Source organism: Anomaloglossus baeobatrachus, chromosome 4 (assembly GCF_048569485.1).
Source record: "Anomaloglossus baeobatrachus isolate aAnoBae1 chromosome 4, aAnoBae1.hap1, whole genome shotgun sequence".
NCBI lineage: Eukaryota > Metazoa > Chordata > Amphibia > Anura > Aromobatidae > Anomaloglossus > Anomaloglossus baeobatrachus.
The window spans coordinates 281,421,168-281,709,525 of record NC_134356.1 but is presented as its reverse complement, the minus strand read 5'-3'; the positions used below and the strand labels follow the sequence as shown (position 1 = coordinate 281,709,525).

Here is a 288,358-nt window from a genome sequence, read left to right as displayed (position 1 = left end):
GGTGTCATGCCGGGCAAAGGACGCCTGATGCTCTTGAAGTAGCTCTTCCACCTGGGACACCTCCCGTTTGGAGTATTGGGATACGTCCAACTGACACTTCTCTCGTAGTTCTCGCCCCGCGTTGGTGTCACCCGCAACAGCGGCCATGTGTTAGGGCCAGGTGGACGGGCAGACCCAGGAGGTGGATCCACTGGGCTGAACACCTCACCGAGGGCAAGGTGCCCGGTAGCCGGAGCACTAGCAGGACAGTCCGTTTAGAGGAGTGGAGTAAAGAAGTCCCTGGGACCACGGGGTCTCTGATGGTAGTCCGGGTGACGGAGCTCAGGTTCGGAGGCCGAGATGTCGTCAGGCAGAGTCCAGAACCAATGGAGCGAGAAGGCGGGTCACCACAGGGATCGGAGATGGCAGGAACTGACGGGATGGCAGGCCGTCACCGTTCGGGGTTCGGGTATCGTCAGGACCGGTTGGCGAGGCAGGAGCGGCTCTACGAGAGAGATAGGTGAGTATATCACAGACACAAGGAGACCTGACTCCTAGCTTAGAAAACACGAAGAACAGGCCCCGCCCACTTGGAAAGGATCCCCCTATATACCCAGTACCTGATCCTTCAATATCCTGTTGGAGGACACTGGCCCTTTAAGAAAGGGTCAATGACCGCGCGCGCGCCCTAATGCGCATGCGCGAGGCCCGGGTGCCAGAAGCCAGGGCAGGGAGCGGTGAACAGGAGGCAGGAGAGCCGGCCTGGAGCAGAGCTGCCGACGGGCGCCGGGAGCGTGGGACCGGGCCGCTTGGGGACCGCTGGTGATGGGGCCTGGAGGCTGTGGAGCGGGGGACGCCTGACAGAGGAGCCGGGGAGCGAGGCAGGGAAGCCGGGGAGCGTGGCAGGTGAGCCGGGGAGCGAGGCAGGGGAGCCGGAGAGCGTGGCAGGGGAGCCGGGAAGCAAGGCAGGGGACCCGGGGAGCAAGGCAGGGGACCCGGGGAGCGTGACAGTACCCCCCCCACGCCCCCCTCCCCGCAACCGGGACAGGAAGGCACGTATCAGAGGAGTACCCACATTCTCCCGGGGTTCCCAGGACCTATCCTCAGGACCATACCCTGCCCAGTCCACCAGGAAGAACTGTCGGCCCCGTACGGTTTTCATGGCCACGATATCCCTTACCGCATAGATGTCATCATCAGCAATAGGAGGAGGAGCAGAACTGGCAGCAGCGGAGAAGGGACCAAGGACAACCGGCTTGAGCAGGGAGACGTGGAAGGAGTTGGGTATCCTCATCGTGGCCGGGAGCTGCAGCTTGTAGGAGACCTCATTGATCTTGCTGAGGACTTTAAACGGCCCGATGTAGCGAGGACCCAGCTTGTACGATGGTAGCTTCAATCGGACGTACTTGGAAGCAAGCCAGACTAGATCTCCTGGAGAGAAACACGGAGGATCCAGATGCCTCTTGTCTGCGTGTCTCTTCATCCGCAGGGAAGCACGTCCAAGGGACGTTTTGACAGAGTCCCAAATTGTCGTAAAGTCACGGACTACAGCATCAGCAGCAGGGACATCCGAGGAAGAGGATACAGGTAATGGGACGGAAGGCTGAAGTCCATAAATGACATGGAAGGGAGAGCTGGAGGAGGACTCACTGACGTGGTGGTTATGGGAGAATTCAGCCCAAGGAAGAAGCGTGGACCAGTCGTCGTGATGGGCGTTAACGTAGTGACGTAAGAAGGAGGTCAAGATCTGATTGACTCGTTCCACTTGGCCGTTCGACTGAGGATGGTAGGCTGAAGGAAAGTCCAGAGTCACTCCCAGATGTTTACAGAGAGCCCTCCAGAAGCGGGAGGTAAACTGAGTTCCTCTGTCGGACACAATGTGTGATGGAAAGCCATGCAACCGGAAGATGTGCTGTATGTAAGCGTCAGCGAGTTCCTGGGCAGAGGGCAGTCCAGCCATAGGGACGAAATGAGCCGTTTTGGAGAACCGATCCACCACGACCCATATGACTGTGTGTCCGGAGGACAGGGGCAAGTCCGTAATAAAGTCCATTGCAATGTGTTGCCACGGAATGGAGGGTATAGGCAGAGGCAGAAGACGACCATATGGCAGGTGTTTGGGCGTCTTGTTCCTGGCACAAGAGGAGCAGGCTGAGACAAAAGAAGCGACGTCCGTGCGAAGGGATGGCCACCAGTAGTGACGTACAATTGTACTCCATGTTTTCTTCTGACCAGCATGGCCAGCTATTTTCGAGGCATGGCCCCAGTGCAACACTTTTTGCCTGTCAGTCTCAGAGACATAGGTCTTCCCAGGCGGTATCTGGGCCAGGGTGACAGGAGCCACCGGAATGATCTTACTAGGACAGATGATGGGCTGGGATGTCTCCTCCTCCTGCTCCATGGGCATGAATGACCTGGACAGAGCATCTGCTCGTACATTCTTGTCCGCGGGTCGAAAATGGAGCTGAAAATCGAACCTGGCAAAGAACAAGGACCACCTGGCCTGCCGTGGGTTCAGTCGCTGAGCGGACCGCAGGTATTCCAGGTTCTTGTGGTCCGTGTAAATGATCACGGGGTACACTGTTCCCTCCAGACGGTAGCGCCATTCCTCCAGAGCCAGTTTGACTGCCAATAGCTCTCGGTCACCTATGGTGTAGTTGCATTCAGGCGCTGAGAAGCTCTTGGAGAAGAAACCGCAAGTAACCATCTTCCCGGAGGAGGACTTCTGCATGAGCACTGCTCCGGCTCCCGAGGAGGAGGCATCCACCTCCAAGGTAAACTGTCGGTTTAACTCAGGACGCTGGAGCACAGGGGAAGAAGCAAATGCCTGTTTCAGGGAGCCAAACGCGGCGTCGGCCGCAGGTGACCAGTCCTTTGGATTAGCCCCCTTCTTGGTCAAGGCGGAGAGAGGTGCAGTCAGAGCAGAGAAGTGAGGGATGAACTGACGGTAATAGTTTGCGAATCCCAGAAAGCGTTGAATTGCCTTCAGTCCGGAAGGAGGGGGCTAGTTGAGAATGGAAGAGACCTTCTCCGGGTCCATCTGCAGACCGGTATCGGAGATTACGTAGCCCAAGAAGGGAAGAGAAGACTGCTCGAATACACACTTCTCGTACTTGGCGTACAGACGATTCTCTCTCAGTCTTTGTAGTACCAGCTGCACGTTCTCTCTGTGGGTCTGGAGGTCCGGAGAGAAGACCAGGATATCGTCAAGATACACCACCACACAGACGTAGAGAAGGTCCCGGAACACGTCGTTCACCAATTCCTGAAACACTGCTGATGCGTTACAGAGGCCGAAGGGCATCACACAGTATTCATAGTGCCCATCGCGAGTATTGAATGCGGTCTTCCATTCGTCCCCAGAGCGGATGCGGACCAGGTTGTAGGCACCCCAAAGATCCAACTTGGTAAACACACGAGCTCCTCTAAGCCGATCAAACAATTCGGGGATGAGCGGCAGGGGGTATTTATTTTTCACGGTAATTTGGTTCAATCCCCGGTAGTCAATGCATGGGCGTAGATCGCCCTCTTTCTTCTTAACGAAGAAGAAGCCTGCTCCCGCAGGAGAGGAGGACCTCCGAATGAATCCCCTTGCCAGGTTCTCCGTGATGTAGGCAGACATGGCCCTTGTTTCAGCAGGAGACAGCGGATTCATCCGTCCTCGAGGTGGTGTAGTTCCCGGGAGTGGGTCGATGGCACAGTCATAAGGACGATGTGGCGGAAGTACCTCTGATTCCTTTTTATCAAAGACGTCCGCGAAGGACCAATAGGCCGAGGGCAGTCCCGGTAGGGACACCGGAACCGGAGGTCGTCGGATGGGCTGTATAGTCTTCAGACAATTCTCGTGGCAAGATGAGCCCCATCGGGTGATTTCACCAGTACCCCAGCTGACTGACGGTTCGTGTGTCCGTAACCAGGGGAGTCCCAGCAGGATTTGATGGGACATGTGTGGGAGGACGTAGAGAGCGATGTTCTCGGTGTGTAGGGCACCGATACGTAGTTCCACCGGCTTGGTGATCCACGAGATGGTGTCAGAGAGGGGTCTCCCATCTACAGAGGCAATCACGAGGGGTTTGTCGAGTGGAGTAACAGGCACCTGGTACTTGTCCACCGTGGCCTGCTGGATGAAATTGCCTGCTGCCCCGGAATCGAGGTACGCCTCGGCCGTGAACCGCGTCTCTCCCGTTGTCACTTGAACAGTCCACGTAACCGGGTCTGAGAGAGTCCCAGCACCTAGGGTGGCCTCTCCTACCAACCCTAGGCTTTGGAGTTTCCCGGCCTCTCTGGACAGGAGCGTAGAAGGTGTGTGCCCTCTCCGCAGTAGAAGCAGAGGCCCTTGGCGAGCCGTTCTGCTCGGCGTTGTTCGGACTGCCGCAAATGGTCAATCTTCATGGGCTCGTGGACAGAGACACCAGACGACGCTGACTGAAGTACGGCGGGCTTCTGCGGAGGAGAGGAATGCCGTATCGGACGTCTCTCACGGGACACCTCTTTGGATCGTTCCTGGAATCTGAGGTCCACGCGGGTGGCTAGTGCGATCAGGGCATCCAGGGTGGAAGGAACATCGCGGCCTGCCAGCTCGTCCTTAATACGGCTGGAGAGTCCTTCCCAGAAGGCGGCGGTGAGGGCTTCATTGTTCCACCCCAATTCTGAGGCCAAAGTGCGGAAGCGGATGGCATACTGCCCTACCGTCATAGTCCCCTGACGTAGCCTGAGGAGTGATGAGGCGGATGCAGCGGTACGTCCAGGTTCGTCAAAGGTGTTTCTAAATGCCTGCAGGAAGTCCTGGATGTTGGTAGTCACAGGGTCCTCCTTTTCCCACAAGGGGTTCATCCAGGCCAGTGCCTCACCCTCTAGATGGGACATCACAAACGCCACCTTGGCTTGGTCGGAGGCAAACAAGTGCGGAAGCAGCTTGAAATGAAGGGAGCACTGGTTTAGGAATCCCCTGCAGGTCTTGGGATCTCCGGCGTACCGGGGTGGTGAGGCCAAACGAAGTCTGGAAGCATCCAAGGAGGCGGCCACGGGAGCTGTGGCCGTGGATTGTACAGTGGAAACCTGAGAGGCCAAGGATGTGGCCGTCGCTTGTAGCGTGTTCAGGCGGGTATCCACAGAAGACATGAAGTTCAGCATGCGGGTCTGGGTCTCGCGCTGGCGTGTGAGTTCCTGCTGCAAGGCCGCTAGTGCATCGGCGGGATCCATGGCCTGTTCTTACTGTTAGGTCCAGGTGGACGGGCAGACCCAGGAGGTGGATCCACTGGGCTGAACACCTCACCGAGGGCAAGGTGCCCGGTAGCCGGAGCACTAGCAGGACAGTCCGTTTAGAGGAGTGGAGTAAAGAAGTCCCTGGGACCACGGGGTCTCTGATGGTAGTCCGGGTGACGGAGCTCAGGTTCGGAGGCCGAGATGTCGTCAGGCAGAGTCCGGAACCAATGGAGCGAGAAGGCGGGTCACCACAGGGATCGGAGATGGCAGGAACTGACGGGATGGCAGGCCGTCACCGTTCGGGGTTCGGGTATCGTCAGGACTGGTTGGCGAGGCAGGAGCGGCTCTACGAGAGAGATAGGTGAGTATATCACAGACACAAGGAGACCTGACTCCTAGCTTAGAAAACACGAAGAACAGGCCCCACCCACTTGGAAAGGATCCCCCTATATACCCAGTACCTGATCCTTCAATATCCTGTTGGAGGACACTGGCCCTTTAAAAAAGGGTCAATGACCGCGCGCGCACCCTAATGCGCATGCGCGAGGCCCGGGTGCCAGAAGCCAGGGCAGGGAGTGATGAACAGGAGGCAGGAGAGCCGGCTTGGAGCAGAGCTGCCGTCGGGCGCCGGGAGCGGGGACCGGGCCGCCTGGGGACCGCTGGTGATGGGGCCTGGAGGCTGTGGAGCGGGGGACGCCTGACAGAGGAGCCGGGGAGCGAGGCAGGGAAGCCGGGGAGCGTGGCAGGTGAGCCGGGGAGCGAGGCAGGGGAGCCGGAGAGCGTGGCAGGGGAGCCGGGAAGCAAGGCAGGGGACCCGGGGAGCAAGGCAGGGGACCCGGGGAGCGTGACACCATGGCAGAGACCGTCACTGTCCAATCTCCCTCTGTAGACGGTACAAACTGGAGGGGGCTCATAGGGTTCACCTCTTCGGTCAGAGCGTAGACTCGGGCGAGCTGTGTCCCGGCTTCTAGGTCAACGTTCACGTTAGCCGTGTTGCCCAGCCTGACAGGAATTCTTCCCTTTCTCACTACTGCTAGAGTTCAAGCGACTAGTGGATTCAGCTTCCCTTCCTTCGGGGTGCGCGGCTCAATCAGCACCTCCACGCCTTCAAGCTGTCTTGTGGTGCTAAGGGGTAGTGAGATAACTGTCTCTTTCCCAGCCGGTAAGGTGATCCTAGTATGGCGGGGTACGGTGATCATGGCCAGCGGCAGTTGTTCTTCTGTCATTCGCTGGAGGTTGCAGGTCCGGACCACTTGCTGAAAGGCACGGCGGGTGGCCCTATGTGCGGTCACTTCTTGCCAGTACTTGGGCCCCTTCTTGGTAAACAACACCAGATTGAGGTCTTTCAAGATGTTCATCCCAATAATCATGGTCGTCTCTGATCCAAAGCCTTCCCTGACCATGATTATCCCTCTCTTCCCGAGATCTTGGCCACAGATTTCGGTGTTCATCCAGGCAACTCCCGTCACCGGAATGGGTAGATTATTGGCTGCTTTGATCTTGATGGCGGTATCAGGGTCATAGGCAACCCGCGGCTTTAGACACTCTTCGTAGAACTGCTCGGAAATGGTGGATACCTGAGACCCAGTATCCATTAACCCTTGTACGGCGATCCCTTCCAGTAATACTTCCAGGGTGGGGCTATTCGATGCAAGTTTGTTCCGTGGCTGGCTCTGTTTTCCTACACCCCTCTCTTTGGCGTCCCCTGCCGAGTGAGCCTCTTTGGCAGGGGCGTCTAGTTTAAAGGCGGCCGATGTTGTGGGACATGACTTGCTGGTTCTGGTAGATCGGACTGTGGATGAACTTGAAAGTTCTGGGGGCAATGGTTGGCTCTATGGCGGGGATCGCCGCATGTCCAGCATCTTCCCATCGGCCGGCTGGGTTGTTGTCTCGCTTGCCGGCCCGCCTGTTGGTCTAGGGTGAGCTGTAACACCTGTTTCTGCAACTCTGCCACCATCTGCTTCAGTTCTTCCGTGTTGCTGTTCGGAGTCCCGATACCAGATATGGACCTGCAAGCCGCGGTATATGTCTGTGTCTCCACGACAGGTCCCCTTGAACGTTCTATAGCTTCTTGTTTGACCTCAGCGAACGTAAAGGCCGGATTTATCCGGAGTAGATCTTGCAATGAGCGGTTAAGGTACGGGTCTCTCAATCCGGTCACGAACTGATCTCTCGACACCAGGTCACGGGCACCCGTACTAGCTAGCTGTTCTTCGTTTCTACAGGCTTGTTCTAGTAGCACTTGAAGGGCATTGGCATATTGAGGAATGTCCTCTGACTCGAGCTGAGTACGCCGGAAGAACATATAGCGCAATGTTCCCGCATAAGTGGTCGGCCCATAGGTGTTCTCCAGCACCCGCACCAAGTCATCCAACGTACGCTGGCCCCTAACCGTCTCCAGCCTGACTGTCATCCACGCTTCCCCCTCTAATGTTAGCATGGCCATCTCTGCTAAGGTCTTAGGATCAGTGTTATACATTTCCCCCACTATCTTAAGTTGTTCAGTCCATTCAGTTACAGGATAGTTCCGTCCGTCAAACTTTCTCACCTGATTGACAATAGACGGCGGGGGAGCTGTCCGGTTATAAGTTACTACCGGGGGATGATTTTGTTGGTCACACATCCTGCCGACTACGCCACATGAAGCGACCGGTGGTAGGGCCGCGGGTGTGTGTGTATGCTCTATTCCAACAAAATCCCCATACTCAGATTTTACCGGTAGTAACATTGCTTTACTAGGAAACATATTTATAACACAATCAACCAAACTATCTGCGCACATGTGTATAGTGGAGTCCCCGGATCTTCACTCCTTCCGGGTATGCAGCAAGAAGAGAAGAAAAAACAACAAAGAAATGGCGGCAACTTTCCCTAACTTTCCCTATAATCACGTACCAGTCTATCCCGGAAGAAGATGCCGCTCCCACGTCGCAGGCCTGGAGTCTCACGATGATGGGTCCCGGTGCAGCGCTGAAGGGATGCAGCTCCTCGGTCTTTTCCTTTGATCTTCTCCCGCTGGTAACGGATTTTAGTCAGTCTTTTAGTCCCGGGGCACACCGAGCACAAGAAGGGAGGTCACGGCCCCTGCACTTGCACTCAGGGTGTGATGCTCTGCAGTCAAGTTGTCACAGCCCCTGGATATGCACTCCTGGCGCGATGCTCTGCAGTCCGGTTAGATCCCTGGTGGAAACAAAGTCCTGCAGCCCGGGGATGGCAGAAAACACTTCCACAGGGTGATTCCTCCAAGAATCCGGTGGCAAAAGAGCCCTCTGTACAGGGAGACCACACGCAGCTCTCTCCTGTCTGGGCTCCGGGGCTGAACCTCCTTCCCGCACTTTTTCTTCCTGGTCAGAACACACAAGCTGCAGCAGGGGATTTCCCACCTCTGTGTTTGTGATTGCACAGTCTGCCACTGCCCCCTTGTGGGCAAGTGCTGAAGCAATATTCAAATCCATTTCTACATTAATGATGCAGTCTGAATTGTTGATCCCATTACAGATATACCCGTTGGTATAAAACTCTTTGGGTCCCGCTCACCCGTGTGGCTAATGGAGTGAGTTGCTCGGAGGGTTCACGCATAGGATTTCTTTGGACTGTAGTGGGAAAGTCCTATCCCATCGGTGCACTAGTACCCCGATTTTGGAGCGCGTTGGGGATGACACTTGAAGTCTTCACCCCTGTCGGGTAAATTACCGGAACGCGTGAAGCTACTTTCCGGCCTAGGGTCCACGTACCACGTCATGCCCTGACCCCTGCCCGGTGATAGCTCAACCCCACTGGGTTCCAGCACCTACCGGGCCCAGACCAACGTCTGCCACCCAGGACTCAAGAGCTCTGCTCAGTGACCTCTCTTCTCAAGAGTCACTACACACACTGCCCTCTTTCTGACACTTTCCTGTTACGAGGGGGACCCGGGGAAGCGTGCCAAGATGGGAAATAGACAGCTTCCGCCGGTCAAGGTCCACTGTGCGGTGTAAGGGACTGCTGCTATGGTCAGGAAAGAGTGAGCGGGTTGCTACTAGTGATCGTCTGGAATGTCACAGATGATTTATGTACACCGGTCCGCCCTAACCTGTGAGGGTTGTATGGCTCGGGGCTTCTCGATCGGTGTACCTGTTGCATGGGGACGCACAGAGGTGCCTATGCACGTGTGCCAGCGGGAGTCACAGGAATATGGCATGAGGGTAGCACAGAGGTGCCCACGCATGTGTGCTTTCAAGAACCAGGTGAGTCCGGTGGAGACTCGAGGAGCTCACCTGGGACAGGAACACGGCCTGTTGAATGAGATACTGCCAGAGCAGTAAGGCAGGGGCAAGACCTGCAATCCAGGTGCTGCCTGAGCAGCAAGGGCAAGGCCCACAAAAGACAATGACATCTGTACAGTGGCGTGGCAGCACGCTGCCAGACATCCAAACATAGAAGGACGGTCACGTGCCGCCATGATGGCAGGGGGAGCTTTTAAGGAGGTGTAGCTGCACCCAAGGGCGGGTGCAAGGCGGAGACGACGGACTTGAACCAATCAGGGTCCACGACGTCCCAGCCTGGCCAGTCAGGATTCACCACGTCACCAGCCTTGTCATCAAGCCGTGTGACGTCAGTGGGCGAATCAGGACCCACCACGCATTGCACATGCGCACCCTCCTGCCTCTGGGAAATAGAGGCGGGATCCTTGGTCTCACAATGTGCAGAGATAACGGGAGTCTCACTGCTTCTCTGAGCAGCAAACCTCTGCACATTGCGCAACCTCGCAGACCTTCGGGGCTGCTGAGCAGGAGGACCCATGGCAGGCAAGGAATGGGAGACCGCTTCACTCCTTGCAACAGGAGAACCACTAGGTGTCACCCTTCTGCTGCCTCTCTGAGGAAGTATCTCCTGCACACTGCGCAGTCTGGCAGACCTTCGGCGCTGCTGAGCAGGAGCGCTCGTGGCAGGCAAGGAATGGGAGACTGCCCCCCATTCCTTGCCCCAGGAGAGCCACGAGGTGTAACACTTACCAACCCCCCAATTGGGTGGCCCTATTCCCTTCAGGCCCCCCCAATGGTGCATATGGTGTGAAGTGTTTTCCCAGGATTTTGATTGGCTCAGCTGTTAGCAACACCAAGGGACCAGGACCCATAACCAAGGAGGGTGAATACTGTGCTGAAGGGCAGATTGCACAATACCCTGTGACGACCTGATTGGGTAGGACGTCACAGCAGAGTAATAAGGGAGGCCACACCGTGGGTTGTAGTTAACAGTCTCTACTCACTCTGGACCCTTGGATGGCTGGTTCAGGTCCCTGTATTTCCAGTGCCGGTTGCTCTGTCCCCGGCACCTTCAGTGTGATTGGCTCCCTGTAGCATGGATCGTTTGGGGCCCAACTGTCCCTTTGTGGTGGCAGTCTACTTGTCCGTATGGTGGGCAGTGTGGACCCTGTAGGGCTGGTCTGTGTCCCGAACCCTGATCCTTGCCCTACTGCTGGTGTCCCCGGATCTGTGGGTCAGTGAGGTCCGTGAAGGTCCCTCACTGTGCAGGTATTTGCCAGGCCATCTGAAACTGTCGCCTGACCTATGGCTCTGGTCCAAGCGGTACTCGGGTGTACCCGCCCTCACAGCCACTCTCCTGTGCCCCTGGGTCACCATTACACGACCCAGCTCTAGGCACGTCTTTCCTCTTTCACTTGCTACTACTGAACTGGCTGCTGTCCCCTCCCACCAGGTTGTCTAGTCCCCCTGGTCTGGCTCCGCCCTCTAGGTGGCCATCCCCTTGTGTCCGACTAGCCAATTACCCCTGGTGTGGAGTGGTAACTAGTATTTTGGTGTGTGTGGGTGTTGCTGGTATGCTGCCCCGACGCAGACCGGGGTGCTCGGATCCAAGGTGATCGTGGCTTGAGGCGTCCGGACCCGGGCTCGGCTAACACTCCGATCCTTAAAAGGGGATATTTACAGGGGAGAAATTCGTGACGCCACCTGCGGGTTGCGGTAATGGGAGTACCGCCGCTGCTGGAAGGAGGCAAATGGTGTGGTCAGCAAGGTATCAGTCCCTCCGCAGGTAGGGAAGGCCCCGGCCTTTGGAATGGTTGGTGGATGCTGGGGAGTGCAGGGTGCAGGGGAACAGAGTATAAAGCAGACACTCACACTGAATATAAACCAAAGTCTCTGTGCATCCAGTCACTACAGGGGAGCCCGTCCAGTTGTCCGCTCCCACCGGTGTCACTTGATAGTCCGGACCCTGTCTCCGTGCACAATTTTAGTTGTCTATTGTGGCCCCTTGGCATGAAGCTGTTGGGGCCCGGCTATCTGTGTGTAGGGCAGCTGTGCTCTTGATGGCTGGCACTTGGGATTTCAGTTGGGCTGTTTTATATGGAGAACCCTATCCCCCGCGTTGTGCTGATGCCTTCAATCTCTGAGCTCTTAGGGAAGTTTGTGAAAATACTTTCCCTCCCAGGTTAATTATCAGGACGGATGAACCTGCTCCTGACCTAAGGTCCTGTACCCCGCCGTGCTCGGTGCCGGTCAGTTCTTTTGCCGACAGTCCTCCTAGACTATGTCCGTCGCACCCTTTCTAATGTCACTGCCACCGGTCCCTGACTCCTGTGGTCCCGGACCACCGCCTGTGACTCAACCTTGGTCTCACTCCCCGGGAACTACAACTCCCAGCTCCTCACTCTTTGAGGGGTACTGAACTGACTCTTCCCTTTCTCTACTTCCTCCCTCCCACCTGTCTGCCTGACCCCTAGGTGGGTGGCCCTACTCCATCTTGACCATCCCACTGGTGTGTCTGACAGGTTTGATGTGAGGTGTGGCTGGGATTTGTAGTGCTGATGGTGTGACACCGATTATTGGGAACCTGGACCCATGGGGGTTGGGTTCTGCACCCTGAGGAACAGGATGGATTTCCCTGTAGCACCCTGATATAGCCAGGGGCGCTACACTGGCACTGGTTTTCCAGGTCCCTGGGGGTATGTCCTGCATCCCCGTAAGGATGCAGTTCCCTGTAGTGCCCTGAATGTCTCAGGGGCGCTACAACTCACTCTTTGCACTGATTGGAGCGCCATCCTTGCTTCTATGCCGGCACTTCCTGGGATTGAATTATCAGCGTCCTGGTAATGTTGACACAGTTCAATGCAGTGGTTACAGAAGATTCGAGGCTTTGTTCAAGAAGTTTGGAGCTGGAACCCTGGATCTTTGATGCTAGTGATGCCCCTGCTATATGGTGACAGATTGATCTACTAGTGATTGTTCTGTGCCCATCATTCTTCCTCAGCCTGTGTAGAGAGCTGGGGAAATGAGCACTGAATGACTTCAACATCGGCGATCACACTTCTTTAATGGTCTGAACTCGGTTCATATAAATGTAATCTAAATGTTTGTGTGATGGTGAAATATGTGAGTGTAGCACCCAGGATTTGAAATACTCATCACCGGGCCGGTGATGTCAGGTCTGGGATGTCATGGGTGGCCCTGCTCGTCTTCGTGGCCCCGAGGTGTATACAAAAAAGGGTGAAGGATGGGATGAGGATGTTGGGGATTGGTGATATTGGGAGTAGTAGTTCTCTCGTGACGCCACCTGCGGTATGTAGCCAGGGATTAGCCACAACTGCGGTCGCTGTCCTCTGGGGTGGATGATGTCGCAGCTAAGATAGTTCAGCTTCCCGCAGATGAAGCTAGGCCCCAGGGAGGATGATGGCGGTAGTAGTGGCCATGGGCACCAAAGCGTGGGGCGACAGCAATGAAGGCCTGACACAGTAGTTGTGGTTCCAAGTCTTTTACTTACAGTTCAGTTGCCACCCTTGGAATGCCTATTTCCGTTGTGATGGGCCCAGCCGATACCGGGTACCTCAGATGCCACCACCGGTGTTATGGAGTGTGAGACTTTCCTTTCTTGCGCTTTTTGTGTGGATCCCTGTGACCTGAAGTGTTTGGGGACCTATAATTGGTGTTAAAGTTCCTGTCCCGTCCGCAAGCAGCATGAATCAAATGTGGGCCCGACCGAGGTCCTGACTCCTGACTCTTTGTGCTGCTATGCCCCGGGATCTTTGGTGGCCAGAGAGACATGAAATCCCCCTGTCCTGCAGAATCTGGTTGCACAACGTGGAGTGTATGCCACCCTAGGGCTCTGCACCCTGAACTGTGCCGGTGCTGAGGGAACTATTGAGCTCTACCTCCAGCTACCCTGTTGTTCCTGTGTCCCACAGCTCCACTGGCCATCTCCTGCTCCTTCCAGTCTGCCTAACTGTGGAATGAAGCACTCTCCACAGCGACCGTATTGTTCTGAGTCTCAGAATATTCTGAGGTAAAGAAATAACGTCTGGAACACCATTCTGAGTCTGAACTGGGTGCAAAAACCAAAAAATCTACACTATATGGAGAGAAGGTATGCACACCAGTGACTATGTAAGGGGAATATATTAAAAGCATAAACTGCTGTGTGAATACTGACATGAAAAATCCAATAGCTATATGTAAGAATGAAAATGTGAAAAATGGAATCTGCATTACTGCCATGAACATATGAATAAAGAGAAATTTAGCTATTGAATTGATCAATGCAATAGAGCCCCAACACTACGCCAAAGTATTTCTCTACGTTGGGGTCCCTAGCTTGTGTGTGTCCTCTCATGCCAGTCCACATTATACGCATATATAGCCTGGGTCTCAGCTTCCCATACATGGTAAGTTTTTTAACTGCATGAGAGGACACACAATAGCTAGGGACCCCAACGTAGAGAAATACTTTGGCGTAGTGTTGGGGCTCTATTGCATTGATCAATTCAATAGCTAAATTTATCTTTATTCATATGTTCATGGCAGTAATGCTGATTCCATTTTTCACATTTTCATTCTTACATATAGCTATTGGATTTTTCATGTCAGTATTCACACAGAAGTTTCTGCTTTTCATATATTCCCCTTACATAGTCACTGGTGTGCATACCTTATCTCCATATAGTGTAGATTTTTTAGGTTTTTGCACCCAGTTCAGACTCAGAATGGTGTTCCAGACGTTATTTCTTGATTGATTTGTAGTTTTTTGTTTGTGAACCTGGCCCCACCCACATCTATTGCCAGTCCACATTATACGCATATACAGTCATATGAAAAAGTTTGGGCACCCCTATTAATGTTAACCTTTTTTCTTTATAACAATTTAGGTTTTTGCAACAGCTATTTCAGTTTCATATATCTAATAACTGATGGACTGAGTAATATTTCTGCATTGAAATGAGGTTTATTGTACTAACAGAAAATGTGCAATCCGCATTTAAACAAAATTTGACCGGTGCAAAAGTATGGGCACCTCAACATAAAAGTGACATTAATATTTTGTAGATCCTCCTTTTGCAAAAATAACAGCCTCTAGTCGCTTCCTGTAGCTTTTAATGAGTTCCTGGATCCTGGATGAAGGTATATTTGACCATTCCTGTTTACAAAACAATTCCAGTTCAGTTAAGTTTGATGATCGCCGAGCATGGACAGCACGCTTCAAATCATCCCACAGATGCTCAATGATATTCAGGTCTGGGGACTGGGATGGCCATTCCAGAACATTATAATTGTTCCTCTGCATGAATGCCTGAGTAGATTTGGAGCGGTGTTTTGGATCATTGTCTTGCTAAAATATCCATCCCCTGCGTAACTTTAACTTCGTCACTGATTCTTGCACATTATTGTCAAGAATCTGCTGATACTGAGTTGAATCCATGTGACCCTCAACTTTAACAAGATTCCTGGTGCCAGCATTGGCCACACAACCCCAAAGCATGATAAAACCTCCACCAAATTTTACTGTGGGTATCAAGTGCTTTTCTTGGACTGCCGTGTTTTTTTGCCTCCATGCATAACACCTTTTTATATGACCAAACAACTCAATCTTTGTTTCATCAGTCCACAGGACCTTCGTCCAAAATGTAACTGGCTTGTCCAAATGTGCTTTTGCATACCTCAGGCGACTGTTTGTGGCGTGCTTGCAAAAATGGCTTCTTTTGCATCACTCGCCCATACAGCTTCTCCTTGTGCAACGTGCGCTGTATTGTTGACCGATGAACATTGACACCATCTGCAGCAAGATGATGCTGCAGGCCTTTGGAGGTGGTCTGTGGATTGTCCTTGACTGTTCTCACCATTCTTCTTCTCTGCCTTTCTGATATTTTTCTTGGCCTGCCACTTCTAGGCTTAACAAGAACTGTACCTGTGTTCTTCCATTTCCTTACTATGTTCCTCACAGTGGAAACTGACAGTTTAAATCTCTGAGACAACTTTTTGTATCCTTCCCCTGAACAACTATGTTGAAAAATCTTTGTTTTCAGATCATTTGAGAGTTGTTTTGAGGAGCCCATGATGCCACTCTTCATAGGAGATTCAAATAGGAGAACAACTTGCAAGTGGCCACCTTAAATACCTTTTCTCATGTTCTCATGATTGGATACACCTGCCTATGAAGTTCAAAGGTCAATGAGGTTACAAAACCAATTTAGTGGTTTAGTAAGTCAGTAAAAAGTAGTTAGGAGTGTTCAAATCAAGAAATGGTGGTTATACTTTTGCACCGGTCAAATTTTGTTTAAATGCAGATTGCAAATTTTCTGTTAGTACAATAAACCTCATTTCAATCCAGAAATATTACTCAGTCCATCAGTTATTAGATATATGAAACTGAAATAGCTGTTGCAAAAACCCAAATTGTTATAAAGAAAAAAGGTTAACATTAATAGGAGTGCCCAAACTTTTTCATATGACTGTAAAAAGTGCAAAACCACAGATTTATTCCAACTGTACTATGATAAAAAAAAAATGAGATTTTTAGCAAATAATTGATCAATTATTTGAGCCATCCCTACCAACGTCACGGCAAATCTCAATAAGGGGGTCCTACTCTATATTATGTATTTCATGTGCCATGTGGCCTCCTAGATAAAGTTAAAAGCAGAACCATGATGGAGCACACATACCTGTAACCTGTATATATAACCGCTTCTATGTTGCAAAAGAGGCAATTGTGGATAGAGGCCAGCTTGCTCCACATGCTGGGACCTGGGCTGGCCTCTATCCACAATTGCCTCTTTTGCAACATGGAATCGGCTATATACAGGTTACAGGTATGTGTGCTCCATCATGGTTCTGCTGTTAACTTTATCTAGAAGGCCACATGGCACATGAAATACATAATATAGAGTAGAACGCCCCTATTGAGATTTGCCGTGACGTTGGCAGGGGTGGCTCAAAGAATTGATCAATCATTTGATAAAAATCTCATTTTGTATTATAGTACAGTTGGAATAAATCTGTGAATTTGCACTTTTTATATGATGCATGCCATTTTCAGATCGTGCTGGCTCCCTTCTCTCTATATACAGATCATGCGTATTCACAAATTTGTGTGTCACAGTTTGTCTCCTGAGCTGAACATGACATGCTACTGGTCATACTTGAGGTTGTCAAGTTCCAGTCAGGACAAAAAAAATTACAAATGTAAGTAGTCACATAGAATTGTATGGGGTATATATTCTGAAAATATAGGAATGTTTTGAATGAGGCGTTGGATATAGAAATTATATTACGTATGCACAACATGGAAAGAGCAGCACAAGCAAAACAACAGAAGCTGCACAAAAGGGGGTCACAAGCAGCCACTTAATGTGGGGTCCAGATCTGCTGTGCACAAAAGATTCGGTATTGATAAGGCTGTCAGGTGGGGTCAGACTCTTCTGATTCATCATGAGGTGCATGTCTGTTAATGAACTGGGCACGTCTAAAAAGTGGCATGCACCTCTGTGTTGGGGAATGGAGTAACATTTGTGGCTTAACGAACACCACCACGTTTTTTCATGTGTATGCGATGTTTACGTGGGTGCTCCTACTGTCTATACGCGGCTGTGTGGGTAGGAGGTTATGTGGGTGTTAATACTGTACTGTTTATAGAAGGCAAGGTGGGGCTCATAATTGTACATAGGAGGCTATGTGGGGCTCCTGCTGTATATAGAAGACTATATGGAGGCTCATATGTATATAGGGGGCTATGTGGATTTCATAATGTAAGTAGGAGCTTATGGGCTAATACTGTATATAGGAGGCTATGTGGGGCTACGAAAGTAGCAGCTCTTTCTGACTTTAATGCAGATAAACGTTCCTTATAAATGTTGTTTTTCGTTCACCTTTATTTTTTTTTCTTATGATTGTTTGACATTTCACAGCTAATTATTAGTTTTTCAGTTATATCCTGAAATAGTGTTTTCAGCGTGCAATGTTTGTATTGGAACAAATTAAGCTCCATTAACATATATGTTAATAATTCTGTATTTCTGTTCCAGAACAGAAATAAAATATGAAAGTGCTAGGCTTCCTGCAGAATGATCACCTGTGTGCCTGATGGACCCAACTGACTATAGTAGGGTCTTTAGTTGTGGTCGTTGGTTCTGCCATACTACCAGACTGAATGATGCAGCATGCCGTACTACTTGGGCTTGCATTATTGGCCACATGTGAACAGAGCTTTACCAATGTTGCAGATTGAGAAGTTTGAATAATTGGAGTTCATCCCAAAACAACATACATCACCTATCCGTGGATTCCATGACCATGTAGGTCCAACTTTTAGAACCCTCAGCGATCAAAATTGAAATCCTGAATTTCACTGTCTAAATGGACTTGAAATAAACAGTCTAAAGCTGTGGCAGTTGCCAATGATCACTATGCTCCATTCACAGGACTTTGGGACCCTCCTTTTTAAGATCCGTAATGGTCTCCGCAGCTGGGTCCCCCAGCATGGATATACGTATCTATATATATAATTGACTTATTCTGTCTGTCTGTCTGTCTGTCTGTCTTGCTCCAAAATTCTGTCATTACCACGACAAGCTTCTCATTGGCCGCTCGCCTCGGGTGTGTGCGTGTATGCGATCGGATGTGTGCGTGTATGCGATCGGATGTGTGCGTGTATGCGAACGGATGTGTTCGTGTCGACAGAAGGCAGAGGAGCACGGCGTGCAGCACAGCTGCTGGGCCCGCCCACCGGAGGGCACAGGCAGAAGTAGGGTGTGAGTGTATGCGATCAGATGTGTGCGTGTATACTGTCTGATGTGTGACTGTGGAGCACGATGGGGGGTGCGCAGCACGGGGGATGGAGCACGATGGGGAGTGCGCAGCATGGGGGATGGAGCACGATGGGGAGTGCGCAGCATGGGGGATGGAGCACGATGGGGGGTGCGCAGCATGGGGGATGGAGCACGATGGGGAGTGCGCAGCATGGGGGATGGAGCACGATGGGGAGTGCGCAGCATGGGGGATGGAGCACAATGGGGAGTGCGCAGCATGGGGGATGGAGCACGATGGGGAGTGCGCAGCATGGGGAATGGAGCACGATGGGGAGTGCGCAGCATGGGGGATGGAGCACGATGGAGGGTGCGCAGCATGGGGGATGGAGCATGATGGGGGGTGCGCAGCATGGGGGATGGAGCACGATGGGAATGCACACCTCCCCCCAAAACACACACACACACACACTGCCACATGCGCACCGCACAACACACCACACACACACTGGGAACCACAAACACCGCCCTACACAGACACCCACACACACAGACAACGCCACACACACACAACACCCAACACACAAACACCGCAGCATACACAAATATACGCACATACCGCGCAACACACACACATTGCACAAAACATACCTCCCCCAAAACACACACACGCACCCCACACCCACACAAACCGAGCAACACACACAGCACCACACACACAGAACGCTGCAGACACACAGCGCTCCACAAACAACGCAACACACACACAGCGCTCCACACAAACAACACCGCTCTCACACACCCCCACCCAGACAACACCCAGAACATTTACAGCGCCCTACACAAACACTGGCAACTACACACAACAACATCTATAAATCTAACAAAAAACATACATTAACTACACAATAAATTCTAGAATACCCGATGCGTTAGAATCGGGCCACCTTCTAGTATAATATATCTGGCTTCCTGAAAAGTGTCTGTGTGACGCCCTGGCCGGGCCAGGTAGTCACAAATAGGGCCTTTCCTTCACAGGTGACATCAGCCAACCCTTAAAACCTTAGTCACCCCCCTAAGGGCTTGATAGACACACCTGGGGGCGGAACCAGGCGGTTGGAAGACACCCACCTAGGAGTTTAGACAGACCGGGGTGGGGAAAAGTCAGAAAAGTTTAGAGTTAAATTTGGAGAGGAGTGTGGGCTGGAGCTGTGTCCAGCTCCAGCAGAGGCGAATATCCCAAATTGGACAGGTAACAGGGTAGGAACCCTGGTGTCTTTGGCTAGGTGGCAGACGGCGGTCTCCATCTGCAGGAGCTGGGAAGATGGCTCGGTGGAACTGAGGTGGACCGGGACAGGGTACCTGCCGGTACCGACCCAGGGAACCGACTCGGAAACCGGAGCACACAGGGGGGTACTTACCCATCCACTTACCTTGTGGAAGTGTGCCTTGTGTTGAAGTCAGCGGTGATCCGTTGCAAAACTTTTCAGAATCCGCCATCTTGTCGCCATCTTGTTGGCGTGAAAATTCCCGCCCAGGGTCTCCTTCTCGGAGAAAGGGCGCGAAAGCTGAAGCCCCACCCCCTGGGAACACGGTTGAAAAGCAAAGCCGGAAATCGAAAAAAACGAAACTTGCCGGCCTAAAAGAGGAGTGCCAGGAGAAGACCAAGGGGGAGTGGGCGAGAATGGTGGCATGTAACTAGCGCTGTGGAGTGCAGGGACGCCAGGACTCTGCAGAAACCCATTCCTGGACACCAACGCGGCAGGATGTGTCGGAAGATCCAGGCCCAAGCCCACTTTATGCTGGCGAACTGGACGTCGGGGATGAAGGGCTTGGCTGCAGCTGTCCGGGCGTGCGAAGTGGAGATGATCTCGGAGGAGTGGGTAAGCAGTGACCCACGCCCCTGTGTTCCCCAGGAACTGGGCGTTCTGGCTGATGGACCCGGCCTGCTCTCGTCCGCCACACCATGTACCTCGTCGCCCGTGTCCGCAGCCAACGCCCCGACCAACCCGCTGCCTCAGTCCGTGGCAGTGGAACCCGTACCATCTACAGGGGAGGACCCAGCTACTGGGCCCTCAGGCCTTACCGTCACCATCGCTCCAGCACCGCTGACAACATCCCATCCGGCCCCGAGTCTGGCCGCAACGGTGATGACGTCGGCCCCGGCAGTCCGCCCGGTCGCAACGGAGGCAGCACCCGACTGGAAGTCTAACCCGGCCACGGTACTGGCCGCTCCCAAGTACCCCATCCCGGCTGTGGAGCAGCTGGTGTACACCTTCAGACAGGCGGAGCAGGCCACTGATCGGGGGGCCCACGGCAGTATGAGAGGCCGGTCGTAGCCAGCGCCGGGGGCACCCAAGTGGGCCTGGCTCCTGAGCAGGAGAGCGGATGTGCATGCCCGTATTTATAAGAATGTTAGGTAGTGGTTCCCGGCTACCTTTCTGCAAGTCCCCGTTGGGACCCTGTTGATGTTCCCGTTTTAATTACACTTATAAAAGGACATGGCTGAGAACTTGCAGGCCAACCCAAAAACTATTGGGCCTTGTAAATAGTCTCAGACCACCCTTTTCATCATGCCATAGTCTCCGGAGAGGCTGGTTGGAGGAAAGGCCTGTGGCAGAGTAGGCCTAGGTCCCGTCACCATGGCAACCAGTGACTACCTCCGGGTCAGGGGTCCCCTCGACGTGGGGACTCTGAGAGAGACTGCCGTTTAAGGAACTTATTACCCGGCCCGTATGGGCAACACCCGGACCCGAACCCGTTTCCTGGACTGGGGAAAAGGGGTGCGCACCAGTGCTTAGCAGTAGCACCAGGGATAGGTTTGCTTGGGTGGGCAAAAATGAGAAGGACCCGGTCCTGTCCCGTCCTGGTTAATAAAAATGTTTTATGCAACGTTTAAGCAACCAGCCTCAAGTAAGGGAATAAAAATAACTATTCATATAATGTAAATATGTTAGTATAATTGTATTTGTTTTCTTTTATCTTTTCCAGTTCAAAAAGCAAAATAAACCAGTGGTCATCGGACAGCCTGCGGATGGTCTGTGTTTAATCAAGGTTGAGTGTGACACCCTGGCGGGCCAGGTAGTCACAAATAGGGCTCCGCATTACACCTTTCCCTGACATCAGCCATCCCATAAAACCCTAGTCACCCCCCTAAGGGCTTGATAGACACACCAGGGGGCGGAACCAGGCGGTTGGAAGATGCCCACCTAGGAGTTTAGACAGACTGGGGTGAGGAAAAGTCAGACAAGTTTAGAGTTCAAGTTGGAGAGGAATGTGGGCTGGAGCTGTGTCCAGCTCCAGCAGAGGCGAATATCCCAAATTGGACAGGTACCAGGGTAGGAGCCCTGGTGCCTTTGGCTAGGTGGCAGATGGCGATCTCCATCTGCAGGAGCCGGGAAGACGGCTAGGTGGAACCGAGGTGGACCGGGACAGGGTAGTGGCCTGCCAGTACCGACCCAGGGAACCGACTGGGAAACCGGAGCACACAGGGGGGTACTCAGACCCTGAAGCTAGGCCCAGAAGCGACTGGAACTAGTTAATTAACTGATTGTGGCCAGGACTAGAGGTCCTGCCACACCCAAAATCCCGATTGAAAGCAACAGCCCACCGAGGGGGATAATAGGCCACCGCCAGGGCTCAGAGATCCCACGGGCCAGCATCTGCGGGCAAGGGCTCCTTAGGCCACAACCAGCCGGGAGCGGACTCCTGAAGTTGCAAGCACAGGCAGTCCACCATTCTAAAATGTGCAGAAGAAAGACAGAGACCACCAGCCGGGTGGGGGAACCCGAACGCAGCCGACTGAGGGCACCGAGCACCATCACCTTGATTTACCAGAGACTCGTGTGTTTTTCTAATAGTGAGTACATCAGCACCCTGCGGTCTCCCATCTCCCAGCACCACCAAACCCCAACGGGTCCCGGGGCCGCCATCCCTGCCCACGGAGGGGTTAACAACTTGCTGCGCAACATCTCCCCCGGATGTCCCGTAACTGCAGCGGTGGTGTCCAATATCACCACATACCGTGAGTGGCGTCACGAACTCCGTACGGCTCAGCCCGTACATATACGTCCTACATCCACCATCCCATCAATCCCCCTTTTCCTTTGAAGTGACCGCGAGACCCCCGGGTCCGGAGACCCTCGAGCCACCCACAGAAGGACCGGATCCGAGCAGCTCAGCTGCCAAGAGCGGGGCGGTACATCTGTCTCACAGAATGCATCATCTCTCCCATTAACAACAATTATCACCTATTTAGATAATAGATGATTTTATATATACAGTATATACAGTACAGACCAAAAGTTTGGACACACCTTGAAAATTGTAGATTCACATTGAAGGCATCAACACTATGAATTAACACATGTGAAATGAAATACTTAACAAACAAGTGTGAAACAACTGAAAATATGTCTTGTAGGTTCTTCAAAGTAGCCACCTTTTGCTTTGATTACTGCTTTGCACACTCTTGGCATTCTCTTGATGAGCTTCAAGAGGTAGTCACCGGAAATGGTTTTCACTTCACAGGTGTGCCCTATCAAGTTTAATAAGTGGGATTTTTTTGCCTTATAAATGGGGTTGGGACCATCAGTTGTGTTGTGCAGAAGTTTGGTGGATGCACAGCTGATAGTCCTACTGTATAGGCTATTAGAATTTGTAATATGGAAAGAAAAAAGCAGCTAAGTAAAGAAAAACGTGTGGCCATCATTACTTTAAGAAATGAAGGTCAGTCAGTCTGAAAAATAGGGAAAACTTGCAAAGTGTCCCCAAGTGCAATGGCAAACACCATCAAACTTTACAAAGAAACTGGCTCACATGAGGACAGCCCCAGGAAAGGAAGACCAAGAGTCACCTCTGCTGCAGAGGATAAGTTTATCCGAGTCGCCAGCCTCAGAAATTGCAGGTTAACAGCAGCTCAGATTAGAGACCAGGTCAAAGGTCAATGCCACACAGAGTTCTAGCAGCAGACACATCTCTAGAACAACTGTTAAGAGGAGACTGTGCAGCAGGCCTTCATGGTAAAATAGCTGCTAGGAAACCACTGCTAAGGACAGGCAACAAGCAGAAGAGACTTGTTTGGGCTAAAGAAAACGAGGAATGGACATTAGACCAGTGGAAATCTGTGCTTTGGTCTGATGAGTCCAAATTTGAGATCTTTGGATCCAACCACCGTGTCTTTGTGCGACGCAGAAAAGGTGAACGGATGGACTCTACATGCCTAGTTCCCACCGTGAAGCATGGAGGAGGAGGTGTGATGGTGTGGGGGTGCTTTGCTGGTGACACTGTTGGGGATTTATTCAAAATTGAAGGCATACTGAACCAGCATGGCTAGCACAGCATCTTGCAGCCGCATGCTATTCCATCCGGTTTGCGTTTAGTTGGACCATCATTTAATTTTCAACAGGACAATGACCCCACACATACCTGCAGGGCTATTAGGGCTGTAAGGGATATTTTACTAAGAAGGAGAGTGATGGGGTGCTACGCTAGATGACCTGGCCTCCACAATCACCAGACCTCAACCCAATCGATATGGTTTGGGTTGAGCTGGACCACAGAGTGAAGGCAAAAGGGCCAACAAGTGCTAAGTGTGACACCCTGGCAAAACCAGGTAGTCATAGATATTGTACAAATCACTCAGGTACAAGACTCCATACTGCTTGGCTTACCAACACAAAACCCACACCCAGGTGCACAACACCAGCCAGTAAAGCCTAGTCCCCTCCCATGACAATAGGGACACACCAGTGGGCGGGACCAGGCGGATGGGAGCACCCACCTAGGGGTCCTGAGGTGTCAAAGGAGGGAACACAGCAGACAAGTCTAGACAGTGGAAGTGGAGGAGTGTGAACTTTCAAGCGGAGTAAGGGGTTGGGGCCCCTGGACTACCGGACTAGGTGGCAGACAGCAAGCAGGACCACAGGTGACGGAGATCCGGTCGCGGGAGACCTTAAGTGGACCGGGGCAGGGTTGTAGCCCGCTGGTGCCGACAGCGGGTATCTGGTCTGGAGGCCGTGTACAGTCGGGGTGCCTGGACCCTAGGGCGAGGAAGGTTTCAAGCCCCTTGTTAATTGACCAGCCGGGGACAAGGTTTCAGGCCTTGTTCCACAGTAAGCCAAGAGAGCAAAACGGAAGCCCAACGCAGGGGATAGGGTGTCCGCCAGAACTCACAGAGATCCCAAGGGTCAGATTTCGCAGGCCACAGCTCCCAACATACACAGTACCGGGAGTGGACTTCCCCGTTTCAAGTGGAGTCGTCCCATTGAAGACACAAACACTGAGTACAGGAGGAAGGGACCCCTGTTTGCTACACCAGGGTGTGGGACCCGAGTACACCCGCCAGAGGCAACCGGTCACTGGCAATTTGGTTTACCATTGGACTCTGTGTGCAATTCTTTGGAACTGTGAGTACACCATCCATCCCTGGTTTAACCCTGCATGATACTCTCCACAGCCACCACTCCCATTCACCTGGGCCCCGGGACTACACCTCCCCTACCCATGGAGGGGATTCCATCCTGCTGCCCCGCTCCATCAGCCCCGGGCGTCCCATCTTCAGGCAGCGGCGGTTCTACCAACTCTCACCACAACCCACGGGTGACGTCACTGACAAACTATTCCCCTGTAAATACCCCCTTCCTACGGTTGTGAGGACGGACGGCCGCATAACCCTGGGTCCGGCTACCACTCGAGCCACAGCAACGAACCCGGATTCGAGCAGCCCCTGCAGCGGCCCGGCCCCCGTCCGCAACAATCCGAAATTGGCGACACAAACAGGATACTTACCCCATCTACTAACCTGGGTGAAGTGTGCCTTTCCTGGACTGTAAACCGTGAAACGTTAAAAATTTTTGGACTGCCGCCATTTTGCCCACCATATTTGGCACCAAAAACAACAACCTCGCCATCTTCTTCCTCGAAAAGGGCGCGAATCTGAAGCTCCGCCCCCTAAGAATGTGGACGGAACCCGGTGATCCCCAGAGCAGGAAGTTGAAAAGGACAGTGGGTCTTGTGAGATTGCTGTTGAAAACCAAGGGGGAAGGTGAAGGAGCGGCATGCAACCAGAACTGTAAAGTGCAGGGACGCCAGGACTCTGCAGAAACTCGTTCCTGGACGCCAGCAGCAAGATGTCACAGCACCCTGGCAGACAGCGTCCGGAGAGTTCCGTCCCCGGAACCGCTGACTGGATCGAGGAGCTGACGGAGAGGATCCAGGCCCAAGCCCACTTCATGCTGGTGAAGTGGACGTCAGAGATGAAGGGCCTGGCTGCAGGTGTCCGGGTGCGCGAAGTGGAGATGGCCTCGGAGGAGCGGGTAAGCAGTGACCCACACCCGTATGTTTCCCAGGAACTGGTGTGCCCGGCTGAGGGGTCTGGTCGGCTCCCGTCTGCCACGCCGCCTCCCTTGTCACCCGTGTCCGCAGCCAACGCCCCGACTGACCCATTGTCTCATTCCGTGGCAGTGGAGCCCGTACCATCTGCGAGGGGGATCCAGCTGCTGGTTCCTCAGGCCTTACAGCCACCATCGCTCCGGCACCGCTGACAACATCCCATCCGGCCCCGAGCCAGGCCGCGCTGCCGATGACATCTTCCCCGGCCCCGAGTCCGGCCGCACTGGTGATGACGTCGGCTCCGGCTATCAGCCCGGCCGCAACGGAGGCGGCACCCGACCTAGAATCCACCCCAACTGCAGCACCAACCACTCCCAAACACCCCAACCCAGCTGAGGAGCAACCAGGGTGTTCCTGCAGGGAAGCGGAGCAGGCCACTGATCGGTGGGGCCCATAGCAGTATGAGAGGCCGGTCGTGGCTGGCGCCGAGGGCATCCAAGAGAGCCTGGCTCCTGCGCAGGAGGAGGAGCACGGAACCCGTTCCCCGTACGGGGAACGGCAGCAGCCGCAGCTTTACAGAGAAATGGCTGCCCGGGAAAAGAAGAAGGGGTACCCCAACAGAAGTTCGGGGCCAGAAGTAGCAAATATATGTTGCCGAAGGTGTGGAGAATGGAGCCTGTATGCCTGGGAAGGTGATCAGTGTACCTAGATAGTGGGGAAGATAGTACCTGCCTCCACACTCACCCCTGATTGTCTGATAGAATAGTGAAAAAGAATAAGTAGGTAGCGGATCCCAACTACCCCCTTTCCCAGTTAAAACCCAGCTTTCCCTGTTTTATGTTTTATGGACCATGGCCTCTGGACTGGTAGAGGCCACCAAAAAACTTTCTTGGGTCTTGTACATAACCCCCATCTACCTTCTTTTTACCCCACCACCAGGACTGTAACACCTCTGGAGAGGTTGGTTAGAGGAAGGGCCTGCTGTGGAGTCGGCCGAGGCCCAGTCACTAGCAAAACCGGTGGCTAACCTCCAGGCCAAGGGGTTCTGGACAATGGAACTCTTTGGGGTGGACTGGTGGTAAGGATCTTTTACCTGGACACTAAGGACACCCACAGGAACTTGGGACGGTGTGACACCTGTGATAGTGGTGGCACTGGAGTGGGTTGAGGTGTTTTGGGTGGCGGGTGAAAGGGAGAAGGAGATGACCTGCAACGTTTAATAAATGTGCCTCCCTGTAAGGGAAGAAATGTTTTATTGTTAATGTGTTCTACCTTTTTCATGTTTTAGATGCAGAAAAATAAACATCAGTGGCCGGACAGCCCGAGGACGTGCTTTATTCAACCAAGGGGGAGTGTGACGCCCTGGCAAAACCAGGTAATCACAGAGCTTGTACAAATCTCTCAGGTACAAGACTCCATCCTCCTTGGCTTACCAACACAAAACCCATACCCAGGTGCGCAACACAAGCCAGTAAAGCCTAGTCACCCCCCCATGACAATAGAGACATACCAGTGGGTGGGACCAGGCGGATGGTAGCGCCCACCTAGGGGTCCTGAGGTGTTAAGGGAGGGAACACAGCAGACAAGTATAGACAGTGGAAGTGGAGGAGTGTGAAGAGACAGCAGAGTCAGGGGTTGGGGCCCCTAGACTACCGGACTAGGTGGCAGACGGCAAGCAGGACCACAGGCGACGGAGATCCGGTCGCGGAGACCTTAAGTGGACCGGGGCATGGTTGCAGCCCGCCGGTGCTGACAGCGGGATTCTGGTCCAGAGGCCATGCACAGTCGGGGTGCCTGGACTCTAGGGCGAGGAAGGTTTCAAGCCCCTTGTCAATTGACCAGCCGGGGACAAGGTTTCAGGCCTTGTTCCACAGTAAGCCCATAGAGCAAAATGGAAGCCCAACGTGAGGGATAGGGTGTCCGTCAGAACCCACAGAGATCCCAAGGGTCAGATTTCGCAGGCCACAGCTCCCAACATACAAAGTACAGAGTGGACTTCCCTGTTTCAAGCGGAGTCATCCCATCGAAGACACAAACACTGAGTGCAGGCAGGAGGACCCCTGTTTGCTACACCAGATTCTTTGGAACACCATCCATCCATCCCTGGTTCAACCCTGCATGACACTCTCTGCAGCCACCACTCCCGTTCACTTGGGCCCCGGGACTACACCTCCCCTAACCGTGGAGGGGCTTCCATCCTGCTGCACTTGGGGACACTTTCAAAGTTTTCCCAATTTTTCGGACTGACTGACCTTCATTTCTTAAAGTAATGATGGCCACTCGTTTTTCTTTACTAGCTGCTTTTTTCTTGCCATAATACAAATTCTAATAGTCTATACCAGGGGTCTCAAACTCGGCTGGGTGTTTAGGCCGCACAGAGAAAAAAAAAATATTTGAGGGGCCGCATTCTTTGCAGGACAAAGTGACATTTTTATTGGTACCATATATATATATATATGCACATTCTTTGTTTAAATATAAACATTTTTTTTTTTACATTTTATCCCTTTCTTGTAACTAATAGTCTTACAATTAGCACTATATAGAAATTTTGACCAACATCTTTTAGTAATGTTCCCCATATTGTTGTAACGTGCCCATCCTTGTCCCCTTGTAGTATTGGTCCCCATCCTACAGTAATGTGCTCATCCTTGTCCCCATCCTAAAGTAATGTTCCCCATCCTTGTCCCCATTTTGTAGTAATGTGTTTATCCTTGTCCTCATCCTATAGTAATGTGTCCATCCTTGTCCCCCATCTTATAGTAATGTTCCCCATCCTTGTCCCCTTGTAGCAATGTCCCCATCCTATAGTACTCTCCCCATTCTATAGTAATGTGCCCATCCTTTAGTAATGTGCCAACCTTGTCCCCACCCTATAGTAATGTCCCCAGCATTATCCCTATTCTATAGTAATGTTTCCCATCCTTGTCCCCTTGTAGTAATGTCCCTATCCTACAGTAATGTGCCCGCCTTGTCCCCATCCTGTAGTAATGTCCCCATCCTATAGTACTGTGCCCACCTTGTCCCTATCCTATAGTAATGTCCCCAGCCTTGTCCCCATTCTATAGTCATGTGCCCATCCTAGTCCCCATCCTATAGTAATGTGCCCATCCTAGTCCCTATCCTATAGTAATGTGCCCATCCTAGTCCCCATCCTATAGTAATGTCCCCATACTATAGTAATAATGTCCCCATCCAATAGTAATGTGCCCATCCTTGTAATGTCCCAATCCTATAGTAATGTCCCCAGCCTTATCCCCATCTCATAGTAATGTGCGCACTTTGTCCCCATCCTGTAGTAATGGGTCAGCAGCTCCACTCACCTTCCACAGACTCTGGAGTGAAGCTGAGGGGAGTGGTCACCGGCCCCAGATCCATAGTGATTGGAGAGATCAGTCACAAGGCCGTCTCTCCAATCAGAGCTTGGGGCGGGTGAAACACAGGTCACCCAGCTCCAGCCAATGATCAGGGCTACAGCTGTACTGATCTTGGCTGGATTTCAATGTTTCAGCGATTTTCAATGGCTGAAACATTAGTGGCTATGATTGGCTGACGAACGCCGCTCAGCCAATCACAGCCTCCGTAGGTCCAGATAGGAGACACCACCCCTCCTGAGGTCCCCTCCTCCCCGAATCTAAGGTATTTGCAGCGATCGCAGCCACCGGGGCTGCGATTTCGCCATGACGTACTGGGTACGTCATCGGTCCTTAAGCACCATACCAGGGAGCCATAACGTACCCCGTACGTCATAGGTCGCTAAGGGGTTAACGTCCAACACACACACACACCATTCTTCTCACCTGTCCCGCGCCCCCTCCGCTGCCTCATCTCTGCTGCGTGCGGCCCCCAGGCCCGAGCCCCTGTTCACTATCGCGGCAGCTGCAGTGTCACTGTCAGTGATTTATGTGAGATGATTGTATTGCCGGCGCAAGAGCGCAGCGCCTGCAACATATCTGACATGCAGTGCAGACAGTGGCTGGGGCCCCTGCACCGGCCACGACAGTGAACAGGGGCACGGCCTGGGGGCCGCACGAACTACCCTGGGGGGCCACATGCGGCCCGCGGGCCGCGTGTTTGAGACCCCTAGTCTATACAGTAGGACTATCAGCTCTGTATCCACCAGACTTCTGCACAACACAACTGATGGTCCCAACCCCATTTATAAGGCAAGAAATCCCACTTATTAAACTTGACAAGGCACACCTGTGAAGTGAAAACCATTTCCGGTGACTACCTCTTGAAGCTCATCAAGAGAATGCCAAGCGTATGCAAACCAGTAATCAAAGCAAAAGGTGGCTACTTTGAAGAACCTAGAATATAAGACATATTTTCAGTTGTTTCACACTTTTTTGTTAAGTTTTTCATTCCACATGTGTTAATTCATAGTTTCGATGCCTTCAATGTGAATCTACAATTTTCAGTGTCAAGAAAATAAAGAAAACACTTTGAATGAGAAGGTGTGTCCAAACTTGTGGTCTGTACTGTATATATATATATATATATATTGTGAGGTAGCACGGTCGGCTGCGCAGCAGAAGACGCGGGATCCAGGCATTAAGGTTCACAGCACACGGTTTTAATGTCCAAACAAAAGTCCATAACAAAATACATGTGCCTCTCCAGCAGAGAACTCAGGAAGTTCTGTTCACTCCCCCACACCCGGCACAACTGCCCTTGTTCCTAATTCTATTTAACCCTTCCTTCATCCTGTAGGGAAACAGCATTAACCCTAGAGTGGATTTACTTTCTATCATGGAGTGAGCACAACCGGGGCGAGACATACCGGCCGTCATAGATAACCCCGGTCACAGTCTCACATACCCCCCCCTCAGTTCAAGCGTGCGGGGTTGAACTCCCGCCATCAAACACGGGCCACGGGACAAGGCATCGGCGTTGCCCTGCAACCTACCGGCCCGGTGTTCAACCGTAAACCGGAAGTTCTGCAGAGAAAGGAACCACCGGGTAACCCGGGCATTCCGTTCCTTGGCGGACCTCATCCAGACCAGCGGAGAGTGATCAGTCACCAAGCGAAACTGCCGTCCCAGCAGGTAATAGCGTAGGGACTCCAAGGCCCACTTGATCGCCAGGCACTCCTTCTCCACTACGCTATAATTCCGCTCGGGAGGGGTGAGCTTCCTACTTAAGAAGGTGACGGGGTGTTCCTCCCCCTGAACCACCGGAGACAGCACTGCCCCCAGGCCGACCTCCGAGGCGTCAGTCTGTACTATGAACTCCTTCCGGAAATCAGGGTTTACAAGAACGGGCTGTCCGCACAGGACCCCCTTCAGGGCCCGGAAGGAGTCCTCGGCCTGCGGAGTCCAGCGCACCATGACGGACTTCTTGCCTTTGAGAAGGTCCGTCAAGGGGGCTGATAGTCCCGCAAAATCTTTTACAAACCTCCTGTAGTACCCCACGATACCCAGGAAGGCCCTAACCTGCTTCGTGGTCAGGGGTCTAGGCCACTTCTGGATCGCCTCAACCTTGTTAATTTGGGGCTTAATCACTCCTTGGCCTATCACGTAGCCCAAGTAGCGGGCTTCCGTGAGTCCCAATGCACATTTCTTGGGATTGGCTGTCAATCCGGCTGTTCGAAGCGCGTCCACCACCGCTTGTACCTGTTCCAAGTGGGTCTGCCAATCGGAGCTGTAAATAATGATGTCATCCAGGTACGCTGATGCATACGCCTGGTGGGGTTCCAGCACTAAGTCCATCAACCTCTGGAACGTGGCCGGAGCGCCATGTAACCCAAAAGGCAAGACAACATAGTGGAAGAGACCCTCCGGCGTAACAAAAGCGGTTTTCTCCTTGGCGGACTCCGTTAGTGGCACCTGCCAGTACCCCTTGGTCAGGTCGAGCGTGGTAAAATATCGCGCCTGTCCCAGCCTATCAATCAGCTCATCCACCCGGGGCATGGGGTAGAGATCGAACTTGGATATTTCGTTCAATCTCCTAAAGTCATTGCAGAACCTTAAAGAGCCATCGGGTTTTGGTATTAGGACAATCGGACTAGCCCATTCACTCCGGGATTTTTCGATGACCCCCAGGCGTAACATTGTCTTTACTTCCTCCGATATGGCTTGTCGTCGAGCCTCCGATACCCGGTATGACTTCAGGCGTACCTTCAGGTGGGGCTCGGTGACAATATCATGTCGTATCAGACTGGTCCTACCGGGCAGCTCGGAGAAGACATCGGGGTTCTGCTGAACCAACCGTCTGGCCTCTCGCCTCTGTTGCTTGGTGAGGGCTTCTCCAATCCTTACTTCCGGTTTGTCCTCTCCGGAGGTCGCTGAAGCCGGATGTGAACGACCCGAAGAGGAGGGAGGTGGGGAAAAAACAGCCATCAGGCTTTCCCGTTCCTGCCAAGGTTTTAATAGGTTGACATGGTATATTTGTTCAGGTTTCCGCCTACCGGGTTGCAATACTTTATAGTTAACCACCCCGACTCTTTCCTTTATCTCGTAGGGGCCTTGCCACTGAGCCAGGAATTTACTCTCCGCCGTGGGGATTAATACCAACACCCGATCCCCGGGTTTAAAGGTCCGCACGGTGGCTTGTCTATTGTAGCGGCCGCTTTGCGCGGCCTGAGCCTCCTGTAAATGCTCCTTCACAATTGGCATGACCGCGCTTATGCGGTTCTGCATACCCAAAATGTGTTCAATCACACTCTTATGGGGGGTGGGCTCTTGCTCCCATGTTTCCTTTGCCAGGTCCAACAATCCCCGGGGATGTCGCCCGTATAACAATTCAAAAGGCGAAAACCCCGTGGATGCCTGTGGCACCTCTCGTATGGCAAACATCAAATAGGGAAGCATCATATCCCAGTCTTTCCCGTCTTTTGAAATCACCCTTTTGAGCATGGTTTTCAGCGTTTTATTGAAACGCTCGACTAAACCGTCCGTTTGAGGATGATACACAGACGTACGCAACTGCTTGATCTGGAGTAGCCGGCATAGCTCTTTGGTCACTTTAGACATGAATGGGGTCCCCTGATCCGTAAGGATCTCCTTGGGCAATCCCACCCGGCAGAACACAGCAAACAACTCCCGAGCTATAAGCTTTGCTGCAGTATGTCTGAGAGGTATCGCCTCGGGATACCGGGTGGCATAGTCAACGATCACTAGGATGTGTTGGTGCCCTCGAGCGGACTTTACGAGGGGCCCCACCAGATCCATCCCTATCCGTTCAAAAGGGACTTCTATAATGGGTAACGGTACCAACGGACTGCGAAAATGGGTCAGGGGTGCGGTAAGCTGACACTCCGGGCAGGTTTCGCAGAACCGTTTTACCTCCCCAAAGACCCCGGGCCAATAGAACCTTTGCAATATTCGCTCCTGCGTTTTCTTGACCCCTAGGTGGCCACTCATCAGGTGTTTATGAGCCAAGTCGAGGACCCGCCGGCGATGCGGCTGGGGCACCACCAACTGTTCTACCCCCACGCCCCGTATTTCATCTACCCGGTAGAGTAAATCCTGTTTAAGAGCGAAATGGGTTGGGCTGTCCCAAACGTATCCGGGGACGCCTCCAACTCCGGGATGGGCTCGACCGTCTCAGCCTCTCCTGCCAATACCTCTAGGGGCGACCTATCGGGTTCACACTCTGTCCCTATCATGGTGACCCCTACGGCAGGTGTCCCGGATTCAGGATTGTAGGGCTCAGGTCCCGGACCGACCAATATCTGAGGGGACTTAGGGGGTCCCCTCCATAAAGTCCAAAAATAGGGCAGATCCCTTCCTAGGATCACGTCATAAGGCAGAGTGTTAAGAAGTCCCACCTCATGTTGCACCTGACCGCAAGGTGCTGTGATGGTGACAATCCCCGTGGGATAGTCGCGGCGGTCCCCATGTATGCAAACCACCCCCACGGTGCGTCCTGTGGCCTTTACTTTAGCCCTCAAGGTGGATCGCACAAGGGTCACTAAGCTTCCGGAATCCAACAATCCTGTAACCGGACATCCATTCACCTGTATTTGGCACAAGTGGGGCTCCGTCTCTGGGGAGACCGGGTCAGCGGTACACACCACCTGAGCATACATTGAACCCCGCCAGGTAACCCCACAATCCATGGGCTCCGTGGTGAGTGGACACTGGGCTTCCATATGTCCCACCCGCTGGCACCGCCAACATCTAATGGGGACGGAAACCCCCTTGACGGGTTGTCGTTTAGGGTACAGAACCTTCCGGACCTCAGGAATGGCGGCCGCGGCCTCAGACGGGACGGTAGGGGACTCCTGTACCGTTGTCAGCGGTGGGTCCTTGGCCCTAGGCTTGGAGGGGCCGGACCGACGGGCGGTACGCAAAGTCTCAGTGTCCCGTATCAAGTCCTGCGTAGCCACATGCCGCTCTACCAGGGACACTAATTGGTCCAGGGTACTCGGGTCACCCTGTCCGACCCACCGTTGAACGGTGACGGGTAAAGTGCGCACAAAACGATCCACTACTACCCTTTCCACCATTTGCGCCGGGCTCAGAGTGTCAGGCTGCAACCACTTTTTTACAAGATGCAACAAGTCATAGGCCTGGGAGCGTACGGGTTTGGCTTCCTCATAGAACCACTGATTTACCCGCTGAGCCCGTACATAGGTATTCACCCCCAACCGAGCCAGTATTTCGGCTTTCAGGGTCACATAGTCAATGGCGTCCTCGGTACAGAGGTCCAGGTACGCTTTTTGGGGTTCCCCTGTCAGATAGGGCGACAATACCTCAGCCCACTGCGGGGTCGGCAGCTTTTCCCGCTCAGCCACCCGCTCAAACACCGCCAGGAACGCTTCCACATCATCACCCGGGGTCATCTTTTGCAACGCTTGTCTCACCGCTTTCCGGACGCTGCCGTCGTCACCCGGTCCCGGGGTTGTTGCTGCCGGTCCGGCACGGATCGACTTGGCCAGGAGAACCATCTGTTCTTGGTGCCTTTTTTCCTGCAATTGCAAGGCTTGCTGCTGACGTGCATTGGCCTGATCCATCTGTTCTTGGTGCCTTTTGTCCTGCACTTGCAAGGATTGCTGTTGACGTGCATTGGCCTGATCCATCTGTTCTTGGAGTTTTTTTTCCTGCACTTGCAAGGATTGCTGCTGACGTTCCAACGCCCGGAGCAGGTGTGCATTGGTCTGTTGCTGCTGTGCATTAGCCTCTTGTAGCTGTGCATTAGTCTGTTGCTGCAGCCTTAGTATGTCTTCCATGGCGTCGCTGGGGTTGGGCTGTAGTATAGCCGCTCGAATCCAGGACATGTGCTACCGGGTCACCAGGGATGGATGCTACACCTCACCGGCTGTCATGCCCGCCGATTCTCCACCATATGTGAGGTAGCACGGTCGGCTGCGCAGCAGAAGACGCGGGATCCAGGCATTAAGGTTCACAGCACACAGTTTTAATGTCCAAACAAAAGTCCATAACAAAATACATGTGCCTCTCCAGCAGAGAACTCAGGAAGTTCTGTTCACTCCCCCACACCCGGCACACCTGCCCTTGTTCCTAATTATATTTAACCCTTCCTTCAGCCTGTAGGGAAACAGCATTAACCCTAGAGTGGATTTACTTTCTATCATGGAGTGAGCACAACCGGGGCGAGACATACCGGCCGTCATAGATAACCCCGGTCACAGTCTCACAATATATAATCTAATCTATGATCTAAATAGGTGATAAATGTTGTTAATGGGAGAGATGATGCATTCTGTGAGACACACTTTTCAGGTAACCAGCTGTGCCCTAGTTTCTGTTCGGCAAACCTCCTCTTTCAGCAGCATCCACAAATAGGAGAACAAGTGGAAAGGTGGACCTTCATCGGCATAGTTTTTTTCCATTGAAATTCAGTATGAAAAAGCTATGGAAACAGCTATTGACTATGACTTTTTATTATCACTGGGGTAACCTAGTGACTATTACATCTATTATGCTTCCCTTGAAGAACAGGGCATTGTATGTTGAGTGATATTTCCAGAAATCAATGGTAAATCATCAACGCAGGTTTTTGTAAGATCCAGTGACAACTTAGCTAAAGGGATTAGAGTTCATGTTGCAATCATAACAATGTTTAAATACCACTGAGCTTCACCTGTCATCTTTTCTAAGGCTTTAGTTTGGAGTTCTTAAATAGAATTGAAATTCACCTCATTTGACACTGCAGCAATATCGTGATGCGCTTTCTTTACTCTTTCCCCCAATTGATAACAAAGAATAGATAGTATTAAAGGTGTTGTCCAGGTGTGATGATGGCTTTGTAAATTTAAAAACAACAAATGAAGCTATACTCACCTACTGGCACTTACCAAGATCCATCGCTTGCAACTCCATTGTCTACGTTTACCCCAGCAGGAAGTCGTCGCAGGTCAGAGCAGCAACAGGACCTCTAGGACCTGTCGTTGATTGCTGTTACCAAGTATCATAGGTAGGGCTGCCACCAGCAATTTCAGGGACCTATACAGAGAAAATTTTGGGCCCCCTTGAGACTCAGCTCAGGCTCCACCCCAGCTTCTCCTCCACCCTTCATCAACCCCATCACCCACTTTTGGAAAAACTCAACTTCTGTACCATGTCTTCACTAATCGCGCATTATCAGTTCCCATGAACACCATATCACATGCACAGCCATCAGCTATATATTCCAATCCTGGTATATATATATGCCCATCTTGGTATATACAGTGGCAACTAAAAGTTTAGCATTTTTTTTAAGTGTGATTACTTCTGTCTGGTTATTGTGATGCCATTTTCCTAATTGTTCTTCCAGTAAGGAAGGAGACAAACTCTAGTGCCACCTATTGGAAGTAGCAATCCTAAAAGTCAAAAGTGGCTTTTGACTGTTTTTTCGGGTCTCCATAAGGAAAATAGTCTTCCCCGTGGTCCCCACATAGCTTCTCATAAGCCAGATCAGATACCCACACTTTGCACTGACGAGGGGCAATCACCCCGAAACACCATCTGCAAATTGGGATTCTGATCTGGCAATAAATCCTAAGTCTTATGAAAAGGCTTCTTTAAAAATCCACTTTTGACTTTTAGGATTGCTGCTTCCAATAGGTGGCGCTAGAGTTTGTCTCCTTCCTCACTGGAGGGACAATTTGAATAATTCCCAGAGGAACATTGCAGCTATAAGTCCCTTTACTGACAGCCAGACTGGTTTGTCGGGTCTCCATAAGGAGAATAGTCTTCCCCGTGGTCGCAATTTTCCTAGTGATTTAGTAAACCGCAAGCAAATGGTTGTTGGCTCTAAGGATGACAATTGTGTCTATCATTGTTTTATCCCCTTGTGTTAGTTTTCCACATATGCTGGGCAAAATGATCTGCATGTTTTGTCGTGGGTAGTCTAATTTTGCCTAAATTTATTTATTTTTGTTCGTATGTTTTTCGGAAAAATATGGCAATGTCAAAGCCAAATTTATCACCAGGTGTCAAGAAGCTTACTATTCTGAGAGTGAAGTCAGTCAAAAGCCAAAAAGAGGTAGCTATGGAATTCAACTGTTCTCAGAGGCAAGTGTCACCTATAATAAAGAAAGAAAAAGTTTATGGAACAACTGACAAACCTAGAAGTGGACGACCAGTGAAAAGTGCCTCCAATGTTGATCACATAATTAAGAAAAAGTCTGTATCTGATGTCCATAAAAGTGCTATACACAGGGGTGGGATTCAAATTTTTAACAGGTTCTCTGTAAACCCCGCCCATTTGAAAACCATGCCTCATTCTGTAACCACACCCATTTTGTTTGCCACACCCATTTTTGCGCACTTTCCTCAACCACAAAATACTTTCCCCTTCTTACTCTTCCTATACTTTCCCTTTCCTATCAAGTACCAGTTGTTTCAGTCACTGTCAGTCACTTCTTTACTTGGCATATTGTATGAAAACGTTTTTCTACAATGTTTGAAAATTATTACTAAAGGAACCCTGCTCAAATTGGAATGGACAACCTTTCCTATACAGATCCTCTCCCCTGCAGGCTCCCGTCCAATGTGGCCACCTCTCCCCTGCAGGCTCCCGTCCCATGTGGCCTCCTCTCCCCTGCAGAGTCGCATCTTCAGCTCACAGAGCGCTTACCTGTTCCAAGTGCCAGCGGCACTTTGCATACTGATGCTGACAGGCGGCAGCATGGTGAGGTAATCTCACCAAGCTGCTGTGACCTCTGCAGCGTCATCACACTGCCGGACGCCGGGCCAGAGAGCAAACTGGCTCCACTGAACCCGGAAGTGAGGCAAGCATGGAGGGTTGAGCCTAGAATGTACGGACTGCAGTCAGGTCATGGGCATGACCGATGACCGGTTTGGTTGATGGGCGTGAGCGTTTGGGTTGTGGGCGTGGTGATGTTTTTTCCTGTCCACTATAATCATGTACCCTCCCCCATCTGGGGGTCTTACCCCCAGACTCCCGCTTCTATTATAATCAACTCTATGCCCACGTAGACTTAGAATAAACATTTTTTTTCTGTCTGGAAAGGTTGGGCTGGCAACATCATGCTGCATTTTGAACACGCCCCATCACATGACAAGTTACGTCATACCTGTCACCAGTCCATACACTCTTGCATCTACTGTGCATGGAGGAACGGGGATTTATTTGTATCGGCGTCTTAAAGACACCGATACAAATGAATATAGGGAACCGGTTCGTGACGCTGATTCTTGCCAGTTCGGCGAACCAGCTGGTATTTTAACCGGACAGAATCTCCTCAATCCCACACCTTGCTATACAGATTTCACATGAAATGACAGCAGAATATGGGGTCAAAGTGAGTCGCCACAGTGTGGTGCGATGGCTAAGAGCAGTAGGCTTGAATACACAAGTTCCAGTCAAGGAGCCTTTCATCTCTGCAAAGAACTGAAAGGTTCAACTTGAGTTTGCCAAAGACCACAGCCAATAGAAAGAGGAAGATTGGTCTAAAGTGTTATGATCGGTAGTGATGGCAAGCACTATATATACCACCCTATTGGAAAACATAATGATGAAAGGTATGTGACGCCCTGGCAAAACCAGGTAGTCACAAAAGTAGTCCATCCTCCTTGGCATTCCAACACACAACCCACACCCAGGTACAACACACAGCCAGTAAAGCCTAGTCACTCCCCCATGACAATACGGACACACCAGTGGGCGGGACCAGGTGGATGGGAACGCCCACCTAGGGGTTCTGAGGTGTCAGGGGCAGGAACACAAGGGTATCGAAGTGAGAAGTTGACAGTTGACAGTGGAGGAGTGTGGATGTGCAGTGGAGTCAGGGGTAGGGGCCCCTGGACTACCAGACTAGGTGGCAGACGGCAAGCAGGACCATAGGCGACAGAGATCCGGTCGCGGGAGACCTTAAGTGGACCGGGGCAGGGTTGTAGCCCGCCGGTGCCGACAGCGGGAATCCGGTCCGGAGGCCGTGCACAGTCGGGGTACCTGGACCTTAGGATTAGGACGGTTGCAAGCCCCCTTGTTAATTGACCAGCCGGGGACAAGGTTTCAGGCCTTGCTCCACAGAAGCCCAGAGAGCGAAACGGAAGCCCAATGCGGGGCATCAGAACTCACAGAAATCCCAAGGGTCAGATTTCACGGGCCACAGCTCCCAAACATACACAGTACCGGGAGTGGACTTCCCCGTTCCAAGCGGAGTTGTCCCAGAGAAGACACAGACACTGAGTGCAGGAGGAAGAGACCCCTGTTTGCTACACCCGGGTGTGGGACCCGAATACACCCGCCAGAGGCAACCGGTCACTGGCAACTTGGTTTACCACTGGACTTTGTGTGTGATTCTTTAAACTGTGAGTACACCATTGATCCCCAGTCCAACCTGACACGCCCCCTCCAGAAGACATCACTCCCATGTACCTGGGCCCCGGGACTACACCTCCCCTACCCGTGGAGGGGATTCCATCCTGCTGCCCCGCTCCATCAGCCCCGAGCGTCCCATCACCAGGCAGCGGCGGTGCTACCAATACCTCACCGCAACCCACGGGTGGCGTCACCGACAAATCAATCCCCTGTAAATATTTCCTTCCTACGCTTGTGAGGACAGACGGCCGTACGAGCCCGGGTATGGCCACCACTCGAGCCGCAGTAATGAACCCAGATCCGAGCAGCTCCATCCGCAACAGGTACACCTACAGTGAAACATGGTGGTGGCAATGTCATGGTTTGGGGCTGCTATTCTGCATCTGCCATTGGCTTTTTGCATAAAATTGATGGAAATATGAATTCTACCATGTACAATGATATACTGGAGAATGCACTGCTACCACATGGTAAAAGTAATGTAGGCAAGGGTTGGAAATCCCAGGAAGACAATGATCTTAAGTACACATCCAATTTAGTAAAAAATTGGTTAGCAAAGAAAATTGTCCACCTGTTGCAATGGCCAAGCCGATCACCTGATTTACACCCAATAGAGCACCTGTGGGATGAGTTAGGGCGATGAGCTGGGGCCTGTACCCATAGCAATAAAGATGAATTGTTTGCAGATTTGAAAATGGAATGGAGCAGGATCCCTCAAGATGTCTTGAATACCTTTCAATGTCCTGTTGGTGTGGTGCAGTAATTAAAGCAAGAGGTTACTCCCTATGTTGTGACCAATAAATAGTATATGCAGAACTTTTGGCAGTCAGTTTTCTTTAATTAAATGACCAGACCTAGATTCAAAAGTATATTGGTTAAAATTAAGGTCTTACATGATGACAACTTCATACACTTTCAATTTATCACTAGGGAAATGACATAAACAATAACCAGACAGAAGTAATCACTCTTTTAAAAAGAAACAAACAAACGTTTGGCCACTACTGTATGTCCCCATCCTGGTATATATGTCCCCAACCTGGTATATATTTGTCCTCATCCTGGGCCCCTTCCTGGTATATACAGTCCCCGTTCTGTCTCCAAAGCATAAAAAAGCCCCAAAACATTCTACTCACCTTCCCTCCACTCCGATGCCACACAATGTCCTAATATGTAGGCAGTGCGCAGTGACCGGCAGCTGACATTGGACTGTGCGCCATGGCTCATAATGTCACTGTCATGCACTTCCTCCAGTCACTTTATCTTCGACACTGTTTGGCTGGCAGTGGGTATTGTAGTGCTGTGACCCTACGTCTTAGTGCTGCAATGCATTTCAGTTAGATGTGTGCCTATGGACTAAATCTAGCTATAGTAGGTGATGGGGTCCACGGGCCCCCTGCACCCTTGGGCCCCATACACCAGTAATGGCAGTAATGCACTGACGTCAACCCTGGTCATAGGTGATGTTGGCGTTGATGCTTTCCTGAAAACACCAGATAATGGCAGCCAATAACAGGTGCCCCGACTGCTTCTGCTGCTTTGAACAGTGACCACTTTCTACCTTTTTAATGTTACTTAGCCAACTGGAAAATGTCTTAATATTGCCCAGACAAACCCCCTTCAAAAGTTGTTTTATACTCAAAAATTATATTTTGGGGAATACATAGACCTTTTTGAAAGATGCTTTTTCATGTTCCTCTATATATTAGGATGCTTCCTCAAAAAAAGAGCTGGGCAGGTGTTTTTTTTGCAGTATTTTGTGTTACGGACACACATTCTTGCCTCCTATTAGGTGTGATTATGACCACACACTTGCAGACACATGCCAACTAGACTCTCCTCAACTTCAACTTCAATTTTCTAGTGGAAAAGATTCTTGTCTGCCCATGTGTGGCCACATAACCACCTATTTGGACAAAAGGGAATACATACATCAGTTCGGCAGTCTGGCATCACATAGTGACTGTGGGACCTTTTGTCGCAGCCCAGAAAACCCCATTAAATAATTTCTACTAGACTCACTACATCAGGCATATCCTAGCTGACTGCTGTTACTATGCAGCATGTGTATTTTTTGTCATTAATATACAGCACTGTATGACAGAATAGGACATCCATTTGTTCGATGCATTACTGTGCCTGTAAGTAATTTACATTTAGGATAAATATTTTGCTAACTGCTAACCTATGGTGTCAGACATCACTGAAGTTATGTAATTATGTAACATTGTATACATATTGGAATAAATGATCAAGGCCTGCCAAAGAAAAGCTAAAGCAGTCCAGATACGACCTTGGCAATATGCTTTTAATATATGTGCAAGGAAAAATAATTGCAAACGATAAAATGTAATGCTTTAAGTAATAAGTTACAAATCAAATATCTGACCAATGCTGTGTACGCATATATCACTATCCACAATGAGCGAGGAAGTGATCTTCAAATTGGGAATGTCAAGTATATAAAACTTTTGAGTAAAGACAAAAGTAAATGAGGTGAGACATTTACAATTAAATAAGTGCTGGAAGCTTGAGGATTTGGCACGGTCTTCAAAGATAAAGTACAAAATCTAAAGAGACAAGTACAACATAATTTTACGAAATAATTAAAATAAGTAGATTAAGCACCTTAATTAAAAGATACATGTAAATAGAATGAGCAGATTGTTGGAAATTCAAATTTAAAACCTTTGCCAAATTTTCCTCAAAAATTTCATTTATGGCCAATAACTTAGCCTTGAATCCAAATACTGTAAAGCCTCTACTTTTTTAGAGAGACCTGTATAACACTCTGAGCCCTCCTAGGACCATATTTAAACCTTTTTTTGAAATCTTTAAAGCATACACAGCCTGAAATGTCCTCACCCCAACTGGCTATGGAAAATGGATGGTAATCGATAGTAACAAACAACCTTTTAACAACGCTCCACAGTAAGACATTTTGGGCTACTTTGAGTACGCAAATTTTTTTAACATTTTTTTATTCTCCCTTTGGTAGCAATAATGTGAGAATAACGAGTAGAATAAAATACTCACCGGTCGCCATCTTCTGCAATTTTTGTTGGTGCTCCGGTGTGCTCCCTCACCATGTGACAGCTTTTGTGACCTGACAAATTACACATTATGTGCTGTGTGAAGGGGAAATCACTTTTTTTACATTTTTTCATCTCTTATTTATTTTACATTGAGAAAGTACAGTAATTCCCACTCCATGTAGAAGTGTGATCCAGCAGGGTAAAAATGTGTTCACTTACTACACATACACACATCACTGATACCAAAAGGTAATTTTAAAGAAAAAATCAAAAACACCGGAGTGCTCCATTTAACAATCTGTCAAATCATCCTTTTTGAAGGCAGATGCCTACCTTGCTGGTGTTTATACACTGCAAATGGAAGGAGCCTTGTCCTTTTCACACATCTTTGACATACTATGGAGAGAGGAACCCAACTAATGAGGACTCTCAGTTCTTTTAAACAAACTTTTTTTATCTCTATTGGCTAACACGGTACAAAAATATATTTTACCTGTATCAATATGGAGAGAGGACATGACAGTTTACCCATAGCAAATTGGGCCAATTCTTACCCCTTTTCCAATCTACTAAACTAGATGTCCATTGGATCTGGACTGAGGGTACTTTCTGGACAAAGAACACAATGCAGGTACAACTGATCCTGTTTGTGCGACTCTGTTGATGTGCATCAGTTTCGGGCAGCAGCAGATAACACATCTGATCCATCATTTCATATAAACTGTAATCGCAACTGCCTTGGTTATTTATTGTAGTGTTAGTGCTGGCACATGTAGGGAAGTGAGAGAGGGGTCTTTAGGCTAGAAGTCCTCTCTGCAAAAGGGTCATCAAGCAGGGAACTTGATTAGTTTAGTACTACCCCAATTAAGGCTCCCTTTTAAAAGCCGGAAAAACAAATCCCCATATTTCTTCTATAGTAAGGGTCTAAAAGCATGATTACATAATCATTTTTTTTTATTGTAACGATGTTCATGTAATTCCAGCATAAAGTGTGCCATGCTTGCCAGCACAACAAAGTTACTTGTTGGTTCGCTTTCATCACCCCACTGCGACAATTGGTTGTCATTGCCAAAATTGTCAGCATTTTCACTCTGTCAGGCATGTCCTCTGTCCACATCTGCCTTCTGCTGCTCCTCTTCCTCAAAGTCCATGTTACATGCATCAGGATGTAGCGTGTCTGCGTAAGGGCTCAAACATGGCAGGAATGGCTTTTGTCAATAGATAACGGCAGCTGGGTATGTTCCAATAAGAAATAGTGGCTGTGTATCTTCCATTCAGGCAGAGTGCACTTAGTGATTCTTTCTCAAAAAGTAGTAAATCCATGAGGTTTACAATCAATTCTAGTGAATTTGGACATGTGGGAGTTCATTTCACACAAATGGACAATTGAACACGCTTCTTGGGCACCCAAGAATAAATGATGACCCAATGTAGAGAGAGGATGAAAAGTACACAAAGCAGTAATTGAGGTTGATGATGGGGCTGATAACTAACAATGCACTATTTGTGAGTGCTGACTGGTCACCAGACAGACAATCATGAGGACAGCTTGAACCTTGTTCATCTTGCTGGTTAGTCCTCTTTACCTACATTTGCTGACAAGTGACATAGTTTCTGCCAGTATGTACGTTCCAACAGCATAGCCGGCACATTGCAACAGATTGGTCCTGCAGCTACATAGAAAAGAATTCCTACGCACATAGAAATCACCGCCACCCAGACTATCACCAGCACTTTCAGGCACTGTTGTGCCTCCTCCACCAACCTCAGTTGCAGCATCACCTCTTGCCGAGCTTACCACAAAGCAAGCAAATCTTCCACCACAAGTTCCACTGGCTGGACATTGGCTCTGGTCTTTAATGCCAACACCACCTCCCCCTTCTTGTTACATCACCTCCTTACCACCCCGATTTGGTTCTCAATTATCAGCATTATTGTTACGCTCACCGAGGAGCGGCGAGCGTCTGGAGGTGGACCCACTGGACCGTGCACCGGACTTCCCTGAGAAGGCAACCAGCAGCGAACCCCTATACAGGGACTGTGCGGCGCCTCCCCAGGAGGCCTAAATGCACGGCAGCCAGGGACCTGTAGTAGGAGTCTCTGTAGGGCCAGGTGTAGCAAGGTTGTGACGTCCACAGCCGGCAGGACACGGAAACTGCACTGGAGATGTTCACAGCAGGTGACGTCCGCCGCAGGTACGGCACGGATAATGTCCACGGCAGGTAGGGCACAGTGACGTCCACTGTCGGTATAAGCAGTGACGTCCACAGCAGGTACGGCACAGATAATGTCCACGGTAGGTAGGGCACGGTGACGTCCACTGTCGGTATGAGCGGTGACGTCCCCAGCCGGAATGGTATGGATGGCACTACGGTGAGACAAGGGATTAGAACCAGGTATCAATGCACAGAAAACAGATAACAGCACAAGGGGTCTGGACACTGGCAAGGCTCTAATGGAAGCGTTGCTCGGGCGCATGCTGCTGGGGGAGGGGAACCTAAATACCCATTAGGTAACAGGTGACCTCTGAGGTCACTTCCAGAAAAAGGGGCATACCACTTTAAGAAAGAGGGTGTGGCCTCGCGAGCAGCCTAGAGTCACTTACTGCAGCTCTGTGTAAGGAAGGGAGACAGGAAGAGGCTGCAGCATGCCTGGGAGCAGGAGCAGCGCCTGCAGAGCCATGGGACCGGTAAGAGGAAGGCCGTCGCTGCCTGGGGCTATGACTGGGAGTGCTAGTGGGAGCCATGCTGGGACTGGGCACATGTGAGGGAGCGCGCCCCCCATGGGGTCTAGTGGGACCAGGCGCTACAATTATCCAAGAGCTCATTGTTATATATAATATGTACATTAAGTGTTATACCAGCAAAGGAAGTTGACTACACAGAACACTGAGTCAAGCTGATGATGTTGCAGTCAGTCACTACATCATCCTGCTTTGAGAGTGATTCATAATGTAACATATATTGCATAACTCCATCTCTTTCCTAAGCAATGATATTATTGCCTGACACAAAGGAGGACAAATGTGACTTGCATTTGGAAGTACTATGGCTGGGACTGTTGCTAGTGGCTTCCATATTTGTACCTGTGGTCTAGGGTTTTTTTTTTTTCACTCAAGCTACCCAACGCGTGTTAGTGTGCCTTTTTTGATTAACATACATTTTGGATACAAAATACAATTTACTGTTGTGAATGTCATCCGAGTGGGTGCTGGTGTGGAGCTCCTTCTGGTGGCTAGGAATGGTAATGAAGCTAAGTCTGAATCTGTGACTCAAACAGGTGATGGAATTAATTAGAAATCCAGGACGTCCTATTGCAGATCAGCCTAGTGTGTTTAGGAGAGCAGTTTCTGCCTGGCGGCCGCCAGTGGTACGTGTTTCCTGATGCTTCTGAAGATGGCTGGGCGTTTTCCCTTCAGTTTCTTCCATTTATTCTGTGCCTGAATCTACTCCAGATAAGTTTACTAGTTTCTGTGCTTAATTGCTGGAATTGCACTTAAGGGTGTTTCTGCTTATTCCATTTTGTTCTGTGTTTTGGTTTCTTGTTTGTGAGGATCTGTCTCTCTGCTTTTTTTGTTCTTGTTTGGATTATTTGCACTTTAGAATATTATTTGTTCTGTCATATTGTTTCTTCCCATTATATCTGCAGTTCTGTTTATAGTGTCTAGCACAAGAGCACCTGATGTAGTGGGTGAGAGACCGTGTGGTTTTAATGTTTTTATTTATCAGGAGTTTGGTATTTTTTACAGGGTTTTTTGCTGACCGCAATCAGTTATCTTTCCTGTCCTGTTGTATCTAGTAAGTCAGGCCTCACCTTTGCTAATCTATATTTTCTGTGTATTGTGTTTTCTTACATCACCGTTGTTGCATGTTGGGGGCTTGCTATTTCTTTGGAGACTGCTCCAAGGCAAGTTAGGATTCCTCATTTCTATCTTTCAGGTGTAGCAAGTTTCTCCGGCAGTGACGAGGTGTCTACTTCTAGTGTTGTCCGATAGATAGGGGATTGCTGTCAGCTTAGTTTCCAACTATTCTTGTGGTTTTGTTTTTTCCTGATTAATGGGACGTTTGGTACTAGGGATCTAGTGAGTAGGTCTTTTTGGTGGCCTTCTTTATCTTGGGATGTCAGGAGTTTTGTGCAATCTTGTGGGGTTTGTTCTAGATCCAAGCCTTGTTGTTCACATTCTAGTGGGTTGTTATTACCATTGCCTGTACCTAAGAGACCTTGGACTCATATTGCTCTGGATTTTATTTCGGATCTTCCTGTCTCTCAGAGGATGATGGTTATTTGGGTTATTTGTGATAGATTTTCTAAGATGGTCCATTTAGTACTATTGCCTAAATTGACTTCTTCATCAGAGTTGGTGCCCTTGTTTTTTTTTCAAAAGGTGGTTTGTTTATATGGTATTCCTGAGAATATTGTGTCAGACAGAGGAGTTCAGTTTGTGTCCAGATTTTGGAGACCATTTTGTTCTAAATTAGGAATTGGGCTGTCTTTCTCTTCTGCGTTTCATCCTCAGACCAATGGTCAGACTGAAAGAGCAAACCAGACCTTGGAAACCGATTTGAGGAGTTTTGTATCTGCGGATCAGGATGACTGGGTTTTGTTTTTGCCATTGGCAGAGTTTGCTCTCAATAATAGGGCTAGCTCTGCTACTTTGATGTCTCCGTTTTTCTGTAATTTTGGGTTTCATCCCAGGTTTTCTTCAGGGCAGGTTGAGGCTTCGGCCTGTCCAGGAGTTGATTCTGTGATGGAGAGAATGCAGCAGATTTGGGGTCAGGTAGTAGACAAATTGTTTAAAGGCCCCGTTACATGCAACAACATCACTAACGAGATGTCGTTGGGGTCACGGAATTCGTGACGCACATCCGGCCTCGTTAGCGACGTCGTTGTGTGTGACACGTACAAGCGACCGTTAACGATGTAAAATACTCACCAAATCGTTGATTGTTGACACATCGTCCATTTCCAAAATGTCATTGCTCGTGCAGGACGCAGGTTGTTCATCGTTCCTGAGGCAGCACACATCGCTATGTGTGACACCCCATGAACGACGAACAACACCGTACCTGCGTACTCCAGCAACGAGGTGGGCGTGACTTTCATGCGGCTGCTCTTCGCCCCTCCGCTTCAATTGGACGCCTGCCGTGTGATGTCGCTGTGACGCCGCACGAACCGCCCCCTTAGAAAAGAGGCAGTTCGCTGGTCACAGCTACGTCGCTAGAAAGGTAAGTATGTGTGATGGGTACTAGCGATTTTGTACGCCACGGGCAGCGATTTGCCCTTGACGCACAAACGACGGGGGCGGGTGTTTTCATAAGCGACATCACTAGCGATGTCGCTACGTGTAAAGCCCCCTTAAGTCCCAGGAGAATGCCCAAAGGTTTGCCAACCGGCGTAGTTCTGTTGGGGACATGGTTTGGTTGTTCTCAAAAAATATTCCTATGAGAGTTTCTTCTCCTAAATGTAAGTCAAGATTTATTGGGCCTTATAAGATTTCGGAGATTATTAATCCTATATCTTTTGTTTGGCTCTTCCTGAGTCTTTTAAAATTCAATGTTTTTCATAAGTCTTTGTTGAAATATGTGGTACCAGCAGTTCCCACGGCGGTTCCTCCTGATCCTGTGTTGGTAGATGGGGATCTAGAGTATGAAGTAAAGAAAATTTTGGATTCCTGCCTTAATAGACATAAGCTTTCATACCTTGCTAAGTGGAAGGGTTATGGTCACGAGAACAATTTCTGGGTTTTTGCTTCTGACATTCACGTTGACAGATTGGTTTGTGCCTTTCATCATGCCCATCCTGACAGGCCCGGTGGCTTTGGTGAGGGTTCATTGACGCCTCTTCAAGGGGGGGTACTGTTGTGAATGTCATCTGAGTGGGTGCTGGTGTAGAGCTCCCTCTGGTGGCCAGGAATGGAAATGAAGCTGAGTCTGAATCTGTGACTCAAACAGGTGATGGAATTAATTAGGAATCCAGGAAGACCTATTGCAGGACTTGGTTTTGTTTTTTCCTGATTAATGGAATTTTTTGTGATTGTCCATCGTTACCAGATCATAACAATTTACACTATTTAAAAAATATTTTAACACACTTAGCCATTTCTTAAGAAATATGCAATCAACCTAAAATACTTTGTAGGGTACATGTGACGAACAAAAAGGCAGCACCAGCCTGACCATAATTTAGACATGCTAAAATGGACTTCTATGAAATGTATCAATTTAGTGTAATAATTTGTTTTAGAGATATTTTTCTAGAAGCCGATTAACACTAGAAGTCCCAGAGAGGGGTCATTTAACATTTCGAACTTTGGAACCCAGAGACAGGTCGAATGACCTGAAGGATTTTAGCTAACATCCTATAATCACCGTCTTTTGTTCTGTAGTTAAGGCCATTACTGTCGCACCACAGGAGGTTGTTGTTTTCCATTGAGTTTAGCCATTTAGTTTCTAGTTAGTTCTATTCAGTTCTATTCAGTTTATTTGACCCTCTTTCGGGACTTCAGGGGGAGCTCGAAATTTCTGGGACTTCTAGTGTTAAAAAGGTGGTTCACTACTTAGCTTTACTAGCCACATCGATATAACATTGAGAAACAAGGCTTCTCTCAAATACCTTGTGTTGGCAAAAGTGCCTTTGAGCACTATTGTGGTCCGCTCATCCCCATCACGTGACCACCAGGCTCCATGACCTCTGAGATACGGTGATGTCACATCAAATTCTAGTTGACCCGACATCACCGTGGCAGGCGCCAGTGTCCATGAGTGACTGGGCTGTGGGCGGTGTCCCTGCACATCACAGCCCAGCATCGCTCTTGCTTATGGCGCTCTGCAACGAAGGAGAGAGCGTGCGAGATGTTATGCTGTGACGAGCTGAGAACTCTGCCCACAGCCCAGTTACTCATGGAGAATGGGGCTCGCCTCAGGGATGTCAGGTCAACTGGCAATTGATGTGACCTCACCAGATCACAGAGGTCATGGAGCCCAGGGGTCACGCAATGGGAATGAGAAGACCACAATATTGCCGCTCAGAGGCACTATTGCCAACACAAGATATTTGAGAGAAGCCTTGTTATATCGAACGTTATATTGATATGGCTAGTAAAGCTAAGTAGTGAACCACCCCTTTAATCCCCCTGCTAAAAATGTCAATGTAACAAGAAATACCAGTAGATAGGAATACAGCAAGAAAATGGTGCAACAGCTCACAGTATAGTTATGAGGTGTAAATGGTGTATAATATTTAAAAATAAAAAAATGTAAAAAAATATTAAGACTATATCCCGAGACAAAAAAACCTAACCAAAAATGTGACATTGGTTAAGTGTACTCATGGAAAAGAACTTGGGGTGACAGCAGAATTCTTATGGCATGTACAATTGTTAAATTGTACAAGTAAAACAGTTTGCAAAAAAAGAAAAAATATAAATATATATATAAAAAAAAAAGTATTTTCTACACATTTTTTTTATGTTATATTGTTACATTAACACTGCTGTGTGGTGGCCCCTGCCTCTTCCGAGCATGGATTACTAAAGACTGATTTCCATCTAAACGGCTGAACTGGTAAGCTGAATATATTTTTCTGCATATCTCTACATAGATGCAAAGAAAATAAGATGCGGCAATAGCCATTAGTAATGTTGTGGCCTACACGCTTGTTAAATTGGACTAGTAAAACAGCTAAATATTGCTTTTTTAATTATTATTATTATTATTATGAATAACAACCTTGATGAAAAACAGTATAGTCCTGAAATGTTAGATTGCTAAGCAGCTACACATAGGTTCATACCCAGATCAATCAAATCAGTCATTCAGACTATTCAGATCCAGCACCTTCCTATCACTTGAATCTTTAGATTATTAGATTAGATTTAGACCTCTTTCTATCCCAATGTGTAATGTGCTGTGTGCTCTGACCTCCTATCCGTAGGCTATAAAATCTTACAATGGCGCTGCTTGACCAGACCCGTGATAGTTCCTCCTGATTGGGTGCACTAGACTATGTAATGAGACAGCTGCATTGTATTATGGGAAAGCCTACATAACATAGCTGTGCCTGACATCATGAACCCGCTCTCTAGCTGCCGCCATTTTCAGTAGTGTGGTGCTGGACAATTTTTTTCCTAAATTCTCATGAATTAAAAGACAATTTTTTTTTAAATTTTGTGTATTTTCAGAAGATTTTGATTCAAAATCGTCCTGCATTAGATTTATCTGCTCATCCCTAGTTGTAAGGAAAAATGAGAGAACAAATATAGCCAAATATGTAAATGTATATTCAAAACTATTTTTGGGGTTGTAGTGTTCTATCCAAACCTTCATTCTGAAATGATAAATCTGCTTTGTATAGCTCCTGAGCTATTTAACCTTTTCCACAAATGGTTGCAATCAAAATTATTCAACCCCCAAAGCAAATTAGGATTAGTTACAAAATTTAAAAACTTAACACGGCTTGCGATGATGAATCAAACGAGAAATTTTAAATATCTCAATATAACTAATATAGCAATTGATTTCTCCAAGTTTATTTCTATTATTCAGCTTCTTCATGACTAGTGTCTTTACTACTTAGTAGTCTACAGTTTAGCTGTTATGACCTGCTGCAAGTGTTATACATAGCCAGTCACCAGTTTCTGGAACACTGGCTATGCTACCTGGACGTAACAGAAAGAGGGAAGAGGTCATGAGGTGCCACCAGATTTCTGAGGGTGAAGGTGGTCAAAACCCTCAAAAACGAGATGGCACAAGATTCAATTGGATCAAATCTTGTACCTTCCAGAGTAACATAGTTTCAGGTGACTTCACTGAACAAGGTTGTCTACATCACCTGTGGATTTCGGAAAGAATCTACCAGCTGGAGCACTCTCCTAGACCCTATACTTGCCTTCTTCCCAGCTTGAAGGACCTATCGATTTACACGCACGATCTGAACACCATCTTCTTTACTGGACTTACCTCACCAACAAGATCATGCTTTTATTTTGACTGCTTTTATTCAGGCTAGCGTCCAGTCTAATTCCAATCTATACCGCAGTCAGCACTATACATGATTACAATCCACACAAGAACATAGATTCTGTTGCTGTTCACCAGACATTTTTGCAGGAGGTATTTATTAGTGTTTTTTTACTAGGTATTACAATAAGTATGATGCAAATTGTGCTTTGTGTTTTAGCAGTTGCAGAAAAATACGGGAAATTCGCTACAAATATGCAAAATAATCAGTAACGGAAAATGCTAGGAATATGAAAACCCACAATCTGTGCTCATATACCCCCAGCGCATAAGGCTTTCATAGTTTCAAGGTTGCAAGATGATACAAACCCACGGAGTCTGACCGTAACCTAACATATTGATTCAGGAGAAGGCTCATCATGTGGCAAATGCTAATTGAACCATATTTCCGGAAGAATTCATAGAGACATAGTGGACACCTGTACTATCCAATTCAATTCACATACATCATGCTGTCCATTACTTAAATTGTTGGGGTTGATAACATAGTCTTGTTAAGTTTGCCAAAATATTTGATATTAAAATTTATTCACAAACTTTTTGCAGTTAAAATACCATTTTTTGTAAATCCATTTTTGTAATTTGGTTTTTTACTTCATGAAGAAAGAAAATTAAAGTAAAAATGACAATAGAAAGAAGAAAGTGAATAAATGGGACATAAGTAGACCTGCAAACATGTGTGGTAAAGTATGGGGCTATAATAAAGCAGAGAACAAAATTATAGAAAGTGTTTTTGAGGAATGTGAGGCATTGATGGGGGCAGAATTGTGGTCCTGCAATACCTATAGTAGGTTTTTTAGGTTGATGATGTATTTTTTAAAATAGAGTCCCCATCGGTATGTGCAGTGTGTGTTTCACCTTTACAAGGGATAGTAGTATCTACATGATGGGCCAAGTATGACTAGGTAGAGGTTTATGACCCAAATATTTCTTTTCTGGTATACGGAACTAAGATGTTTCATTGAAACTTTTCCAATTGAAAAGAACTGCCTATATTCTGCATAATCTTTATAATAAAATCTAGCAACATAATCTATCATTTCTATTATATTTGTAATATGATGATGTCCTTCTGTATACCTCTTATTTCTTACCGCCAGTAATCTCTACCTGAGGCTTGCCAACATAGGATGAATCATTTTCTCTCATCTCATTATTGCTCACCCATCGTATGCTGTGTAAGTAATTAGCCAATGTTGCTGTGAATTATTACGTCTGCTCTGATTTGTCTTTTTTGTCCCTTTGCATACATTTTGTACAAATCGTACAACTCATTGTAATGCAACATGACCAGGACGGTAGTCAGGCACTACAGAAGACAACAGTGGTGTGTGTATGGAAGCATTCCCCCTTTGGACTGGCACCTCTATGCCAGAGGCCTTCTCTTTTTATACTTTGCTGCACATGGTGCTGTGCTGTGTGTCTTGCGTTCACATAAGAGTTTAACAGAAATTTAACTTCTTTGTATTCAGGCAACTTCCCACCATCAGAATAACAAGTACATTGTAGATTTTTCACTCTAACACAGACTAATTCTTCCAGAATGGTTGCAGACATGATGTTAACTCCTTCAACACAGCCTGCTATGTAGTGAGGGGGAGGTGGCTATTCCCACCCGTATCTAATCACATGAGTCCATATGTTTCGCTGTGGCTATAATACCCAGCCCCACTATGCTACTTTCCAGAGACTGCTTGTAGAGCCACTGCCCCTGTACCAATGACCTTCATTGGGCCTTTTCTCTCTAAAGGTCCCCGTTACTCGCTGGCCTGAAACTGTGTCCGCACATTTTTACAGGCGGGGGTCCCTCTTTCCTCAGTCCGCCTCTGTAGAGCTACCATCTGCACTCTAAGCCTGGTCACCTATTTTAACTCCTGTGCTTGTTTTCTCCCTTTTGCTTCCACTACACAACAACCTTAAAGGTAACCTGTCAGGTCCAATATATACCACGAGCAGTTCTGGGTGCATATTGCTAATCCCTGCCTAACTGTCCCAGCATCTAGTAGCATACTTTTTCTAAAGATCTCTTTATGTATTCCTAAAGATCCTTTATGATATGCTAATGAGCGCAAGGACTAGTTGCAAGGGCGTTATTTTCCTTGACTAGTCTGCCCGTGTACACCTGGCTTCTTAGTGTGCATGACTGGAAGTGTCGGGTCTTCTGATCATGTGCACTGACCCTAAACCTGGCGTCGGAGGTGGTGACAACGGACACAAGTATGAGTGTCACCACCGATGACGCTGGGCAATGAGCATTGAATAGCATGTTAGCACGTCTCTGTGAACGTGCTAAGAGAGTGCACTAGTTGGGGGAAATAACGACCTTAGACCTTACAATAAAACCCTGCAGAATTTTTGCTGTCCAATGCTCTTAGTCTGCAGAAGCTATAAAACTTATCCACATATAGACGCCTTTAAATACAATTTCATCACTCCGTTGTAAGAGACCTCACACTATGCATTTAGATCATTGTTCATGCATTGCAACAATGTTGGTTTTTTATATTCTCGGAAAAAAACATCAAACAGGACCATATGTTTCTAGATAAATATAATTTGCTGCTTGGAAAATCGCAATCTAATGACAAAGAAATGTAGCAGAATATTATTCCATTAGAAGTATAATAGTAAGGCCACCTGAGCCCACTCTTAGGAATTAAAGTATGACATTGTAGAAAATACAATTTGCTTCGTAGCCATGAAAGTCTTTTCAGAGTGATCCTTTACTCAAAATGATTCCTTTCAATTCTGGGCAATCACATTGTAATTTCTCTTTATAAAATCCATGTCCTGCTAACCTTCAGACGCTTTCATTACATATTGTTCTATTGTTCTGACCATTTAAAAGTTTGTCATTTTAAAGCTCAGCTTGGAAGAGAAATGGAATTTCAATTAGAAAATTGATTTGGCGACTCGGCATGCACATGTTTATACAGATCACTATGGGGGAAAACCAAAAACTATTCTACTTTCTGTTTTAGTAGAATGTTTTGTAGCTGTTTATTGATAAACAGAAGTTTTCATTACCTGGTTCACATCACTGCCTCCTTTACTTGGCACAAAAAAAATCCATGTACCTTGTGCTTGGAAGCTCCCATCCCATACTATGGAGCATAGCTACATACGGAAACGGGTGCGGAAAGTATTCAGACCCCTTTAAATTTTTCACTCTTTGTTTCATTGCAGCCTTTTGGTAAATTTGAAAAAGTTCTTTTTTTCTCATTAATGTACACTCTGCACCCCATCTTAACAGAAATGTAGAAATTTTTGCAAATTTATTAAACAAGAAAAACTGAAATATCACATGGTCATAAGTATTCAGACCCTTTGGTTAGACACTCATATTTAAGTCACATGCTGTCCATTTCCTAGTGATCCTCCTTGAGGGGGTTCTACTCCTTTGTTGGAGTCCAGCTGTAATGAAACTGATAGGACTTGATTTGGAAAGGCACACACCTGTCTATATAAGACCTCACAGCTCACAGTGTATGTAAGACCGAATGAGAATCATGAGGTCAAAGGAACTGCTCAAGGAGCTCAAAGACAGAATTGTGGCAATGCACAGATCTGGCCAAGGTTACAAAATCATTTCTACAGTACTCAAGGTTCCTAAGAGCACAGTGGCCTCCATGATCCTTAAATGAAAGAAGTTTGGGACCACTAGAATTCTTCCTAGACCTGGCTGTCCAGCCAAACTGAGCAATCGCAGGAGAAGAGCCTTGGGGAGAGAGGTAAAGAAGAACCCCAAGATCACTGTGGCTGAGCTCCTGGATGCAGTAGGGAGATGGGAGAAAGTTCCACAAAGTCTCAACTATCACTGCAGCCCTCCACCAGTCGGGCCATTATAGCAGAGTGGTCCAACGGAAGCCTCTCTTCAGTGCAAGACATATGAAAGCCCGAACAGAGTTTGCAAAAAAACACATGAAGCACTCCAGACTTTGAGAAATAAGATTATCTGGTCTGATGAGCCGAAGATAAAAACATTTTGGTGATAATTATAAGCGGTATGTGTGGAGAAAACCAGGCACTGCTCATCACCTGCCCAATACAATCCCAACAGTGAAACATGGTGGTGGCAGCATCATGGTATGAGGGTTTTTCAGCTGCAGGGACAGGACGACTGGTTACAATTGAAGGAAACATGAAAGCAGCCAAGTACAGAGAGATCCTGGAAGAAAACCCCTTCCAGAGTGCTCTGGTCCTCAGATTTGGCCAAAGGTTCACCTTCCAACAAGACAATGACCCTAAGCACACAGCTAAAATAACAAAGGAGTGGCTTCGAACAACTCTGTGACCATTCTTGACTGGCCCATCCAGAGCCCTGACCAAAACCCAATTGAGCATCTCTGGAGAGAACTGAAAATGGCTGTCCACCAACGTTTACCATCCAACCTGATGGAACTGGAGAGAATCTGCAAGGAAGAATGGCAGAGGATCCCCAAATCCAGGTGTGAAAAAATTGTTGCATTATTCCCAAGAAGACTCATGGCTGTACTAGCTCAATAGGGTGCGTCTACTCAATACTGAACAAATGGGCTGAATACTTATGACCATGTGAGATTTCAGTTTTTCTTGTTTCATAACTGTGCAAAAATTTCTGGTTTTTTTTTTCTGTCAAGATGAGGTGCAGAGTGTACATTAATTAGAAAAAGATTAACTTTTTTGAATTTACCAAATGGCTGCAATGAAACAGAGTGAAAAATTTAAAGGTGTCTGAATACTTTCCATACCCACTGTAAATTGGAGTTAGTACATTTAAGGTGTATTCACACACAGATTTAGGGATTTTTTATTTAAGACACTAAATTTTTATATAGGGGTATCAGTTATCATTTTTTGCAACAAATTTCTCGAAATAGTGGTTCACAAGTTTTGCTCAAAGGGAAAATCGGTCTTCATTTTTTGCCTTTACTTTGCGTTTTAGAGCAAAAATTCACCTGTTCTTCAAAATGTAGCAAACATTGTACAAAACATTTCTAGATTATGAAGACATTACTCCAGGAAGGGGTGGGGGAAGCGATAGGTGATTTGGAATGGAGTACATTTGCATTAAAAATTTTAATATTTTTAAAAAGACGCAATTGATAATCCAGTTGAAAACATTTTGAAAAGCCAAATTGACTTAGAAATCAGAGAATTTACTAAATAACAAAACTTTAAAAAAGTTGCAAGTCCTCTTGATGCATTTATTGAAAATTAAAAAGTTTATTAAAATAAGATATTTAGCCTTTGAGAAACTACTGATCCAAACCTCGACTCCTGAACACACGATTTCCCAAATTTACAATATCCTCATATCTATACCTGATCTTAAAGATTTGTGGTGTGTCAGGGAATTGGAAAAAGAGTTGAATGTTTCCTTTCCAGAGCGCGAATGGGAGAAGGCCTTCTTATGTGGACATAAACTCACGATGGCTTGTAAACTTCAGGAAAGGAACTACAAAATTCTCACTAGGTGGTATAGGTGCCCCGCCGATCTACGGAGGTTCTATCCCACCACATCAGACAATTGCTGGAGATGTGAGACAGCCAAGGGTACTATGTTGCACATATGGTGGGAATGCCCTTCGATTCATCAACTATGGGGTAAGGTCTTCGAGATCTTTAGTCATATCTCAGGTGAGCGACCTCCTTTTCCCCATGTGGCAGGATTGGATTATGTTTAGAGAGTCCTCTGATTTCTCAATGGTCCTCGGAAGTGACATTCCATTCATGGTCAAATAATACATGGCACCATCCTCGCCCCTTCCCCCCCCCCCCTTTTGTTTTGGTTTTTTTTGTTTTGTTTTCTCCTCTCTTCTTTTCTTTGTCCTTCTCTCTCCTTTCTCTATAATTCTTACTACACTAATCTGTGATTTTAGATTTACAATAAAAAACAGTTTCTGCATACGGTAGCAAATACTGGGATTGTTATGTTCACATTATATGAGACACTTTTGTTCCTATGTTGGCCCTTGAGTTTAGTTCTGCTGGATACTTAAAGACATGTGTTGTCGAGCTTGGGCAGTCTATTTTGAGTGATTTACTGTCTATATTGTAATGGTGCAATTGCACTTACTTTGTATGTATCCTGTCTTGTTGGTACACTTCAATAAAAGATTTTTTTTAAAAAAAATAAGATATTTAAAGGGAACCTGTAAGCAGAAATTTTGCACTAAACCTAAAAGATTCCCCTTCTGCAGCTCGTGGGCTGCATTCTAGCAAGGTTCCTGTTGTTATTGTGCCCCCTTTTAGACCAAAATAAATACTTTATAAAGTGGTACCTTTTTGTATGCAAATCTTGTTAATCGTACACGGGGGCGGGCTGTCTGTTGTTCGTTATTCTGCCTCCTGCTGCTTTACGCCGTCCCCCATCGCTCAATTTCATACCTCATGATGCCGCCCAGTGCGCCCGAGGTCTCGCGCATGCACCCTGCCACTCTAGCGGAACTGTGCACTGTGCACAGTGTGACCGCTGGTGACGTGTTGCGCAGGCGTGAGATTATGGACGGCGCTGTGATTTTCATCAGCAAGTACCCGCCCATAATCACGTGCCCGTGCTTTCCCCTCTGTCTCCACCGTTCTGCGCAAGCGCTGGCCAGATGACCCCACGTCACCTCTTTCCCATCTTGCCCTGGAGCAGGAAATAGATTGGAGGAGCGGAGCAGCATAACGGTGGAGGCAGAGTGAAAAGTGCGGGTACTTGCTGATGAAAATCACAGCGCTGCCCATAATCTCACACCTGCGCAACATGTCAAAAGTGGTCACACTGTGCACAGTGGACTGCCCTGATGTTTAATTATTATGCAATATTGTTTCAGAGCATTATTGCTGAGTAAGCAGGTGCATGGCGATTGCTGAGTAAATAGGTGCTTTGAGATTTGCTGAGAAATCAGGTGCATGGAGATTGCTGAGTAAGCAGGTGCATGATATTTGCTGAGTAAGCAGGTGCATGGAGATTTTCTGAGTAAGCAGCTGCATGGAGATTTGCTGAGTAAACCAGTGCATGGAGATTTGATAAGTAAGCAGGCGCATGGAGATTTGCTGAGTAAGCAGGCGCATGGCGATTTTCTGAGTAAGCAGGCGCATGGATATTTGCTGAGTAAGCAGCTGCATAGAGATTTGCTGAGTTAGCAGGCGCATAGAGATTTGCTGAGTAAACAGGTGCATAGAGATTTGCTGAGTAAACAGGTAAATGGAGATTTGCTGAGTAAGCAGGTGCATAGAGATTTGCTGAGTAAGCAGCTGCATGGAGATTTGCTGAGTAAGCAGGTGCATGGAGATTTGCTGAGTAAGCAGGCGCATGGAAATTTGCTGAGTAAGCAGCTGCATAGAGATTTGCTGAGTAAGCAGTTGCATGGAGATTTGCTGAGTAAGCAGGTGCATAGAGATTTGCTGAGTAAGCAGCTGCATGGAGATTTGCTGAGTAAGCAGGTGCATGGAGATTTGCTGAGTAAGCAGGTGCATGGAGATTTGCTGAGTAAGCAGGTGCATGGAGATTTGCTGAGTAAGCAGGCGCATGGAGATTTGCTGAGTAAGCAGGTGCATAGAGATTTGCTGAGTAAGCCGCTGCATGGAGATTTGCTGAGTAAGCAGCTGCATGGAGATTTGCTGATTAAGCAGCTGCATGGAGATTTGCTGAGTAAGCAGTTGCATGGAGATTTGCTGAGTAAACAGGTGCATGGAGATTTCCTGAGTAAGCAGGTGCATGGAGATTTTCTGAGTAAGCAGGTGCATGGAGATTTGCTGAGTAAGCAGGTGCATAGAGATTTGCTGAGTAAGCAGGTGCATGGAGATTTGCTGAGTAAGCAGGTGCATGGAGATTTGCTGAGTAAGCAGGCGCATGGAGATTTGCTGAGTAAGCAGGTGCATGGAGATTTGCTGAGTAAGCAGCTGCATGGAGATTTGCTGAGTAAGCAGTTGCATGGAGATTTGCTAAGTAAACAGGTGCATGGAGATTTGCTGAGTAAGCAGGTTCATAGAGATTTGCTGAGTAAGCAGCTGCATAGAGATTTGCTGAGTAAGCAGGTGCATAGAGATTTGCTGAGTAAGCAGTTGCATGGAGATTTGCTGAGTAAGCAGGTGCATGGAGATTTGCTGAGTAAGCAGGTGCATGGAGATTTGCTGAGTAAGCAGCTGCATGGAGATTTGCTGAGTAAGCAGGTGCATGGAGATTTGCTGAGTAAGCAGGTGCATGGAGATTTGCTGAGTAAGCAGCTGCATGGAGATTTGCTGAGTAAGCAGGTGCATAGAGATTTGCTGAGTAAGCAGTTGCATGGAGATTTGCTGAGTAAGCAGTTGCATAGAGATTTGCTGAGTAAACAGGTGCATGGAGATTTGCTGAGTAAGCAGGTGCATGGAGATTTGCTGAGTAAGCAGGTGCATAGAGATTTGCTGAGTAAGCAGTTGCATGGAGATTTGCTGAGTAAGCAGGTGCATGGAGATTTGCTGAGTAAGCAGGCGCATGGAGATTTGCTGAGTAAGCAGGTGCATGGAGATTTGCTGAGTAAGCAGGTGCATAGAGATTTGCTGAGTAAGCAGCTGCATGGAGTTTGCTGATTAAGCAGCTGCATGGAGATTTGCTGATTAAGCAGCTGCATGGAGATTTGCTGAGTAAGCAGTTGCATGGAGATTTGCTGAGTAAACAGGTGCATGGAGATTTCCTGAGTAAGCAGGTGCATGGAGATTTTCTGAGTAAGCAGGCGCTTGGAGATTTGCTGAGTAAGCAGGTGCATAGAGATTTGCTGAGTAAGCAGGTTCATGGAGATTTGCTGAGTAAGCAGGCGCATGGAGATTTGCTGAGTAAACAGATGCATAGAGATTTGCTGAGTAAGCAGTTGCATGGAAATTTGCTGAGTAAGCAGTTGCATGGAGATTTGCTGAGTAAGCAGGTGCATAGAGATTTGCTGAGTAAGCAGCTGCATAGAGATTTGCTGAGTAAGCAGGTGCATAGAGATTTGCTGAGTAAGCAGTTGCATGGAGATTTGCTGAGTAAGCAGGTGCATAGAGATTTGCTGAGTAAGCAGCTGCATAGAGATTTGCTGAGTAAGCAGTTGCATGGAGATTTGCTGAGTAAGCAGGTGCATAGAGATTTGCTGAGTAAGCAGCTGCATGGAGATTTGCTGAGTAAGCAGGTGCATAGAGATTTGCTGAGTAAGCAGGTGCATGGAGATTTGCTGAGTAAGCAGGTGCATGGAGATTTGCTGAGTAAGCAGTTGCATGGAAATTTGCTGAGTAAGCAGTTGCATGGAGATTTGCTGAGTAAGCAGGTGCATAGAGATTTGCTGAGTAAGCAGCTGCATAGAGATTTGCTGAATAAGCAGGTGCATGGAGATTTGCTGAGTAAGCAGCTGCATGGAGATTTGCTGAGTAAGCAGGTGCATAGAGATTTGCTGAGTAAGCAGGTGCATGGAGATTTCCTGAGTAAGCAGGTGCATGGAGATTTGCTGAGTAAGCAGCTTCATGGAGATTTGCTGAGTAAGCAGGTGCATGGAGATTTGCTGAGTAAGCAGGTGCATGGAGATTTGCTGAGTAAGCAGGCACATGGAGATTTGCTGAGTAAGCAGGTGCATGGAGATTTGCTGAGTAAGCAGGTGCATGGAGATTTGCTGAGTAAGCAGCTGCATGGAGATTTGCTGAGTAAGCAGTTGCATGGAGATTTGCTGAGTAAACGGGTGCATGGAGATTTGCTGAGTAAGCAGGTGCATGGAGATTTGCTGAGTAAGCAGGCGCATGGAGATTTGCTGAGTAAACAGATGCATAGAGATTTGCTGAGTAAGCAGTTGCATGGAGATTTGCTGAGTAAGCAGGTGCATAGAGATTTGCTGAGTAAGCAGCTGCATAGAGATTTGCTGAGTAAGCAGCTGCATGGAGATTTGCTGAGTAAGCAGGCGCATGGAGATTTGCTGAGTAAGCAGGTGCATGGAGATTTGCTCAGTAAGCAGGTGCATGGAGATTTGCTGAGTAAGCAGGTGCATGGAGATTTGCTGAGTAACCAGCTGCATGGAGATTTGCTGAGTAAGCAGGTGCATGGAGATTTGCTGAGTAAGCAGGCGCATGGAGATTTGCTGAGTAAACAGGTGCATGGAGATTTGCTGAGTAAGCAGTTGCATAGAGATTTGCTGAGTAAGCAGGTGCATGGAGATTTGCTGAGTAAGCAGTTGCATACAGATTTGCTGAGTAAGCAGTTGCATGGAGATTTGCTGAGTAAGCAGTTGCATAGAGATTTGCTGAGTAAACAGGTGCATGGAGATTTGCTGAGTAAGCAGGTGCATGGAGATTTGCTGAGTAAGCAGGTGCATAGAGATTTTCTGAGTAAGCAGCTGCATGGAGTTTGCTGATTAAGCAGCTGCATGGAGATTTGCTGATTAAGCAGCTGCATGGAGATTTGCTGAGTAAGCAGTTGCATGGAGATTTGCTGAGTAAACAGGTGCATGGAGATTTCCTGAGTAAGCAGGTGCATGGAGATTTTCTGAGTAAGCAGGCGCTTGGAGATTTGCTGAGTAAGCAGGTGCATAGAGATTTGCTGAGTAAGCAGGTTCATGGAGATTTGCTGAGTAAGCAGGCGCATGGAGATTTGCTGAGTAAACAGATGCATAGAGATTTGCTGACTAAGCAGTTGCATGGAGATTTGCTGAGTAAGCAGGTGCATAGAGATTTGCTGAGTAAGCAGCTGCATAGAGATTTGCTGAGTAAGCAGGTGCATGGAGATTTGCTGAGTAAGCAGGTGCATGGAGATTTGCTGAGTAAGCAGGTGCATGGAGATTTGCTGAGTAAGCAGGTGCATTGAGATTTGCTGAGTAAGCAGGTGCATGGAGATTTGCTGAGTAAGCAGCTGCATGGAGATTTGCTGAGTAAGCAGGTGCATGGAGATTTGCTGAGTAAGCAGGTGCATGGAGATTTGCTGAGTAAGCAGGCACATGGAGATTTGCTGAGTAAGCAGGTGCATGGAGATTTGCTGAGTAAGCAGGTGCATGGAGATTTGCTGAGTAAGCAGCTGCATGGAGATTTGCTGAGTAAGCAGTTGCATGGAGATTTGCTGAGTAAACGGGTGCATGGAGATTTGCTGAGTAAGCAGTTGCATGGAGATTTGCTGAGTAAGCAGGTGCATAGAGATTTGCTGAGTAAGCAGGTGCATGGAGATTTGCTGAGTAAGCAGCTGCATAGAGATTTGCTGAGTAAGCAGGTGCATGGAGATTTGCTGAGTAAGCAGGTGCATGGAGATTTGCTGAGTAAGCAGCTGCATGGAGATTTGCTGAGTAAGCAGGTGCATGGAGATTTGCTGAGTAAGCAGGCGCATGGAGATTTGCTGAGTAAGCAGGTGCATGGAGATTTGCTCAGTAAGCAGGTGCATGGAGATTTGCTGAGTAAGCAGGTGCATGGAGATTTGCTGAGTAACCAGCTGCATGGAGATTTGCTGAGTAAGCAGGTGCATGGAGATTTGCTGAGTAAGCAGGCGCATGGAGATTTGCTGAGTAAACAGGTGCATGGAGATTTGCTGAGTAAGCAGTTGCATAGAGATTTGCTGAGTAAGCAGGTGCATGGAGATTTGCTGAGTAAGCAGTTGCATACAGATTTGCTGAGTAAGCAGTTGCATGGAGATTTGCTGAGTAAGCAGTTGCATAGAGATTTGCTGAGTAAACAGGTGCATGGAGATTTGCTGAGTAAGCAGTTGCATGGAGATTTGCTGAGTAAGCAGGTGCATGGAGATTTGCTGAGTAGGCAGCTGCAGGAGTGGGGTGCCACAGACAAGGCAGAGGTGGTTTATTACCTGCTCTGCCTTCTTGAACACCTCTTCCAGCCCAGTGATCAGTTGCCAGTAGGGAGCAGGATCTTCTGGGTCTTAGCAACGCTAAATCGGTTCAGCAGTGCAGGCGGGAAGCTCAATTTTGCCTTAGAACTGGGCTAAGCCCCAGGTATAAGGGAAATTAGCAATAAAAAATAAAAATGTTATTTAATTTTTTTGGCATGTATGGTTCACAAATTTTACATGTAAAATTGTTTGTAGGTTGTTACATCAGCATCTGGCAACCCCTTTGTTGAGCTATGACACTGAATATGCTACCTAGATTAAGGCTGACCTTTATAAACGATAATATATTTGTCTTTGCCTCACTGTCACATTTAGAAATCTTTAATTCAGAAAGGTTAACACTAAATGTGAACTTTAAAAAACTGACTTTATGTAGAACAAAACTGTCACGCAAAGTCAGAGATCAGAAATTGAAATGCATCTTTAAATTGGGCCCCTGACTCGGGGTTAACCTGTTAATTGAGGCCGTCATTGCTCACTGACATAGCTGGAATAATTACAATGCAAATGTTGAAAACTGGCATTATTACAATTTGTTCTCAAGTTCAAGCCATTATTTTTGGCACTGACTCAGTCGTTATGATAATTTAAAGATCTTATTTTTAGAAGACTGCTTGGTACATAGTGTGATTCAAAACGGGAATATTAAGAATCCGATCCTTGAAAAATGGCCAGATCATCCCGAGTATCCATGCAATGGGGAAGAAATGTTAACTACCAAGGTCACATTTGACAAGTTGTATTCTAAAAACACATAGAGCCACAAAAATAATATTTCCACTGGCATTATTATTAATGTTTTGTACCAATTTACCAATCTCTGGTGGGTCTCACCTCTGGGACTATTCTGTTTCTTCCTAGAAGCTGTGAATCCAAGCACTCTAATTATCAGCCCCTTAGATAACTGTATGATTGTACTCACACTTCAAAAGCATCAACAGATAGTTCAACTCAGCCAGAAACGATGACTTCTAGAAAGACCAGGAGAAACGCTGTAGTTTTCTTCTAAAATCTTGTATTAAGTACAAAGTAAAGGCAGGTGAAAAGGAATAATCTGTACAGGGTTGTAGACATGTGTCTTCAGCAATGGTTCCTCTAGACTAAACTGAGGAAGAAAGGGAGGAGCATTTTATATAGAAGCCAACTAAGGGAGGAACATAGGGACAAACTTCATACAGTCTAAATCTACCCAGCAACAATAAAGAATTTCCTGATAGGAGGAAAAATATGCAATGCAAGAAATATATACAACACGTTGTTCCCATTCATGGGACACAACAGGGACCCCAATCATCACAGGAGAGGAACTCTACAGAACTCAAAATGGAGCAAAGGTTTAGTATGTGCACCATGGCTCTATTCATTCCCTTTAGAACTGCCAAACACTGCACCTCTGGCAGTACCATAGACAATGGATAAAGTTATTCTGTGCATACTTTATCCTATCCATTCAGATTTGGTGCTCCTGTTCCCCAGAACTTGGGGAGGTCACAGTTGTCGGACCCCCAGCAAACTGTAAGTTATCACTTTTCCTATATTAATTGATCAGGTACAACCTAAGGAGCAACAAAACATCCAAAACCAATCATGCCCATCCAGTGGCCAGTGTGTGCTGGAGCAACACTGTCAAAGCAAACCTAATCGGACACACATCCTTTCCCTCTTTGAAGACTTCTTACCTTGATATGAAAAGGGTGGTTATTTGGCTGTTTGTCCACTCGCATACACTTTCTGTTAAAATCCCCCCCCCAAAAAAAGAAACCATAGTACGGTACATGAAAACAGAGGGGATCAGATCTGACCGAGAATTCTTCTTTGGCCTCTAATGGTGTGTGATGTGTTAAATGTCAAGTTTAAAGAATATTACGAATGTGTGTCCTGGCATTTCTGCTACGGTGTAAGAGGATTAAAACTCGGCTTTTGATCTGTTTCCTTTGTGTAAGGATGCATTGACAAGTCCATGTTTCATGATCCATATTCTGATCTCAATATCCAAACCATCCACGAGTCTCCTGACCCAAACTCACAGAATTAAATATGCCTATTGCCCATGAGGCATTCAATTCGGGTCAGAAGAGAGATCCGTAATCAGTCAGGACAAATAAGTCTGTACACAGCCATAAAAGATAAATAAAAGATGGACTTGTCATTGCAGCTTAAAAATAGTAAAATTAATAGTGAGGCTGCATGCTCACGATCAGAGTTCATGTTTTGGATGCAGCACGTTTTCCCTGCATCCAAAACACTGCAATATACAGTATAAGCATAGTGGATGGGATGTCTAGAAATCCAATACCCGCTGTGCTTGATTTTCCTGCAGCATAAACTATGTGGCGTAGCTTTCTGAGCCGTAGCATGTTCATTTATGCTGCGGAACAGGAAAACAGAGAGAGAGAGATCTCAGCTTCCCAAACGCTGATTGTATACATGGACCATTGTGGTCTCCTGCGGACAGCACTCACGACTTTGCATCAGAAGGCACTCTGTGTTCAGGACGCAGCATGTCCGGATCATTGGCATGTAGCCTAAGGGTATATTTACTCTACTCAAGTTGGGTTGTTGGAGGGGGGGGGGGTGCCTCTGCTACTGTTGTACCCTATACGGCTGCATGTTACACTGGTGTCGATTTACCATATATGCTCAGAAAGCACCCACATATATTAAATATAAAATAGGCCTCACTTCACAACCTAGGCATATATTTTTTAATAAGCGAGTCTAAATGTAACAGTACTACCATAGTGGGCAGAGTCTGGACTGAACTGGAGGGATGTTCACAGCAATTGTAAGATGCGTCTACTTCATTAAAGGGAACCTGTCAGGTCCAATATGCAGCCAGAACCACGAGCAGTTCTAGGTGAATATTGCTAGTCCATGCCTAACTGTCCCTATATACACTAGCTTAGAAAAAGTATTTCTAAAGATCTTTTATCGTATGCTAATGAGTGAGGGGACTAGTCCAAAGGGCATTAGTTCCCCAGCCAGTTGGCTCCATTAGCATGTTAGTACACTCCTATTAGCGTGCTATCATCTAATGAATGTGCAGCGTTACAGGATGATCTCACTCACCTCTCTGCCGCCATCACGTCCGACGGGGTATTTCGGCTCAGTGCACATAACCCCGGAGTTCCGGTCATGCACACTATGCAGCTGGGTGTACACATCCTGGCTTCAAGGTGAAGTAGTGCACATGAACCAAACGGCGAGGTCATGCACACCGAGACGAAATCCCCTGTCAGACGCGATGGAGGCAGAGAGGTGAGTGAGATCATCCTGAGGCTTCAGTCGCCACACAGAGGTACTGCACCTCATCCAGAGGTGTGGTATTCCATCCTTGGTGAGGAGGAGGTGACAATCGGTTCACACCAAAGCACAACACCCAGGCTCAGAAACACCTCATCAGACATTGCAAGGGCGTGATTATACCCGAAGCCAGGCTGAGGGGGTGGAATCTTAGGAGTGGGAACACAATAGTACAAATGAGAACACAGTGTGGAGTTGGAGAGTAAGCAGCAGTGGAGGAGCGAAGACCTGCAGTCTGTCGCTGGTGCAGCTCAGCCCAGGCACAGACAGAGAGGGTCCTAGAGACCACGGGAGCTAACCTTCCATGGCCTTGTTCTACATATAATCAATGGGTGGAAGGACTTGGTCGCAACAAGGGGACTGGTCCCTAGGCTAGAGGAAAAAAACCTATGGCCTCCGCTAGCAAAACCAGCAGCTGAGGAGACTTGAAGCACCGCAGTCACGCACCACACACAAATTCGCTGGAGGGTGACCCAAAAGGACCAAGGGATAGATCTTCATGCCACCCCAACAGGGTCCACGGGCACTGGCACAGGGTTCAGTGAGCGAGGGCGCAAGGCAGGAGGGCGAAGCAAGCGCAGAGACGACCAGGGAAGGTACACTTCAGAAAGGTGCACCAGATTCGATCTTCAAACTACCCGGAATCGGCTGGAGCCCATAACAGTGGAACCTAGCACTCCAAAGGCAGTCACTAGCATGTCATGTTACACTGGAACCTGCTACAGTGAGTAAAAACCTTGAGACTCCTTTGTCACTCCGTTATTCGCCTGCGCCCGCCCGCCATCTTAGACTAGTACCACCCCCATCCACCCTGTGGCCCAGCTCTACCTGTGGAGAGCTACATCATTTCAAGCTGCATCATCATCTGCCCCGGGGAGCCCCATCTTGGAGCGGCGGCACCTAACTTGCCGCATACCACAGATGGCATCACAAATAAACTGTCATCATCCCCTTTCTTTATATTAAACAACACCGTTGGGGCCACAGAGCCGGGCCATGTGGTGTCCCAGGGCTTCAGGCGCCACAGGATATTACACCACTTTTATGGGGTAATATTCATTCCAGGTTAGGAGGGGTTAACTGCTGGTGCCTTCACAAAACACACACATACAACAGTAAGGTGCTTTCCCACAGGGGGTGGTCTAGGGCAGACAGGGCAGTTAGCCATCACGAAGATAGGAAAACCACTGGGGACAGACACTACTTGGGGTAAGAAGTAGGCGCAACCATCTCACTAGAGCAAACTTTCCCGGGCACAGCTTGGGATCACATCTGGCACAGAGAACGGGAGTTAAGTGTACCTCTCTCTTCATGGGCCCGTGGCTTGGAGCTGAGGTTCGGCCGGGTTCCGGATAGCAACCGAGGGACACTTCACTAGAAAGACTTTCACGGGCACAGGCGGTGACCGCTGATTATCCGGGATCGGCTGGAGCCCATTGTGGCAGAGATTGGTACTCTGGGGAAGCGCTTGAACTACCAGTGAGGAAAAGACCTGGAACCACTGCCCCTGCCTCTGCCTCTCATTTGCCGTTGTCGTCGCTCAGCGCTTTGGCGCCAACGGGGAATACCACCACCCCCGTCCATCCTCCATTTTCCTCCCTAGGGTAACCCCGCTCCGCCTGTGGGGAGTAACACTATTCCGGCTGCAACCCTCACCATCAGCCCCGGAGAGCAGCACCCGCAGTGGTGGTCCATCTCTGGCCGCAGACCACAGGTGGCGTCACGATCTAAAAAGACTTTCCTCACTGTCACTACCACCCCCATCCTTCATCCTTCCTCCCATCCACCGCCTTCCCTCCCTCCTGTACACCTTGGGGTCATGAAACTGGGCCGGGCCAGGCCAGCCCGTGACGATGCAGAGGATCTGCACCCCCGGCCCGGCGATGAGTCGGGTGAAAAACCCTCGACCCCAGGATGTTACAGCCACGCCACGGTGGTGCCCCAGAGTCAGAATCGCTGCCCAGTAAATAATCACCCCACGGCCCCGGTGCGGACGTGTCACTGAATATTCATTAGCATGATAGCACGCCCCTAGAGACGTACTATCATGCTAATGGAGCTGACCAGCAAGGAGAACGAACGCCCTTGGGACTAGTCCCCTCGCTCTTTAGCATATGATAAAAGATCTTTACAAATACTTTTTCAAAAAAATCTCTTTATCTATGCTAGTGTATACAGGGATGGTTAGGCAATGGGTGCAAGGTAAAAATTAAAATAAATGAAAAATCACTAAATAAATTTAACAAAACAATTTCCATTCATATAATTGCTTCTATCTTCCAAGAATATGCAGCTGTCATATAATTTTATTCAGCCTATTGTTCTTGTCTTCTGCTCAAGCCTTTATTCTTTTTAAGAGAAACTGTCTTGTTAACCCCCCCAAAAACCATTAAAGAAGCTGTCTGCCTACATCATGCTGCCCTCAGATGAAGTAAAAAACCTGCAAAGATAGCCTGAATTTAATGATGTATCACTTAGTTTAATGGGTGCAGCGGTCCTGACAGTTTTTATGCAAAACAAGAATGCTGCGGAGACACCATCACATGTGTCTCAACGCTGGCAGGAAACTAGCCAGGTCTTTCACCAGGAAGGAACAACCATGGGAAGGGCAGTCTCCAGTCAAGGAAACCGCCTATACCAAAACATGATATCCATCCACAGACAGCTGTTTCGGGGTATTTACCCCTCATTAGTGTGGAGTAGGAAACTGGCTAGTGGGGGCAATGCCTAGTAGAAGATTACATAGGTAAGGATGGTTGACCTCGGGGAAGGAACAACCATGGGAAGGGCAGCTTTGGTATAGGCGGCATTCTTGTTTTGCATATTTTCCCAGGGGGCCTTGTTCTAGTGTCACTGCGTTGAGAAACACGTGATGGTGTCTCCGTGGTGTTGGATGTTGATCTCCCCGAGGTCAACCATCCTTACCTATGCTGACAGAGTTTTTAGTCTGTAGCAGAGCTCTTCTGCCGCCCATACCAGTCTATATACAACTCTATAGACAGTGAGGTACTAATCACAACAGGGGCCTGCCAGAGTAGCTGACACTGTCCAGCAATTAAAATCTCCTGAAGCTAAAATAAACATTGCAGGTAAACAAGAGCAGTGTGATAAGAGACACATCACTGAGTTCTGTGTGTTAACCCCTTCTGCATGTTATCTTCAGATTACATAGCAAAAATCTGCTGACAGATTCTATTTTAACAGAAGAGTGTAGCCCTCTAAAAGATAAGACATTGATCCATATATGACCAGGGATGCAAATTTTTTTTTATTTTTTTTTTCTGGACTGCTTATCAAAAAAATCAAGGACACATTTGAAAACAATAATAAATCATTCTACAGCCTATAATTCTGATATGAGAACATCATCATGACAGTAAAAACAATCTGTAGAAACTTCTTCTGCTTAAAAAAATTCATGGACCTCTTGAATTTCTTTTACAGATATGGCAAAAAAGTGCCTTATTTTTACTAACAGTCCTTGAATTTCTGGACAGTTGACAACTGATTGTACTCCTGAACTAGAAGTACTGTCCCCTCCCCTGGTTGATTAACAGCCCGGAGGCTGAGTACCTAGAAGTGTACTGTCACACCTCAATGCACTTCCAGACTGAACTTCAAAACCAGATTTCTTGCTACTGGGGGGCCATAAAGGATTGCCTTCCTTATTGCCTTATTGTTGAAAGGGTTACATAATCATGGTTTGGGGTGGATATAAATTTCTGATATATTCCTTTTAAATCATCCTATTTGTTTGAATGTTTGAATTGATGAAAGTTTCCATGACAAGTATAAAACTATCACTCTTAACTATGTAAACTGGATTAAAGGGAACCTGTCATGTTGAAACTGGTATCTGATCTGCAGGTAGGGTATTATAGAGCAGGAGGAGTAGATCAGATTGATATACATTGAAATCCCTTTTGCTTGATTCATTAGCGCCCAGTGGGCGGTCCTACTCCATGATTGACAGTTGTCCCTCTATGACAGTGATTGACAGCTATTTCCGCATGCAAAAATAGAACTACACACTGTACTCATGTATAAAAACACCAGGGACTTCAATGAATAAGTTCCGAGTAATGCTGAAACATTTCGTACAAACCCATATACCGTGTGTACACCCCTCACATTTTTGTAAATATTTTATTATATCTTTTCATGGAACAACACTGAAGATATGACACTTTTATACATTATACATTATAATGTAGACAGTGTACAACTTATATAACGTAATAATGTCAAAACTGCTGGCAACAAAAGTAAGTACCATCCTAAGTGAAAATTAAAAAATCGTGCCAAAAGTGTCAATATTTTGTGTGCCCACCATTATTTTCAAGCACTGCGTTAACTCTCTGGGCATGGAGTTCACTAGAGCCTCACAGGAACCACTGGAATCTTTTTCCACTCCTCCATGATGACATGATGGAGGAGTGGATGTAGAAACCTTGCGCTCCTCCACCTTTTTCTTCTGAGGATGCCCCACAGATGCTCAATACGGTTTAGGTCTGGAGACATGCTTGGCCGGTTCAGCACCTTTACGTTCAGTTTCTTTAGCAAGACAATGATCATCTTGGAAGTGGGCTTGGGGTCATTATTTTGTTGGAATACTGCCCTGTGGTCCAGTTTCCGAAGCGAGGGGATCATACTCTGCTTCAGAATGTCACAGTACATGCTGGCATTCATGGTTCCCTCAATGAATTGTAGCTCCCACAACTGGCAGCACTCATGCTGCACCAAACCATCACACTCCCACCACCATGCTTGAGTGTAGGCAAGACACATTTGTCTTTGTCCTCTTCCCCTGGTTCCCACCACACACACTTGACATCATCTGAAATAAATAGGTTTATCTTGTTCTCCTCAGACCACAGGACATAGTTCCAGTAATCTCTGTCTTTAGTCTACTTGTTTTTAGCAAACTGCGAACTTCCTTGTGCATGATGTTTAGAAGAGGCTTCCTTCTCGGAAGACCAATTTGGTGCAGTGTGTGGCATAAGATTTGAGCACTGATAGGTGGACCCCACATCACCTCTGCAGCAATGCTGCTACCACTCATTCATCTATTTTGAAAAGACAACTTCTGGATATGACGCTGAGTATGTGCCTTCAACTTCCTTGGTGGACCAAGGCGAGTCCTGTTCTGAGTGAAAACTGTCTTGTTAATCCACTCTATGGTCCTGGCCACCATGCTGCATCTCACTTTCAGGGTGTTGGCAATCTTGTTATAGCCCAGGCCATCTTTATGTAGAGCAACAATTATTTTTTTTTTTTTTCAGATCCTCTGAGAGGATCATCCTTCTTTGCCAGGAGGTGCCATGTTGAGCTCCAGTGACCAATATGAGAGATCTTGAGATCTTGTAACACTAATGATCCACATGACACTGGGGAGGAAAAATGGCTACCTGGGCACAATTTGGCCATTTTCCGTTGGTGTGTACTCACTTTTGTTCCTAGTGGTTTAGACATTAATAGCTGTGTTGAGTTATTTAAAGGGCACTCCAAATTTACAATGTTATACAAGCTGTACACTGACAACTTTATATTGTATCAAAGTGTCATATCTTCAGTGTTATCACATGAAAAGATAAAACATTTACAATAATGTAAGGGGTGTACTTATTTTGTGATCTACCATTCTGCTCCGCTTTTCCTCCTCTATACCATGCTATACGCAGCTGAAGCTGTATGTGACAGGTTCCCTTTAAGTTGAAAGCCATAGACTCCTGATCCGCAGGTATGTCAGGTTTAGACTTTTCATTGATGCGTATTCTAAACAAACAAATTTATCCTAAAACGATGTAGCTATCCATATGTGATGGGGCTATGCACTAACTTAGGTAATCAAGCCAGGCAAATGCGATTCCTAAATCCTTCCGTTCCTCCTTGGCTTATGTGATTTTATCTATAACAGATGCAAGTATCTGTTGAGAATATTGCCCGCAGCCTCTCGTCTCTGCTATTATTCTGCATAATGGACCTATTGTGCATCCACCCTCGTATTCACTTCTTACATAACAATAAAAGCCCCTTTGGGTTTTCCTTTCCTCCTTGAACTACTTTATATTCACAATCCACTGTTGCTGCATTCGGACCCTTATTCATGTAAGTAAATTAATTAGCAATGTGCTTTAATAATTTTCCATTGTTTCCTGCAATTTTCTTAAGCACTGGTGTAAAGATGCCAAATGTGTCTCTTTTCATGCGGTTGCTAGGATACCGGCAGTTATGAGGCAGTAACGTCCTAATATTGGCTTCAAGAAATATGACGCTGTGATCACATAACAGTTGCTCCAGGGTCAATTGACATATGTAAGGACACAGCATGATCTGAGGAGGGAACGCCGACTGAAAGCAGCTATTTGTTTACAGTGGTTAGCTTGTCTGACATGCCACTTAGGAAATTACTGTCAGTAAAGGGTCAAATTTGGGAACAGGATTCATGATACTAATGTACATCATGTATAAGTAGATTCTCATTGCTATGGTGCGAAGTATCATATGGTATTGTGGATGGATCGGTGCTGCTGTTCTTCACTTTCAGTATGGAGAATATGGCTGCAGCTTTAAAGACTACCTATGACCAGTCTGCTGGTTATCCTTCTTATTTAAAGGGAATCTGTCAGCAGGTTTTTCTATGTAAACTGAGAACCGCATGCTGTAAGAGTTACAAAACAAAAAGCAACTGTGCTTCTCTTGTTAGTGGGTGTGCAATTGTTTACGTAAACTAAAGGGTTTGTTATCCTGTTCTTAACATTACAAGACTATAAACTCACATGCCAGTCTGACACGCCCCCTCCGGTGACTGACACCTCACAGTCCATGCACAATCTCTATTGAGAGACAGGTGTGGGAGGCATAACTCAGCTCTGCCGTGCTCCTGAATCTAAATTCTTCGATTGTTTCAGAATGGCCTCAGCCAGTAATCTACGTGATACACAGCTGGATTTAGAATTTCTTTGCCTACATTATGTTGTGGTCAGTTGAGGTAGCAAAAACCTGATGACAGATTCCCTTTAAGAAACCGTACTCAGAACAAGATAGGTGACTTTTCTGAAAAGTGAACCAGGAATGGCCTTAATGTCACATAAAAGTACATACCGTAACTTTAAAAGAAACACCACAAACAGCCCCCTCACTGGCAAGGCACGTGATTTTGTGGTATTGTGAAATCTTGCACTATTAGCTAAAACATTGCTGCCGCATTATGTACACAGCAGTTTAACAGCTTATAATGGAGCACTGTCAGTGGAAGTCTTTCAGCTCTTATTTCTTCCATATACAGGGTTTGTGCAAGCTACACCATTTAGTATTGCTCAAGGAAATCCTGGCCTTCACCCTTTAAGCCCTATACAGGAATCTGGACTTGCACATGGTCCCCTGAGTTGCGTCCATGGAGTGGTTGCTGACCAGTAAGGCGGTATGGTAGAGGATGGTCAGAATGTAGATTTTCAGTCTAGCCATACAGATTTAAAGCACCAGTCCAGCGTTTTTTCTTTTATTTCACCCCTCTCCCCAGTCTTATACTCACCTGCCGCTGTCTTCTTCTATCACCGCCGCTCCGGTCGGTCTGCAGCAAATTGTGACCTGACGGAAGCTCTAGTGTTTCATGAAGCATGCCGAAAGTCACTTTTCAATATAACTCTATAGGAGCCTTGTTCTGGCTTTTATAGACTTGTATTGAGTTTTGAAAACCTCTTAACAATAGTGATGGGTATAGAGAATAGAAACCTGCATCGTCCCCTATTATTTCCCTTGGGATCCTCACAAATCCCTCCTCTACTTTTGTTGTAGTGGGGCTGCAATATCAAGTAACAAAACCCAATATTGCACATAGAGTTGATACAATCACTTTTATGTGTTTTTTTGTTTTTTTTTTGGTGCACTCAGTTAAGCTTGATTACGAAACAATAAATCTACCTTATTTTCTATACTGTGAAAGGAATTTTGCCAATGCGTGAATCTAAAAAGGCTATAATGAGGGAATTTAGTGGAAATTTTTCACACAAATTGTGCATCCAGTATTAATTTCATTATTTTTATATATACCGTATATATATATATATATATATATATATATATATATATATATTTGGGTGGTCAGTTAAACAAGAGAAATATACCCTGTATGTACGGTTGTATGTATACCCTCTTTCACTTGTAAAGCGTCATGGAATGGGTGGCGCTATAATAATAAATAATAGTAATAATATACTGTTTATTATGAATAATTCTCAATAAGAGATGGCATTGAAGAAACCCACATTGCCTTGACCAGATATAAAAGTTCTCTAATTGCACCCTATCTTCGGGCAGCATAATGAAGAGCGAGACACTGAATTTTTTAGCTGTATATAGATATATAAATCAATGAATTCACTTATTCAGGTATAAACAAATAGAAAAGCTTGTGAGTCCTGCTTCTCCTACCCACACATAATGATTTTTCTACATGAGCTTTTATATAGGAATAGGTGTCAATCACTCCAGCTGCTTGCGAATAGTGTAGAAGACCTGACAGATTTACTTTAGATCATCTCACAAATAATCACTTCTCTGCTGCCAGGATCAGTGTCACTGAATGACCCCTGAAGTGACAAAGGTTTCACAATACTGCTATTAAACTTTCATTTAAAGTAAGTCTCAATGTATATATTGTATACACACGGGGTACATAGACCTGGGAACAAGACAATTCTGTTCTGATATGAACATGGAAACAGGATAATTTTGCAATTTACTAATAATTTTGCCATTGATCAGGTGATCAGAGTAAAAAGGAAAGGTCATCATGCAGAATTTGCATTGAATATATAGCGTTACATCATATCTGTAAATTTACGATACACACCTACAGGAGCGTACTAACAGGCTAATGAGGGGCGACTGGCCGGGGAACTAACGTCCAGGGGACTAGTGCCTTCGCTCATTAGAATAAGAGAAAAGATCTTTAAAAATACTTCTAAAGATCTCTGTATTTATGCTAGTGTATACAGGGACGGTTAGGCAGGGATTAGCAATATGCACCCAGAACTGCTCATGGTGCTTTGTGTGTATTGCACCTGACAGGTTCCCTTTAAGAAGTGAGATGGGTGAGGCACATGCAAGTTTCCACTTAGGCTGCTTTCACACTACTTTTTTTTAGCATGCGTCATGAACGTTTTTTTGCTGGAAAAGCGGATCCTGTCTTTGCAGAGAAAAACGCATGCAAACGCATGTGTTATTTTGCAGGATCCTGTCACTTGAAGTTTATGGGCGGTCATTGGGGTCATGTGATCGGGAGTGAGGGGAACTGAACATGAGACTGGGAGCCGGCATCTGACAGCTGCGGTAAGCTGTAACCAAGGTAAATATCGGGTAACTAAGTGAAGTGCTTTGCTTGAATACCCGATATTTACCTTGGCTACGAGCGTCCGTAGCTGCTAGGAGCCGGCTCCCTGCACACGTAACCAAGGTAAACATCGGTTAACTAAGAAGCTCTTTGCTTGGTTACCCGATATTTACCTTGGTTATGAGCGTCCGCCACTCTCAGGTGGGGGAGAGAGAGAGGGGAGAGAGGGAGAGAGGGAGGGGGAGATAGGAAGGGGGAGAGAGACTGATCACAACAGGCTGGTTTCTGGGCATGCTCAGTAGAGCAAGAAGAATCCTGTCTATCAGCATGCCAGCGTTCACATGCGTTTGTGTGCTGTTTAGTCAGGATCCAGCGATTTGCAGTATTTAGACGCAGCTCAAAAACGCTACAAGTAGCATTTTTGAAAAAAGTTAAAAAACTGCAAGTCGCTGGATCCTCACTAGAACGCACGCAAACGCAGGTGAACGCATGTTGACACGAGTCCATTGCAAATGCATTGAAATGAAAACGCATTTGCACTGGATCAGTTTTTGCGTTAAAAAAAACGTTCATGACGCATGTTAAAAAAAACGTAGTGTGAAAGCAGCCTTACTTTGTTCTCTGACTCAAAGGGAAGCAAAACTACAAATGCATCAATTCATAATTCTGCTTGAATTTCACCATTTTTTTTTGCTTATGGAAGGGAATCAGAAGGTTTTTGCTATGTAAGCTGAAGCCAGCTTGCTGTAAGAGTTAAAAAACAATAATCAAAAATGCCTCTCATCAGGCTCTATGTTGTTGTTTACTTAACTAAAGGGTTAATCTCTTGGAGATTATCATTGCTGTGGCTAGTTGGCGCATGCCACAATGTCCGGCATGTCCCCACCTATGATTGACACCTCACTGTCAATGTATACAGTAATCTCTATTGAATGCTTTGTGTGGGCAGGGAAGCTCAACCAGCTCTGATGCTTTACTAAATTGTAATACCTCAGATTATAACAGAACCAGTACACCCAGTAATCTAACGCTGGTTTCACATCAGCGGTATTCTGCCGCACTGCCGGATCCGGCACAAGTGCAGTACAGTTCAATACAGTTCACTGGCAAGCTCCGGTCACATGCGGTCATGTGACTGGAGTATGTGACAGTATGTGACCGGGGCTTGCCGCACTGTCTGTGAACTGTACTGTACTTGTGCCGGATCCGGCAGTGCGGCAGAATACCGCTGATGTGAAACCAGCGTAAGTGATACATCACTGGATTCAGAATCTCTTTGCCTACATCATGCTGCTGTCAGATGAGGTAGCAAAGACCTGCTGACAGATTTCCTTTAAATACAAACAAAAAGGCAAAAAATTGCAATTAAATATGTCATCAGGAGTTTGTTGACTCATTTGAGAGCAGTACAATGTAGAGTAGTCCCTGATCTTAGCAACGTATGACTTACTGGGCTGCTTGCTACAGTTTTGATTAAAATCACTAACAGTTCTCGGAATGCTGAGCTTTGTATAACCCTGCCCATACCACTTATTGGCAGCTTTCTGTGTACACTGTGCATAGGCAGAAAGCTGCTAATCAGTGATGGATTGGGGTTTTAAAGAACTCATCAATATGGAGGACTACATGGCACTAGTCCTTAAGTGATAATCTCCTGCTAATAAAAGTGATTTTTATTAAAACTACAGCAAGCAGCCCAGTAAGTGACACACAGTTGGAATCCCAATTTCTTCGCCAACATTATACTCTCAGAATAGGTGGCAATGAGCAGATGATCTTTCTGATCTGATCTATTATATTGCAGAACTTGTTCAAAACTCATTCTACAGAACTAGAAATAAGTATGCCCACGTGATTTTCAGGGACATTAACATAAACATATGTGTATAGTACTGTGTATATATAGTTGGCCTCTCTCTGAACCCATATGATGATTTTATTAGAGTTCCCAGCACCCATTTAATCTTTTTAAAGTCCAACAAGGGCAGATTCGATGTTTGCTGCAAAGCCATCTGGCAGTGAACAAGTTAACCTAATTCACTTCACTGTGCATTCAGCTGCAAGCCGAGAAAGGATTTTGTTAATCGGGTTTTAGTAAAACGTCGTTCTATATTCATATTAACATTTCCGTGAAAACAAAATGAATTTGTTGTGATTGAGTAGAAAATTCCCAATGTTGTTTTCCAAGCGGCTTTGCCGGATGCCCTAATGCCGTCCTGACCGTGCAGCAGAAGGATCGCTTCCACTCCATCCACACAATGGAGCCACAAGGTGACAATTTCCACTAGATATGAAGTGACAACAAAGCATTGTGCAATGTTTTATTTCTGGTTACTTAGCAACTATTTCCAAACCTAAGATAAAACCTAATGCTCGGGAAATGGGTAAAAGCAAAACCTTGTCTTCTACTCAGTGGCGTAGCAACTGCTTTTGTCAATTGTCAAATTTTCCGGCCCCCCTCCATTGGCCATCGATAATCCAGAATATATATATAACTTGGGTATCTTGGGTATTGGGTGACGGATGGAGGGGGGCAGCGGCTGATGGGGAGAGCGGTGGCGTATGAAGGGGGGCAGTGGCTGATGGGGAGAGCGGTGGCGTATGAAGGGTGTAGAGGCTGATGGGGAGAGCGGTGGTGGATGCAGGGGGGCAGCGGCTGATGGGGAGAGCGGTGGCGGATGGAGGGGGGGCAGCAAATGTAGGAGGGCACATCGGAGGCAGTAGCGGCGGTGGATCGGGGGCGGTGACTACTGCTTCTGCGGCGCGGCTGAAATGGGGCAGTGGCGGGGGCAGTGGTGGATCGGGGGCTGATCGGGGGCACTTACCAAATGGCACTTGCAGGGATCACTTTCCTCAGCTTTCACGGATGAAGTGAAGCTGAGAGGAGTGGTCACCTACAGGTCACCGGCCCCAGATCCAAGGTGATTGGAGAGATCGGTCCCAAGGTCGATCTCTCCAATCAGAGCTGGGGGCGGGTGAAACAAAGTTCACCCAGCTCCAGCCAATGATTAGTGCTATAGCTGCACTGATCATGGCTGGATTTCAATGTTTCAGCCATTTTCAATGGCTGAAATATCACAGTGGCTGTGATTAGCTGAGCGGCGTTCGTCAGCCAATCACAGCCTTCGTAGGTTCGGGGGGGAGACAGACACAACCCCTCCTGAGGTCAGGCAAAGGTCCCCTCCTCCCCGAATCTAAGGTTTTTGCACACCGATCGCAGCCACCGAGGCTCCGGGGCCGCGATTTCGCCATGACGTACTGGGTACGTCATGGGTCGTTAAGTACCAGGTCACCATGATGTACCCAATATGTCATGGGTCGTTAAGAGGTTAATCAACAATTATTATTTCTTCTATGTTTTTCTATTTTTTATTTTTTACCCCCTAAATGCCACCCACCTAACACGTGCTGCCTGGGGCGGACCGCCCCCTCCGCCCCCCCCCTTTGCTACGCCACTGGTTCTACTGACCCTAAAGGACTGGTTGCTGGAAGGCAGAATAGAATTATTGCAATGTTTTTGTTTTTATTAATTAATGGAATACATGTAATTAAAAATCGGTGAGCCTTTTATAGGGAATATGTTACCAGGTTTTTGCTATGTGGAGACACATGATGTAGGGGCTGAGACCCTGATTCCAGCAACTTACTGGGCTACTTGCTGTCGTTTTGATAAAATCCTTGGTTTATCTGCTGCAGTTCTCTGAATGCTGAGCTCTGTATAACCTAACACACCACTGATTGGCAGCTTTCTTTGTACACTGCAGAAAGTTGCTATTCCATGGTAGGGGCTGGGTTATACAGAAGAGGACTACATGGAATGATTCAACTAGTCCACTAGTGATGATTGCCTGATGATAAAACACTGATTTTATTGAAACTATAACAAGCAACCTAATAAATGAAACACTGCTGGAATCAGGGTCTCTGCCCCTACATTATGTTGCTCTCAGATTTCATAACAAAATCCTACTGACAGATTCTCTTTAACACTGCAGATGGCGGTCGTTCTGGGGACTTCTAATGTGCTGGGTTTAATATGCTAAATTCGGCAAACTTTTAACACAATTTGTATAGGAAATCTGTCTTGCACTATATTTTTTATATAATTTAAACTCTTTTCAATGGTTGTTCAACAATTAGCATGGCTTTACATATAATGGTTGTGGCTTTATGGGAGGAGGGGCATGGCGCAGAGGTGAACATGGACAAGACAAAGCCCCGGTACAAGAACAGTATATGGATCCTTTCCAATAGCTCCTCATAGTGCACAATGTCCCCTACTTGGAGGTGGAAGTGCCCCCTCACCTCTTGGGCCCCTGTGCGGCTGCCCTTGGCACGGGAATATTTACTAAGCTATGCTACGCACATACCAGTATCTTGGATCAAGTTCTCAAGCTTAATATACGCGGAATGTAATCTAATTAAATAGGATTTAAATTGGTGGGTCACCCATTTTCATTAGTGGCCATTTCGATATTACGTTGAGAAACAAGGTTTCTCTCAAATACCTTGTGTTGGCAATAATGCCTGTGAGCGGCGCTATTGCAGACCGCTTTTCCCCATCGCCTGACCCCTGGGCTCCATGACCTCTGATGTCCGGTGATCTCAGTTCAACTGAGGCCGGTTCCAGTCTCGGTGAGTCACTTGGCTGTGGGCGGAGTTTCACTCTCATCACAGCCCAGCATCGCTCCTGCTTGCGGCGCTCTGCAGGGAAGGAGAGAGCAAGGAGGTGCTGCGCTGTCACGCTGGGCAGTGATGAGCGGTAAAACACCACCAAAGCCCAGAGACTCAGGAAGACTGTGGCCGACGTCAGTTGACGTGACATCAATGGACATCAGGGGTCATGGAGCCCGGGGGGGAGGGTCACGCGAAGGGGATGAGCAGGCCGCAATAATGTCGCTCACAGGCAGAATTGGCAACACAAACTATTTGAGAGAAACCTTATTTCTCAACATAATATTGATGTGGCCAAAAATGAAAACAGGTGAACCACCTCTTTAATGATGCGCAGCAAAATAAAACCAATAAATATTGTATATCATGTAAGTAGGTATCCTCAAAAATGCAGATAACTCCAGGGGCTTTCATTTCTGTTCTTCTTCATGTCAGTATATTAGTTTACACTGATACTAATATGTGAAGCCAATCATTTGTGGTGTAGAAGATCAGTATTGGTCATGGATGGTACAGGGGAGGTTACCTGGATCTCGATCTGGCCATGTACACACTCGTTTCAGTGTTATGGAACTCAAATGCATTTCTTATGACCTGTGCAATAAGATCAGTTTGCAACATGTCTCCTCTACACTCCATAGTATTTATTAGATGGTAGATGTGCAGGAAGGTGAAGAAAGACATCTGGCCTGTTAATCGTACAAATGCAAGAATCTGAGTGCACATTGCCCTAACAAACCAAGTCATGTATACTGGAAACTATGGATTTAATAGAGAAAAAGCAGCGCTGTCCCTTCTAACCATTAAACCCCATGTGTAGTTGCACCAAGATCATAATCCTTATTGACAGATGTGAAAAAGATTAATAATCAAGCATATTAAACCATAACTCTATAGAGGGTTTGTTTTTTTTCACCGTTGGAATCTGTCCCCCTGCCACATCTTGTACTCGCCCTCCAGTGTTTTAATCTTTTTTCAGCATCGTTCCGGTCCCATGGAGCCATCTTGTGCTCGTAATTTCTGACTGGTCAGAAGTTGAGTCACAAGAGCTCAATACAAGTCTATGAAAGCCATAATGAGGCTCTCATAGACTTGTATTGAGTTGTGATCTCTGGTGCTCCATGAAATGCTGGAGCTGCCGGCAGGTCACAAATCATAAAAGATGGCGGCAGGGGGTAGGAGACTTGCATTTAAAACACCACTCCAGAGGGGAAATGAAAAGAATGCCGGAGAGCTGCTTTAAGGGGGTGCCTGTCTTAAGTTACCATCTGAGACACACGCTGCTCTACAAACAATAAGACCATCCCTTTAGTAACAAGGGAGCTCTCATCACATTGTTTGCCATTCAGTGCTGAATGGAGCTGCAAGAAGAAACGTTTAGGGATTTTTTTCTTTAATAAATTGCGCCTCCTTAGATTCATGTTTGGATGGCGCCTTAGGAGAGGGCTTACTTTTGCCTAGCCCTTGTCCGAGCCCTGCATGTCATATAGATAATATTAATAGCAACCGCAATACAAATCAAAATAAATATGTGGTTCACTATGTTATTTAGTGTCACCATTACATTGGAGAAATCAAATATCAAATTAAGTAAAAGAAATAATGATCATAGCAATAAAAAGAATTGCATCTTCTGTAGATTTTTAATTGGCTAAGCCGAAAAAGAAAAGTATATATTTCTAAATATAAAGTATACAATCTAGACAATTTATACCTGATTCATTGTCACTACAAGGACAAGAGAAGCATTTCAAATACATTGTAAGTCTCTGACCTGTAAAAGCAAGTAAAACGCAATGAGGGGGAGAGAGGAAAAAAAAAAAATCAAGCTTATAAAAATTCAGTGCTATGACATAAAAAAAGCACACTTTAATCTCATAGAAGTACATGATACAAAATAAACTCAAATCTTTTTGATATTTTACATACCAAATAAAAAATATTTTTTATCGCAAAGGTGAAATGAAATTTTTGGACGGCTTCACTTTACACTTGGCTACGTATGAGTCAGTACATTTCTCCTTATAGATAGATGAGCCTCCGTCCTCGGCATTTCTGGGCATTCTTCCCACAGGGAGCAGTAATCTAGAAGAAGTCTGAGAAAATATTCCACTTTCTGCATATCATCAATTATCAAGAAAAATAGTGATGAAGAGGCAACGAGAGGACTATAGGTAATTGGGGTTTTGGTTTGAATTGAAGCTTCCTCCTTTAAACTCTATGAAGATTTTCTCTTCTGTATGGCCTCTGCCTTTACTGCCAGACTTCTTGCGCAGATGGTGAGAACCACAATCAGTACGCCCACCATGAAGGTGACTAGTGGCCACAAGAAACAGTGCAGGAGAACATTCTCATCATGGGTTCGTCTTAGCAGGACATCTTCTGGCCTGAAAGATAAAAATGTTGTACAGATTAGTTGGTCAAGTCAAAGAGTTAAGCCAATGTAATAGTCAATGTATTCTCGCAAATGCTTTCTGTGGAGCTCCTGCAGCTGACGCGCTCCTTGCGTTCTGTAAGTGATCCACAGCCCATCCATTCAGCTTATGAGTGAAAACAACTCCACCAGATGGGTTGTGGAGCTGCGAAAACCCGTGACACACTGGATTATAACTTTACTTGACTACAGAATGGCTGTCCTTTTGCCCTTAATTAACCACCCAACAGTTACCCACCCAAGAAATGACACAATCTATTGATTTTGTTTGAAAAACTTGGCCAATGCAGTCTTTCATTGAAATTAAATAACAACGTAATAAAATAATAATGAGGAAGAGTGGATCCTTGAAAGCCAAAACCAAAATAAACCTGGCGCCATCCACTAGGCCTCTTTGCTCCCGACCGCACTGCACCGATTCGGGGTCCCTCCTGCTGGATGGCGCCTACCCATAAACTTGTCCCTCTGAGACCTCAGCTTTGTAGGGACTCTCCAGATGTTTCCAAGCATTTACGTAGAAGGAGATGAGGGGAGTGGTGAACCTTCAAAATTATTCCACCACCACCCCCACTTCAACACCACCATTGGCTTTCAAAAGCCTCGCTCCCACCTGCTGCCATGGCAATGATATAAACACCTCAAACACAATCAGAATAACAATACCCTCCCATGGATCCTACTGTACATAACGGAGGAAGGTGGGTCACGCTGATTCACTAATTAACTAACCACCCCAGATCCCAGCCTGAGTCCTATATACCCTGACCCAAGCACTAGTCAGGTAAGGCTCCACCCTATAACCTACTCCATCTTGCCACATACTCTACCCCATGTTAACAGTAAAAGCAATCGCCAAACACCATTTGTTTCAGAATTGTACAAAGGTTACACAAAAGATTCAGTCCCTGTCCATTACGCCCAATATAAGCAGCTATATCAATATTTCCACATAATGGCACACTTCAAGTACAGATGGCACAAACCTGTAAGCTTCAGGCTGTTTATTAGCTGGAATAGGAAAATTATATTTAAAAGGTAACAGAAAATGAGTAACAAAAAAATATTCAATATTCCTACCACTCATTTTACATTCATCATAAGTGTCAGATATGAATATCATACAGCACTTAAGCACTTGATTGGTGCAATTCTTTCATTTTCAGCTTGGGCCGAGACTGACGGCAGGTTCTGCATTTAAATATCACATTATCACATGTAAAAGGCATATGTACTATAGGAAATGTAAGGAAACACAATATTGTTTTGTCAGGAAAAACCCACATAATACAATGCGATAAAACGCAGCATCCGCATTTGGAGATCTATTTTCACAACATGTATGGGCAGAACACTTCACATGAGCTTTAAAAGGCTTCCATTATATGATCTCCAGTCTACATGTCAATACAAAGACTCCAAAGACCCGCACCTAGAGTATGGCTCTACGGGAGGGATTCACATCCTGGCTTCTCTTGTAACCTGGAGTTTCTTGTGGCTATGTCAGGGGTGTCCCTAGGCACTCACATGCAGGGCTCCAGCCCCGGATCTCATTGGTAAGGCCCCAAATCTCCAGTGACTTATTTTTTTAAGCTAAAGTAAACTTCATTGTTCAAGCAGAACTTTATGGGAGGCTTTGCACGTTGCAACATCGCACATGCGATGTCGGTGGGGTCAAATCGAAAGTGACGCACTTCCGGCGTCACTTTTGAGATCGTAGTGTGTAAATGCTAGATGATACGATTAACGAGCGCAAAAGCGTCGTTATCGTATCATCGTTGCAGGCTCCGACTTTTTCATAATTATGCTGCAGCGACAGGTACGATGTAGTTCCTCGCTCCTGCGGCAGCACACATCGCTTTGTATGAAGCCGCAGGAGCAAGGAACATCAGCTTACCTGCCGCCGGCGGCTATGCGTAAGGCAGGAGGTGGGCGGGATGTTTACATCCTGCTCATCTCCGCCCCTCCGCCGCTATTGGCCGCCTGCCGTGTGACGTCGCTATGACGCCGCACGACCCGCCCCCTTAGGAAGGAGGCGGGTCGCCGGCCAGAGCGACGGTCGCAGGGCAGGTGAGTGCATGTGAAGCTGGCGTAGCGATAATTTTCACTACGCCAGCTATCACAAGATATCGTACCTGTGACGGGGGCGGGGACTATCGCGTGCGACATCGCAGCATCGGCTTGCGATGTCGCAATGTGCAAAGCCCGCCTAACACTGGCAGCCTGGGTTTGCCAAACGCAGAGTATATACGGTATATATACTGTGTGTGTATATGTGTATATAATATACACACAAACACTTTGTGGGGACTGTATATATTATTTATACTGTGTGGGTATTGTGTATATACTGTATGTGTAGTGTATATACTTTGTATATGTAGTGTGTGATTTTTATACAGATTGCAGCTTTCGTATAGCTTGTATAAGAGGTGTCAGTGTCTATACAGGATCTATAATGTCTCGGATGTGGGCCGCAGGGCATGAAAAAATATGTAATTTACTTATTTTAGGTGTGGAGAAAGTGAAATTTGTACACGTAGGGATATAGTATGTGTGTATATATAATATATATATATATATATATATATATATATATATATATATATATATATTCGCCCCCCTTGAATTTTTCAACCTTTTCCCACATTTCAGGCTTCAAACATGAAGCTAAAAATTTTAATGTTATGGTGAAGAATCAAAAAGTGGACACAATTGTGAAGGTGATCGATATTTATTGATTTATTGCTTATTTTACATTTTTGTAAATAATACCTGAAAATTGGGGCGTGCAATATTATCCATTTCCTTTAAGTTAATACTTCGAAGCACCACCTTTTGCTGAGATTACAGCTGCAAGTCGCTTGGGGTATGGCTCTATCAGTTTTGCACATCGAGAGACTGAAATTCTTGCCCATTCCACCTTTGCAAACAGCTCGAGCTGAGTGAGGTTGGATGGAGAGCGTTTGTGGACAGCAGTTTTCAGCTCTTTCCACAGATTCTCGATTGGATCTGGACTTTGACTTGGCCATTCTAACACCTGGATACGTTTATTTGTGAACCATTCCATTGTAGATTTTGCTTTATGTTTTGTATCATTGTCTTGTTGAAAGACAAATCTCCATCCCAGTCTCAGGTCTTTTGCAGACTCCAACAGGTTTTCTTCAAGAATTGTCCTGTATTTGGCTCCATCCATCTTCCCATCAATTTTAACCATCTTCCCTGTCCCTGCTGAAGCAAAGCAGGGCCAAACCATGATGCTGCCACCATGTTTGACAGTGGGGATGGTGCGTTCAGGGTGATGAGCTGTTTGCTTTTATGCCAAACATATCGTTTGGCATTGTGCCCAAAAAGTTTGGTTTTGGTTTCATCTGACCACAGAACCTTCTTCCACATGTTTGGTGTGTCTCCCAGGTGGCTTGTGGCAAACTTTAAACAACACTTTTATGGATATCTTTGAGAAATGGCTTTCTCCTTGCCACTCTTCCATAAAGGCCAGATTTGTGCAGTGTACGACTGATTGTTGTCGTATGGACAGACTCTCCCACCTCAGCTGTAGATCTCTGCAGTTCATCCAGAGTGATCATGGGCCTCTTGGCTGAATCTCTGATCAGTCTTCTCCTTGTTTGACATGAAATTTTTGAGGGACGGCCGGGTCTTGGTAGATTTGCAGTGGTATGATACTCTTTCCATTTCCATATGATCGCTTGCACAGTGCTTCTTGGGATGTTTAAAGTTTTGGAAATCTTTTTGTAACCAAATCCGGCATTAAATTTCTCCACAACAGTATCACTGACCTGCCTGTTGTGTTCCTTGGTCTTCATGATGCTTTCTGTACTTTAAACAGAACACTGAGACTGTCACAGAGCAGGTGCATTTATACGGAGAGTGGATTACACACAGGTGGCTTATATTTATCATCATCAGTCATTTAGGACAACATTGGATCATTCAGAGATCCTCAATGAACTTCTGGAGATAGTTTGCTGCAATGAAAGTAAAGGGGATGAATAATATTGCACGCCTCAATTTTCAGTTTATTATTTTTTACAAAAGTTGAAAATAAGCAATATATTTCGTTCAACTTCACAATTGTTGATTCTTCACCATGACATTAAAATTTTTATCTTTATGTTTGAAGCCTGAAATGTGGGAAAAGGTTGAAAAATTTAAGGGGGCCGAATACTTTTGCAAGGCATTGTGTGTGTGAGTGTGTGTATGTATATATATATACATATATATATATATATATATATATATATATACATACACACTATATATATATATATGTGTGTATATATTATTAATAATAGAGAGATATCAATACTAGAATGACAGTTTGACAGTTGTCAGGTATGGCTTCCTTAACCTCTTAAGGACTGGGCAATTTTCTTTCTTTGTGCTTACGTTCTTTCCTTCCCTTATTCAAATAACCATAAGTTGTTTGTTTTTTTTATTTCTTTCCCTTCGATCTACCTATATGAGGGCTTGTTTTTGCTGGATGAGTTGTACTTTTGAATGGCACCATTCATTTTATAATGTGGTGTACTGGAAAGTGGGGAGACTGCACAGACAAAAACAAAGAACCATTGCATCCAAATAAAAGCCCGTCCTACTGAAATAAAGACAGACACCATTTTGTTGGCAGATATCGGTCACAGCTTTACTGATATATTATTATTTTACAAACTTTTCCAAACTCATTAAAACTTGTAAAACATATTTTATAAACTTTTTTCAAACTCTTTAGAACTTGTAAAACATAACTTGACTCCAGGTGAGAAGGGACACTCTACCACAGGACCAAGGACTTCCTCTCTCTCACCAGAATGCTGTTGACACATGCTGCTGTGACTTCACTGTACAAACATTTAGAAACTGTTACCAAAAAAGAAAAACAAGTAAAAAACAAGCATTAACAATAGGGAGGGAGGGAGGGAGAGCTGCTGCCGGATCCTGGGAAACCAGGGGAAGAGGCCGGACACCGGCCCAGACCCCAATATATAGGTAGAAATTACACCCTATAGGTGGGATTGGGAAATCAGGACGGTGTCCCCTCCCAAACACAGGAAGAGCAGGGCCTGGACGGGAGAGGGGGCTGGACAAAAACAGCATTGGAGGTTAACCCCTTGCTTCACAGTCTGGGGCAGTTTCATTATGCACTACACTGCCCACCAGACTGCACAGACAAAAACAAAGAACCATTGCATCCAAATAAAAGCCCGTCCTACTGAAATAAAGACAGACACCATTTTGTTGGCAGATATCGGTCACAGCTTTACTGATATATTATTATTTTACAAACTTTTCCAAACTCATTAAAACTTGTAAAACATATTTTATAAACTTTTTTCAAACTCTTTAGAACTTGTAAAACATAACTTGACTCCAGGTGAGAAGGGACACTCTACCACAGGACCAAGGACTTCCGCTCTCTCACCAGAATGCTGTTGACACATGCCAAGGAGGAGACCAGTCTCAAACTGAACTCCGACCCCCACCATTTGGAAAAAAGGCTTGCTCCAGGCCGCCCTGGATCATAGATAAAATTGTATCCAGACCGATATCTGCCAAGAGCACACCATCTTGAAGCATTAACCTTCGGTTGTCATCTTCCAACTAAAATCATCGGAGCAGACAACTGCCTGCTGATGGCAACCACCTCCAACAAGACCTGAGCCATCTCAGACCTCGAACCCAACCACTAAGCAGTTCGACAGAGTAGAATCCAAGATTGCGACTGTTACCAGCTCTCTGAACAGCCCAAAACACGTAGAAATGGCCAACAATCCAAAAACCTTTTTTTTTTTTTTTTATAGCAATGCCGAACCTTTAAAGAAATTAACTAAAGTAAATGTGCTATAAAATTGGTTACTTCCTGCAGTAAATCGTGCGATGCATATCTGACAAAAAAGGCAGAGCGCAATTTACCAATATGCACTGTATATCAGAGTCTGATAAAGCCCGCCCTGGCAGCCTCAGTGGCTGCCACAATGAAAAGGAATGAGTCCCAAAGTGATCAGGGGGTGAAAAAACGGCAAGCGGTGAGGCAGCACCGAAAAAAGGAGCGGTAAACTGGTACCTAGTAAGGGGGGAACCATCCTAATAAACTAACAGTGAGGTACCAGTAGACCGACAAACAAAAATTCCATCAAACGCAAAGGGGCAGGTAGAGCCAGGGGAAGGAACAGTCTAATCCCAGAATCTCTAGCCACTTGGTCAGTTTGGGCTCCTGAAGGCGGATACGCATGAAGGGTCAATAAGTAGTATGGCACACAATTGAAGGCAACAAAACTATTCTTGGACGGTTTGGCGAGTTCGCTGACTCTGAGGGCCCAGAAAAGGCCAAGTTAAAGGTTGTGGACAACAGGGATATCTCCCGTGGGATTGAACAAACAGCCTGCATAGTCGATTAACTGAAGAAGCATCAGGTAAAAAATTGGGATGCCTCTTATCTATGGATTGGTGGGACTTAAACCAGCCATTAAAGGGGTATGCAAATAACAAAAGATTTAGTAATGTAGAACATCCCATCAAAATTGAAACAAAATACAAATAAATGCTTCTGGGCTACAGAGGCGAAAGAACCAAAGTTATAAAGGTGCATCAAATATTGGAGGGTAACCTCCGAACAGGTAAAGTTATCAGAACCGAGGGACCAGCTACCAGCATACCTATACCTAACCACTGTTTCACGCCTATCCATAAAGTTGCCACTTTGAAGGGGGATCTGAAGTCCTAATCTCTGTCAGGAGTTGGTCCCGACAAGATCTCGCAGCGGTGTGGCAATGGCAACCCACCGGGCTGGCATTGGGTACCAGCTGAAAAATCCTGCAAACAGAAACGAGACAATCAATATGGAGAATTACTCTGAGAACCCGTAGCCCATGCTCGGATCCAAATGTGTATTGTATGCAGCGTAACAGCAAACAAAATATTACAGTTGGCTAGTGACTTGTGGCAAAACTCCACAGCAATGACAATAGGGAACGATTCTGAAAGGGAAAAATTAGCAGTCAAACAAAAAGTTAACAGGGTGAGGGCCAGGTGCCGCGGCACCACTGATTGCCCAAAACAGCGCTAAAACCATCAGAAAAAGACGCATTGGTGAGCAAAAATAAAACCTGGTTAGACACCACAGAACACATGTTGAACATGCACTCATTAAGGTGAAAAGGAATTGAGACCAAATCAGTAAGTCAGAAGTAATACGTAATCCTGTGGTCAGGGTGAAGCGCCCTTCTGGTGGACTTATGAATCCTGTGGTCAGGGTGAAGCGCCCCTAGTGGACAATGAGAGGCGGTGAACTGCATTTGGCGCAATGTAACTTTCCTGTAAAGACACAAATACTTATAACTATACTATGCCTGTAATTCTAATTAGCTCGGGCTGTAATTCTGACCTCTCTAATGCTGCGGTTCAGTAATATAACATCACATAAGCAACAAAATTGTCCAACAGAATTACCAATTAGACAAAGTGAATGTATTTTCATGGTATGTAGAAAATCCCTTTAAGCTGCACCGTACAAAAACAAAACCCACACTCAATTGAAACAGGGTCTGAATCTTTCGTGCCCTACGTTTGTTTGGGGGCAAAGGGACAACAAACTCAATATCAACTGAAAAAATGTCAAAAATTGTTTGCATTCATCGAAGTCACTAGAGCAATTAAAGAAAATCATCAAGTAGTGAGTGACAAATTTTGAGACTGTCTCACACCACAGCACCCATTGAAGAAATGAACTGAAGAGTTAAAAATAATGGAATGACATAAAGCATCCCATGGGAAGTAAAGAATCGTAATAAAAATTGCCATACATGCAACAACCCAAAATATGGAACAGTACGGATGAACAGGTAACGGACAAAACACAGATTCGATATCAGATTAAGCAAAAGTGCATTGCGTCCGAACTCCCGTATAAGAGAAATTACACTATGAAAAGACACAGAAATCAAAGCTTACTCAGGAGGGATACCATGATTAACAGACCCGCCGTGTGGGTGGGATACAGTAGGTGGTGTATCAATTGAAATCTACCCGGTTCCGTTCCTTTTAGCGACAATAAGGGAGCAATTAGAAAAATTAAATAGAATAAATAAAGTGAAAGAAAAAATACAAAACTGATATGACCAGCCACATCCTTATTGGGATAGTTGTCAAGCCACAAGGGGCATCTCTGATACCTTTACCGGGGTCGTCTGAGACATTTGTACCATTTTACCGAGGACCTTGGAAGGAGAGTGAGTGCATCTAACAGCCAAATGGCTCCGCAGCAAGCAGAACACTCGTGCTAGTATTGCATAACCCAAAGAACCGGAAGTGTCAATCATTAAACAACCAACACGCTCCTGGGCGGCGCACGGCCACCATGGCTGGACCTTGTGAAGCTCCCGGCCCAGTGGCCGTGGATTGAAAAGTGGTATACTGGCTTCTGTACGGTCATTAACCTAAGCCAGAAATCCATGGCTTGGACACCCAAACCAATGCCAGGGTGTAGGGGCAAGCCGACGCTGAAAATCCTCATAATACCAACTACACCTATAACCACCGTGAGTTTATAGGAACTATAAATTAGGTATTGATAAATGAACATTTCAGGACCACGGTCGGGATGTTTCTGACCCAGGACTGAAAAACCTGTAGCCAATTACTAATCGTTCTCGTGACCCTGGGTTTCTTATCATAAGTACTGGGACAAATATAAACGTGACTTAGTCGACATGATGCTATCACAGGGGGTCAAAACACCACCGCTGACGTGACAGCACAAGACCGCCAGGCGTCCTCGAAGCGCCCGATCTCTCAAACAATGAAGATGGAGAATGCCACCTTAAGGAGCTGTAATGCCTTAATCCCCCAAGCCTCCGTGAACACACCGGATGTTGATGTGGATGCCATCTCTGTGGAATTCGCCGTAGATACACCACCGCTGACGTGGGAAGGGGCATACCTCACATCCCCGGGCTGTTCAGTAGCAGACCAATTCCTCTGTGTCCTCGTAGGCTGCACCATAGATGTTCGTGCACACTCATCAGTCACCCTCGAGACGCTTGAGCCCTCAAAAGGAATTCAAAAGGCGACTTCTACCCGATGAGTGTGAACGCCGGCTTCTGTGTGTACGGGAGGAGTTCCGTGAAGAATGCCTCAAGCGCCTCCTGCACCGATCCGGCGAGCGACGCTGATCGTGCAGATCCGACCGATGCAAGGCCATGTGCCCACGCTGCGTTCTATCCCTACAGAAATTTCCGCAGCGATCTGAACAGCACACGTGCGCCCCAAACCGCCGCAGAAACAGTCCGTACTGAAAAGCCGATTTCATGCGCTCCGCACGCAGCCCCCCCCATAGACAGAGCAGGGGCTGCATGCAGAGCGCACCAAAGAAGCGACATATCACTTCTTAGAACGCAGCGCCCCGGCAGTAGCCGAAGCGCCACGTTCCAATACGCCATGTGGGCATGAATTATGCACAATCTTCATAGCTTGTGCTGGGGACGCAGGACGCATGCAGCCACGCTGCGGTGCAGAACGCAGCGTAACTGCATGAAAACACGCCACGTGGGCACATAGCCCAACGCAGAGGGGAAGCGGGACCGATCACTGGTAGGACATAAGCAGGACCCCTGTGGTCTGCAAGGATTTAGACATTGTGAAAGTAGCTGTGGATGTGAAGAAGGGGACAGCTTGGGCATCAAGGGTTAATTGAGAACGTGGCAGACCATCACAGGTATGCAGCACAGGAGGGGAGTTAGGGGGGGGTGTTCACTATGTGGAGGCTCTGAGCCAGGGATACAGGCTGGTGAGCAGACACACTGCCCAAAACCTGCAGAAGAGGAAGTGGTGTCATTGTCCATGGCAGTATATGAGGGGTTAAAGTAATACTGCTGTGATGCTAATGCACTAGAAGTGCTGAGCTGCAGGGGAGATGAAGGGGGCGTGGAGCAAACTGTGCTGTGTGAAAACAGGGAGGGGCTGAGGGAGCAACAGTTGTGAGGTGTTTATTAAAGCCTGCCTGCCGTGCTAAAGGCAGAGACAGGAAAAGCAGGGATGCACTTGGGGCAGGGGCCCGAGGGAAGCGCCTAGGAGAAGAAACACTTCCCGGGCAGGTGCTGCAGCTCTCTGCAACATAGCCCCTAGCTGTGACTGAGGAGAGCTGAGCTCTGCAAATAAATGAGCCAGTCATTCCTAACCTTCATGCCACGCATGGGCCTGCAGCGTCTCAAGGATGTGAAGGTCCATCGGGTTTCTCCTGCTTCCACCAGGCAGAGCTGCTGCCGGATCCTGGGAAACCAGGGGAAGAGGCCGGACACCGGCCCAGACCCCAATATATAGGTAGAAATTACACCCTATAGGTGGGATTGGGAAATCTGGAGGGGCCAGGACGGTGTCCCCTCCCAAACACAGGAAGAGCAGGGCCTGGACGGGAGAGGGGGCTGGACAAAAACAGCATTGGAGGTTAACCCCTTGCTTCACAGTCTGGGGCAGTTTCATTATGCACTACACTGCCCACCAAAAAAAATGTCAACGGTGGCAAAATAGCAAAAACATAAAAAAATAAAATGCAATTCCACTTATTTTACAGTAAACATCACCCAATAATATGATTCTCCAGGTCAGTACAATCATGCAGATATCAAATATGTATAGTTTTGTTTAAAGGGAACCATCCAGCAGGATTTTCATATATAAAGTAAAGCCAGTGCTGTACTGGTGCTAGGATGCTGAATGTAAGCATAGCTTTTGAGATTGGATGTTTTATTTCACAAATCTGTGGAAGTAAAGTTACAGAAATGCACTGTTATTTGATTAATAGCAGCTCCACAATATCTAATAGTTGAGTTTTCACCTAGTACCACTCCCTGTCTGTATAAGCAATAATCACGGTGTCATATGAACGTCAGCTGCAGGCCGGTTTTCACAAGAGAACAGTCATGACAGGCACAGGATCCTTCAGCAGACTTGTGACCACCATGGTAATCCATCCATACAGCTCTATAACATCATAGAATGGGCTGCCCCCTGCCGGCGCAAATTACATGCCACTATGAGAGATTGACACCAGTTCAAACAGTCATGGGCGGAACTCCTCTGCTGCTTTTACTGGCAGATGATGACTGAATATCACAGCTATTATGGGCCTGGAAACTTGGGGGCTCGGATTGCATCAAAGTCAGGGAGATAGCATAGCATGTACCCTGTATGTCATATGTTGTTAGAGGGTTAAAGAAGTGGTAACTGGCACAAATGTTTATTAATGAGGTTGTCCACTTTTCTTTTCATTTGACTTTGTTAAAAAAATAAGTAAATTCTCCTTAACCCCTGCCATTCTAGCACTTCCCCGATCCTTATTGACAGGTTTGATATTGGTGATGTGAAAACAACTGCACGTGACCACTACAGACAATCATTGAGCTGAGCACTCTTGTGCCATTCACCCTGACATAACTGTTGAGACCACTGATTGCCTGCAGCAGTCATGTCCTATGGTCATGTTGTCATCACTGCAGCCATGTTAATACCATTTGTTGTGGCACAAAGGCAGCGCTGCAGAATGCCTGTGTCCAAAGAAGCACAAAAGTCCTGAACGTGGACATTCCCTTTAAAGAGGTTGTCGAGGCTTATCACAAAAGTCTGCAGTCACTCTGTGTGTCACTCTATGACTGCAGACTTGTGATTCTTCACATTGCACGCTGAGGATTCTCCATGGCCTCTCAATTCAAGCAAAATTGAGCGATGTAGAGGCATGTCTAGTTGGAGTGTATCTGGAAATAAGCATATTGCATACAACGCATGCTGCTCACAATGTGAGACTTCACACGTCTGCGTCACATACAGCGCATATCTGTTACATGGGCCTGAATCATCGAGCTCTTACGCCACGTTCTTACATTATGGTTTTCAGTATCTGGAGGGCAGAGGTTGCAATAACGCCTATTTGATCTTTGGATATGATAAATAACATTCTATTTATTGTACATATGGCGAATGAATGATATTTCTATACATATGTATTGGGTACGCAATATTTTTCTGTAAATATATTTTCAGAAGATATATTAGTGATACTGTGCCAGTTTAGTGGTATAATTTCCTTAAATGGCCATTAGCATAAATGTTTATGTTCAGAGATTGTCCATTTTTATTTGTTTGTAGGGGACAAAATAACAAAATCAGTCTTCGGGCTCGATCACACCACCATATAACATGGACGAGTGCAATCCGGTGTTTTATTGGCTAACACTCCAATCTGATACTACGGAGCAGTGCCGATCAGCGATTTTCTTTTTTACTGCCAATTCGAAAAACATATCGCTGCATGCTGTGATTGGCAGCGTAGATCAGATGGACTGCAAGACACCGGACTGCACTCATGATCTCAGTGCAGTCTAATATACGCCAAGACAGACAATGGAGAAGATGGAGACATTAATCTCTCCTTCTTCACACCTGTGATCCATTTCGAGATTGTACTTTCCATCCATGTTTCCAGTGTTTAAAATCATTTTTTTTTCAAAGGATACAATATGTTCTATCACCTATGGTGATTGTTACAAGTCCCGTCTGTTCCTTTGGCAGGACTATTGCTTCTACTTGACGGCACTACCTGGACTTACAGTGCTGGCCAAAAGTATTGGTACCCCTGCAATTTTGTCAGATAATACTCAGTTTCTTCTTGAAAATGATTGCAATCACAAATTCTTTGGTATTATTATCTTTATTTAATTTGTCTTCAATGAAAAAAAAAAATAAAAATTGTCATAAAGCCAAATTGGATATAATTCCACACCAAACATAAAAAAGGGGGTGGACAAAAGTATTGGCACTGTTTGAAAAATCATGTGATGGTTCTCTAATTTGTGTATTTAACAGCACCTGTAACTTACCTGTGGCACCTAACAGGTGTTGGCAATAACTAAATCACACTTGCAGCCAGTTGACATGGTTTAAAGTTGATTCAACCTCTGTCCTGTGTCCTGGTGTGTACCACATTGAGCATGGAGAAAAGAAAGAAGACCAAAGAACTGTCTGAGGACTTGAGAATCCAAATTGTGAGGAAGCATGAGCAATCTCAAGGCTACAAGTCCATCTCTAAAGACCTGAAAGTTCCTGTGCCTATGGTGTGCATTGTCATCAATAAGTTTAAAGCCCATGGCACTGTGGCTAACCTCCCTAGATGTGGAAGGAAAAGAAAAATTGACGAGAGATTTCAACGCAAGATTGTGCGGTTGGTGAATGAAGAACCTTGACTAACATCCAAACAAGTTCAAGCTGCTCTGCAGTCCGAGGGTACAACAGTGTCAACCCGTACTATCCGTCGGCGTCTGAATGAAAAGGGACTGTATGGTAGGATACCCAGGAAGACCCCACTTCTTACCCCGAGACATAAAAAAGCCAGGCTGGAGTTTGCCAAAACTTGCCTGAGAAAGCCTAAAACGTTTTGGAAGAATGTTCTCTGGTCAGATGAGTCAAAAGTAGAGCTTTTTGGGAAAAGCCATCAACATAGACTTTACAGGAAAAAAAAGAAGCATTCAAAGAAAAGAACACTGTCCCTACAGTCAAACATGGCGGAGGTTTCCTGATGTTTTGGGGTTGTTTTGCTGCCTCTGGCACTGGACTGCTTGACTGTGTGCATGGCATAATGAAGTCTAAAGACTACCAAGAAATTTTGCAGCATAAGGTAGGGCCCAGTGTGAGAAAGCTGGGTCTCCCTCAGAGGTCATGGGTCTTCCAGCAGGACAATGACCTAAAACATACTTCAAAAAGCACTAGAAAATGGTTTGAGAGAAAGCACTGGAGACTACTAAAGTGGCCAGCAATGAGTCCAGACCTGAATCCCATAGAACACCTGTGGAGAGATCTCAAAATGGCAGTTTGGAGAAGGCATCCTTCAAATTTCAGGGCCCTGGAGCAGTTTGCCAAAGAAGAATGGTCTAAAATTCCAGTTTGTAAGAAACTCATTGATGGTTACCGGAAGCGGTTGCTCGCAGTTATTTTGGCTAACGGTTGTGCAACCAAGTATTAGGCTAAGGGTGCCAATACTTTTATCTGGCCAATTTGTGATTGCAATTATTTTCAAGAAGAAACTGAGTATTATCTGACAGAATTGCAGGGGTGCCAATACTTTTGGCCAACACTGTACTACAGAACAATGAGTCTCCTCCTGCCAGTGACGTGAAGTGGAGCAGACTGCTATGTAACTGCATAGTCCTGCTCCTAGAGCCCATGAGCAGGACAGACACACTACATGGCTGCATTGAAAATCAGAGGAATTAACCAACATAATAACTTGGACAGAAGAGGGGAAAGAATAAGCAAACAGATGCAATTAAAGGGTTATTCCCAAAATAGCAAATGATCTCTTATCTAAAGAGGAGAGGATAATGTGTGGATTACCGAGGGCCTGACTGTTGGGAACCCCCGCGATTCCAGGGACAGGGTTCTCCATCAACTTCCCCTGTATTCATTGTCCATAGGACTGCCCAAAATAGCCAAGAACAGCACTCCACCAGTTCTGGCAGACCCATAGACAATGAATGGAGAGGTGGTTGATCATGTGCACTGCTACTCCATGTTTTTAATGGGATGGCCGAGCACCAGCACTTGGGTATCTCCAGCGGTCCCATAGAGAATGAATGGTGCGGCAGTGTATATAAATGACCATCGCTCCATTCATACGGTGGGGGGGGTATGTTCTCTGGATCAGTGAGGTTCCCTGCAGACGACCCCCAGCGATCATGAAGTTATTCCCTATCCATAAAATAGGGGTTAACTTTAAAGCTTGATACAACCGCTTCTAAAGATTTTTTCGATCTGTGGCTACGTAATTCTAAGGTCAGAGGGAATCTGACAGCCGACCTCCACTAATTAGAGCCCCTAGATTAAAGGAGCCCCTGCCTGCTTCTGTTGTATTAGATTGTGTTCAGCAGTGACCGTCACTGCACGGGATCGGGATCATCATAATTGTCAGCGCTTTATGTTTTCACGTCTAAATAGTGCGTTTTAACATTATGTATATCAACAGCTTCTATTACAAATATGGCCTAGTACACACTACGCCTTGGCTAAAAATTCTCCTAAAAAATATTGAGGAGTAATTTTACCCTCCTGTAAAATTTGTAGTGTAACCTCTGCTGGTGGGGTTATGCAGTTACAGTACAATAGTATCCTTATTTAGGCGCTGTATAGCGGTTATTCAGTAACTGTATGGCGGTAATGGTAGTGTTTTATATTACTCTACGACGGTACTGTGCATTTATGGTGCGGCAGTGCTATTTCTTGTCATGGGCCATTTCAGTTTTTCCCTAATTCTGCACAATCGTAAGAATTGTGCCCATACTTGTTAGTGTCACTGACAGTCAACTGTCAATATGTTGTAAAGTCTGAGGTGCCGATGATGTAATATAATACACTGGGCTTGAGCCATGGATGTTTTAGGACTTTAACAACGCCCTGGACTATGTCAGGAATTCCCAGAATAAAGCAGTGGTAAGGACAGTGATTTTTACAGTGAAGCGTGCACCCACTTAAGTCTATAGGTGCGTGCAAAACATCGGCCTACACTCAGATGTCACCCGAGTGCAGTCCGATATACGATACAGGGAAAAGATGGAGAAATTAAGATCTCCATCTTCTCACCTCGGCTCTAATTCTTGCATGCGAGAGAATCTGATCATAGGAAATGACACTTGGCTCATTCTCAGAGTTAAGGCCCCGTCACACACAGAGATAAATCTTTGGCAGATCTGTGGTTGGAGTGAAATCATGGACATATTGTTCCATTTGTACACAGCCACAAACCTGTCACTGATTGTCCACAATTTCACTGCAACCACAGATCTGCCAAAAATGTATCTGTGTGTGACAGGGCCTTTAGAGTTGAGCGTCATTAGCAGAATTGGGCAGATTCTCTCACATGAGACCCCAGCCTGAAAGGATGGAAGCTCTGCACAATGCATTTCCGCTTGTAGATGCAATAAATAATGTTACCTTCTACACTCCTTTTACGATTCTAATTAGACTTTTATTATGCAGTGATGCAGCGGGGAGGCACAATTCTCGAAAATTAGCTCTTCCATGAATTCATAATTAAAATATCATAACTACGTTAATTTTGAGCATTAACTTCTATTTGTATAGCCACTACCAAATATTTCAGCCCCAAGGTCATACAGTGAATATCTGGGCACCTTTTAATCTTTAAGTAATGTATGTGTAATATAATAGTAACCTTCACAATATCCTAAGAGCTTTTCAAAAGGGAGCCAGAAACTCCAACAAGTGCTCGGTAGGAGTGTCACACTCAGTTAACGGCCTGACATCCATGACTTAACATACTGCATATAAGGCTATACTGCAATAGTTTTTTCATTTCAAAGTTTTTGTCATCATTTAATAGTTACAGTACGTTAGATTTTTGGGTGATTCCACAGAGTAAAATAAAACCTATTGGACTCGTTATGAGTTATTGGGGGAAAAGGTATCATAATATAGCATATCAGATCATCGCAGATCCATCCTATCAGTCGGGGACAAACAACTTGTCTTCATCGGGTAGCTAGTAAACTGTACAGAAAAGTTGCAAATGACCTTATATAAGAACTTCGGGTCTGCTTCATCAAAGTTTTTTATGCCAGAATTGCGTAAAGCTAAGAAAAGTCTCATAATTTTGGCACAACTGGAGGCTATGCTAAAATGTTTGTGTCTTTTACCGTTCTACGCCATTTTTACAGGACAGGCGCATGGCGACCACTGATTATCAAAGTCAAGACTGGAGCAGGATTCGTGGTAAGGCACCCACAGGTTTACGCCATTAGTCCATCGCTCCTGGTTCATGAAGAAGAGTATGCCTCTTCATGAATCAGGAGCTTCTGACTCACACATCTGCTCATCAAGACCGGCATGAACAATGCAGGTTTTCATGAATTGGGCTTAATTTGTGTTACCCTAATAAATTGTTTCCAAATGTCTCACGTTCTTTCAATACCACAGCTGTTGGTTAGAGAAAATTCATCCTAGTAGCAGAGCTGCCATGACAAATTACAGAAAGTAGGGGTGGGTTTGATGACCTAGCCTAACCGGGTTTCTGTATGTTTGCCTTTCCTCGCTCTGTATCTTCACTATATTTTATTAGGGAGGATATTCTGACTGGACTCGCAATTAGAGATGAGCAAATATGACTGTAATTGAATTGCACTAAAATATTACAAATATCCCAATGCTTGTAATTCGCTTCTGTGAGTACTCAGAAAAAAGGCGGATACTGGCCTCCATTTGTCTGAGCTGTAGAGGGCCTTCAAAAGGTTAAGAAATAAAAAAATACATATACTCACCTTATTGCTCAGCTGTCCAGCCTCTCTGCTCCTCACGACCACCCGTCTGGTCCTCTTTGCATCTTATCACCGCCATGAGACCATAAATCCTTGGCCTCTCACAGAAAGTTGGGACTTCCAGCTCTGATGATGCTCAGCACGGTGCTACGCATATGTGAGCAAGGTCATGGTATATGTCGTGAGCCCATGACATTGTGACCTTTTACTCAATTTCAGCAAGATAAGAAGATGCGGCAAGTGCTGATGAGGGGGCTGGAGAGGTGAGCAGTAAGATGAATTTAAGGATTTTTTTGTATTTTTTATATTTTATGTTTATTTTGCTCTCGACTCCGGAAACGGACATTCAATTTGAGAAGAATAATTTCTCTGCAACTCAATTTTCAAGGGAGAATCTGCGTCAACAGTAAAATCAAATTTTGCTCTATCCGCTCATCACTACATGCAATTAATTTCTGGTAGTGAGGGAAAGGAAGTCTGAGTAGGTAATCTGCTGTCAGACATCAGAGCTTGTGGAGGGTCCGCACTGAAGTCCGCAATGAACAGCAGTGGTTCTATTTGAAGCTCATGAGCTTCAATGCAAAATCTCCAATAAAGTCATCAGCAATTCTGGGTTTTTAATAGTAATGGTCTTCACATATGGGCCAAAAGGGTCTTTTAGACCACTGTAGGCTTCATTCCCCAGGGGCTTACTGCAACCCCTGCACTCACTTTAGTTAAGCCACTGAAACGAGCCCTCTGAGAAAAAACAGACTAGGCGCGAGTGCCAAACCAGTTTTTCAATAACAAAGAAATAATAGAACTACATCCTTTTATTTCAAATCCTGAGAAAAGAACAGGTACGTGTTAATTATTAAAAAGTGTTTTTACAAAAAAAAATTCTGGCAATAATCCATTATTTGTCCTTTAGTGCAAAACCCTTTAATCTATGAAGCTGTCTTCCTGGATGAACATCTGCTGTATTTCAAAGGGCGATAACAATAGCATATTCACAATTCATTTAACTCCTCACCTACCTAGCATTAAACTTTTGAACCAGAATGCGGGGGATAAATAAAGCTATGGCTACTTATTGGATTGTGTGTTGTGCGCATGAAATTGTGAGCGGACACATAGTAATGTATCTAACATAATGTACCTATTTGAGGACTATCAAAGAATTTAAAATGTCACTCTCGTCTGCACATAAATCTATACATTTCCCTCCTGGCTGAGTCAGCAGCTGCATGGAGATGGTGCACCTGCAATAGCTTGAAGGCAGTGACTATTTTACTGTCTTTTCTTTTTTATTGTTGTGTCCACATCACTGAATGAGTGAAATGGTAATGCAGCCTCCTTGATAACATGAGTAGTGAATTTTCGAAAAAGTGTAAGATCTGCTCTAAAGGGCACGTTACACGCTACGATATATCTAACGATATGTCGTCGGGGTCACGTTGATAGTGACGCACATCCGGCATCGTTTGACATATCGTAGCGTGTGACAGCTGTGAGCGTCTGTGATCGAGCAAAAATACTCACCTCATCGTTGCTCATTGACACGTCACTCATTTCCTAAAAATCGAACGTCCTTCTGCTTGCCAGTTATTATTATTATTATTATTTATTATTATAGTGCCATTTATTCCATGGCGCTTTACAAGTGAGAGAGGGTATACGTACAACAATCATTAACAGTACAAGACAGACTGGTATAGGAGGAGAGAGGACCCTGCCCGCGAGGGCTCACAGTCTACAGGGAATGGGTGATGGTACAATAGGCGAGGACAGAGCTGGTTGCGCAGTTGTTCATTGATCCCGAGGCAGCAAACATCGCTCCGTGTGACACCCCGGGAACGATGAACTGCAGCTTACCTACATCCCACCGGCAATGCGGAAGGAAGATGGTGGGCGGGATGTTTACGATCACCGCCTATCCGCTTCTATTGACCGGCCGCTGTGTGACGTCGCTGTGACGCCGAACGTCCTTCCCCCTTCAGGAAGTGGATGTTCACCGTCCACAGCGAGGTCGTTTGGAAGGTAAGTACATGTGATGGGGGTTTACGACTTTGTGTGACACAGGCAAGAAATTGCCCCTGCCGCACAAACATGCACATGCAATCGCACGAGAAATTGACGCGTGTAAAGCAGCCTTTAGTGTCCTGAAGGTGTAGGGTCCTCTAACGATAAATCGCACTCATAAGGAAAATTAACTATAAAAAAAAAAAAAGAATTTAATGTTGCAATTCCCCCTAAAAGTCTTTTATGACCATATGAGGATAACAATGTATAGAATAAATTAAAATAAATAAAAAAAAATATATAAATAAAACAAGAAAAATGTCTAGCTTTGGCCCCCGATGGGGGAAAGAAAGCATATACAGTTGTAAATCAGAAGTTTACATACACTATGTAAAAAGACACATCTGCATGTTTTTCTCACTATCTAACATGAAATCAGAATAAACCTTTCTCAATTTAGGTCAAATAGGAACCAAAATTATTTATATTTGCCAAATGCCAGAATAATGAGAGAGAGAGAGAGAGAATGTGTTCAGGCATTTTTATTGCTTTGTGCAAAATGAAAAGTTTACATTAATTTCATTAGTATTTGGTACCATTGCCCTTTAAACTGTATGATTTGGGTCAAAGGTTTTGGATCTCCTTCCACGAGCTTCTCACAATAGGTGGTAGGAATTTAGGCACATTCACCCTGACAGAACTTGTGTAACTGAGCCATAATTGTAGGTTGTCTTGCTCTCACCTGCCTTTTCAGCTTTGCCCATTCATTTTCAATAGGATTGAGAGGGTATTGTGATGGCCACTCCAAAACATTAACTTTGTTATCCTGAAGACACGTTGTAACCAGTTTGGCAGTATGCTTCAGGTCATTGTCCACTTGGAAGACCCATTTCCATCCAAGCTTTAAGTTCCTGGCTGATGTCTTCAAATATTGTTTCAGTATATAATCTTCTTTCCTCATGATGACATCTATTTTGTGAAATGCACTAGTCCTTCCTGCAGAAAAACAAACCCACAACATGATGCTGGTACTGTTGCATTTCACAGCTGGGATGGTGTTCTTAGGTTTCAAAGCTTCTCCCTTTTTCCTTCAAACGTAAGAATGGTCATTATGGTCAAACAGGTCAATTTTAGTTTAGTCAGACCACAGGACATGACTCCAAAAATTAAGGACTTTGTTCCTGTATGCATTCGCAAACATTAATCTGGCTTTATGTTTCTTTTGCAGTAACGGCTTCTACCTGGAAGAGTGGCCATTCTGTCAATGTTGATACAGTACTCGTTATGTGGATACTGACACAATCTTACCGTCTGCCAGCATCTTCACAAGGTCTTTTGCTTTTGTTCTTGGGTTGATATACACATTTCTGACCAAAGCACATTTCTTCTCTAGTACATATAACCAGTCTCCTTCCGCAACGATATCATGGCTGGACAGTCCCATCTTGTTTGTACTTGCGTAGTATTGTTTGTATACATGAACGAGGCACCTTCCATATCTGGATATTGCACCCAAGGATGAACCAGACATGTGCAAGTCCACAATTCTCTTCCTGAGATCTTGTCTGATGTCTTTTGACGTTCCCATGATGCTACAGAAACAAGCACTGTGTTTCAGGTGTGCAGTAAAATACATCCACAGGTGTGTCTGTAATTAACTCAGATGTTGCCATTAAACCTATCAGAAGCTCCAAAGACATGATATCATTATATGGGCTGTCCCATATTGTTTAACGGCATAGTACTCTTAGGGTACGTTCACATGGCATCATTTTTTTATCACAAAGATGCAGCGTTTTTGTCTAAAAAAAAAAAAAAAAAAACGCACCGTGACAAAAAAGTGCAATGTGTTTTTGCTGTGTTTTTACCGCGTTGTGCCCAATGTGTTTTTTTTAAGTCAAATCTATTGACAGGTAGGGCTCAAAAATGCTGGAAAAACGCGAAAAGAATTGACATGCTGCATCTTCAAAAATTGCAGCCAAGATACAACCAACAAAAGATGCCCAGTGTGGACAGCAAAATAGAAATCTCATAGACGTTGCTGGGACAAGGAAATGCATGCATTTTGGTGCATCTTTGTGACCTCAAAAATGTACCAAAAACGCAGCAAAAGACTGAACTTCGCCTTAGGGGCACTTTGCACACTACGACTTCGCAAGCCGATGCTGCGATGCCGTGCGCGATAGTCCCCGCCCCCGTCGCAGCTGCGATATCATGGTGATAGCTGCTGTAGCGAACATTATCGTTACGCCAGCTTCACATGCTCTCACCTGCCCTGCGACATCGCTCTGGCCGGCGAACCGCCTCCTTATTAAGGGGGCGGGTCGTGCGGCATCATAGCGACGTCACACAGCAGGCGGCCAATAGAAGCGGAGGGGTGGAGACGAGCGGGACGTAAACATCCCGCCCACCTCCTTCCTTCCGCATAGCCAGCGTGAGCCGCAGGACGCAGGTAGGAGATGTTCCTTGCTCCTGCGGCTTCATACACAGCGATATGTGCTGCCGAAGGAACGTGGAACAAAATCGTAACATCGGTATTTCCCAATTCATGGAAATGCCGGACCCTACACCAATGATACGATAACGACGCTTTTGCGCTCGTTACTCGTATCATAAAAGATTTACACACTACGATATCGACTGCGACGCCGGATGCGCGTCACTTTCGATTTGACCCCACCGACATTGCAGCTGCGATGTTGTAGTGTGCAAAGTGCCCCTTAGTGTATGTGAACTTTTTGATTTTGCAGAAAGTAATAAAAAGGCCTTAAAGCATTCTCTCTCTCATTATTCTGGTATTTGGCAAATATAAATAATTTTGGTTCCTTAAAATGGGAAAAGTTTATTCTGATTTCATGTCAAATAGTGAGAAAAACATGCAGATGTGTCTTTTTACGTAGTGTATATAAAAGTCTGTATATACAACTATATATAAAAAATAATTGCAATAGAAGTAGAATGCAATTTAAAATGTATTTTAATGATACTTTGTAAAGATGGATAGGTAATATGTGATATATAAAAGACACAATGTCCTATAAGATTGTAAACAACTAAAAATAGAGTATACAAAGAAGGCAAAAATTTGAGGAATAAAAAAAAACTTTATAGCTCTTAAAATTGTATGTATAAAATGTGCCTGCTCATAAATGGGAGAAAAATTGCCTAGTCTTGAACTAATCAAATGAAATAAAAATAAAAAAATGTTTCTCAGTAACTATTCCTACATCCACATGGGTGGGGAGGAGTCTCTTAGATTACTGATCTATGTAAATTGGCTGACCATCACAAAGAATTTCTAATTACATTAACTATATGGCAAGTCAGCCTAACATTTCCTTACAATTAACCTGTCCAATAATTCTATCAATTCAGACAAACTGGACAGATGGGAAGGATTTATGGCCCATTTTCAGGTCATCATGATTATTGGCCCTGTAACTAAGGGACATGATCAACAATAAAAATATCCACCACTGATCACACCGACATGTAAATAAAAGTGTAAATGATCTCTCATTCATAGAAGATGTCCTGCTTGATATAAAGTCATTCCCAAAAGTGTTGGCACCCTTGAAATTATTCCAAAAAATTAAGTATTTCTCCCAGAAAATTATTGTAAGCACACATATTTTGTTGTACAGAAGTTTAGTTCCTTTGTGTGTATTGAAACAACACAAAAAAACAAAAAGGACAATTGGTCATAATTTCACATAACCCAAAAAATGGGCCAAACGAAATTGTTGCCAGACTCAACTTTAATATTTGGTTTGCTTCCTATAACTATCAATTGGGTTCTTACACCTCTCAAATGGAATTTTGCACCACTCTTCTTTTGCAAACTGCTCCAGGTCTCTCATATTTGAAGGGCAACTTCTCCCAACAGAATTTTTAAGACCTCTCCACAGGTGTTCAATGGGATTTAGATCTGGACTCATTGTTGGCCACTTCAGAGCTCTCCAGTGCTTTGATTCCATAAATTTCTGTGTGTTTCTTGAAGTATGTTCAGGGTCATTGTCCTGTTAGAAGACCCATGACCTAAGACGCAAACCTAGCCTTCTGAGAGTCGGCACTACATTGCAACACAAAATCTTCTGGTAATCTTGAGATTTCATGATGCATTGCACACAGTCAAGACACCCAGTGCCAGAGGCAGCAAAATAACCCCAAAATATCTTAAAACCTACAGTCAAATATGGTGGAGGTTCAATGTTCTTTTCTTCATAGGCCTCATTCTATTTTCGATAAACAATAGAATGATGTGATTTATCAAAAAGCTCCATCTTGGTCTCCTCTCTCCATAAGATACTTTCTCAGAAGGATTTTGGCTTACTCACATTTTGGCAAACTGCACTCTCGCTTTATTATGTATCTGTGTCAGCAGTGGGGTCCTCCTAGGTCTCCTGCCATAGGGTTTAATTTCATTCAAATGTCGACGAATAGTTTGCGCTGACACTGATGCAACCTGAGTCTATAGTACAGCTTGAATTTCTTTGGAACTTGATTGGGGCTGATTACCCACCATCTGGACTATCCTCTCATTGAAACCTTTTGTTAATTTTTCTTCTGCTGTCCACATCTAGGGACATTAAATACAGTGCGATGGGTTGTAAACTTCTTGATTTTGTTGCTCATTGTGGACAAAGGAACATCAAGCTCTTTGGAGATAGACTTGTAACCATGAGATTGTTGATATTTTTCAACACTTTTAATTCAAGTCTTCAGACAGTTTTCTTCTCTTTCTGTTCTTTATGCATAGTGTGGCACACACAGTCACATAATGCACAGACTGAGTCAACTTTTCACGTTTTTATCTGTTTTCAGGTGTGATTTTTGTTTTTTTTTTTAAACATTTTATTTGATGTCAGCAAGCACATACCATCAACAAGAGAACATGTTGTTACATTCCATAAAATTTCTCCGGATCGTACAATGCTTCTGCCAAATGATTTTCTTTTTCATTGTCATAACAATTTAATCTCCATAGAATTATCTTAACAATAATTTCCTTTAACTTATCAAACTAACATATTTGTTCAATTCAGTTGATTCTTTGGATGCTCCCTACCTTCAGTGTCCCTGCAATGTCCTCCAAACAATACCAAGACGTGTGTTCAAATGCTTTAATTAACTGGGTGATTTCCGTCTGTGTGAAGCTTTGCTCAATAAATGTTCTCCACTTTTTGAAGAATCTTTTAGTGGACTTCTCCTTATATTTCTCATAATCCAGTTTATCGTACATCATTATTGTTTTTAGGGTATCGACTATTTCTGTATTTCTCGAAGTCTGTCTTATCAGCCAATTCCTAAGTAGGCATTTCTTAACTACAAGCAATACTACGTGTATTACACCTGGAATGTGAGCACTTGCTCTGTCAGTTTCCGTAGGGGTTTCTATAGAGTGAAACAAACAGGCCTGAGGGGTGACAGGTATAACTACTTTCCAAATCCTCAATATGTACGCCACAGCTTCCTCCCATACCCCCCTCACCTGTGGGCATTCCCATATGCAGTGAAAGAGTTTTTCTTTATGGAGTCCGCACTTAGGCAATGGTCCAATAAATGCACTGGTGAGCTGCTATGTGGTATATTAAAGGCTTATATTGCGTTGTGTACTAGCTTGAATTGCATCTCCCTCCATTGTTCATTTATCATTACTTTCTTAACAGATACCAACCCTCTCAGAATTGTATCATAGATGTCCGGATCGCCTAGAGCAGTCTCCCAGGTTTTAAATATTTGCTCTTTTCAGGGCCCTGTACTTGATCTCTCAATCATTGGTATATGACCGAAAGGGATTCATGTCCCGCTCCCTGACCAATCAATACATCAAAATTCCCCTTCTTCTCAGCCTTCCCGACCTCTTTTACCACTGATGTGTAATGTCTCGTTACTTGTAAATATTGTAGGTAATTGTGATTTTCCAAGTTAAATTTTTCCGATACCTCCGCCCAGCTCATAACTCTCCCCTTCTCTGTTTTCAGTAAATCACCCAACCTCCGTATCCCTCTCTGCTTCCATCCTTGAAATAATTTGTTTTGAGACCCTTGAATAAAATTTGGATCCTCCCACAGCGGGGTAAAGCTGGGTTCACACTAAACGACAGCGACAACGACGTCGCTGTTACGTCACCATTTTCGGTGACGTAACAGCGACCCTGTAAGTCGCTGTTATGATCGCTACTTAGCTGTCAAACACAGCAGAAGCAGCGATCATAACGTCGCTGTGCTACATGTTCAGAGAGCAGGGAGCCGCGCTTAGCGCTGGCTCCTTGCTCTCCTACAGTACAAATCGGGTTAATTAACCCGATGTGTGCTGCAGCTACATGTCACAGTTCAGAGAGCAGGGAGCCGCGCACACTGCTTAGCGCTGGCTCCTTGCTCTCCTTGCTACAGTATACATCGGGTTAATTACCCGATGCATACTGCAGCCACATGTCACAGTGCAGGAGCCGGCACTGGCAGCAAGAGCGGCGGAGGCTGGTAACCAGCGTAAACATCGGGTAACCAGGGAAAGGTCTTCCCTTGGTTACCCGATGTTTACGCTGGTTACAGCTTACCGCAGCTGCCAGTGCCGGCTCCTGCTCGCTTCATTTCGTCGCTCTCTCGCTGTCACACACAGCGATGTGTGTGTCACAGCGGGAGAGTGACGACCAAAAAATGAAGCTGGACATTCAGCAACGACCGGCGACCTCACAGCAGGGGCCAGGTCGTTGCTGGATGTCACACACAGCGACAGCGACGGGACGTCGCTGCAACGTCACAGAAAATGGTGACGTAGCAGCGACGTCGTTGTCGTTGTGTGTGACACCAGCTTATGTTTTGAAAGACAATAAGGGAGTCTATACAGTTTTCTCAGTGCTCTCCAGGCCCCCACCGTGTCCTTTATTAAACAGCTCTGTTTCACGTACGTTGGTATTTTATCTAGCTTCATATGTAATATCGCTACCAAGTTAAAAGGGCTTGTTAGCTCCATCTCCAGCTCAACGCTAGAAAAGAAGGTTATTCCGTAGATCCAGTCTTTTATATGTCTGGCAAGCACCGCTAAGTTGTACAATCTAATTGTAATGGGATCAACAATTCAGACTGCATCATTAATGTAGAAATGGATTTGAATATTGCTTCAGCCCTTGCCCACAAGGGGGCAGTGTCAGACTGTGCAATCACAGTGGGAAATCCCCTTCAGGAGCTTGTGTGTTCTAACCAGGAAGAGAAAGTGCGGGAAATTTATTCAGCCCCGGAGCTTAGCCAGGAGAGAGCTGCGTGTGGTCTCTCTGAACACAGGGCTCTTTTGCCACCGGATTCGTGGAGGAATCACCCTGTGGAAGTGGTTCCTGCCATCCTCGGGCTGCAGGACTTTGTTTTCGCTGAGGATCTACCCGGACTGCAGAGCATCGCGCCCGGAGTGCAAATCCAGGGGCTGTGACAACTTGACTGCAGAGCATCGCACCCTGAGTGCAAGTACAGGGGCTGTGACCTCCCTTCTTCTGCTCGGTGTGCCCCGGGACTAAAAGACTGACTAGAATCCGTTACCAGCGGGAGAAGATCAAAGGAAAAGACCGAGGAGCTGCATCCCTTCAGCGCTGCACCGGGACCCATCATCGTGAGACTCCAGGCCTGCGACGTGGGAGCGGCATCTTCTTCTGGGATAGACTGGTACGTGATTGTAGGGAAAGTTAGGGAAAGCTGCTGCCATTTCTTTGTTGTTTTCTTCCTTTCTTTTTGCTGCGTACCCGGAAGGAGTGTAGATCTGGGGGACTCCACTATACACATGTGCGCAGATAGTTCGGTTGATTGTATTATAAATATGTTTCCTAGTAAAGAAATGTTACTACTGGTAAAATCTGAGTATGGGGATTTTGTTGGAATAGAGCACACACACACACACCCGCGGCCCTACCACCGGTCGCTTCATGTGGCGTAGTCGGCAGGATGTGTGACCAACAAAATCATCCCCCGGTAGTAACTTATAACCGGACAGCTCCCCCGCCGTCTATTGTCAATCAGGTGAGAAAGTTTGACGGACGGAACTATCCTGTAACTGAATGGACTGAACAACTTAAGATAGTGGGGGAAATGTATAACACTGATCCTAAGACCTTAGCAGAAATGGCCATGCTAACATTAGAGGGGGAAGCGTGGATGACAGTCAGGCTGGAGACGGTTAGGAGCCAGCGTATGTTGGATGACTTGGTGCGGGTGCTGGAGAACACCTATGGGCCGACCACATATGCGGGAACATTGCGCTATATGTTCTTCCAGCGTACTCAGCTCGAGTCGGAAGACATTCCTCAATATGCCAATGCCCTTCAAGTGCTGCTACAACAAGCCTGTAGAAAAGAACAGATAGCTAGTACGGGTGCCCGTGACCTGGTGTTGAGAGATCAGTTCGTGACCGGATTGAGAGACCTGTACCTTAACCGCTCATTGCAAGATCTACTCCGGATAAATCCGGCCTTTACGTTCGCTGAGGTCAAACAAGAAGCTATAGAACGTTCAAGGGGACCTGTCGTGGAGACACAGACATATACCGCGGCTTGCAGGTCCATATCTGGTATCGGGACTCCGAACAGCGACACGGAAGAACTGAAGCAGATGGTGGCAGAGTTGCAGAAACAGGTATTACAGCTCACCCTAGACCAACAGGCGGGCCGACAAGCGAGACAACAACCCAGCCGGCCGATGGGAAGATGCTAGACATGCGGTGACCCCCGCCATAGAGCAACCCGTTGCCCCCAGAACTTTCAAGTTCATCCATGGTCCGATCTACCAGAACCAGCAAGTTATGTCTCACAACAGCGGCCGCCTTTAAACTAGACGCCCCTGCCAAAGAGGCTCACTCGGCAGGGGAGGCCAAAGAGAGGGGTGTAGGAAAACAGAGCCAGCCACGGAACAAACTTGCATCAAATAGCCCCACCCTGGAGGTATTACTGGAAGGGATCGCCGTACAACGGTTAATGGATACTGGGTCTCAGGTATCCACCATCTCCGAGCAGTTCTACGAAGAATGTCTAAAGCCGCGGGTTGCCTACGACCCTGATACCGCCATCAAGATCAAAGCAGCCAATAATCTACCCATTCCGGTGACGGGAGTTGCCTGGATGAACACCGAAATCTGTGGCCAAGATCTCGGGAAGAGAGGGATAATCGTGGTCAGGGAAGGCTTTGGTTCAGAAACGCCCATGATTATTGGGATGAACATCTTGAAAGACCTGAATCTGGTGTTGTTTACCAAGAAGGGGCCCAAGTACTGGCAAGAAGTGACCACACATAGGGCCACCCGCCGTGCCTTTCAGCAAGTGGTCCGGACCTGCAACCTCCAGCGAATGACGGAAGGACAACTGCCGGTGGCCATGGTCACTGTACCCCGCCATACTAGGATCACCTTACCGGCTGGGAAAGAGACAGTTATCTCACTACCCCTTAGCACCACGAGACAGCTTGAAGGCGTGGAGGTGCTGATTGAGCCACGCACCCCGAAGGAAGGGAAGCTGAATCCACTAGTCGCTCGAACTCTAGCAGTAGTGAAAAAGGGAAGAATTCCTGTCAGACTGGGCAACACGGCTAACGTGAGCGTTGACCTAGAGGCCGGGACATAGCTCGCCCGAGTCTACGCTCTAACCGAAGAGGTGAACCCTATGAGCTCCCTCCAGTTTGTACCGTCTACAGAGGGACATTGGACAGTGACGGTCTCTGCTATGGCCGCTGTCGCGGGTGACACCAACACGGGGCGAGAACTACGAGAGAAGTGTCAGCTGGACGTATCCCAATACTCCAAACGGGAGGTGTCCCAGGTGGAAGAGCTACTTCAAGAGCATCAGGCGTCCTTTGCCCGGCATGACACCGACTTTGGGTGCACCACCAGTATCAAGCACGAAATCCCCACAGGTGACACTGCTCCTATCCGTGAAAGGTACCGCCAAATACCTCCCCAGCAATACCAAGAAGTGAAAAATCTCCTGAATTCCATGCTACACGCTGGAGTGGTACGAGAAAGCCAGAGCCCCTGGGCTGCACCGGTGGTGTTAGTCAAGAAGAAGGACGGGTCCCTGAGATTCTGTGTGGACTACCGCCGTTTGAATGCTTGCACCATCCGGGACTCATACCCTTTGCCAAGGATCGAAGAATCCCTGACAGCCCTGAAGAAAGCCAAATACTTCTCTTCGTTGGATCTGGCCAGCGGATATTGGCAGGTACCTATGCACGAGAAAGATAGAGAGAAGACTGCTTTCATCCTACCCATGGGCCTGTACGAGTTCGACCGGATGCCCTTTGGTCTGAACAACGCGCCGGGGACTTTCCAGCAGCTGATGGAGCGCTGCTTGGGAGACTTCAACTTCGACTTCACCCTCATCTACCTGGACGACATTGTAGTCTATTCGGCCACATTTGAAGAACACCTGCAGCAGCTGGGCCGTGTGTTCAGTAGGTTGAGAGAACATGGCCTGAAGTTGAAACCCAACAAGTGCCGTCTTCTGCAGCCCGAGATCAATTATCTGGGCCACCGGATCTCAGCCGAAGGTGTCCAGCCGTCTTCAGAGAAGATAGCCGCCGTACGGGATTGGCCGCAGCCCACAAACGTCAAGGAGGTCAGGGCTTTCCTGGGGTTGGCCGGCTACTACCGCCGGTTCGTCAAAAACTTCGCCCGGCTTGCTGCACCCTTGCATGACCTGCTTCGAGGGACCACCAACAGCCCCAGAGGACGACCCATCAGCTGGGGACCCAGCCAGGAAGAGTCCTTCCAAGCCCTAAAGGGTGCCTTAACGTCTCCCCCCATCCTGGCATATGCGGACTACAACCTGCCCTTCCAACTACACACCGATGCCAGCCTACAGGGTCTAGGGGCAGTACTTTCACAGGTCCAAGAAGGCAAGGAACGGGTCATAGTCTATGCCAGGCGGTCCCTACATGAGGGCGAGAAGAACCCCACCAATTATAGCTCGTTCCGGCTGGAGCTGTTGGCCCTAACGTGGGCTATGGCGGAGAAATTTGCAGGATACCTCACGGGGGCTGAAGTACTAGTCCTGACCGATAACAACCCGTTGGCCCACTTAGAAAATGCGAAGCTCAGAGTCATGGAGCAGCGTTGGATGGCTCGGCTCTCCAAGTTCAATTACAAGATCAAATATAGGGCTGGAGCTGAGAATCAAAATGCGGACAGCCTGTCTAGAGTGTCATACCCCTTACTCAACCGAGACCGGGATGAAGAATTAGAAGGGGACGAGACGCCTGACTTTGCAAAGCTCGCCCAACAGATGATGGATTACCGCCAGTTCGTTGTGGGCGAAGCTGGAACTCCAGTGGGGGTCGCCTTGCCACCCCAGGAGTGGTGCAGGCTCCAGGATCAGAACCCTGAATGGGCTCTACTCAAACAATGGGTGAAGCGGCAGAAGAAGCCTCCCGCCGATATACGGGCACGACTGTCTACCGGGACCTTGACCCTGCTCAGTCAGTGGGACCGGCTGATTCTGAGAGAAGGAGTGCTATACCGGAAGGTTCTCTTGTCGCACATGCTGGAGGAATGCACACAAGTTGTGGTGCCTGATCAATTGGCCCGTGAGATGGTGGCCCAAGCCCACAAAAGGAATGGACACTTCGGAATAGACAAGACCTTTCGGTGGATTCAACAGTCCATCTATTGTCCGGGGCTCCGCAAGCTGGTTGAAGACGTCTGCCAGACCTGTCGCACCTGTGAACTACACAAGTCCCCTGAGCAGCGGGCACCTGTCCAGACAATTAAAACATCCAGGCCCCTTGAGCTGTTGATGGTGGACTATCTGCTGATTGGGACGGCGAGCAGTGGCTATCAGTACTGCCTAGTTATGGTGGATCACTTCACAAAATTCGCTGTCGCTGTTGCTACCAAAGACCAGACGGCTGAATCGGCTGCACGGGCCATCTGTCGACAGTTCATCCACGTCTATGGGTGTCCGGAGAGGTTGCACTCCGACCAGGGGGCTTGTTTCGAAGGCCGAGTCATCGAAGAGCTGCATCGGATGTATGGGATTCAGAAGTCGAGGACCACTCCTTACCACCCACAAGGGAACGGTGCATGTGAACGCTTCAACCGGACTCTACTCCAGCTGATCCGCACCCTGGCCGATGATAAGAAAGACCAATGGCCCCAATTCCTTCCCGATCTAGTATGGGCCTACAACAACCAGGTCCACTCCGTGACTGGTTACACCCCACACACCCTTCTCTTTGGCCGCCCCGGAAAAGGGTCCATGACCTGAACCTATTCCGCCCTGGAGATGATGTCTGCCATAACTACCCCTCCTGGCTAAATGTTCACCGACAGAAGATGGAGACTGTACACCGGCTGGTGAGCCAACAAATCCGGGGCCAGATACATGCTGACCCACTCCCCGTGCAAGAGCAACCCTTGAAGTTGGGACAGCTAGTCCTGCTCCGTATCAAGAAGCCACAAGGGAAACTTCGAGCCAAGTGGGAGACTGAAGTCTACCGGGTAATCGAACGCCCCTACCACAACGGGCATGTATACCGAGTGCAGGGTGAAGACAGTCGCAGCATTCGCACTGTGCACCGAAATATGTTGCGTCCCTGCCGATCCCAGCCTGACTCCCCTACCACAGTACCCGGAGGGGGTGACGCTGCTAACACGACTGACGTCACGGACGTTTCCCAGCGTAGTGATCACGTCGACTCTGAGGCCGGTGACTCACCTACACAACCCAATTCTTCCCCCGGAGTGCTGACTGAAGTGGGGCATAAAGACAGGGACGGGGAGGGGAACAACCGACCCTTGAGACGCACTGACCGCACCACTGCTGGGATCCCGCCCGGGCGGTCTTACAGGGACCAGTATGTATGGCCCACTTCTCAACCAACCCCTGTGACATCTGCAGTCATCGCTGCCTGGGAACCGACGGTAGTTGACAGGGACTGCCAACCTTTAAGTGGGGGGGTATGTAATGGGATCAACAATTCAGACTGCATCATTAATGTAGAAATGGATTTGAATATTGCTTCAGCACTTGCCCACAAGGGGGCAGTGTCAGACTGTGCAATCACAGTGGGAAATCCCCTTCAGGAGCTTGTGTGTTCTAACCAGGAAGAGAAAGTGCGGGAAAGTTATTCAGCCCCGGAGCTTAGCCAGGAGAGAGCTGCGTGTGGTCTCTCTGAACACAGGGCTCTTTTGCCACTGGATTCGTGGAGGAATCACCCTGTGGAAGTGGTTCCTGCCATCCTCGGGCTGCAGGACTTTGTTTTCGCTGAGGATCTACCCGGACTGCAGAGCATCGCGCCCGGAGTGCAAATCCAGGGGCTGTGACAACTTGACTGCAGAGCATCGCACCCTGAGTGCAAGTACAGGGGCCGTGACCTCCCTTCTTCTGCTCGGTGTGCCCCGGGACTAAAAGACTGACTAGAAGCCGTTACCAGCGGGAGAAGATCAAAGGAAAAGACCGAGGAGCTGCATCCCTTCAGCGCTGCACCGGGACCCATCATCGTGAGACTCCAGGCCTGCGACGTGGGAGCGGCATCTTCTTCTGGGATAGACTGGTACGTGATTGTAGGGAAAGTTAGGGAAAGTTGCTGCCATTTCTTTGTTGTTTTCTTCCTTTCTTTTTGCTGCGTACCCGGAAGGAGTGTAGATCTGGGGGACTCCACTATACACATGTGCGCAGATAGTTCGGTTGATTGTATTATAAATATGTTTCCTAGTAAAGAAATGTTACTACCGGTAAAATCTGAGTATGGGGATTTTGTTGGAATAGAGCATACACACACACCCGCGGCCCTACCACCGGTCGCTTCATAATCATGGGCATTTGTACCCCTCCGTCTTTTTTCTGTAGACACAGCTTTGAGTAGGCTACTCTTGGTCTCTTTCCCTGCCATAAAAATTTCACAATTGCTTTTTGCAACTTGTTGATATCGGTGTGTTTCAGCAGTAAGGGAATAGTTTGTAGAGGATAGAGCAAACTGGAGAAGCTGATCATCTTTATCAGATGTGCTCTGCCAAACAGGGACATGGAAAGATTTTTCCACCTATCTAGCTCTTTAGTTATTTTTTCAATTAGATGTGGATAGTTAAGTCTATATAATGACATTGAGTCTCTGCCTATTTTAATTCCTAAATAAGTGATGTAGTGGGGGGCTATGGCTACTTCTATTTCCTCACCTTGCATGTTTCCCAGAGGTGTCAAATTATAGAATCTGACATTTACTAATGTTTATCCTGTAGCCTGAAAAGGAGCCAACGTACGCCAGTTTGTCTATTACCTTCTTCAGATGATTGTCTGGGTCTGACATAAATAAAAGCATATCGTCTGCAAAGCAGGTTAATTTTATCTCACTATTCCCCACCTTGATTCCTGAGAAATCTTCTGATTTTATTAGGTATTGGGCTAGTGGTTCAATAGCCAAGTCAAACAGAAGAGGGGACAGGGGGCACCCCTGCCTAGTCCCCTTCTGTAGCTGAAAAGATTTTGACAGAAAGCCCATTGTCGAAATTCTAGCTTTAGGCATAGCGTAAAGTGCCTCCATATAGTTCCGAAAAGTTCTCATTATACCAAATTTATCCAATACTAGCCCTAACCAATGCCAATTTACATTGTCAACGGCCTTTTCCGCGTCTAAGGCCAACAACGCAGGGTTCCCCTTTATCAGGCCCAGTCTTTTTGTTCCATCTAGTACCGCCAATACTGTGCGAATGTTGAACACTGCTGACCTATTTCTAACGAACCCCACTTGATGTGGTCCCACTATCGATGGGAGGATCAATGCTAGCCAGTCTGCCAGGATTTTAGAGATTATTTTAATGTCTTGATTTATCAGCGATATGGGCCTGTATGACGAAGGGTCCAAGGGGTCTTTTCCTTGTTTGTGTATCACCTTTATATACGCCACATGGCCAGACTGTAGTAGGATTTTAGTAGTAAGGGGGGCCATATGTCTCGTCAAATCTGACAGGTGCCCCGCCCCTATCAAACCCTATCAAAGTGTATTAAACACACCCCCTCCCCTCTCCTGACAGGCCCTATATATTATAGGCTTTTGATTAGGCTTTTGATTAGGGATTTGATAGTGCAACTACACAGGTCCTATATTTTATAGGCTTTTGATTAGGCTTTTGATTAGGGATTTGATAGTGCAATCCTGATAGTGTAAATGCTTAGGATCCCACTATTTTATTTTGATTAGGCTTTTGATTAGGGATTTGATAGTGCAATCCTGATAGTGTAAATGCTTAGGATCCCACTATTTTATTCACTGATTATGAGAAATCTGATTTAGTGTAATTGTTTGGAATCATACCATTTTATTCAGTGTGGTTTTGTTGCAGAATTCATTCTGCTAGTGTAATTTGATTGGGCATATTATGTATATGGCCAAATTTATTTTATAGGCGTATGATACAGAATTCATTCTGATAGTGTAATATGGTTGGGCATATTATGTATATGGCCAATTATACTATTACGCATTTCTTATAGCACCCATGTAGAAAGTTTGTGTTTTATACTGTTTGTATAAAAATGAAAGACAGGTTGTGTTTTATACTGTTTGTATAAAATGAAAGACAGACACACTATCAAAATTTAAAAAGTTTATTGCTCAGAATTTAATTACATTCAGTTGCACATTACAGCCTTACCAAGAGGACCAGTTTCTTACCATTACAATGAGTGTTTCAAGCTGTATATATAGATACAAAGAGGCCCTCCTATCTGATCAGAACCATCTTTACAATCACCCTTCAATGCAGAGATCAAATGCTTCCCACAGACTTATCAATAGGACATGTTTCTTACCATTACAATGACTGTGTGAAACCTGTACATATAGATACAAAGAGGGTCTCCTATCTGATCAAAACCAGTATTACAATTACCCTTCAATGTAGAGATCAAATGCTTCACACACCCTTACTAATACAATGAGACTCTAGCCCCTCATCAAAGAGGCCCTCCTATCTGATCAAAACCATCATTTACAAATACCCTTCAATGCATAGATCAAATACTTCACACACCCTTACTAATACAATGAGACTCTAGCATTCAAAGCTGGTCCTAGCCAGATGAGATACATCTGTTTGATTAAATGAGTTTATTAAGACATGATCAATGATCACTTCTGACTACTTGGCATAGGGGCATACAAAGCTGCTTATAAAGACAACCTGAATTGATCGAATGCTCTGGTGAAAGAGACGCGACAAAATCAGACACCATATTGTCATTTTCTTTTAAATCACTACTAAAGCATTGTAATATTTTATTGAATGACACTCCCCGTGCTATATGGTACAAAACGTAAACACAGTAATGTCCGCATACTTTGCTAAATGTGTCCTGAATCTGAATGGATTGAAAACAATATAGTTCACTGTTTCTATTTAAGAAGGTTACAAACTCATCAGGAAATAAAACACTTGTTGGTGAACATCCGTAACTGTCAAAGAATATTGCCTTCTTATCATCGCAAAGTACAATCAATATCCAATGTCGCCCACTTTGTCCGGAACTGTCTGTATTCACGATGTAGGCAGCGGGTCTCTGGGTCACTCTATATGCCGGTAGCAAATCACACGGAAACACTCCAGCAAATATACGTTCTGTATAATAATCAGACTTCAACAGGTTTGTGAGCTGGAAGTTATCCATAATTAGATGTAATCAAATAGTACTTCTCTTCTATGGTTGATTTCAAGTATAGTTGTGTTGAGGGCATATACTATCATATTTACAGTATGCGGGGTAGGTTGCGCAAACCGCACTTCAGCACGTAGGTTACCCGATTTAACGAGCGAGAAATGACCACCAGGTTCTTGATCTGGTGATAAATCAAATGCAAACAATGTGAACCCGGCCATAAATTCTTCACGATCTATCGCCAGAGCATGATCAGATTTTAAACGGCCAGAAACATGAGCCAAAGACATAAATTCGCGGACGGCTAAGTCATCATTGAAATTAGGTTGGAAAGGGCGGGCTGGAAATGGTTGGCCATCCAGGTAAAGCGATGCAAGACTTATTTCGTAATGGTGAAAGAACAACGGGTTTTTATTGTACGATCCGCTAAAGGCTTCATTATCTACAAAGCCCAATATAACAGTTTTTGGAATTTGTCCCAAGAAGAGGTTCTCGTGGTTTGTAATTCGCGTGCCGGCTGGAATACTGTATACTTTCATGCAGGCCCTATCAATAGCGTATTTGGCCGTTGTGGCTAGTAGGGCTTGGCTGTGGCCTATACGTACAGCTGGAGAGACTTGCACTCTCTTCACATAGAGTGACGCTTGTAAGATCTGCACTTTATATGGTTCTGCATCACCAGACATCAAACAAAAAGTGTCCTTATTCCTCGACAACTTGATCTTGAGGTCAAGCCCATTCAGTACGAGCTTTGGTTGATTAAATACATCTCCAAAAATTGGCCCTAATAGATCTACAGTCTTAGAGTTCCTGGTTATACGCGCTCTTTTGACAAATCCAGCATTTAGACCATCCAAGGCCCGATCATTATGATGACCTGCAGTGTCTTTATAGAACAATCCAGCGGTAAACTGTGTCGATAGTGTTTGCGTGCTGTAATTTAAAAGAGTTTCAATGTACGCTCTATAGCTGTAGAGGTTATCCGACTGCGAGATGAGGCGATCTCCAAGAGTGATATCGACCTGATTAAACAACGTTGTCAGGGGGTAATTTATAAACGCAACACGCGCACCATCGCCGATAGCCGTATTATCTTGTTTCACGATACGGCAATTTATGTACAGTAGGGTATTGTTCAGATCATAATAATATTCACCGCTACCCGATATGAAAAATTCCAGGGGGGCATTTTCCGACAGAGCCGCAATAGGTTGTACTTCTACAAAAAGAGATTTCTCAATACTTGTTTGCGTAGGGGGAATGACAAAAATATCCAGTTCAGATTTTGCGCACTCTACAGAAGCATCATGTACGAAAGCCATTATAGTTGATTAGAAGATGTCGTCCACAGAGCGTCTTACTCTTTTCTGACGATTTTGTCTCTTGGTGGGTTTTTTATTCATGAGCATTGGGGGCTGTGAATAGCGCACACATCTTTTTCTTTTTTGTGGTTTTTTAGCAATATAAACTATGCCGGAGCCCTCCTGCGGGGGTGTGTTTATACGATTCATTACGGCTGATGAGAGAGATGTGACCGCATCTTTTGCAATGTTTTTGACAGCAGTCTTCACATGAGGCTTTACTATTTCCAGTCCTCTCCTGAATAATGGCACGGCTCTTCTAAAAAGCCCTCTAAAAATTCCGGCAAGACCGGCACCATACATGTACTCATCACCGCGAAAACCCTCTAATCCATGACCCGATTGCGCTATGTAATATCTGGCATAGATGGCGGGGTCACCATATACCCTCTGAGACACCATTTTTCTGTGTCAACACCTCCGCGGTCTAAGATGCAATCGAACAATACTTTTTCCGTACTTGAATTTAACAGGGGTTCCCTGATCTGATAATATAGAGATTGTCACAGAATCGAAATGTTGTTTACAAAGGGGCACATAATCGGGTCTTGCGTACTGAATGGTGACAATTTCGCTGGTCTTACCAGCTACCTGAACAGTTCTCAGAAGTTGCACGTAGCTGTCACCTACAAGCTGATGTTGAATTATATCTGTGTACACATATAATGTATAAAATCCGTCTTTTATATCTGCATACGACTTCTTCCGCTCCAGCTGTGGGTTATCTACAGAGGCCTCAATAAAGGGTTTTAGGCCTAAAATACGTGACAGTTTTGGGCCTGGAGCAAATTGTATCGTCGCTGGATCTGACATGGTAACACTTCTCTTTACCTCATCGTATCGAAGTTTAAAACCATCGGGTGCCACCTTCAAAACATCAATACGCTCATTAATGGCTCTTATGAGATCAGTAATGTTTGAATAAAACCCTGATTTCAAATAAAATTCTTTAAATATATCACCGCGGCGTGCTATAAAGAAATTTCCGTCATTCTGCTCAAACGTGTACCATGTATGCGGATATTGAATCTCGGTGAGCGCAACTTCAAAGGGCCCAGAAAGCTGTACAGGTTTTGCCAATTTAGTGGTATAAGTTGATATCGTGTTTTCGGGGTACATCTTAGAAGAAGCATTACACGGTAGTGTTATATAAAATGAGCCCTCCTCCATGGTTTATATGTCCGTCAGCTGGTCTTCTGTAATCCAACTGTTAAATGTTGTCGGGTAACCAAGCCATTTCACTAGACAATGCGTTGACCCGCGAATACGCTTTTTTCTTAAAACCTTTTCAATTCTGTAGATGCGATGCTCATCCAAAGGTATTTTTTGTATTTCTTCTTTATAAAATGAGCCACTGATTTCTTCACCGTTTAAATCAGCAATTTTATAGAGGGGTTTTTGAAATTTGGTGTTGATGGCCGTAATAACAAATATTTCATCCGTGTACGTTTGTTCATATCCCTTAGCGAAGATACCTTTATATCGTGACACTCTCACATGATCACCAATTTTTAAAGAAGGTTTAATAGGCTTAGCACGGACACTAGAAGCGTAAATATTTTTCCAGATTTGTAGCGAGTTACGCTTTGTCACATCAACAGGCCTGCATCGAATTGTAGTATGATAACTATGATTATAGCTATACACCAGATCAGGTAAAATGTCAATATACCTAAAGGTGTTATGGAAAGTGAGATAACGCCACATACGAGTTTTCAATGTACGATTAAATCGCTCCACCAAGGCTGCTTTTACGCTATTGTTTGTAAAAAATTGATGAATGTTATATATTTTACATACACGTTTCACGGCATTATTCATAAATTCTTTGCCACGATCCGTCTGTAATTTCTTTGGTATGCGTTGATCATTTTCAAATATTAATTCGAGCGATCTGGCAACAGTTGTACCGTTCTAACATCAGATTTGTGGAGGGTCTGCCGCATACATTCGTAGATGATGACTTATTCCCGCCTGACAAGGTAAATTTGACTATTGTTGATGACCTAATGGAGAGTGCTAGTGATAACTGCGAGATAGAAAAAGCATTTACCAAGTATGTACACCACAGAAACCTCAGCATTTTCTACCTGGTACAAAACATATTTTGCCAGGGTAAGAAAAGTCGCACGATAAATTTGAACACAAAGTACATGGTACTTTTTAATAATCCTCGAGATAAATTACAAATTGTTACGTTAGCACGCCAAATGTACCCCGGAAAAACGCGCTTCTTCTTAGAAGCTTTTGAGGATGCCACACGGGAGCCTTATGGGTATTTGCTGGTAGACTTGAGAGCCAATACCCCTGAGGATCTTCGTTTAAGGACGGGGTTGTTTCCACCAGCTATGCCAGCTGTATATATCCAAAAGAAAATTACTTCTAAAAACTGAATTTTACACTAAATCAGACATTCTATGCTGTGCACGCAGTGTTGTAAAGATGTCTGAGAGAATCCGGCGTAACTGGGCTCTCTTAAAAACGCTGGTGAAGGCAACTCCTGCTGTCAGAAAAACTATTTTATGCAATGCGAGCCGTGATTTAATTACAGCCATTGCAGAGATTGCATTAAACATCTTGAAAGGGCGAATTCCTCTGAAAAAGCGGCAAAAAAATATACTAAAGAAGTGGCGTAAAGCTATAAGAACCCTGAGTGATAAATCACAGCCCATAAAGAAAAAGAAACGTCTACTAAAGCAGACCGGCGGGTTTATAGGTCCTCTTTTAGGCTTTGCAATCCCGATAATAACAAGTCTACTCACGGGCAAATAATGCAACATACAGAGAAAATGTATCTAGTCCCCAAACAAGAACTAATCAAACTAAACCCTCCAGTTAGCGGCAACATACGACAGAATGTTATTCGCCGCCTTGATGATGAAATTAGCGAAATTTTACAGCGTCGTGACATACCAGACGATGTGAAAATTAAAAAATATAGCGATGTACTACAGAGATACTTGGTTCATGCTAAACACGATGCGATGGAATTATCAACTTTAAAGATCATTAACACTCCCGAGTCTGATCATCAGCAATTGTCAAATTCAGACCCTAATGAAAACAAAACAGCCATTGAAATTGTAAGTCATGTAAACCAGCGATAAAAAAAGAATGCAGAATTTTTACTAAACAGACTGCTGCAGAACAAAAATATTACATCGTGGAATGATAAAAACGAGTTTATTTTCAGAGGTTCTGTAATACCGGGATCGAACATGTTGGATTTAGTACGTAATACAACACAGAGCCATGCCTTGACTAACAGAAATTTACCCCAGGGATGGAATACGTTTATGCAGGCAATGGCCGAGTTAAATATACCGTCTACCATAGTGGGTAATCCCACTACTAGAGCGCTTTTAGACAGCTTAAAAATGCCCATCAATGAAGCTAGTGGCATATCTAAACCTCAGACTCTATCGACACCACGCCGTCCAATTCAATCTTTACATTCTCCATTAGGTTTGACACAAGCAAGTTTGCTGCCTAAAAAAAGGACTTTCCCGATACTGCAATCAATGTGGCTCACAATGTAACAGCTGGACTGATGAATTGTGATGCTCTAAATAATTATGTAAGAGACGTAACATATGTGTATTATTAAATAGTGTATTATGCCAGTGATTATAATTTTATATTGTACTGTTTTACAAGTGTAATGTATATGACGTTTTGCATTCCTACTGAATTGATGTGCAACTGAATGTAATTAAATTCTGAGCAATAAACTTTTTAAATTTTGATAGTGTGTCTGTCTTTCATTTATACAAACAGTATAAAACACAAACTTTCTACATGGGTGCTATAAGAGATGCGTAATAGTATAATTGGCCATATACATAATATGCCCAACCAAATTACACTATCAGAATGGGTGCTATAAGAAATGCTATATAGCATAAGACGCGTAATAGTATAATTGGCCATATACATAATATGCCCAACCATATTACACTATCAGAATGAATTCTGTATCAAACGCCTATAAAATAAATTTGGCCATATACATAATATGCCCAATCAAATTACACTAGCAGAATGAATTCTGCAACAAAACCACACTGAATAAAATGGTATGATTCCAAACAATTACACTAAATCAGATTTCTCATAATCAGTGAATAAAATAGTGGGATCCTAAGCATTTACACTATCAGGATTGCACTATCAAATCCCTAATCAAAAGCCTAATCAAAATAAAATAGTGGGATCCTAAGCATTTACACTATCAGGATTGCACTATCAAATCCCTAATCAAAAGCCTAATCAAAAGCCTATAAAATATAGGACCTGTGTAGTTGCACTATCAAATCCCTAATCAAAAGCCTAATCAAAAGCCTATAAAATATAGGGCCTGTCAGGAGAGGGGAGGGGGCGTGTTTAATACACTTTGATAGGGTTTGATAGGGGCGGGGCACCTGTCAGATTTGACGAGACATATGGCCCCCTTACTACTGATTTTATTTTGGAGGGTGTGGTTGAAATCTTTTGCTAAAGTGGGCATAACATGTTCCTGTACTTTATAAAATTTCCCCCATCATTCCATCGGGGCCTTGTTATTTTTAAGGTTTTTCACAACTGTTCTCACTTCCTCCTCTTTTATTGGGGCATTTAACATCTCCCTGTCCGATTCCGTGATTGTGGGTAATGACAGATTGTTTTGGAAGTTGCCTCCTTCTGTGTCATTTGCTGGCTTTTGTTCATACAGTTTTTTGTAAAATTCTCCAAATATGTCATTGACTTTCTTCGGGTCATTGTGACTAGCCCCAGATGGGTCCCTCAAATGAGTTATGGATGTTAAAGGAGTTATTCCCTTTGCAATTCGTACCAGAAGCGAACCTGCCTTGTTCCCGAATCTAAAATAATGTGATGCAATTCTCTGGCCCCTCATCCTCTCTGCCCTGTCCACCCACAAGTCAAATTCTGCTTTCTCTTTTATCCACTTGTTCCTATTACCAATAGATGGATTATTAATGTAATTTGTGTATGCTTCTCTGGTCCTTCTGCTGGCTTCAGTGTATGCTTTAGTTGTTTTGTTTTGCAATGCTTTTTGTTTTATTTCGCAATGCTTTAGGTGTGATTTTAATATTGTCGCCACCCGTTACTTGCCATAGGTTAGCTGGAATGAGTGTCACATGCATGAAATAATTATGGAAAAGTGCCAATAGACTGAGTCCTCGCGGGCAGGGTCCTCTCTCCTCCTGTACCAGTTTTGTATTCATCATTATTATACTTGCTTTTATGTATACCCCTTTCACTTGTAAAGCGCCATGGAAGAAATGGTGCTATAATAATAAATAATAATTATAATAACAATATTGTCCTGCCCGATTTGGGGGTTTTGTGTGAAATTATGTCCAATTTGCCCTTCTTTCTGTTTTTTATTTTTGGTGTTGTTCCTATACACACAAAGGAAATAAACACATAAACACATGTATGACAAAACATGTTTAATCACAATAATTTTCAGAGAAAAATACTTCATTTTCTTGAACATTTTCCAGGGTGCCAACACTGTTGACCAAGACTATATGTAATTAAGAGGTTCCCCCCCACAACCTTAATGTACCTAGTAAAATTACAAAACAAAGCATACTTACCCATAAGCCTGCTGCCCCTAGTGACATTGTGCATTGTTTTAGACACGTGAACACTGCAGTCGTCACTGATCAGCTGCAGGCGTCACAGTTCTGACGGATTACATGAACACTGCAGGCTATTAGCGGACACTCATAGCTGGAGCCTTCACAGTTCTGCCCGGTAGGCAGCAGGGCTCTCGTGACCTAAACAATGTGATCAGCTCGTTGTGAACGAAATACCAGAACATGGGGGAATTGTACACAGCTTAACCATTTATGAACTGGGACTAGTGCACACCATTGTTTTGTATATATGACTAACCTTCCGATGTGGTCCATAGTTAGATAATAACATTTAGCAGTAAGATGTGCACATCTTACTGCTAAATGTCCGTACTTGTGTCACCATGGAGACACCGGACGCTTAATGACGTTGATACCTTGACGTAATTTCCGGTTACATGACCGTACTCTGTAGCGATGCACTCCACTGTGGAGAGCACGCCGCTAGCATGGTTCCAGGATAACATGAGAGCCCCAGGTGAGGATGTTTCGTTATTCTAGACTTTTAAAGGGTCTCTCAAAACATGTGTTTATAATTAACTACTGGGCTTAGATCAGCATACCCCTGATGAAGCCACACAAGGTGGCATAACGTGTGGGGCGGGCAAGCGCATGCACACTACCTCTTTCATAATCTATATTTTAATTCTGCACTTATTAAAATTTGATCACTTTTTGCATGCAGTAAGGTTTCTGATTGTCCTCTTTCTACGTTCCTGGATTTTTCCAGTTCATAAATGCTTAAGCTATGCCCAATTCCCCCATGTTCTGGTATTTCGTTCTCAATATGTTTATGGGTGGGAGCACGCTTTTAGTTTATAATTATTAAAGAATGGTGCTCTCCCTAATAGGCTGTGTTTATTACATCAGATCGTTGGGGATGCGACACTTGGGAGAGGAGGAACAGAGCCTGTCTGGGAGGTTTTTGTTTTTTTTCACTAAGCATATTAGCATATTAGGGACATCGAGAAGGTGTAGTCCAGGAGCAGAAAACGCCATTAGAAGCCAAAACTGTTACTAAACGTCTAACAGATTGCTTAGTAGAGATGAGCGAACCGGTCCCGGTTCGGCTCGAGGTCGGTTCGCCGAACGGAGCTCCCGTTCGAGTTCGGCTCGTCGAACGTTCGACGAACCGAACTCGAGCCAATAGGAAACAATGGCAGGCAATCACAAACACAGAAAAACACCTAGAAAACACCCTCAAAGGTGTCCAAAAGGTGACAAACAACTCACAACACATGGGAAAGTGACAAGGACATATACTCATGCGAAAACAAAAGAGCTGGACAAGGAAAAAGAGGAGGACACAGATATATGAGTATATGCAAGGAAACATCGATTCCATTAATGTGCAACTTGAGCCCTGCTCATTTTAGGCTTCCAATCTGGATAAATTGCCTGAGCTCGCCACGTACGCCTTGGGGATCTTGTCGTGTCCTGCAGCCAGCGTTCTCTCGGAACCTGTCTTCAGTGCTGCTGGGGGTCTGCTGGCAGATAAGCACACGTGTCTGTCCACTGACAATGTGGACAAGGCTCTCAGAGGACTTTTCTTCCCCTGGGTCAGCCAGGGGACGGGAAAGGCACGCGTATTTTTGAGAGTGCTTCATGCAAAGCATCTTTTTCTTTTTCAAAAGGGGGCTCAACCGATGCCAGTCAAGTGGCGTGTGTGTGGCCCAGTTAGTGGAAACGAGGGAGACTGTGGTTGGAGTCCCCTCGCTGTGTCTCTAAAAGAACCAAGATGAACAAGTCATGGCTCTCAGAGGACTTTTCTTCCCCTGGGTCAGCCAGGGGACGGGAAAGGCACGCGTATTTTTGAGAGTGCTTCATGCAAAGCATCTTTTTCTTTTTCAAAAGGGGGCTCAACCGATGCCAGTCAAGTGGGGTGTGTGTGGCCCAGTTAGTGGAAACGAGGGAGACTGTGGTTGGAGTCCCCTCGCTGTGTCTCTAAAAGAACCAAGATGAACAAGTCATGGCTCTCAGAGGACTTTTCTTCCCCTGGGTCAGCCAGGGGACGGGAAAGGCACGCGTATTTTTGAGAGTGCTTCATGCAAAGCATCTTTTTCTTTTTCAAAAGGGGGCTCAACCGATGCCAGTCAAGTGGCGTGTGTGTGGCCCAGTTAGTGGAAACGAGGGAGACTGTGGTTGGAGTCCCCTCGCTGTGTCTCTAAAAGAACCAAGATGAACAAGTCATGGCTCTCAGAGGACTTTTCTTCCCCTGGGTCAGCCAGGGGACGGGAAAGGCACGCGTATTTTTGAGAGTGCTTCATGCAAAGCATCTTTTTCTTTTTCAAAAGGGGGCTCAACCGATGCCAGTCAAGTGGCGTGTGTGTGGCCCAGTTAGTGGAAACGAGGGAGACTGTGGTTGGAGTCCCCTCGCTGTGTCTCTAAAAGAACCAAGATGAACAAGTCATGGCTCTCAGAGGACTTTTCTTCCCCTGGGTCAGCCAGGGGACGGGAAAGGCACGCGTATTTTTGAGAGTGCTTCATGCAAAGCATCTTTTTCTTTTTCAAAAGGGGGCTCAACCGATGCCAGTCAAGTGGGGTGTGTGTGGCCCAGTTAGTGGAAACGAGGGAGACTGTGGTTGGAGTCCCCTCGCTGTGTCTCTAAAAGAACCAAGATGAACAAGTCATGGCTCTCAGAGGACTTTTCTTCCCCTGGGTCAGCCAGGGGACGGGAAAGGCACGCGTATTTTTGAGAGTGCTTCATGCAAAGCATCTTTTTCTTTTTCAAAAGGGGGCTCAACCGATGCCAGTCAAGTGGGGTGTGTGTGGCCCAGTTAGTGGAAACGAGGGAGACTGTGGTTGGAGTCCCCTCGCTGTGTTTTACATGCTTTTAGAAGGGCATGACATGGCTTGGAGGTTGACTTTCATCATATGCAAACTGTTGGCTACCAAAATGCTGCCTTTCCAACAACTGTGGTTATAGGCAATGAGGAACATACTGATGAAGATGAGACGCAGATACCCGATTGGGATGACAACTTAAATATTCGGTCAGGGCAAGAAGAGGCTCGGTCTGAGGGGGAGGGGAGTGCAAACACAACAATTGATGATGAAGTTCTAGATCCCACCTACTGTCAACCCACAGTCAGACACTCGAGGAGGTCAACAGAGGCGGTGGAGGAGGATGCAACCGACGTCGAAGTAACCTTGCGCCTTCCTGGACACAGTCGGAGTACTGGTAGCACGTCTACAACTGCATCCTCAGCCACCACTCTGCCTCTGAGCATTATTCGGGGTGGATCAACAGGTCGCATGGCCTCTAAGCCTTGCCTAGCCTGGTCCTTTTTTGACATAAAAAAAGATCGCCCAAATTATGTGATCTGTAACATTTGGCATGGTTATCTTAGTAGAGGTCAAAACCTCAGCAGTTTGACAACTTCTTCCATGAATCGTCACATGAATAAATATCATATGGCCTGGTGGGAAGCTCACCGTGCTGCAATGCGGCCTAGCGGAGCCAACCATCCACCGCCTGCCCCTTCCAGGGCATCCGCGCGATCGTCATCTTCTAGGACTGTGGGGACAGCTGTCACACCTGTTTTTCCACCCACAACTTCCACCACTGTAACCGCAACAGGCAGTTTGCTTGGTAGGTCGTCAGTTGTTTTGGAAGGGGAAACAAGTGAGTGTGTACAGCTCTCTCAGACATCGATAGCACCAACTTTGGATGAAGGCAACATCATGGCTCCGCCTGCACTTTCCTCACAAAGCTGCATTTTTCCAGGGACACCCTACTCAACACCGTCTACACACAGCAGCCAGATCTCTGTCCCTCAGATGTGGTCAAATAAAAGGCCACTTCCTGCGACCCATGACAAAGCGAAGAGGTTGACTCTATCCCTCTGTAAGCTGTTGGCTACAGAAATGCTGCCTTTCCGCCTAGTGGACACACAGGATTTTAGAGACCTTATGTCTGTCGCTGTGCCCCAGTACCAGATGCCTAGTCGCCACTACTTCTCTAAGAAAGGTGTGCCCGCGCTACACCAGCATGTCGCACACAACATCACCGCTTCCTTGAGAAACTCTGTGTGTGAACGGGTGCATTTCACCACCGATACTTGGACCAGTAAGCATGGACAGGGACGTTACATGTCGCTCACTGGGCACTGGGTAACTATGGTGATAGATGGTGAAGGGTCTGCTGCACAAGTCTTGCCGTCCCCACGACTTGTGTGTCAATCCTCTGTCTGTCCAAGTTCCGCCACTGCTTCTGCATCCTCCACCTCATCTGGGTCCTCCACCTCCGCCCCAAGCCTGCCTGGTCAGGCCACCAGCGTTCTCACTGCGCAGAAGGAATCACGCACCCCTCATTACTATGCTGGCATGTCTTGGAAATAGGAGTCACACAGCGACTGAGTTGTGGGCAGCTCTGGAGACTGATTTTGATAAATGGTTGTCTCCACTCAACCTGCAGCCTGGTAAGGCCGTGTGCGACAATGCTGCAAACCTGGGTGCGGCCCTTCGCCTGGGCAAGGTGACACACGTGCCTTGTATGGCTCACGTGTTGAACCTTGTTGTCCAGCAATTTTTAAAACACTATCCCGGCCTAGATGGCCTTCTGACCAGGGCACGGAAACTGTCTGCAGTGCTCACTTCCGCCGTTCAACCGCCGCAGCTGAGCGACTTGCATCGCTCCAGAAGTCTTTCGGCCAGCCGGTTCATCGCCTGAAATGCGATGTGGCGACACGCTGGAATTCAACTCTCCACATGTTACAGCGACTGTGGTAGCACCGGCGAGCCCTGGTGCAATACGTCATGATGTATAGCCTGGGCCAACAAGATGCAGAAGTGGGGCAGATCACCCTGATGGAGTGATCTCAGATCAAGGACCTATGCACCCTTCTGCACAGTTTCGACATGGCGACGAATATGTTTAGCGCTGACAATGCCATTATCAGCATGACGATTCCAGTCATTTACATGCTGGAGCACACGCTAAACACTATTCGGAGTCAGGGGGTGGGACAACAGGAAGGGGAGGATTCATATGCGCAAGACACAACAACATCACCAAGGTCCAGACGTTCATCATCACCAACGCGGCAGGCATGTGACCATGGGGGACAGGGATCAACAAGGGCGCATGGTAGCAGGCGAGATGTTGAGGAAGGTGCAGGAGGACATGAAGATATGGAGGACGAACTGTCCATGGACATGGAAGACTCAGCAGATGAGGGGGACCTTGGTCAAATTTCAGTTGAAAGAGGTTGGGGGGAGATGTCAGAGGAAGAAAGAACGGTTAGCACCTCTATGCCACAAACACAGCGTGGACTTGGTCCGCATGGCTGCGCAAGACACATGAGTGCCTTCTTGTTGCACTACCTCCAACATGACCCTCGTATTGTCAAAATTAGAAGTGATGATGACTACTGGCTTGCCACACTATTAGATCCCCGGTACAAGTCCAAATTTTGTGACATAATTCCACCCATAGAAAGGGACGCACGTATGCAGGAGTATCAGCAGAAGCTGTTACTCGATCTTAGCTCGGCTTTTCCACCAAACAACCGTGCAGGTGAAGGGAGTGATTCTCCCAGTTGTAACTTGACAAACATGGGACGGCCTCGTCATCTTCAACAGTCTACCCGTACCAGTAGGACCGTATCTGGTGCTGGTAACAGCAATTTTATGGAATCTTTTCATAATTTTTTTAGACCCTCCTTTGCAAGGCCACCAGAGACAACAAGTCTGACACATAGTCAACGGATGGAGAGGATGATAGAGGAGTATCTCCAAATGAACATCGATGCAATGACTTTGCAAATGGAGCCTTGCTCCTTTTGTGCTTCAAATCTAGAAAAATGTCAAGAGCTCTCCAGTTACGCCTTGAAGATTTTGTCGTGTCCAGCTGCCAGCGTTGTCTCTGAACGTGTCTTCAGTGCTGCTGGGTGTGTGCTGACAGATAAGCGCACGCGTCTGTCCAGTGACAATGTGGACAGACTGACGTTCATCAAAATGAACAAGTCATGGATCCAGAAGGAATTTAGTACCCCTGTGTCATTCTGGGGAGAGTAAATGCTTGTGGATTTGGAATGTGCTTGATGCAAATCAAAACATCCTGTTTGCAACTAGGGCACAAGTGCTGCCACTGATGGGGTGTCTGTGTGCCCAATATTTGGAAAAAAGGTAGACTCCGCTTGGAGTAACCCTTGCTTTCTGTGTCTTTTTTAAAAATGATACAAGATGAACAGATCTGAAGGCAAGATGAAGGCAACATCATGTCTCCGCCTGCACTTTTCTCACAAACCTGCATTTTTCCAGGGACACCCTACTCAACACCGTCTACAGACAGCAGCCAGATCTCTGTCCCTCAGATGTGGTCAAATAAAAGGTCACTTACTGCGACCCATGACAAAGCTAAGTGGTTGACTCTATCCCTCTGTAAGCTGTTGGCTACCGAAATGCTGCCTTTACGCGTAGTGGACACACAGGATTTTACAGACCTTATGTCTGTCGCTGTGCCCCAGTACCAGATGCCCAATCACCACTGCTTCTCCAAGAAAAGCATGCCCGCGCTACACCAGCATGTCGCACACAACATCACCACTTCCTTGAGAAAATCTGTGTGCGACAGGGTGAATTTCAACACAGATACTTGGACCAGTAAGCATAGACAGGGTCATTACATGTCACTGACTGGGCACTGGCAAACTATGGTGAGAGATGGAGAAGGGTCTGCTCTGCTGTACAAGTCTTGCCGTCCCCACGAGTTGTTTCAATCCTTGTTCTGTATGTAGAAGTTAATACACTGCTTCTGCCTCTTCAACCTCGTGTGGGTCCTCCACCTTGGCGCAAACCCTGTGTGGTCAGGCCACCCTTCCTTGCAACTGCGCACAAGGACTACCACACACCTCCTTACTATGCTGGCAGCAGAGCTCAATGCCATCAGGCGGTCAAAGTTTTACTTTGAAATGTATGGGAAATGTGAGTCACACCGCTATTACAGAGAATAGTAGTCAGGCAGGGTCAAAACATTAATTGAGGAACAGGAACAGAATGGGACGGCCAGGACTTAATCAGAAAACAAGCAGAGGTGAAATGCGTATCGGCCAACAAGGTACATAAACAGCAAGCAGGAAAAGTAGTCAGGTAACAAGCACACAAAATCATAAAACTGAACTGGGGGTAAAATTAACCAGAGGTTCATAGCTATGTCTGGCAGTGGTCAAAAGACAGGATGGGCATAAAAAAGGGTGTGGTGTCTTCCCATTGGTTGTAGCTGAATGATGGTATTTCATCTGTGAGATACCCACCAGCTACATTCAGCCAGAGATTCTGCATCTGTCAAGGTAATGCAGCCCAGTGGGTGAGCATAACCTGCGTCCACCTGCGCCGCTGGCATCGACTACTCTCCCATCATCAGCACTATTCATGAAAGGAACACGTTGTCACCTGGCGACCGGAGTACAAATTGACGGAGCGGACTCCGTTGGTGACTTAACAGCCGTGTGCGGCAATGATGCAAACCTGGCTGCGGGCCATCCTCAGGGCAATGTGACACACGTGCCTTTTATGGCTCACGTGTTGAACCGAATTCTCCAGCAATTTTTAAAACACCATCACGGCCTACATGGCCTTGTGCAGCGGGCACGCTCGCTATGTGCTCACTTCCATCGTGCGCACACAGCAGCTCAACAACTTTCATCACTCCGGAAGTCTTAGGGTCTGGCAGTTAAACGCCGGAAATGCGATGTTCCGACACGCAGGAATTGGAATCCGCACATGTTGCAGCGTGTGTGGCAGCACCGCAGAGCCCTGCTGAAATACGGTATGACATATAGCCTGGGATAACTTGATCAAGAGGTGGTGCAGATCACGCTGCTGGAGTGGTGTCAGATCAAGGACCTATGCACCCTGCTACACAGTTTTGAAATGTCGACGAAGATGTTTAGCACTGGCAATGTCATTCTCAGCGTGACAATTCTGGTCATCTACATGATGGAGCACACTGTAATTATTATTCGTAGTCAGGTGTTGGGACAAGAGGAAGGGGAGGAAGTACAGGAGGAGTCATATGCGGAAGGGATAACAAGATCTACGAGGTCCAGATGGTCAGCGGCACCTATGCGGCAGTCATGGTGAGGGAGAGGGATTAACAAGGGCGCATAGTATCAGCAAAAAGTGTTGATGAAAGTGCAGGAGCCCATGAAGAAATGGAGGACGAACTGGCGATGGGCATGGAAGACTCAGCGGATGAGTGAGAGCTTGCTCACATTTCGGTTGTGCGAGGTTGTGGGTAGAGGGCAGAGGAAGGATGCACGATTCTCACCTCTCTGCCACCAACACACCAAGGACTTGGTCCTCCTGGATGCACAAGACACATGAGCGCCTTCTTGCTGCACTACCTACATGACCCTCGGATTGTATGAATTTGAAGTAATCCTGAATACTGGGTTGCACACTGTTAGATCCCCGGTACAAGACAAAATTTGGCGAACTAATTCCTGCCATAGAAATAGACGCACGTATACAGGAGTATCTGCAGAATGTGGTACGCAATGTTAGATCTACTTTTCCACTAAACACCAGTGCTGCACAGAGTGAATCTCAACGCTTTGTCATTGATAGGAGGAAATGGTCTTTTACTTGTCCACATCGGAGGGACCGAGGGCTGGCTGCTGTGCTGAGATGGCGTTGAGTACGGTGTCCCTGCACAGTTGCACTTTTGGTCATATCCCAAAATGAGTTGAAAAAGGACAGATGCTGTTGGAAAGGGGAACAGGTGTGTTGGAAAGGGGAAAAAAGTTTTGGTCCGTGGATTTGGTGGTTAAGCAACTGTAACATTTGCCGAAGAAACAACATCTGTTACAGTGGGACTGGCAGATTTGGATAAAGTGGTATATAATCTGTGACCGCTATATAACGAAAATTAATAAGAAAAGAAAGAGAAAGGTATATATCCCCATCAGCTGTCAGTGTCCACCGTGCTCCCAGTTGGAAAAGGAGAGGTTGGCAACTTGAAGGTTTGGTGGAGGATACAGAGCTGTGTGGCTATGAAACAAATAGTAGCCTGAACCGAGTTAGACGCCATTCGGATCTGGAGACTGTGAGCCCTGTTAGCGTCACAGGGTCCACATGCCCACACAGCCCAGGAACTCCCTGTTAACAACACAGGGGCCATTGAGTACGCTGACCGTGTGCGTAGGGGCCACACCTGTGGACAGCAGGCGCATCAGCAGCAGCAGGCCTGTTAATGCCACTGGGCTGCACAAGCAGGACTGTTAGGACAGGAGCTGGTCTTAACCGTTCTGCGTTACCAACTGTGGTGGTGGCCTGCATCCACCACCCTATCCCTGCCTACCTCTGGCCTAAAGCCGCAATGGGTTCAACACATGGAGGTGTGCTCTTTCGGAGCATAATAGAAGACTGCGCACCTCCTTGTTGGCTCCAGCCCCTTTTATAACCTGGGTCCGCCCCAAACCAGGGTGAACCACAATGCACCTCCTGGAGACAAAAGTTGAGTGACACGTCATGAGTGGCATAACTAGCGTCCTATTTGGAAACGCAACTTCAATGATGACCTCATGGCTGCCATGACCCAAACACCTCACCAGTCATCGTCTGACCATCAATAATGCGGTGACAAGTCATAGGTGTGGGCCTCTGCAAGCCATTTGGGAGGACACCTGATGCCCTGTGGTCTATATGGGACCCCCACATCAGGGCCAGGGCCAAAGAGTTCATTACCGGACCTAGTCTCTGATGCAGGAAGTGCCTGAGCATGCTCAGTAGCATGAAATACAGTCTCTGAAAAAAGACTATCAGCTTTAGCATGGTGTCTAGGCACAAAACAGGACTTAGACCCGGCACGGAATGCAAGCACCTGTGCAAAGAGGCTTTTCACACTTAGTGTGGGAGCATGCGCTGTATCCCGAAATGAAGACTTAGCGTCAGGAATGGCACAGTCAGGCTGAGCATACTCACTAGGCGAAACACTGTAATTAGGCTGCAGCTGGGGTAAATCGGCACACGCATGCGCACTAGCTGCCTCTCCACACTTAGACGTGGAGGGGAAATTTGTCTTGGAGATGCTGTCTATGAACAGAAGGAAAAGCTAAAGGACGCCTGACTTTCTATCCCTCCGAATTATCAAATGCAGCAATGAATTCCATGAGTTTGCTATAACATTAGCGTAGCAAAATGTGCATGAGGGTGTCATGTAGAGGTGCTATAAATAGCTTGGCATCAGTGGGGCACTAATGGAATACAACAGCCAGTTCTATGATGCCACAAAATGGCAGTATTTTGTGCTATCATTATAGCTTATTAAAAACAGAGCAGGAGGGTGTCATGCAGAGGTGCTGCACATAGATTTGCAGTAGTGTGAATAGACAAAAGTACAATAGCCACGTTTTGGATGCCAATAGGTACACTGAGTGTTTGCTAGTATAATGGCTGAGTTTAAAAAAGTTTGAGTGTGCAATGCAGGCAGACATGCTGCAAATATGTTTACAATAGTGTGAATAGACAAAAGTACAATAGCCACGTTTTGGATGCCACTAGGTACACTGAGTGTTTGCTAGTATAATGGCTGAGTTTAAAAAAGTTGGAGTGTGCAATGCAGGCAGACGTGCTCTGCAAATGTCTTTGCACTAGTGGGACTATAGCAAAGTCCAATAGCCACGTTTAGGATGCCACTAGGTACACTGAGTGTTTGGTAGTATAATGGCTTAGTTATAATGAGTTGGAGTGTGCAGAGGACAAGAGGGTACAGTGCCAGGATTGTGGTGCTCTGGGTAGAGGAATGGAAGCCTGCCTTTCTATTCCCTCCTAATGGTGAAATGCAGGGAGGAAATCCCTGACCTTGGCTACACAGACGCTGTTGCTGTTTGCAGGACCTGTCACCTATGGCTCTCTGACCCTGCCGGTTTGAGCCCTTAAAAGGACTGCTATAAAGTGCTCTCCCTAAGCTGTCTAACGCTGTGTATGCAGCGCATACAGCTGTATCGGCTATAGGACTCAGGAGGACGGAGCTGCGACAGTGATGTCTGACACCAAAGATGCAGAAGGCAGATAATGGCGTCCTGGAGGAAAATGTCCGGTTTTATAATGCAGGGGCATGTGACATGGACATCCTATCACACATGCCGTTGCTTCTCTGGCTCAAAGTCCACTTAGCTGTGTGTGTGTCTGGGATTGGCTGACATGCTGGCCCGCCCCACAAGACGCGCGCGCTTAGGGAAGGAAGACAAGAAAAAAAAAAAAAAAAATGGCGATCGCCATTATAGAAACAGCAGTGATCTGAAGGCGCTGTTCACGCACACTATACACTGAAATGTCATAATAGTGTGATTCACAGAGTGACTTACACTATTACAGCAGAAACCAAGCTAGGATTTAGCTGTTTTTTGGCTGCTAGAACCGTTCTCGAACGTTTCTAGAACTATCGAGCTTTTGCAAAAAGCTCGAGTTCTAGTTCGATCTAGAACAGGCCCCAAAATCACTCGAGCCTAGAACTGGAGAACCTCGAACCACGAACCGCGCTCAACTCTATTGCTTAGTGGGAAGTATTTTATTTCCATAAAGTCATAAAAATCAAAAATGTTGTGTTTATTCAATTTTTCTTGTGATACATGTAACAATTTTCTCCAAACAAAAAAGTTACAATATCAATAACAATAAAAAAAGAAAACTAAATGCATTAACGCTGCAGACAGAATGTTGGTAGCTGAAGCTGCTGTGATGTTAGCAATCACATGGGCTGCAAAGCTTCAGTTACTGCTTTGTATAATGGATAACTTTGCAGGATTATTTTACCTGTACATTCTAGATTATAATGGAATTTCACACTAAACCCGCTGTGAGTACAAAGAAGCCAAGCACTGCCCTAGAAGACTACTTCTTTATTTAGACCGGATTTTCGGTGTTTGATTTTCAGGTACATCAAATACTAAGTAATGCAAAAGTCACTTAGTAATAACTAAAGAAATAAATGAAATAAAGTAACCATAAAGCCAGTCTCAGAGGGCAGTTTTCCTCTAGATAGAGACCATTACTAACGCCATGTATGCCAGCCTGTTTCTAAAGAGCAAATGTTATACAAGGTGAGATGGCCCTTTGTTTCTTAGATGTCTGCTACCTCTGAGAGGTCCATGCATATTTAAAATATCAGCAGCTTTCTAAGACTGTCTGGTGACCTGAGCGCTCAACTCCCTGTACTGGGATTTTTCACACCGCAGTGCTGGGCATGCCAGAAATCAGACACTGTACGTATCATCATCTTCATTCATGCCCAACAAGTAGAGGTGATCGCTTATTGTATATAACCTCAAAGATGGAGATTTTATTCAAGAAAACAAAATTGCTCATGTAATCACCTAAGTTTATTTTTATTCTAAAGAACAAATATTTATATTTTCAAAGCATTAATTTTTCATATGTACACTTTCTACCCAGTTTTTGAAGGAGGTTGTTCCAAACACCTTGTGAGAACAATCACAAGTACTGTCACACGGTGTTTGGCTATTTTCAAACTACAGACTCGGACACTCCACACTATGCTTTCTTTGGTGCTTCTGAGTTCCACAGGCAGGCTCGGGCATCGACCAGCTGTGTGCTCATTAGTGATCAGGCTAGCAGGAGTTAATTTCTGCTAGCCTACTGGTTACCTTTTAGATCACATGTTGCAGGAGACCTATCACAGTTACTTCCTGGCTTTTTAAGATGGAGGAACCTGTCTTCCCATGCCAACTATAGCTTTTTGCTTATCCGATTCATTTGCTGTTGTGTTCCAGTAACTGGTGATTTACTGCGTGTGCTATGGAAGTCATCCTGTCGTCTAGTTATTCACTACCTATTCTTTATTTTCCTCCTTATCATTTGTTGTCTGATAACTATGTGTGAGCGTGCTGCGTGGTTTCCCCTGTTTGTCCATATCTGTGGGTTCAACAACTCCTGTCCTGGCCCTCCCCTTGGGAGGGGGAGAGGGGATACTAGATCACGGCTGGCCAGGAGGAGAGCAAAGATGGCGGCTCAGATGTCATCACCTTAGGTGTATCTCTGTGAGTAGGTACATTTAGTGCCCCCTAGCCTGAGGGCCAGCTTAGGAGCCCCAATCCTCTGTTATCCCCTCATCGGGGATGTATCGAATTAACGCCACAATTATTCAGCAGTAAGACAAGGACCCCAAATATACAGTCAATGTCTTTATGAACTATCTTCAGTGTAAAGAAGTAAAGAAGAACAAGGAGTTCTGGAAGTAATGATACGGCCATCACAGAGTCTGAGATTACATGACTAGACAGAAGGATTTGTGCATGCCTACATATACAGAAGATCTGCTAGTTCTTAGTGCAAGTCTATGTAGATAAATGGATGCTGCTTTAAAGGGGGGTCACACCTAATATTAATTTGATTTTAAATTTTTCTTTTGATTTATATTCACCTTGCATTTTCTAAACTGATAAAAATAAATTAACACTTTTATTTTTAATAGTATTTTTACTTTACAACTTTTTCCATATATGCTTAAAACGTTTGCACAGTACTGTATAGTCATAGCAATTGGGATGTAGGGATTAGCAATGGGCGAATAGTAACTATTCGTGTTTTAATTATTTGTAACGAATCTCAAAGTGCTATTCCGGTATTCATCACGAATAACGAATCTAATGCAAGTCATGGTGAACCCAAGCATTTTTCTTGGCGTGACGAATACTTGAATAGTACTTTGGGATTCATTAAGAATAATCCGAACACGAATATTTACTATTCGCCCATCACTAGTGGGATCACTTTCGCAAATCCTTTAGCTCTTCAAATGGTCCCCATGCACATTACAATAAAAATAGCCGACCCAACTAATATCAGTGGGATCAGCCAATTGTCTAATGTGTATGGGAGATTCCAGACTTCCCCCCCAATAGATTATTATTTATCATTATAGCGCCATTTATTCCATGGCGCTTTACAAGTGAAAGAGGGTATACATACAACAATCATTAACAGTACATAACAGACTGGTATAGGAGGAGAGAGGACCCTGACCGCGAGGGCTCACAGTCTACAGGGAATGGGTGATGGTACAATAGGTGAGGACAGAGCTGGTTGCGCAGTGGTCTACTGGACTGAGGGCTATTGTAGGTTGTAGGCTTGTTGGAAGAGATTGGTCTTGAGGTTCCTCTTGAAGCTATAGAAGGGGATCTGGCATGTCCAAATTTTATAGGGACTTTACTGAAAATCTGACACTAAATTCTAAGCAAAATTTAAGTGAACCTTGAGACTGGATAAGGTTTAGGTCACTCAGTATTTTTGTAATGAACGTCAGATGAAGGGCAAAATGATTCTATGTTCTTTGATATGTTGGAAGTTTGCCTTTAGGTTGAGCAAATAAAGGTTTGTAAGAGTTAATTTTGACAACTACATAAAATGTTTGGCGCACAAAACTTTCCTGGAGTTATTTTGTCTAAAGCCACAAGCAGCATCTCAGCCATGCTAAAATAGGACATTAATTGAACACATTTGGCCAAACTGCTGCAGTGTATTCTGCCTGGTGCAGGGCCTGAAGGGGTATAACTTGTTCTCGTGCCACAGAGCGCAGCCCCTTCTCCTGCACCGGCTAAATCAGTCTTAGGCTTGCCCAAGGTCTTCGTTTATGCTGTTTATGTAAATGGAATAAAAATCTATTTTCCCTATATAAAAGACTACGTATTGGCAATTACGCCTCAATGCATTACAAATGACATTAGAATGAGGTGAAACATGATCACAAGCATCTTTCAAATTTCATTTGTGTAATGGGTATATAATTACAATTGATTTGCCATGGCTGTGAAGTGAGAATGAATTGCCACTGAAAGGTAATATAGATGATAATTTAATGCGCAGCATAGTGAACAGAGCCATAAACACCATGTTAGCTGTGGCGGCAAGAAGGGAAAGCTAAACATCTAATGATTAAAATAAAGGATGGAATAATTAATACAATCTATGTAGGCTGGTTAATTATACACAATTTTTTATCTCAAAGATTATAATCGCATTGCACTATAATTAGGCCACGGGGTCTATAGTCGGCTCCAAATCTGGTTTTCTTCTGACTTTTGGGACATAGGCTACTGGAAAACAGTCGGTGTCTAGGTCCTACTCTACCCCATCTATTGATCTGCTGGCACAAAGCAAGGTGAGTTAGTAGAGATAGGACCATCCTGATTGGGTACACCAAGTCACGGTGAGATTATGTTTTTTTTATTAAAATAGTATCAAGTAAGTACTCCATGTTATTTACCATATTTTTCAGACTATAAGACACACTTTTTTCCCCAAATTTTTTGGGGAAAGTGGGGGTGCGTCTTATAGTCCAATGGCTGCGGGGAAGGGGGGTGCGGTCGTGGTGGAACAGGTCATCAGAGGCAGACGCAGACTGTAGTAGCGCCTACGTGACCATGTGGGCCCGCTTATTAGCCTCTTTTCATATCCACTGTATCCTCTCGCGGATCATCTCTCAGCCATGAAGCCGGCACCGAGAGGTGGGCAAGATGATCGGCAGGGGGTGCGCGCATACTAAACAGCTGGTCCGCGTGATCATCTCTGGTAACTGTAGCCTGGAGTGAACATGTGTGGCTATATTCACTGCCCCCCGTGCATCATCATCAGAGCGGGGGGGTAGTGAATAAGTATACTCATCGGCCACCGATCCCTGCAGCATCGCAATGTCCTCCTGTCTGCCTGCTCGCTGATGTCTGTGGACAGCGATGCGCACAGCGATGACATCACAGCACGGCTCCACACAGGTCAGTGGCGTTGCTGCTTGCACAGACAGGAAGACGAGCGATGCTGCGTGGAGTGAGGAAAGGTGAGTATACAGTGGGAGTCCTCCACTTGTGACCGCAAATCAGGATGCGGCTGAACTGAGCGCGGGATCAGCGGTGCCTTCAGTCAGGTCATGTGCGGCGACAGCTGAAGTCACCGCTGATCCCGCGTGGCTCACTTCACTTGCGGCCTGACGCTCACAGACAGCGGTCGTGTTCTATGGCCGTTCTCTCTGAATGTCAAATGTAGCAGAGCTGGAATGCGTTGTGGGACCTTGTGTGGATTACTCGGACCTGGAGGGGTGTTTTAGGGGTTAATAAAGTGGTGAAAGACGGGGCTTTTTTGTGTTTTATTTCAAATAAAGGAATTTTTGGGTGATTCTGTTAATTTACTTTCACTTACAGCTTAGTGACAGGGAATGTCTCATAGACACCTACCATAACTAAGCTAGGACTTAAGGGTACTTTACATACTGCGACGTCGCTAGCGATGGCTAGCGATGTCGAGCGCGATAGAACCCACCCCCATCGTTCCAGCGATATGTGGTGATCGCTGCCATAGCGAACATTATCGCTACGGCACCGTCACACGCACATACCTTGTCAGCGACGTTGCTGTGACCGCCGAACAATCCCTCCCTCAAGGGGGAGAGCGTTTGGCGTCATAGTGACGTCACTGCGGTGTCACTAAGCGGCCGGCCAATAGAAGCGGAGGGGCTGAGATGAGCGGGACGTAACATCCCGCCCACCTCCTTCCTTCCGCATTGCCGGTGGAGGCAGGTAAGGAGATGTTCGTCGCTCCTGCGGTGTCACACATAGCGATGTGTGATGCCGCAGGAACGAGGAACAACATCGCTATGTACGAGAAAACGATTTTTGGTGTTTGGACGACCTCTCCAAAACCAACGATTTTTGTCTCTTTTGCGATGGTTTAAGGTCGCTCGTACGTGTTACACACTGCGATGCTGCTAACGACGCCGGATGTGCGTCACAAACACCGTGACCCCGACGATAAATTGTTACTGATGTCGCAGCGTGTAAAGTACCCCTTAGTGGCAGCTATGGGCTGCTGCCATTAACTCCGTATTACCCCGATTGCCACTGCATCAGGGCAAAAGACCTGGGACTGTTGAATCTAATGGATGTGGCAATTCTGGGCGGCTGCTGGCTGATATTTTTAGGCTTGGGGGGGCTCCAAATAACGTGGGTCTCCCCAGCCTGAGAATACCAGCCCCCAGCTGTAAGACTTTATCTTGGCTGGTTATCAAAATTGGGGGGACTGCACGTCATTTTTTTTTATTTATTATTTATTAATTTACTGTACGATATAGATCGTGCCACCAGCATCTGTGATTGGCTGTAGTCAGACAGCTGCCAATCAGCGTGGGTGCGGGTCTGCCTGCAACCAATCATAGGCGCCAGTGGGCAGGGAAGGAGTGAATATGTTATGAGCCTAATGAGCGGCCGGTTCCGGAAAATGAAAGCGCTGCCGCGGCAGCAGTTTGACGGACAACTAGTGATCGGTAAGTATGTAGCACTTACTCCTACCCCTTTGCGCCTGATTCTGGTCCCCATAGACTTTATATGAGGAGCAGTATCTGGCCAAATACCAGCCCTCCGAAACGCAAGGACAAAAGGCAAAAAGAGTTGACATGCTGCATCTTTGTGGTCACCACAAAGACGCAGCCAAAAAAACCCTGCAATGTGCGGACAGCAAAAATGAAATCTCATAGACTTTGCTGGGGAAGGAAATTCATGTAGTTTTGAGACCAAAACTGCACCGAAAAAACGTGCAAAAACGCGGCAAAAAACGCAGCGTGTAAACATAGCCTAAACGTTTATGTTTTTATGTGATGGGGACATATATACAAGGATGGGGATCATATACAAGGCAGGAGGATCATTACCAGGATGGGGTACCTTAGTAGAGAATTTGGGGACATTACCCCCATAACAGTGGCAGCAGAAGATCCTCGACCCATAATAGTGTGTCATGACCACATTTTTTGCTTAAAATTTTGTTTTCCTATTTTCCTCCTGTAAAACCAGGGTGCGTCTTATAGTCCGATGCGTCTTATAGTCCGAAAAATACTGTATATGTACTATTACTATGTATTTACTTATTGCAGGGTATTTTCTTGTTTATTTGTATCTTAGATGTTGTCTATGTTGTGCCTGGAACCAGCAGATTATCCGAAACCTCAGGTACTCAGTATAGCAGAGCATACTGGGATTTGCAGTTCTGCAGTAGCTGGATGCTGGAGGCCACAACCGGAAAAGATGCAAATAAGTCCAGAACAATTATCTCCTCAGCATAGAGAAAGCCGAAATCAGGGATAACATGAGATAATAATGAACCACTCTCTCTGCACACTGATCACAAGAGTAAAGGGAGCTTTACATGCTGCGACATCGCTAACGATATATCGTCGGGGTCACGTCATTAGTGACGCACATCCGGCGCTGTTAGCGACATCGCAGCATGTTACACCAAGGAGCGACGATCAACGAGCGCAAAAACGTGAAAAATCGTTGCTTGTTGACACGTCGCTCTTTTTCCAAATATCGTTGCTGCTGCAGGTACGATGTTGTTCGTTGTTCCTGCGGCAGCACACATCGCTATGTGACACCGCAAGAACAACGAACATCTCCGTCCACCGGCAATGAGGAAGGAAGGAGGTGGGCTGCATGTTCCAGCCGCTCATCTCCGCCCCTCCTCTGCTATTGGACGGCTGCCGTGTGATGTCGCTGTGACGCCGCTCGAACTGCCCCCTTAGAAAGGAGGCGGATCGCCGGCCAGAGCGACGTCGCAAGGAAGGTAAGTCCGTATGACGGGTGTTAGTGATGTTGTGCACCACGGGCAGCGATTTGCCCGTGACACACAACCGACGGGGGCGGGTACGCTCGCTAGCGATATCGGTACCGATATTGCAGCGTGTAAAGTACCCTTAAGATTCTATGACTCCAGCATAAAAACAAATAAAGCGTAAATGTAAAATAAGTCACCCCTTCTTACATTGTGGCCATGCTCATTTAAATTCATATATCATATTCATTTTGAGTAACAAAGATGGAAATATTCATATAGATCAATATGGAGCAATCCAACGCTAAGTGACAACTATAAATATATACACGCATGGTCTAGCTTTTACATCAATAACGAAAGAAAACCAGCTACAACTATCAGCCAAGCAAAAATTCTTGTAGGGAAATGCTATTTATCTTTAGATTTAGGGTTAAAGGGGTTTTCCCACGAACAAAGCTCATTTTAATCATTAGATAATAATAATTTCTACAATTAAAAGTGTTTTTAAAAAAAATGTTCCTGTGCTGAGATAATCTATATATATAATTGCCTTATTCTGTCTGTCTGTCTGTCTGTCATGCTCCAAAATTGTGTCCTTACGGTGACACAAAGCTGATTGGCCGCTGGGCTCGCCATGGCCCCGCCCCCCCACACGGATTGGCCTCTCGCCCCAGCTCTCTGCAGGCTCCGCCCCCTCACGCAATGCACGCTCGCTCTGGACCAACTGACACGGAGCTCCGACTCCCAGGTGAGTACACACACACACATCAGATCACACTCACTCTCACACACACCTCACACATCACATCCACACACTCACAACATCCTGGGATATCGCAGACATAACCTTGCGATGCTGGGATCTTGACGGAGCCCGTGAACGCTGGTAACCATTATACACATCGGGTAACTAAGGTCCCTTGGTTACCCGATGTGTATCATAGTTACCAGTGTACACCGGCTCCGTCACGATCCCAGCAGCGCCAGACATAACCTTGCGATGCTGGGATCTTGACAGAGGCCGTGAACGCTGGTAACCATTATACACATCGGGTAACTAAGGTCCCTTGGTTACCCGATGTGTATCATGGTTACCAGTGTACACCGGCTCACACTCACTCTCACACACACCTCACACACACATCACATCGCATCCACATACTCACAGCATCCGGCGATATCGCTTGCTTCTCGGCCTCGATACTGTGCTGTTGTGACCTTCCAGGACCTGCCGGAGGATCACATGGCCAGAAGCATGTGGTATCTCCGGATGTTGTGAGTGTGAGCGTGGATGTGCGATATCGTCAGTGTGTGTGTGTGTGAGTGTATGCGATCGGGTGTGTGTGAGTGTATGCGATCGGGTGTGTGTGAGTGTATGCGATCGGATCTGTGAGTGTCGGCAGAGGAGCACGGCGTGCTGGAGGAGGCTGGGAGGAGAGAGGCTGATCTTGGGGAAGGCTGGGAGGGGGAGGCTGATGCTGGGGGAGACTGGGAGGGGAAGGCTGATGCTGAGGGAGGCTGGGAGGGGGAGGCTGGGAGGAGAGAGGATGATCCTGGGGAAGGCTGGGAGGGGAGGCTGATGCTAGGGGAGGCTGGAAGGAGAGAGGCTGATGCTGGGGGAGGCTGGGAGGAGAGAGGCTGATGCTGGGGAAGGCTGATGCTGAGGGAGGCTGGGAGGGGAAGGCTGATGCTGAGGGAGGCTGGGAGGAGGGAGGCTGGGAGGAGAGAGGCTGGGAGGAGAGAGGCTGATCCTGGGGAAGGCTGGGAGGGGGAGACTGATTCTGGGGGAGGCTGGAAGGAGAGAGGCTGATGCTGGGGGAGGCTGATGCTGGGGGAGACTGGGAGGAGAGAGGCTGCTGCTGGGGGAGGCTGATGCTGGGGGAGGCTGGGAGGGGGAGGCTGATGCTGGGGGAGGCTGGGAGGAGAGAGGCTGATGCTGGGGGAGGCTGATGCTGGGGGAGGCTGGAAGGAGAGAGGCTGATGGTGGGGGAGGCTGATGCTGGGGGAGGCTGGGAGGAGGGAGGCTGGGAGGAGAGAGGCTGATGCTGGGGGAGGCTGATGCTGGGGGAGGCTGGAAGGAGAGAGGCTGATGCTGGGGGAGGCTGATGCTGGGGGAGGCTGGGAGGAGGGAGGCTGGGAGGAGAGAGGCTGATGCTGGGGGAGGCTGATGCTGGGGGAGGCTGGGAGGAGAGAGGCTGATGCTGGGGGAGGTTGATGCTGGGGGAAGGCTGGGAGGGGGAGGCTGATGCTGGGGGAGGCTGGGAGCACGATGGGGGGTGCGCAGCATGGGGGATGGAGCACATTTGGGACTGCGCAGCATGGCGGATGGACCACGTTTGGGAGTGCGCAGCATGGCGGATGGAGCATGTTTGGGAGTGCGCAGCATGGCGGATGGAGCACGTTTGGGAGTGCGCAGCATGGCGGATGGAGCACGTTTGGGAGTGCGCAGCATGGCAGATGGAGCACGTTTGGGAGTGCGCAGCATGGCGGATGGAACACGTTTGGGACTGCGCAGCATGGCGGATGGACCACGTTTGGGAGTGCGCAGCATGGCGGATGGAGCATGTTTGGGAGTGCGCAGCATGGCGGATGGAGCACGTTTGGGAGTGCGCAGCATGGCGGATGGAGCACGTTTGGGAGTGCGCAGCATGGCGGATGGAGCACGTTTGGGAGTCCGCAGCATGGCGGATGGAGCACATTTGGGAGTGCGCAGCATGGCGGATGGAGCACGTTTGGGAGTGCGCAGCATGGCGGATGGAGCACGTTTGGGAGTGCGCAGCATGGCGGATGGAGCACGTTTGGGAGTGCGCAGCATGGCGGATGGCGCACGATGGGGGGTGCGCAGCATGGCGGATGGAGCACGATGGGAGGTGCACACCTCCCCCCAACACACATACACACAACACACCACACACACACTGGGAACCACAAACACCGCCGTACACAGACACCCACACACACAGACAACGCTGCACACACACAACACCCAACACACAAACACCGCGGCATACATAAATATACGCACATACCACGCAACACACACACATTGCACAAAACATACCTCCCCCCCAAAACACACCACACCCACACAAACCGCGCAACACACACACACAACGCTACAGACACACAGCGCTCCACAAACAACGCAACACAAGCAACACACATACAACACCGCTCTCACACACCCCCACACCCAGACAACACCCAGAACATGTACAGCGCCCTACACAAACACTTGGTAACTACACACAACAACATCTATATATATATATATATAAAACAAAAATCATACATTAACTACACAATACGTAAATTCTAGAATACCCGATGCGTAGAATCGGGCCACCTTCTAGTCTAATATATGTGTCCCTGCTGTGTAATGGCAGTGTCTGACTGCACAGGGACATGGTCTGATCTTACCACATCTCCTGTGTCAGGCAGGAAGTAATAAAGAGTTAACAGACATTATGGCACGGGATCCCAAATTTATTCTTTCTTTCAAGTAAAACTTTTTTTTTTTTTTTTTTTAACTCAGGCAGGGAAATGTTTTACCCCACAAAAAGAATCAGCTGTGATCCCATGCTGTGCTATCTGTATATTCTATATTACTTCCTCCCTGGCCCAGGAGCTGTGGTATTATCAGACCATGTCCCTGTGTGGTCAGACACGGCCATTACACAGTACATAGCAGAGACACATATATAAGATTATCTCAACACAGGAACATTTTATATAACATCCAGTTGTGGAAATTATTATTATTCCAAGATCTATTGATTAAATCAACTTTAAAATAAACCTTGCTAACTAGATAGATTCTGAACTTTAAAATGGGATTATCCCGCAGCTCAGAGAAACAGCACATCAATACCATACTACTGTTATAAATTTGCCAAGCATTGGTCTTGAAGACTAATATGTTCACATTAGAAAAATGATTTTTCTTGAGAAATTTCTTAAGAAATTTCTTGAGAGTGAAGGATTAGCGCACTTGCGTTAAAAAACGCACCAATAACGCAGGTGCGTTTTTGGTGCGTTTTTCATGCGTTTTCGTTGCGTTTTTCATGCGTTTTCGGTGCGTTTTTGGTGCGTTTTCTTTCATGTTGGTCCCTGCGTTTTTAATGCCTTTACAGCAATCAAGCACATTGAAAATAAAAAAAAAAAAATAGATAATACAGAGATAGATATATGATAGATAGATAGATAGATAGAGGGATAGATAGATAGATAGATAGAGGGATAGATAGATAGATATAGATATTTAGGGGAATAGATATAGAGGGATAGATATAGATAATAGAGGGATATAGATAGATAATAGATATTTAGGGGTATAGATAGATAATAGATAGATAATAGATAGATATTGAGGGGTATAGATAGATAGATAAGATAGATGGATAGATAGATAGAGGGATAGATAGATAAATAGAGGGATAGATAGATAGATAGATAGATAGATAGAGGGATAGATAGATAAATAGAGGGATAGATAGATAGATAGATAGATAGATAGATAGATAGATAGAGGGATAGATAGATAAATAGAGGGATAGATAGATAGATAAATAGAGGGATAGATAGATAGATAGATAGATAGATAGATAGATAGATAGAGGGATAGATAGATAAATAGAGGGATAGATAGATAGATAGATAGAGGGATAGATAGATAAATAGAGGGATAGATAGATAAATAGAGGGATAGATAGATAGATAGATAGATAGATAGATAGATAGATAGATAGATAGATAGAGGGATAGATAGATAAATAGAGGGATAGATAGATAGATAGATGGATGGATAGATAGATAATAGAGGGATAGATAGATAGATAGATAGATGCATAGATAATAGATAAAGGATAGATAGATAGATAGAGGGATAGATAGATAGATAGATAGATAGAGGGATAGATAGATAGATAGATAGATAATAGAGGGATAGATAGATAGATAGAGGGATAGAGGGATAGATAGATAGAGGGATAGATAATAGAGGGATAGATATTCCAGCTTTATTTATGATGTTTCCCCCCACACACTGCACTTCTCATGGCCGGTAATGTGTTCACATTACCGGCCGTGAGAAATGTCCTGTAGTTACCTGCAGCTTCGCTCAGGAGCCGGATTCAGCAGTCGCTCCCTGACCCGTGGAGAACTGTCACACGCGGCTGGAGCAGGGCTGGAAGCGCCGGGGGACATCGCTGTGGATTACGTCGGAGCTGTGTCTGGGAGGGGTTAATACACTGGAGAAAGAGGGGCTTTGTCTTTTATTCAAAATAAAGGATTTTTCGGTGTGTGTGTTTCTTTACTTTCTCTTTCAGATTAGTGACGGCCGTGTCATAGGCGCTGCGATCACTAATCTTGGACTTAGCGGCAGCTATTAGTTGCCGTTAACTCCATATTACCTGGATTGCCCCGGCATCACGGCATCTGGAGGAGCCGGTAACACACCGGGACTGTCGCATTTTGGATGCGACAGTCCCGGGGCAGCTGCGGCTGATATTCTCGGCTGCGGGAGGGGGAGGGGGCATTAACCCTGTCCCTCGCTCTCCCCAGCCTGAGAATACCGGGCCGCCGCTGTGTGCTTACCCGGCTGGAAGGTAAAAACACAGCGGAGCCCACGCTTTTTTTTTTTCTCTTCTCCTTCCTTTTCCTGTCCTAGTGACATCACTTCCCTGCAAAACGCAGTGCAGGGAAGTACACTATGTCCTGAAAACGCGAAATAACGCGGGAATAACGCAGGTATAACGCAGGAATAGCGCACATCACTTGCTACCTGCGTTATACCTGCGCTATTTCATGATTACATTACAGTCAATGGAGTGAAATAACGCAGTTAGCTGCAGAAAAGAAGTGACATGCTCATTCTTTTTCTTAAGAAAATCTACTGAAAGAATTTTCTTAAGAAAAAAACGCAGTGTGCGCACAGCTAATTTTTTTCCCCATAGGTTTTGCTGGGGAATGTCTGCAGAAAGGTTACAAGAATTTCTCAAGAAATTTCTGCAGCAAAAACGCACCAAAAACGCAGGTAAAAAACGCAGTGTGTGAACATAGCCTAAAACCTATAGTAAACAATATCATTCCCTACTATTACACTACCAATTAGAGATTGCTGATTTATTCAAGTGAATATCACTTCTACTCAAAATTTTACAAAACTCTGTATTTTCCAGGATCTGGCTGAAGTCTAGAAGGTCGGCAAAAGGTTAAAAAACAAAAGAAAACCCGAATACTGACAGCACCTCTGCTGCGAGTCCTCAGGGACTCTTCTTTCCACTGTCTTTACTTTGACCAGGCCTCAAAGGTCATGATGCCAGGATACACCCAGACCTCCAAGGCCTGTTCATGGCCGGAAGCCCTGTTCTAAAGTAGAGACACATATACAGAAAGCAGAGGTCTTGAGGCCCAGACAGGTGAGGAGTGAAGCCAGTGGATATGCCATAGTGATGTGTCGGTCGCGAACGATTCAACACAAAGATCCTGCTCCGTGCTGTGACTGAGAGGAGCTGGCACCCCAGTGACGGACACTAAATTCTCTTAATGGCTCTGAGTTTACAAGTTGGGTGTATGGTGGGAGAAACCCCGTCCACTAATTCATCTTAATTGGCATGTTGCAAGTGGGCGGGGTTTCAAGCGTGCTAAAACCTATGACATATGTGTTCATCTACGGTGATCACATTTAATTGGGATCCATGAATGATCTGAAAGAGTCGGCTCTTTTTGGTGAGCCCATCACTAGTATGCCAATGTGGCGCCCCTGAGGCTTCAGTCACCACAGGACATTTCATTTCATTTAAAGTGCTATGCTTGGACTCGGGTGATGAAGGAGTTAATCACTGGTGTTGTTTTATCACTTACAAAACATCTAGCTATGAGTCACCACTTACACAGGAAGCCAGATAATCTGGGGAATTCCAGGTTACCAGGGCAACAGCCAATAAGAGTCATCCCAAGGGTGGGGGCACTGGGTGAGTAAGAGACACACAAACAGATTCTAGGGAGTTCAGTCTGGGAGCCGAGGAGAGCAGACAGCCTTAGGAGAGGAAGGAGAGGAAGGCTGGTCCTGGGGATGGGAGACTGGAGGACTTTGTCCCAGGACCAGAGGCCACAACACCGCACTGAGTCTGCAGGAATGAGACTGGAATAGGGCGAGAGGCGACCGGTGGAGATAGTGAGACAGAGTAGACATGGTAGCTGAGGTCGAGCCTAACCGTTCCCACTGTGCCAGCGCAGTCAGGGTGCCGAGCCCTCGGTTAGGGAAACCTTCATGGACTCTAACAAATCTGCAGGGGATGGGGATTCCAGGTCCCATCACCCACCACCCATTTTCGCAGAGCAGAGTGACATACAGGATCCGGAGTCGAGATTGCAGCCCGGCCCCACGGCGAGGACCCGAATCACCTGCACATGGAACGGGACACTTAACATGGACAGTGGGGTCCCCAAGTTGCTTCAGGCCATGGGGAGCCGCGAGTCAGCGCAAGGAGGAAGGTCTCACACATTTCCACAGACACTGGTGATTGCCTCTGATTCTCCCGGGACCGGCTAGAGTGCATCTATGGCGGCGGAAAGCGGCACCTCCGGGAAGCTTTAAGAACTGTGAGTAAAAAGAACTTTGAACCGCAGCCCCAGTGTCGTCCTTGTCATTGCTAGTGCCACCGCCCTGCGCTTCGGCGCCATCAGCCATTCCCACTGCCCTCATCTTCCCTGGGGCTTGTTCCACCAATGGGGAGCTGGACTATCTGAGCTGCGTTAACATCAGCCCCGGAGAAGAGCAACATCTCGTAGTGGAGGCTAATCCCCGGCCGCACACCACAGGTGGCGCTGCAAAGCATCCCCCATTCCCATCCAACACCGCCCCTGGAAGAGGAAAAATCGCAGGAAGGGTCGGCGGCGGAGGAGGCCGAGATCCCAGTCACCGCTGCAACCGGTGATGCTTCTCAGGGACCCTTTACCCTCCTTCCATCCCCCTACACTGGACACCTTGCACCTGACTGTTTGCCTTTTACATGTAACCGATGGGGCCATGGAGCCAGGTCAGGCCAGTCACAGTAACCCCACAAAACCACTGGCCCGGTGACGAGTAACCCCTGAGTTTCAGCGGTTGTTACACTTATCATGCTGTGGAGTCTGGAGAGAACCCCGAGCATAATAGGAAATATTCACTTTATAGAGAAGATTTCATCAAATTTCCCAGTAAAATCAGCACAATTTGACAAATTTGAAGCTATTCCTGGTCATTATATGACTTGCCTCCTGCATTATTTAACCATTTCTCTTCATTCCTCCTCAGGAAATTTCAGAAGATTCGGTTTCCGTGCCCTCCCTCATTCACCCTTCCCTCTCAATAGCTAATTGGCAGGCTGTTTATTAATAAGACATATTGCAAAGTGTCTTATTTTTTTTCTTGCAGTTACAACATTTAAAAAGTAATTACACATGAAAATAACAAACTTTCTAGTATATTCTATGAAAGAAATCTGCTTATTGCTCCTCTTGGACTCTGAAGTTATGGGAAAATCTGTATTCAGTGAAAAGAGATTTTCTCATTGCTGTGGTAGATGACAGTTGGTGTTTATAAAACTCTATGGAGGAAGGAAGGGGAGGAGCTAGAGACACATTCTGCTGCAAGTTCTCCTGAAACAACTGGTACAGTTCTCCATAGAGCTTTATGAGCACCAAAAACGGATGTTACCCCTGAATTGAGGATTTCGAGAATTTATGATCAATTTAGAAAGAACAGAATATATCACAGAGCCTCTAATCTTCACGTCTTATTGATTTATGTACAAAAATGATGGTTACTCTTAACAAAAATTTCGGAAAACTTGTACAAATCATAGGAAGCTAAGTTGACCAAGCCTTTGCCATTAAAGATATACAGAATATTTAACCCTTTACAAAACAAATCATAAGGTTAAAGAAGGATAGGGAAAAGCTGCAGCTAGGTAAGGACTCTTTTTTTTCTGACAGACAGCAGATGTTGGAAGCTGTTTTTGTCTACGTTGTTTTCTCTTTGTACTAATTAGATATGGAGGATATTAAATTGTCCGCAGAAGTGGAATGGCGTAACTGTGGCAACGGATAATTTACGGATGCTACAAAGGTGAATGTATGATGCAAAGCTGCTGGAGTATAAAATGCTATGTAGTAAGTAGTAAAAAGAGACAAATTGTACAGATCAATGCACTATGTATGTACTGTCATAATATAGGTGTATATAATGAGCACTGAGCTGCAAACACCACCCTAATAGCTTGTGCCTATATGTGTATTTATAGAACAAAGAGAGACAGGGCAGCACTCACCGATAAACTAGGACTATTTTATTTTTTAATGCTGACAGGTGAGACGGACATGAGGGAATGCAGGGAGGGGAGCACGAGGACGACGGTACCGTTTCGCACCACTAGGGGTGCTTTCACGGGTCCATACATAGGTATGGACCCGTGAAAGCACCCCTAGTGGTGCGAAACGGTACCATCGTCCTCGTGCTCCCCTCCCTGCATTCCCTCATGTCCGTCTCACCTGTCAGCATTAAAAAATAAAATAGTCCTAGTTTATCGGTGAGTGCTGCCCTGTCTCTCATTGTTCTATGGATATACTTGTTTAAACTGGGCAATAGCACCTCGGTAATGGACTTTGTTGGATCCATCAAGATGAGAAAAAATGTTTTTCTGTGACATCTGAAAATCTAATGGATATAATCAAGGCAACTCCACACTGAACTGTGTTTGGGACAGAAATTACCACACTACCTCCAGTATAGGTAAGCAGTGCGGTGCACAATCTCTTCTTATTTTTCAAAGTGTATATGTGTATTTATGCCCCAGAGGGTATGACTCTTATATGTCAGATATATTATTAATCATCATGACTTATTGATGTGCAGTAATGTAGCTGTGCATATATAGTAAGAAGGTCACTGCGGCGAGACAGCTAATTACTAATATATGTATCTATGACCGTATGAGAAAGTGACAATCAGTCGCTTTACAAGAATTCATGTAATAAAGTGACAAGGACTGGACCCCAGGACCAACATCTGTGTCCTCACAGAATCTGGTAGATGGTCATCAAAAAAAAAAAAAAAATGAAAAATGGAGACAAATGCACAGTGTCTGAATAATGGTGGATAAATCAGTTTCCAGTGACTTAAAATTTCCAAGGACAATATAGTTTTTACTCCAAATATACTCAGATTTTAAATTATATGACAAATAAATGACCCTGAAAGTTGAGTAAATGATACCTCGACATCTGAGATCCAATGTCCTGATTTTAGAGAAATCCACATTATATATATATATATATATATATATATATATATATATATATATATATATATACACAGTATAGACCAAACATTTGGACACACCTTCTCATTCAAAGCGTTTTCTGTATTTTCAGGACTCTGAAAATTGTAGATTCACATTGAAGGCATCAAAACTATGAATTAACACCTGTGGAATGAAATACTTAACAACAAAGTGTGAAACAACTGAAAATATGCCTTATATTCTAGGTTCTTCAAACTAGCCACCTTTTGCTTTGATTACTGCTTTGCACACTCTTGGCATTCTCTTGAGGAGCTTCAAGAGCTAGTCACCGGAAATGGTCTTCCAACAGTCTTGAAGGAGTTCCAAGAGATGCTTAGCACTTGTTGGCCCTCTTGCCTTCACTCTGTGGCCCAGCTCACCCCAAACCATCTATAATATATATATATATATATATATATATATATATATATATATATATATATATATATATATATATATATATATATATATATATATGAGCTACGAAAACTAAGATCTAGGAGTTGAACATAGAATTGTATTTATAAACTAAAGTGGAAGTTGCCAGTGTGAGACATGCAATGACTGACAGTCTACTCTCCTGGTCTACAGGTCTCATACTGGTAGAGCCCTAGTTCATTCATATTTAGCTCTGGAGGCAGACTCTCATGGAGATCAGTTTCTGTCCCATAGATCATAACAGCTCATTTACATAATGTGGATTTTTCTGGAATAAGACGTCAAATTGAAGATATAAAGGTATCAATTATACAACTTTCTATGACCTACATGCCCATATAGACTGCTAAGGAGGGTCAATCCTACAGACAGATTGCCTTTAATGTGCCTGGAAAGTGGGCAGAGACCTTTCTATTAATATTAGTATGTTCATTTATTTTATCCTGGATTGTAAACAAATCTTAAGAAAACATAATTATGGTATGTAGTATTTCATACTGTAATAGAGGGTACTATAGACTTATAGCATTATTTACAGCAGGGGTCTCAAACACATGTCCCACATGTGGCCTGACACTGCTTCTTGTGGCCCCCCCGGCCCCCTTGCTGATCGCGGCCATTGCAGGGGTCCCCGCAGTCAGCGCTTTATTTCAAATAACTTATTTGCAAGCTCTCTCTGCAGAGCTATTCCAATGGCAGCCACTGGCCAGAAGCCGATGTGTACAACGTCAGTTGCTGGCTTCTGATTGGTCGGTGTCTGCCAATGGTATAGCTATGCAGAGAGAGCTTGTCTCAGTGCAGCGCGGTGGCCCCTGCACCGGCCATGATCATCAAGGGTGCTGTAGGCCGCAAGAAGCAGGAAAGACCGGAAAGAGGACACCGAGGGAACGGGGGACAAGTGAGAAAAACTGGTGTGTGTGTATGTGTGTGAAGACTGTCACAATAGGTGACACTTTTACAGGAAGGGGCATTGCTACAAGAGGAGAACCAGGAAAGGGGATATTACTACAAGAAGAGCACCAGCATGGGCACATTAGAAAAAGGGTGCAATGATGGGCACATTACCACAGGATGGGGATAATGATGAGAACATTACTACAGAATGAGGACCAGGATGGCACTTTACTGCAAGAGGGGCACATTACTACAGAATGGGTACAAGGATAGGCACATTACTACAGGGTGGGCACATTACTACAATGGACAAGATGGGATTATGACTACAGGATGGGGACCAGGATGGGCACATTACTACAGGACAGTTACAAGGATGGGAACATTACTACAAGATGGGGATAATAATGGGCACAGTACTACAAGTGGGCAAGGATGGGCACATTACTACAGGATGAGGACAAGGATCGGGACATTACTGCAGAATGAAGACAAGGATGGGCAAATTACTACAAGAGGACAAGGATGGACATATTACTATAGGATGGGGACATTACTACAAGAAGGGGGATATTACTAAAAGATGTTGGCCAAAATTACTATATGGTGCTAATTGTAAAACAATATTACTTAAAAGAAAGGAATAAAATAAAAAAAAAATCAAAATAAAGCATTAACTTTTTTATCATTAAACATGCTTTTTTATACATAAACAAACAAAAGTGCACATTTGTTATAATAAACAAGCAAAAAAAAAAAAAAAAATTGATCCAAAAGTTTACAGAAACAAAAATGGCACCACAAAAAAAATGTCACTTGGTCCTGCAAAGAATGCGGTCCCCAAATTAATTTTTTCTATGTGCGGCCCATATACTCAGCCAAGTTTTCCTAATTTACAGGAACAGATTTTCATATTCTGACCCACAACCACGAAAGAAACCAGAATATTAAAAGTTTTTTCTAGGTATATGATATTGACGACCCATCCTTAAGGGCGCTTTACATGCAACAACATTGCTAACGAGATATCGTTGGGGTCACGGAATTTGTGACGCACATCCGGCCTCGTTAGCGACGTCGTTGCGTGTGACACTTACGAGCGACCGCTAATTATGCAAAATACTCACCTAATCGTTGATCGTTGACACGTCGTTCATTTCCCAAATATCAGTGCTGGTGCAGGACGCAGGTTGTTCGTCGTTCCTGAGGCAGCACACATCGCTACACATGACACCCCGGGAACGACGAGCAACACTGTACCTGCGTCCTGCCGGCAACGAGGTGGGCGTGTCGTTAATGCGGCTGCTCTCCGCTTCTATTGGCGGGCCGCTGTGTGATGTCACTGTGACGGCGCATTAACCTCCCCCTTAAAAAATAGATTGTTCGCTGCCCACAGCGACGTCGCTAGGAAGGTAAGTATGTGTGACGCGTACCTCCGATATTGTTCACCACGGGTAGCGATTTGCCTGTGACGCACAAACGACGGGGGCGGGTGCTTTCGGTAGCGACATCGCTATTGATGTCGCTGCATGTAAAGTAGTATCAGCCATCAATGTCAGATTGGTGGGAGTCCGACCCCAGTAATCCCACTGATCAGCTATTTTAAGCTCTGGCTTCAGCTAAATGTCAAGAATGAGCAGAGCTACACTGCAAAGCTTTGTACAAAATATGGCAATCACTGCTAAATACTGCAGATCAGCTCCTGTTCAAGAGAATATGAGCTGATATTCCATGCCTGGCAGGATAGGCCATCAATATCAGATCAGTGGGTATCCGACACCTGGCACCAGCGCCAATCATCAATCATCATTAGCTCTGCGGGGAGCTGAATGTACATAGTGAACAGAGCTACAATTATTATTATTATTATTGTTTATTTATAGAGCACCATTGATTCCATGGTGCTGTACATGAGGGGGTTACATACAGAATACATGTACACGTTACAATAGACAGACTAGCACAGGGGGAAGAGGGCCCTGCCCTTGCGGGCTTACATCCTAAAGGATTTTGGGGAGGAGACAGTAGGTGGGGTGTAGGTGGGGCGGCAGCTCCGCACGGTGGTGGGGCGGCAGCTCCGCACGGTGGTGGGGCGGCAGCTCCGCACGGTGGTGGGGCGGCAGCTCCGCACAATGAGTGGTTACATCCAATGTGTAGCAGCCACTGCCGAATAATAAAAATCAGCAAGTACCCTTAGGCTATGTGCCCCAGGACAACATACTCGCTTATTTTGCCACGGAAAAAAATCAGCGGATTTATCTGTATTTTCTAGATAAATCCGCAGGTTCTAGCTAGTACAGACCCTCCCCATGTTATCCTTTGGGACATGGGGAGTGCTGTGTCCACGCTGCGGTATGTGCGGCTGCGGAATATGCTGCAGATGTCCCGCAGCCGCACATAACTACATGTCAATTATTCCTGCGGAAATACCTGCGGAATTCCCGGCCCTCCACTATGGAGATAGAGGCCGGCTCATCCGCAGGTATTTCTGCACTTGTCCCGCAGGTTTACTGCAACGAAAATGCACGAATTCCTGCAGCAATGGATAGCTGCGGATTCCGGAGAGCAGCTGTGGTAAACCTGCGGACAAACCTGCGGCAAAGTCCACGGGTGCATCGTTCTGTGGGCACATAGCCTTAAAGTGTGGAGCACAATTCAATGTTTTCATCCGGCCGCTGCTGTTTGCAGCTGATCAATAGGGTCTCGGACGCCCACCAATCAGATATTAATAACCTTTAAATTGAACATAGAATTTTACAACTTTGAAAAAAAACAAAAAATATGATTAAAGCTGGGAAAAAAAATCCTTCCTATGGGATGATCAGTCCTGGCGCACAGACCTTTACTACAGAGAACGGAGCAGACTTATAAAAGGAAACCACTGATTAGCACAGGTAAATCTGCTGTATTAGTAAATATGGCTAATGAAGTCATAACAAGCGTGGCAAGAATAGCCTGTTCTTTGGAATAATTTGTTTATTGGGTAAATAATCAAAATGTTCCATTTGCCAATTGCCACTTAACAATGTTACTCATCATATATAAAATCTTCTCTGTGAGGGGCACTCCTAAAAGTAATGGCTATAACAGAACACAAGACGTTCTCTGAGTCAGCCAAAAAGAAAACGTCACTGGAATAGTTAATAAAACATACCTGGCAAGAGGCTCATAAATTGCGGCTGAGCTAAATTCTCCTTGCGTCCCTAATGAACGTCCCTACCGAACATTCAAGCATTTAGATATATATGTATACTATTGCAATCTGACAAAACGGTAGAGGTTCAGAACGAATCTACATTTAGGATTCAGAGCACGATTCCTGACATAATCTAAAGCATCTTCTCTCACTCGAAAACTATGAAAAAGAACTACGGGGCAGATTTATTAACACTGCCTTAACTGTCGACAGCTTAGAGTTAGACTAGATGCACCAAATCTATCACAGCTCATGCCGGAAAATATCTTGGGTGAGTATTTCACAACTTTTCTTTTACTTTATACTACTTCTTTGTTGGCTTATTTTAGACCATTTTCTTATATTTTTCCTATCAAGGCCCTCTAACCCCTTAAAATCATCTGCACCCACCAATTTTTAGTAAAATATGCTATATAATGTATACTGTATGTTTAACCTATAGATTGTATCGATAGACATAGTGACCAGGAGATTGAAATTTAATCACCCGATCCCTTTGTTGCAATAGATTAGTCTATGCCAGATGATTATGGCAGCTTTTATTTAATTGGAAATACAGAAACACTGGAACAATTCAAGTGTTCCTCTGGGTATAGGGGAGACAGAAAAGATGGATATATAATATGTATGGCAAGCTACAGTGGTGCTTGAAAAAAGATAGCGTTTAAAAGTAGATAAAGAGAACCAAACTGTCTATTATTTTTTACTAATTTTGTTTGTAATTTTTTTTTTTAATAAGGAAAATTATCCAATTATCAAATGTTCATAAATGGTAAAAGCTTGTGAACTTCAAGGGTATGTGCACACATTAAGTATTTGGGCTCATGTGCACGTAACTGCTGAATATTCTGCAGCGATTTGACAGCACATGTGCGCATCAAATCGCTGCAGAAACACTGCAGAATGGATGCAGTTTTTTGTACAAAAAAAGCCGATTTCATGAGCTATGGCTGCTGCCCCCACCATAGACAGAGTGGGAGCTGCATCCAAAGCACACAGAATAATTGACATGCTCATTTTATGAATGCACGGATTTGGGTCAAAATTTTAGCATCCAAATCGCTGCGTTCATAAAAGAATCGTGCGCATGCATCATGCACAATCTACATAGATTGTGCAGGGGACGCAGGACGCATGCATTTACGCTGCAGTGCTATATGCAGCGTAAATGCATGCAATTACGCAATGTGCGCACAAGCCCTTTACTACATTTCACAAAAACTAAGGCATTTCCTAGTACCAGCAAAGTGAAGTCTCATACAAAAGGCTGGATGTAGCATGTCAATCCTTTCAGCATTTTTCACCAACTACAATGGTAAAAAAAAAAAAGGCTCAAAAACAAGTGTATGTTGCGCTGCGTTTTTCCTGCCAAGACACACCTTTGGTGTAGAAATGTCTGCAGCAGATATTTAAAGGGAATCTGTAACCAGTTTTGATAAAAAATCACTGATTAATCACCAGCAGATCATCATTAGAGGACTACTTGACGTGCTGCCAGGTAGTCCAGCATATTCATTATCTATGAATAGGAGGACCAAGGGAATAGTAGTCAAAAGGTCATAGTCAGGACCAATCAATTAAAAATAACATCAACGCTGCTTTTTTGCAAAAATATAACAAATATTTATTGAGTGTAATAAATAGCAAAAAAGTGACATCAAAGAGTAATAAAATGTACATCAAACAGAGATCAGGCTCAAAAAGGGGGGTGTCACTGAAGTTCAAAACCAAGGGTCCACTACCCATCAGGGGAGCAATATCAAGAATAGTAAGGGCATGACCTGATAGCCGCCTGAACAACAGAATTACTCCAATATCTCAGTATAAATGCATCCTACATTCCAGCAAGCATCAAAAAATCAATCTTTATATGGAGTCTGGTGACCGGAGGGTCAGGTCATAAGCCCAATATTGATAGCATAGCAGGCAGGTAACGATAAACAGTATATGCAAAGTTATATTAAATAGTCCCTGTCCTGCACTCACCCATGATAGTAGACGTGGAACCCGAGAAAAACGTGCCCCGACGCGCACGTTTCGTTGTCTTCTTCGGGGGGCCGTGGTGTGATGTGCCATACACTCAGCCGCGTTTAAATAGACCGCTTCAATGCCGGGCCAGGCAGCGATTGGTCGCGTACGGGGTTGTCTATTTCTCTTCTATGTCTGTTTATTTTGGGCAATGTTAGATGGGATGTTTCTCTCACATGCATTTTCCTTATTCTTAATACTGGTCTGCATGAATATGAGTATATCTTTCCCCTGTTTCACTTGCCCTCTTTCTTGCCCACCTTTCTAATGGCCATGGCTGTGGAGCGCGTGCGCGCTGGGACTCCAGGTATGTTCGCGTCAGCCGGCTTCCGTACGGAGTGACGCGCGCGCTCTGTGTGACGACACAGGAAGTGCTCGCGTCGGTTCCGGGAATGCCCTATGACGCGGCCCACTGCCGGAGTCCCACTCCGCACGCGACCAATCGCTGCCTGGCCCGGCATTGAAGCGGTCTATTTAAACGCGGCTGAGTGTATGGCACATCACACCATGGCCCCCCGAAGAAGACAACGAAATGTGCGCGTCGGGGCACGTTTTTCTCGGGTTCCACGTCTACTATCATGGGTTAGTGCAGGACAGGGACTATTTAATATAACTTTGCATATACTGTTTATCGTTACCTGCCTGCTATGCTATCAATATTGGGCTTATGACCTGACCCTCCGGTCACCAGACTCCATATAAAGATTGATTTTTTGATGCTTTCTGGAATGTAGGATGCATTTATACTGAGATATTGGAGTAATTCTGTTGTTCAGGCGGCTATCAGGTCATGCCCTTACTATTCTTGATATTGCTCCCCTGATGGGTAGTGGACCCTTGGTTTTGAACTTCAGTGACACCCCCCTTTTTGAGCCTGATCTCTGTTTGATGTACATTTTATTACTCTTTGATGTCACTTTTTTGCTATTTATTACACTCAATAAATATTTGTTATATTTTTGCAAAAAAGCAGCGTTGATGTTATTTTTAATTGATTGGTCCTGACTATGACCTTTTGACTACTATTCCCTTGGTCCTCCTATTCATATATTATTCATTAGGGTGTAGTCTGCATTTAATGCGATATTTTATGTCACATCTTGCCCTCATCCCCTTAACAGCATATTCATTATCTGTATAGCTGCGAGATCTGCAACAGAGAAAACATTGATTTTATCAAAAGCATAGTAAGTACCATCACTGGAATCAGGGTCTCCTACATTACATTATGCTGCTCTCAGATGGGGCAGCAAAACCTGGGGACAGATTCTCTTTAATTACTAATCACATACCCGATTAGTAGATAATTTAAAGATGAAATTAGAGTATTGTGTGTTCAATTAATGGGATGACAATAAGGTGTGACTGCGCACCCTCAATTATTTAAAGAATCAAAGTTTGATCTTCACAATGCGAAAATGTACCATGGCACAAACAAAAAAGGGTTCTGAGGACCTCAGAAGAAGAGTTGTTCATGCTTATCAGGCTGGAAAAGGCTATAAGACTGAAAATAAAGAGTTTGAACTTTACCAAGCCACAGTCAGTCTATTATACTTCCAAGGTGTAGTTAACCAAGAAAAATCACTCTCAGAGAAAGGTGTATTATCTGCAAGGTCACAAAGGAATCCAAGGTAACTTGTAAGGAACTAAAGGCCTCTCTCTCACATTAGTTACTGATCATGAGTCCAGCATAAAGAGGACATTGCATAACAATGGTGTGCATGACAGGATTGCAAGGTGAAAGCCAATGCTCTCCAAAAAGAACATTGTTGTATGTCTGCAATTTGCTAAAGATCACTTACACAAGTCGGAAAGCTATTGGAACAATGTTTTGTGGAAGGATGAGTCCAAAATAGAGCGTTTTGGTTTACCTCTTCCCGACTGCCCACTGTAAAAACATTACCACTTGCTGGGATTTGTGCAATGCTGACGTTTCTCCACTCTTGGCAGTCAGGCTGGTATTGGGACCTCCAGAGTCCTGCAAACTCTGGAATTCCGATGCAGAATGGTAGCTCTGACCAGTGACATCTTGATAACCCTTTGTTGTCTTCCATATGCCGAGATAAATAATGATTATGGCATATAGGAGTTTGTGACAGGGAGTGGGCTCTTTTTCACACCCCTCCGGTACCTCCACAACATTATCACGGGGGAGCTGAGAGTTGCCATGGCAGCCAGAGGTCAAATGATGACCTCCAGGTCTGGCGTATACGGTTGCCTGTTAGACCCAGCCAGAAGCAGGCAATCTGCCAGTGTAAAGCTGACAGGTGTAATGTATTGCTATGCTTGTGCATGTCAATACATTAGACCAGCAACCAAACTAATAAAAGTTAACCCCTTACCAATATAGGATGTACTGGTACGTTCTGTTTCAGCTCCTTGACGTTGATGTGGGCTCACACGCTGAGCCAGCATCTTTCCCTCCAGGTTGACTTCTCTGATCAGCCGACATGTGCCTCTAACAGCCGTGGGTGGATCGGAGATCTGCCTGCTATTGTTACTTAGTTAAATCCCGCTGTCAATCTCTGACAGCAGTCTTTAGTGTACTCCAACGGAGAGCATGTCATCTTCTGCTCCCATCGGCGGCCCAGTGACGTGATTGCGGGCCACCAATGGGTTGTCATGGCAGCCAAGGATCAGCTGATGATCCCTGTCACAACGAACTTCCTGTTCATAGGAAGTCCGTATTTCTGCTGTACAGTGCGGGGCTCATGCACTGCTCTGTATAGCACAAGCGATTAGAAGATCACAGCTTCAAGTCTCCTAAAGGAAACTAGTAAAAACATTAAAGAGTGGGGGGAAAAATAGTTTTAAAACCACATTCAAGTCACCCCCCCTTTGAAAATATAACAATTTAAAATAAATAAAAAACACATTTGGTTTCACCGCGTTCAGAAATGCCTGATCTATCAAAATGTGAAATAAATTAAATTAATCTGATCGGTAAAGGGTGTAATGAGAGAAAAAATTAAACCACCACAACCTTGCAATAGACTGCAATAAGAAGCGATCAAAACATTGCATCCACACCAAAATGGCATAAATACAGACGTCAGCTCAAGACGCAAAGAAGAAGACCCAGATCCCAAAAATTAAAGCGTTAGGGGTCTTAGAAAATGAAATTTCTTATATTTTCACCACTTAAATAAGAACAAATATATACGTTTAGTATCTACAAAGTCGTACTGACCTGGGGAACCATACTGCCAGGTCAGTTTTACCATAAAGTGAACATGGTAGATAAAACCCTGAAAAAAACAATGTGAAAGTTACCTTTTTTTTCTTGCAATTTCAGCTCCAACACTAGAGTCATGGCAAAAGTGTTGGCACCCTTGAATTTGTTCCAGAAAATGAAATTTTCACCCTGTGGGCCTGATAACATACTTTATAACAGCCAGTGTCATAGGCAGCACAATACAAAGTCGCGCATATCCCCTTAGTATTGAGCTTTTCAGATGCTAGGTGTATGAGTCCCAACCGGGAGTGCGGACGACTTCAGATCATCATGAGCAGTAAGCCTCTCTGAAGCTGGAACGCATACACCCGGCATTGGGAGAGTACATGGCTTTGTATCGCGCAGCCGATGACGCCGGCTGTTGTAAAGCATGATAGCAGGGCCCACAGGGGCTTGATAACATTATTAGTGGCAACAATGTAGAGGTCCAGCACCAACAGCTTAACCATTAACTCCACTAAGCAACAATGATTCTGATGCATGGAAAATAGGACTATTTAAGTGGTATACTGCACAAAGTAGATACTCAAAATGATACAAAAAAAGAATTGAAGCAGCAGTACTCACCATTTGAGTCCAAGTGTCCTTTAGGCTATGTGCGCACGTTGCGTATTTACATGCAGTTACACTGCGATCTGCACCGCAGTGTAACTGCATACGTCCTGCGACCCCAGCATAATCTATGGAGATTATGCAGGAGCCGTGCGCACGTGGCGTATTAGAGCGCAGTGCTTCGTTCTAAGAAGTGACATGTCATTTCTTTCCTGCGCTTTGCCTGCATCCCCCGCCCTGTCTATGGGAGGGGCTGCAGTCAGAGCGCATGGAATCGGCTTTTTTTTTTCATTACGGACTCTTTCTGCAGCGATTTGAAGCGCACATGTGCTGTTCAAATCGCTACAGAAATTTCTGCAGGGACAGACGCTACGTGCGCACATAACCTTATTGTAGATAATAAATTCACCAAATGACAGGGTACAGGGAAGGGGTAATGGGGGAAGTCCAGACAACAGCTGTTTTGTACGTGTCAAGCCACGCTGCAACAGGACACAAATGTTGAGTGCTGCTGCTTCAATTCTTTTTTGTACAACATGCTTAGTGGACCGACTAGTCAAGGAACTAACACCCTTGTGACTAGTCAAAGGCCTAATTAGCATCTCAAACAGTCTTTAGAAATATTTTTTCTACAGATCTATTTATGTATGCTACTACATGAAGGAACTGTTAGGCAGGGATTATAGATATGTGCACAGAACTACTCACCCATGGTTCTGGGGGTCCAGGGGCCCTGACAGGTTCCCTTTAAGGATAGATGATCACTATCTGATAAATGGACAACCCCTTTAAGCCAAGCCACTGGTGGGACAAGGCAAAAAATTCTGAGCCTGAATTTTTGCACAATTTCAATACAGCACTGCTGTTTACCACATTTCAAGAATAAGCAAACCAACTTACAGTGCTTTGCGAAAGTATTCGGCCCCTTTGATTTTTTTCAACCTTTTCCCACATTTCAGGCTTCAAACATAAAGATAAAAAATTTAAATTTTATGGTGAAGAATCAACAACAAGTGGGACACAATTGTGAAGTTGAACGATATTTATTGCTTATTTTAAACTTTTTAAAAAAAATAAAAAACTGAAAATTGGGGCGTGCAATATTATTCATCCCCTTTACTTTCAGTGCAGCAAACTCACTCCAGAGTTTCATTGAGGATCTCTGAATGGTCCAATGTTGTCCTAAATGACTGATGAGGATAAATATAAGCCACCTGTGTGTAATCAAGTCTCTGTATAAATGCACCTGCTCTGTGACAGTCTCAGTGTTCTGATAAAGCACAGAGAGCATCATGAAGACCAAGGAACACAACAGGCAGGTCCATGATACTGTTGTGGAGAACTTTAAAGCTGGATTTGGTTACAAAAAGATTTCTAAAACTTTAAACATCCCAAGAAGCACTGTGCAAGCGATCATATTGAAATGGAAGGAGTAACATACCACTGCAAATCTACTAAGATCCGGCCATCCATCCAAACTTTCATCTCAAACAAGGAGAAGACTGATCAGAGATGCAGCCAAGAGGCCCATGATCACTCTGGATGAACTGCAGAGATCTACAGCTGAGGTCTGTCCATAGGACAACAATCAGTCATACACTGCACAAATCTGGCCTTTATGGAAGAGTGGCAAAAAGAAAGCAATTTCTCAAAGCTATCCATAAAAAGTGTTGTTTAAAGTTTGCCACAAGCCACCTGGGAGACTCACCAAACATGTGAAGAAGGTGCTTTGGTCAGATGAAACAAAATCAAACGTTTTGGGCACAATGCCAAACGATATGTTTGGCGTAAAAGCAACACAGCTCATCACCCTGAACACACCATCCCCACTGTCAAACAAGGTGGTAGCAGCATCATGGTTTGGGCCTGCTTTTCTTCAGCAGGGACAGGGAAGATGGTTAAAATTGATGGGAAGATGGATGAAGCCAAATATAGGACCATTCTTGAAGAAAACCTGTTGGAGTCTGCAAAAGACCTGAGACTGGGACGGAGATTTGTCTTTCAACAAGACAATGAACCAACACATAAAGCAAAATCAACAATGGAATGGTTCACAAATAAATGTATACAGGTGTTAGAATGGCCAAGTCAAAGTTCAGACCTGAATCCAATCGAGAATCTGTGGAAAGAGCTGAAAACTGCTGTTCACAAACGCTCTCCATCCAACCTCACTCAGCTCCAGCTGTTTGCAAAGGAAAGATGGGCAAGAATTTCAGTCTCTCGATGTGCAAAACTGATAGACACATACCCCAAGCAACTTGCAGCTGTAATCACAGCAAAAGGTGGCGCTACAAAGTATTAACTTAAAAGGGACGAATAATATTGCATGCCCCAATTTTCAGTTTATTATTTTTTATGAAAGTTTAAAATAGCCAATAAATTTCGTTCAACTTCACAATTGTGTCCCACTTGTTGTTAATTCTTCACAATAACATTACATTTTTTTTATCTTTATGTTTGAAGCCTGAAATGTGGGAAAAGGTTGAAAAATTCAAGGGGGCCGAATACTTTCGGAAGGTGCTGTATGTGCACAGAACTACTCACTCTTGGTTCTGGGGATCCAAGGGCCCTGACAGGTTCCCTTTAAGAATAGATGGTCACTATCTGATAACTGGACAACCCCTTTAAGCCAAGCCACTGAGCCTGAATTTTTTGCACAATTTCAATACAGCACTGCTGTTTACCACATTTCAAGAATAAGCAAACCAACTTACATATTAAAAGTATTGCCTAATTTGGCATTTGGATGGTATAGATCCATATAGCCACATCCACTGATTTCAGCAGGTGCCACTTTTTTATTTTACCAGTAATTTTGCCAAATAAGCGCTACTAGGGCCTTTTGCCCAGCATTAACACCTGAAAGCTTCGGAACCATCAAATGATCAACAGGGGAACATTTATCAAGAAAATCATAATTCAGAGCTGCATTCCCACTTCTGCTTGCTGACACTGAAAAATTACGGCTGTGTTCACATGCAGTAGTCACGGCACAGCTGAAAAACATAACAGCCCTGAGCTCTAATCCTCCCAGCAGCATTCCGGTTTCAGTCAAGGGGGCAGCGTGAGTTCATCACTGCTCAGTGTATGGATAGCGGCAGATATAAGCACACCCCCCACACTGACTGACAGACGATCAGCATTAGAACCAGCTGTCAGTCAGTTCGGGTTGCGTGGCTACAGCCACCGCTTTCCATACACTGCGATAACTGAACCCGACTCTGTGACTGAAACCTGAACGCTGTTGGGAGGATTAAAGTAAATTTCCTCCCGGAAGCAGAGTTCAATGTGCAGGCATTGGACAGGATTCATACACTATTAACCTGCAGATTAACCCCATATCCGCAGGTGAATTGTGTTTTACAAGTGACAGCTTCCCTTTAACTTAGAAGGAAATAGCTGTTTCATTTACAAAATCGCAGGGCCAATTCAATTGGCCATGTGGACTTGCAGATAAAACTGCTACTTCAATGCAATATTAGGTGATTGGATAGAGAAACAGTAGAAAAAATGTTGCTGTATTCAGCAGCACAGTGAACGCAGCCTTAAAGAGAACCTGTTATGTAAAAATGTTTTGTTTTTTTTAAAAAAAAAAAAACAAAACAAAACCCAAAAACACTATTACCATGCATATATGGGGTTATTCTGCTGGTTAATAGTATTCTAAAAACACTCCCCTGCTGGGAGGAAAATAACTTTATTCCTCCTGGCAGCCTTGAGCTTTCAGACATAGGAGTGAGTCAGCTGTCAGTTAGTGCTGGGGGCACAGTTATAGCCGCCGTTCCCTATGCACAGTGCAGAGACTGAACCCTTGCCGGCCCCCCCTATATGACTAAAAAACCTGAGGCTGCCGGGAGGAATGAAGTTCTCTTGCTGCCTGCAGCCAGGCTCTCAATGCAGACGCCCTGCAGCTTCACAATGCTATTAAGTGACAGATTAACCCCCCTCCTCTGCAGGTTAATAGCGTGGTTTTTTTTACATGACAGGTTCCTTTACGCTTATTGGCAAACACTTTTTAATTGCATAGTTGATGTCCTCTGATGGAAACAATTTTTTTTTCACATATCAGATTACTGTACTGTGATATAAAGAGGTCACCTCTCAAAATGCAAATTACCAGATAACGCTCTGCTGCAGCCAGAAAGCTACCCTACAGAATTTCATAACTAGAATAAGCGGAGCAGAACATCTAGATGTGATTTATTTACTTTTATGTACTGGTAAAGTGTTTTTCTTTAGTAATAACAGTATTAAATGATGTAATTGTTTACTATTCTAGTCCTAAAAAGAAAACATCAGTAGAAACGAGAGTTAAACGTAAATCAGTGGCATACTGCCACTGGCGGCAGACCACACGGACGCTATGGGGCCCGTGAGTCGGGGTGGGCTAGTACAAATCAAAAAAGGTCTGTGAAGCCTCTGTTAGGAGTCTCGACACAGAACTAGCCAGATATCCCTCCAGGAAGGACCTAGCCAAGGAGTGGCTCTTTTTTGGAGACCACCATATTAAGTGGCCCTTTTAGTCAATATCCAACTCTTTGACGAGTTTAAAGATAAGACAAGGGAAATACACCTAGGATTTCACTGTTTGGCTGCTGGCAGTGTTTTCTCTGGCTGGTCTCCCCGAGATCAGTGATTGTTTTGTCGGGGTGGACTAGTGTTAGTGTCGACACTGGGCCTCCTGCCCGGCATCACACTTACAACTGTATCGGCATCACAGATGCCGATACAGTTGAACGCAATGATGAAAGAGGGAGCACTCTGCTATGGACTCCCTCCATCATTCTCCCACTAAGTCTGAGATCTGAAAGCTCAGTGCAGCAGGCGTGATGACCACACGTCATCGCGCCTGCTGTGCAGAGCAGTGAAAACACAGCCTCAGAATGCTCCCTGTCGAGACCAGAGCAGTGGGGGACTGAGGAGAGGTGAGTAGTTTTATTTTTTATTTTTAAATCTGAGTACATGGTGGCCATAATACTACATGGATGACTATGGACCGTGCATTATACTGTATGGAGGACTATGGGCTGTGCATTATACTATAGGGAGGACTATGTGAAGTGCATTATACTATATGGAGGACTATGGGAGTGCATTATAATGTGGAGGATTATGGGATGCATTATACTATATGGAAGACTATGAGAGGTGCATTACATTTTATGGAAGACTATAGGGAGTGTATTATATTATATGGAAGACTATGTGGTGCTCATTATACCATATGGAGGACTATGGGGGATGCATTATACTACATGAAAGGCAATTTGAGGCCCAATATACAAGGTGGGACATTTATATGGATACACCTAAATAAAATGGGAATGGTTGGTGATATCAACTTCCTGTTGGTGGCTAATTAGTATATGGGAGGGGGGAAACTTTTCAAGATGGGTAGTGACAATGGTGGCCATTTTGAAGTCGGACATTTTGGATCCAAGTTTATTTTTTCCAATGGGAAGAGGGTCATGTAGCACATCAAACTTATTGAGAATTTCACATGAAAAACAATGGTGTGCTTGGTTTTAATGTAACTTTATTCGTTCATTAGTTAGTTACAATTTTATGACCAGTTATAAATCGTGTTCAAATTGCTTCCCATTGTGTTGGATTGTCAATGCAACCCTCTTTCCCCTCTTCCATATACTAATGATCCACACATAGGAAGTTATACTGTACTATTTGGAAAGATATGTAGGGCCATTATAATATTTGGAGGGCTATGAGCTAGCCATTATACTGTATGCAAGCAATAATACAGTGTGAGGGATTGTGTGGGGTCCATCATACTGTGCAGAGGGCTGTATGGAGGACGTAATACTGTTTGGAGGTCAAGTGGAGGCCAGTATACTGCATGTAAGCCCATTATACTGCATGGAGGGCTGTGTGGGTTTATACTGTATTGGGGTCACCATATTTTCATAGAGTAGTTGAGGTGGGGTACAGTAGGGTCACCAAACTGTGAGTGTGTTGTGTCATACAGTGTTTGTGGGGCACTTATGTTGGCATCATACTTTATGGGTGCAATGAAAAGGGAATCTAGGGGCTGAAAAGCTGTGGCATGCTATTATGTGACCAAGCCGAACATGTTTTTCATTTTTTTTAGCGGGTTAGGGGGCAAATTGGGGCCTCATGATTGCTATGCCCTTGATGAGACCAAATATATTTTTATATAATGATATATTTTGCAAGTGTGATAAACAGGTAAACATAAATACTTTTATACTTTTAGGCATATTTCTGATGTGCGACCTGCTCATCTTCCTTCTGCTGATGGGCACTGGCCTCAGCATAGAAAGAGGAGTATATCATAAAAAGAGGACATACAAGACAGTCGACTTCTCACTAAAGGAGGTTTTTCAAAATGTAAAGATATTCACATCTGGTATATGATAATGCACATGAAGAATTGCATAAAATACAGCCAAAAGAAAGAAAAATAATTACGGTACAAAAATTCTCTGAATAGATAAGATATCATACTATTTTTAGGTTGACTTTTTTGTGCTTTCAATTGTTAAGGTTATGTTGAAAATTTTAATTTTGTACGACTGTCTAATAGTTTAGAATATCTGATTAAAGGAATCATCACCTATTGTACCATCACCCATCCCCTGTAGACTGTGAGCCCTCGCGGGCAGGGTGCTCTCTCCTCCTATACCAGTCTGTCTTGTGCTGTTAATGATTGTTGTACGTATACCCTCTTTCACTTGTAAAGCGCCATGGAATAAATGGCACTATAATAATAATAATAATCATCATTTATTATACATTTCCAAAATAACTAAAAAATCCATAGGAAATCATTGTAATGCTGACGATCCATTCCACAACTTCTAAAATGTCCCATCCTGGTCCCCTATTCTATCATTCCACACACACACACAAACACACACAAACTCACACAAACTCACACAGACACACATGCACACACACATTATATGCTCACCTTACCTTCCGTTCCATCGCTGGTCTGCTGGGACTTGCTGTTCTCTGGTACGGGGCCGGGCTGTGTAACACGTTACCATAACGATGAGGCAGGAAGTTCCCGGCCAGAGCGCTGACGTCAAAGGCAGAGCTGCTTGCCTCTGATTGCCTTTCATTAGCGATGACAGGAAGTTCCTCCCTCGTCGCTATGGATGCAGATACACAGCGTGAACTGGAGCGGCGCGGCGAACTACAGCACCCAGGAGGCCGGCGATGAAACGAAAGGTAAACATATTATGTTATATGTTATATATATATATATATGTTATATGTTATGTTATATGCTCACCTTACCCTCCGTTCCATCGCAGGCCTCCTGGGTCTTGTAGTTCGCCACGAGGCGCCGCAATGTACCCGGGAACTACAAGAACCATGAGACCAGCGGTGGAACGGAAGGTAAGGTAAGGTGAGCATAATACTGTATGTGCGTGCGTGTGTGTGTTTGTGTGTGTTTGTGCGTGCATGTGTGTGTTTGTGTGGACTGCAAGTGCAGGTCAGAGTGTGGTGGATGGACGAAACTGGAAGTGTGTGCGGTGAGAATTTCGCTCGTACAGCAAAGCTTTCTCGTAAAGCGGGTTACAAATTTACAGAAAGCTTTGCGTGTATAGCGAAATTCTCGTTAAGAGGGTTACTCGTTAAGCGAGGTACCACTGTATTTATATTATAATAGCTAAAATGGAAAATAAATAAATAAAATAAAGTTTTATTAAATCTAAATCCTTTTTTTTATTAATTAAAAATACAAAATAAGGCCACATCCAAACAAATGTCACTCTTCAATGTGAGGAACGTTGTTTCTGAAAATCAATGCTTGGAAATATCACAGAACTGAGTGATAACTCAATAACAGGCTGTAATTCTGTACTGGCAGAGAACGCGGTCCACACTGCAACCTTCCAGCATACTTATTTGGCACACATTCCTGGCAATCTGCGATTTTTAAAGTAAAGAACTAGGTGGCACCACAACAGGTTCAATAAATTGTCACTGGCTGACCTACTTAGATTGACGGCAACATGCCTTCAAGAGCATTAAGATATTCCAAGCTGATTTTCTCATAAAATGTATCTAGAATAAATACATCCCCAATGTAACACTGACATAAAATACCTGCCCCCATGTAGAAGTTTAAATAATAGGGAAAAAATGGCAATTTATGTGTTTCAGCAAACTCTAAGAGACTGAAAATTGGCCGGAAGGAATTATGGGCTTCACGCTCCAGTTGACACCTAGGTGTGTTGCCGCTAAGGTTCAATAAAAGATGACAGAATGGCTTACACCCATGGTTGCCTTCGTTACGAGCAGTCTCTGAAAAGTTTCTCTGGTGGACACTGACTTTCGCAAAACTGCAGCTCTTCTCATCGTTATCAACAACAAAAAAGAAATACTTTAACATATCGAATCTAGAGTCTATGTAATATCTCTTTCCTTCACACTAATTTTGACTTACAGTAATTTTTTTTTTTTGATGCCTGAAAACAGTTATCAAGCTGCTGTTGACAGATAGGTATTCTGAAAAAAGTATTGAACACATCACCAATTTTCTGCATAAATATATGCTATTATATAAATAAAAGATGCTATTAACATGAGTTTTTTCACCAGATGTCGGTAGCAACCCATTCAATCACACAGGCAAAGAAAGCATACCAAAGATGTCCATAAATTAAGTTATATGTATTAATGAGAATTGAACACATGAAGAAAGAGGTGCAAAATGCCTTGGAAAGTCATGACACCAGCTGAAAGCAATCAGTAATTAGAGCGCAATCCTGCCACTTAGTGAAAAATAATGATGACCTATAAAAAGATGAAAATGAAGAAAACGATCCAGCTGAGTGACCAGGTGATTTATTCAGTGCAGTTCAGACAAGGCATATGATCGTGGTTAACGCGTTTCTGGCTTAACGCCCTTAATCATAACTTATGATTAAAGGCGTTAAGCCAGAAACGCGTTAACCACGATCATATGCCTTGTCTGAACTGCACTGAATAAATCACCTGGTCACTCAGCTGGATCGTTTTCTTCATTTTCATTACTGTGCGGCCAGGGCAGGGCCGGATCCGAGTCTGAGGCGCCGTGAGGTCAGACGTGGGTGAGCTGGATTCCTTTACAAACCTATAAAAAGATGTCTCATTACCAAGGTACTACACAAGAACCATCTCATGATGGGTAAAACCAGTGAGCTGTCTCAAGATCTATGCAACATTATTGCTCAACATACTGATGGCATTGGTTACAGATGAATTTCTAATCTACTGAAGGCGGAGTGATACTCACACAATACTTCAGAGCGCAGGAGAATCTGTGGGTCGACCGTTGCAGTCACAAAATTAGCAGCGTGGTCACATGGGCATGCCGATGAAAACCAACGATAACTGACATCAACGAAAACCGAGATATCACTATAATTAGTTTGTACATGTTGGTTTGCAGAACCTGATCTAGCAGCCAGTTTAGTAATCTTTGGTCGCTGAACGAGAGCCCTGAGAACGACCTTGGAACTCTTGGCAGCCACAGTATCTGTAGGAGGCCGTCAGGAATGGAGTTTGGGAAACACTGATTTAGACCTTTTTTGGAACATAATAGTTGCTAATAAGTATTATTTATTACATTGGTATGTAGATGAAGATTATTATGCTTCGTGATATTTTCAATGAGCCAACTGTGTGCACCTTTTAAATATTTTCATCTGTCACTCAAAACTGTCAGAGGCAATCCTGTCAATAGAGTTTTAATGCCCATCGGCTTCACATATGGAAATCTCTGCATGAAACTGACAGAGCTAAAGGGACATGTTGTTTGGACACCTCAGCCAGCTCTATCGCTCAGTGGGGGGGCTCAGCTCACACATACATTTGCTCCTGGTTGTTTGCTACTTACTTACAGTTAGGTCCAGAAATATTTGGACAGTGACACAAGTTTTGTTATTTTAGCTGTTTACAAAAACATGTTCAGAAATACAATTATATATATAATATGGGCTGAAAGTGCACACTCCCAGCTGCAATATGAGAGTTTTCACATCCAAATCGGAGAAAGGGTTTAGGAATCATAGCTCTGTAATGCATAGCCTCCTCTTTTTCAAGGGACCAAAAGTAATTGGACAAGGGACTCTAAGGGCTGCAATTAACTCTGAAGGCGTCTCCCTCGTTAACCTGTAATCAATGAAGTAGTTAAAAGGTCTGGGGTTGATTACAGGTGTGTGGTTTTGCATTTGGAAGCTGTTGCTGTGACCAGACAACATGCGGTCTAAGGAACTCTCAATTGAGGTGAAGCAGAACATCCTGAGGCTGAAAAAAAAGAAAAAATCCATCAGAGAGATAGCAGACATGCTTGGAGTAGCAAAATCAACAGTCGGGTACATTCTGAGAAAAAAGGAATTGACTGGTGAGCTTGGGAACTCAAAAAGGCTTGGGCGTCCACGGATGACAACATGCTGAAAAACACCTCATGAAGCCAGCTCAGTTCTGGAAAAGTATTCTATGGACAGATGAGACCAAGATCAACCTGTACCAGAATGATGGGAAGAAAAAAGTTTGGAGAAGAAAGGGAACGGCACATGATCTAAGGCACACCACATCATCTGTAAAACATGGTGGAGGCAACGTGATGGCATGGGCATGCATGGCTTTCAATGGCACTGGGTCACTTGTGTTTATTGATGACATAACAGCAGACAAGAGTAGCCGGATGAATTCTGAAGTGTACAGGGATATACTTTCAGCCCAGATTCAGCCAAATGCCGCAAAGTTGATCGGACGGCGCTTCATAGTACAGATGGACAATGACCCCAAGCATACAGCCAAAGCTACCCAGGAGTTCATGAGTGCAAAAAAGTGGAACATTCTGCAATGGCCAAGTCAATCACCAGATCTTAACCCAATTGAGCATGCATTTCACTTGCTCAAATCCAGACTTAAGACAGAAAGACCCACAAACAAGCAAGACCTGAAGGCTGCGGCTGTAAAGGCCTGGCAAAGCATTAAGAAGGAGGAAACCCAGCGTTTGGTGATGTCCATGGGTTCCAGACTTAAGGCAGTGATTGCCTCCAAAGGATTCGCAACAAAATATTGAAAATAAAAATATTTTGTTTGGGTTTGGTTTATTTGTCCAATTACTTTTGACCTCCTAAAATGTGGAGTGTTTGTAAAGAAATGTGTACAATTCCTACAATTTCTATCAGATATTTTTGTTCAAACCTTCAAATTAAACGTTACAATCTGCACTTGAATTCTGTTGTAGAGATTTCATTTCAAATCCAATGTGGTGGCATGCAGAGCCCAACTCGCGAAAATTGTGTCACTGTCCAAATATTTCTGGACCTAACTGTATATTGTCAATAAATTATCCTCATGATTTCCTTTTCCATCTGACCATGTACAGGGCAATTTTGTTTTCAACAGAAGTTGTACTTTTGCACTTCAGACACTCATCTGGAAACAGATGGACAGATATTTCCCACCATACACATCATTTGGAAAATGTTTTTTTATGATAGCAAATACCCTTGTGTTTTTATACATGCATTACTTTCCACTAATGACCAATATTTCCAAATGCAAGGTAAGGCTACATTCACACTTGTGTTATTTTGCATCAGTCACAATCAATTTTGTGACTGATGCATTGCAGATTGTGGTACAACTGATGGGACGGATCCGTTAAAAAAATGGATCCGTTACCTGGCAAAGGGGAAAGAGAGCCCCCATCATCACTGCACACACCGGCACTACAGACCCCCATCATCACTGCACATACCGGCACTACCGCTACCATCATCACTGCACACACTGGCACTACTGCCCCTATCATCACCGCACACACCGGCACTATCGCCCCCATCATCACCACACACACACAGGCAATATCATCCACATCATCACCGCACACACACAGGCACTACCACCCCCATCATCACCTCACACACCGGCACCACCGCCTCCATCATCACCGCACACACCGGCACTACCGCCTCCATCATCACCGCACACACCCCGGCACTACTGCCACCATCATCACCGCACACACCCCGGCACTACTGCCCCAGCATCAACACACACACACCGGCACTATCGCCCCCATCATCACCGCGTACACCGGCACTACCACCCCCATCATCACCGCACACACACAGGCACTACCGTCCCCAATGCATTTTTGTTTCAGATGTGAATCTGCGTTTTTAAGTGTTTTTATTGTACAGAAAAGGTGTTTCCTGCATTTTTTTAAGCTCCACATAGAAACCTCTAGAGAAAAAAAAGCACCAAAACCGCAGAGTTCAGCAGCGTCTTTTCATGGAATCACATCCACTTTGCTTGAACAATTAAACACAGCAGAATAAATGTGCAAAAAAACAGCAGAAAAAAATGCAGCATTTACTACATTTGAACATGGACTAATTGTCCAAGGAAAGTGGATGAGACGTCATGAAATCTCTGCCCCTTTTGCATCTAAAGACACCGCTGAACAGTGCAGATTTGGTGTTTTTTTTCCTTTATAGGCTTCAGAATTCACATCTGCAACAAACGTATCAAATAAGGGGACAATGCATAAAAAATACCGCAAACACGCAATAATCAGAAGATTGTTATTGCGCTCGTGGTATGGACACCTGCAGGAAAAACGCAGCATTTACGTTATGTGTGAACACAGCCTCAGTAATACATTTTTATTACATTTTTTTATTGATTTCAATAAAAAAAATAAATTGCGCCATTTTTTTTTTTACTCCATTTACCGATCCCCATAAATAATCTGATCACTGTGTTGTTTGGGTCGTTACAATTACAGGGACACCAAATATGTCCATGTTATTTGCTGATTTGTGATGTTTATTATTTTTATAAAAAAAAGTGTAAAAATTACATTATTCTATTTTTTTATTATTTTTAGTAATTTTATTAGCAGACAAAAAACAATTTTCATCTCCTTCTAGAACACAGGACATAGAGATTCTGCTCTGTACAATGGAGCTCTGTGTCCTGTGTAATCTGCTATGTAATCAGAGGCTGCATTGTAGGTTCATTCATATAAAATCCTCCATCATCATTCCTAGTAGCTCAACAGCTACAACAGCTAAAAAAGCTAGGAGTGCTGCTGGACTCATGTTTGAAAGTTGCTGGGTTGAATCCAAGGTGGTGAAAATAAAGGAGAACTTTGTATAAATATATTTCGATTTTTTTTTTCTCATTTCTTCATAGTAGTTTTATAGGAACAAATAAATCTGACTCTTTCCTTCACCTACAAAGAGATGCAGTATCTATCTATCCCTCTGTCTATTATCTATCTATTATATATATGTCTATCATGTATCTATCTATCCATCTTTCTATCTATCTACCATGTATGCATTATATATCTGTCCATCTATTATCTATCTATTATATATCTATCTATCTGTATCTATCTATCTATCTATCTATCATGTATGTATTATATATCTATCCCACTGTCTATCTATCTATTATATATCTATCTATCTGTATCTATCTATCCATCTTTCTATCTATCATGTATCTAATTATCTATCCATCTTTTTATCTATCATGTATGTATTATATATCGATCCCTCTATCTATTATCTATCTATTATCATGTATCTATCTATTTATAAATCTATCATGTATCTATCATATATGTATCCATCTATTATCTATCATGTATCTATTCATCTATGTATCTATCTATCCCTTTATCTATCATGCTATGTATCTATCTAGTATCTATCTATGTATCCCTCTATGTATCCCTCTATCTATCTATCTTTCCATTATCTATCTATCTATCTATCTATATATCATGTATCTATCTATCCCTCTATCTCTATCTATCTCTCTCTCTATCTATTATCTATCAATATATTTTTGTAGCTGAATAATCTGCTTCTGGTTTCTCTGCTGCAATACAGAGGTCAAGATTACCAATTCTTCCTATACTATTTATTAGAGGCAGCAGCTCAGTGGTAGAGCTGCTGTCTATGGACACTGAGTTCGAGTCCTGGCTGTCCTTGTAACCCAGAGCAGATGAAATTTTAATTTAATTTATTCACTGAACTGAGGGACATCAGCTGTGAGCCGCGGGACTGCGGGAGAAAGCCCTGAAATCGTGACAGTCCCGCTGAATCCGGGACGGTAGGGAGGTATGACTACCGCCCCCATCATCACCACGCACACACAGGCACTACTGCCCCCATCAGCACCGCACACACACCGGCACTAGCGACCCCATCATGACAGCACACACACTGGCACTACCTAGTTTAGGGTGCATGTCCACTCCCCCTGTTCTCAGACTGCAGGGAAGCAGATATTATCAGAGGATATTATGAGGAAGCAGGCCACACACCTGATGTGTGATATAGAAAAAATCATCCAAAACTCCAGCGGACAAATTCCAAGACTCAGTTGATACTCTTTAAAAAATTCTTGAGATGCAAATTTTATTAAATAATTCCATTAAAAGTAGATCCACATGTGGGGCAAAATTTCATATCAAAGAGGAGTAGTAGTCTCTCAGACTACGCGTTTCGGCGTGTGTGCGCCTTCTACATGGTCCCTAGGAGGCACACACACGCCGAAATGCGTAGTCCCAGAGACTACTACTCCTATTTGATATGAAATTTTGCCCCACTTGTGGATCTGTTTCTAATGGAATTATTTAATAAAATTTGCATCGCAAGAATTTTTTTAAAGAGTATCAACTGAGTCTTGGAATTTGTCCGCTGGAGTTTTGGATGATTTTTTCTATATTGATTTCCTGCTCTATATTCCCTTGCGGACTCTGTTTCCGGCTTATATGAAGGATTCCACACATCGGGGAGTACCGGTAAGCTGGCTGAAAAAACTGTTTTTGTACCTGATGTGTGATGTAACGTCCCAGAAGGGGGAAGGAGCACCAAGGAGCAGCTCCAGCATCACACTGAACTACTACTAATGTAAGAGTGAGCGACAGTACTATGGAGCTCATCTTTATACTTTATGAGGTCAGGACCATTATAAAACTTCAGCGTTGTTTTTTTCACTGCTGGAGTGATGCTTTTAATCTTAGGTCCCTGACTGTACTATTATACTCAATTTCTGCAGTCTTCACCTTTTATTGATGCCACTCTGTTCCTGCGGCACTATCTTGTGATCTCAATATTTAAAGGTCTGACTTACAGCCAGTCACGTCACTAGCTCTCAAGGCAAGTCTATGAAAGCCAGTATGAGGCTTATATAGACTTTAATTGAAGAGTGACCTCTGACTTGCTCCATGAAACACTGGAGTGATTCGGCAGGTCACAAACTGGCAAAGACCAACATGAGCAGCGGCAATAAAAGGTGAAGACAGCATCAAGTGAATATAAGGCTAGTTTCACACTTGCGTTGGATGGGATCCGTTGCTATCCGCAGCCTTGAGGAATTACGGTAACCGTTACAGGAAACCATTATATGCCTCATAGACTTCTATTAGCTACGGATAGCAACGGATGGTCTTGCATTGCATCTGCCCCGCAGCGCATCAGTTGTTTTGACGCTGACCATCAGTGAGCGTCGAGCGGATGGAACGCTGCATGTAGCATTTTTCTGCGCTTGGCGGAGTGTCAAAAAAACGCAACCTGCAGGATTCCGTCGGCGTCCGTTGTTTTTATAATGGACGCCTATGGTGGCGGATTCCGTTAGAATCCGTCATTTGACGAATTCCGTTAATGCAGCTGTCTTTACACAACTGCGCATGCTCAGATGTGTAAAGTCAAGGAAAAAAACCTACAACGGATTGCGTTATTTTGTACGATCTGTAGCATGCGTTGTGCCACTATATGCAACGCATCCGTTGTATGCGTCACACAACGCAATGCTACGGATCCCGTCCAACGCAAGTGTGAAACTAGCCTAAGAGTAGAGTCAGGAAACAGGTTAGAAGCATCATGCAAGGGCTAAAATAAAGAAAAATGCTGAGGTGGTGCTTTAAACAAAAAAAAAGTCGGTTTAGCCAATGGGACTTGGCAACTGGCAAACAACAAATATACTATATTGTCAGCCTGAAAATTGGCAGAAATCTATGCCATTCATGGAAGATTTAATTTTATGTTTAAGTCTCTGATACATATTAGATAGTTGTCAGCCAAATAATTATTCACCGGATCTTTCGCTACTCAGCCAAGCACACCAGTGTTCTCTATGGGAAAGCTTCTGACATAGTTCACTGGAGGTAGCTTATCTCACGGGAGAAAAAAAAAGGATCAACCACTGAATGTCTCTTGGTCCCACATAGTCTGTCATGGGAGAGTCAGAAGTCCCATACAATATAAGCTGTCAGCTGGTCCAATATAATGTTCCTTCACTGACATCCAAAATATGCACCAAACGCATACCTCACTACACAGGGCTTTTTGCAATAATTATAAAAACCCTGGTACTGATTCAACAAAGCTTTCATGAAAAAATGTCTGGTGTAAAAACCTTTGAAAAGTTGCAAAATTGGAGTTGCGTAAACATTGTGGGACTTTTGGCATTCTAACGCCAGCTCTGCCGAAATGGGTGGGGCTGTGGTGTGGCAGGGGCATGATACCACCGCTGAAGATGAGCCGTGGCGCTCCTTATGCCAGACATCTTACACCAGTCATTGACTGGAGTAAGATTAGAGGCAAGGAGCATGGAGGTGCACAACACTTGTCAGACAAATCTGTTCTGAATGTCATCCGAGTGGGTGTTGGTGTAGAGCTCCTTCTGGTGGCCAGGAATTGTAAGGAAGGAAGGAAGCTGAGTCTGAATCTGTGACTCAAACAGGTGTTGGAATTAATTAGGAATCCAGGAAGTCCTATTGCAGATCAGCCTAGTGTATTTAGGAGAGCAGTTTCTGCCTGGCGGCCACCAGTGTTAACTATTTCCTGCTGCTTCTGAAGATGGCTGGAAGTTTTCCCTTCAGTTTCACCCATTTATTCTGTGCTTGAATCTACTCCAGATACGTTTGCTAATTTCTGTGCTTAATTGCTGAAATTGCACTTAAGGGTGTTTCTGCTTATTCTATTTTGTTCTGTGTTTGGTTTCTTGTATGTGAGAATCTGTCTCTCTGCTTTTGTGAGCAGGGCAGTTTCTCCAGCAAGAAAGGGAGCTTGCTCCCTGTTCATGTTTGGAGTATTTTGCACTTTAGAATATTATTTGTTCTGTGATTTTGTTTCTTCCCATTATATGTGCAGTTCACTTTGAAGTGTCTGGCACAAGAGTACCTGATATAGCGCGGGAAGACCGTGTGGTCTTAGTATTTTTTGCAGGGTTTTTTGCTGGCTGCAATCAGTAATCTGTCCTGTCCTGTTGTATCTAATCGGGCCTCACCTTTGCCAATCTATATTTTCTATCTGTGTATTGTGTTTTCTTACATCACAGTCGTTGTATGTTGGGGGCTTGCTATTTCTTTGGGGACTGCTCCGAGGCAAGTTAGGATTCCTAATATCTATCTTTGAGGTGTAGCAAGTTTCTCCGGCAGTGATGAGGTGTCTAGGTGTGTTAGGAACATCCCACTGCTACTTCTAGTGTTGTCTAATAGATAGGGGATTGCAGTCAGCTAGTTTCCAACTACTCTTGTGGTTTTGTTTTTTCCTGATTAATGGGATTTTTTGTGATCGTCCGCGGTTACCAGGTCATAACACAAATCTGATTCATGAAGAGGTGAGGATCTTTTAATAAATCAGGAGCATCTGACTCCATCATGCCTCCTCATCAGACTGGCGTGGAAATCACTAGCCTTGATGAGTCAGGGCGCCTGTCAATGAATTCACCCTCTATGTGTTTATTATCTCAATGTCCTTACAGTAGGTCTTCAACATGCAATGTAGTATGACTACACGGGGGTCATTTGTATGGAGACACATGGACCTGCATAAGACACAGAGCCGTAAAACAGCAGGGGACTTGCACAGCCTATATACCATAACTATTTCCAAATTTGATTCATTTTTCGTGTTCGATGCATTAGAGCATTACAAAAAATGATTCTGAAGGTCTACGTGGCGTTTATACAATGTGTATATTTTAGATTGCTTAGAGAAAGAAAGATAAATGAACTGGTAAGAGGTAAGTAAAGTACAATTTTAATACAAGGTATTGTGACTTAGAAATACAAAGAAACCGCAAAAGGAAATCCAATTTCTAGCCATGCCTAACCTATGGGTTTGACTAATTTCATCTCCTGTTCCCTGTTCTTTGTGAGATCTGAAATGAAGGAAGCTGAAAAGGTCACACTTGTTACATTTAATAATTGAGGTGGCTTAGGAAGATAACAAATCACTTAATAGATTTCCATTTTTTAGTCTCTTGAGAAAGTGGAATAAGTGGCACAAAACCATAGTGGGGACCCAGCTGACAAAATAACAACATAGAAAAAAGCTAAAGCAAAATGTAGTGATGTAGGCTTAATGAGCAGCTTAAAGGGCTGTAAAGTCCAAAAATTCCACTTGTACCCAATATGTGGGGTACAACACTAAACTAAAGGACTTTTCCCAACATTATTAATAGAGCTTGCAAAAACAAGCAACTCTGCAATTTACTGCTTCCGTTCTTAAATGGATTTTGAAAGTTATTGTTTCCTGCACGTTGCTTTGGTTACCAAACATATGTGTAACATATCAGTGGTGAGCAGTCTTCTAGGTAAGGAGTGCAGTGCTTACAAGCTCTCTTAAATGGAGCTTGTAAGCACTGATGTTAAAGTGGCCAAATCTAGCTCCAATGCTGAAGAAGCAAAGTTGTTTCTGCTTGTAGCATTCAAAGATTGTAAGACTGGGTAAGCAGCAGAACAATGCTGCTGGTTAAAACTGTCAATCCATCAGGAGAACCCCACCCCCGGCAAGCAGAACCCCAGAAGGCAGAGGAGCAGTGTGCGCCTGGAGAGTGAACTTCAAACAACCCCTTTAAGTACAATAAGACTATGTTTTGGTTAAACAGTGACTTAAAATGACTTGAAAGAGTAGTATGATAAGTTGGACAGATATGATCTTCTCAATATATATGGACATGGCAGATCTAAGAAAAAAAGGGAGCAAAAGGTGAAAATTGCAAGCATCTGCTTAGTGTTTTCAGCTAAAGCCTTTCTATGGTTAAACAGCAGATCATAAGTATGAGATCTCCTTCTCCAGATGAGGTTTCATGAAGAGGGGAAGTAGTATTTAAATGGACAAGTATTCATCCATGCATTGCTACATATAGCACATGTACTTTTATATTCCATTTAATACAATTTGGGACATGCCAGTGGAGGAACATATGGAACTTTAGGCTATGTGCCTACGCTGCGGAAAATTTGCGGAATTTGCCGTAATTTTATCGCGGAAATTCCGCGGATTTTTCAAAAATCTGTATTACAGCGAGTCCCCAGCCATTTCTATGGCATTTTGGAACTGCTGTGCCCATGCTGTGTTTTTTTCCGCAGCGGAAATAATGCGAATTTCCCTGTGGAAAAATCTGCAGCATGTCAATTATTCCTGTGGATTTCTCTGCAAGGTCCCATACTTACCTGCCTTGATTGCAGACACCAGTGCAGAGGACGGCGGTGGAGCCAGGAGCAGGAAGGAGGAGATGGGCGGGGCCTGCACAAGCTCCGGTCATGTGACAGCCGGAGCTAGTTCAGGCCTGCCCACCTCCTGCACAGTGCAGACACGGCCGGAGAGTGAAGTGCTGCGTGATGGAGGTAAGTATGAACGCCCCGATCACTCCAGCACTTGTTCTGCATTGAGGATGCAGTGCTGAAGCCATGGTACTGTATCCTCAATGCAGAATGCCCGCAGCATATCCGCAGGACATTCCGCAATACATCCGCAGCATTGAAACAGACAAAGTGGGGCTCCGGTTTTCTGGGAGCTCCTGCGGAATGTCCTGCGGATATATCCGCAGGACACTTTCCCCGTGGGCACATAGCCTTAAAAGGTTTTTCCCTACTTTTAAAAGTTATTCTGAATGAGTCTAGGATGGGCTTATAAAACAAAAATCCTCTATTCATCTCCTGGACTATTACCATTCATGGTCTTAATGCATCAACATCCACAAGGGGTGTCAGGTGAACGCTGCCGCTAATCAGCGGCTGCAACCATCACATTTTGAGCGGAAGAAGTTGGCTCACATAAAATATGAAATCTGCAGGAAAATATACAAGGATTGGTTATTCCAGGATTAAAAAAATTGGGTAATCCCAGGTTCCCAGAGTGGGATCCCCCCACACGCACGCTTGATTCAGTCCTGTATGCATGTGTTGTGCATGCAGAGATTGAACTGAACAACATTTAATTGACAACTGTTTACAATTCCAACCTAATAGAGTATTTCCAACATAGATATTTCTAACATGTCCACAACATTTCCTATTTGTCTGAAATGGTCCATATCCTCCAGTGGCTCGATCATGTCAGAGAATGACCTGAGAGATGGCTACCAGCCATATTTATCAGTCATTTAGGTGAATATGTCACAGTTATCTGTGTTAGGAAAGCAGTAACATTTATAGCACGTCTATGTAGTTGTAGGAACCCGAAAGATTGAAGAGTAAAGATCAGATTCCGACATGAAAGCTCGAACTTGATTCATCTTCCAGAGCTGCAACATTGGCTCTGCCGATTCCACTTCAGCTATAAAGGAATCCGTTAGCTTTATCTTTCAACAAAACACTGTGTGCTTTAGGAAAACCATCAGCGGTGTAATTTCTGGCTCTGCAGTAAAGACAGAACGGTGATTTGGTCGTCGCAGCTTAACTCCTACTAATCAATCACTGCAGACTTCATGGGAACGCACCCAATGCAGTTTGTCTATTGTCCATTCAATTACCCTAGGTAGCTGAAAGCGAACAGCACCTAAATCACGCGGCCTGCGGATCTTTAATATACTATGTGCAGTGCATATCTTTAGACTAAACTTTATAAGAACAAAAAAGAATAGTTACTTAGTAAATTTACAGCCTCCAAGGCTCTGAATACAATGTTTCCTACCCAAACACTGGCAAGATTGTAAAACACGCAGTAAGTAAACGTCAGCAACTGTCTTCTATGAGAATGTGCTTCTCCCTTCCATTCCATAGGTTTGTTAAAGGGTCCGTGTCATTTTGCTACATTTAGGTCAACATAGAAACAAAGTCCTGCATCGCCCACTCCCAGCTTGCGGTAGACATCTCATATGCATCTATAGTATGTCAGAATGTGAGCAAAATAAGTGACCCCTTAAAGTGGCCCAATTACGCATATAAAGTGGACATTAGTAACAAATCTGTAACTTATGACCTCCAACGATGAGCCACAACATTTTCCATTGATTTGAATAGTCACCAGGTATTCGACAGGACATATGAGTCTCAGAAAGCCCCAGTTGACATCTAACTTTACTTATTTAATAAAGATTGTAACATTAAAAGAAAGCAAACCTTTCCCAATTTGTCTAAATATATTAAATAGAAAAACCTCATTTACACAATAGGACATTCTCTGATGATGGCTCCCTTTAAAAATCATATAGTCTTTACGATCAAATTTTTTTAAACTGCGTTTCTTTACTTTGATGTGGAAATCTACAATTCTGAAGACCACAAGTACAATGTGCTTTTTAAGTGCCATTTTTTCGTATAGAAGTTACAATTTTAGCATCAATTTAAATACAACTTTAATTACAATTTTAATAATGCAACAGCATTTTCCTTAAGGTAATGGCGCAGCTCAGAATAAGTGAGGATATCATTATGAAGGCTAGCAGAGAAAAAACAAACAAATTAAGGCTCCCTTCACATGCACACCCATTACAATCTATGGTGCTACTGACATGTTCATGTTGTCTCATGGTCCGTGTGAACAACACTGAGACGCGACCATTTTTACTGTCAGCATGGATCAGACAGACCCATAAAAAGTCAATGGGTCCGTGTAAATACGTACAATACACTGATCAAATCCATGTGACATCCATGTGACTCATACCAGAATTAAATGCATTCAAGAAATTAATGATTTTTATGTGTTAAAGATGAGCAAAGGTAATAGCTTGATGATGTAGAAAGATAGATAACTTGTAGAGCTCTCTATTAAGCCAAATAAAAAAAAAATGATATGGGGTCTCCCCCATTTTTGGAAACCAGAAAAGGTAAAGCAGACAACTGAGGGTTGATATTATCAGGCAGGTAAGGTCCATGAATATTGGGCCCTTCCCAGCCTAAAACTACCAGCCCACAGCCACCCCAAAAGTGAAGCATCACAAGATGCTCCAATTCTGGCGCTTTGTCTCAACTCTTCCTGATTGCCCTGGTACTTTGGTAATTGGAATAATGGTTTTTGGGATTGATGTTAGCTGTATAGTGTGCAAAAACACAGCTGACATCAAGCCCTGGTGTTAGTGATGGAGAGGTGTCTATCAGACACCTACATTATTAACCACAAAATAAAAAAAAGACACAAAGAAATACTTTATTGAAATAAATATTCTCCGACACTTTTCCTCATTCACCACTTTAATTAATAAAAAAAAAAATCCTATGCAGGTCTGACATAGTCCAGCGAATCTGACGAACAAAGCCTGTGGATCATCACTGTGACATTCCATAGGCTTTGCTAACAGCTACTTCTGGTTCACGCTATGCTGAGCGAGGTACGGCAATGCTGAAGAGTGGGGACATCCGTACCATTACCACTCTTCAAATGGGAACACTGTGGAGCAAAAAGCGCAATAGGGTCTTACCCGGTGGGAGAGTTGTGAATATAAATAGAAGATCACTCGCCTGTTCAGGTTGTGAAAAAGGCACAACCCCTGGAAGTGCTTATACAGTTGGTGGTCAGCTGCAGCTCCAAGAAGCACGTATATACAGTATATCCAATGGAGAAGAAATCGGGTTTCAAGCCGTGCTATACCACAGGATCCAATTTTAATAAAATTCCTTTATTTTCAAATGACAGTCTACGCGTTTCAGAGATATATCCATCTAGTTCCTCAAGACATTCAAAGGAATCATCTCCTTTGAATGCCTTGAGGCAGGAAATGGATATATCTCTTAAATACGTAGACTGCCATTTGAAAATAAAGGAATTTTATTAAAATTGGATCCTGTGGTATAGCGCGGCTTGTTACCGCTCTTCAGACATTCTGGGTGATGCTGTGAATGACTCGACGACTCTGAAGAGCGGTAACATTACTGATATCAACGATATTCAACATCGATGGTATCAGTATCAGCATGGCGTGAACCGGAAGAGGGAAGAGACTGTTAGCAAAGCATATGGAGTGTCAGAATGATGCTCTATATAAGTTTTGTTAGTTGGAATCACTGTACTCCCCGTGTGAGATTTTTTTTTTTTTTTTAATAAAATGGTGAACGAGGGAAAGTGTTGAGGAATATCTGTTTCAACAAAGTATTTTTTTATGAGTCTTTTTTATTATTACTGGGTAATGGGGATGTCTGATAGGCACATCTCCATTACCAACACAAGGGCTTGATGCCAGCTGTGTTTCTGGACACTACACACCTGATATCAACCCTAAAAACCATTACCGAGACTGCCAAAGCACCATGGCAATCGGGAAGAGCCAAGTCGAAGCGCCAGAAATGGAGCACCTGCTCATGCTCCACTTGGCTGCAGGCTAGTATTTTAGACTTTGAAGGGACTAATAACCATGGACATTCCCAGTTTGATAGTATCAGCTCACAGCTGTCTGCTTTATCTTTGCTGGTTTCCAAAAATATCAGGGACCCCAAGTAATTTTTTTTAATGTAATTTTTAATTTGGCTAAATAGAAATCTCTACAAGCTATCTATTTATTATCTAACTGCCACGTACACACTTATCTACACAAGACGTGGGGTGTGCCTGCAAGAGTTAATTCATTTCCTCACTTAACCCAGCACTCTTCTTCTTTTACAGGCTATAAAGTAAGTATAAATCACCCCCCGACATAATCCACACACAACACACCATCACCACTCATTAAAAACACATGGGATTATGAGTCCCCAAAATATACTACTGTCTGACAATCAAAAGGGTCCCAGACACTCTGTAAGGCTATGGATTCTTTAAAGCCTACAAAGATCACACATATTAAAGGGAACTTGTCACCAGATTTGGTGACTATAAGCTGCGGCCACCACCAGGGGGCTCTTATATACAGCATTCTAACATGCATTATATAACATTCTGCAGATGGGTGTCTTCGTTCTCCGGGTTCGGCGCCTCCTCTATCGGCCATCTTTTTCCTCCTTCTTCTGAAACCTGGGTGCATGACGCGTCCTACATGATGCACACTCGCCGGCACTGAGGTCCTACGCAGGCGCACTTTGATCAGCCCTAAGCAGGGCAGATCAAAGTATTGTGGTGCGCCTGTGCGAGACCTCAATGCTGGCTCGTGTGCATGACGTCGGACACCTCATGCACCCAGGCTTCAGAAGAAGGAGAACAAAGATTGCCGAATGAGGAGGCGCCAGTACTGGAGAATGTAGACACCCATCAGACAAGTATGCACCGCACCGCCCCTCAGGTGAGTATTATCAAGTGATTTTTACGTTCTATACAGTGGCCTGGGCTCTTATATACAACATGTTAGAATGCTGTATATAAGAGCCCACTGGTGGTGGCCGCAGCTTATAGGCCCCAAATCTGGTCACAGCTTCACTTTAAAGTTTTAATACATCCTGTTGTGAATAGAAAATATCAAGCCTGGCCACAATGGACCATCTGTTTAGGCTTTTAAGCCCAGAGTCCTCCGAGGAACTGAGGTGCCAAAAAGCTTATGATCCTGTTTTAATCAAAAGAAGCTTTGCCCTGGGAAGTATAATTGCCCGCCTGTGTGTAAATTAATCTAATTTGCTGTCTTTTTCGCAAGAGTTCCTCCCCTGTAATTACCTGTCCACACTAGGAGGTCCTACTTCAATGAAGCTTGAGTCAGCTCTCCCTCTCTCATCCCAAATTATAATTAACCCAATTAACCCCTTCATCACTAGGCGATTTTCCATTTTTTTCCTCTCCGACTTCCAAGAGCCATAACTTTTTTATTTTTATGTCAGCATAGCCGTATAATTGCTTGATTTTTGTGGGACAAGTTGTACTTTTGAAAGAAACCCTTAAATTTTACAATATAGTGTTTCTTGATTAACATTTTTTTTACCATATAGTGTAAAGGAAAATGGGAAAAAATTCCAAGTGCAGTGAAATTGCAAAAATAAAAGTGAAATTCCACTATTATTATTTTGGGAGTTTTTTATTTACCATATTCAATATATGGTAAAACTGATCTGGCAGTATGATTCCCCAGGTCAGTGCGCGTTCCTAGATATCAAACATGTACACATGTGGTCAAAATTGTTGGTACCCCTTGTTTAATGAAAGAAAAACCCGCAATGGTCACAGAAATAACTTGAATCTGACAAAAGTAATAATGAATAAAAAATCTATGACAATGAACAAATGAAAGGCAGATGTTGCTTTTCAACCATGCTTCCACAGAATTTCTTTTTAAAAAAAATTGAAAGTCATGAAATAGGTCTGGACAGAAATGATGGCACTCTCCTCCTTAACTTAACATTTTGTTGCACAAACTTTTGAGGCAATCACTAAAAACAAACGATTCCTGTAACTGTCAATGAGTCTTCTGCACCTCTCGACAGGTATTTTGGCCAGTTTCTCATGTTTGAAGGTTGCCTTTCCCAGATGGCATGTTTCAGCTCTTTCCAAAGATGCTCAATAGGATTTAGGTCAGGGCTCATAGAAGGCCACTTTAGAATAGTCCAATGTATTCCATTCTTGAGTGTTGTTAGTTGTGAGTTTTGGGTCATTATCCTGTTGCAAGACCCATGACCTGCGACTAAGACCATGCTTTCTGACACTGGGCAGCACATTTCGCTCTAGAATCCCTTGATAGTCTTGAGATTTCATTGTACCCTGCACAGATTGAAGACACCCTGTGCCAGATGCAGCAAAGCAGCCCCAGAACATAACAGAGCCTACTCCATGTTTCACCGTAGGGACAGTTTTCTTTTCTTGATATGCTTCATTTTTCCCTCTGTGAACATAGAGCTGATGAGAATTGCCAAAAAGTTCCATTTTTGTCTCATCTATCCATGGGACATTCTCCCAAAAGCTTGTCAATATGTAGTTTGGCAATTTCCAGTCTGGCTTTTTTATGATTTTTTTTTTTCAACAATAGTGTCCTCCTTGGTCATCTCCCATGAAGTCCACTTAGGCTCAAACAACGAAAAATGGTGTGATCTAACACTGATGTTCCTTGCGCTTGAAGTTGACCTTTAATCTCTTTAGAAGTTTTTCTTGGCTCTTTTGTTACCATTTGTATTATTCGTTTCTTTGATTTGTCATCAATTTTCCTCCTGCGCGCATGTCTAAGGAGGTTGGCTACAGTCCCATGGATCTTAAATTTCTGAATAATATGTGCAACTCTAGTCACAGAAACATCAAACTACTTGAAGATGGTCTTACAATCTTTAGCTTTAACATGCTTGTCTATAATTTTCTTTCAAATCTCCTGAGACAACTCTTTCTTTCGCTTCCTCTGGTCCATGTTGAGTGTGGTACACACTATGTCACCAAAGAGCACAGTGAGTGTCTGTAGCCCTACATGCAGGTCCACTGACTGATTACAAGATTGTAGACACCTGTGATGCTAATTAGTGGACACACCTTGATTTAACATGTCCCTTCTGTCACATTATTTTCAGGGGTACCATCATTACTGTCTAGCCCTATTTCATGAGTTTTATTTTATTGTTTTTAAATTCTGTGGCAGCATGGTTGAAAAGCAACATCTTACTGTCATTTGTTCATTGTCATAGATTTTTTTTATTTATTATTATTTTTGTCAGATTAGTTATTTCTGTGACCATTGTGGGTTTTTCTTTCATTAAACGAGGGGTACCAACAATTGTGATCACGTGTGTATATATATTTTTAATCAATTGATGGAAAAAAAATCTGAAATTTGTAAAAAAAAATAAAAAATAATAAAATAAAAAAATAAATGGCACTTTTCTCACCATTTTCCGAGAGCTGTAACGTTCTCTTTTTCATGATCTGGGGCTGTGTAATGGCTTATTTTTTGTGCCCTAATATGGTGTTTTTACAAATTCCATTTTGTGGTAAATACAATATTTTAATTGCTTCTTAATATATTTTGTTGCAAAGATGCGGCAGACAAAAAAACGTAATTCTAGCATTTTCATTTTGTTTTTCGCTGAGCTGTTCACCAATCAGATTAATTTATTTTATATTTTGTTAGATTAGACATTTTTGAATGTGGTGATACTAAATATGTGTATTTTTTTTTTTTTCATTTCAGTGGGGTAAAAGGAAGGCGATTTAAACTTTTTTTTTTTTCTTCATATTTTTAAGAACTTTTTTTCCCACTTTTTATTGTTTTCACTAGTCCTCTTAGGGGACTTGAAGCAACAATCGTCCAATTCCTTGTGCTGTACAGGTGCACTGCTCTGTATAGCAGAAATCAACTCCTATGAATGCCAGCTTGCAGCCAGCATTCACAGGAAGTTTGTTAGGACAGGCACAGAGGTCATCAGCTGCCAAACATGAAATTTTTCATGCCGGTGTGTGAAGGGAGCCTAAGAACGTACGTAGTGCTGGATGTGCCTGGCCATTTACAGGCATGCAAAACTATATATACTGAAAAAATGTAGGACTTACAGAGTGGAATAACATCCTATATCCACGAGTTTTCAGGGTGGACTTAAGATGAAGAGAGATACATACCAATTGTGTGAGTTTATTACATATTTTCCAAAACTTTACAATGGATCTGTCACCAACAGATCTTAGACCTGATGAAGCTGGTATACTTGGAATCATTGTCAAAATGGCTGTATAATCATTTTTTAACGTTTTCTTGCTTGATATTAAAATGAGCTCTGACATGACATGCTTACCTTCTGTTCTGGTTAAAATAGCAGATAAATGGCTGAAATCCAATTTCTTTGTTCCAATACTTCTCCTTTTGTGAAACATTTTCAGAATTTTTCTGGTTCTCTCGCTCACAGGGAGGAATATACGAGCACTGTTGGGAAAAATGTAAAATACAAATAAATCATTCACTGAAACAAAAGCAATATTTCGGTATGCTGTCTTTAAAGTGATTACTGTATTTTTTGGTTTATAAGACGCGCAAGATTATAAGACGCACCCCAACTTTAGAGAAAAAAAAGGGGGGTTGGAGTCTCTGGTCCTGTCCCCGGTTCTCCCTTTGCTACTGAGTCCCGAACTTCAAGGTCAGTGAGGTCCTTGATGGTCCCCTCAATGTGCAGATTTTATCAGGTCTGCCTGGACCTTTTGCCTGACCTAGGATTCTGTACCCCGTTGGTGCGTAGTTCCGGGAGTACTCCACAATACTCCACCGCCTGGGCCCTCAGGTCACCGTCACACTCCTGTCAGTCCGTCTGCTCACTTTCACTGCCACTCCTCGACTCCTCACTCTCCACTGTCTGACTCTCCACTGTTTGACTGTCCACTGTCTGCCCCTCCCACCTGGTTGTCTAGTGGACTGGAGTGGCTCCACTTCTAGGTGGCCATCCATTGGTCTGGCCATAGCCTTGTACCATTTTATGGGGGATGTTGGGGAAAACAGGGATTATCTGGAGTGTTTGTGTGTTACCGGCCTTTCTGGTCTTCTGGGTCCCTAGGGGGTAGGCCCTGCATCCTGGTGGGGATGCAGTACCTTGTAGCTCCCTGATGGCCATTTTCTAATGCATTTTTCCTTTATCTGTAGTTTTACAGTAATGGTGTATTTATTTATTTTTATTTTATTTTTTTTTCATTTTTAGACCTGTGGTGGTTTTTTTAAGAAATGCAGCATTATTTATTTTTTAAAGCAATTTTTACTGCAGTTTTTCCCTATTTAGATCAAAATGGGTTAGCACCAAAGCACACTCTGAAAAATCATTAAAAACACATAATTTTCTTTGTGATTTTCTGGCTGTAGGCTATGGGGTTTTTTTTAATTAAAATTTGGCATAAAAAAAGCTACATATGAACATATCCAAAGTCTACTACCTGGGTGAAATAGGTAGACTAGAAAAGATTCCTGAAGTAATCCTACTCCTAAAGCTAAACTAACTTGTCTACTATTATGAAGTTTGATATTAAAAACATGTCACCATTAATATTGAACACAACACCAATTTGTGAAGTAAATATATTTCTAAAGGTGCTTTTGACATGAATTCTCACTGGATGACAGTAACAACCCATCCAATCCACACGGGTAAATAAATCAAATCATAGATGTCCATACATTTAGTGACGTATAATAATGAGAAATGACACAGGGAAAAAGTATTCAACACGCTTACGGAAATATAATTAATACTTTCTACAAAAGCCTTTGTTGGCGATGAAGCTTCAAGGCATCTCCTGTATGAAATAACTAGTCGCATGCATTGCTCAGGTGTGATTTTGACCCATTCTTTCATACACTCTCAATCCTGAAGGTTCCGTGGTCTCCTATGAACTCTGAGCTTTAGTTCCTTCCATAAATTCTCTATTGTATTCATGTAAGGTGATTGGTTGGGCCATTCTAGCAGCTTAATTTCTTTGTCTGAAACCCCTATCTACTACTTATCTACTACTACAGCAGCTACAGGCCAGGAGAAAGGACAAATATGACACCTTCCGCAAACTTATGCTTACATATTTTTTCATGGCAGCATGTTCAGGACTTGAGCTTTCGCTAATTTGGCATTAGAGATAAGATTGATAGCAGAGTCATAAGGATGATGAGGAGGTAATATCTCTGCCTTTTATTTGGAGAACACATTTCCAAAGTCTTTCAGGTACCACAGCAGACCCTCCAGACTAGCGGAGAAAACTGATCCAGAACTAAGACATCTCTTTTATCACTTGGGGCGCCATTTAGCAATATAGCAATATCCTTTTGACGCTAACCAATGACAGTATTGTGAATACGCTAACATGGAATTGCCAATCCCAACCCCGCAGGTAAATAATCCAATACATAGCAGGAGATGGACTTAGAGTAAATAATTCCAGCTGGAGTGTCCTGTCAATGGCAATAATTTGAAAAGGTCCTTCCAAAATAATTGCCCCTAATCCTAGTCTCAGAGCCAGTCCTAAATTAATAAAGTTAGGGTCTGTGTGCACTGGAAAATTTGCTTTTCTTAAGAAAAATCCGCACCCTCTGGCAGAATTCCGCACCCGCGGCAAAAACCAGGGTAAAAACGCAGCCGGAATTTGCAGTTTTACCGCGGTTTGTTGCGATTTTGGTGCGTTATGAAACCCTGTCTGGTGGAGAAATTGGTAATGTACGGGTAATAGACCCTGGTCTCATTGTATTACCTCCCAGAAGTGAAATGATGATCTGGTGTCAGGCGGCCATAGGCTTAAAAGGACAGGACTACCAGGCAATAGTGGAGCCCATCTTTTCAGAAAATTGGTCCACTGTCCTGACAGCCAGGGGAGTGGTTGATGTTCGCTGGGGAAGAGTACCCGTGCGAGTGTTAAGTTGTGGGGAGGAGGAAACTAAATTGCCCAGGTACACCACCATTGCCAAATTGTTCACAGTAACCGTTGACTCCATCCAAGCAGTGGAATCCCTGACCCCATCAGAACATGTAGAGCTTGACAACCCCCAAAAACAGTTAAAGGATTGGTGTCAGGAATTGCATGTAGGTACCGATTACACCCCTTCACACCAGAAACACGGGGTTCACAGGGTAGTACAGGAATACGAGCAAGGCTTCAGTAAACACCCACTAGACTTTGGGAGAAACAAAGGGGTACACCATCATATACCCACAGGAAATCACCCTCCCATTAAAGAAAGGTACAATCCTATACCACCTAAGCATTACCAGTGTGCCAAGGAGATGTTGAAGAACATGAATGAGACTGGGGTTATCAGAGACAGTTGTAGCCCCTGGGCAGCTCCATTGGTTCTAGTAAAGAAGGATGGCACCATGAGGATGTGAGCAGACTATAGGCAGATCAACCAGATAACACACAAAGATGCCTATCCACTACCCCGTATAGAAGAATCCCTGGTTGCATTGAAGGCTGCTAACTACTTTTCTACCCTAGATCTCACTAGTGGCTATTGGCAAGTCTCTGTCGCAGAAGAGGATCGAGAGAAAACTGCCACCCCGATAGGACTGTGCAAATTTAACAGCATGCCATTTGGACTCTGCAACGCACCTGGAACGTTTCAAAGGTTGATGGAATGTTGTCTGTTACACCGCAACTTCGAGACAGTACAGCTCTACATGGATGATGTGATCCTATACTCAAAAAGCTATGAGAAACATCTAGAACATCTAGCAGAAGTATTTGAGGCGCTGTCCAAGTATGGAATGAAGTTGAAACTGTCGAAGTGTCAACTGTTGAAACCCAGGGTCCAATACCTCGGACACGTTGTCAGCGCAGAAGGAGTGGTGCTACACCCAAAAAAGGTTACTGCCATCAAGAACTAGCCAAGACCAACCACCGTCAAAGAAGTCTGTCAGTTCCTGGGCCTGGTAGGATACTACAGGAGATTCATTAAGGGCTACACGAAGATGGCAGCGGCTTTACAAGAACTCCTGGTAAGCCATACCAAAAAGGGTAAAACTTCTGATCCTCCATTCGAATGGGGTGAGGTAGAAGAAAACTCCTTCAGATAGTTGAAGTTGGCCCTGACTGGCGACGAGATTCTGGCGTATTCCAACTACAATCTACCCTTTGTGCTGTACACAGATGCCAGTAATGTGAGATTGGGAGCTGTGTTATCCCAGGTACAGAATGGTAAAGAGAGTGTGATTGCCTACGCAAGCAGGAAGCTTCATCCTACAGAGAGGAACCCTGAAAATTACAGTTCCTTCAAGCGGAAGTTCCTGGCATTGTTCCGGGCGATCACAGAGTGGTTCAAACACTATCTGGCAGCCGCGAAGTTTACTGTTTTCACAGATAACAACGCTCTAACCCACCTGAATACAGCAAAATTGGGTGCACTGGAACAACGTTGGGTGGCTCGACTAGCAAACTATGATTTCACCATCAAGTATAGGGCTGGTCGCAAGAATGCCAATTCAAATGCATTATCCAGAACGCCTCACCTGCCAAAGGAGGGAGAAGATGTGGACGGACTGGAAGAGATTGATTTGCCAGCTTTCCACCGCCCTAGTGCCTCCCAGTACCAGCAATCCTGTAATAAGCATCAAGAGGCTGAATTAAACCGGTTACCTCATCATGGTTGGAAGGAGACCCAGGATGGTGACCCTGCAGTGAAGTTGGTCAAGGAACTGATCACCCAACCAGATTAATACCTGGGACCTGATGCTCCACCTGAAGCTCAACAGTTGTGGAAAGAAAGAAGCAGGTTATGCATCCACCGGGGTAAACTATGCAGAAGTGTAACCAACCCTAAAACTCATGAGAGAGTGTGTCAAGTGGTAATATTCAAAAGCCACATCCAGATGGTGTTAGAAGCCTATCATGATCGAGCAGGACACTTTGGCTGTAAGAAGTTGGAAGCATTGCTGCGAAACAGATTCTATTGGATTGGAATGAGGAACGCCATAGAAAACTAGTGCAGAAACTGTGGCCCCTGTGCCTTGAGAAGGAAGGATCGCGACAGTCAAAGAGCACCACTGCAGCCTATTGTTACCAAACAGCCCTTGGAGCTTGTAGCCCTGGACCATGTAAAATTAACACCCAGTAGAACAGGCTACACCTATGCCCTCACAATGGTGGATCATTACTCCAGGTTCATAGTGGTCGTTCCAGTCAAGGACTTAACAGCGAAAACTGCAGCAAAAGCCTTTCAAGCACATTTCTGAAGACCACATGGATACCCTGAACAGGTGTTAAGGGATCAAGGACCTGCATTTGATGCTGAGATATTTCAGGAGTTCTGTAACTTGTATGGGTGCAAGAAGATTCGTACCACCCCTTACCATGCACAAACCAATGGCATGTGTAAAAGAATGAATCAAATTGTCATTGAATTGCTGAAGACTCTCCCACTAGAGGAAAGAAACCTGTGGCCAGAGAAGCTACCTGATCTAGTGGATATATACAATCACATCCCAGTAAGTTCAACAAACTGTACACCAGCCTATCTCATGAGAGCGAGACCTGGAAAATTACCAGTTGATCTTGAAATGGAAGTTATCATGCCAGGACTGGATTCATCAGAGAGTGACTGGAATACTAATTGTTAAGCGCAGTACAAGAAAATACAGGAATGCATCGAAAAGAGCTTGAACCAGAGTCAAGAAAAACAAGAAAAGAACTATAACAAGAAATAAAAAGCTGATCCTTTACCACCCAGAGAAATAGTTCTGAAAAGGAAGAGAAGAGTTCACAAACTCGACGATCAGTGGGAATCAGAACCCTACATAGTGCTACCTTCTTACACAAACAACAAGAAAGCTTGTGTAATTACTAAAGATCAAGGAAAAACTACATCTACAGTATCAAGGGATCACTTGAAGAAATGCCCAGAACAATTAAGACCTCCAGAAGAAATTCCCAGTACACCTGAAGTACAAAAACCAACATACAATACAGACAATACTTGGAGACTTTCCTGAAAACTGGCCTCAGTACAACGGAGCCATAATTGTACCAGTGATCACATTCCTACAACTAATGGAAGAAGTAATCCCAGCTCCAGAAGAACTACCTGCTGTAGTAACACCAGAGAAGCCTACAAACAGTATCTCTGTCAATCAAACCGGGAGATTGAAAAGTGACAGATAACCACTTAGTTCACTTAGGGGCACTTTGCACACTACGACATCGCAAGCCGATGCTGCGATGCCGAGCGCGATAGTCCCCGCCCCCGTCGCAACTGCGATATCCTTGTGATAACTGCCGTAGCGAACATTATCGCTACGGCAGCTTCACATGGACTCACCTGTCCTGCGACCGTCGCTCTGGCCGGCGACCCGCCTCCTTATTAAGGGGGCGGGTCGTATGGCGTCACTGCGACATCACACGGCAGGCGGCCAATAGGAGCGGAGGGGCGGAGATGAGCGGGATGTAAACATCCCGCCCACCTCCTTCCTTCCGCATATCCTACGGAAGCCGCAGTGACGCCGGTAGGAGATGTTCCTCGCTCCTGCGGCTTCACACACAGCGATGTGTGCTGCCACAGGAACGAGGAACAACATCGGACCGTCGCGTCAGCGTAATCATGGATTACGCCGACGCTGCACCGATGATACGATTACGACGCTTTTGCGCTCGTTAATCGTATCATCAAGTCTTTACACACTACGATGTCGCATGCGATGCCGGAAGTACGTCATTTTCAATTTAACCCCACCGACATCGCACCTGCGATGTCGTAGTGTGCAAAGCCCGCCTTAGAGACACTAGAGTGACACTTACACCAGACACCAGAGCACTACAAAGACAAGTTGACACACCAGGGTTACGTAGGTCTACCTGTAGCAACCTAGGTCAACCTCCGCTCAGGTTCAGAAACTAAAGGTGTATTATAGAGAACAATTTACATAAAATTAAATGTAAAAATGTAAATGTTGATATAATCTGATTATTTTTGAATGTTTTGAAAAATGGACAATAGAAGAAAACGTTTAATATGTTTCACTTACCAGTTTGATATAAAAATGCACCCAGGCTGCAGGGCTGGCAGCAGCCAAAAACTTTACCTGTAAAAAGTTGCACCAGTTGTGCATCACCAGAGTACAACCTGTGGACCCTGTTAAACACCGCCACCAAGGAGAGGAAGATTGGAGGAAAGGCCTGCGGTAGAGTAGGCCGAGACCTGGTCACCAAAGAGACTGGTGACCTTCCTCCGAGAGAGTTCTGGGAGCAGGACCTTTGGGTGGTGGGTGCAGGGAAAGTGTACACCAGTTTATGAAACGTTAAAGCCTGAATCTCCCCTGAGTGGGAAGACTGTTTATGTTGATGCAAAAATAAAAGTGTAACCTGTATCACTTGCAGCCCGAGGACATGCTGGAATTAACCTAGGGGGAATGTAGCACCTCTCAGGGAGCTACAAGATACTGCATCCCCAACAAGATGCAGGGCTTACCCCCTAGAGACCCAGAAGACCAGTGTCGGTAACACACAAACACTCCAGATAATCCCTGTTTCTCCCAACACCCCCCATAGAATGGTACAAGGCTAGGGTCGGACCAATGGATGGCCACCTAGAGGTGGAGCCACTCCAGTTCACTGGGCAACTAGGTGGCAGGGGCAGACAGTGGACAGTCAGACAGTGGATAGTCAGACAATGGAGAGTGAGGAGTCGAGGAGTGACAGTGAAAGTGAGCAGACGGACTGACAGGACTGAATGGTGACCTGAGGGCCCAGGCGGTTAGTTGCCGGTGGAGTACTCCCGGAACTACGCACCAACAGGGTACAGAATCCTAGGTCAGGCAAAAGCTCCAGGCAGACCTGATAAAATCTGCACAGTGAGGGGACCATCAAGGACCTCACGGACCTTGAAGTTTGGGACTCAGTGACAAAGGGAGAACTGGGAACAGGACCAGAGACTCCAACCCCACAGGGACCTGCGGTTAAGACCAGCCAGCTGCGGGTGACCAGTTACCAGCTTGCAGTGAGTAAAAGAACCAGTTACACTGAAACTCCCATTGTGGCCTACCTTATCACCTATCCTCTGGGGCCTGGCCCTGCTGCCAATAACACCAGCCCCAGTAGTGAGAACTGTGCAGCGACGGCTCCATCCACATAGCCGGAAAACTTTTAAGTGGCGTCACATGTGAACATTATTCAAATCCCCTGTAAATATTTCCCCCTTTTCAAAAAGCACCCAGGGCACTGAACCGGGCAACGGCCACCAAAGTGACATTCCCCAGTTATCATCAACCAGGGCGACACATAAACAAGCCCTTTGGAAAACTTTTATTACTTATTAAAAAACCTGAAGTCAAACATTTGTCTATTTACGTCTGCCAAGGTTAACCCTACCCACCTGCACTGATAAAAGAACAACTGTCCGCTTAGAAGCAAAGTAGGGGTAAGTTCACACAGTGCGTTTTTCGCGGCGTTTTTGCGCAGTTTTCGGGTGCGTTTTTACTCAGAAAACTGCATGACTTTGCTTCCCCAGCAAAGTCTATGAGTTTTCATTTTTGCTGTCTGCACACAGCGTTTTTTTTCAGCTGCGTTTTTGTGGTGCCACAAAAATGCAGCATGTCAATTATTCCCGCATTTTTCACTGCGCTTTTCATCCATTGAGTGCAATGGGATGTTGAAAGACGCAATGAGAAACGCAAATAGCTGCGTTTTGGTGCGTTTCTAAGACCAAAAACGCAGCTATAAACGCAGGAGGTGGGTAGTAAAGTGACGTGTACAGGAAGAGGATTCCTTCTGTCAGTAAACACAGAAGCGTGAATCCTCCCGGTACCGTCACCGCCGCTTCCACCTCCCGTCCTGGGCATGTCTGCTGCCGTGCGGCACCATGTCTGGGCGGGAGGTGGAAGCGGCTGCGAAAACAAAAGTGAACAGTAGAAAAAAAAAAGTTATACTCACCTGTCTGCAGGGTCCCGGTTCCATGCCCGCTCCCAGATCCTCCTACCGGTACCGCCACTCAGGGTGTGTGCAGTCTCCCCGGGTACGTATGCCTGCAGGATGCAGGACCTGGCGATGGATCACCTGATGCAGTCACCTGATGCAGTCACCTCACGCGTCAGCTGATCGTAAGTCTCGGGCTGACGCCGGCGCCCAGCCGGTTATCAGCGGATGCGTCAGGAGACTTCATCCCTGATTACCGACAGCTGCTGCAGCGATCGGACAGGATCAGACTCCCGCCCCATCGCTCCAGGAGCTGCCGGTAATCAGCACATAAGTGAGTTGGTTTTTTTTGCACCGATGCATCAGCTGATTGTATAATCGGCTTTTATACAATCAGCTGATGTGTGATGTGATTCAGCCCCTAGAACCTGTCACATCATCTGATCGCTTTGCCTTCCAGCAAACCGATCAGATGATATTGGATCCGGATTGGACGGCGCGGGACCCTTGACCCAGGATTACTGCGGAGGGGAGTTCTTTATTTCAATAAAGATGAAGTCACTAATTGTGTTGTGTTTTATTTCTAATAAAAATATTTTTCTGTGTGTTGTGTTTTTTTTTATCTTTACTAGAAATTCATGGTGGCCATGTCTAATATTGGCGTGACACCATGAATTTCAGGCTTAGGGCCAGCTATACAGCTAGCCCTAACCCCATTATTACCCAGCGAGCCACCCGGCATCAGGGCAGCTGGAAGAGTTGGATACAGCGCCAGAAGATGGCGCTTCTATGAAAGCGCCATTTTCTGGGGTGGCTGCGGGACTGCAATTCACAGCGGGGGTGCCCAGAAAGCATGGGCACCCTGCACTGTGGATTCCAATCCCCAGCTGCCTAGTTGTACCCGGCTGGACTCAAAAATTGGGCGAAGCTCACGTCATTTTTTTTTTTTAATTATTTCATGAAATTCATGAAATAAATAAAAAAAAAAAAGGGCTTCCCTATATTTTTGGTTCCCAGCCGGGTACAAATAGGCAGCTGGGGGTTGGGGGCAGCCCGTACCTGCCTGCTGTACCCGGCTAGCATACAAAAATATGGCGAAGCCCACGTCATTTTTTTTGTTTGGGGGGGGCAAAGAAATCCTGCATACAGTCCTGGAAGGAGTATGCTGAGCCTTGTAGTTCGACAGCTGCTATCTGCTCTCCTGCATACACTATTGGATGGAGGATGCTGAGCCTTGTAGGTCTGCTCCCCCTGACTCTACCTCAAGCATACAGTCCTGGATGGAGCATGCTGAGCCTTGTAGTTCTGCAGCTGCTGTCTGGTCTCCTGCATACACTATTGGATGGAGCATGCTGAGCCTTGTAGTTCTGCAGCTGCTGTCTGCTCTCCTGCATACACTATTGGATGGAGTATGCTGAGCCTTGTAGTTCTGCAGCTGCCTGCTCTTCTGCATACACTAGTGGAGAATGAAGAACACATTGAAGAAGGAAATGACATCAGACCTTTTTTTTTTGTTCACTGATAAAAAACGCATAAAGACGCAGTGAGCAAAAACGCAGCAAAACGCAGCAAAAAAAAACGCACAAATCGGGTGCGTTTTTGTGCGGTTTTTGCCGCAAAAAACGCACAAAAATGCAGCGTCAAAAAAACGCAGTGTGTGAACCTAGCCTAGAATGGAATATGTTTTAAATGAGTTGTAAATTTAATGCACACCAATTACACAAAAAACAAAAAGTAATAACCTTTTAATAAACGGGACACCACTGACTTCTATAGACTTTTGTAGAAAAGTTTTGCAAGCATGCTTTGTGATGTGTGCACACATCATTGTACAGGGAGCAACAATAGGTGACTATAGAAAAAACTGCAAGACTTCAGAATTTTTTCAAAACATCTGGCCAGTTGGATTTTACCTATCTAGTTCTACATTTCTACTCACATGCACTGTGTGCAGAATTATTAGGCAAGTTGTATTTTGGAGGATTTTTTTTTATTATTGATCAACAACTATGTGCTCAATCAACCCAAAAGGCTCAGAAATATCAAAGCTTAATATTTTTGGAAGTTGGAGTGGGTATTTTTTTTAGATTTGGCTATCTTAGGATGATATCTGTTTGTGCAGGTAACTATTACTGTGCAGAATTATTAGGAAACTTAATAAAAAACAAATATATTCCCATCTCACTTGTTTATTTCACCAGGTAAACCAATATAACTACACAAAATATAGAAATAATCATTTCTGACATGCAAAAACAAAACCCGCAAAAAATTAGTGACCAATATAGCCACCTTTCTTTATGATGACACTCAACAGCCTACCATCCATAGATTCTGTCAGTTGCTTGATCTGTTTACGATCAACATTGCATGCAGCAGCCACCACAGTCTCCCTGACACTGTTCCGAGAGGTGTACTGTTTTCCCTCCCTGTAGTTCTTACATTTAATGAGGGACCACAGGTTCTCTATGGGGTTCAGATCAGGTGAACAAGGGGACCATGTCATTATTTTTTCATCTTTTAGAACTTTACTGGCCAGCCATGCTGTGGAGTAGTTGGATGAATGTGATGGAGCATTGTCCTGAATGAAAATCATGTTTTTCTTGAACGATACCGACTTCTTCCTGTACCACTGCTTGAAGAAGTTGTCTTTCAGAAACTGGCAGTAGGTCTGGGAGTTGAGCTTCACTCCATCCTCAACCTGAAAAGGTCCCACAAGTTCATCTTTGATGATACCAGCCTATACCAGTACCCCACCTCCACCTTGCTGGCGTCTGAGTCGGAGTGGAACTCTCTGCCCTTTACTGATCCAGCCTCTGGCCCATCCATCTGGCCCATTAAGAGTCACATCAAGAGTTTCATCAGTCCATAAAACCCTTGAAAACTCAGTCTTAAGATATTTCTAGGCCCAGTCTTGACGTTTTACCTTATGTTTCTTGTTCAAAGGTGGTCATTTTTCAGCCTTACTTTAGCCCAGTTACCTTGGCCATGTCCCTGAGTATGGCACACCTTGTGCTTTTTGATACTCCAGTAACGTTGCAGCTCTGAAATATGGCCAAACTGGTGGCAAATGGCATCTTGGTAGCTTCACGCTTGATTTTCCTCAATTCATGGGCAGTTATTTTGTGCCTTTTTTGCCCAACACGCTTCTTGCAACCTGTTGGCTATTTGCCATGATACGCTTGATTGTTTGGTGATCACGCTTCAAAATTTTGTCAATTTCAAGACTGCTGCATCTCTCTACAAGACATCTCACAATTTTGGACTTTTCAGAGCCCGTCAAATCTCTCTTCTGACCCATTTTGCCAAAGGAAAGGAAGTTGCCTAATAATTAAGCACACCTTATATAGGGTGTTGATGTCATTACACCACAACCCTCCTCATTACAGAGATGCACATCACCTGATTTACTTAATTGGTAGTTGGCTCTCAAGCCTATACAGCTTGGAGTAGGACAACATGTATAAAAATTATCATGTGAGCAAAATACTCATTTGCCTAATAATTCTGCACGCAGTGTAGGCAGTGTCATGGAGATTTACATACTTTTTCCATTACTTTTTTGTAATGAATATAGGCCTATAGGGGTCTTAAAACGAAAAAGAATGTCATTCTTCCCTGACGGTGTCTTAGTTTCCCGTTTTGGTCCGATGAATGGTCATGGATCAGGTGTAACCTTCACATTCCATCTAAGCAGAAAGTCATTGTTTATTTCCAGCTGAATAAGTGAAGGCTGCAGGCGATAAGTAACAGTTGATCGACTTCTCTGATCACTTAAAAGGAATCTGTCATCAGGTTGTTGCCAGCTAATCTGCAAGCAGCATAATGTAGAAACAGAGATCCTGATTCCAGTGGTGTCACTTACTGAAGTGCATCGTGTAGTTTAAAAAAATAAAAGATCACTGTTTAATTAGCAAGAGATTATCATTGGAGGACTACGTGTCCTGCTGTCAGGCAGTCAAACATATTCATGAGCTCTGTATAACCCTGCCCCCACCTCTGAATGGCAGCTGTGCACATTATATATATGGGTAGAAAGCTGCTAGTCAGTGGTGCGGATGGGGTTATAAAACTCCACATTCAAATATCTGCTAGATCTGCAGCAGAAAAAAACCCTGTGATTTTATCAAAATGATAGTAAGCAGCTCAGTACGTGACACATCGGGGTCTCTGTCTCTACATTATGCTGCTCTAAAGGGAACTTGTCACCTAGAATATGCGGTTTGACCTATCAGCAGATGTATGTGTGCCCTAATTACACCTCCCTACTCACCCCTGTGTTATAGGCTTGTGTAATATGAAAGTAATAAAAAACGGTTTATTACTTTCAAATATTGTATGTAAATGACAGGGTTTCTAGCCCCATGGGCATCTCATCGTCCTGTGGGCGTCTACATGCTTTCCATGGTATCACGCCCCTGTGGGCGTGATACCATGGATTTACATTAGCAACGTGACCGTCGCTACTGCAGAATCTCTCGCGCGCGCGCTTACTATTCTCGCTGCCTCATCCTGGCGCTTGCTTCGCGGCTTCTGATGCACACTGCGCATGACCGGACCTGGAGACATCTTCTGAGCATGCGCAATGCGCATCAAAAGCCGACACGCAAAGACCAGGATGAGGCGGTGAGAATGGTAAGTGTGTGCACGCGCTAGATTCTGAAGTTGCAACGGTCACATCGCTGACATAAATCCATGGTATCACGCCCACAGGGGCCTGATACCATGGAAAGCATGTAGATGCCCACAGGGGAGTGATACCATGGAAAGCATGTAGACGCCCACAGGGCGATGAGACACCCATGGGGCTAGAGACCCTGACATTTACATTGGATACATGAAAGTAATAAAACGTTTTTTATTACTTTCATATTACACAATTTTTATAACACAGGGATGGGTAGGGAGGTGTAATTAGGGCACACATGCACCTGCTTGTAGGTCAGTACACATATTCTACATGACAGGTTCCCTTTAAGTTGGGGTAGCAAAAATCTCAGACAGAGTCCTTTTAAAGAGAACCTGTCAAATCCCTTTTGCCCTCCAAACCAGCAGCATTGATACCTGTATGCCCAAATTCCCTCCCTAACCTGCCCTGTATAATGCTATTTACTAAAATCAGCGTTTACAAAAAAGCATTTATAAACTGTGCTGTTCCTATGCTAATTAAGCCTGTAACTAGTGGGCTAGTCAGCCATCTTTCCATGTTATCATTCCCCTATTGAGTGATAACATTATTTCCATGAACAAGCGTCATCTCAGCTCCTTGAAATATTGCGCGTGTGCACAACTCATTTTGACAGCGTCAGTGTGCCTCAGAAGCCGGGTGTATGCATCGGAAGAACAATTTCTGAACATGCACGCATGCACAGTGCGCCTCTCTGCCTGGTCTTCCTCTGCCTGTCGCCATCATAGATGTTAATTCCGGAGCAGGCAGACAGATGAGCGGGAATAGATAGCAAAACCCAACCCACATATTCTCTTCCTGTTGCACCTGTCAATCAAATAGCAGTGCATTGCTGGAACTTTACTTGCACATACTTCTGAAATAAAACCTCCAATCTCAGAACAAACGCTATGCTTACATTCAGCATCCTAGCCTCAGTACAGCACTAGCTTTACTTTATATATGAAAATCCTACTGGTTGGATCCCTTTAAGAAGTGTTTTTTGGGGTTTTTTTTAAAGCAGATAATGATATATAGCCGACCATGTAATGACAATCTAGTGGTGATGAACATAAGATTAATATCTTCTCAGCCAGCTTTAGCTTGGTTTCTGATAAATCTTATATAATTGCGTAAGAGCAAATCATTGATGGCTGAATAAAATATCACCTAAAAATTTTAGGCTACTTCTATTTGCCAGAGACACTGCACTTTCTATATTGCAAAATTGTCCCCAGAGTGACATTTCCAACATATACTTGACATAATGGAGTCCTATAAAATGTGCTCATCTTGCATGTGTGATCGCTTATACTGTCATATTTTATATAGTCCCAGTCCTTTTATTCATTCAAAGCAATCAGGAAGAGATAGTGTGCCATAAATATATCAAGTGGGACTATACTTTCCATGATAATAAACCCAAAATATAGGATTAACTATAAATCGTATATATTCAAGAGGGATAAGCCTGCTTTTGGGTTAACCCCTTAGTGATATCTGACCTATATTTACGGCAGATGTGCAGACTGCTTTTATGGAGAGTTCTCAGGAGCACACCAAGCTCTTAACAGTAAGAGAGTGAGATTAGAGCTAGTTCTTTAAAGGGGTTGTCCAGCCTTTTGTGACTGCAGACATCTGAATCTTCACAGCATGAGCAACACAAAATGTCAGGATTCTCTGGTGTCAGAGACAAGAGCAGGTGGTCACATGACATATATTTCTGTCCACATTCCAACTAGATGTGTGTGGTCTTGCTCAATACAAGTGAAATGAGCTAGCCTGAGCAAGTCTAGTTGGAATGTGGCCGCACGGTATGCATGTTCCATACTTTCGGTCATGTGACAATATAAACGTTGTGAGGATTCAAAAGTCTGCAGTCAGATAAAATGACTGCAGACTCAGAGGCCTGCTGAAGTTTGCTATGTTAGAGTACACATAATGGAGGGCTTCATAGAAGATTGGCAATCAATCAATAAACTACAAATCTACATTATTGCAGTTCATTATATAAACGATCATAGGTTCAAGTGCCCTTAAAGGCCTAATTAAAAAAATAGAAAATAATATATATATATATATATATATATATATATATATATATATATATACAGTTAGGTCCAGAAATATTTGGACAGTGACACAAGTTTTGTTATTTTAGCTGTTTACAAAAACATGTTCAGAAATACAATTATATATATAATATGGGCTGAAAGTGCACACTCCCAGCTGCAATATGAGAGTTTTCACATCCAAATCGGAGAAAGGGTTTAGGAATCATAGCTCTGTAATGCATAGCCTCCTCTTTTTCAAGGGACCAAAAGTAATTGGACAAGGGACTCTAAGGGCTGCAATTAACTCTGAAGGTGTCTCCCTCGTTAACCTGTAATCAATGAAGTAGTTAAAAGGTCTGGGGTTGATTACAGGTGTGTGGTTTTGCATTTGGAAGCTGTTGCTGTGACCAGACAACATGCGGTCTAAGGAACTCTCAATTGAGGTGAAGCAGAACATCCTGAGGCTGAAAAAAAAGAAAAAATCCATCAGAGAGATAGCAGACATGCTTGGAGTAGCAAAATCAACAGTCGGGTACATTCTGAGAAAAAATGAATTGACTGGTGAGCTTGGGAACTCAAAAAGGCCTGGGCATCCACGGATGACAACAGTGGTGGATGATCGCCGCATACGTTCTTTGGTGAAGAAGAACCCGTTCACCACATCAACTGAAGTCCAGAACACTCTCAGTGAAGTAGGTGTATCTGTCTCTAAGTCAACAGTAAAGAGAAGACTCCATGAAAGTAAATACAAAGGGTTCACATCTAGATGCAAACCATTCATCAATTCCAAAAATAGACAGGCCAGAGTTCAATTTGCTGAAAAACACCTCATGAAGCCAGCTCAGTTCTGGAAAAGTATTCTATGGACAGATGAGACCAAGATCAACCTGTACCAGAATGATGGGAAAAAAAAAGTTTGGAGAAGAAAAGGAACGGCACATGATCCAAGGCACACCACATCCTCTGTAAAACATGGTGGAGGCAACGTGATGGCATGGGCATGCATGGCTTTCAATGGCACTGGGTCACTTGTGTTTATTGATGACATAACAGCAGACAAGAGTAGCCGGATGAATTCTGAAGTGTACCGGGATATACTTTCAGCCCAGATTCAGCCAAATGCTGCAAAGTTGATCGGACGGCGCTTCATAGTACATATGGACAATGACCCCAAGCATACAGCCAAAGCTACCCAGGAGTTCATGAGTGCAAAAAAGTGGAACATTCTGCAATGGCCAAGTCAATCACCAGATCTTAACCCAATTGAACATGCATTTCACTTGCTCAAATCCAGACTTAAGACGGACAGACCCACAAACAAGCTAGACCTGAAGGCTGCGGCTGTAATGGCCTGGCAAAGCATTAAGAAGGAGGAAACCCAGCGTTTGGTGATGTCCATGGGTTCCAGACTTAAGGCAGTGATTGCCTCCAAAGGATTCGCAACAAAATATTGAAAATAAAAATATTTTTTTTTGGGTTTGGTTTATTTGTCCAATTACTTTTGACCTCCTAAAATGTGGAGTGTTTGTAAAGAAATGTGTACAATTCCTACAATTTCTATCAGATATTTTTGTTCAAACCTTCAAATTAAACGTTACAATCTGCACTTGAATTCTGTTGTAGAGTTTCATTTCAAATCCAATGTGGTGGCATGCAGAGCCCAACTCGCGAAAATTGTGTCACTGTCCAAATATTTCTGGACCTAACTGTATATATATATTCCATAAAATGAACTGCAAGATGAAACAAAAAAATAAAATGAAATAAAATTGCTGGTTTTTTTTTCTTTATCACTCTGCCTCTCCCCCAAAGATGGAATCAAAATGAGTCAAAGCCATAAGGACAACAAAATTTTACCAATGAAAACTTCAACTGATTTGGCAAATGCAGAAAAATGACTTGAAATTTAAAAATAATTAAGGCTCTCAGAATACAGTGACTAAAGGCCCAGTCACACACAACGACTTACCAATAATCCCGACAACGATTCCACCTGATAGGGATCGCTGGTAAGTCACTGGGAGGTCGCTGGTGAGATGTCACACAGTCAGACCTTACCAACGATGCAGTAACGATACAAGTCGCAGTAGCGACCTGTATAACGATCTCAGCAGTCACTGTGACCCTGTCACACAGCGTCAAACACAGCGATGTGTCCTGCCCAGCAGGACATCGCCTTTGAAGAATATGGTCGGACCATTCAGCAAAGACTAGAGATCTCACAGCTGGGGCCTGATCGCTGGTAGGTGTCACACATAACGATATCGCTAACGGGATCGTTACTGCATCTCCAAAACTGTGACTCATCAACGATCTCGTTAGTGATCTCGTTGTGTGTGACGGGGCCTTAAAGCCAACTGTTTATTTTTATTTACAGGGTAGTCCAAAAGTAGGTGGACAGTATGTGTAATAGGGTTATGAAGGGAGAGATTTATCAAACATGGTGTAAAGTGAAACTGGCTCAGTTGCCCTTAGCAAGTAATCAGATTCCACTTTGCATTCTTCACAGACTCTTTGGAAAATGAAAGGTGGAATCTGATTGGTTGATAAGTGCAACCGATTCAGTTTCACAGATCCAGTTTTCACAGATAAATCTCCCCCAAATCTGTTCTCTTTTCAGATAATTCAGATAACCCATAATGGCAAATAATTTAAATACAGATCATAGAAAATGGATTTCAAAAGAGTATTGGAAATCTCAAAATGCTGAAACCCTTAGAGCAAATTGGGTTGAAACATTTGGTACTCAAGCCCAAAGAGACAAACCATTTACCGCATTTGTGATAAATTCGATGCCACTGGCTTAATCCTTAATGCTCCAAAAACTGGTCGACCCAAAACAGCCTGTACAGAAAATAATAAACAAACTTGTTGCTGAAACATTTGTTCAGAATCCAAAAAAGTCCACCTGAAGAGTCTCTTTAGAATTGGGAATTTCATGAGCTTGTATCATGGGAATCCTAAAATCTATTGGGTGGAAATCTTATTGTCCACGTCTAATTCATGGTTTATTGGAGGTTGATCCAGACAGGCAGCTACAATTTAGTGAGATTATGCTTAACAAAACTGAAGAAAATCCAGTAATTTTAGATTACATTATGTGGAGTGATGAAGCTTCTTTCAAATTATCCGGCCATATTAACAGACAGAAATGTATTTACTGGTATAATGAGAACATGCATTTAACATTAGAGCAACAACTAAATGAGTCTGGGGTCAATGTTTGGGGTGGTATATCAAGTTTTGGTTTTTTAGGATCAATATTTTTGGATAGAACAGTCACAGGAGATAAGTATCTCGAAATTCTAATGAATCAAGTTGTTCCCCAGTTACAGCAACAGCCTAATTTATATGACCTTTATTTCCAACAAGATGGGGCCCCTCCACATTATTCAAGAAGTAGTCCGCGAGTATCTTGATGAAACATTTCTTAATAAATGGATTGGCCGAAGAGGCCCACTTGATTGGCCGGCACGTTCACCAGACTTGACCCCAATGGATTTTTTTCTTTTGGGAAGTATTCAAGGACAAAGTTAATAGTCGAAAACCAATAAGTGTCAGGGATTTGCAAAAATTACATAAGAGATGCATTTCAAGAAATTAATACCCAAAGAGACTTGTGCAAAAATGTTTGTCGAAATATATATATATCAAATATATATATATATATATATATCAAAATAACTTATTTTCTGTCCACCTACCTTTGGACCACCCTATATATTTAAGCTAATAAAAATACCATAACCTTACTGACCCATACAACAAAGTAACCAGGTCATTCTTACCATGAAGTGAATATTTTAAAACAATACGCTTCTGAAACTGAATCTCTCCAAAACTGAGTTTCTTGTGTTTCCTCCCTCTACCAAAAAAATCTACACCCGACATCTCAATTACCTTCGATGATTCAAACATTATTCCCAAGCAGCATGCTCGCTGTCTTGGGGTCATATTTGACTCAGAACTCTCCTTCATTCCCCATATACATTCACTCACTCGCACATGTCGCCTACATCTCAAAAACATCTCCAGAATCTGACCATTTCTTACTTTGGAAACTGCAAAAACCCTTACTGTCGCTCTTATTCATTCCCGCCTAGATTACTGCAACTCTTTATTGATTGGTCTCCCTCGGACCAAACTCTCCCCTCTCCAATCCATCTTGAATGCAGCTGCCAGGGTCATATTCCTGTCCAGCCGCTTCACCGATGCCTCCACCTTGTGCCAGTCACTACACTGGCTACCTATCAGCTACAGAATACAATACAAACTCCTATCCCTCACCCACAAAGCGCTCCACAGCTCTGCACCACCATATATCTCATCCCTCATCTCTGTCTATCATCCTACCCGCCCCCTTCGTTCCGCAAATGATCTTAGACTAACATCCTCCATAATACCAACCTCACACCTCCGTCTCCAAGACTTTTCTCGTGCCGCGCCAGTTTTCTGGAATGCACTACCCCAAAGAATGCGACTAATATCCAGCCCCCAAGTTTTTAAGCGTACATTAAAAACACATCTCTTCAGACAAGCTTATCATAATAACTTACTAACCTAACTGTCCCCCGTCCCACCTTCTAAATGCTACTCATAACCTTCTCTCTCCTGTTTCTGCCCTCACATCCTACACACAACCAATAGCACGTAAGGGCACCCAAAAGGTTACTGTCAAAAGACCAGATCAGTCATCTTTATATGTAACTAATTAATTAGCATAACAATAGCCAGCCAGATCTACAAGTGTGCTTCACCTTTTGTGTCCCCCTTCTTCCCCATAGATTGTAAGCTTTCGCGCAGGGGCCTCATTCCTACTGTAGCTGTTGAATTATGTGCCATTTTGTTTTGTATTTGTCTATACAACCCCCACCGGATTGTAAAGTGCTGCGGAATATGTTGGCGCTATATTACGTGTTTTTCCAAAAATAAGACACTGTCTTATATTTTTTTTGCCCCCCAAAAAAGCACTAGGGCTTATTTTTGGAGGAGGTCTTATTCTTGGAGAAACACGGTTGGGGGTAAGTTTACCCCCAAAAAAAGCAACCCCTCCCCCACTTCCCAGGAGACTCATACTCACCAGACCCGGACGTCTGCGTGGTTCCCAGGTCCTCCTGTGATCTCCGGTCGGTGCTGCAGGCCGTCCTACCCTGTTGCTAGCTGACACACACAGCAGATCACACACACAAACACAGCAGATCACACACACACACACACACGCGCACAGCAGATCACACACAGCAGATCACACACACAAACACAGCAGATCACACACACACACACACAGCAGATCACACACACAGCAGATCGCAGATATACACAGCAGATCACACACAGCCGATCGCAGGCAGACACAGCAGATCGCAGGCACACACAGCTGATCACAGATACAGCCGATCACAGATACACACAGCTGATCGCAGGCACGCACACACAGCAGATCACATACACACAGCAGATAACACACACACAGCAGATCGCAGATATACACAGCAGATCACACACAGCTGATCACAGATACACACATCCGATCGCAGGCACACACAGCCGATCACAGATACATGAATCCAATCACAGGCAGACACAGCCGATCACAGATACACACAGCCGATCACAGATACACGCATCCGATCACAGGCACACACAGCCGAACGCAGACACACACAGCCGATCACAGATACACACAGCCGAACGCAGACACACACAGCCGAACGCAGACACACACAGCTGAACGCAGACACACACAGCCGATCACAGATACACACAGCCGATCACAGATACACACAGCCGATCACAGATACACGCATCCTATCACAGGCACACACAGCCGATCACAGGCACACACAGCCGATCACAGGCACACACAGCCGATCACAGATACACATAGCCGAACGCAGACAAACACAGCCGAACGCAGACACACACAGCCGAACGCAGACACACACAGCCGAACGCAGACACACACAGCCGATCACAGATACACACAGCCGATCACAGATACACGCATCCGATCACAGGCACACACAGCCGAACGCAGACACACAGCCGATCACAGATACACACAGCCGAACGCAGACACACACAGCCGAACGCAGACACACACAGCTGAACGCAGACACACACAGCCGATCACAGATACACACAGCCGATCACAGATACACACAGCCGATCACAGATACACGCATCCTATCACAGGCACACACAGCCGATCACAGATACACGCATCTGATCACAGGCACACACAGCCGATCACAGATACATGCATCCAATCACAGGCAGACACAGCCGATCACAGATACACACAGCCGATCACAGATACACGCATCCGATCACAGGCACACACAGCCGATCACAGGCACACACAGCCGATCACAGGCACACACAGCCGATCACAGATACACATAGCCGAACGCAGACACACACAGCCGAACGCAGACACACACAGCCGAACGCAGACACACACAGCCGAACGCAGACACACACAGCCGATCACAGATACACACAGCCGATCACAGATACACACAGCCGATCACAGATACACGCATCCTATCACAGGCACACACAGCCGATCACAGATACACGCATCTGATCACAGGCACACACAGCTGATCACAGATACACACATCCAAACGCAGACACACACAGCCGATCGCAGACACGCACAGCAGATCACACACACACACACACACTCACATCACATCCAGCACTTACGGCCACAGGGAATGAAGCAAGTCACGTGTCCGGCCGCAGGTCCTGTTCGTTGCGCTCCACTGCACTGCCTGGATGAGGTGAGTGTGTATGCAATCCGATGTGTGTGTGTGTGTGTGTGTGTGTGTGTGAGTGTGATCTGACTGTGTGCGATCCGATGTTTGTGTGTGAGATCTGGTGTGTGTGTGTGAGATCTGATTGCGTGTGTGTGTGTGCGGGTGTGTGAGAGAGCTGCTGTGTGCGGGTGTGTGATCACTGCAGGTCCTGCCGCTCAGCGTCTGGTGAGTGTGATTGCCGGGTGCCGCTGTCTATAATGAAGTGTCCTGCAGTATCTATCTTTTTCAGCTGCACGGACACTTCATTATTGATCCGGGACTAGGGCTTATTTTCGGGGGAGGGCTTATATTTAAGCCTTTCTCAGAAAATGCTGAAAATCCCTGCTAGGGCTTATTTTTGGGGGAGGTCTTATTTTTGGAAAAACACGGTAAATAAACTTTATTATTATTATTATTTACCCTAAAAACAACAGAAAATTTCAGATATTCTAAATTGGAATTTTCTCCCTTTTTCAGTAAATTAAATGGTAAAATGAATAGGGTCACTGAAAAATCTTTCAACAAAACACAAGCCTTCATATGGATATGTCAACAGACAAAAAATGGTTACTAATGTTCCAATGATTAATTTGTACAGTTACAAAAAACTATTTCTAAACTAAACTAGTGAAGCACTTTTCAGCCTTTACTGGGACCATATCACGGGTTCATATATTATGTAGACTTGATTCTCATAAGTTTCTAATAAGACAACTATAAGGATGTTGGATTCTTATGAAACTGTTGTAAAAACTGTTTCCATAGCCAAGAATATTGACTATATATCAAAAAGTGGCCGAATTTAAAGTTTTTCTGATAAATTAAATAAATTAGTAAAATAAATAAATAAATAAAAAGTCCAATTTTTGCTAGAAACAGATTTACTTATGTCTGTAGGATGTGTTTAGCATTGCAGATAAGGCTTGTTCAAATTCAATGGAGATGAGCTGCAATACCAGACACACAAACTATCCAATAGTGGCACTGTTTCTAGAAAAAAAGACGACCCTTTAGCATAATCCTAGCCAACTTGTTATTCTAATCCTAGCCGACCCGTTATTGTAATCCTACTCAACCCGTTATTGTAATCCTAGCCGACCCGTTATTGTAATCCTAGCCGACCCGTTATTGTAATCCTAGCCGACCCGTTATGCTAATCCTAGCCGACCCGTTATTCTAATCCTACTCGACCCGTTATTGTAATCCTAGCCGACCCGTTATTCTAATCCTAGCCGCCCCACTATTCTAATCCTACTCGACCCGTTATTGTAATCCTACTCGACCTGTTATTCTAATCCTAGCCGACCCGTTATTCTAATCCTAGCCGACCCATTATTCTAATCCTTGCCGACCCAATATTCTAATCCTAGCCGACCCATTATTCTAATCCTAGCCGACCCGTTATTCTAATCCTACTCGACCCGTTATTGTAATCCTACTCGACTCGTTATTCTAATCCTAGCCAACCCGTTATTGTAATCCTAGTCGACCCGTTATTGTAATCCTAGCCGACCCGTTATGCTAATCCTAGCCGACCCATTATGCTAATCCTAGCCGACCCGTTATGCTAATCCTAGCCGACTCGTTATGCTAATCCTAGCCGACCCGTTATTCTAATCCTACCCGACCCGTTATTCTAATCCTAGCCGACCCGTTATTCTAATCCTAGCCGACCCGTTATTCTAATCCTACTCGACCCGTTATTGTAATCCTAGCCGACCCGTTATTCTAATCCTAGCCGACCCACTATTCTAATCCTACTCGACCCGTTATTGTAATCCTACTCGACCTGTTATTCTAATCCTAGCCGACCCGTTATTCTAATCCTAGCCGACCCGTTATTCTAATCCTAGCCGACCCGTTATTCTAATCTTAGAAGACCCCTTATTCTAATCCTAGCCGACCTGCTATTGTAATCCTACTCGACCCGTTATTGTAATCCTACTCGACCTGTTATTCTAATCCTAGCCAACCCGTTATTCTAATCCTAGCCGACCCGTTATTCTAATCCTAGCCGACCCATTATTCTAATCCTAGCCGACCCATTATTCTAATCCTAGCCGACCCGTTATTCTAATCCTAGCCGACCCGTTATTCTAATCCTACTCGACCCGTTATTGTAATCCTAGCCGACCCGTTATTCTAATCCTAGCCGCCCCACTATTCTAATCCTACTCGACCCGTTATTGTAATCCTACTCGACCTGTTATTCTAATCCTAGCCGACCCGTTATTCTAATCCTAGCCGACCCATTATTCTAATCCTTGCCGACCCAATATTCTAATCCTAGCCGACCCGTTATTCTAATCCTAGCCGACCCGTTATTCTAATCCTACTCGACCCGTTATTGTAATCCTACTCGACTCGTTATTCTAATCCTAGCCAACCCGTTATTGTAATCCTAGTCGACCCGTTATTGTAATCCTAGCCGACCCGTTATGCTAATCCTAGCCGACCCATTATGCTAATCCTAGCCGACCCGTTATGCTAATCCTAGCCGACTCGTTATGCTAATCCTAGCCGACCCGTTATTCTAATCCTACCCGACCCGTTATTCTAATCCTAGCCGACCCGTTATTCTAATCCTAGCCGACCCGTTATTCTAATCCTACTCGACCCGTTATTGTAATCCTAGCCGACCCGTTATTCTAATCCTAGCCGACCCACTATTCTAATCCTACTCGACCCGTTATTGTAATCCTACTCGACCTGTTATTCTAATCCTAGCCGACCCGTTATTCTAATCCTAGCCGACCCGTTATTCTAATCCTAGCCGACCCGTTATTCTAATCTTAGAAGACCCCTTATTCTAATCCTAGCCGACCTGCTATTGTAATCCTACTCGACCCGTTATTGTAATCCTACTCGACCTGTTATTCTAATCCTAGCCAACCCGTTATTCTAATCCTAGCCGACCCGTTATTCTAATCCTAGCCGACCCATTATTCTAATCCTAGCCGACCCATTATTCTAATCCTAGCCGACCCGTTATTCTAATCCTAGCCGACCCGTTATTCTAATCCTACTCGACCCGTTATTGTAATCCTAGCCGACCCGTTATTCTAATCCTAGCCGCCCCACTATTCTAATCCTACTCGACCCGTTATTGTAATCCTACTCGACCTGTTATTCTAATCCTAGCCGACCCGTTATTCTAATCCTAGCCGACCCATTATTCTAATCCTTGCCGACCCAATATTCTAATCCTAGCCGACCCGTTATTCTAATCCTAGCCGACCCGTTATTCTAATCCTACTCGACCCGTTATTGTAATCCTACTCGACTCGTTATTCTAATCCTAGCCAACCCGTTATTGTAATCCTAGTCGACCCGTTATTGTAATCCTAGCCGACCCGTTATGCTAATCCTAGCCGACCCATTATGCTAATCCTAGCCGACCCGTTATGCTAATCCTAGCCGACTCGTTATGCTAATCCTAGCCGACCCGTTATTCTAATCCTACCCGACCCGTTATTCTAATCCTAGCCGACCCGTTATTCTAATCCTAGCCGACCCGTTATTCTAATCCTACTCGACCCGTTATTGTAATCCTAGCCGACCCGTTATTCTAATCCTAGCCGACCCACTATTCTAATCCTACTCGACCCGTTATTGTAATCCTACTCGACCTGTTATTCTAATCCTAGCCGACCCGTTATTCTAATCCTAGCCGACCCGTTATTCTAATCCTAGCCGACCCGTTATTCTAATCTTAGAAGACCCCTTATTCTAATCCTAGCCGACCTGCTATTGTAATCCTACTCGACCCGTTATTGTAATCCTACTCGACCTGTTATTCTAATCCTAGCCAACCCGTTATTCTAATCCTAGCCGACCCGTTATTCTAATCCTAGCCGACCCATTATTCTAATCCTAGCCGACCCATTATTCTAATCCTAGCCGACCCGTTATTCTAATCCTAGCCGACCCGTTATTCTAATCCTAGCCGACCCGTTATTCTAATCCTACTCGACCCGTTATTGTAATCCTACTCGACCCGTTATTCTAATCCTAGCCAACCCGTTATTGTAATCCTAGCCGACCCGTTATTCTAATCCTAGAATGCCAGGAAAATATCGCTCTACTTCTCCTCCCCCTGCCTTATACATTGCTTATTTACTCTCTAAGTGCTAAAATCCATCCTCAATGTGACAATGATGAGAGAGGCACACACACAAAGTGCTGCTGATGCTTCTAGCACATATTTAATGTCTCACCAAGTGCTAGTTTCACTGCTATAATGTACATTACTTCTATGTAATGTCCTACATGCTGTTACCATATCAGTGTTTGCTAAAAGAAAAAAAAAAATAATAGAGCAGAAGATTCCTCCTTTGTCTTTGTGTGCCCACACAATAGAGAAAGGTTTATGGACAACTGTCTAACAAAGGTGGGTCCAGCAGTGATAGTATATTGGCTATGAATGATGTGTTTACGTCATATAACATGCAGATACAGTGTTTGTCCTCATGTGCACACACTCAGCTGATTCTGAAAAGTCACCTGAAACAGGTACATTTTAAAGAAAAAAAAGATGAACCAAATACTATAAAAAATATATGCAGTGTTTCATTATAATATATCAGAATCATGTCCATCTGTATAAAAATATTTATGTAGCTAGTATTAGTAGTACTTATTGCCAAAAGAGGAGGTTCCAAGAGCAATTAAACGGGATGTCCATTACTAGGACAACCCCTTCTGACTCACCTCCTGTGCTGGCACCCTTCCAGTGTTGTCTGGGCTCACGTTCCCAGGGCTCAAGTGATGTTGTGACGGCACGTGACACCCACGTCCAATCAAACGAGTTAATCAACAGGAAGTGAGAGATAGCAGCAGCTCTCTCTTCCTGTTTTTTAACTCATTTGTCCAAGGGCGGGTAAATAGTTGCCAGCGGTGATTGTGCGCGGGGCTCGCGTAACGTCACAACGTCATGTGAGCACAGACACCACTGGAACGGTGCCGGCACGGGAGGTGAGTATAAGTTTTTTATTTTACTTGGGTGAAACATGTGGAATTAGAAGGGGTTGTCCTAGTAGTGAACAACCCTTTTAAATTACTTTTTTAGTTTATGCTCCATATGAAGACTTCAGATCAAGGACAATGACCCAAGTGTTAAATAAGATAGCAATTAGTGAGCATTGATTTACATCCATTGGAAATGTGATGGTAATTGATGTCATTTTATAGTGCATCACTAAATTGCTATGAGACAAGACTCGTGTGAGGTTTCACATTCTGTATTGGAAGCCCATGTGGTAAAATCCTCATTGATTTTATAATGGAATTCTTGTCGTTTGTGGTAGGCATCCTAATTCTGGTATATGGGTAAGCATCTACCACAGCATACAAACATGGCACAGGGTTTACGATTAGTTGCAGATGCCTTTATGGGCACAATCAATTAATTCTACAATAAAAATAAAGTGGACTACGTGCAGTGTAATGATTGCCATTTTATTCACAGACCCAGATTAATTGTCCCTGTAGATGTGAAGAAACACTTTAGGCCACTTCAGCAAAGGTTACACTGTCATCACTGCAAAAAACACGTCTACAGCTTTTCCTCTTGTAATAAGAAGCATAATTATATTAAATCAGTGGACAAAAAAAGGCTTGTTATCAGAAGTGATTGCAAGAATGAAAAGGAACCAAGAATCCCAGGCAAAGTGTGCAAAGTGTCACTGGGAAGAATAGGAGAACCGGCGAGAACACCTTCAGACGTATTACACTCTGAGATAGGAGAACCTCTGCCAACTTAGGCTGCTTTCACACTATGTTTTTTTAACATGCGTCATGAACGTTTTTTTGCTGTAAAAGCGGATCCTGCTTTTACAGCAAAAAACGCATGCTAACGCATGTGTTATTTTGCAGGATCCTGTCACTGGATGTTTAGGGGCGGGCATTGGAGTCATGTGATCGGGAGTGAGGGGAACTAAACGTGCCAGACTGGGAGCTGGCTTCTTACAACTGCGGAGGTTCGTAACCAAGGTAAACATCGGGTAACTTGCTTGGATACCCGATATTTATCTTGGTTACGAGCGTCTGTACACGTAACCAACGTAAACATCGGGTAACTAAGAGAAGTGGTTACCCGATATTTACCTTGGTTACGAGTGTCCGCAGCTCTCAGGCAGGGGAGAGTGGAGAGAGGAGAGCGAGGGGGAGAGACAGAGAGAGAGAGAGGGAGGAATGAGAGGGTGGAGGAAGGTGGGAGAGGGAGGAGAGAGAGGGACTGATCACCCGAGACTGGTTTCTGGGCATGCTCAGTAGAGCAAGCAGGATCCTGTCTATCAGCATGCAGAGTTCACATGCGTTTGCGTGCTGTTTAGTCAGGATCCAGCAATTTGCAGTATTTGGACGCAGCTCAAAAACGCTACAAGTAGCGTTTTTGAAAAATGTTAAAAAACTGCAGATCCTCACTATAACGCACGCAAACGCAGGTGAACGCATGTTAACGCGAGTCCATTGCAAATGCATTGAAATGAAAACGCATTTGCACTGAATCCGCTTTTGCGTTAAAAAAACGTTCATGACGGCTGTTAAAAAAACGTAGTGTGAAAGCAGCCTTATTCTGTTAGGCAGGGCAAAGTACATAGAAATTGTTGATAAGTCTAGTCATTTTTGTCCTTCACTGCCTTATTGTAAAGTTGAATGTCCTTTCGAGCTCTACCACCCATCCTCTCCTAGAAGGTGCCTGACTTATTGTGTCTTCTCTTCTTACATTCGTTTATCCATATAAGGCTATGTGCGCACTGGGAAATGGAATTTTCTTGAGAAAATTCCGCATGCTCTCAAAGATTACCGCACCCGCGGTAAAAAACCGCGGCGAACCGCACCCGAAAACCGCATGCGGTTTGCCGTGGTTTGCTGCGGTTTCACCGCGGTATTGTTCGCGGTATTGCCGCGGTTTTGCCGCGTGCGGGTTGGGATGTGCTTTATTGCATTCAATGCAATAAAGCACATTGAAGAAAAAAAAAAAAGTCATTTAATTCTGAGATAGTAGATAGATAGACAGAAGAATAGATAGAGGGATAGATAGACAGACAGACAGAGGGATAGATAGATAGAGGACAGATCGCTGCATTTCCCACGGTCGGCAGTGAGTTCACATTACCGGCCGTGGGAAATGACCGGTAATTACCTCTGCTGTCTGCTGCATTCATTCAGCCCTGTGTCTGTGACAGTCGCGGCTGGATGTAAGCAGCGCAGGACCTGTGGATTACGCCGGAGCTGTGGATTACGCCGGAGCTTTGTTTCGGGAGGGGTTAATAAAATGGTGAACGAGGCTTGTTTGTTTTATTTAAAATAAAGGATTTTTCTGTGTGTGTGTTTTATTCACTTTACTTACGGGTTGATCATGTCAGCCATCACATAGACGCTGCCATGATCAAGCCTGGTGTTAATGGCGGTGATCCACCACCATTAACCCCTTGTATTACCTTGCTGCCACTGCTACATGGCAGCAAGAAGAGCCGGGGACACTCCGGTGCTGCCGCATAATGCATGCGACAGTGCCGGGGCAGCTGCGGCTGATATTCTCGGCTGCGGAAGGGGGAGTGAGGCGGGGGACATTAACCCTGCCCCTCTCCCTCCCCAGCCTGAGAATACCGGGCCGCCGCTGTGTGCTTACCTCGGCTGGACGGTAAATATGCAGCGGAGACCACGTTCTTTGTTTTCTATATTTCCGTTTTCTTTCTATGTGTGTTCTATGTGTCTGTGTCTATGTGTTCTATGTCTGTGATGTCTATCTGTGTCTGTGATGTGTTTGTGTTTACTCTGCACGGCTTCCTCTTCCTGTAATGACATCACTTCCCTGCAAAACCGCAGACAGGCGATGTGCATTACCGGAGGTAAACCGTGAAATACCGCAGGGAATAACGCAGGAAAACGCAGTGAACCGCACAGAATTTGCATCCTGCGTTATTCCCTGCGGGATTTCACGATTAACATTGGAGTCAATGGAGTGAAATCCCGCAGCGACGTGCGGAAAAGAAGTGACATGCACTTGTTTTTGCTGCAGGATTCCCGCAGCAAAACATGCAGCTGTCAAATTCCGCCCAGTGCGCACAGGATTTTATTTCTCCATAGGATTTGCTGGTGATTCACTGCAGAGATGTTATGAACATTTTCTGCAGCGAAACATGCAGCAAATCCGCGGAAAATCCGCGGCAAAATCCGGTAAGTGCGCACATAGCCTTACACTTGGTCTTTTTTGCTCTCCTTGTTTTCCTCTCAGTAGCTTGCTCTGTCTTCCTCCTACACATCTCTGATCTATCTCATTATGTTCTCTTCCTCCTCCTTTTTGAAGAAAATCTATAGCAGTAAACCAGGTCCGTTGCTGCACTTCTGTACGAGTCTTAGTACTGCAATGCCACTGTCACTGTTATACAGAAGTCACTTCTAATTGAGACTTTACATGGCCCAATTCTTTTGTCTATCTAGTGATGCATAAGGAGATATCTAGTTCATGCCCTCCCGGTTTGTCAGTGTTAGCCACCTGTCCCACCTTCAGCTTTGGGCTCTTTATCCTCCTCCTATTGCATTCGGCTACCCGTGCTCCTGGGCATATTAAGTTACTATGTAACCTGGGGCACACCTCTGAAATCATTTCGTAAGGCCACATAGGCCAGCTCAGCTGGCAAAATGCCACATGAGTATTCAGGTACGTGGCATGCATGCCAATATTACCTTGTTGAGTTCCACCATCTGCCACAGAAGTGCCTCCTGCAAACCCAGCTCTTCTACAACCACTGGACTCTGCTATAACTGCTGGACTTAAGATGGTCTCCTGACAATCCCAGCTCTGCTAGAACCATTGGACTGCTTCATTTATTGAACAAGTCTCCTTACATACCCAGCTTTGCTGTTTCACTGGGTTCAGCGACAGAACTCTACTCTGCTATATCTATGATACTACTCTGCGGTGCCATTAACCCTACTCAAGTCTACAGTCTCCATTCTTCCATCTGCTGTCCCACCTCTATAGCCACTGTTTTTCTAGCTGTCATCCTGCTTATGCCTTTACTTCTTCAGCTGGTTTTCCTCGTTGGATCAATGTCCAAGCGACATTCCATCTGCTCATCTGGACCAAAGGTTTCAAGGATCTACAACACCAATTGAGACATAACAGTCAGATGCTATTGATATCTCACAACAGAGGTGCAAGTCCAACCAGATATCTGTCTGGTGAACCTTTGGCCAAGAGAAAATCCTACTTTTGATTAGTAAATAGCAAACCCCCTAAACTAGAAGACCACAAGATTACTAAAATATAACATAAGAGAGTAATAGTTAAAGATCTGCATAACATTTCATCAGCCAGCCTGCTATACCGCTCAGCAATCAGGAAAAATATTTAGCGTTATGTCATGCAGTGTTCAGCTTTGCATCCGCTGGGTGTCATGAAGGCGTCAGACTCGATTCACAGCACATTGTCTGACATACAACCTGAGGTCTCTTAGTTGTTTAGCGTAACTCGGGCGTCAGCTGTATTAGCTTCACTGCTCCGCAGTCCAGTAGGAGTTATTTCCTGCTGGCTTTGTGAACTGGTGCTAGGAGCTCAGGCTGCTTTGACCACTTACAACTGCCTTCACTCTTTTTAAGGTACTTGATCTGGTTACCCATCGCTGAATATAGCTCAGCATTGCTATAGCGATACTAGTCTCACTATAGTGATCCAGAGCTTGGTGATCTGTTGTGTGCTTTCCTGTGTGGTCTGGAAATATCCCTGTTGTTAGCTTATTTCCTCCCTGCCTTTTATTGCCTCCTGAGTTCGTATTGTCTCTCCCCTGTGGCTGATTATAGTGTGTATCTGTTTTGGTTCTTCCCCTGTCTGTGTTATTTGTGGGGTTTGCTTCTCCGGTCCCAGGCCTCTCCTGGGGTGGAGTAGAGGGGATGTTGTTTTAGGGTTCAAACAGGAGTTAGGGTCAGTCTGGCGGTCCAGACCTGGCTACCATAAAGCCTATCTCTGGGATAAGGGACATCAGAGGGTTCCTAGTCTGAGGGCCAGTTTAGAGGTCGCTGCTCCAGTTAAAACTACACTCCCTTGAGACTTTATCAGAGTAATTGGTGAAGTTATTTAAATACATATTTAGGTAGTCACTGAACTGAATGTCCCTGGTGCTCCTATGGTTCTAATTCTTCATCTACTGTTTTCCAATAATCTTCATTCCCAATAATGATACACACCACCCAGAATAGGCTCCTAATGTAAAGACATACAGTTATAATTATTGTTACGGTATACGCTTCTTAACCGCTTCAGGACCGCCGATGGTAGATAAACGTCCGCATCTGCTGGCGCTTGTGCAGAACTGACGTTTATCAACGGTCTGCATTCAGGAGTGGATCGCTACCCCCTGCATGCTGCCATCACCGGGTTTCCGGTGCAGAACAATAGTGCTGCCCGGAGACATCACCAGGATCTGATTGTATCAGGTCCTGGTGATGTTAACCCTTTGTGATCGTCTATCTGCTGTGATCAATAGTGATCACGGCACAAAAAAAAGTTTCAGAGGTACAGAGAGAATGCTTCTCTTACCTCTTCCGGGTCTCCTGCGTCAGATCACGCAGGACCTTGGGTTGTCATAGCAACCGGAGGTTACATGACTCCAGGTCTGCCATCTATGGTGGCCTGTGAGATCCAACCTGCAGCTGGATGTGATAGGCATTCTGCAGTGCACCCTGACAATGTCAGTATAATGCATTGCTGCTGCTGCATGGTAATGCATTATACCAGTGATCAGACGTAGAAAGGTGAAAGTCCCATATAGGGAGGGACCAGGTAAAAAGCAAAGAAAAGTAAAAAAACAAAACCCCGCAAAATGTAAGAAATAAGAGACAAAAAAATTATACCCAAAAACACATTTATTTATATAAAAACAAAAATAAACAATTTACACGTATTTGGTATCGCCACATCCGGCCCAACCTGATCTATAAAACTGTCACACTATTTAACTCCTTTAGTGAACAGTTTTTAAAAAACTGCATCAAAAAATGATTTTTCATCACACTGCAGAAAAAAAGTGGAATAAAACGCCATAAAAAAATTGAACATAAAAAAAAATAATATTACTGAAAACTAAATCTTGTCACGCAAAAAACGAACCACCATCCAGCTCCATCAGTGGAAAAATAAAAAAGTTACAGCTCTGAGAATACAGCAATGCAAAAAAAATTCTATTTTCTAAAAAATTGTTTTTATTGCGTAAAACATAAAAAAATATGTAAATGTGGTATTGGTGAATTCGTACTGACCGGAAGAATACACCTGTGTTGTGACTTTTACCAAACAGTGAACAGCATAAAAAAAAAAAAAAAAAACAATAAAAAAAAACAATTTGAGTTACTGTTTCATATTAATTCTACCTACCAAAAATGAAAATAAAAAAAATCCAAAACTGTTGTTATGTGCCCAAAAATGGTAGCAATAGAAACGTCAATTCATCACGCAAAAAACAAGACCTCACATGGATGTCTCTCCAAATGCAACATGGCGTCCGCTATCTATTCCAGACAATTTGGCGCTCTAAAATTCAAATGGCGCTCCTTCCCTCCAGAGCCCTGCTGTGCGCCCAAACTATTGATTTCCACCACATATGGGGTATCGCTGTACTCAGGAGAAATTGAAGAATACATTTTATGGTGCATTTTTTCCTGATACCCTTGTGGAAAAAAAAAAGCTATCTGGTTGAAATAACAGTTTTGTGCTAAAAATGCATTTTTTCATTTTCACACCTCCAGTGTTATAAAATTCTGTGAAGTCCGTGGGGGTTGAAGGGGCTCACCAAATGTCTAGATATATTCCTCGAGGTCTCTAGTTTCCAAAATGGTGCCACTTGTGGGGGGAGCTCCACTGTTTAGGTACCTCAGGGGTTCTCCAAATGCAATATGGCGTCCGCTAATGATTCCAGCCAATTTAAATTTCAAAAATTCATATGGCACTCCTTCCCTTCCGAGCCCTGCCATGCACCCAAGCAGTAGACTTCCACCACATATGAGGTATCTCCGTGCTCAGGAGAAATGGCAAAATACATTTTATGGTGCAATTTCTCTTGTTACCTTTGTGAAAATGCAAAATGTAAGGCTAAAATAACATTTTTGTGGGAAAAAGAAAAATTTTTCATTTTTTCCTTCTACATTGCTTTGGTTCCTGTGAAGCACCTAAAGGGTTAATAAACTTCTTGGAAGTGGTTTTGAGCAGTGTGAGGGTGCAGTTTTTAGAATGGTGTCACTTTTGGGTATTTTCTGTCACCTAGGCCTCTCAAAGTCACTTCAAATGAGAGTTATAACCTGTCAAAGTGATCTGAAATCAAAAAATTGGCCCTGCCACGAAGGCAAAAACAGGCTCTGGTGCGAAAAGGTTAAAGAATAGGGTGGTCAACTACTAGACTATGGCAAGCTGCCAAATAAGTGCAGTGACTCTCGATCGCTGTTGGGTGAACAGAGACCTATGGACACGTTTGTCGCATATGTCAGGAGCTTTATCTGCCATATACGTCAAACATAGGCTTGAAACATGACGTGAACATAACCTAATCCTATGTGGCTTATCCCCTCTAATTTAGCTAATGTAGTGCCTACTACCTCTTTTCATGATTAACTTTCTTTTAATTAGAAATGAAATGTTTTCAGGTATTAAAATAGTTGAAACTTTATTCTTCAGCTCCGTTCACATCATAAGCTCTGTACTAGCTTTTCATGTCATATCCATTATACATATAGCATTATACATCATATTTCTACATCTGGGTCAAGAACAACATAACCCGGAGATTTGCAATCTTTTTAATCCGATTTTCTGTGATTTGATGCTGGTCTTCCCTTTATTTTATCATGCATTTACCGGACTTTAAGATGCATTATTAATATTGTTGTATTTTCTCAATTTAGTTATTATTATTATTATTATTATTATTATTATTTGTCTTCTTTTACTTGAATCTACAAAATGGAACAGTGCAGTGAGTTTACAAAAAAATTCTGATATTTTTGGTATTTGTTGTGAGAAAGCACATAAAAAAGGTCACATATACAGTGCTCAGCAAAAAAATTAGTACACCCCCAACAGATTTGTCAGAAAACCTATAGTAACCTTCAGAATCAACATTTACTATAGGATGCCAGATTACAAAATATTTCCACAAATGTGGGTCATTTATTGCAAACATTTGGTATTTTGCATACTCAAAAAAGTAATCATTCAAGACCATGTTGTAGAAATGAGTACATCCCAATGATAGTCTTAGGAGTAAAGACTACAATTTAAGGTGCAAAATTCCAATTGACAAAAAGTCAACCCTAGTTAGTCTAATTAATCATTAAACAGGTGTCCAGCATAAAAGGGTGTTACTGAAAGAAAACCCCTTCCCATTTCATGTTGTCAGCAATGGCACCACAAGGAAGAGAAATGTAACAAGAACGGAAAAAGAATATACAGTAATTTCTTTACACCAGAAAGATGAAAGCTACAAGAAGATCAAAAAAGCTTTACATCAGTCAGAATACTATAGGAAAAATTATACAAAAATGTAAAAAAGATGGAACTGCAACCATCTCACAGAAGCGTACAGCCTGATAACGTAGACAAGAGCGTCATCTGCTGAGAAGAGTTGAAGAATACTTGCATGCAAGTTCACTGTAGTTATCTACAGACGTAGAAAGTAAAATCGGGGCAATTATTTGCCATGGCAGAATACAGTGTACACTACACAGGAATGACATGTATGGGTGTCATCCATTATGGAACCCTCTCCTAAAGCCTATGTACAAAAAGTTACAATTTGCCAGGGCCTATGCAGGAGATATCAAAAATAATGGCACACTCCATCATCTGGACTCAAAAAAAAGTTGTTCTTGAAAAACTGGAAAAAGACAGATGTTACAATATGTTCATTTCATGCCTAGAAGACTTGGTGTTGTCCTCAAAATTCATGGTCATACAGAACACTAGATGATGTAGTTTTTGATGTGGGGTGTATTCATTTTTGCATCAACTAATTTGAGCAAAAATGAATATTTTTGCAAGTTATATTAATAACCCCTTCTTGACCACTCACTGTATTTGCTGACTTTGTGCAGTGCCAATGATTCTCTAAGGTCGGCGGTTAGACTGGGATCTGGACCTGCAGAGTCCCGCAAATGCCATGGTCCCGATACAGAACTGCCTGGATCAGGTTCAGATTATGTTAATCCTTTGCTATCTTCCATAAACTGAGGTCAGTAGTGATCATGGCATTTAGAAGCTTGTGAATGGGAGTGGGCTCTTTCTTTCACCCCTCCAGCACCCCCGTGACATGATCACTCTCAGAGCCGAAGGTTGTCATTGCACCCAGAGGTCAAATGATGACTTCCCGGCGCTATCCTGCACGCTCAGTGCCTGTCACATGACCCCCTGGAGCTGTGGCCGCCAGCATCCTCTGACGTCCCGGCATTTCCGGGCTCTCAAACAAGACGGGTACGTCAGAGGAGGCTGGCACCACTCAGATTGAGTGACAGGGCTGTGGGCGGTAACTACCGCACATCACAGCCCAGTATCGAGGGGAGGAGCCGGAGGACGTCAGTGTGGAGCCGGCGTCCTGCAGATGGTGAGGCACGGGGCGCCAGTGTGCAGTACAGGGGGGGGGTTCTTCAGCTGAATCCTCCCCTGCACGTAAGTATGTGATCACACTGTCCACCCGCCCGCTCTGCTGCGATGTCAGGAGAGCGGCCGGTGTCGGGCTGTGTTATCATCTGCTCCTCCCAGCAGCAAGACACTGACAGGCATGTCACCGCTGTGCTCTGCCATCTGTCCTGCTGCATGGGACCAACTGTCTGCACTCTGTCACCTGCACCACAAGTCACAGAGTGGAGACAGTTGGTGACAGAGCACCTCTGCCCCCCCCGTTCTTTCCCCACTCTCTTCTCTCCCCCCACTCTTCTCCCCCTCCCCTCTTCCCCCTCTTCTCTGCCCCCCTCTTATCCCTCTCTCCTCTCCCCCCCTCTCTTATCCCTCTCTCCTCTCCCCTCTCTTTTCCCTCGCTCTCAGATAGATAAGAAATACATATATAATGTCTTACCCCCTGCATATTCTAAGCTGGCACCCTTTTGTGACTGTCATGTGGCACTAAGGTGCTTAGTCTTGTATTTAGCCAAAAAATAAATAAATAAATAAAAAATGACATGCGGTCCCCCTATCTTTTGTAGCCAGCTAGGGTAAAGCAAACGGCTGCAGCCTGCAAACCACAGCTGGCAGCTTCACCTTGGCTGGTAATCCAAACCAGAGGCCCCCCACACTGTTATTTTAAATTAACTAAATAATTTAAAACAAAAAACACGGGGTCCCCCGAAATTGGATCACCAGCCAAGGTAAAGCGGACAGCTGTGGTCTGGTATTCTCAGACTAGGGAGGTTCACCGTTATTGGACACTCCCCAGCCTAAAAATAGCAGGCTGCAGCCGCCCCAGAAGTAGAGCATCCATTAGATGTGCCAGTCCTGGTGCTTCGCGCCAGCTCATCCCGTTGCCCTGGTGCGGTGGCAAATGGGGTAATATATGGGGTTAATACCAGATGTGTAATGTCACCTGGCATCAAGCCCTGGAGTTAGTGATGTCAGGCGTGTATCAGATACCCGACATCACCAACCCAGGCAGTAATAAAAAAAAAAAAAAAATAGACAACAAACACATTTTTATTTGAAAAAACACTCCCCAACACATTCCCTCTTTCACCAATTTATTAGAAAGAAAAACAAATCCAGGCCTGGTGTAATACAAGGGGGTCCCACGATGATCCATACCATAGTCAATGTCCCAGTCAATGAAGAACAGAATGTTCCCTATTTGCTGGGAGAGCCGTGCAGTGACCTGAGCTAACATCAATAGGTCAGACCAGGTCACTGCAGGGCATGATGAGTGCTATTATCAGGAGGTTAGCGAGGTATATTACCTGCGATGATCGCTGAACTCCTGACAGCAGCGCTGTCACCGAGTTCAATGACCGCCGCCTTCACAAACAAAGTATCGCGAGCGGCCCGTGACGTTACCACTAGTCACAGTCTCGGGTCGACAGCGAGAGGTGATGTGACAAGCGGCGGGCATAGAAGGCAGTGACGACCGCTGACGTCAGGAGGGCAGGACTTCATCACCGTATGTAATGAACTTACTAATCTCCTGACGGTAGTGCTTGTCATCCCCGCGGCTGCTGACACTGCAGTGCGGGCCGCTGCTGACACTGCTGAGCGGGCAGCCGCGGGGCTGGGGCTGGAGCGGGACACTGACTGCACGGGCACCCAACGGAAGTCACATGGAAGTGCTTCCGTGTTGCTTCCGGGAATTTTGCGGACCCATTGACTTGTATTGAGTCACGGTTCGTTATTACGGAACAGAATAGGACATGTTCCATAATAACAAAGCGGACATACGGCATCCGATGTGTTTTTTTTTTGTAGGATCGGATGCACATGGAAGTGCTACCGTGTACCATCCGATCCTACACAAAAGACATTGAAAAGATGGTCCTGTCTGTGGGGCCGCAAAAAAACAGAAACTGACCAGGACACACGGAACGGTCATGTGAATGAGCCCACCTGCAGCCATTGTAGCGTGTGCGGGCTGTGAGATCAGGAGTCAGCTGACTCCAGCGCCGGACGATAAATTCTGTGTCCCGCTGCAGAAGGATCCGGTAAAATAACGGTTGCATGCGTTGCACATTTAATCCACAGGATCCGGTCATATGCGGTTTGCGGATGATACGGACGACACACAGACTAGGCAAGAGGGAAAAAAGCAATCTCATCACACCGTCACTTTTTTTTCCCCAATTAATTTTTTCACATGTTGCGCCGGCTAATAATCATAATTTCTGTGTACATACACACACACACACACACACTCACACACACTCACACACACACACTCACACACAAACACTCACAAACTCACACACACTCACGCACAAACACTCACAAAAACACACACACACACTCACACACACTTTCTTCCCCTGGTTGTGTGCAGAGCTGGCAGCTTCGGATGTCTCTGTGTGATTTCTCTCATCCACACAGGGAAGAGGCAGGGAGGAGGCTTTGGGTGGAGATCTGAGGGGGGTGTGTTAGATAAGCTAGACACCGCCCTAGAGCCACAAAGAATTCTGGAACTTGTAGGAACTGAACACAGGAAGTCAGAGGAGAGATTAACCCCATCAGAGCTGGAGCCAGCAATGAGCATGTGCTGCTAGTGCACAATAAAACCTAATTTTGCTGAAAAAACATAATAGGTGTGTTGAGGGGCACATATTAGCAAGATTTATCAGAAAAAAAAAAATCAGTTTTGGTAACTGGACAACTTCTTTAAGCCTGTTAGACCTAGCCACAAGTAGGGTGTAATAGGCGATCTGCCAGTGCAGCACTGACTGGTCTATTGTATTGTCATCCTTGTACATGGCAATACATTAAAAAAGTGATCAGAGTAATAAAAGTTAAAGTCCCATAGAAGGACTAAGTAACAAACTTAAAAAAAAAAATATATATATATACACACACTAGCTGTACTACTACTTCGCCCGGGTTAATAACTGCTGTTAACAAAATAGAATGTATTAACAAAAATGTATTCTGCACACAAATACCACAAAACAAATAGATATAAATGTAATTATGTCTGTCTCCCCCTCTGTATATATCTCTCTGTCTCTCTCTCTATATCTCTTTGTCTGTCTGTCTCTTTCCCTGTCTGTCTCTGTCTCTTTATCCGTCTGTCTCAATCTCTTTCCCTGTCTGTCTATCTATCTCTGTCACTTTCCCTGACTGTCTCTTTCCCTCTCTTTCCCTGTCTGTCTCTTTCCCTCTGTCTCTTTCCCTGTGTCTGTCTCTTTGCCTGTCTTTGTCTGTCTCTTACCCTGTCTGTCTCTTTCCCTCTCTTTCCCTGTCTGTCTGTTTCCCTGTGTCTGTCTCTTTGTCTGTGTCTGTCTTTTTACCTGTCTGTGTCTGTCTCTTAACCTGTCTCTCTCTTTCCCTCTCTTTCCCTGTCAGTCTGTCCCTTTGTCTGTGTCTGTCTCTTTGTGTCTGTCTCTTACCCTGTCTATGTCTGTTTCTTACCCTGTGTCTGCCTCTTTCCCTGTCTGTGTGTCTCTTTCCCTGGCTGCATTGTGACATGCCAACATTCCATTTAAGAGCGTGGCTGCGCATTCTTCTGAAGTTCTGGCTGCACTGTGGCTCTCAGCTCCATTCGCTTTAATGGAGGCAGGTTTTTTGGCGAATAACTGTAAAGAGCGGGGTTAAAATTTCCCCTCGAAACATAGCCTATGATGCTCTCGGGGTCCAGAAGTGTGAGTGTGCAAAATTTTGTGGCTGTAGCTGCGACGGTGCGGATGCCAATCCCAGACATACACACATACACACATTCAGCATTATATATTATATATATATATATATATATATATATATATATATATATATATATATATATATATATATATATATATATATATATATGAAAAAGATAAAATCAGAAAATACAGAACAAAAAATAGTGTACACATATTTGGTATTTCAGTATCCGGAATGACCTGATCTATAAAACTGTGACACTATTTAACCACTTCAGTGAGTACCGTAAGAAAAAACAAATAAAAAAATGTGTAAAAAAACAAATATGCTTTTTCATCATACAGCTAATAAAAAAGAGGAATAAAACACGATCAAAAGGTTGAACGTAAATAAAAAAAGATATTGTTGAAAACTTCATCTTGTCCAGCATAAAAACAAGTTGCCATACAGCTCAGTCAGTGGGAAAATAAAAAAGGTATTTCTTTCAGGAGTCAAGCAAAAACCTTTTTTAGTTAAAATAAAAAACAAATCTTTTAAGAGTGTGATAGTACCCAAACAGAAAAAAGCGATATAAATCTGGTATAGCTGAAATTGCATTGATCCAAAGAATAAAGACATCTAACTACACAGTGAAGAATGTAAAAAATAAATGAAAGCAATTTTTGACCTGCTGTTGATTTATTCATTCTGCCTCCCAAAGATTGCAGTAAGGGTCAGCTCACATTTATCCTGCGCTCTATTCTGAGTGCTTAGATTGGGATGACATGTAAATCTCTGAAATACGTGATTCAGACAAAAGCCCCTATAATGAGGCAGAGGGAGTCATATTGGACTGTGTCTGTCTATGATGTGGCAGTGTCCATATTTACAATGGTGCATAAAACTGCGGTCAACCAGTTTTTGTGCACTTCTGAAAAAGGGTCCAGAGTAAGGCCCCTTTCACACGTCAGTGATTCTGGTACGTTTGTGCTTTTTTTTAAACATACCAGAATCACGGACATACACAGACCCATTATAATGAATGGGTCTGCTCACACATCAGTGATTTGTCACTGCACGTGTCTCCGTGCAGCGTACCCGCGTGTGCATGATTGCTGCACGGAGACATGTCCATTTTTTTCTGGCATCACTGATGTTCCACGGACCACGCAGTGGTGTGGTCCGTGAAACACGTGCCAGAAAAAAACGTGCATTTAAAATAATAAACATTTTAACTCACCCGGCGTCCAGCGATGTCCTCTGCAGCCCGTTCTCCCTGCTCCTTCTGTGCCGGCTGATTACTGTCGCGCATATTCATTATGCGCGACACAGCCGACCCGGAAGCAGCTCCTGCAGGGGTCACCGCCGGCCGCATGCTGCGTCGCGGGAGCGATCAGCACCATGGACAGCGGGAGCGGGCGCAGGTGAGTGAATCTCTAAGTGCAATTACGGGCCACGGAGAACGGAGCCCGGATTGCACTTAGACAACCCACGTGTGCTGTGATTTTCGGCACACGCAGGGACATGTGCGTGTTTTACACGCCAGTGAAAAACGTCTGTGTTTTTCACTGACGTGTGAAACGGGCCTAACTCTGCTGCCTCATTAGTGAATGGATCCCACGGGGGTGTTATCTGCATCCCATCATTTGGAGATTTAGATGGAAACAGTGATGTAAGTGCACAACATAGAGCATGGGATAAATGTGATCCCAAATGTTATAGAAATGTTCTAATAAAATCTTCAACTCAATCCACAAAAAAAAAAGTCCCTACTGTGGTCCGTCATCCGTAAACGGAAATATAAGGGGTTTCTAAATTACTGGTAACACAAAGGCTCTGGAAAGGCGCTGTGGCTTCCCCCAAAAGAAATCTAGCAAAACCTGCGCTCCCAAATCCAAATGCCCCCCTCCCTTCTGAGCCCCACAGTGTGTTTAACCACAGTTAGCGTCCACATTCGACATTACTGTAGTGAGGAGAGTCCGCTTAATTTGCAGGGAAATTAACTGATATAGGGCCAAATTAAATCAGACTATCTCCAAAAAATGAATATTAACTTATCTAGAGGAGGAGACTGTTTAATAAAATATAACACTTTATTAATCAGAATAAAAACATATAAAAAATATATAAAAATATTGGCAATAGGCTACAAGGATAAAAGCAGATCCTAAACTATAGCTGGACACACAGACATGGGTTACATATCTGAACTGCAGAAATGTTAGCACTGACACATAATCCTAAAATCTTTATTCATAGATTTCCTTTGGTTCAATACATATAATGTGTATTTCACATCAAGTAAAACATAATAAACAATAAAGTCCTAAGTAGACATGTAAAAATAACAGTATTAGATGGATTAATGTACATATAGTGCCATGGTTGGTTTAGAATAAAGAAGCCAAGTGACATCAAATATATTACAAAGGTGTGCAAAAACATTTCTATGGCTAACTAGCTAGATGTATAATAATGGACTATATACAGTCTAGTATATATAACAATATGTGCAAAAAGTGATAATGTTATCTATACAAATAGAAGAATTTAAACAGGATACAAAATCATATGATAAACCTTTGGTAAGTGCTAAGTGCAATTTTTGTATGCGAATCACAGGTTGTCAAAAAAAGCTGGTTGGGTGACGGCAACTAAATATGCACTAGGTCTATCAAATCGGCATGTGATGGCAGGTAAATGTGCATCAAATTAGCATGTGAAATGTCAATACATCCATCAAAGAATCTACAGTTGAAACCAGAAGTTTACAAACACAATCTAAAATGACACATCTGCATGTTTTTCTCACTATCTGACATGAAAACAGTAAACCTTTCCAGTTTTAGGTCAATTTGGATTAAAAAAAGTTAATTATATTTTCCAAATGCCAGAATAATAATGAGAGATAATATTTGAAGGCATTTTTATTACTTTCTGCAAAGTCAAAAGTTTACATACACTAAAGGGTACTTTACACGCTGCGACATCGCTACCGATATATCGTCGGGGTCATGTCATTAGTGACGCACATCCGGCGCTGGTAGCAACACCGCAGCGTGTGACACAAATGAGCGACGATCAACGAGCGCAAAAACGTGAAACATCGTTGCTCGTTGACACGTCGTTCATTTCCTTAATATCGTTGCTGCTGCCACAGGTACGATGTTGTTCGTCGTTGTTTCTGCATCACACATCGCTATATGTGACACCGCGGGAGCGACGAACATCTCCTTACCTGCGTCCACCAGCAATGCGGAAGGAAGGACATGGGCGGGATGTTACGCCCGCTCATCTCCGCCCCTCCGCTCCTATTAGCCGGCCGCTTAGTGACGCCACAGTGATGTCGCTATGACGCCGAACGCCCCTCCCCCTTGAAGGAGGGATTGTTCGGCATCAACAGCGACGTCGCTGACAAAGTATGTGCGTGTGACGCTGCCATAGCGATAATGTTCGCTACAGCAGCGATCACCACATATCGCACTCACGACGGGGGCGGGTGCTATCGCATACATCGCTAGCAAACGCTAGCGATGTCGCAGCATGTAAAGTACCCTTAAGAGTATTATGCATTTAAACAACTTGGAACAGCCCACATGATGAGGTCACATCTTTGGAAGCTTCTGATAGGTCTATTGGCAACATCTGAGTTAATTAGAGACACACATGTGGATGTATTTTAATGCACACCTGAAACACACTGCTTCTTTGTGTAGTATCATAGAAAGTCAAAAGAAATCAGCCAAGATCTCAAAAAGAGAATTGTGGACTAAAAGGTACTTTACACGCTGCGACATCGCTAACGATATATCGTCAGGGTCACGTCGTTAGTGACGCACATCCGGCGTCGTTAGTGACATCGCAGCGTGTGACAGCTAGGAGCGACGTTCAAGGATCGCAAAAACGTCAAAAATCGTTGATCGTTGACATGTCCCTCCTTTTCATAATATCGTTGGTGGTGCATGCCGCTGGTTGTTTGTCGTTCCTGCGGCATCACACATCGCTATGTGTGACACCGCAGGAACAACGAACATCTCCTTACCTGCGTCCACCGGCAATGAGGAAGGAAGGAGGTGGGCGGCATGTTCCCGCCGCTCATCTCCGCCCCTCCTCTGCTATTGGGCAGCCGCTTAATGACGCCGCTGTGACGGCGAATGCACCTCTCCCTTAAAGGAGAGATTGTTCAGTGTCTCCAGCGACGTCGCTAAGCAGGTATTTGCATGTGACGCTGCTGTAGCGATATTGTTCGCTATGGCAGCGATCACCCCCATGACGAAACAGTGACGTGGGTGGGTGCTATCGCGCACGACATCGCTATCGCTAGCAATATCGCAGTGTGTAAAGCACCCTTAACACAAGTCTGGTTCATCATTGTGTGCTTATTCCAGATAACTAAAGGTGTCTCGTTCATCTGCACAAACAATTATATGCAAGTACAAATAAGATGGGAATATCCATCCATATGAACCTGCTTTGGACAGACATGTGCATATCAAGCCAAGAACAAAAGCAAAAGACCTTGTGAAGATGCTGGTGGAAGCTGGTAAGATTGTGTCATTATCCACAGTGAAACAAGTACTGTATCAATATGGGCTGAAAGGCCACTCTGCCTGGAAGAAGCCATTACTCCAAAGGAAACACAGAAAAGCCAGATTAATGTTTGCAAATGCACACAGGAACAAAGACCTTAATTTTTGGCGACGTCCTGTGGTCTGACGAAAACCTAAATTGAACTGTTTGGCCATAATAACCACTGTAACACACCATTGCAACATATTTGAGATCACTTGACTTCTTTCTTCTAAACCAACCATGGCATTATATGTACATTAATCCATTTAATATTATTTTTACATGTATGCTTAGCACTTTATTGTTTATCATTTTTTACCTGATGTGCAATGTACATTACATGTATTGAAACAAAGCAAATCTATGAATAAATATTTTGGGGATTATGTACCAGTGTACAATAGTGCTGCAGTTCAGATATGTAGCCCATGTGTATGTGTGTTCAGCTATACTTTTAGAATCTTTTTTTTTCCCTGTAACCTATTGTATTTCACCGAAAAGGACATAAATTCAAAGAAAAAAAAATCAAAAAAACTCACCAGAAAAAAGCCACCCCCTCTATGAGTTGGTAGGTTGAGAGTGGCTGTTCCATCGGTATTCCGCACCTGTTATCTATACCTGTATCTTGGTGTCCCGGCTGCATCCTGCGAGTGCATTTGCCATTTTAACCTCAGTAGGCTGGTGGCTTTTTTTCTTGTGAGGTTTTTTTTTTCCCCCCTGTAACCTATTGCCGAGTGTTTTTATGTTATTATGTTCTAATTAATAAAGTATTACATTTTATTAAAAAAATATCCTCCTCTTGATAAGTTTATATTAATTTACAGGGTCTCCAGAAGCACAAGCTATGCACAATGTATAAGCATTGTAATGTACTGGGCACTACAATGGCAAATTTGCAATTTTCACTCAGTAACATGCATTACTATCTGTTTCAGGAAAACACCCATGTAGTCAAAATTGTTGATGCCTGTAGATAAATTCCCAGAGGGGTGTAATTTCCAAAATGGGGTCACTTGAGGAGGTTTCTGCATTTCTAACACTTGGGGGCTCTATATGTGGAGTCTGAAAACTATTCTAGGAAAATCTGTGCTCCAAGAGTAGATGGCGCTCCTTTCTTCCCGAGTTTCGCCGTGTGGTTAAGCGTATTTACAGTACGTACAGTGAAATCTGAAGTAGTGCCACGTTTAGCAGAAATTGTGACACTTTTGGACCAGTATTACCCTTTTCCTCATGTGAAAATGTAAAATCTGGGGCTAAAACCAAGTTTTTGTGGTAAAAATTTAATTATTTTTTCTTCACCGCCCGATGGTGTAAAATTCTGTGAAGCACTTGTGGTGTTAATTTGCTCACTGCCCCCCTAGATGAATTCATTGAAGGGTGGAATTTGTAAAATGCCATAACATATGGGGGTCTTCCTCTGTTCTGGCACCTTACTGATAATTTTACATTTCCTCAGCTCAATGTTATACAATTCTGTGAATCACCTGAGGGTTACAATTGCTCATTACTTCCCTAAATAAATTCTGCGAGAGGTGTAGTTTTGAAATGAGTTCTGACAGCGGCATTAATAGCATGCCGGCATAGGGTGGCAGCATCATTCTATGTGCCCATGGGTGGGCACACCTGTGACATGTTCGCAAGGCACTGATGGGTTGCTATGCCAGGTGGTGTTGTAGAGATATGTGCCTGTCATTATGGAGTTCCTGTGAAATCATATGGCAAGATCATTTTTACCATACAATGTACACGGTAAAATTAATTCACAAGAATTGTGAAAAATGTCATTTTTTTTACAATTTCACCACTTTTGGAATTCTTTTGCCTTTTTCTAGTACTCTATGTGATAAAATGAGGGGTGTCATTCTAAAGTACAACTCGACCTGCAAAAAAAGAAAACAAAAAAGAAACAAGCCCTCAAACCTCAATGTGGACAGAAGTATAGAAAAAAGTTACGGCTCTTGGAAGAAGGGGAGGAATAAGTAAAAATGCAGAAATTGAAATTAACCGAGTCGGGAATGGAGCTGAAATCTTACTTTTCAAAGGGGGTGTACTCATTTATACTGGACATTGTACCTACAGTAAGTATACCAAGAGCACTTGTAATGATATGCCTTACCTAAGGTTAGGTAAGTAACCTAACCTTACTGCAACAGTAAGACAACAGTAAGTAACTGGTCTTACTGTTGCAGACCACTTCTGACTGTATTTCAGATGTGTCAGGAAACTCGTCCAATACAGATCACTTAACAGTAGCAAATCCAATCTTAATGAAAAAAAAAGTAAAAATTAACGGTATATTTAAAAAAAAAAAAAAATAATAATAAATTCATACATCAAATGTGTATAGTAGGCAAACCATTCTCTGTCTGGAGTGTAAGGTACTCTCCGAGCAATCCGACAATCAGTGCATTATTCCTACTGATCAAATCTAATGAAAATCACCATTACGTTTATAAACTACAGTATCTTCCCAGAATCAGTATCAGACTACACAGAAGATGGCACTCTGTCACCTTTCATCTACACAGATCTGCCATAACGTGACGGCACTTTATCCTACCACTTGGGTGTATTACATTGTATATAGTCTTAGCCTTTCTAAAGGACAGCACCTTTTAAAAAACTAGTTATTAAGACACTACTTATAGAATGGGTCTTTTCACAACTATGTTCTATTGACCATATCTGAGAAAAAATTGGTTGTCCGGGACAATTTTTTTCTTTACTATGGGCCTAACAACCAACAGGCAGGGAAGTTGCTAACTACCTGCCTCTTCTACCTGGTGCTGACACAAAGCTGTCACTGACCACTCCTGCCAGCGATTCTGCTGCTTTACGTCATCAGAGCAGCTCTTCCTATTCCGTGCTGCTCTGTCTAAAGCCTGCTTTACACGTTGCAATTTCGCATACGATATCGTATGCGATTTGCAACGCCCCCATCGTATGTGTGGCACGTTCAATTTGTTGAACGTGCCGCACAAACGATTAACCCCCGTCACACGTACTTACCTTCCATACGACCTCGATGTGGGCGGCGGACGTCCACTTCCTGGAGTGGGAGGGACGCTCGGCGTCACATCGACGTCACGCGGCAGCCGGACAATAGAAGTGGAGGGGCGGAGCTGAGCGGGACGTAAACATCCCGCCCACCTCCTTCCTTCCGCATTGTGGGCCGGGAGCCGCAGGACGTAGGTAAGATCTGTTCATCGTTCCCGGGGTGTCACACACTGCAATGTGTGCTACCCCGGGGACGATGAACAATCTGAAGTGCAATTCTAGAGAACTGAACGATGTGCATGCGATGAACGTTTTACCGTTCAATCGCAATCGCACGTACCTGTCACACACTGCAATGTACTTAAGATGTCGGATGTGCGTCACTTACGACATGACCCCGCCGACACATCGTAAGATACATTGCAGCGTGTAAAGCAGGCTTAAGGCTGCTTTCACACATCCGTTTTTTGCTGAGCGGCACAATACGGCACTTTGCAGAAAAAACGCAACCGGGTTCTTTTGCCGCCGGTTGCGTTTTTCCGCATAGACTTGCATTAGCGCCGTATTGTGCCGCATGGCCTTGCGTTGTGTCCGGTTTTTGCCGGATGCAGCATATTTAGCCCATGCGACTGGATGGATCGTTGCCTGGCACATTTTTTTGTGCGGCGAAAAAAACGCATTGCACCGGATCCGGCACGATGCAGCGCAATTTACAATACAAGCCTATGGACGCCGGATGCGGCTTCCTGCGGAAAAAAATGCATCCGGTCGCCGGATGCGGTTTTTTGCACTGCGCATGCTCAGTATCAAGCCGCATCCGTTAAAAAAAAAAAACGGACGGGCCGCATGGAAAAACTTATGCAACGGATCCGTTTTTGAGCCGGATTGAGCCGCACTGCAAAAACCGGATGTGTGAAAGCAGCCGAAAGGCCGCTTTACACGCTGCATTTTTGCTAGCGAGATCACTGCCCGTGGCGCACAAAATCGCGCGGACCCGTCACACTACTTACCTGCCTAGCGATGTCGCTGTGACCGGTGAACCGCCTCCTTTCTAAGGGGGCGGTTCGTTCGGCATCACAGTGACGTCACTAAGCGGCCGCCCAATAGAAGTGGAGGGGCGGAGATGAGCGAGACGTAACATCCCACCCACCTCCTTCCTTCCTCATTGCCGGTGGACGCAGGTAAGGTGAGGTTCCTCGATCCTGTGGTGTCACACATAGCGATGTGTGCTGCCGCAGGAACGACGAACAACATGCAGCAGCAACAATAATTGGGAATAGGGGGGCATGTCACCGATTAGCGATTTTGAACGTTTTTGCGATGATTCAAAATCACTCATAAGTGTCACACGCAACAACATCGCTAACACGGCCGGATGTGCGTCACGAATTCCGTGACCCCAACGAGATCGCTTTGGCGATGTCGTAGCATGTAGAGCGGCTTTAAGGGGAGTTGGCTGTCAATCAGCATGACATCGGCAGTTACGCCCCATCGATCAGAGCAGAAGAGAAGGTGTTGCTCTGTCGACATGATGTCAGTGGAAACCACAGAATTGCTAGCGGCCACAAAGAACAAGCTTATAAGTTCTGAAGTTCACAGTAAAAATAAAAAAGTCCCAGATAACCTTAGAAAGGGTCACAGTTACATGAAAAAGTGCTATTAACTTGCAGATATGTGTTTAATCTGCAGGTTAATAGAATTCCGAATCTCCCTGGCGCCGGCAGTGAGAGCCCCGCTACAGGGAGGAAAAGAATTTTAATCCTCCCAGCAGCATTCGCTTTTCAGTCATAGGGGCGGTGCCAGCACAGTTTCAGTCACCCCTCTGTGTATGTACAGCGGCGACTGTAATCACACCCCTGCACTGACTGACAGCTCGATCATCATTAAAAGAAAAGTTACATTCTCAAAAATAATACTCAAAAGATGGAGGCCCCTACATCCTGCACTATAAGGCTATGTGCGCACGTTGCGTACTAGCCCTGCAGAAATTTCTGCAGCGATCTGAAGAGCACATATGCGCTTTAAATCGCTGCAGAAATGTCCGTAGTGAAAGCCGATTCCATGCGCTCTGCCTGCAGCTCCTCCCATAGACAGAGCAGGAGCTGCCGGCAAAGCGCACGGAAGAAGTGACATGTCACTTCTTTTTACGCAGCGCTTCGGCAGTAGCCGAAGCGCTGCGCTCTAAAACGCCACGTGCGCACAGCCCCTGCACACTCTCCATAGACTGTGCAGGGGACGCAGGACGCATGCAGTTAAGCTGCGCTACAAAGCGCAGCATAACTGCATGTATTTACGCAACGTGCGCACATAGCCTAAAAGAAAAGGACCATAAACAGCAAGCGCTCAGGAGCTCTGGTAGTTGGGCACCCAAACACATATTGGCCATTGTTCTCTAGGGGCTTGTTAACCATTATGCACATAGGGACAATAAGGCCTTTTGTGAGCAACTGCTTTGTTTCATATCTGAAATTAGTAATAAGCATAAAAGATTAAAAAGGGAAAAAGAACACAAACATTGGATAGAAGATGTTTGTAGACAAATCTTATTCCAATTTAAGCAATTTTGATCACAGAGAATGATGTAAGGAACAAATAAAAGATGCTGCAGAACTGCTTGACGTCATCTGTTAGACATGATAGAGGAAATGTAATTATCCCACAGTGCTCCTGTGCTAGTAGAGCAGCAGAATGACACAGGGTAAAAGAAATCTGGAGGAAGGTTATCACTCCACTCTGTAAGGCAATGCCATGCCCTCTGGAAATGGCTTAATTGAAGCAAATTTAATCGCACAACCGGACAATGACCAAACGCATTATCCCAATTTATGTAAGACTAATTCAAGAAAATATTCTGTCAGCTAGTATGCTGGATTTCAACACTAGTGTGCTATTGTGTACACAGCTAAGAGTATGGCAAAAAAAATCCCCAAAAGCCAATCCAATGCTTTGTGGACACTCCCAAACTTTTTGTATGCCTCCCCCCCCATGTTTGTAAAGATACACTACAGTTCAAAAGTTTAGGGTCAAATTTTTTTGAAAGAAAAGCACATTTTTTTTCAATGAAGCCAACATTAAATTAAACAGAAATACACTCTATACATTGTTAATGTTGTTAATGTCTATTCTAAATGCAAACGACTGGTTTTGAATGCAATATCTACATAGGTACAGTTAGGTCCAGAAATATTTGGCAGTGACACAAGTTTTGTTATTTTAGCTGTTTACAAAAACATGTTCAGAAATACAATTATATATATAATATGGGCTGAAAGTGCACACTCCCAGCTGCAATATGAGAGTTTTCACATCCAAATCGGAGAAAGGGTTTAGGAATCATAGCTCTGTAATGCATAGCCTCCTCTTTTTCAAGGGACCAAAAGTAATTGGACAAGGGCTGCAATTAACTCTGAAGGCGTCTCCCTCGTTAACCTGTAATCAATGAAGTAGTTAAAAGGTCTGGGGTTGATTACAGGTGTGTGGTTTTGCATTTGGAAGCTGTTGCTCTGACCAGACAACATGCGGTCTAAGGAACTCTCAATTGAGGTGAAGCAGAACATCCTGAGGCTGAAAAAAAAGAAAAAATCCATCAGAGAGATAGCAGACATGCTTGGAGTAGCAAAATCAACAGTCGGGTACATTCTGAGAAAAAAGGACTTGACTGGTGAGCTTGGGAACTCAAAAAGGCCTGGGCGTCCACGGATGACAACAGTGGTGGATGATCACCGCATACTTTCTTTGGTGAAGAAGAACCCGTTCACAACATCAACTGAAGTCCAGAACACTCTCAGTGAAGTAGGTGTATCTGTCTCTAAGTCAACAGTAAAGAGAAGACTCCATGAAAGTAAATACAAAGGGTTCACATCTAGATGCAAACCATTCATCAATTCCAAAAATAGACAGGCCAGAGTTAAATTTGCTGAAAAACACCTCATGAAGCCAGCTCAGTTCTGGAAAAGTATTCTATGGACAGATGAGACCAAGATCAACCTGTACCAGAATGATGGGAAGAAAAAAGTTTGGAGAAGAAAGGGAACGGCACATGATCCAAGGCACACCACATCCTCTGTAAAACATGGTGGAGGCAACGTGATGGCATGGGCATGCATGTCTTTCAATGGCACTGGGTCACTTGTGTTTATTGATGACATAACAGCAGACAAGAGTAGCCGGATGAATTCTGAAGTGTACCGGGATATACTTTCAGCCCAGATTCAGCCAAATGCCGCAAAGTTGATCGGACGGCGCTTCATAGTACAGATGGACAATGACCCCAAGCATACAGCCAAAGCTACCCAGGAGTTCATGAGTGCAAAAAAGTGGAACATTCTGCAATGGCCAAGTCAATCACCAGATCTTAACCCAATTGAGCATGCATTTCCCTTGCTCAAATCCAGACTTAAGACGGAAAGACCCACAAACAAGCAAGACCTGAAGGCTGCGGCTGTAAAGGCCTGGCAAAGCATTAAGAAGGAGGAAACCCAGCGTTTGGTGATGTCCATGGGTTCCAGACTTAAGGCAGTGATTGCCTCCAAAGGATTCGCAACAAAATATTGAAAAAAAAATATTTTGTTTGGGTTTGGTTTATTTGTCCAATTACTTTTGACCTCCTAAAATGTGGAGTGTTTGTAAAGAAATATGTACAATTCCTACAATTTCTATCAGATGTTTTTGTTCAAACCTTCAAATTAAACGTTACAATCTGCACTTGAATTCTGTTGTAGAGGTTTCATTTCAAATCCAATGTGGTGGCATGCAGAGTCCAACTCGCGAAAATTGTGTCACTGTCCAAATATTTCTGGACCTAACTGTATATAGAGGCCCATTTCCAACAACCACCACTCCAGTGTTCTAATTGTACATTGTGTTTGCTGTGTTAGAAGGCTAATGGATGTTTAGAAATCCCTTGAAAACCCTTGTGCAAGTATTTTAGCACAGCTGAAAACAGTTTTGCTGATTAGAGAAGCTATAAAACTGACCTTCCTTTGAGCTAGTTGAGAATCTGGAGCATTACATTTGTTGGTTCCATTAAACTCTGAAAATGGCCAGAAACAGAGAACTTTCATGTGAAACTCGACAGTCTATTCTTGTTCTTAGAAATGAAGAATATTCCATGCGAGAAATTGCCAAGAAACTGAAGATTTCCTACAACGATTTGTACTACTCCCTTCAGAGGAGAGCACAAACAGGCTCTAACCAGAGTGGAAAGAGAAGTGGGAGGCCCCGCTGCACAACTGAGCAACAAGACAAATACATTACAGTCTCTAGTTTGAGAAATCGATGCCTCACAGGTCCTCAACTGGCAGCTTCATTAAATAGTACCCGCAAAACACCAGTGTCAACGTCTACAGTGAAGAGGCAACTCAAGGATTCTAGCCTTCAGGGCAGAGTTCCAAATAAAAAGACATATCCGAGACTAGCTAATAAAAGGAAAAGATTAATATGGGCAAAAGAACACAGAAATTGGACAGAGGAAGATTGGAAAAAAGTGTTATGGACAGACAAATCAAAGTTTAAGGTGTTTGGATCACACAGAAGAACATTTGTGAGATGCAGAACTACTGAAAAGATGCTGGAAGAGTGCATGATGTTATCTGTCAAGCATGGTGGAGGTAATGTGATGGTCTGGGGTTGCTTTGGTGCTGGTAAAGTGGGAGATTTGTACAAGGTGAAAGGAATTTTGAATAAAGAAGACTATCACTGCCTTTTGCAGCGCCATGCCATGCCCTGTGGATAGCACTTGATTGGAGCCAATTTCATCCTACAACAGGAAATGACCCAAAGCACACTTCTAAATTATGTATAAACTATTTAGGGAAGAAGCAGGCAGCTGGTATTCTATCTGTAATGGGAGTGGCCAGCCCAGTCACCAGATCTCAACCCTATTGAGCTGATGTGGGAGCAGCTTGGCCGTATGGTATGCAAAAAGTGCCCATCAAGCCAATCTAACTTGTGGGAGAGGCTTCTGGAAGTGAGGGGTGAAATATCTCCGGATTACCTCAGCATATTAACAGCTAGCATGCCAAAGGTCTGCAAAACTGGAATTGCTGCAAAGGAGCATTCTCTGATGAAAGCAAAGTGTGAAGGAGAAAATTATTATTTCAAGTAAAAATCATTACTTCTAACCTGGTCAATGTCTGGACGATATTTTCTATTCATTATGCAACTCATTTGATAAATAACAGTATGATTTTTCACGGAAAAGACAATTGTCTGGGTGACCCCAAACTTTTGAACTGTAGTGTATACATTATGTTGCTCTTAAATGGGGTATAAAAACCTGGTGACAGATTCCCTTTAAACCCAAAAAGCCCATGCACTTAGGTGTTGCCCCAAGTACCCAAGCCGTGTGAATCTTTCCAGATGCAGGGCTTGCACCTACCCTTTATTGGGCTTCTTCAATAACCAATACTCTTGGAGTTTAAGGTAAGCTACAAACTTTGAATGTAACCATATAACTTTCTAAGGAATATGTTTCCAATAATTTGTGGGTAATTATGTGTGATGCTTTCTTATAGGATCAGGCACACTCTGAACCTTCCGTGCTGCTGGCAGTCACCGTATTCTGCCCCATCCATTATTGATTGCTACGTGTTTAATAAAGTACTCCTAATCCACCCACAGTGGGGGAGTCAGCGGCTTCTAATTAAAAACTACAACGCAACTTTTATTAAGTCTCACTTTATTTTTGTTTTTTGGCTTTTTAACAAAATCAATGTTTTGTGGGGTTTTTTAACTTCTCCGAGAACTCTTATTAGTTACATCATGTTGCTGCTGAGGTGGACAGTCAGTCCTACGTATTGATTGACAACGCCATAAACTGAGAAGGCAGAGAGTTATAGCGCAATTACCGCTGAAAGCTTCAATTACCTTCTCCAACCAATCATATTGATAAGTCGTCTACACAGCAAGTCAATAACTCCACCATCCTGACAACTGGTACAAAGTCTCCCAGACCATTATACCCACATGCACACGTATCACACAACATCGCGATAAGTAAAAATGGGGTTCTTATTACACTATTTACCACCGAAGGACGCCAAGTGTGAAACCGCAACAAGCATTATGGGTGCCTAGTCTCAAAAGTTACCTAATTTACACGGTTGAGTTTCTACTGCACATATGTCAAACGCTGGCCCTGATTTTAAATGGCCCACATAGCCAGGCACCATTATTCTGTATGCAGGACTATGTGGGCCCATTATTCTGTATGGAGGTCTATGTGGGCCCATTATTCTGTATGCAGGACTATGTGGGCCCATTATTCTGTATGGAGGGCTATGTGGGCCCATTATTTTATATGGAGGACTATGTGGTGCCATTATTCTGTATGGAGGGCTATGTGGGGCCCATTATTCTGTATGGAGGGCTATGTGGGGCCCATTATTCTGTATGGAGGGCTATGTGGGGCCCGTTATTCTGCTTAGAGGACTATGTGGGGCACATTATTCTGTATGGAGGGCTATGTGGGGCCATTATTCTGTATGGAGGGCTATGTGGGGCCATTATTCTGTATAGAGGGCTATGTGGGGCCATTATTCTGCATGGGGGGCTATGTGGCGCACACTACTCAGTATTAAGGGCTATGTGGGGCCCATTATTCTGTATAGAGGGCTACGTGGGGCCCATTATTCTGTATGGCGTACTATGTGGGGCCCATTATTCTGTATGGAGCACTATGTGGGGTCCATTATTCTGTATGGAGAACTATGTGGGGCACATTATTCTGTATGGTGGGCTATGTGGGGCCATTATTCTGACTGGGGGGCTATGTGGGGTACACTACTCAGTATTAAGGGCTATGTGGGGCCCATTATTCTGTATAGTGGGCTACGTGGGGCCCATTATTCTGTATGGAGTACTATGTGGGGCCCATTATTCTGAATGGAGGGCTATGTGAGGCCCATTATTCTGTATGGAGAGCTATGTGGGGCTCATTATTATTATAGTTATTATTTATTTATAGAGCACCATTGATTCCATGGTGCTGTACATGAGAAGGGGGTTACATACAGAATACATACACAAGTTACAGTAGACAGACTAGTACAGAGGGAAGAGGGCCCTACCCTTGCGGGCTTACATTCTATAGGATTTTGGGGAGGAGACAGTAGGTGGGGTGTAGATTGGGTGGCAGCTCCGCACGGAGGTCGGGCGGCAGCTCCGCACGGAGGTCGGGCGGCAGCTCCGCACGGTGGTCGGGCGGCAGCTCCGTACGGTGGTCGGGTGGCAGCTTTGCACGGTGGTATGGATGGAGAACTATGTAGGGCTGATTATTCTGTATCGAGAATTATGTTGGGCCCATTATTCTGTATGGAGGGCTATGTGGGGCCCATTGTTCTGTATCGAGGGCTATGTGGGGCACATTACTCAGTATGGAGGGCTATGTGGGTCCCATTATACTGTATGGAGTACTACGTGAGGCCCATAATTCTGCATGGAGGACTACATGGGGCCCATTATTCTGTATGGAGGACTAGGTGGGGCAAAATATTCTGTTTGGAGGGCTATGTGAGGCACATTATTCTGTATGGTGGACTATGTAGGGTACATAATTCTGCTTTTGGCTGTCATTGGTATCCAGCATCCAGGGGGTCCAGTACTTTTGCCATTCTTGCACTTATGGACAGAAATACGGAAATAACAAAGCCTTACATAAATCCTTTAAAAATGAATAGCAGCCCTTTCAGTTCACAGTTTAGATCTCTTCCAGGAAGAATAAAAGTGGTCTCTCTACAGTAGTGCCACCTATCAAAGGCAGCTTTTTCAAACAATGTATAGCCCTTTACTAAAGCTTAAAACACAAGACAGAATATTTTGCAAACCAGAGTTTCCTCCAGAATCAGGTCACTCTTCTACCAGTGGTTGACTGGGTGAGAGGCCTCTGATAGTCTTTCCTTTGCAGTGACTACCAGCTGGTGCACAAAGACTTGGAAGCCAGGCAATGTTCCCAGGGAAAAAGTATGCAAATTAGCTCTCCTCAAGCGGGAAGAAAGCTGCTCAATGACCAAGGTAATGTAAGAAAGAAATCTATTCACTATGTATTCTGTAAACTGTTCTGACAATATGACATCGAGGAAATAACCAATTTCCTGTACTGGGAAATGACAGTATATCCGAAATTCATTTTATACCTCATTTATTGCAAAAGCCCAAACAAGCAGAGTACAACCGCCGATATACATATTGGTAAATATGCATTTTTTTCAATCAGTGAAGACATTTTAATATTCAGGAGAACACCCTGCAAACTGATCCATCATTAGCATTTTTTTATGTTAATAACATACAGTTCAGACCAAAAGTTTGGACACACCTTCTCATCTCTAGAACAACTATTAAGAGGAGACTTTGTGCAGCAGGTCTTCATGGTAAAATAGCTGCTAGGAAACCACGGCTAAGGACAGGCAACAAGCAGAAGAGACTTGTTTGGGCTAAAGAACACAAGGAATGGACATTAGACCAGTGGAAATCTGTGCTTTGGTCTGATGAGTCCAAATTTGACATCTTTGGATCCAACTACCGTGTCTTTGTAGAAAAGGTGAACGGATCGACTCTACATGGCTGGTTCCCACGGTGAAGCATGGAGGAGGAGGTGTGATGGTGTGGGGGTGCTTTGCTGGGGACACTGTTGGGGATGTATTCAAAATTGAAGGCATATTGAACCAGCATGGCTACCACAGCATCTTGCAGCGGCATGCTATTCCATCCGGTTTGTGTTTAGTTGGACCATCATTTATTTTTCAACAGGACAATGACCCCAAACACACCTTTAGGCTGTGTAAGGGCTAATTGACTAACAAGGAGAGTGATGGGGTGCTACGCCAGATGACCTGGTGTCCACAGTCACCAGACCTGAACCCAATCGAGATGGTTTGGAGTGAGCTGGACCACAGAGTGAAGCCAAAAGAGCCAACAAGTGCTAAGCATCTCTGGGAACTCCTTCAAGACTGTTGGAAGACCATTTCCGGTGACTACCTCTTGAAGCTCATCAAGAGAATGCCAAGAGTGTGCAAAGCAGTAATCAAAGCAAACGGTGGCTACATTGAAGAACCTAGAATATAAGACATATTTTCAGTTGTTGTCACACTTTAAGTATTTCATTCCATATGTTTTTCATTCATAGTTTTGATGTCTTCAATGTGAATGTACAATTTTTAGAGTCATGAAAATAAAGAAAACTCTTTGAATGAGGTGTGTCCAAACTTTTGGTCTGTACTGTATATATTAACATTTGTGATCAGCTATCTATTCTGATAAATTATAGAAAATGCAAAGTTCCGGCACTGCTCTGGCTTCTGATAGCGGCTGCGGTCAGGTATTGCACATCCGCCTCCAATTCTAAGCAATAAGAGACGGATGTGTAGTGCCCAGCCATGGCCACTTTCAGAAGATGGAGCAGCGCCGGAACTGAGCATTTCTGGCTGCCTGCTGCCGATGCCGGGACCGAGAAAAAATGATTGGCGGGGATGCAGGGTGTCGGACCCTGGCCGATCAGACATTGATGGCCTATGCTAAGGCTAGGCCATCAATGTAAAAGTAGTGGACAACCTCTTTAATCCTCTTCATTCTCAAGAACAGAGGGATTTTTAATTTTGTTTTCCTAGGTTACCGGCAACCTCTGATAGACTGCCAATGGTGGACGTTAAGTTAGGTAACGATAAAGGCAAGCCAAGGAGTGTGCACCTGCAAGCTATTTGCTATATAGCTTGCAATCACAGCTTTAAAGCTGGCCAGATAGCCGAATTGGAGCAGTGTTCTCACCAGTCTTCTGATGCTTGGAAGGCTAACCTGCCTCTGATTGCAGCAATAGAGAGTGCACAGTTCAGAGCTGCGGTGTGACCATGCCACTGAACTTTCAATCTTTAGGAAAGCACCGCTGTGCAACAGGTAGGTAATTAGTAGGTAATCTTAATAAACAGCTCTTACTATATCCTTACCATTCTTTGAGTCAAACTGGGAGATGAGTTCCATGTTGGACAAACTTTTAGGGTCAGAGAAGCTGATTCCAGCAATGTATGAGCTAAGCTGTGTGTTGCATATTCAATAAAATCAGTGTTTTATCATCAGGAGAATATAACTACAGGTGTCTTCGACTGTCAAGTCAACTGCTCTGTGTAACCCCGCCTCCACCACTGATTGGCAGTTTTCTGCCTATGCAGAGAGTACACAGGAAGCTGCCAGTCAGTGGTGTGAGCAGGGTTATACAGGGATCAACATTCTGAACACTGCCAGATCTGCAGTAAAGAAAATAATGATTATATCAAAATGACAGCAATCAGCTGACCAAGTGAAGCAGGGTCTCTGCCCCTTCATCATGCTATTCTCAGGTTACATAGCAAAAACTAAAAAAAATCTGCTGACAAATTACATTTAAAGGGACATTATTTTTAATGACACCATTCATTTTACCATAAGGGTGTGATGCCCTAGGGTTATGGTGCCCCCATTCACCGATGGGAGACCCTATAGATCCATATTATACCCTACACTATACAAAAAAGTGCACCATTAAAATTAATGAAAAAACAAAAATCTAAAAACCAAATTAATAATGACCAATCATTAATATGCCATCATTAATAACATTAGTTATCAGTTACAAGATGAATTATTATGATTGTTTTCCTCCATCCAACCATTTATTGTAATGTACTTATATTGACGCCTGTACTTGCTCCTTTTTTCTCTAGGTATCCTAGTGTTCTTATTCTTTATCTCACGGTCCACTATAGTCTCCCTCTGCACTTCTGGGCCTCCTGACAGGTAATTATGCACCATCATCGACACTCATGTATTCAGCCCTTGCTTTTGTGCTCAGTGACATACTAATACTGTGTGCGTCTATAGCCCTTTAAGAAATACAGGACCTAGACTGTGTTTCTGGCACGCCCACACCCTGTGATCTAAACGCACACATAATTGACACACCTATGTCCCTATCAGGCTCAGCGCTTATGCTCCTAGCCCCGCTTAGCGCTTACACCGCACCGCTGATGTCACGCGCATGCGCAGTGGATATTTTCCCTTCATGCATTGTACCCGGCCAGACCAGAAGTGACGCTTTACCCAGCGTTTCCTTTATAATGGCGCTCCCCAGCCCTGAGCGTTCACGCTGCCATTACGACTGCCACCGCTGTTCCAGTACTACATGGTCCTCTACTAGCAGGTAAGGCTGCTTTCACACTATGTTTTTTAACATACGTCATGAACGTTTTTTTAACGCAAAAACGGATCCAGTGCAAATGCGTTTTCATTTCAATGCATTTGCAATGGACTCGCATCAACATGCGTTCACCTGCGTTTGCGTGCGTTCTAGTGAGGATCCAGCGACTTGCAGTTTTTTAACTTTTTTCAAAAACGCTACTTGTAGCGTTTTTGAGCTGCGTCCAAATACTGCAAATTGCTGGATCCTGACTAAACAGCACGCAAACGCAGGTGAACACTGGCATACTGATAGACAGGATCCTGCTTGCTCTACTGAGCATGCCCAGAAACCAGCCTCGCGTGATCAGTCTCTCTCTCCTCCCTCTCCCTCTCCCTCTCCCTCTCCTTCCCCCTCCCTCTCTCCCTCTCCTTCCCCTTCCCCCTCCCTCTCTCTCTCTCTCCTCTCTCCCCCACCTGAGAGCGGAGGACGCTCGTAACCAAGGTAAACATCGGGTAAGGTAACCACGGGCTTAGTTACCCGATGTTTATCTTGGTTACGTGTGCAGGGAGCAGGCTCCTAGCAGCTGCAGAAGCTCGTAGCCAAGATAAATATCGGGTATCCAAGCAAGTTACCCGATGTTTACCTTGGTTGCGAGCCTCCACAGCTGTCAGATGTCGGCTCCCAGTCTTTCACGTTCAGTTCCCCTCACTCTTGATCACATGACTCCAATGCCCACCCATAAACTTAAAGTGACAGGATCCTGCAAAATAACACTTGCGTTTGCATGCGTTTTTCTTTGCAAAAACAGGATCCGCTTTTGCAGCAAAAAAAGTTCATGATGCATGCTAAAAAAACATAGTGTGAAAGCAGCCTAACCCATACAAACCGCCCCATGTGGACCTCTCCACTATCTCTACCTATGATTCTCTAATGTTTATAACTTTTCTTCCAGGCGTCCTCTCCTTTCCTCTCTTGCCTCTGTGTATATTCACCACATCACCACCATCCTGGTATATAGATCTGCTGCCTTGATTGCTACTATCCCTATTCATGAAATATGGTCATGCATATATGTATATTTACCAGATGTATTTGTGGCACTTCTGAGGAGGATTGTAATATTCCCTCCGTTCCTGTTAAACAGAGATTTCATTGTCATCTGTGTCATCATCTAGCATACAGTGTTCTGACTTTCCTATATTGTACTGTGGTGCTTCTTCTTATGCATATTATTTTTATATGTCAGATACCGCTTAATGCTGAATGTGATGCCCTCCACTTACCCTCTACCCTGACGGCTGTCTTTGTGACCCGTATGCCCCTGCGTCACTATTATTAGTATGTACATATCTTGTATATAACTGTATATTTGTATATATTGCTGTTTTTTGCCCTTGTATATACTCACTGTATAGTATATCTTCACCTCCACAGGCAACTACCTTGAGAAAGGTCTGATAAACCGAAACGTTGGTTCGTTGCTTTGTGTCAGGGTTCACATTTTGCAATTCTGTCGGTTGTAAATAAAAACACTTGCATCCAAATTCTCCTCTCCTTCCTTATTGAGTGCTTGGGTTTCCTGCTTCTTGTGATTAATATATTACCCTGCAGCACCTATATATTTGCAGCAGTTGCAGCCAGACTTTTTTCTTTATTATATCACTAATAACGTTGTCACTCATCTGGCATGGGGGTCCAGCAGTCAAGGTCCTCACCAGTAACGTCTTCCAGACGTGTTTTCCCCTGTGGGATCCACAGGGTTCATCAGGGGACAATTAAATTGATGTCCAGGATGAGAAGTGTCACATCCCGGTGGCAGCCATTCTCAAGGTGCTTTGATCCCCAATGTGGGGATCACTGGGGGTCCCAGCAGTAGACCCTAAGCCATCAGCACGTTATCCTCTATCCCGCAGAAATATGTATAGCTTTACAAAGTGGCACAAAGCAGAGGAATCAGGAATTTCTGCTGCCGTATTCTAAAAACTAAGTGAATGACAAGCGGTTTTGTCATATTTAACAGTGAGGTCAGAGCAGGCATTTTCCTGCTGATTGCTGATGATGGAGGCATATTTACACTGATTATGCTTTAATTAATATGTTCAGAAGACTTTACTTTGGATCTTTTCTTCCACCTAAATTGGATGTACGCTAATACTGTAATTATTCCAAGAATATTCAGATGCTAATCCTAGAGAAAGTATAAATTATTAAGCTCATTTAGAACATACAGATGGGCAATGAGCCCCATAGGGGTGAATGAGCCCATGACTATCGGGAGGGTATAGGGTAGGAAGGGGTTAATGTTGAGGGAATAGGGCTGTGTAAGGGATTAAGGGATTGGTGGTTTGGTGAGCGGCGAGGATTGGGCCAGAGGTCATGAGGGGTGGGGAGAAAAGGGGGGGTTTATAAGGGGCAGTTAGGGGCAGTACCTCCTCTTTTGCCGTTGGTGCCAGTCGTGTTTGATCAGCATCGCCGGTTCCAGGATGGCTGACCTAACTGCGCTTTTGGAGTGGGTCCGTGGAGCCTCTGAAGTCCTGGGAGTGGATGTGGTGCGGGAGCAGCTGCGCGCAGCCTGTGGGGACGGAGCGACGGTGCCCTCAGCTGTGGCTGCGGCTGCAGCACCCGGACCTGTGCTGCGTGCTCGGCGGTCGCGGCCGCCGGAGCGTTACTCCCCCAGCGGGAGGGGAGCAAGATCCAGGAGCCCCTTACGGGACCCTCCGGGGCAGGGGAGCCCTCACCAGCCTGCAGGAGCTTTGCCGGCCTCCGGGAGGAATCCTCATCGGAGATCCTGCGGGCCGGAGGTGGGCGGAGCTTGTTTGCGGCCTACTTCCGGTCCGCGGGCGGCAAGGCCCCGGACCAGATTAACGGCAGCCCCCGGTGATGTGCCGGCCGGGGGCAGAGCCCTGCAGACCAATGTAGCGTCGGGGACTCCCTGCAGACGGCAGGGGAGGCATGCGGATAGTGCAGCACAGGAGCTGCAGATCGCCAGACACAGGGCTGCGGGGGATGGGTCCAGCAGCCGGCAGGGCCACAGCAGGCTGTCGGTGGTGACGGTCCCCCCCAGCGTGGATCGTGCTGGGGGGAGGACTCAGCGGATATCGGAGGCCGGACGGCCTTCCTGCAGGCGGCAGGGAGGGAGACCAGTGGGGATGGCAAGTGGAGCCGAAGTGCAGCAGCCGACCTCGGGATCATCGTGGGTGGACGGCGGCAGGACGCCGCGTCGGGCGACACGAAAAAGGTCCAGCAGGAGGCGATTGGAGGAGCAGGGTGCGGTGACCGTGGGGGTTGACGGCCGCCAATCGCGAGCTGTCCCCTTGCTGGTCCCCCCTGAGGTCCTCAGCGGCGATTCGGACTCTGGTGACGAGGACGGAAGCGACAACACAGCGAGACGGATGGAGCGTCAGGAGACTCGTGATACGGCTGTTCCGGATCCGATTCAGAGGCAGCCCGGTGAGCGAACGACGAGTATGCTTAATGTTGCGGGTAGTGTGGGGGGGGTGTCTTCGGTGTCGGCGAGTGCGCAGGGCTCTGGGGTTCGGGAGCCGGCGGCGTTACCGGGGGCAGAGTTTTGGGGGCAGTTATTGGGGGTGTTGCAGGGGCTGTCGGCTGAGCGAGCAGGTGCGAGCGGGTCTGGTTCTCCGGCGGGGGCTTGGGTGGGTCCCTCGGGTGGCGTGCCGCCGGGGGTGGCGGCGCAGAGTGTTGTTACGCAGGGAGCTGCAGTGGCGACAGAAGCAGGGCAGGTGGCAGGAGTAGCGGCCGGGTCGGACGCGGTGAAGGACGGGGGAAAAGAGAAGGAAAAGGAGAAAGAGGATGAGGTGGTGCGGCTAGATGATAGGGCGCGGAGCGAGGTATACGTTTGCTTCGAGAGTCCGCTGGGGGTGCATTTAAAAAAGGAGGTGAGGGAGAAGATATGGAAAGGGGAGTATGTGGAAATTTTTTCCCTGCTTCCCCTTGAGAAATTTAACTTGGATAAGGTGAAGCCAAGCGACTCAAAAAAGGAGAAGGAGGATGAGGAAAAGAGGAGGTATAGGCTTATTCCCAGGACATTTACCAACTGGTTACAGGCCTTTGCGATCTTAGCCAGTGTCATTGGGGAAAAGGAGCCGGAACATTGTTCCGCACTTTTCGGGTATATGGATTCGATTGGGGAGGCGTATAGAGTGTACGGCGGTTTAGGTTGGTTGAGGTACGATGAACAGTTTCGGCAGCGCAAGGCTCTGCGGGCCGGACTAAAATGGGACCACAAGGACATCTCCTTGTGGATGAGGTTAATGACAGCCCCGGCTCAGCCCTTTCGTGGGGCTGCCGGGGGTTCGGGTACAAGCAACGGGTCTTCGGCGGGTCAGAGAAAGGGAGCTTGCTGGCAATTCAATGAGGGACAGTGTAAATTTGGGGCCTCGTGCCGTTTCAAGCACGAGTGTTCCGGATGTGGAGGTTCCCATCCTGTGTCCAGGTGCTTTAAGAAAGGGAAGGGTAAGCCCGGGGAAGGGGCTGGAAAAAGGGAGGACGCCGGTGAGGGTAGAGGCGATGCTTCCCTATTTAAGTAGGTATCCGGATGTACGGGCGGCCGAGTTATTGAGGAAGGGTTTTACGGAGGGTTTTCGGATTCCGTTTGAATCTGGGGCCCCAGTTTTTCGCCCGGGTAACTTGAAGTCTGCAAGGGAACATCCGGAGGTTGTGAAAGAGAAGCTGGACAAGGAGGTTGAATTAGGGAGGATGGCGGGCCCCTTTCAGGACCCACCAATTTCCAATCTTCGGATTTCGCCATTGGGGGTGGTTCCCAAAAAAGAGCCGAAGAAATTTCGGCTCATACATCATTTATCCTACCCGGCTGGGTTGTCGGTGAATGATGGGATATCACCTGAGCTGTCAGCGGTTTGTTATGTGTCTTTTGACAGAGCTTTGGATTTGGTGCGGGCAGCCGGGCGTGGGGCCCTGATGGCAAAAGCGGATGTGGAGGCAGCGTTTCGCTTGCTCCCAGTGCATCCGGACAGTCAGCATCTGTTGGGATGTATGTGGGAGGGAGAGTTTTATGTGGACCGATGCCTGCCCATGGGATGTTCTATTTCTTGTTCTTATTTCGAGGCGTTTAGTTCTTTTGTGGAATGGGTAGTCCGGGACATGGCGGGGGTGCACTCCGTGATACATTACTTGGACGATTTCCTTTGTGTTGGGCCGGCAAGGTCCTCGGTTTGTTCACGTTGTTGTTTACGTTGCAGCGGATAGCGCAGAGTTTGGGTATTCCTTTGGCAAAAGACAAAACGGAAGGGCCAGTGACTGCTTTATGCTTTTTGGGCATAGAAATCGACACGATGGCAATGGAATGCCGCTTGCCGGAAGGGAAGTTGGTGGATTTAAAAGCGTCAGTGCGGTCATTGTACCAGGCTAAAAAGGTGAAGCTGAGAGAGCTGCAGTCAGTTTTGGGAAAAATGAATTTCGCCTGTCGCATCATGCCGATGGGGCGCATATTTAATAGGAGATTGGCGAGCGCGACTGCTGGGGTGACAGCGCCGAATCATTTTGTCAGAGTGACGAGGTTGATGAAAGGGGATCTGCTGGTTTGGGATTCTTTTTTAGACAAGTATAATGGTAGGACACTGTGGATGAGCAGGGCAATGTCCAATAGTCAGATTGAGCTGTTTACGGATGCGGCAGGGGCGACGGGTTTTGGAGCGATTTTCCAGACTCATTGGTGCGTGGCACAGTGGCCACAAGCATGGAAGGAGAAAGGGCTGGTGAAGAATTTGGCTTTGCTGGAATTGTTCCCGATCATAGTGGCGCTCGAACTGTGGGGCTCGGAATTTTCGGGAAAAAAGGTTTGCATGCATTGTGATAATATGGCGGTGGTTCATTCGATCAATTCGTTGTCAGCAAAATCTCCCCCGGTGGTGGGGTATCTGAGGCATCTTGTGCTCCGTTGCTTGGCACTGAACATTTGTGTTGTGGCGAGGCATGTGCCGGGGGTTCAGAATGAAGTGGCTGATGCGCTGTCTCGGTTTCAGTTTCGCAGGTTCAGAAGGCTGGTGCCGGGAGCAGACGACGATGGAGCACTATGTCCGGAATGGTTGTGGGATCTAGCCTTGGCGTAGCTTGGGAGGGCATTAGGAGATCGGTGTCTGAGGCTACTTGGTGCCGATACCAGGCAGTGTGGAAGGAGTGGGAAGAGTTAGGCGGATCGGAGTTCATGGGGCCGGGTTATAATGGCCGAGTGGTGGGGGTTTTGGCGGTGATTAGTGGCGATTTTTCAGCGGGGCGGTCCGTATCGGTAATGAGTTACCGTTTGTCAGCCTTGGCCTTTTTATTCAAGTTGCAAGGTGTGCGGGATGCCACGAAGGATTTTCTAGTACGGCAGGCCATGAAGGGTTTTAGGAGAGGGGTGCGGTCGCGGGACTCTAGGCGGCCGATATCGCTACCATTGTTGGTGCGTTTAGTGGGCTGCTTGGGGGAAGTATGTGTGTCCCCTTACGAGCAGAGGCTGTTTGCAGTGGCATTTGTGTTGGCCTTTTTCGGGGCCTTTCGGATTGGCGAGTTGGTTAGTCCGGCGAAGCAGGTAGTAGGAGGTTTGTTGTTGGAAGACGTAACGCTTGGAGTTGATCGAGTGGAATGTCGATTACGTTTTTCCAAAACGGACCAGGTGGGGCGTGGGCGCCTGGTGGTTTTGTATGGGATACCTGGACACCCATTGTGCCCGGTTGGGCAGGTGACAGAGTTTTTGAAGATAAGGGGAGGTTATCCTGGGGTTTTCTTGAGACACATGGAGGGTTCTGCGCTGTCCAGATTCCAGTTTATTGCGGTTTTAAAAACGGTGTTGGCACGAGTAGGGGAGGTGCCAGGTGACTATGGGTCACACTCCTTTCGGATTGGGGCAGCGACAGAGGCGGCCAAGTGGGGCTTGAGTGATGATTGTATCCGGCGTATTGGGAGATGGGAGTCGTCCAGGTTCCGTTTGTACATACGGCCTCACCTGCTGAGGGGTGAGGGGGAGTGACTCAGCTGGTTTGGAATTACAGGGGTTAATAGGTGTTTATTGTGAGGCATGGTTTTCGTTCAGTTGCTGTTTACTCTTGGTTTTATATTTTTTTAGGTGTGTGCCTGGTGTGGATTCTCGGGCATTCCTTTGTTCACTGGGGAGCGTTGCGGGCGGATGTGCGTCCCGACGGTCGGCAACTTGGAGTGGCGAGGACGGATGCACGGGTCAAATGGATCGGGATTCGGGGCATGACCTGGGGGAGAGTTCGGCCAGAGGTGGCTTACTATAGTAGGATCGACCAGGATCCTTATGTTCTCATTTTGCATGTGGGGGGGAATGATTTAGGGGTGAGGACAGCAAGGGAACTAAAAAGGGACATTAAGCTGGATCTTTTGCACCTGTGGAGAGCGTTCCCGGGTATTATTATCGTATGGTCGGATATTGTGGCTAGGGAAAATTGGCGTTTTGGGAGGTCGGTCGACCGTATTAATAGGGCACGAATTAAATTGAATAGGGCGATTGGCCGTTTTGTGGCGCGGAATGGGGGCTTGGTGGTGCGACATAAGGAATTGGAGGAGTCGGCAGGTCAATATTTGAGGAGAGATGGGGTGCATCTCACAGATATCGGCTTGGACTTGTGGATGCTTGGTTTGCGGGATGGTCTGGAGCAAGCCATAGGGGTGTGGGGGGCCCGGGCCACGTAAGGAGTCACGCGGCCGGTCTGTGGCGGGGGGATAGGTCCGTTCCTAGAGGCTGGGAGCACCGATAGTCAGTGGGGAGTATGAAGTCACTCAGGGGTAGTGGCTTCAGACAGGATTGGGAACTTGTGGGCGTAGGTCCTGCAGGTTCTGGGGAGGGGTATTTTAACGATGGAACGTTAGTACCCCACACCTTGGGTTGGTTGGACACAGCCGAGGTGGTCCTCTGGGCCAGTGGTATGTTACGGCCAGGGGATAAGGATGATTAGTGGCTTCTTGGACGGACCTATCGGTTGTTTGCCAGTTGGGAGGGTATACATGTATCGGTTTATGTTTAAAGAGGGTGGCATGCTGAGCCACAAGTTTTGATACATGTATACTGTTAAATAAAAGCTGTGGCCATTCGCCCAAAAAGTTGTTATGTCTTTATTTCAAGTAGAGTGGTTAAGAGGTGTTTTGGTACATGGGAGACCCAATTATCCCTTTTAGATACGTCAAGATGGGCAATGAGCCCCATAGGGGTGAATGAGCCCATGACTATCGGGAGGGTATAGGGTAGGAAGGGGTTAATGTTGAGGGAATAGGGCTGTGTAAGGGATTAAGGGATTGGTGGTTTGGTGAGCGGCGAGGATTGGGCCAGAGGTCATGAGGGGTGGGGAGAAAAGGGGGGGTTTATAAGGGGCAGTTAGGGGCAGTACCTCCTCTTTTGCCGTTGGTGCCAGTCGTGTTTGGCCCGCCCACCCGCCCTTAATATAAAAATTAAAAAAAAAAAAAAAAAAAAAAAAAAAAAAGAATGTAAAAATTATATAAAAAAAAAAATAAAAAAATGAAAAATTCAAAAAAAAAAAAAAAAAAATTGCAAAGGTTTATATGGTGGTTTTCTTTGTTTGTCGCAGCGGGGGGATAGGTCCGTTCCTAGAGGCTGGGAGCACCGATAGTCGGTGGGGAGTATGAAGTCACTCAGGGGTAGTGGCTTCAGACAGGATTGGGAACTTGTGGGCGTAGGTCCTGCAGGTTCTGGGGAGGGGTATTTTAACGATGGAACGTTAGTACCCCACACCTTGGGTTGGTTGGACACAGCCGAGGTGGTCCTCTGGGCCAGTGGTATGTTACGGCCAGGGGATAAGGATGATTAGTGGCTTCTTGGACGGACCTATCGGTTGTTTGCCAGTTGGGAGGGTATACATGTATCGGTTTATGTTTAAAGAGGGTGGCATGCTGAGCCACAAGTTTTGATACATGTATACTGTTAAATAAAAGCTGTGGCCATTCGCCCAAAAAGTTGTTATGTCTTTATTTCAAGTAGAGTGGTTAAGAGGTGTTTTGGTACATGGGAGACCCAATTATCCCTTTTAGATACGTCAAGTATTTCACTGACAATGCTTAAAGATGATGCCTTATTTTAACAGTCACTTGCTCTTTAGTTCACAGTTAAAGATTAAAACTACTAAACTGCTACTGACTCATTTTACTTAAAGGGAATCTGTTTTGTTTGTTTTTTTGCTATGGAATCTGAGAGCAGCATCATATAGGGGCATAGAGCCTGTCCTGCTCTATGAGAATCTGCTTAATTTAAATAAAATGGGTGTAAGAAGTGTGAGACATGTAAATGAAGAGAGCAGACTGTCAATCAATACATGTCTCACACTGGTAATGCTCCTTTTTATTTAAAATAGGCTCTGGAGGCAGATTCTCAGGGAGATCTGTGTCCGGCACATTAGCATACTATATTTAGCATACTATTTAGTGTATATGGTAATATATTATATGGATTTCTCTGGAATAAGACACTGGATCACAGATAACAAGGTATAATTTTATTCAGCTTGCTATGACATATATATGCCAATATAGACGGCCTAGGAGGATTGATCCTACTGACAGATTGCCTTTAAGTCCCTTTTAATTTTTAGTATTCGCTATTTTTTAATTTTACTGCCAAATTCATCAAATTGGTTTACAAGTTTAGTGCAAAGTAAAAAACAAAAGGATATTTTTTTCTATCTCTAACTGTTTTTCCATCTATATTGCAAAAAAGTCACATAGTTTTCAAAAATTACGGCATGTATGAAATCGCTCCAAGGGGAGACAGAAGTACATCTAAGACAAGATTTTCTACTTTTAAAAAGTCGCAGAAGAATAAGTCAGGCAAAAACATCTGGAAACCCTAAAAAAAAGTGCAAAACACTAAAACCTCGACCAAAACCAGGCACAAATGGGGCTCCCAGTGTACAGTTAGGCACTGTCATGTGCTGTAAGATTCAGTGGCTCATAAGGCTGGCTAGCTTGTTTTTTCGTTTCTAGGTGCAAGATTTTATTTCTACCATGTAAAAAGGGTTTGAAAGTGTAAAACTACATAAATATGTATTACTGTGTTTCCCCTACAAATAAGCCCTAGCAGGAATTTTCAGCCTTTTTAGAGTAAGGCTTACATATAAGCCCTACCCCGAAAATAAACCCTAGTCGCGGTTCAATAATGAAGTGTCTATGAAGCTAAAAAAGTTAAAGATACTGCAGGACACTTCATTATAGACAGCAGCCACCCCCAAAAGAGAGAAGACACCCCAATCATACTCACCAGACTGGAGGACCTGCGGTGGAACACACACACCATCCAGTGATACCGTACTGCTCCAGGGACTTTGTTCGATGTGTTCCACTGCAGGTCCTTACGCTCCACTGCACTGCGTCCCAGGATCCCTGCCGGCCAGAAGCAATACAGTATTACCAGATGTTGTGTGTGTGTGTGCGTGTGTGTACGCACGATCTGATATGTGTGTGTGAGTGCTTGGCCGGGAGCAGGGGAGGACTACTGTGGAGCATACCTGCTGGGAGCACCCACCATGGATCGCAGGAGGACCTGGGAGCAACACAGATGTCCAGGGTCTGGTAAGTATGATTCACCTGGGGTTGGCGGTATTGGGGGGATGGATTCTGCCTCTTTTGAGGGACAAACTTACCCCGAACTCACGTTTCACCAAAAATAAGCCTACCCCAAATTATTCTGGGCAAAAAATAATATAAGATAGTGTCTTATTTTCAGGGAAACACGATACAAAGATTATACTGGGCATATGCAATATACGTTAAGTCATAGCACTCAAACATGGAGGGTCACTAAAGTGTTTGTCCATGTAATTGTAAGCATTGACTGCTCAGAACAGAGAACAGTTCCTAATGCAAGTCTGTATAATACAAAGATGGTTTCTCATGTATTATCCTCCAAATTATAAAATAATAGGTTAATAAACAAATTAGATGGACGGATGTATTATGTACTGCTAAATGCTCGACGTGCACATACTTTGTATGCACTGAATTCAGCAAGTGGACGAAAGTCGGAATGACTGACAATAAATATATAAATAAGTGGTTTGTTTTCTGTATGTAAAAATTTCAGCTCCTGGAAGTGACATTTTATAAATGTAATGTTCATTTCTTTAGCCAGGAAATAACTAGAAGAAGAGTCTATGTTCTGTGCCAAAAAGGCACAAGTCACCGCAGACTGCGCAGGAGGCTACGTGCTACCTGTCACCTATCAGACTCCGGGAATTGTGTACCCAGAACCTCTGAACAAGCGACAACACAGTTCTGCTTATATACCACAGTGATGCCCAATGGCTGAATCAAAGGGGTCACTTTTCAAAAATGATGAGAAAAAAAATAAATAAAAAATATATATGTATAAAAATCCCAAAAAAGTTTGGTTGTCTTATTCAATCCTAGTCTGACCGCTGCAGACAATCACTGGCTTCAGAAGTCATGTGCCGTACATGGCAACATAACAGCTGAGGCCAGTCATTGATGGATGGGAAATGATGATTTGAAGACCAGCAGACCAACAGTGCTGGTGCAGCAGGGATTACATCGACAAGTGATGCTTCTTTATTCATTTGTATGATTTTCTGCCCTTAGCCTTTTCTTTAATTCCTTTAAGTGACTGCCGCTCAGACTTCTGACCTGGTGATATTAGAACTGTTTCAATGATATATGGGACATTTACTGATGTATTGATTGTCGGTGAGCACAATAAAGCATGTCCTCAGTCATTTATGAAGTCCCCCTGAAGAGCAAAGTTTGTATGTCAATGTACAGACCCATGATGATGTCTGTATACATCACTGCACATCCTGGCACCATAGGACGATTATTATAAATGGAAAACAGAGATTTTCACTTCAGCAAAGCTGTTTTTATGCTCGTTTAGAGCTAGCCGACATTGATGAATACAACTGATGCTCTTATTCTGGTAATAAAAAACAAAAAAAAAACAAAAAACAGTTCTACTCTAAAATGCTAAAGCATGCAAACAATTAGACCAAGTACACATATCCGGCTTTTCGCCGGTTTGTCAGATTCGGTGCACGCCAGTACAGTGTATACAGTACAATGGCAGCGCCGCAACTTCCGGGTCACATGCTTCAGTCACGTGACAGCATGTGACCGGCGCTTGTTGTGCTGCCAGTGTACTGTATACACTGTACTGGCGTGCGCCGCATCCGTCAAACCGGCGAAAAGCCGGATATGTGTACCCGGCCTTATTATTCTGTTAGTGTCCGTTTTTCTAGTCCGTATTGGAACAATTAACTGTTCAAACTTTGATTCTTATGAACCGGGGAATGACAAATTTACAATAATAAGGGTACATGCCCACGATGAGTTTTTATTGCTGCATATTTTCGCTGTCACAAATGCAGAGTTTTACAGTACCAGCAAAGTGGATGGGATTTATAGAAATCTCCTGCCCTCTGGGCTTCTTTCTTACGCTGTGTAAGCGGACCTGTCATGGGTTTATCCAATCCGCAACATGACAATTTCCCTGGCAGGTAAGCAGATAATTCTGTGCAGAATTTCCCCATGCACTTCTATTAGATGTCAAAAATCCACAGGTGAAAGAACGCATCAAAAACACGTAATCCGCACCCAAGAAAGTCAACACCAGGAAGGTTTTATTTTAAAAAAAAAAAGCAGCTTTATTTAAAGGGAACCTGTCAGGTCACTTTTGCCCTCCAACCCAGCAGCATTCAGCTGTGTATACCCAAATACCCTCCCTAACCATCCGGCTTTAGAGAGCCGCACTGTGCATGACTACAAGAACAGCTTCTGCATTCCAGATCACGCACAGTGCATCTCTCTGAAGCCGGGATACATTCACCCAGCTCCTGAGGCGCACTGACACTGCCTAATGAGCCCTGCATGCGCAATTGCGCATACGCAAGATTTCCATGAGATGATGTGATGCCAGCTCTTGGAAATCATGTTATCACTCCTACAGGGGTGTGATACCATGGAAAGAAGGCCGACTAGTCTGGGGAAACAACGCCCCTTTGACTAGTCTAGGCCCTAATTAGCATAGGGACAGCGCACTTTAGAAATACTTTTTTAAAACATTCACATTACTAAATAACATTACATGGGGCTGGTTAAGGAGGGAATTTTGGCACACGTGAATTCTGCTGGGATGGAGGGCAAAAGGGACCTGACAGTAAACAGAGTAAAAAAAAGTAGTTAAAAACATTATATAAATCCAATGAAAATCCAAAGTATGCTAAGGTGCAGAAATTCAGGAGCATCAACTCACTCAAGTCACTCAACAAAGCTCACTGTGGGAACGTAGTATAAGGGTACAAGGCCACGATTAGGCTTCCACGTGTTCTGGATGCAGTGTGTTTTGTCTTGTGGAGACACTAGTGTCCTGTGCAGGAGAACATGCCCACGATCAGGATTAGGCCAGAGTCACACTTGCGAGTGCCTCGCGTGTAACTCGCGCGAGTCTCTCATTGAATCACCCGACATGGACTCACACTCTCAGGACAGGAGCATCTCAGCTGCATAGACATACATGCAACCGACCCGCTCCTGTCAGGAGAGTGCGAGTCCGTGCCGGATGATTCAATGAGAGACTCGCGCGAGTTACACGCGAGGCACTCACAAGTGTGACTCTGGCCTTACTGACAGTGTATTGTCGCTGTGTTCTCCTACTCAGAACACTGGCGTCTTCACAAGAATAAATTGACATGCTGCAGACAGGAAAGCCGCACTGCAGGTCAGTTTACAATAGAAGCCCAGAGGGCATGGGATATCTATAAATCCACTGTGTTTGTACTGTACAACGCAACGTTTTGGACGCAGCAAAAACACGCAGACTCCAAAATGCTGCTATTACGGATCATGGGCACATACCCTAAGTGATAAATTTAGGCCATGTGCACACGTTGCGTTCTGTAACTTACAGAAATGAACGCATCCTCTGGCAGAATTTGTCATTGTCAAATTTGGTGTTGACCACATAAACGCAGGAAATACGCATGCGTTTTTCTAGTGTTTTTGACATGTTTTCACCTCGTTTTACATGCAGTTTCAGTGCATAAAATGGGAGGCGTTTTCAATACAAAGACACTACTAAATAAAGTTTGAACATTCAAACAGTAGGAAAAAAGTGGGAAAAAAAAACAAAAAAAAATTTAAATCATACATTATAATAATAATATTCTGGAAATGATTATTAAGATTTAATATTTATGTTAAAAATAAATTTAAGTTATTGTTTGACTCTTTTTTTTTTTTTTTTTTTTTTTTAATCGGGCTGGATGTGAGGGCAAAACTAAACCTATTGACATGATTATAATGCCACAAACGCATGCTTTGATTTTGACAAAAAAGCATGCATTTTGCATCAAAAATGCATGTAAAACGCTAGAATTTTTTATTAGGATGTGTTTAGATAATTCTCATTGACTTCAATGTTACCAAAACGCTGCCAAAATGGCAAAAACAATTGATATGTTGCTTCTTCAAACGCAGAGGTTTTGACAAATTTTTGTCACAAAAAATGCAGTGGTTTTTTTAGCATTGTGCGCACAATAATGGCCTATATCCCATAGACTTTGCCTGGAAATAAAAACGCATGCATTTTTGCATTAAAACGCTGCAGCTCAAAACGCTGCGGAAACGCATGAAAAAAAGCAAAATGCGCACATAACCTAAAAGTAAGCATCTGCTTTACTTTCCTAGAAAAAATGTTCATGGCCCTGTGTTTGGTAAGTTCAGTTTCATTCCCTTGAATGGGGATGAGCTGCAGTACCAGACACAGCCTATGTACAGGAGGGGCACTGTTGGGGAAAGCACCACTAACACTTTTTTAATATTAGCAGCCTTAGGTCAAAGAGAAAAAACATGACTTTGATCATACATTTCCCATCAATCCCTAACATGAGTATTATTTATTGTGATATAGGTCCCATCATATATCAGGTAGGGCACTATGAGCCCCGTCATCCATCAGCCTTCCTCCTGAGAGAAGCTTCATACACAGCAGAACAGACCATTGCAGCCATCACAGTGTGCGATCTACCCTGGGATTAGAGGGGCATGAGGCGGACTCTGGCTTTTGTTGGAGGTCAGTGATAACAGTTTCCAGCTTTAATTAGAACTTATTGGGCCATGACAATCTTATTTCACACATGCCCCTGGCAACTATCGAAAAAAATTGTAATTGTACAGTACAGCGTGTTCTCCTGTAGATCAATACAGTGCATAATGAATACTACCCTGGGGTCTGCAGGAACGTGAAGCTGCAGCACATCCCCTCCGTGCTACCCGTAATACAATGACTATGCTTTTCTGATGTATAGTGACTATGCTTAATGGCCTCTTCTGTGATGCCGCTCCTTTAACATGTGATATCAGTGACCCATTGTCCTAAATACCTGCTGCAGTCATAGGGAGCTCTGATGCTCCTCTGCCTTTCTCCTGGTGCGTGATGGACTATAGGGCTATGTCCAAAGACAGGCAGGGAAAGGCATGAGTCAGGCATAGGCCTCTTTCACACGTCCATGCAAAACTCACAGGTATTTCACATTCTGTGGTGTAGGCGTGCGTGTGCGTGTGTGTGCGTGTGTGTGTGTGCGTGTGTGTGTGCGTGCGTGTGCACGTGTGTGCGTGTGTGTGCACGTGTGTGCGTACGTGTGTGCGTGTGTGTGCACGTGTGTGCGTGTGTGTGCGTGTGTGTGTGCGTGCGTCCGTGTGTGTGTGTTCCATGTGCTGTCCCTGTGCTATACCTGTCTCCGGCACTGCTGTTACTTCCAGATCCGCAGTAAGTGCAGTGAATATGTATGAGCATAATGAGTGGACCCAGAAGTAACAGAAGAGGCAGAGACAGCAGCGCATGAGACAGGTAAATATAAAAATTCCTTACTTTTATGTCACACGTGTTTTCTCCGGTACATATCACACGGTTGTTAAACGGATCACATCAGTGTGTGTGTGACACCCGTGTGGCTGGAGAAAACTGACATATCGCCGTGTGCCGCACACGGACACACTGTCCTTCTGAAAACACAGACGTGCGCAAACCCATTGAATTTAATGGGTCTGTGTGTGTCCGTGAGAAAACGGACATCACATGTACCAGAAACACAGACGTGTGAAAGAGGTCTTATACATTGATCGTTGCCTCTGCAGCAACCATTTTGGACATGAAAACAAAAGGACTCGGATCACAAATGCAGAAGGAGCAGAAGCAGGGCCCCAGACCATGAGGTATAGTGACTATATATGAGAAATGTGTAGTCACATTTGCTATAGAAGTGAAGGGTCAATTTTAGGGCTCATGAACATTGCCAATGTTCTAATCCGACTGCGATCCATGGATCAAAAAGAACCTATGATATTTTATGGGGCTGCGAACATGTCTGTTTTTTCTTCCCCTCGGACCAACTAGACGAAGGGAGAAAAAAAAAATATCAGAGACATGTCCAATTTTGATCAAACTGTTGGATCAAAGTCAGCAATGCAAGTCTATGCGTCCGTGAAAAAAATCATATTGCATTCGGATGACATCGGTCTGATTTTCACGGACTGACAGAGAAGATGGAGAACCTTTTCTTTTTTCTCTCCATCTCTGAGAAAATCTGACACCTCTGTGATCTGACTTAGCTCAAACTCGGATCAAATCTGATCAGAAAATTGGACTAGTTATGGCTATGTGCGCACACAGCGGTTTTCTTGACACTGCGTTTTTGGCCACAAAAAAAACGCACCGGAAAAAACGCATGCGTTTTTACCACTTTTCAGTGCGTTTTTGGCTGCGTTTTGCTGCATCTTTCCAATGCATTGCATGGGTGAAAAACGCAGTAAAACGCAGGAAAGAATTGACATGTCCATTTTGTTTTAGCTAAAAAATGCAGCTAAAAAAAAAAAAGTTGTGTGCGGACAGCAAAAATTAAAAAAGTCATAGACTTTGTTGGGGAAGCAAATTCATGCAGTTTTGAGCCCAAAAACGCACAAAAAACGTGTAAAAACGCAGCGAAAAACACTCAGTGCACACATAGCTTTTCTCAGATGTGGAAAAAATGGTGGTGTGAACCTACCCTTAGGCTAAGTTCACACACTGCGTTTTTTTTACGCTGCGTTTGTGCGGTTTTTGCGGCAAAAAATGCACCTGCAGCAAAAAAACACGACAAAAAACGCATGTGCGTTTTTTTCTGCGTTTTGCTGCGTTTTGTATGCGTTTTTTATCAGTGAACAATACCATTAAAAATTGCTGAAAAAAAAAAAGGTGTAATTTCCTTCTTCAATATGTTCTTCATTCTCCACTAGTGTATGCAGGAGAGCAGACCGCTGCAGAACTATAAGGCTCAGCATGCTCCATCCAGAACTGTATGCTGGAGGGAGAGGCAGGGGGAACAGAACTATAAGGCTCAGCATACGCCATCGACTAGTGTATGCAGGAGAGCAGACAGCATTTGCAGAACTACAAGGCTTAGCATACTCCATCCAGGACTGTATGCAGGAGTTTTTTTCCCCCCAAAAAAATGACGTGGGCTTCGTCATATTTTTGTATGCTAGCCAGGTACAGCAGGCAGGTACGGGCTGCACCCAACCTCCAGCTGCCTATTTGTACCCGGCTGGGAACAAAAAATATAGGGAAGCCCTTTTTTTTTTTTTTCTTCAAATTATTTCATGAATTTCATGAAAAAAAATTTAAAAAAAATGACGTGGGCTTTGCCCAATTTTTGAGTCCAGCCAGGTACAACTAGGCAGCTGGGGATTGGAATCCGCAGTACAGGGTGCCCAAGCTTTCTGGGCACCCCCGCTGCGAATTGCAGTCCGCAGCCACCCCAGAAAATGGCGCTTTCATAGAAGCACCATCTTCTGGCGCTGTATCCAACTCTTCCAGCTGTCCTGATGCTGGGTGGCTCGCTGGGTAATAATGGTGTTAGGGCTAGCTGTATATATTATCAACTGACCCTAAGCCCGAAATTCATGGTGTCACGCCAAAATTAGAAATGGCCACCATGAATTTCTAGTAAAGATAAAAAAAAGACAACACACAGAAAAATATTTTTATTAGAAATAAAACACAACACAATTAGTGACTCCATCTTTATTGAAATAAAGAACCCCCCTCCGCAGTAATCCTGGGTCAATCAAGGGTCCCGCACTGTCCAATCCGGATCCAATTTCATCTGATCGGTTTGCTGGAAGGCAAAGCGATCAGATGATGTGTCAGGTTCAAGGGCATCAGCTGATTGTATAACAGCTGTTATACAATCAGCTGATGCATCAGTGCAAAAAAAACAACTACACACGTCCGTGCTGACTCCCGTCCGATCGCTGCAGGAGCTGCAGGTAATCAGCTGATGAAGTCTCCTGACAGTTTAAAAGTCGGCCGGGTGGTAAAAAGCCGGCGTCACCGCGAGACTTACGATCAGCTGATGCGTCAGGTGACCGCATCAGAAGATCACCGCCAGGTCCTCACCGCCAGGTCCTGCAGCTATCGTACGTGCCTGGGAGCCGGAGCGGCGGTAACGGGAAGAGGTGCTGGGAGCGGACATGGCATCGGGAGTCTGCAGACAGGTGACTATGAGATTTTTTTATCTACTGTTCACTTTTGACGCCCAGACATGGCGCTGCACAGGAGCCGACATGGCACCAGGCGGGAGATGGAAACAGCGGTGGCGGTACCGGGAGGATTCACGCTTCTGTGTTTACAAACAGAAGGAATCCTCTTCCTGTACATGTCACTGTACTACCCACCCCTTGTGCTTATAGCTGCGTTTTTAGTCATAGAAACGCACTAAAATGCAGCTATATTTGCAATTTGCGTTTTTCATTGCGTTTTTGAACATCTCATTGAACTCAATGGGTGGAAAACGCTGTGAAAAACGCAAAAATAATTGACATGCTGCGTTTTTGTGGGCACCAAAAAAAACACAGCTAAAAAAACCCACTGTGTGCAGACAGCAAAAATGAAAACTCATAGACTTTGCTGGGGAAGCAAAGTCATGCAGTTTTCTGAACAAAAACGCAACCGAAAAACGCGCAAAAACGCCACGAAAAACGCACTGTGTGAACTTACCTTTAATCTGAGAATGGGGGATCTGTAAATTCCCTTACATTAGGACATCGGTGTAATCCCCTAGGGCGGTTTCATAATTAGTGTTCTCATTTTCAGTAAGTAATAAGGGTTTTTTTGCACCTAAAGTTATAGAAAATATAAACAAATTTATAAAATGAATGTTATTAAAAAAAATTAAAAAAAAGCTGGTAACAAACCAAAGTAAAAAAAAAAGTAAAAAAAAAAAAACAAAAAAACCCAAAACACTGAATTTGGTTAAATGAGGCTTGTTACTTATGCACTGACCCACAATAAATGTGATCATATGTCACATTGGACTGAAGTGGAATATTACAAATCTATAATATAAGGTCCTAGGATAAGTCATCAATATCTCCCGGCACCAGTCTGTATACACTGTGTACTGGGTTTAACCTCTCTCCAATAACAGGGTGAATAGGGGTGACCCCACCAATCCCATATCTAGATCCTCTGAGTAGATCATCAATTAAAAAAGTCTTAATAACTAAAATGTTCTTTAGGGCTCCGCCACACATCCGTGAAAACCACGTCCGTGTAAAACGGGCCGTTTTTCGGGTCCGTTTTCCGTTTTTTATGGTATGTGTGGCCTGCGTGTGTATCCCGTATGCTAGCCGTATGTGCGTGTGGAATGTCCGTGTGTGCGTGAGTGAAATAACTGACATGTGTATGTGTTGTCCGTGTGAAATGTACGTGTGTGATGCAAAATGTCGTTACTACATGTCGGAAGACAGAGTAGCGGGATGAGAATGAACTCGGGTGAACTTCACCCGACTTCATATTCATGCTGCGGCTCTGTCTGTGTGCCGTGTACTGATTAGCGGTCACCTGTGAAGGATTCACCGGTGACCGCTAATCCCCCGAGTGACTGAAGTGTCCCCCCCTCTCTCATACTCACCGTTCCCCGATCACCGGCACTGCACGGCGTTCACACTGCTTTGGCGGCTTTTTCTAATTTGAAAAAGCCGGCCGCTCATTAATCAATCTCGTATTCCCTGCTTTCCCCGCCCACCGGCGCCTGTGATTGGTTGCAGTCACACACGTCCACCACTCTGAGTGACAGCTGTCTAACTGTACCCAATCACAGCAGCCGGTGGGCGTGTCTATACTGTGCAGTGAAATAAATAAATAAATAAATTAAAAAAACGGCGTGCGGTCCCCCCCCATTTTAATACCAGCCAGATAAAGCCATACGGCTGAAGGCTGGTATTCTCAGGATGGGGAGCTCCACGTTATGGGGAGCCCCCCACCCTAACAATATCAGTCAGCAGCCGCCCAGAATTGCCGCATACATTATATGCGACAGTTCTGGGGCTGTACCCGGCTCTTCCCGATTTACCCTGGTGCGTTGGCAAATCGGGGTAATAAGGAGTTATTGGCAGCCCATAGCTGCCAATAAGTCCTAGATTAATCATGTCAGGCGTCTATGAGACACCTTCCATGATTAATCTGTAAGTGACAGTAAAAAAAAAAAAACACACACACCCGAAAAATCCTTTATTAGAAATAAAAAAAACAAACAAATTCCCTCATTACCAATTTATTAACCCCGACAAACCCTCCTTGTCCGGCGTACTCCACGGACCTCCAGCGTCGCATCCAGCTCTGCTGCATGGAGATGACAGGAGCAGCAGAAGACACCGCCGCTCCGGTCACCTCCACGCAGCTAATGAGATGAGTAGCGCGATCAGCTGCTGTCACTGAGGTTACCCGCGGCCACCGCTGGATCCAGCGGTGGCCGCGAGTTACCTGACTGACAGAAGCTGATCGCGCTACTCATCTCATTAGCTGCGTGGAGGTGACCGGAGCGGCGGTGTCTTCTGCTGCTCCTGTCATCTCCATGCAGCAGAGCTGGATGCGACGCTGGAGGTCCGTGGAGTACGCCGGACAAGGAGGGTTTGTCGGGGTTAATAAATTGGTAATGAGGGAATTTGTTTGTTTTATTTCTAATAAAGGATTTTTCGGGTGTGTGTGTTTTTTTTTACTGTCACTTACAGATTAATCATGGAAGGTGTCTCATAGACGCCTGACATGATTAATCTAGGACTTATTGGCAGCTATGGGCTGCCAATAACTCCTTATTACCCCGATTTGCCAACGCACCAGGGTAAATCGGGAAGAGCCGGGTACAGCCCCAGAACTGTCGCATATAATGTATGCGGCAATTCTGGGCGGCTGCTGACTGATATTGTTAGGGTGGGGGGCTCCCCATAACGTGGAGCTCCCCATCCTGAGAATACCAGCCTTCAGCCGTATGGCTTTATCTGGCTGGTATTAAAATGGGGGGGGACCGCACGCCGTTTTTTTTATTTATTTATTTATTTCACTGCACAGTATAGACACACCCACCGGCTGCTGTGATTGGGTACAGTTAGACAGCTGTCACTCAGCGTGGTGGGCGTGTGTGACTGCAACCAATCACAGGCGCCGGTGGGCGGGGAAAGCAGGGAATACGAGATTGATTAATGGGCGGCCGGCTTTTTCAAAAGAGGAAAAGCCGCCGGAGTTTTTATAACAGCCGTGCAGCGCCGCGCCAGAGATCGGGGAATGGTAAGTATGAGAGAGGGGGGAACTGACCGCCAGACAGCTAGAGGGACAGACAGACATAGAGACCGACCGACGGACTGAGGGAGAGAACGAAACAGAAAAAGAAAAAAGACTGACATCACATGAAAAAAACACAAAACATACAGGGAACAAACAGAGATGCGTCCGTGTCACTCGGACGTGCGCACAGACCCATTGACTTTCATTGGGTCCGTGCTGCATGTTGCGTGAATAAAACGGACATGCTGGCGTGAGACACGGCCCACAAAACGCATCACGGAGACGGACTAACGGACATAACCAAAAACGCATTTGTAACCGCTGAGATATAGTAACATTGGTGCACGTTTGGCCGTGTCTCCAGTATACACGGAAACGGACCAAACACGCACGTGTTTCACGGATGTGTGGCGGAGCCCTTAGACACATTTACACCTAATTTTTGCACCCGAAAATAAAAGTAAGCTTTCCTTCTTTTGACCTTGGCTTGCCAAAGGCATCACTAGCGTAACAAAACCGAACACTTATTCCCAGCCCAGGGCAATCAGAAGGTACAATACTGTAACTGGAAAGTGTTCCCTTTTTATATATTCATGTAATTGGGCTAAAAATCCTTTTGCAATTGGATTTCATTGAAAATGTTGCAGTTTCCTTGTCTAGCGTCTGTGTTGCTCTGGCTGGAGTTAACTGAGCATCCATCAGTCAGCTTGCTATGACGGTCAGTTTGTAGCTCTCTTATCTGTCTTCTTCTGAGCTCCTCTCAGATGAGTTATAACCACATCATACTTGAATATGCAAAAAAAGAGCCTATAAAAGCTAGAAATTTTTGACCCATTGCAAAAAGTAGTTTTAGCCCCAGACACATTTATTCATTTAAAAAAAAGACACTTCCCAGAGGTGGACAACCCCTTTAAATAAAGTTATTGTCACGGATTCTCTGTGGCTGATTGCATTAGATGATGGCCCCTGCATATCACTGCGCTCAGACATACATAGATCTACAATTTGTGCATCTGCACGAGAAAGGCGACATGTCCATTAGGTTCTGGAGGGGAAGTGCATTAGTTAGCGCCACATCCTCCGAGCGGCTCGGCCCCATTACTCTGCATGGGTTACCATGTATCCCTCTACACCCAGTATATACCAATACTCTAAGGGGCCCTTTGCACACTACATCGCTAGCCGATGCTGCGATGCCGAGCGCGATAGTCCCCGCCCCCGTCGTAGCTGCGATATAATGGTGATAGCTGCCGTAGTGAACATTATCGCTACGCCAGCTTCACATACACTCACTTGCCCTGCGACGTCGCTCTGGCCGGCGATCCGCCTCCTTATAAAGGGGGCGGGTCGTGTGGAGTCATAGCGACGTCACACGGCAGGCGGCCAATAGAAGCGGAGGGGCGGAGCTGAGCAGGACGTAAACATCCCGCCCACCTCCTTCCTTCCGCACAGCCGGCGTGAGCCGCAGGACGCAGGTAGGAGATGTTCCTCGCTCCTGCGGCTTCACACACAGCGATGTGTGCTGCCGCAGGAACGAGGAACAACATCGTACCTGTCGCTGCACCGACATTATGGAAATGTCGGACCCTACACCGATCATACGATCAAAAAAGGATTTACACACTACGATATTGCCTGCGACGCCGGATGTGCGTCACTTCCAATTTGACCCCCCGACATCGCAGCTGCGATATCGTAGTGTGCAAAGCCCGCCTAAGGTTCACCCGGCAGACAACGCTCTATACAAGCATCAGACATGGAAGTAATCTGCAGATGTGGACTCTGGATTAGTGACAGACCCCATAGAGTGTGAAGCATAGCATACAGTATATACAGCGCTGTGATGGGGGATACATCCACAGCCTATTGTTCACATATTACAGGCAAATCTCATTCCCTAGGCAACGCTAACAATTGTATTAACCCTTTCACTAGTCTGCAGCGTACCAGTAACGATTAACCCTTGCTTTATATGCAGCTGATACCCTAAATGCTCATCCTAGTGACCGTGCAATGTGAATATCATGGAATATAGTCATAGCGCAGCGGCACGAGACACCACCATATAATCTGGCACACCGAGAAGAAACAGATGCATTATTTACATGTTACTTAACCTCATCATGTTGGGTTTAGTGCCAGCAATGCAATGCTATCCAGTCTGTTCAGAGGACCGCAATGCTACAGCCAGCTGTGGACAGCCCTGCACCAATGGGCATATTAGAGAGTAGTGACTGGTCAGGGGGTGGCAGTACCAGCCCACACGTGATTATGGGACAGAATGCCACTTTCTGTCAGATCCATCATTAAGCTGCAGACCTACTGAATATGGATATACTTTCACCTATATGTATAATGTAACTATCAGGACCCACTAACCCCAGCCAGAAATATAGTGTGATATGAGGATGATGAGCGCTAATGAAGTCTCATAGAACATAGGAATGACCGTTACTAACTGGGGACAAATAGACTACGGTATTGAAAAGATTATGACTATAGGAAATGTGATCAAATAAAAAATGAGCGCTACTGATCCGACCAATCCGCTGTCACTCCAGCCCCCGGGCTCCTATACTGCCCAACAGGCTTCATTTACTTACCTGCTGCGGTGACATCACATACACATGAATTTCAGCCAATCACTGGCCTCAGCGATGAAGCTAGCATTCACCGGGGCCAGTGATTGGCTGCAGGAGTCATGCAGACGTACGTGATGTCATACCTGTAGGGAAGTGTCCGCCATGGAGACGGGGGAGTGATACAGTGAGGATTCTATTTATTCTGCTGTTACCCAACTATTGCAATATTGTCTTTATAGTAACATTTAGTGGCTAGAATGTAAAGCCAGGTAGAGAATCTAGGGGAATCATGTGGTCACTGACCAATAAATTACAAAGACATCAAACGATAACAAGCTAGAAAGTTAGGGGTTAACAGTAACATTAGCTCACAGTGTCTGCTGAGACCTGTCCAGCACTGCTGCGACCGAAAGCAACATGGGACATCCCCAGAGGGCAAGAGGGATGTATGGAGTAAGGAGGGCGCAAAGAGAAGACATGGGACATAGAAAGCACACAGTACAAGTAGGGCTAAGGAAACATGGAAATATAGACAACTAGAAGGGATACGGGACACATAGGGTGGAAAGGAGGACACATAGGGCGCAAAGGAGGACACGGGACGCATAGGGCGCAAAGGAGAACACGGGACGCGTAGGGCGCAAAGGAGAACACGGGACGCGTGGGGCGCAAAGGAGAACACGGGACGCGTGGGGCGCAAAGGAGAACACGGGACGCGTGGGGCCAAAGCAGAACACGGGACGCGTAGGGCGCAAAGCAGGACACGGGACGCAGAGGGCGCAAAGCAGGACACGGGACGCAGAGGGCGCAAAGCAGGACACGGGACGCAGAGGGCGCAAAGCAGGACACGGGACGCAGAGGGCGCAAAGCAGGACACGGGACGCAGAGGGCGCAAAGCAGGACACGGGACGCAGAGGGCGCAAAGCAGGACACGGGACGCAAAGGGCACAAAGTAGGATACGGGCCACATAGGGTGGAAAGGAGGACACAGGACGCATAGGGCGCAAAGGAGGACACGGGACGCGTAGGACGCAAAGGAGGACACGGGACGCGTAGGACGCAAAGGAGGACACGGGACGCGTAGGGCGCAAAGGAGAACACGGGACGCGTAGGGCGCAAAGGAGGAGGACACGGGACGCAGAGGGCGCAAAGGAGGAGGACACGGGACGCAAAGGGCGCAAAGGAGGACACGGGACGCAGAGGAGGACACGGGACGCAGAGGGCGCAAAGGAGGACACGGGACGCAGAGGGCGCAAAGGAGGACACGGGACGCAGAGGGCGCAAAGGAGGACACGGGACGCAGAGGGCGCAAAGGAGGACACGGGACGCAGAGGGCGCAAAGGAGGACACGGGACGCAGAGGGCGCAAAGGAGGACACGGGACGCAGAGGGCGCAAAGGAGGACACGGGACGCAGAGGGCGCAAAGGAGGACACGGGACGCAGAGGGCGCAAAGGAGGACACGGGACGCAGAGGGCGCAAAGGAGGACACGGGACGCAGAGGGCGCAAAAGAGGACACGGGACGCAGAGGGCGCAAAGGAGGACACGGGACGCAGAGGGCGCAAAAGGAGGACACGGAACGCTGAGGGCGCAAAAGGAGGACACGGGACGCAGAGGGCGCAAAAGGAGGACACGGGACGCAGAGGGCGCAAAGGAGGACACGGGACGCAGAGGGCGCAAAGGAGGACACGGGACGCAGAGGGCGCAAAGGAGGACACGGGACGCATACGGCGCAAAGGAGGACACGGGACGCATAGGGCACAAAGGAGGACACGAGACGCATAGGGCGCAAAGGAGGACACGGGATGCATAGGGCGCAAAGGAGGACATGGGACGCATAGGGCGCAAATACAGACACGGGACGGTAGGGCGCAAAGGAGAACAAGGGACGCGTAGGGCGCAAAGACGGACACTGGACATATACAGTGCAAAGACGGACACGGGATGCATAGAGTGAAAAGACTGACACGGGACATATAAACGGAACAGATGGGTAGGATGAGATAGGAGACCTCTACTGAAGACTTACTATGTGGGATAGCCAGAGTGACGGGTAATATGGGGTATAGGGGGCGCACAGAACATACCCGTAGGGGCAGGTGGATCATACAGAGAGGGCACACAGAACATGCCCGTAGGGGCAGGTGGATCATACAGGGAGGGCGCACAGAACATACCCGTAGGGGCAGGTGGATCATACAGAGAGGGCACACAGAACATGCCCGTAGGGGCAGGTGGATCATACAGAGAGGGCACACAGAACATGCCGGTAGGGGCAGGTGGGTCATACAGAGAGGGCACACAGAACATGCCGGTAGGGGCAGGTGGGTCATACAGGGAGGGCACACAGAACATGCCGGTAGGGGCAGGTGGGTCATACAGAGAAGGCACACAGAACATTCCCGTAGGGGCAGGTGGATCATACAGAGAGGGCACACAGAACATGCCCGTAGGGGCAGGTGGATCATACTGAGAGGGCACACAGAACATGCCCGTAGGGGCAGGTGGATCATACAGAGAGGGCACACAGAACATGCCCGTAGGGGCAGGTGGATCATACAGAGAGGGCACACAGAACATGCCCGTAGGGGCAGGTGGATCATACAGAGAGGGCACACAGAACATGCCCGTAGGGGCAGGTGGATCATACAGAGAGGGCACACAGAACATGCCCGTAGGGGCAGGTGGATCATACAGAGAGGGCACACAGAACATGCCCGTAGGGGCAGGTGGATCATACAGAGAGGGCACACAGAACATGCCGGTAGGGGCAGGTGGGTCATACAGAGAGGGCACACAGAACATGCCGGTAGGGGCAGGTGGGTCATACAGGGAGGGCACACAGAACATGCCGGTAGGGGCAGGTGGGTCATACAGAGAAGGCACACAGAACATTCCCGTAGGGGCAGGTGGATCATACAGAGAAGGCACACAGAACATTCCCGTAGGGGCAGGTGGGTCATACAGGGAGGGCACACAGAACATGCCGGTAGGGGCAGGTGGGTCATACAGAGAGGGCACACAGAACATGCCGGTAGGGGCAGGTGGGTCATACAGGTAGAGCACACAGAACGCCTATAGGGGCAGGTGGATCACACAGGGAGGGCACACAGAACATGCCGGTAGGGGCAGGTGGGTCATACAGGTAGGGCACACAGAACATGCCGGTAGGGGCAGGTGGATCACACAGGGAGGCACACAGAACATTCCCGTAGGGGCAGGTGGGTCATACAGGTAGGGCACACAGAACGCCTATAGGGGCAGGTGGATCACACAGGGAGGGCACACAGAACATGCTGGTAGGGGCAGGCGGCACACGGTACCTTGGGGTTGCTGATGAGCTGCTGCTCGTCCTCATGGAGCAGTGCCCTGGAGTTGGACTCCGAGTTGTTGACGTAGATCTGCAGGCAGGGGTACAGGGACGTGCCCTTACAGTCAATCCCGCAGGTGAACGTGCACTCGAACGACTCCCCGATCTGCTGCACCGACAGCACCGTGCAGTTGGCCGTGGTGCCCTGGAGGTCCTGCAGCGCGGGGTTCAGCCAGCAGAAGCCCAGGATGAAGAGCGACACCACCCCGGAGATGATGAGGAACAAGCCCAGGCGGATGCTCTTGTCCTCGGCTTCCGAGTACTCATATGCCACCCTGAGCTTCGCCATGGTGCCCGGACGGCTGCCGGCACCCGGAGGACAAGGAGGAACTCTGCCCGGCACACACGGGATAAGGAGGAACTCTGCCGGCACCCGGAGGAACTCTGTCCGGCACACACGGGATAAGGAGGAGCTCTGCCCGGCACTGAGAGGATGAGGAGGATCTCTGCCGGCACTCAGAGGATGAGGAGGATCTCTGCCGGCACTCAGAGGATGAGGAGGATCTCTGCCGGCACTCAGAGGATGAGGAGGATCTCTGCCGGCACCCGGGGGATGAGGAGGAACTCTGCCGGCACCCGGGGAACGAGGAGGAACTCTGCCGGCACCCGGGGAACGAGGAGGAACTCTGCCGGCACACACGGGATGAGGAGGAACTCTGCCGGCACCCGGGGGACAAGGAACTCTGCCGGCACCCGGGGGACAAGGAACTCTGCCGGCACCCGGGGGACAAGGAGGAACTCTGCCGGCACCCGGGGGACAAGGAACTCTGCCGGCACCCGGGGGACAAGGAGGAACTCTGCCGGCACACACGGGATGAGGAGGAACTCTGCCGGCACTCACGGGATGAGGAGGAACTCTGCCGGCACTCAGAGGATGAGGAGGATCTCTGCCGGCACCCGGGGAACAAGGAGGAACTCTGCCGGCACACACGGGATGAGGAGCCACTCTGCCGGCACTCCGGCACATGCCGTCTCTACTTCTCCCAGCGTGGAAATCAGGCTGCTCCAGTCTCCGATCTCACCCCGCCCCACCGTAGGCTGTGCCCGGCTCCATGCCAGCCAATGGCGGACCTGACAGCCGCATGTCCCCGGAGAGGACATCCTCGGTGACAGCTGTGTGACTGCCTGTGATAACAACAACCCTCCCCTAAAGTGTCACCATCAACGCTCCTGCTGTACAGATAATGCAGCCTAGTGTTCGCTGTTATCAGCCATCAGCAACATTTCTAAATGGACCCCACACAAACCTTCACATTGTATAATTAACTAGCTGTAGCTCCCCGCGGTGCCCGGGATAGTAACTGTCTCTGTGTGTGTGTGTGTGTGTGTGTGTGTGTGTGTGTGTGTGCGCCTCAGTCTCTGTGTGCCTCTGTCTCTATATCTATCAGTCTCTTTGTGTGTTTCTTTGTGTGTCTCTGTGTGTCTCTATCTCTGTATCAGTCTTTGTGTGTCTCTGTGTCCCCCTGTATATGTCTCTGTGTGTCTCTATCTCTGTGTGTGTCTCTGTGTCAGTCTCTGTCTGTGTGTCCCGGTGTATGTGTCTCTGTGTTTCTGTGTGTGTGTGTGTCTGTGTGTGTGTGTCTGTCTCTGTGTGTCGGTCTCTGTGTGTGTGTGTGTCTGTCTCTGTGTGTCTGTCTGTCTCTGTCTTTGTGTGTCTCTGTCTCTGTGTGTCTGTCTCTGTCTTTGTGTGTCTCTGTGAGTCTCTGTCACTGTCTGTGTGTCTCTGTCTCTGTCTCTGTGTGTCTGTCTCTATGTGTCTGTCTCTATGTGTCTCTGTCTTTGTGTGTCTCTGTGTGTCTCTGTCTCTGTGTGTCTCTGTCTCTGTGTGTCTGTCTCTGTGTCTCTGTCTTTGTGTGTCTCTGTGTGTCTCTGTCACTGTCTTTGTGTGTCTCTATCTGTGTGTCTCTGTGTGTCTCTGTCTGTGTATCTCTGTCTCTGTGTGTCTCTGTCTCTGTCTCTGTGTGTCTCTGTCTCTGTGTGTCTGTCTCTATGTGTCTGTCTCTATGTGTCTCTGTCTTTGTGTGTCTCTGTGTGTCTCTGTCACTGTCTTTGTGTGTCTCTATCTGTGTGTCTCTGTCTGTGTATCTCTTTCTCTGTGTGTCTGTCTCTGTCTGTGTGTCTCTGTCTCTGTGTGTCTGTCTCTATGTGTCTGTCTCTATGTGTCTCTGTCTTTGTGTGTCTCTGTGTGTCTCTGTCACTGTCTTTGTGTGTCTCTATCTGTGTGTCTCTGTCTGTGTATCTCTGTCTCTGTGTGTCTGTCTCTGTCTTTGTGTGTCTCTGTCTCTGTGTGTCTTTGTCAATGTCTTTGTGTGTCTCTATCTGTGTGTCTCTGTCTCTGTGTGTCTCTGTCTCTGCGTGTCTCTGTACTGATATCATATTACCTCACACATAAGCTTCTTATACTAAGAATGTCCTTTGTTGCCTATAGCAACCAATCACAGCTGCTATTAATAACCTGTAGCTTCCAGCTCCATTGGCTTTAATGTAAGCAGTGTTTTGGGGCGAATAACTGTAAAGTGCGGGGTTAAAGTGGTGGTTCACCCATGTTTATTATTTGCTAGATCGATATTATGTTGAGAAACAACGTTTCTCTCAAATACCTTATGTTGGCAATAGTTCCTGTGAGAGGCGCTATTCCTGACCTCGGGGATCCGGTGATGTTACGGCAACTTCCTGAGCACATGACACCACTGTGGCCGGCTGCAGTCTTCCAGAGTGATTGGCTGTGGGCGGTGTTTCACCGCTCGTCACAGCCCAGTGTGACGGCCCATCAGCTCCCTGCTCCCTCCTTCCTCACAGCAAAGCGCTGCAAGCAGGAGGGATGCTGGGTTGTGCTGAGCGGTGAAACTCTGCCCACAGACCAGTGACTTAGGAAGACTGGGGTCGGCCGCGGTGATGTCACGTGATCAGGAACTTAACGTGAAATCACCGGATCCCCGAGGTCACGGAGCCCAGGGGTCAGGCGATGGGGAACAGAGGTCTACAATAGCGCCTCTCATAGGAACTATTAGCAACACAAGGTAATTGAGAAAAACATTGTTTTTCAACATAATATCGATCTAGCAAATAATAAATATGTGTAAACCACTTCTTTAAATTTTCCCCCCAAAACATAGTCTATGACATTCCCTGAGTTAAATGACGCGTCTGTGCACAATTTCGTGATTGTAAATGTGACGGTGCGGATTCCTTTAGCGGACATACATACACACACATAGACTCAGCATTCTACAATCATATGAAAAAGTTTGGGCACCCCTATTAATGTTAACCTTTTTTCTTTATAACAATTTGGGTGTTTGCAACAGCTATTTCAGTTTCATATATCTAATAACTGATGGACTGAGTAATATTTCTGGATTGAAATGAGGTTTATTGTACTAACAGAAAATGTGCAATCCACATTTAAACAAAATTTGACCGGTGCAAAAGTATGGGCACCCTTATCAATTTCTTGATTTGAACACTCCTAACTACTTTTTACTGACTTACTAAAGCACTAAATTGGTTTTGTAACCTCATTGAGCTTTGAACTTCATAGCCAGGTGTATCCAATCATGAGAAAAGGTATTTAAGGTGGCCACTTGCAAGTTGTTCTCCTATTTGAATCTCCTATGAAGAGTGGCATCATGGGCTCCTCAAAACAACTCTCAAATGATCTGAAAACAAAGATTATTCAACATAGTTGTTCAGGGGAAGGATACAAAAAGTTGTCTCAGAGATTTAAACTGTCAGTTTCCACTGTGAGGAACATAGTAAGGAAATGGAAGAACACAGGTACAGTTCTTGTTAAGCCCAGAAGTGGCAGGCCAAGAAAAATATCAGAAAGGCAGAGAAGAAGAATGGTGAGAACAGTCAAGGACAATCCACAGACCACCTCCAAAGACCTGCAGCATCATCTTGCTGCAGATGGTGCCAATGTGCATCGGTCAACAATACAGCGCACGTTGCACAAGGAGAAGCTGTATGGGAGAGTGATGCGAAAGAAGCCGTTTCTGCAAGCACGCCACAAACAGAGTCGCCTGAGGTATGCAAAAGCACATTTGGACAAGCCAGTTACATTTTGGAAGAAGGTCCTGTAGACTGATGAAACAAAGATTGAGTTGGTTGGTCATACAAAAAGGCGTTATGCATGGAGGCAAAAAACACACGGCATTCCAAGAAAAGCACTTGCTACCCACAGTAAAATTTGGTGGAGGTTCCATCATGCTTTGGGGCTGTGTGGCCAATGCCGGCACCGGGAATCTTGTTACAGTTGAGGGTCGCATGGATTCAACTCAGTATCAGCAGATTCTTGACAATAATGTGCAAGAATCAGTGACGAAGTTGAAGTTACGCAGGGGATGGATATTCCAGCAAGACAATGATCCAAAACACCGCTCCAAATCTACTCAGGCATTCATGCAGAGGAACAATTACAATGTTCTGGAATGGCCATCCCAGTCCCCAGAATTGTTTTGTAAACAGGAATGGTCAAATATACCTTCATCCAGGATCCAGGAACTCATTAAAAGCTACAGGAAGCGACTAGAGGCTGTGATTTTTGCAAAAGGAGGATCTACAAAATATTAATGTCACTTTTATGCTGAGGTGCCCATACTTTTGCACCGGTCAAATTTTGTTTAAATGCGGATTGCACATTTTCTGTTAGTACAATAAACCTCTTTTCAATTCAGAAATATTACTCAGTCCATCAGTTATTAGATATATGAAACTGAAATAGCTGTTGCAAACACCCAAATTGTTATAAAGAAAAAAGGTTAACATTAATAGGGGTGCCCAAACTTTTTCATATGACTGTATATTAAATTGCATACAGTATAATGGCTGTCTATAAAGTGTAAAGGCTCTCTGCCTCTCTTTGCCCTCTAAATAGTATAATGGTTCCCATATAGCCCTCCAAATAGTATACTGTCCTCCACATAGACTTCCAAATAGTATAATGGCTCCCACATAGCCCTCCAAAGAGTATACTGGCCTCCACATAGCCCTCCAAAGGAGTATACTGGCCTCCACATAGCCCTCCAAACCAGTATACTGGCCACATAACCCTCAAAATAGTATACTGTCCTCCACATAGACTTCCAGATAGTATACTGGCCTCTACATAGCCCTCCAAATAGTATCCTGGCCTCCACATAGCCCTCCAAATAGTAATATGGCCCTCACATAGCCCTCCAAGTAGTAAAAAGGCCCCCACATAGCCCTCCAAATAGTATACTGTCCTCCACATAGACTTCCAAATAGTATACTGGCCTCTACATGGCCCTCCAAATAGTATCCTGGCCTCCACATAGTCCCCCAAATAGTAATATGGCCCTCACATAGCCCTCCCAATATTATAATGGCCCCCACATATTCCTCCAAATAGTATAATGGCCTCCACGAAGCCCTTCAAATATTATAATACCCCCACATAGCCATCCATACAGTATAATGGACCTCACATTGCCTTCCCCATAGCAAAATGCACCCTATAATCCTCCATATTGTATAATGCACTCCCCATAGTCCTCCATATATTAAAATGCACCCCATATCTTATAATGCACACCCCATAGTCCTCCATATACTATCATGTTTATCTATAGTCCTCCATATATTATAATACACCCCCATAGTCTTTCGCATATTATAATGCACTCCCCATAGTCCTACATATTGTATAATTCACCATCGATAGTCCTCCATATATTGTAGTCCTCAATATCGTTTAATGCACACTCATTAGTTCTCCATATAGTATAATGCACAGCCCATAGTCCTCCATATTTTGTAATGCTCTCCTCATAGTCTTCCATTTAGTTTAATGCATCCTCCATAGTCATCCATATAATATAATGCACCATGCATAGACATTCATATATTACAATGCACTCCCCATAGTCAACCATTCCACTGGCGTCTCTGATTGGCTGCTGTTGGACCATGCCCCCATCCTGTGAGACAGCTTCTGTAATTGGTTGAAATCACAGACCTTGTCTGCGTGTTTATATCATGGTATAAAGCAAATAAATAGAACAATTGGCGTAGGATGCCCCATATTATGATATCCAGCACAGATAAAGCCCACGACTTCAGACTGTGGCCCCCAGCCATGCGCTTATCTTGGCTGTGTACCAAAATTAGAGGAACTGCATGCAGTTTTTTTGTTTGTTTTTTTTAAATTATTTAAATAAATACAAAAATGACGTGCGGTCCCCCCAATTTTGATACCCAGCCAAGATAAAGCCCAACAGCTGGGGGCTGGTATTCTCAGGCTGGGGAGACCCATGGTTATTGGGAGCCCTCTAGCCTAAAAATAGCAGCCTGCAACCGCCCAGGATTGTCACATCCATTAGATGTGACAATTATGCCCCTGTACTTCGCATTGTTCAGACCTCACCTAGAATACTGTGTCCAGTTCAGAGCACCACATTTTAATAAAGAGATCAATAAACTGGAGCACATTCAGGGAAGAGCAACCAAAATGATGACCAGTCTACAAACTATGTCCTATGAGGAACGGTTAAAAGATTTGGGAATGTTTAGCTTGCAAAAAAGAAGACTGAGAGGAGACGTAACCCCTTCACGACCAAGGACGTATATGTACATCCTTGGTCGTGTATGTCCCTTAAATGATTGTGCGATCCCCCATTATTCTTCCCACATGTCTGCTGATTTTAACAGAAGACATGTGCAATTAACAGGTGCGGGTGGATTGGAGATCCACTCACACCTGTTAACACCTTAGACTGTGCTGTCAATCTCTGGCAGCTCGATCTAACACGCTTAAATGGGGATCGTGCTGTTTCCCGCCACCATCGGCGGCCCCATGACACAATCACGGGGGGCAATGAATTGTTATGACAGGATTGGGTCAGCAGATGACCCCTGTCGCTGTCATGACTCACTTCCTGTGAATTCCGGTAGAGCGCTGACATTCACAAGACATCAGCATTTTTCCTGATCAGAGAGATGCTGATGAACTGCTCTGATCAGCAGAAGCGATTGGGCAGTGCAGGCATAAAGTCCCCTAATGGGACTAGTAAAATCAATAAAAAAAATCTAAATAAAATTTTTTAAAATATGGAAAAAAACCTAATAATTGAAATCACCCACCTTTTGCCCCTTTGAAAATAAAACGATTAATACATTTTTACAAAATGCACATATATTGTATCGCTGCATTCAGATTTACGATCTATCAAAATATACATTCAATTAATCTGATTGGTACACAGCGTAGCGAGAGAAAAAAATCAAACGCCAGAATTACCAATTTTTAGTTTCTGCAACAGTGCATTAAAATCACTTCTACCCGAAAATGGTATAATTAAAAACGTCAGCTCAAGACACAAAAAATAAAGTATCACTGAGCCCCAGATCTGAAAAAATGAGTGTTAAGGAGGGTTATTGGATCAAATACTTAATTAACCTTGAGACGTAGGGGAATGTGGGAAATCACCGATGAAACGTATTATTTCACCGTACATAGTTTGTTCAGATACATGCACATGACACAGATCAAAGATGGCTGCCGCTTCCTGTCCTCTACACCCTGCCCTGGTATGCAAGGAATGCAGGGAGTGTCCAGATGTAACAAGATCACCATATAAGGAGAAGACCCACTAGCCAACCTAGTAATGAATGACAAAGGAATTCAGCTCACCCACTCCAAGTCTCCAGGCCTTCTCTCTGCAGCACGGACAATCGGCCGGGCAGCTGCAAGCATGTGAGATGAGATCCAGCGCAGGAAGGAAGGCACTCTTCAATATAAATTTCCATATGGTTTATTCCATGTGCACACGTATGAAGGTAGGTACAGACAGCCCCTGA

The 288,358-nt window shown here is 45.3% G+C and overlaps 1 protein-coding gene across 1 annotated transcript; it reads right to left on the bottom strand.

Moving 5' to 3' along the window:
* Positions 1-82,040: 82,040 nt before the first annotated feature.
* KCNMB4 (potassium calcium-activated channel subfamily M regulatory beta subunit 4) lies at positions 82,041-280,829 on the bottom strand. The gene is made up of 3 exons (XM_075344887.1): positions 280,494-280,829; positions 192,900-193,027; positions 82,041-82,803 (listed from the first exon to the last, which is right to left on the bottom strand). The coding sequence occupies exons 1-3, from the start codon at positions 280,827-280,829 to the stop codon at positions 82,635-82,637; spliced, it is 633 nt and encodes a 210-aa protein (XP_075201002.1). The 3' UTR covers positions 82,041-82,634.
* Positions 280,830-288,358: the final 7,529 nt, after the last annotated feature.

Excerpts from the sequence above, each read along its gene's own strand:
- KCNMB4 (XM_075344887.1), bottom strand. The coding sequence starts at position 280,829 with ATGGCGAAGCTCAGGGTGGCATATGAGTACTCGGAAGCCGAGGACAAG. Across the intron at positions 193,028-280,493 it reads AGCTCATCAGCAACCCCAAG|TGCTCGTATATTCCTCCCTG; the intron begins GTACCGTGTGCC and ends TTTTCCCAACAG. Across the intron at positions 82,804-192,899 it reads TATTTTAACCAGAACAGAAG|GCCAGAAGATGTCCTGCTAA; the intron begins GTAAGCATGTCA and ends TTTATCTTTCAG.